Genomic DNA, 288,358 nt, shown 5'->3' with positions numbered 1-288,358 from the left:
CTATGAAAAGGTGTTTGGAACGGTTTTCAGATGAATCCATTATCATAAAAAATTAGAGGATTTTCTAAAAAGATTTGCCCTCGAATTTTTGGAAACATTTATGAGGCACATATATTTCAGAAGCTAGATTTTAAAAAAACTTCCAAAACCATCAAAAGACCGATTCATTCGTGACAAATTTGGAAAGTATATTAAATTTCCAATAAAATTCACTCCAGCAAACAATTAAAAACACAAAGTTTGAGTCAGGAAAGATACAAATATAGCGTGACGGGACAACATCGTACAATACGATCATTTTGATTTTATACACAAAAGTGAAGAACTCTGCTCTGTTATTGAGTTTCTGAAAAAACAAACCTTTTTCTACAGTTGCTTTGAAAATGAAAAACGAAGATTTTGCTTCGTCAAATTTTGTTGATTTGACAGGTACATCTTTTCGTGACGGGACAACACTCAATTGTGCAAAAGAGGGTTTTGCTCGCGTTGTCCCGTCACAAAATGAAGCAATCGTGAGAATCTCTACTGACTAGTCAACTTTAACTAATTTGGGGTCGCTGAGCTCGAATATGACCCCAAAAAAAACTCCAAAGTATTTAGGATATGTGCAATCCAAGATGGCGGCCAATATGGCGGTGCTAGATATGCTATGATCATTTTATACAGAAATGTAACCGGCTATGAACAGGTCAAATTCAACTCAGGGTTGCTGAATTCGAATATGAGCTCTACAATACTCCAAAATATTCAGGAATGTTCAATTCAAGATGGCGGCCAATATGGCAAAGCTAGAAAATTGGATTGTACTTTAGAGTATTCTAAGGGTTCCTGAACTCGTATATAAGCCATATACGAGTTCAGCAACCCTAAATTAATTAAATTTGACCTGTTGTCTGCATGTTACTTTTTTGTATAAAAATATCCAATATTCTAGCTTCGCCATCTTGAATTTCGAATTCCCTGAATTCTTTGAAGTATTCAAGAGATCGTATTCGAGTTCAGCTATCTCAAATTAGTTGAATTTGATGAATTGATAGAACATGAAAATCCTTTTATGTTGGTTTTCCATTCAGCCGCCATATTAGACGCCATCTTGAATATCTCGCTTCCCTTTGAGACTCAGGAAAATCAACAGGCAAATTTGGATTCAGGAGGGTCGATTTAGTCTAGATCGATCAAAAACTGGCTTGTTACACGATTTGCTTCTAGACCCGAGAAATGAGGACCTTTTTTGAATTCGTGCCTTGACCAAAAAATTGACGTGACTAGACAACGCAAACTTGCGTTAGTCGTAACTCTGGTTCCTCTTGACCAATTTTTGATTTCTATGAAGCATTTTAAAGGGTTTTAATTTTTCATGGCGGGACAACGCTTCCATATAACCACTTTTTAAATGTCCTGTATAAATTTATACCTACAGAATCTGCTTTTGTCAATAAGAGTAATTTTACTATATAATTCCGTTTAGAATTATTTAATATCTGAATTCCAGCCATTAATTTGAGCAACTAAGGGAACAGCATCTAATTCCAGCGTGCCTCTAATGTTGGCAGGTCAGAACTTTGACATTCAATTAAAGCTAATTAAAAGCGTTTTCAACTGAACTCGGGTGATAAATAGCTCAATAAGAAGTGAGCAAGCAAGTTTCTATCAAAAGTTTTGCAAAATTAGTTGTTTAATAGCGAAAATCAACAAATTGGATGGAGTTAGGAGCGAGTGCTTAACCTGCCAAACATACGAGAATTTCCCCTATTTGAAATAGTTGGCAAAATGAAAAATTTCCGCCATTCATACATTTTACAACTTCTGCTCACAGATATGTTTAGAATAGGAAATTTAATGTGAAAATATGTTTTTTTTTGTGTGGTTCAAATAGTTGGAAAACATGAAAAATTATCAGAACCATCAACTTGAAAAAATGACTGCTTGGTAAACAAGTGCAAAGAATCGGTCAAGAATATATTACAAGTTTTCATACGGCCTTTTCAAATGTTAAGCTAGATTTTTGGAACCCCTTACTATTTTTCCCAAATAGACAATCTAAAATTGGAATGGCATGGAGATATGATTTTTTGAAAAAAGTGGTTTTTGCGAAAAATGACGAAAATTGCCATTTTTCAGACCACCCTAACACGGCGTAGGTCACCCTAATGGCCAAACAAAAAAATATGTGTTTAATTATTTCGGCCAAGGAACCCCCAGAAAAATTTTGAGCCCGATCAGAGATTTTTTTTTCGAATCATGCTGTTTTTGTGGGGAATTGCTGTTTTAAGAACTTATGTTTGAAAGAATGCAAATATTCATTACATTATTGCAACCATCAAGAATAGTTTGTTTTTTTTAAACGAAAAAAAAAAACAATATTTTAAAAGCACGTTTTTTAAAACTGCTTATGTTTAAAAGAATGAAAAAACTCACCAATATTTTACATCAATCGAGAATCGGTTGTTTCATATAACAAAAAAAAGCTTGCTAAATATTTAAGGAGTTGGACTTTTTTTTGACAACTGCTCATTTATTAAAGAATGATAAAACTTACAATGATATTACAATTATCAAGAATATTTGGTGTTTAAGGAATGGAAAATCTTTCAACATATTTTTAGAAGTCAGTCTTTATCTTTTTTATTGAACCGCTCATGTTTGAAAGAATGGGATCATCACAATGTTATTACCGAAAATCATGATTCTAATGAATGGAAATATTGGAAAAAATAGTTTAGAAGTTATGGTATTTATTTAAAAATAAACTGATCATTATAAGAATAAAAAAAAAGTCTGACTAGTGCTGCACAGAATCTACCTACAAGTACATTTATTCCATGTTGAAGAATTCACAAATATATTAGAACATTTTGTTTAACCTTTTACACATTTTTTTTGTCTTTTCGACAATTTGACCATTCGAACTATTGTCTACTTTCGCACTTCGTCCACTTTCGATCTTTTGTCCATTTGACCAATTGATCGTTTGTTGTGACAGTAAGGGTAAGTCCCGTGTTAAAAGTGACAGTTCGTCACGTATTTGGAATGTATTGTTTGAATAAGTACTTCAATTTGTATTTACTTATTTCATTAAAATATAAATAAGGACAAAATATCTTATTATTGCGATTATTATAGTTAGAAAAGTATATTAGTATCAAAACTTAAAAAAAATCGAAGGGTTTTAAAAAATATTTAAAATCAATATTTTAGAAAGTAAGCAAGGTATTAACATTAAAAATAGTTAAAGTTTCCTAAAGTTAAATGGAATTTCTATGTACTCATACATACATATTTCTTACATTCTAGACTCGATTATCTAAAGTTCGGGTTTCCGTAGTTATGCATTTTGTTTTCTAATTAAAAAAAAAGGTTTACAAGTTATTTTTTCAATCACAAAAATCAAACATGAATAAAAAATTATTTAAATTTTCTATCATTTAATTTAGTGATAAATTGAAGAAAATCTAAATGATTTTTTTTATATCTTGCACAAATTTTTCACGATTTAAAGTATATTTTTCAATAAAAATTCTTTTTTCCACACCACGCCATCACACACTTCTCACCCACAAAGAAAAGTTAAAAAACGACGAACATAACAATAGATTTCAATGCGTGATTAGGCAGCGAAAACAGCTTTTTGGAAGGGTCTGTTTCTCGCTCATTAATTGCGCTGCGCCAAAAAACGGGACCATGATGCTGCAGCAGGCAGCCGAAATCGGTTCCAGCGAGCAGCGATGAGTTTACAGAATGCCTCTGCCTCTCTCGCACGTTGTGAAGGTGGGAAGAACACGTCCGAATTCTCACTCTCTCGTGCTTTTTTTACGAGGGTGTGTGTTTGTGTGCCGGAATAAATCTGTTTTGTTTCGTGGTCCCGACGATGACGACGTCGACGATGAGGAAGGTAATTCGGGGCTCGTATTATGAGCCTATCAAAACCGATAATTAATTGGATTTTATCGCGGATCACATCTCCGAGAAGGCAAGCGACGAGGCGAATCACTTCGGGAAGGTTGATTAAAAACGCTAAATTTGAGCCCATCGAGGTGGAACACAGTGATATTTGGTTAATTGTTCCAACGACGGGAGAAGGTCATTGTTATCCGAGCATTCGTTGGTGAAGGTTGTCTGAATCAACATGACTCGTCGCGTCCCGGCGCAAAACGCCGGCAATATTGCCCTACCTGCGGCTCAAGCAGGCAAAAAAGTGGGAATTTCCAAAAGGAAGGTTGAGGCCTCAACTGATGGCCAAAAACCGGGGATTTCCAAAAGGAAGGTGCTTTTGGAAGTGACATCGAACAGCAAAAAGACGAAAAAGAGCGACGGTACTGTACCGATGGATGAGGAGGAGGAGAACTCTTCGTCGCACGAGGAGCAGCTATTGAAGAACAACAAGTTTGCTGGACTGCCTGACGAGGACCAGGTAGCGGAAGCAAAGGAGAATGAAGTGAAACAGCGAAAGGAGAAACTGCCTCCTTTTTATGTGCGGCAATCAGCAGCAACGATCGACTTTCGAGCGGGGCTGGTTGAACTCATCAAGTCTGGGAAAGTCCTAGGCAACATTCGTCTGTGTCAGGACGGATTTAAGGTGCTGGTGCAATCCAGGCAGCACTATCAACTGGTCAAGGATTACTTGACCGAAAACGAGGCGGAGTACTTTACCCATGATGTCGCCATGGATAAGCCGTACAAAATCGTCGTCAGAGGTCTGTACGACATGCCAGTGGAGGAATTAGCTGCCGAGCTAAAAGTTTTGAAACTGGATGTGTTGGCCGTGCACAAAATGAGCCGACGCAACAAAGACATCAAGTACCGTGACCAGCTCTACCTGCTGCATTTGGCTAAGGGATCGACGACGCTTCCTGAGCTGAAGGCAATTCGAGCGGTTTTCAACATTATCGTGTCGTGGGAGCGATACCGACCAGTGCATCGTGACGTCACACAATGCTTCAACTGCCTGGGCTTCGGGCACGGAGGTAAGAACTGCCACCTGAAGCGTCGTTGCGCCAAATGTGGTACCGATGCGCACATCACATCCCAGTGCATCCAAGATTCGCTGGTGAAGTGCCTCAACTGCAACGGTGAGCACTCGTCAACCGACCGAAAGTGCCCCAAGAGAGCTGAGTTCGTGAAAATTCGGCAGCAAGCATCGACGAAGAATCAGCCTCAGCGTCGTAGAACTCCTCCAGCCCTGGTGGAGCAAAATTTTCCACCTCTTCAACCGCGACGCCAGGTCCCAAACTTGGCACCGTTGCCGTTGGATCCCAGGAAGAGAGCTGAGATGAATCATCCACGGCCGGGTTCCAGCCAGGAGCCGAGACCGCCACCACCGGGCTTCAGCCAGGAGCCAAGACCAACCCAAGAACCAGCAGTTGAGGAAAATGGTAATGATCTTTACACCTCAACCGAACTCCTCAATATTTTCAAACAGATGTCCGCTGCACTGCGTGGATGCAAAACCAAGACCCAGCAGATTGAAGTGCTGACCTCGTTCGTCATCCAGTATGGATCGTAGGTCCCTCAAGCTGCTGAATTGGAACGCTTGCTCCATTAGGAGGAAGAATTTAGAGCTGGTGGATTTTCTTCGCGAGAAGGAGATCGACGTAGCTGCCATCACGGAAACTCATCTGAAGCCCGGTGAAAAAGTTTATCTGCAAAACTACAAGATCGCGACGCAGCTCGATAGGACCACCTCTGGAGGAGGAGGTGTGCTTGTCGCTGTTCATCGTGATCTCAAGCCACGCCGGCTGCCACACTTTAAGCTGGACATCATCGAGGCCGTTGGAGTGGAAATTCCCACTTCGGTTGGCCCAGTACTCTTCATTGCTGCATACTGCCCACGTCAGGTGAATGCCAGAGATGGTTCAGCAGCAAAACTGAAGAGCGATATCCAGAAGCTGACACGGCGGAGCGCAAAGTACATCATCGCTGGTGACCTCAACGCGAAGCATGAAGTTTGGGGCAACAGCAGGAGGAATCGGAACGGAGTGATTCTGCACAACGATCTGCAAAACGGATACTACAACGTTGTGAGTCCGGATCGTCCAACGAGGGTGGCTCGGTCTGGGAATCACTCAATCATCGACTTCTTCATTACCAATATGGCTGAGAACGTGGCTCATCCTGAGGTGTTTGAAGAGTTGAGTTCTGATCACTATCCGGTGGTTGTGGAGGTTGGAGCTTCCGTTACTCCGCAGCGGCAACCAACCCGGAAAGATTACCACAACGTTGACTGGCAGCAGTTTCAGCAAGTGGTCGACAGCAACATCGACTATGATCAACACCCGGAAACTTCTGCCGATATTGATCGTTCGCTGGAGGTGATCCAGCAGGCTATCAACCAAGCAGAGGCTGCCAACGTTCGGGAGGTTCCTGTTAATTTTAAGGTAACTGATATTGACGTAGATACTAAACACTTGATTAGACTTAGGAATGTTTATAGGAGACAATATCAACGGACTGGGGACTATGACAAAAGATTTCAGTGAACAATTTGAACAAAATCATACAAGACCGACTTGACAATATCAGAAATCAAGAATTTTCAAAACATGTAAGCCAGCTTGGGAATTATTCAAAACCATTTTGGAAACTTTCAAAAGTTCTTAAAAACAAACCAAAGCCTATTCCTCCTCTTATTGTTGAGGATTCTCCTTTGATTACATCCGAGGAAAAGGCAAATGCACTTGGGCTTCATTTTGTTAGTTCACATAATCTTGGCGCTTCCATGACCAGCCGTAAAGAAACATCAGTTGCCAATAGTATTTCAACAATCAATGACTCTACCTTTGAATTTCCTGCAGATTCCCATGTTTCTGGTGAGGAAGTCAAAGTTGCAGTAAAACAAATGAAAAATATGAAAGCTCCTGGCTTTGATAACATTTTTAATCTGGTGTTGAAAAAACAGAGTGATCAGTTCTTTCAACATCTAGCCAATATTTTCAATAAATGTTTGCAACTTGGTTACTTTCCCACCAATTGGAAGCTGGGCAAAGTCATACCAATTTTGAAGCCTCAAAAAGATCCAACATCGCCAACAAGTTATCGTCCCATTAGTCTTTTGAGTAGTCTGTCCAAACTCTTTGAGAAGGTCATCTATTCAAGGCTTTTGGATTTTACCAACGATAATAATATAATTTTGAACGAGCAGTTTGGCTTCCGAAAGGGACATAATACTGCTCATCAGCTTACGAGAGTAACTAAAATCATCAAGCAGAACAAGCTTGAGTCTAAATCAACTGCTATGGCTTTGTTGGATGTTGAGAAGGCTTTTGACAATGTTTGGCATGATGGTTTGATACATAAACTGTATTTATACGGTTTTCCAATGTATCTTATCAAAATTATCCAGCACTATCTTTCGGAGAGATCGTTCAAGGTTTTTCTGAATGGGATTGCTTCTGGATTATTCAACATTGATGCTGGGGTTCCCCAAGGAAGTATTCTTGGCCCACTTCTGTACAATATTTTTACATCTGATTTGCCTACTCTTCCTGGTAATGGTGTGTTGTCACTTTTTGCTGATGACACTGCCGTTATTTATAAGGGTAAAATAACCAGATATTTAGTTGGCCGTCTTCAGAAGGGTCTTGACGTTCTTTCCGAATACTTTGGCGACTGGAAAATTCGCATAAATGCAGCCAAAACTCAAACCATCATTTTTCCACTTTCCAAATCGGCCAGATTTGTCCCAAAGGATGATGTTTTGATTAAAATGAATGATGTTTCGATACCCTGGTCAAAGGAAGTTGTCTATTTAGGTCTCATACTTGACTCGAAACTTTTGTTTCGGCAGCATGTAGATAAAATATTGAACAAGTGCAGCATTCTCATCAGGTGTTTGTATCCTTTAATTAACAGAAAATCAAAGCTATCTTTGAAAAATAAGTTAGCAGTTTACAAACAAATAATTTACCCCGTTATTGAGTATGCAGTACCTGTTTGGGAGTGTTGCGCTAGAACTCATAAATTGAAGCTCCAGCGTGTCCAAAACAAGGTACTCAAAATGGTTTTGAATGTTCCTGGCTGGACAAGATCAAGTGAGGTTCATGAATTAGCAGAAGTTAAAATGTTGGATCAGAAGATTCAAGAAAAATGTTTGAAATTCAGGGAAAAATGTGCTATATCTGAATACCCCTTGATTCAAGGATTGGTTTAGTTTATGGTAAGATTAAGTTAGTTTTAGGTTAGGTTATGTTTTCTTAACATTTTTTTTTCCTCATTGTACCTAGTGTTACAAAAATGATAAATCATATACTTTTAAAGTTATAAAAATGAACAGTGTTTAAATCACGAAAAGCAAACTAAAGCTGAAGAGCCACAGCTGACCACTTATTATGTAAACCAAATGTAATTATTATAAGAAAGATTCAATAAAGTATATTCAATTCAAAAAAAAAAAAAAAACGACGGGAGAAGGAGGACGGCACAAAAAAACACGAACCACGCACGAATGTCTGATGGTTTCTGCCGGGAATGCAAATTCACGAATAATGTTCGCCCCTTCGTTTTAATGGCATCTCATTCGCGACTCAATCGCGAATGGGCATTCGAAGAGGTTAAAAGATTTCGATTCCGATGTTGCCTCGGGGAGAGAGGAGCCTTTTTTTATTTTATTATGCGAGCTACCCAAATGGCAGCCAATAAGTCCGGGTGTGGAGACAAATGTTCTAAATTAGTCGGCTGCCTTCGTTTACCACTTAATTTGTTTTCGCTCAGGCAGTCGATAATGTGATACAAGGCGAATGGCATTGTGTCACGTTGGCACCTTTCAAGATGAGGTTGTTTTACGTGACTATATTTAGATTTTCAGATCGAACGATTTTAGAATAATTTCATCTCGTTCGAGAAAGAAAACAAAACCAGGGTTTTAGGCACATAATAATTGAAGTCAAATAACAAACATTTTTTCCACTAATCTAACTTGCAAACTCAAGCCAATCTGATGCACCCTGACCACAAAGGTACCTCCAAGCCCGGCCGCAAACATCGTAAAAATTATCGTTTGCAGCCAAAGGGTGTTAAATAATTTAACTAAGGCACCCAAAGATCATCTGATCTGGTTTCTCACCTCTCTCGGGTAGAGGAGACCTTGTAGTCGAAGGCCGGAGACCACATACACGGCCGTCGCCGGAGTCAACGAGCAGGAGATTGATTTCAGATCAGTCAGCTCGGAACGCCGGACGGCAGTCCCCTAAAGCGCGAGCACTGCTCAGCTTGCGCAGACTTCTGCCTCCGAAAGGGAGGAAAGATCCCCAAGGTTCATAGAGGGAGAAAAAAAGCTAAAATAAATTCCCCAGTGACGTTGATTTGGCTTCCTGGGTTTTTGCTCTGCTCACAGGTTGTGGTTTTGCCTGGAATCGAAAATTAGCTGCTCCGAAGCCGGGCAAAAGCCCTGCCCTGAACACCGAACAAAATCGATCGAGCTCGAAGCTCAACGACGGCAACGGTAACGAATAATTAATCACTGACTTTAGTGTTATGTCAAGTTTAATTACCTGGCTTAGTGCATGGATCATTGAGCCAGCTTCAAGGCCGATATTCGAAAGTTTTGATTTGATTTTTTGTCTCTCACAGTTCCTAAATTGTCGATAAGTGATGAAAAAAAAACTAGTAAAACCAATAAATGAAATGTAAAAATCACATTATTTCAATAAGTACCGTAAAACGGGGTGACTTTGATAGCCGGGGTGACTTTGATAGGTTTGTGATTTTTCCGCAAAATGAAGAGTACAGTTAAAATACGTACGGAATGGTTCAGAATCAAACTGACCGAAATAGAGAAGTATTCAAAGTACCTGAAGAAGAACTTTGCATAAAATTTTGAAATGTTTAAAATGTTAGTTAACTATAATTAAGAATATGTTGATGAAAGTCATTATTTAAAACTTCTCAAAGTGTCATGATTTTCTCAATGAACATGATTTTGAATCGGAAAACGGAATGCATTTTCGGGTTCTTTGGACAATTTTCCACTAGGAGAATGTTAAATAAGTTTGTAAATAATAATATTTATATGTCCTTGAAACACAATTAAAAAAAATCTCCAAATTTATAGGCAATTTCAGTAGAACAAATTTCATGTAAAATGGGTAAAATTGTGATTCATGCTTTGTATTCAGTTTAAAATGCAGGAATTTTGCCTGAAATTTGTTAAAACTAGTTTTGTTTGTAAAATTATCAATTTAAATTTTACAAACAAAACTAGTTTTAACAAATTTCAGGCAAAATTCCTACTTTTCAACAATTTTATGTAAAATTTATTAGTATTTTGATAAAAAGCTTATAAACTTAGTTGACTAAATATAAACATTGATTTTTTTTCTTCTTAAAAACTATATCAGCTACTTTAGTGATGGTACATTTAACGTACAAATAAAGTTTGAACACTTTTAATATGATTTTAACAAGAAAAACTATGACTATCAAAGTCACCCCGGAATTTAAACTAAGAATTTTTAACGTAACTATTTTTCTAAACACTATTGAAAAAACTTTTTTTTCCAAAATAGTGCATGGACTTTGTGTGGCCTACCCCAGTACATGTTTTAAAAATAATAATCTTGAGAAAAGCCTTACCTGTTGGCAAATATTTCAAAAACAAATTGAAATCCTATCAAAGTCACCCCGGTTTACGGTATTACAAAATTCTTTATAAATTGATACCTACAGTTTTGTTTTGCAAAAGTTTTGTTTTTTTTTAATTTAATGAATATTATCAGCACGGGTGATATTGGATCTATAGGTGAGATTGGGTCATGCAAATTTGTGTAAATTTAAATCTCAAATATTAGACCTGATATCCTGCTGACTGTATATTAACATATTCCCCCTCTCCCCCATTAAGTGTCACGTTTGTTCAGATCTTGGCTTCCAGAATTATTATTTTATTAAAAGTACCTTGAGTGTGGGTCGAAAACGATACACCTCTCGCAATTTCTGAATAACAAAAACAATTCAAATGATGGGTCATTCCTTCCCAAGTGACCACGCGTCCAACATCGACCTTCACCAATTCTGCTCATATTTGGCATGGGGGTTGTTTTTGCCCCAAAAACAAAGAATCCAAAGTTTGGTGACATTTGGTCCACCCCCGCGCCCATGGCACCCCTCTCTTTTTCTGAGATTTTTGAAAAACCTCATATTTAAAATGCATTTTGCTAAGAGAAAAGTTTACAAAACAGTGTGGCCAGATATGAAAATTTTGCGTTTTAAGTTTTAAAATGCTTTTTTAACCCTTTGGACGAGCACTTAGGGGAAAACTGACAATTGCATTCGATTGCTGAGAGTTTTTTACATTAAATTCAATCAAAACCTCAGGGTAAAATGAATATTTCTTGAGATATCACATTTTTAAGTTGGAAAGCTTCGATTCTACGTCAAAAAATCTTCAAATATGCATATCCAAAAGTTCACGTTTTGTAAACTTTTCTCTTAGCAAAATGCATTTTAAAAATGAGGTTTTTCAAAAATCTCAGAAAAAAGAGGGGGTGCCATGGGCGCGGGGTGGACCAAATGTAACCAAACTTTGGATTCTTTGTTTTTGGGGCAAAAACAACCCCCATGCCAAATATGAGCAGAATTGGTGAAGGTCGATGTTGGACGCGTGGTCACTTGTGAAGGAATGACCCTGATATCAAAAAGCTTTTGAAGTTTAATTTTTCATAAATAAGTTATCAACATTTTCTCAAAATAATGTGATTTTTTATGTAATCTACCTTAAATGCCAATGAAAATTGACCCAATCTCCAATGAAACCAAATGATGCTCAAATACTTAGATAGGGTCAAAACAAGTCATTCCTTCCGAAGTGTAGGAGTGTTTTGTAGACAGGGATGGAATAATTGCAAAAAAAAAAAAACAATTGCGCCATTGCCATTGGAATCAACGTCAAAAAATACTCAAATGCGCGGGGTGAAACAAATGTCAGAAAACTTTGGATTCTTTGTTTAAGGCAAAAACAACCCCCTTGCCAAATATGAGCAGATTTTGTGAAGGAATGACCTGTATTCTAAATAATTTAAAATAGATTTTCCAACCAAAATTTATTTGTTAAATTTATCTTTAGAATAAAATGGGTAACATGCACTTAAAAGATCCAAAAACATGGCAACTTTGATATTAGCAAAAAAGAAAAAAAAATGATATAGCATAACTTCAAACTGTATTATGAATAAATACCAAGGAATTTTTATAATAATTCATCTCCACGTCTTTCAAATGCTCTGAAATGAAAAAGTACTGTTTCGAAAAATGTGTAACTTAGGTGCAACACATAAATATGCTTTTTTTGGGAAATTTTGTGTTTTTTCCAATTTTGCAGGGTATTTTTGTAGAGTGTAAAAATGTTCTACAAAGTTGTAGAGCAGACAATTACATAGTTTTGATATCTACACATAAGGAGTTTGTTTGTAACAATCACGAGCTATCGCAATTTAACGAAAAAAAGAAAGTTCAAGTTCGTCTAACGATAACTAAAATCTATCGTTATCGTTATTTCGATAATTCGATAACGGACAATGACTCAATTTTAAAATCTTTCTTAAATCAAATAATTCAACCATATCCTGTTAAATTTTAAATGCTTTGTCTAAGAATATATTTTTTGAAAATGAAGTAAGTTTCAAGGAATAAATAGTCAAAAAATTAAAAAATATCGTATTTTTCGAAAGTACTCAAATTTACATAATTTTTAATATGGGTCTCAAATGAACTGAAATTTTGTATGCTTTTTCACTTTATTAGTTTTTTTTAAATACTAAATTTTTAAAAAATTCGAAATTTCGAAATATACAATATGGGTATGCAAAATTATACCTGTTCCATAAAAACATTAAATTTATGTATGTATATGAAATTTTATTTGCTTTTTAACTTCATTACAGATTTGTTTTTTAAAAAGTACTATTTTTTTCAAAAATATCGTTATTTTCGAAAGTACTTAAATTTTCATATTTGGCAATGTGGGTATCAAACGAAGCCAAATTGTCTATGTTTTTTCACCTTATTCGAAATTTTTTGAATATAATAAAATTTTCACAAAAAAAAGTTTTTTTAATACTAAAATTTTGGAAATATACAATATGGGTATGCATAATTATACCTGTTCCATAAAAACATTTAATTTATGTATGCTTCATATGAAATTTTGCTTCTTTTGATAATAAATCGTATTTTGGGACATTTTTTAAAAAGCAAACCAAAATTGTGTCGTACCCATAGTGCAAATTGTGAAAATTTCAGTACTTTTGAATAAACACGGTATTTTGTGAACAATGTTTATTTATACTTGAAAACTTACTACATTTTCAAAAAACATTTTTTTAGTGAAAGCATTGAAAACTATTTTTTAATCTGTCTGAAACTTTTTTGTTGCCTTCGGTATGCCCAAAAAAGCCACTTTGCATCATTAGTTTGTCCATATAATTTTCCATACAAATTTGGCAGCTGTCCATACAAAAATGATACATGAAAATTTGAAAATCCGTATCTTTTGACGAATTTTTTGATCGATTTGGTGTCTTCGGCAAAGTTGTAGGTATGGATATGAATTACACTTAAAATAAAATTATACACGTTAATAAAAAAGCAAAATATAGAGAATTTTTCAGCTTTTCGATGATATTTTTTTCAAAAGTGAGCAAACATGGGCACTTATTTTAAAAAATGAATAACTTTTCAAAAAAGTCACCTAAAAATGGCTATAGCTTAAAAGCGGAGTACTTTATTAAAATTTCACTAAAGTTCTTTTTGATTGCAATATCAATATTTTTTTAAATCAGTATTGATACAAAATTCATAACTCGATCAAAGATTTTTGCCCGCTCTGGATATTTCTGAAAAGTTAGCATTTGATGTCCTTTAAAACATATCAGAAAATAAAAAAATAAAATAGTGTCATTTTTTTCAGTGTAGTCCTTATCCATACCTACAACTTTGTCGAAGACACCAAATCGATCAAAAAAATGCATCAAAAGATACAGATTTTTGAATTTTCATACATCATTTTTGTATGGACAGCTGTCAATTTTATATGGAAAATTAAATGGACAAACTAATGATGTATAATGGCTTTTTTGGGCATACCGAAGGCACCAAAAAAGTTTTAGCCGGTTTAAAAAATACAAAAAAGTCGAATTGCCGAAACCTCAGAGAATTGCTCAGTTGTGATTTTGCTGGAAATGACGCGTTCCATTTTTTATATACGAAAGATAACGTAGATTTTAAAACAATTTTTATATTTTTTTCTATGCATAATTCTGGGTATTTAATGGCGTTCTACATAAAAATATGTTTAATTAAAAAGCTAAAAGTTCAACCCTTGGGTCGTTCTAGCACCTCAAATTAACACTCCACTTTCGGTGTGTCACCCTCTGATCCGTTACCGAACATCTCCCGATAAGTTTTGAACAACTTACTTTCGAAAAACAAACAACACTCATCTCTCGCCCCCGAAAGCAAGACCCCTGAATCGCCTCGAGGCGCACGATTTAAGATTATTAAACACTAATAGAATTTTTATTGGCTCATTAACGGTTTGGCCCTTGCTTGTTGGCTGGAAAATTCAACACCACGCCACTTTTTGGACCTCTGATGCTGAAGCAGCAGAGTGCATCGTTCAACGAGATGAAAATTTATACGCAAAGGGCGATTCTCTTCTGGGTCTCTCTCTCTCGCTCGGTTTTTAAGGTGATTTGGACTAAAACAGGGCTTTTACTGCAGGTTTCGAGAAGGTGTATTAAGTTTATTTCTTAATTTTTAATAGGTTGCTCGAGTTCACGTTGCTGGATGGAACGGGACGAAGAAGTTCGAGGTGTGGTGACCATGAAATACGACACATGTTTTAAAAAAACAAATAATTTTATTAAGTTTTGGGGAAAAATCACGTGTGGAAAACTGGGGGGATCAATTTTTTCTTGTTACATCATTTTTGGATGCACCCTTCAACTCCCGGTGTAAATCGTAAAAAGCCCATATTCATTTTCTCCCTCGCTCTATGGTTACATGCTACATGTTGAACAGCAATCGCTATCAGCATCTAAATAAATATAAAAACGCAAAAGCCCTGCCTCACTCGGGACCAACAACACATTTCAAGAGGGGGACCTGATTTCGATACGACTGCAGGCTGCTCTCCTTCCAACACCTTCTCCAGTTTCCAAGATCTTTGCCGTGCTGTTGTCTTTGGATGGTTGTTTGGTTTTTTATTCTGCTCATCTCGAACCCAAATGAGCTGAGCACATCAGCTTCTTCAGGGAACCTAATTTGAGCTGACCAACGAGTGGCTGCTGCTGCCGCGGCGAATGACTCACCTCTCACACAGAGTTCAGTCCTGGAGATATCTTGCTGGTGTCTCTCGTTCGGGTGTGTGATATTAGAGAGGTGTTGATATTTAACTTCTTAATTATTTATTTCAGATTTACAAGCGGGGATAAGGGTGAACTGGAATGGGGGGGAGAACTGGCGTGTGTGAGTTTGAGTCCCAGGAATGCCACATTAAAAAAGAGACCAACTAAATCAACAAATTAAGAAATAAAACAGCAATAATCAGCCTCTCCTCCCATTATGGATCCAGCTTACTGCCTCAGAGTTTTAGCCTGTGATGGAATTCTCGTGCCTGTATTTGAGCAAAAAGTACGCACAGTGTTGCAAACTGTTCAATTTTCAATTTTTGGATTTCGAAATAATGGGTTATCCTCAGCAAAAACAAAACTAAAAACTAAAAACTAAAAACTAAAAACTAAAAACTAAAAACTTAAAACTAAAAACTAAAAACTAAAAACTAAAAACTAAAAACTAAAAACTAAAAAATAAAAACTAATAACTAAAAACTAAAAACTAAAAACTAAAAACTAAAAACTAAAAACTAAAAACTAAAAACTAAAAACTAAAAACTAAAAACTAAAAACTAAAAACTAAAAACTAAAAACTAAAACTAAAAACTAAAAACTAAAAACTAAAAACTAAAAACTAAAAACTAAAAACTAAAAACTAAAAACTAAAAACTAAAAACTAAAAACTAAAAACTAAAAACTAAAAACTAAAAACTAAAAACTAAAAACTAAAAACTAAAAACTAAAAACTAAAAACTAAAACTAAAAACTAAAAACTAAAAACTAAAAACTAAAAACTAAAAACTAAAAACTAAAACTAAAAACTAAAAACTAAAAACTAAAAACTAAAACTAAAACTAAAAACTAAAAACTAAAAACTAAAAACTAAAAACTAAAAACTAAAAACTAAAAACTAAAAACTAAAAACTAAAAACTAAAAACTAAAAACTAAAAACTAAAAACTAAAAACTAAAAACTAAAAACTAAAAACTAAAAACTAAAAACTAAAAACTAAAAACTAAAAACTAAAAACTAAAAACTAAAAACTAAAAACTAAAAACTAAAAACTAAAACTAAAAACTAAAAACTAAAAACTAAAAACTAAAACTAAAAACTAAAAACTAAAAACTAAAAACTAAAAACTAAAACTAAAAACTAAAAACTAAAAACTAAAAACTAAAAACTAAAAACTAAAAACTAAAAACTAAAAACTAAAAACTAAAAACTAAAAACTAAAAACTAAAAACTAAAAACTAAAAACTAAAAACTAAAAACTAAAAACTAAAAACTAAAAACTAAAAACTAAAAACTAAAAACTAAAAACTAAAAACTAAAAACTAAAAACTAAAACTAAAAACTAAAAACTAAAAACTAAAAACTAAAAACTAAAAACTAAAAACTAAAAACTAAAAACTAAAAACTAAAAACTAAAAACTAAAAACTAAAAACTAAAAACTAAAAACTAAAAACTAAAACTAAAAACTAAAACTAAAAACTAAAAACTAAAAACTAAAAACTAAAAACTAAAAACTAAAAACTAAAAACTAAAAACTAAAAACTAAAAACTAAAAACTAAAAACTAAAAACTAAAAACTAAAAACTAAAAACTAAAAACTAAAAACTAAAAACTAAAAACTAAAAACTAAAAACTAAAAACTAAAAACTAAAAACTAAAAACTAAAAACTAAAAACTAAAAACTAAAAACTAAAAACTAAAAACTAAAAACTAAAAACTAAAAACTAAAAACTAAAAACTAAAAACTAAAAACTAAAAACTAAAAACTAATATTAAATTTAATGGTTTTTTAACTCATTTTATTCAATAAAATAAATTTAAATTACAAATTGGTTGATACAGTAATTGAAATATCTCAATAAAGTCTTCAAATATAGAATAAAGCATATAACTATGCCAAAATTCATATTTTTACATTTTATCAAAAAATGAGACGATCTTTAAACTGGTTCAAACTTGTGGATGACTGTATTTTAAATGAGCAGGAGAGATATTTTTTTAAAAGCTAATAAGTTTGTGCCAAAAAAAAACATTTCCTGGAGCTAGTGTTTTAGAAAATATATTTGAATCCTTTAGTTTTACGCTTCTTCAAACTTTTTGTTTTAATAAAATTATTTCGAACGCTGTTTTTGAGTAAACTAAGTATGAAATTATGAATTCAACATACCAGCAACTACTTTTTTCACTTTTCATCTAACTTTTTAATCAAAATTACTTTTATTTTGTCCTTGATGTTTTAAGCCGTTCCCAGTGTGCCTCACCGATCCGAATCTGTTTTAGGGCCTTCTGCTGACCACTGACTGACTTGGCCACGCAGGTTCCTCCCCGAGTCTGCAGTCCGCCAAAAAGGCAATAATTCACTGAAAACAAATAAATTTGCTCTCCACGGGCCAGGCATTCGTGCTCGTGAGCTTTGGCTTCCCAACATCATCATCTTCCCTCCCCACTTCCAGATTATCTAGGCCCCAACAAGGTCTCTCTGAAGTCTCTGGCGAGGTACCTTGCGCGCTGAAGGCTTCATTACATTTTTATGCTAATTTCTAGCTAAATCAATTAATTAATGCCCAGCGAGCTCGCGACCTGGCCCGTGGAGTGAGGGGGCCAAATCCGGCACCATTCTAATCAATTAAGGCCAATATTTCCGTTAATGGCATTTTCGGATCCCCCCGCCCGTTCAAAGGGAAGGGTGGTTGGGGGCGAGTGGAAAAGAAAATCCTGCCGATATTTATGGCGACTGCTGGATGCTGTTTTCCCTGCTGTTTCGCGCGCTTTTAAGCTTTCTCGCTGCTTGAAGAAACTGTCGTCATTTCGAATTGGAACCCGCGCGCAGCTTTTATGATGATTCTGTTTTCATAAATTTATGGGCGGAATAAAATTTTACGATTTAATTTATGGCCGCTGGCAGTGTTTAAACAAAATTAAACATTCTTCTCTTCGGTACGAAATGAGCTCTGCGTTCGATAACGCCAGCGAATGTCGCTCTCGAACGTCGGATGTTGAGATTTATAAACTTGTTGGAAGACGAAAAACGAATTGGATGGAGATGATTTGAGCACCGACAATTTGAGTGTGTTGTGTATTAGGTACGATATTACTTTGAAAATCAAGCATTTTTATCATTTAAATGATAATTCCTGTAAGTGCTTGATCTCATAGTTTAGTTTTTGAAGAAAATCAGTATGTTCAAATTTCGAATAGCAGTAAATAATTTCTCTGATGTACCCTCTAACTTTATTTGAATACACTGAAACCCCGCTGGTTTGACGGGGTCACTTGTTAGTTTGACACCCTCTTTACATGGAGTTCACACACACTATATAGTGTCTGATAGTGTCTGTGAGCACCGTGTAAAAAATACAGTTTGTCCCTTTGTCAAACCAACAGGGTACAAACTTAAAACTGTCAAACGAAAAAGTGATCAATCAGAAAGTAAAATGCATAAATTTAGAACATAAATAACAAAAAAAAACTTACTTAGCGTAAAGGCAAAGGATTTCATTTCCCCCGGTCCTGGTCTCCCGGCATCGCTGTCACAAGGCACCACCAGCTGCAACGAAATCTTGGCAGAATTCGACGTCTGATTGTTATTTTTAAACTTGGCTTGACTCCTGCAAACGCGCATCCTAGGATATTCGTAATCGATGAGCCCGCACTTTCGCAGCTTTTTGATTTGCTACTGGCCAATGTTATCAAAATCCACCGGTTCCAACTTCTCCTGCTCCAGAATCTTCTCCACTTCTTTCTTTTTTATCCACCGCGACCAAGAAAGTCTAGAACTCAGCGGTTTATCGAAATAATCGATAGTGAAAATTAACAAGTCCAATTTTTTTACAAGCGCGAAATCCTTTTGCGAAACCAAAACAAACTTGACAGCCGAGCGCGTGAAAGAGACACGAAGCAAACCAATGTTGTCAACGCAGGTGTGGCGCTGTCAAATCTCAAATGGCATGAGGAATTTGATTCCTTAATATATTAAATACCGAAAATTAATTTATTAAGGCCTTTGTCACGCCCCTCGGTACCAAACGTTTGTTTTGATAGTGTGCGTGAGCGCCGTGTAAAAAGTGACAGTTCGTCACTTTTTAGTTTGACTTTGACCAACCAACGGGGTACAAACTAGAAAAGTGTCAAACGAAAAAGTGACCAACCACCGCACAGTGGTCCGAAACCGAAATCTAGCGTGACAAAATTGATAGCGGCCACACGTTAAGATTTAAAGCTTTGGTGTCTTGGGGACAAATAATCAGGGTCAATAATGGCATCTTTTGGTATGGTGAACATTAGGGTGGTTTCAGTAACGACAGGTCGGAAAGTGTAGCCGGACCAGGGTTGCCAGGCGAATATCGTAAAGATCTGTCAAAATCTGGCAGACAATTTCAAAAATTTCAGCGGAGAGGGGAAGATTTGAATTTTTTAAAAGATTGCAGATTTCAGATGGTTTACTAGCTTTTTGGTCTCAAAAAGGTGAAATTTACTTTTTCAATAAAATAAATACTTACTAAATTTTGCGAGTGCATAATTGGCAAAGGGAGCGCGTGGCCGTTAAAAAAAATCGTTGCTCGGAAGGCTCGCCGACGGCTTTGTTATGAAAGTCCTCCCCATAGCATTGTAGCATCGGGAGGCATCGAAAAGCCAATACATTATCCTACTTGCAGTATTCATGGGTTGCAGGATTGAATGTGTAATAAATTATTAAATGAGTATTTATTATAAGATTGATATAATTCATAAATAAGAGCAACAAAAAGTGCGCACCTTCATGAATATTGCCTTGTTAGTAGACAGATTGCGGATAGAGTGCGAGAGCGCGCTAGCGAGCTGCGAGAGAGAACAACGAGCGAGAAAACAACGAGATGCGCGTGGCCGGCGAAAGAGAAAATGAAGATTGTCAAATCAGTTTTGTAGTTAATTTGTGTGGAATAAGACGTGTTGTTTGTTAATTGCAAAATATCGGTGTTTTTTTTATAAAAGAAAGTCCCCGATCACGACACTACTAACCCAAAAAAAAAATTATCACGTGATGCTTGAAGGAGATGTTGTGGATTCAACGGTCTCAAGCGGTATCAACAAGTATATAGCGAAAAACTAGGTGCTTGATGAGTCTTCAACTTCAACTATCGGACTAACATTCCTCCCTTTCGTTGAACTTGAAGCTTCTTGGGAGGGCGCCGGTATTGACTAATAAAGTAGGGATCTTCAGAGGTTTAACAGTGAACGGATGGTTGGCTCCCACCGATCATTTTTGATTCATAGTTTAACTTCAGCTGATCTGTCAATAACGGAGTAGCAGCTCATTGGCAGTCAACCATGCTCATGCGCATGCTCAAATACTTACTAAATTTTGCAATTTTCGATTGAAACCGTTCATTTTAATCAAAAAATTGTTTCAAATTGGCAGAAAATGAAAAATCTGGAAAAATCTGTTAAAATCTGGCACAGATAATGATTAATCTTTATTCCGGCTGACACTTGACAAATCTGGCATTCCCAGATTTATCTGGCAACCTGGCAAATCTGTCCCCAACTGCGTTACGTAATAAAAGAACTCTCCCATGGATTTATATTATTTCTAATCTAACCTAATCTAACCCTATCGCAGCCAGTCTTTCGAGGGCATCCTGGAAATGCCTTAGGTTGGTTAACGTCTAGCATCCTCTTGCCATTATTAACATTAGAAAAGACTTATATTATTTCAAAACGAAGTGGAAATCTTTTGTAGAATTGTCATCCGATTGATTTTTCAACTATCGAGAAAAAAATCAAATCTTGTCAAAAATGTGTTTATTTTACCGCTTTATTCCTACCCATGGAACGCATAAAACTCACAACTTTATTTCGCACCTCAAATTCGCCACGACCAATCTAGCAAATTAATTTCGATTAAATTTATAAATTGCACCGCAAAACGCATCCTCGTTTAGTGGCGCGGGTTCGCCGGGCCCATTTATTAATGACACAATATTTTTAGCTTAGCCGGTTCGCAGTTTTCAAAACACAAGTCCCGGCTGTGGTTCAGGCACTCGGGCAGCGAAGGTGTCATGAAAAATGAAGTTCGATTCATTATTGGGCGGTTTGTTTCTCATTTAGTGGTGTCGGAGCCAGAGGACAGCAAATTTGCACCCGTTTGTCATATCGGAGTGCCCGTTTTGGGATGTCGCTGCCTGTCTGCGGGTCCTTTATGCGGAACCGCTCGGAATTGCCTGCGCTCGGGCGCGAAATGGACGCTAATTGACGTGGACCGGGCAGCTGAGGAGATTGCTTTGGGAACCGTGATTGGGAGTTACTTGAAAAAGGTTAAAAGTTTTGTGGAACGTAGTGTCCTAAAAGATTTTTTTATTGCCAGAATCACATTCAAAGTTCCAGTTTCAAGCTAACTTCTTTCAACGGTCCAACTAATACGGCATTCAGTGAACGCACGGTCACATGCCCTGTGGCCACCGACTTCTACCGAATCGCATACCTGTGCCCATAAGTTAGGATTTTCGCCAGAGGTGTTGAAAATTAATAATTGAGGATTTCCATTTCTTCGATTGACCGCGGTTCCCCGACGGTCCCGGGGCTTTAGCAAAAGTGCACTTAAGCGAGCATTATTGTCGCACGAAATTATGTCCTGCCTCGGATGAAGTCGTCAGCACGGGCAGACCCCGGAACGACCCCTTGGAACGTGTTTTAAATTTAAATGGGTGCCATTTTTCACCCCTCTTATTGTGCCGCGTTGAGATTAGGCCGATTGAGATTTCGCTAAATTTACGACAGTTTTGCAAGCACTTTTCTTTCGTTTGGCCAAGGCTCTGAGTCCGGAACACCTCCGAAAAGCTTCAAAAGCCAATCCGTTACGCCCATTTTGGAATCGCGGCCAGCGGGCAGAACAAATTTCGGAGGGGAGCGCTTTTTTTTCTCACCAAATTCACCAGAATGGGCAGCAACAATTACCCCGGCTTGAACGCAGTGAGCGGACAGACCAAAATCAATTTGGTCAATTTCCGGCGGAACTAATTTTGAATGGTTGGGGCACAATCGAGCAGGAAAATGGCTGTGAAATGGCTCGTTCGAAGATGACAACGAGATTGATGGTTGGAAATTGATTTCTAGTGTAGCTTCCCTCACTGGGCTTTGAGCCTGTCAGTTTTACCAAGATTCTTTGGCAGTCAATGAATTTAGAATTGAAAGAGGTGTTACTAAACTAATCACTAGAAATGAAATGATAATCAATCCATTCCCATTTGTTTTAAACAAATTGCAATTTTCTTGTAAAGCCATAAAAATTAAAATGTATACTTAAATCTTGAAGATATTTTGCATCTTGCTAAAGGCTTGCAATTTATGATTTGAGAATTTTCTCAATTTACCCAAAAGTTCCACCTAACTCAAGCTTAATTGAGTCGTGCGTTGAACCTTATAAATCATCCCACACACCCGGGTGTGACGTGACCAACTTTCCCGGCTCGAAATGGACCTTTTGTACGAGCAAATGTAAAAACAAACTAGTTAAGTGAAAGACGATGAAGTTGCTACCAGCGAGCTTGAAAAAAAAAACCCACAATCGTCAACCCACTCAACGCGCACCGTTTTTGGAGCTGCTCGAAAAAGTTTTGCAGTCTCATAGAGTGGAGTGGAGCTGTAAAGTGCGCCAATCTCATCTGGCGTGCAGCCATGTCCATGGCCGAGCAAGGGAACTCGGGTGATCCGGAGAGGCAAGAGCGTCCGAAACATGTGTAATAAAAATCTGCTTTTCACCTGAACATTCACTATTAAAATCCATCACGAAATTTCAGTTCACAGTGGTGACACGGAAAAAGAATAGAACTTCTTTATATTTTTAGATTTAACGAAATCTTGAATGTTCAAAATGAGATGATAAGTCTTCGTTCTTATAGTATACAGACCATTTTTTTCAGTTAAAGGATTGTCACTGATAAAGACATTTTTGAAAAACATACCCACAAAAACAACAAACTTGTTCATTTTAAAGTCCTCATTTTTTCCAGTGTCCTACCTGAGCAATTCTCTACGAAATCGGTCTTTTTTTAGAATTTTAATTTTTGTATTTTTTAATCCGAATGATACTTTTTTGGTGCCTTCGGTATGCCCAAAGAAGCCATTTTGCATCATTGGTTTGTCCATATAATTTTCCATACAAATTTGGCAGCTGTCCAGTGTCCATACAAAAACGATGTATGAAAATTCAAAAATCTGTATCTTTTGAAGGAATTTTTTGATTGATTTGGTGTCTTCGGCAAAGTTGTAGGACTACACTGAATAAAAATGATACACGGTTAAACAAAATTTGTTGTTTTTCATTTAACCTTTTGTCACTAAAACTTGATTTGCAAAAAAAACACTATTTTTTTTATTTTTTGATATGTTTTAGAGGACATCAAATGCCAACTTTTCAGTAATTTCCAGGTTATGCAAAAAATCTTTGACCGAGCTATGAATTTTTTAATCAATACTGATTTTTTCAAAAAATCGAAAAATTGGTCGCAAAAATTTTTCAACTTTATTTTTAGATGTAAAAGTGCACCGATTTCAAGTTAAAGCCATTTTTATGTAACTTTTTTGAAAACTGTCGCAGTTTTTCATTATTTTAAATTAGTGCACATGTTTGCCCACTTTTGAAAAAAATATTTTTGAAAAGCTGAGAAAATTCTCTATATTTTGCAATTTTGAACTTTGTTGATACAGTCATCCCTCATATTCGGAACAGTTTACAGATCTGCCAATGTTCAACAAATCATAGAAAATCGACAATTGAACTTAATGATTTGCTTTTTTCTTCATGTGAATGCTTTTCTTGCGATCTTTCGATTGATGTATAGAATTGCTGTACATTTATACGTTTTATATTAAGTTTTTAAAGAAAAACATTGACCCTTGAATTCCACAAATTCGGATAACTTTTTTCTTACGATGTAAACAAACTTTTTTTTTCGCTTCAGGAGAACAGATTTTTACAAAAAAAATGACTACACACTCTGAAACCTATAAAACTCAAGCTGAAAATATCAATAAATTCTGGAGTTCCACAATTGTGGGAGGCACAATAACGTCGATATCTCAGCAGCTAATGGTCCGATTTACAATGTTAATGCATGAAAAATTCGTGAAATTTTCCGATCTTTTCGAAACAATATTTTTAATTTTTTTAAATCAAGACTAACATTTCAAAAGGGCTTAATATTAAATATTACGCCCTTTTAAAGTGTTAGTCTTGGTTTAAAAATGTTGAAATTATTTTTTTTCGAAATGATCGGAAAATTTTACGAATGTTTCATATTTTAACATTGTAAATCGGACCATTAGTTGCTGAGATATCGACATTACGTCGCCATCGTGCTAACTTGTCGTACGTGCATTTTGGGCCAAATTGAGTTAAGAACGCCATTTTGTGCAGCTCACAATGCCTCACCTTTTGACCTTCACAGATCCCCAAAATTCTATTTCAATCCTGAGATATTCAACAATAGCCGAAAAAACTCCGTGCATTTTTGTCACTTTACACATGAAAGTAGTTTCAATCTTGTCGTGCTATCTTGTCACTCCATGAAAATTGATGTAAGTGCGACAAAAGGCCAAAAGGATTTCAGACCAGAAAAGTCAGGATGCGTTTGTCGCACGTACAAGTTAGACTACCGTAAACATTTGTAATTATAACTCGGGACTCCAGCAACCAACTTCAACCAAACTTCGGGACAATGCACAGAATGGTCAGCCAAACAAAACGTGTTTGTTATTGTTTACATTGCGTGCTCTCGTTTTTGTATATTCAAGGTCAAACATTAAAACGCGTTTTTCTCGGAACGTCGAAATGGCGGGTGCGACAAGATAGCACGACGACGTCGAATTAGAAAACGGTGGGTTGTTTGGGTGAGATTTAGAAAACTTCAATTTTTATGTTTCATTTTCTTTAAGCCGCTGTATATCAGCAACCAGACATCCAATCTTCAATGTCTCTTAGACAATTTCATAAAAAAAATGTCTGAACTTTTCAAAAAAATATTTTTAGAAATGGTCACTCATGGGCACTATTTTTGAAAAACGAAAAACTGCAAATATTTCGCTAAAATCATACTTTCGGTGGCTATATCTTAAAAACAGAGCCCTTTATTACATTTAATAAAAACGTCAAATTTGTTTTTGCAAGAAATTTCGATTTTGACAAAGAACTTTGTCCTAAGGGCACTGTCTACGGGTGTCAATCCAAAATTTCGCGGAGCGAAAGTGTAACGATTTGTGTAATTGTTTGAACGCTTATATCTTCCACCCAATTCAAGCAATCAGCATGCTTTATCCACCAAACGAAAGGGAAGTCTTAAATTGCAAGTAGACTATCTCGCAAAGTTGATAAAACTTTGTTAAAGTATTCAAAAGTTAAGATGAAAATAAAAAATGAATGCAGGAAAAATCCCGGCTGCTGATTGGCTGAGAGCACTTCAAAAATTTTGCCTTGCCTCCTGCTTTCGTGGAACTGTCACGCGAGAATGTTGCACCACTGTTGCCACATTTCATGCTCACTATTTAAGCTAGCACTTAGCCTCAGAAAATTTCAGTGCCTTCCGTGGTTTCATCAAAGACGGATCCACGGTGGTAATTTTATTGCTCACACACACACACGCACACATTGAAAGACACAGTTTGTGCACTACATTGGGAGGAATTCTGTTCTAATGAAGATTGTTATGATGGTCACCGGACAACCAGAATGATTTGGGGCAATGGGGTTGGGACCAATCTGGTAGGATATTGGCCACACCCGGAGTGGCCAGTGCCTTCAGGAAGGTTCTACCGGGGGGACATTAATCGAACCATACGACTTGGGGCAATATGGGTATCAAAATTCATGGTTTTTGAAACTGGTAATGAAAATTTCCATTTTGACCGGATTTGCCACACCCGGAGTGGCCACACCCGGAGTGGCCAGTGCCCTCGGGAAGGTTCTACCGGGGGGACATTAATCGAACCATAAGACTTGGGGCAATATTGGTATCAAAATTCATGGTTTTTGAAACTGTTAATGAAAATGGCCATTTTAACCGGATTGACCACACCCGGAGTGGCCAGTGCCCTCGGGAAGGTTCTACGGGGGGGACGTTAATCGAACCATATGACTTGGGGCAATATGGGTATCAAAAATCATGGTTTTTGAAACTTGTAATGAAAATGACCATTTTGACTGGATTGGCCTCAACCGGAGTGGCCATTGCCTTGGAGGAAGGTCCTACCGGGGGGACATTTACCGAACTATATGACTAGGGGTAATATGGGTATGCTGATTGATACCCATATTGCCCCAAGTCGTATGGTTCGATTAATGTCCCCCCGGTAGAACCTTCCCGAGGGCACTGGCCACTCCGGATGTAGTCAATCCGGTTAAAATGGCCATTTTCATTAACAGTTTCAAAAACCATGAATTTTGATACCAATATTGCCCCAAGTCTTATGGTTCGATTAATGTCCCCCCGGTAGAACCTTCCCGAGGGCACTGGCCACTCCGGGTGTGGCCACTCCGGGTGTGGCAAATCCGGTCAAAATGGAAATTTTCCTCCCAAGTTGGTGCACAACCTGTGTCTATCAATGTGTGGATGTGTGTGTTTGAGCAATAAAATTACCACCGTCGATACGTCTTTGACGAAACCTCGTAAGGTACTGAAATTTTCTGAGGCTATCTGTTAGCTTAAATAGTTCGCATGAAATGTGGCAACCATGGTGCAACATTCTCACGTAAAAGTTCCACGACAGCAAGAGACAAGGCAAAATTTTCACCAGGTTGCCACATTTCATGCGAACTATTTAAGCTAGCACTTAGCCTCAGAAAATTTCAGTACATTACGAGGTTTCGTCAAAGACGTATCGACGGTGGTAATTTTATTGCTCAAACACACACATCCACACATTGATAGACACAGGTTGTGCACCAACTTGGGAGGAATTCTGTTCTTATAAAGATTGTTGGACGGTCACCCGAAAACCAGAATGATTTAGGGAAATGGGGTTGGGACCAATCTGGTAGGATTTTGGCCACACCCGGAGTGGCCAGTGCTCTGGGGAAGGTTCTACCGGGGGGACATTTATCGAACCATGCGACTTGGGGCAATGTCGTTTTTGAGACTGGACATGAAATTTGCCATTTCGATAGTGGTTGGAAGGTCCATGATTTCCGTATGCCGTTTTTTCTGGGGGGGGGGGATAGACATTTTCCGAACCATACTTGTTTTGGCAATAGTTTCGTTTTCTGGCAATTTATTTTCACAGAGATGATTGAAGACATTAAATTAGTATTAATTATTAAGGATTAAATAAATTGGCAAAGAATTAAAAAAATATAAATAACAATACACGGATAGAAATCCTGTCCGTGTGTTCAGAAACATTCGTCGATAAAATCGAAAACATTGAATGTTTTCGATTTTGAAAACAAAATTTCCAATTATGTCAACAATGTCGACGAAATCTGCTACTTTGTTGCCTACATCTCGGCGTCAGCCGTTTCGTGTGTTAGAAATATCGACCACAACGCTAAGCAGTGATGACGTTTCGGGACTTTGTTTTTTTTCAGCTAACAGATCACAACACACCTTTTGGCCACCAAATCGCGTCGCGCCGGTTTTCCGGGCCGTTTCCTGTTACCGTGACCAAGTCTTTCCGGTTTCGTGAACGTTTCCGGAGTTTTGATTTACGCGGCAGTTGCGATTGCGTTTTTTGACTGACAAATTCGGCAAACGGGGCCGGTTCCTCGTTCTTCTCGTTCCTCGTTTTCGGTTCCAGAAAAATTCCGATGCGGTGGCAGTTTTCGGCAAACGAAAATGAAAGTTTAGTGAAACATGAAGACTCGAAAAAACCTGGTTCCTGGTGTTATCAGTGACCTCGGTGAAGAATTGCTTTTGTCGAACCATGTTATTCTTTTGAACTCTGTTTTTAATGGCAAGTTACAGCCGGAACAACCCGGATCAGCCAAGTGAATATTAGAGAGTGGCCAGCACCAACAATTCCGACCTACGGGACAGCACTGTAACCGTTTCATCAAACTCCGCCCGTTCGAGAGGATGCATCAAGTGGAATAACCAGTTTGGACAAATGTGGAGTCATTTTGAAAAATTGAGGTAAATTATTTTTTTGCCTTGTTTGCTCTACCACCCAACCGAAACAGCCTCGAACCCCCAACACCTCAACACCTTCTTAACCCTCTAGTTCCCAATCTAGTTCAATCTAAATGACATTTCTATGGAACCATCCATAAACCACGTGGACACTTTTTGAGAAATTTAGTAAAAAAATAATAAATGCCAAAGATTTTAAGGTTTGAGTACTATTGTTAATTTGATTTGGTTAACCGCGATGGATTTTCTTGAAATAATTCGAACTGTCAAAAATCCACCAAAGCATCTACCACATTGATCGCAAAAAAAACTGTGGAAGAAAAAAATCCACCGGTAGATGCTTTGGAGAATTTTTAACAGTTCGAATTATTTCAAGAAAATCCACCGCGGTTAACCAAATCAAATTAACAATAGTACTCAAATCTTAAAATCTTTGGCATTTATTACTTTTACTAAACCAAATTAACATTAGTACTTTGAAGATTGCGATAATTTTGATATTTTAAAGTAATCTAAAAATCTAAAATCTAAAATCTTAAAATCTAAAAATCTAAAAATCTAAGAATCTAAAAATCTAAAAATCTAAAAATCTAAAATCTAAAAATCTAAAAATCTGAAAATTTAAAAATCTAAAAATCTAAAAATCTAAAAAATTAAAAATCTAAAAATCTGAAAATCTAAAAATCTAAAAATCTAAAAATCTAAAAATCTAAAAATCTAAAAATCTAAAAATCTAAAAATCTAAAAATCTAAAAATCTAAAAATCTAAAAATCTAAAAATCTAAAAATCTAAAAATCTAAAAATCTAAAAATCTAAAATTTAAAAATCTAAAATCTAAAAATCTAAAAATCTAAAAATCTAAAATCTAAAAATCTAAAATCTAAAAATCTAAAAATCTAAAAATCTAAAACTCTAAAATCTAAAAATCTAAAAATCTAAAACTCTAAAATCTAAAAATCTAAAATCTAAAATCTAAAAATCTAAAATCTAAAATCTAAAAATCTAAAATCTAAAATCTAAAATCTAAAAATCTAAAAATCTAAAATCTAAATCTAAAAATCTAAAATCTAAAATCTAAAATCTAAAAATCTAAAATCTAAAATCTAAAAATCTAAAATCTAAAAATCTAAAATCTAAATCTAAAAATCTAAAAATCTAAAAATCTAAAAATCTAAAATCTAAAAATCTAAATCTAAAAATCTAAAAATCTAAAAATCTAAAATCTAAAATCTAAAAATCTAAAAATCTAAAAATCTAAAAATCTAAATCTAAAATCTAAAATCTAAAAATCTAAAATCTAAAATCTAAAAATCTAAAATCTAAAAATCTAAAAATCTAAAAATCTAAAATCTAAAATCTAAAAATCTAAAAATCTAAAATCTAAAATCTAAAATCTAAATCTAAAATCTAAAAATCTAAATCTAAAATCTAAAAATCTAAAAATCTAAAATCTAAAATCTAAAAATCTAAAAATCTAAAATCTAAAATCTAAAAATCTAAAAATCTAAAAATCTAAAAATCTAAAAATCTAAAAGTCTAAAAATCTAAAAATCTAAAATCTAAAATCTAAATCTAAAAATCTAAAGTCTAAAAATCTAAAATCTAAAAATCTAAAATCTAAAATCTAAAAATCTAAAAATCTAAAATCTAAAAATCTAAAATCTAAAATCTAAAAATCTAAAATCTAAAATCTAAAATCTAAAATCTAAAAATCTAAAATCTAAAAATCTAAATCTAAAAATCTAAAAATCTAAAATCTAAAATCTAAAAATCTAAAAATCTAAAATCTAAAATTTTAAAATCTAAAAATCTAAGATTTAAAATCTAAAATCTAAGATTTAAAGATTTTTAGATTAGATTTAGATTTTAGATTTTTAGATTTTTAGATTTTAGATTTTTAGATTTTTAGATTTTTAGATTTTTAGATTTTTAGATTTTAGATTTTAGATTTTTTTTAGATTTTAGATTTTTAGATTTTAGATTTTAGATTTTTAGATTTTTAGATTTTAGATTTTAGATTTTTAGATTTTAGATTTTTAGATTTTAGATTTTAGATTTTTAGATTTTTAGATTTTTAGATTTTTAGATTTTTAGATTTTAGATTTTTAGATTTTAGATTTTAGATTTTTAGATTAGATTTTTAGATTTTAGATTTTAGATTTTTAGATTTTAGATTTTAGATTTTAGATTTTTAGATTTTAGATTTTTAGATTTTTAGATTTTTAGATTTTAGAGACAGATTTTAGATTTTTAGATTTTTAGATTTTTAGATTTTAGATTTTTAGATTTTTAGATTTTAGATTTTTAGATTTTAGATTTTTAGATTTTTAGATTTTTAGATTTTTAGATTTTAGATTTTAGATTTTTAGATTTTTAGATTTTTATTTTTAGATTTTAGATTTTAGATTTTAGATTTTTAGATTTTAGATTTTTAGATTTTTAGATTTTTAGATTTTAGATTTTTTTTAGATTTTTAGATTTTAGATTTTAGATTTTTAGATTTTTAGATTTTAGATTTTAGATTTTAGATTTTTAGATTTTAGATTTTTAGATTTTAGATTTTTAGATTTTTAGATTTTAGATTTTAGATTTTAGATTTTTAGATTTTTAGATTTTTAGATTTTTAGATTTTTAGATTTTTAGATTTTTAGATTTTTAGATTTTTAGATTTTTAGATTTTTAGATTTTTAGATTTTTAGATTTTTAGATTTTTAGATTTTTAGATTTTTAGATTTTTAGATTTTTTTAATTTTTAATCGGTAGATTTTATTTTTTTTTGGGTAGATTTGAAAATTATGGGATTTTTGCCTTCCTCACTGAGGTAAGGCTATAATCCTGCTCTGAAAATGAACTTTTGATTAAAAGCTCCTAGACCCACCTTCATGTACACATATCGACTCAGAATCGAAAACTGAACAAATGTCTGTGTGTGTGTATGTGTGTGTGTATGTGTGTGTATGTATGTATGTGACCAAAATTCTCACTGAGTTTTCTCAGCACTGGCTGAACTGATTTTGACCAAACCAGTTGCATTCGACTTGGTTTAGGGTCCCATACATCGCTATTGAATTGTTTGAAGTTTCGATAAGTAGTTCAAAAGTTATGTATAAAATGAGTTTTCATAAATATCCGGATCTCAATTATATGCATGTAAACGATGTCCGGATCCATCATCCGACCCATCGTTGGTTAGGCAATTGAAAGGCCTTTTCAATGAGTCCAAAACATTGCAGATCTGGCAACCCTGTCTCGAGTTATTACCACATAAGTGATATTTATGCACTTTTTTGAAGCCGGATCCCACTTAAATGTATGTTAACGATGTCCGGATCCATCATCCGACCCATCGTAGGTTAGGCAATTCAAAGGACTTTCCAATGAGTCCAAAACATTGAAGATCTGGCAACCCTGTCTCGAGTTATTACCACTTCAGTGAAATTTATGTACTTTTTTGAATCCGGATCTCACTTAAATGTATGTAAACTATGTCCGGATCCATCATCCGACCCATCGTTGGTTAGATAATTGAAAGGACTTTCCAATGAGTCCAAAACATTGAAGATCTGGCAACCCTGTCTCGAGTTATTACCACTTCAGTGAAATTTATGTACTTTTTTGAATCCGGATCTCACTTAAATGTATGTAAACTATGTCCGGATCCATCATCCGACCCATCGTTGGTTAGGCAATTGAAAGGGCTTTTCAAAGAGTCCAAAACATTGAAAATCTGGCAACCCTCTCTCGAGTTATTACCACATAAGTTATATGTGTGTTCTTTTTTTCTGGATCTAAAAAAATGCTGAAATGTGTGTCCAAACCACTCATATTACCCATTTTGGTAAAAAAGAGGAAGGCATCAACCACATAGGTGGATTAAGTTAGTTTTTCGTTACATTTTAGATTTTAAGATTTCTTTTTAAAATTTTTAGAGGATTTGAATTTCATAGTTTTTGATTTTGATGTTTAGATTTCTAAATTTGAGATTTTTATAGTATTAGATTTTTAGAATTTTTATCTCATGATTATTGAATTTCAAAATTTTATGGATTTAGATTTTCAGATATTATATAGTTTAACATTGTAATATTTTCGATTTTTATTGTTTTTTGTTGTTCATTGTTTATTATTGTTTATTTATTTTTACTGATTCCATTTCTAGGCATTTTTTGCCAGCAGTTCGTCACGGGTCCCCCACAGACCGTTATTATAAATAAAAAATTTCCACCCAAACCAATGATTGGACATGGTTTCTGGGACCATTCTGCACCTCTGGGCCGAGTTTCAAAATATTTGCCGGCAGAAATTTCGAATACGGTCAGTTTTAGTGTTTCGAGTAGAAATTAAGGGGAAATCACATGTAAAATGCGTCGGAAAAGATCAAAGTTTCAATGTTTTAATTCCAAAACATTACTGGTCATGGTTTTAAATTGTATTAACATGTAGCAGAATGATATAAAAACGATTTACAGCACTGACTTAGCCGGATTAAGCCGAAGTTAAGTGACTTAAGTATATTATTTACAAGTTTACACCTTAATATTAAAAAAACTCCTACATCAAGAAATTTAAAGGATAAGGATAACTAGATAGCACAAAAATAACTTAAAATGGGGTGACTTTGAGCCAAGGGTGACATTGTACCAATAAATGCATTAGGATTGCTTTGATAAGCTTGAATTTTTATGTTAATTTATTTATTTGTAGACGGATTAATTTGGGCTATTTATGTTCCCACAAAGCAATTTGATGATATTGCTACGCAAATCTGCTTATTCTGTTTGAATAAAGCCTGTTGATTTAAAATTTAATTAATTAAAATAAATTTAAAATCTCCTGGAATCCTCCAAATTTGAAAATTATGCTCACATTTTTCAGTTCTGAATCAATTTCTTCTGAAATCAAATAAAACAATCAAAATATTAGGAAACAAACTTTTGACGTGGCAAGCTTGTGACATAGCAATTAGAATAAACTTGTTCTTTTTGTTTTAAATCGTTTACAAATTTCAAACTTACGAATGAAATCCGGAGACAACTCCAGCTACCATTTAGCTCTTAGCAAAAGTTGAATGGCACAACTTCCCACAGGATTAATATTTCAAACCAACCAATTATTTTTCAACATTGCAGTTATCGTCATAAAATAAAAATAAATAAAATAAAATAACTTTTCGTAATTGGATAAAATAATGTTGATACACTCATAGTTAGGATTCAATAAAACATATTATTGATCATCAAGAACGTTCACTAATAATGTATTCATCAAAACATATCCCGCCCGGGTCCCGCCCGTGTGGATCAATCGGACCGCGCACTGGACTCACAATCCAGAGGTCGCCGGTTCGAATCCGCGGCGGGCGCTCTAAAATTCTTTGTGTAAATATGGGTATTCGGCGCCGTCGCTCCGTGCCATACTTTCATACACTTAGGAGCCCAGGGCGGCGAAGTCCTTGTAGATAAAAGGAAGACACTAGTGGTTGGTACTAGCAATGGTGGCCGACAGCTATAAAGTCAACTTCGTTTTTTCAAAACATATCCTACTTCTGGCCAATGTGAAACTAAAGCTTTATCTATTTTATCTATTTTTTAGTGTTTCGTACTTATTGAACTTTTTATGGCAGAGGACAACATAATCTAAGAACAAAATATTTGCAACGATTATACTTTGCAATTCAAGCTTATCGAGCTTGGTGTTAAGCTATCTGGCTATTATAAAATCGTATAATTTGGTACAATGTCACCCCTTGGCTCAAAGTCACCCCATTTTAAGTTATTTTGTGCTATCTAGTTATCCTTATCCTTTAAATTCCTTGATGTAGGAGTTTTTTTTAATATTAAGATGTAAACTTGTAAATAATATACTTAAGTCACTTAACTTCGGCTTAATCCGGCTAAGTCAGTGCTTTAAATCGTTTTTATATCATTCTGCTACATGTTAATGCAATTTAAAACCATGACCAGTAATGTTTTGGAATTAAAACATTGAAACTTTGATCTTTTCCGACGCATTTTACATGTGATTTCCCCTTAATTTCTACTCGAAACACTAAAACTGACCGTATTCGAAATTTCTGCCGGCAAATATTTTGAAACTCGGCCCAGAGGTGCAGAATGGTCCCAGGAACCATGTCCAGTCATTGGTTTGGGTGGAAATTTTTTATTTATAATAACGGTCTGTGGGGGACCCGTGGTTCGTGCCATTCGATGTGGTCAAATTCGATGACCAGGATCCGTTGCCGTTGTTTAGAACTGCTTCTTTGTTGTTGGCCGAACTCGAAGAAGAAAATTTAACTCAGGTGTGCAGCAGGGTGAGTTGATTTAAAGAATATTTAGATGAAATACAGCCTAATTGTTCTCTCGTTCAATTTTTGTACAAAACGCCGGAGGAAATCGCGGTTTGGCTGAATCGATAGCAACCTTAACCAAAGGCATAAAAGTACTCCTGCGTCATCCGGCCGAGGACGATCCTGACGCTCAAGAACTAAACGAACAAACGGAAACATTCATGACATAGATTCGAGCCAGCACGCTAACACCGGAAGCTGGTGAAATGTCAAATGATGAGGTTAGCTCGTTTGTGGTGCCGCGAACTTAACTCGTCATCTTGCCAGCTAGATCGAATATAACTGATCGAACTCTCATCTGGACCAGACCTGCTACAGGCTGTCGCTTTTGGAAATCACGTTCGACGATTTGAAAGAAGAAGCAATCCATGATCAACGTGCCGCTGGAAACTCTTGGTGGGAAGGAAAATCCACTAGGACCTTACATAAATGGACTTTTCATGCCCCGACGTGTGTCCCAATCTGGCCTTGTGAAATTGGTCTGATGGAAGTAAGTAGTCATCAGTTATATTCAAGTTTCACAAACTAATCACCTCTTTCAACAGGCCTATTCGGTGATGCCAAGAAGTAACTTCCCACCTGCCGGTTGTCAAGGCGCCCGCCTTTCGTTCAAGTCTGGCCGACCGTACTTCGTTGAGCTGATGCTGCGCACCGACGTAGCCAAACTGACCGCGCCTGATGAGACATCGCAATTGGCTACTGATACTGATCCAAACGAGCAGCGGGTAAGATCCTCAAGCTCAAACTCCTTTGCACAATCTCTAATCCCTCTTCCAATCAATTTAGCTCTGATGCCTGATGCACGTTCATCGTGACTACGAACCACCTGCTTATGTTGCGCGAATACATTAGGACTCAACTTCGTCGGTCTACCTCCGGCGCAGGAGGTCATAGCAACTCCAGCTTGATGCTATCCTCGACTAAGGAAACTGTCAACCCGAACACGCAGCGGTGCTGACAAACCACGTTCCGACATCAATTCGGATGGTAGGCCTTCCTTCTGGAGCAGTTCCGACATGGACCCAAAGCTGACGAAATTAATCAGTATATTGGACTAATCTCTTAGATTTTAATTCACATTATGCCTAAATATTTGTGTGCAAGTTAATTGCTCGTTTTAAAATGAAAATAAAGTAATTTTATGCAAATAAATTGTTTTTTAATAATATTTACTGTTCCGAAATTGTTTTGAACTATAACGGTCGATTTGAAAAGCAAAATATCGACGCTACATCGATACTTTGCAAATTGCATACATTTCGGCGCATTCAGACCGTGATATTTATGTTGACGAAATCAACAACATTTTTTATCGATTTCGTTGCAAATGTTACCGGACGACTGGTCGATAACATTCTGAAACGAATTTTAGAACGAATCGACAACAATGTTGTCGATTTCGCGGACAGGATTTCTATCCGTGTAGAATGATTTTTTTGAGTTTTGTACAAAGTTCTTTGTTTTATTGGTCATGTAGAACATAACCACCTGCACCTTTTTTTCAAAAAATCGCTATTTTTTCAAAAATTCATATCTCGGCGGCAAATTTCTCTATGGCTCCAAAGTTGCGGGTTGTTGTCCCCTAAAACATATCAAAAAATTTCGAAAATCAAAAAATATGTATTTTGGGAAAGTGAGTTTTTGGGGGAAAAAAAGTTGATAAAAAATTCGCAATTTTTTTTCCGTGTACTTATTTTTTTTTTCTCAGTAGTCCTCAACTATACCTACAACTTTGCCGAAGACACCAAATTAATCAGAAAATTCACTAAAAAGTTACAGCTGTTTGAATATTTACGTACCATTTTTGTATGGACAGCAGCCAAAATTTTATGGGTGAACCAATGACAAAAAATAGCTTATTTGGTCATAGGGAAGGTCCCCACAAAGTTTGATCCAAATAAAAAAATACAAAAAATTTAAATGATTAAAATCGGTCGATTTTGTAGAGAGTTGCTAATTTTAATGTTCTCAATTTTTCCAGTGTCCAACAAAAAAAAAACTGGCTCACTCGGCACCAAATTAAGACATCATCTCGATATGCACATGCCATCCAAATACAGCACCACTCATCTCATCTTGGTCGTCACCTCGTGCCCAGCCCCCTGAACCCGCTTATAAAAGAAGCTGCGCGATGATCATCGTGCGTCGTCCAGAGTGACCAGAGCTCGTGACGAGCAAAAACAAAAAAAAACGACACCTTAAAACTGTCCCCTCGAGCCTTGGCCAGACGACGACGGTGGACGGCGCTCAGTACGAGAGACAGTCCCCTCTTGATAGCCGAGGCAATAAAAGAACGGCCGATCTCTTCGCAGTTCGACGGTAGTGTTATAATGTGTCGTTAAGGACTTTGGAAGAAGAGGGCGAGAGGGGTCGGTTAGACTAATACGACACAATCACGGTCAGCTGGTGATGAGGGCTGTAAAAAGCGCTGGGCACCAGGTCTCTAGCTTGGGCTTAAAGTGGACAAAGTAAAACAAATTAATCCATTAGCAGAGGTTTTATTTTCGTCAAAACCGATTCCGTTTGGGTCTGAACTAGCCTTTGAACTGTTGTTGGTTTTATTTCGGGGGTTTCCATTTTATGGTACGGTTGTTCTAAGAAAATTACATGATTTTGGTGCCGTTGAGTAGAGTTTGTAGGTGTTTCAGATTTGTTCAGAGCTATGTTTTTTTAATATCTGTAATTTATGAAAAATACCAAACACACCCAACCATACCACTATTGGGGGTTGGGTTCTGAAGGGTTCAGTAAAATTGAGACAGTTCTACTTTAAACCACTCTTATCAGCAGTACATTCCAGCTTGCACTGATAAGCCAATAAGCATGCGAAAAGGAGTTTCCACTCTGCCTGAACGCACAACAACTTTATTAAATCATCACCGTGTCTTCCGTGGCTAATTTATGGACAACACCGTGCCAATTTGATATAATGGCTGACCTTCTGCTGGTCGCATCAGTTCACACCAAAACCGCTGCATTCACAATTTTTGTAGGGTAGGATGTTCAATTATTGACAAATTTGACTTTTTTTTACTTCAAGTAATATCCAATTTAATTAAGAAATATTTTGTATTTATTTTTTATGCCAAAACAGATTTTCAAATTTTTTTCTGAAAACTAACCATATTTGAGTAAATAAAGCGGATTATCATGTCGAGCGATCTGGAAGCGGCTCGTGGAAGGAACTCGTTTTGGAGAGCATCCAGCATCGCCGGCCAGGTTCCGAAAGCCCCGTAGAAGGTGGTGTAAACTCGTCGTGTAGTGCCATTATTTATCTAGATTTATGAGTGCGTTCGCACGCGGGTTGCCCAAAGTTGCCCAAAAAAAAAAGAGCACACAGAGTCCTTTCCCCAGCAGGGAGTGCAGCCTTTCGAGGCCAGATATAGTAGTTTGTGCATGTTATTGATTTATTAAATTCCAGAAGCTGTGTAGCGACGAAGGTTTTGAAACGCATGCAGTGCAATTTCCGAGAGCTTGTAATCATATTGGAAGATGATTTAGTGCGTGGTTTGGCATTAAGTCGCAACTGAGGCTTAACTTTTTTTTCTGTGGAGGTGAGTATTTTCGAAAACGATGCTCATCGGTGGTAAATGATGTGTTAATTTTGATCAAAAGGCTGCGAATTGCATAAATTTAGCGCAACCCCTGTTGTTTGGGGGAATCCGTTTTAAACACCAGGTTGGACGACCTCGTTGACAACCGTTAAGAACCGGAATCGGTTGTGGAGCTCGTTAACGGTAATGAGGGTTGATAAATTGAGTTGTGAAGGATTTGGTGGCGTTGGGTTTTTGTTAGTTATCAGTTACCGGTATCAAATCATAATTTATAAATGAAATAAAACGAAAGGGGTTACATAAAAATAGAAAATCTCAAAATTTCACATTTCAGAAAATTTATCCAATTTTGCAAAAGATGATTTACATCTCTCCTGAAAGCTTCATGAAGATATTTCATAATTAAAATGAGTAAGAGACAATATTAGCTCAAAATTTTGCCATGCGGATTGTCAAACTTTCTGCTTGTTTTTTCTCTAGACACCTAGTTGGTTTACGGAAGCCACGATATTTCGAGATGGGAAGAACCAAATTGGCTGAAATTTATAATTTATATTTAGCTTTTTTGTTAAATACAGAAATCAAAAACTGACGAATTTTCATACGAGAAACATAAACATATTTTTATCTCTTTGGAAAACATTTTCATAAATCGGCCTTCGTTGTGCATACGGGACCAACCAAAGGGTTGGGTCGAATCGATCAAAGCAGTGTTGAGATATCATGGCACCCGTATTTTAAATTATTAACTTCAAATAGCTCCATCAGCAAAGATTTACACGAACGAGACAAACTTTTTTCGATAGATCTCGCCGAGACATGAAAAAACGTCTTTTGGACCAACTCTCTGAATCCCGGGGTTCAAAAGTTTCAAACAAAAAATCGATTTTTTGCTTTTTCTTAAATCATATATTAAATCTCTATTTTATTGTGGATTTCAATTGGGTAATTCTCTACCAACTCACAAGAAATCGGGAAAAGTTGCCCCGACCCCTCTTCGATTTGCGTGAAACTTTGTCCTAAGGGATAACTTTTGTCCCTGATCACGAATCCGAGGTCCGTTTTTTGATATCTCGTGACGGAGGGGCGGTACGACCCCTTCCATTTTGGAACATGCGAAAAAAGAGGTGTTTTCAATAATTTGCAGCCTGAAACGGTGATGAGAAAGAAATTTGGTGTCAAATGAACTTTTATGTAAAATTAGACGCCCGATTTGATGACGTACTCAGAATTCCGAAAAAACGTATTTTTCATCGAAAAAAACACTAAAAAAGTTTTAAAAATTCTCCCATTTTCCGTTACTCGACTGTAAAAATTTTTGGAACATGTCATTTTATGGGAAATTTAATGTTCTTTTCGAATCTACACTGACCCAGAAGGGTCATTTTTTCATTTAGAACAGGCCTGCCCAACGTCCGGCCCGCGGGCCGGATCCGGCCCGTGAAGCCATTTCATCCGGCCCGCGACGGCTTTTCAAAAATGTTCTATGACCGGCCCTGTTCATGGACTGTTCATGAAATATTCAATAAATAAACTGAGTGTTCAAATTAAAAAAATAAGCTTGAGATTAAATATTCACGCAAGCAAAAATTTAACGAGAAAAATTTTGGTTTTTTATTTGTTTTGTTTTTTTGCTATAAAATGTTACTAATTCAACGTATTATTTGGATTTTGCCTTTGTATTTTTAAAGATTTTTGTTTCAAAATCTAACATTCTTCATGTTTGAATTTAATTCTTATCATTTCTATATTGATGACTTCAGAATTAATCAATTAACTGAAAAATGGCTTAAAAAAATAAAATTATCCATTTCGTGAGAATGTGAAATAAAACTGAAGTTTTTCTTTTTTTAGGAACTTGATTAAAATTGATTTTAAAATTCAAATATCGTTTTTCAGAACATCTTTTCAGTGATAAACTCGTGTTTGAAAAAAGCTTTTTAAAAGCAAATTATTAAGACCGAAGAAAAAATAGCTGCAAATATTTTTAAAATATTGAAATGTTAAAATGAGTCAATAAATCTGGGAGCATAAAATATATGACACGTTCTTCAGTATATTTTTCATATACTTCGATAGTTTAAAGTTGGTTTAAAGAAGTTCAATGAACTAAACATGAAAACTACTCAATATATATTTTCCTACACGTTTTAAAATTTGTCTGTTTAAAATCTTTAAAAATGTTTTATAAAATATATTTCAATAAAGGTGAACAACAACGCAAAAACTGTTTTTTTTTGTTTCATTACGCTTGGATCCAAATTATTTGGATCCAAATTTCGTTTAGATAGTTTTTGTCAAGCCTCATTGATTTCTTTTATACATGGTTGTGTTGGCAATCATGCTTTTAAAAAAAACTTGCAACGACCATTTAAATTTGAATGTTTTTGCCTTTTTTTACTAATTTTTAAATTAATTATATCAAGGTATTGAATAGCAATCTACAAAACCAATAACAATAAATGAAAAAAAAAACTAAATGAAAATAAAACAAATAAACACATTTTTCAATGTTTTGATTCTTATTTTCAACACTAGTTTATTCATTTGATTACATGAAAAGAACCTATAAGAATAATTTTATGAAAAAAATGTTTACTTTTTCAATTTTTTATCAAACATTGGTTCCGGCCCGTCACTGCTTCAGAAAAATTAGATCTGGCCCGCAGGGTCAAAAGGTTGGGCACCCCTGATTTAGAACAAAATTTTTCATTTTAAAATTTCGTGTTTTTTCTAACTTTGCAGGGTTATTTTTTAGAGTGTAACAATGTTCTACAAAGTTGTAGAGCAGACAACTACAAAAATTTTGATATATAAACATAAGGGGTTTGCTTATAAACATCACGAGTTATCGCGATTTTACGAAAAAAAGTTTTGAAAAAGTTACTTTTTGCGTTTCTCTTTGTTTCGTCGTCCGTGTTTGTCGCGGGTGACCATGAATGGCAATGATCGATGACGACCAACTTTTTCAAAACTTTTTTTCGTAAAATCGCGATAACTCGTGATGTTTACAAGCAAACCCCTTATGTCTATATATCAAAATTTTTGTAATTGTCTGCTCTACAACTTTGTAGTACATTGTTACACTCTAAAAAATAACCCTGCAAAGTTAGAAAAAAAACAAAATTTTAAAATGAAAAATTTTGTTTTAAATGAAAAAATGACCCCTCTGGGATAATGTCGATTCGAAAATGACATTAAATTTCCTATAAAATGACAAGTTCCAAAAATTTTTACAGTCGAGTAACGGAAAATGGGAGAATTTTTAAAACTTTTTTAGTGTTTTTTTCGATGAAAAATACGTTTATTCGGAATTCTGAGTACGCCGTCAAATCGGGCGTCTAATTTTACACAAAAGTCCCTTTGACACCAAATTTCTATCTCATCACCGTTTCAGGCTGCAAATTATTGAAAAACACCTCTTTTTTCACATGTTCAACAATGGAAGGGGTCGTACCGCCCCTCCGTCACGAGATATCAAAAAACGGACCTCGGATTCGTGATCAGGGACAAAAGTTACCCCTTAGGACAAAGTTTCACGCAAATCGAAGAGGGGTCGGGGCAACTGCTGTGTGAGTTGGCGGAGAATTACCCAATTATCTTGACTTCATTCGATGCGTATCAGCAAAAACTATGAGTTCTGATATGACTTAGCATGATTGAAACATGACTTCTCTTGTTTCTATCCGTTTGAACTGTTTGTTCAAGAGGCTTGCCAAACACAAGAATAAGTTGAATTTTGGAATGTTAATAACTTGGTTGGTTACCTCTTGTTTTTGAGTAATTTTACATAAAAAGTGTGTAAAAATGTGAACCTGATCAAAATTCTCCAGAAACTGATGAAAATTCATCAGTTCCTGGTGTAATATTACACATTTTTTGATACAAAATCTTACACCATTCCCTGATGAATAAACCCATTATTTTTTTTCTGTGTAGAAATAAGTCAAAACTTCAAGATTCTGAAAATGGATCCTGCGTAATTCGGTCTTTAAAAAAAAAGGTGAGTCGCCAGCACAAGCGAGAGGTCAGACAGAAACTTTTTTAAATATTTGTACCAGCCTTATAAAAAAATTAAAGTGAAAAAATATCAATAATTGATCACAAAATTTTCTAAATTTTTGGATGCATTGCAAAAATTATAATCTTCAAGTTGGAAAAATCCAGTTTATACAGAATAAAAAAAGATAGCAATGTTACATTTCGAAATAGTGACAGATTTTTTGTAAAAAAAAAAGGTGCAGGTGGTTATGTTCTACATGACCAATAAAACAAAGAACTTTGTACAAAACTCAAAAAAATCATTCTACACGGATAGAAATCCTGTCCGCGAAATCGACAACATTGTTGTCGATTCGTTCTAAAATTCGTTTCAGAATGTTATCGACCAGTCGTCCGGTAACATTTGCAACGAAATCGATAAAAAATGTTGTTGATTTCGTCAACATAAATATCACGGTCTGAATGCGCCGAAATGTATGCAATTTGCAAAGTATCGATGTAGCGTCGATATTTTGCTTTTCAAATCGACCGTTATAGTTCAAAACAATTTCGGAACAGTAAATATTATTAAAAAACAATTTATTTGCATAAAATTACTTTATTTTCATTTTAAAACGAGCAATTAACTTGCACACAAATATTTAGGCATAATGTGAATTAAAATCTAAGAGATTAGTCCAATATACTGATTAATTTCGTCAGCTTTGGGTCCATGTCGGAACTGCTCCAGAAGGAAGGCCTACCATCCGAATTGATGTCGGAACGTGGTTTGTCAGCACCGCTGCGTGTTCGGGTTGACAGTTTCCTTAGTCGAGGATAGCATCAAGCTGGAGTTGCTATGACCTCCTGCGCCGGAGGTAGACCGACGAAGTTGAGTCCTAATGTATTCGCGCAACATAAGCAGGTGGTTCGTAGTCACGATGAACGTGCATCAGGCATCAGAGCTAAATTGATTGGAAGAGGGATTAGAGATTGTGCAAAGGAGTTTGAGCTTGAGGATCTTACCCGCTGCTCGTTTGGATCAGTATCAGTAGCCAATTGCGATGTCTCATCAGGCGCGGTCAGTTTGGCTACGTCGGTGCGCAGCATCAGCTCAACGAAGTACGGTCGGCCAGACTTGAACGAAAGGCGGGCGCCTTGACAACCGGCAGGTGGGAAGTTACTTCTTGGCATCACCGAATAGGCCTGTTGAAAGAGGTGATTAGTTTGTGAAACTTGAATATAACTGATGACTACTTACTTCCATCAGACCAATTTCACAAGGCCAGATTGGGACACACGTCGGGGCATGAAAAGTCCATTTATGTAAGGTCCTAGTGGATTTTCCTTCCCACCAAGAGTTTCCAGCGGCACGTTGATCATGGATTGCTTCTTCTTTCAAATCGTCGAACGTGATTTCCAAAAGCGACAGCCTGTAGCAGGTCTGGTCCAGATGAGAGTTCGATCAGTTATATTCGATCTAGCTGGCAAGATGACGAGTTAAGTTCGCGGCACCACAAACGAGCTAACCTCATCATTTGACATTTCACCAGCTTCCGGTGTTAGCGTGCTGGCTCGAATCTATGTCATGAATGTTTCCGTTTGTTCGTTTAGTTCTTGAGCGTCAGGATCGTCCTCGGCCGGATGACGCAGGAGTACTTTTATGCCTTTGGTTAAGGTTGCTATCGATTCAGCCAAACCGCGATTTCCTCCGGCGTTTTGTACAAAAATTGAACGAGAGAACAATTAGGCTGTATTTCATCTAAATATTCTTTAAATCAACTCACCCTGCTGCACACCTGAGTTAAATTTTCTTCTTCGAGTTCGGCCAACAACAAAGAAGCAGTTCTAAACAACGGCAACGGATCCTGGTCATCGAATTTGACCACATCGAATGGCACGAACTGCTGGCAAAAAATGCCTAGAAATGGAATCAGTAAAAATAAATAAACAATAATAAACAATGAACAACAAAAAACAATAAAAATCGAAAATATTACAATGTTAAACTATATAATATCTGAAAATCTAAATCCATAAAATTTTGAAATTCAATAATCATGAGATAAAAATTCTAAAAATCTAATACTATAAAAATCTCAAATTTAGAAATCTAAACATCAAAATCAAAAACTATGAAATTCAAATCCTCTAAAAAATTTTAAAAAAGAAATCTTAAAATCTAAAATGTAACGAAAAAACTAACTTAATCCACCTATGTGGTTGATGCCTTCCTCTTTTTTTACCAAAAATGGGTAATATGAGTGGTTTGGACACACATTTCAGCATTTTTTTAGATCCAGAAAAAAAGAACACACATATAACTTATGTGGTAATAACTCGAGAGAGGGTTGCCAGATTTTCAATGTTTTGGACTCTTTGAAAAGCCCTTTCAATTGCCTAACCAACGATGGGTCGGATGATGGATCCGGACATAGTTTACATACATTTAAGTGAGATCCGGATTCAAAAAAGTACATAAATTTCACTGAAGTGGTAATAACTCGAGACAGGGTTGCCAGATCTTCAATGTTTTGGACTCATTGGAAAGTCCTTTCAATTATCTAACCAACGATGGGTCGGATGATGGATCCGGACATAGTTTACATACATTTAAGTGAGATCCGGATTCAAAAAAGTACATAAATTTCACTGAAGTGGTAATAACTCGAGACAGGGTTGCCAGATCTTCAATGTTTTGGACTCATTGGAAAGTCCTTTGAATTGCCTAACCTACGATGGGTCGGATGATGGATCCGGACATCGTTAACATACATTTAAGTGGGATCCGGCTTCAAAAAAGTGCATAAATATCACTTATGTGGTAATAACTCGAGACAGGGTTGCCAGATCTGCAATGTTTTGGACTCATTGAAAAGGCCTTTCAATTGCCTAACCAACGATGGGTCGGATGATGGATCCGGACATCGTTTACATGCATATAATTGAGATCCGGATATTTATGAAAACTCATTTTATACATAACTTTTGAACTACTTATCGAAACTTCAAACAATTCAATAGCGATGTATGGGACCCTAAACCAAGTCGAATGCAACTGGTTTGGTCAAAATCGGTTCAGCCAGTGCTGAGAAAACTCAGTGAGAATTTTGGTCACATACATACATACACACACATACACACACACAGACATTTGTTCAGTTTTCGATTCTGAGTCGATATGTGTACATGAAGGTGGGTCTAGGAGCTTTTAATCAAAAGTTCATTTTCAGAGCAGGATTATAGCCTTACCTCAGTGAGGAAGGCAAAAATCCCATAATTTTCAAATCTACCCAAAAAAAAATAAAATCTACCGATTAAAAATTAAAAAAATCTAAAAATCTAGAGATCTAAAAATCTAAAAATCTAAAAATCTAAAAATCTAAAAATCTAAAAATCTAAAAATCTAAAAATCTAAAAATCTAAAAATCTAAAAATCTAAAAATCTAAAAATCTAAAAATCTAAAAATCTAAAAATCTAAAATCTAAAAATCTAAAAATCTAAAAATCTAAAATCTAAAAATCTAAAAATCTAAAAATCTAAAATCTAAAAATCTAAAATCTAAAAATAAAAAATCTAAAAATCTAAAAATCTAAAAATCTAAAATCTAAAAATCTAAAAATCTAAATCTAAAATCTAAAAATCTAAAATCTAATCTAAAAATCTAAAAATCTAAAAATCTAAAATCTAAAATCTAAAAATCTAAAAATCTAAAAATCTAAAAATCTAAAATCTAAAAATCTAAAAATCTAAAATCTAAAATCTAAAAATCTAAAAATCTAAAAATCTAAAAATCTAAAATCTAAAAATCTAAAAATCTAAAATCTAAAAATCTAAAATCTAAAATCTAAAAATCTAAAATCTAAAAATCTAAAAATCTAAAAATCTAAAAATCTAAAAATCTAAAATCTAAAAATCTAAAAATCTAAAAATCTAAAAATCTAAAAATCTAAAAATCTAAAAATCTAAAAATCTAAAAATCTAAAAATCTAAAAATCTAAAAATCTAAAAATCTAAAAATCTAAAAATCTAAAAATCTAAAAATCTAAAAATCTAAAAATCTAAAAATCTAAAATCTAAAAATCTAAAAATCTAAAAATCTAAAAATCTAAAATCTAAAATCTAAAAATCTAAAATCTAAAAATTTTAAATCTAAAAATTTTAATTTTAGATTTTAGATTTTAGATTTTAGATTTTAGATTTTTAGATTTTAGATTTTTAGATTTTAGATTTAGATTTTAGATTTTAGATTTTAGATTTTAGATTTTTAGATTTTTAGATTTTTAGATTTTAGATTAGAGATTTTAGATTTTAGATTTTTAGATTTTTAGAGATTTTTAGATTTTAGATTTTTAGATTTTTAGATTTTTAGATTTTAGATTTTAGATTTTTATTTTTAGATTTTAGATTTTAGATTTAGATTTTAGATTTTAGATTTTTAGATTTTAGATTTAGATTTTTAGATTTTAGATTTTAGATTTTAGATTTTTAGATTTTTAGATTTTTAGATTTTAGATTTTTAGATTTAGAGATTTTTAGATTTTAGATTTTAGATTTTAGATTTTAGATTTTAGATTTTTAGATTTTTAGATTTTAGATTTTTAGATTTTAGATTTTAGATTTTTAGATTTTTAGATTTTAGAGATTTTGATTTTAGATTTTTAGATTTTTAGATTTTAGATTTTTAGATTTTAGATTTTAGATTTTAGATTTTAGATTTTTAGATTTTTAGATTTTAGATTTTAGATTTTAGATTTTAGATTTTAGATTTTAGATTTTTAGATTTTAGACACAGATTTTTAGATTTTTAGATTTTAGATTTTTAGATTTTTAGATTTTTAGATTTTAGATTTTTAGATTTTTAGATTTTTAGATTTTAGATTTTTAGATTTTTAGATTTTTAGATTTTTAGATTTTTAGATTTTTAGATTTTTAGATTTTTAGATTTTTAGATTTTTAGATTTTTAGATTTTTAGATTTTTAGATTTTTAGATTTTTAGATTTTTAGATTTTTAGATTTTTAGATTTTTAGATTTTTAGATTTTTAGATTTTTAGATTTTAGATTTTTTAGATTTTTAGATTTTTAGATTTTTAGATTTTTAGATTTTTAGATTTTTAGATTTTAGATTTTTAGATTTTTAGATTTTTAGATTTTTAGATTTTTAGATTTTTTTTTTTTTTTTAGATTTTTAGATTTTTAGATTTTTAGATTTTTAGATTTTTAGATTTTTAGATTTTTAGATTTTAGATTTTTAGATTTTTAGATTTTTAGATTCTTAGATTTTTAGATTTATAGATTTTAAGATTTTAGATTTTAGATTTTTAGATTACTTTAAAATATCAAAATTATCGCAATCTTCAAAGTACTAATGTTAATTTGGTTTAGTAAAAGTAATAAATGCCAAAGATTTTAAGATTTGAGTACTATTGTTAATTTGATTTGGTTAACCGCGGTGGATTTTCTTGAAATAATTCGAACTGTTAAAAATTCTCCAAAGCATCTACCGGTGGATTTTTTTCTTCCACAGTTTTTTTTGCGATCAATGTGGTAGATGCTTTGGTGGATTTTTGACAGTTCGAATTATTTCAAGAAAATCCATCGCGGTTAACCAAATCAAATTAACAATAGTACTCAAACCTTAAAATCTTTGGCATTTATTATTTTTACTAAATTTCTCAAAAAGTGTCCACGTGGTTTATGGATGGTTCCATAGAAATGTCATTTAGATTGAACTAGATTGGGAACTAGAGGGTTAAGAAGGTGTTGAGGTGTTGGGGTTCGAGGCTGTTTCGGTTGGGTGGTAGAGCAAACAAGGCAAAAAAATAATTTACCTCAATTTTTCAAAATGACTCCACATTTGTCCAAACTGGTTATTCCACTTGATGCATCCTCTCGAACGGGCGGAGTTTGATGAAACGGTTACAGTGCTGTCCCGTAGGTCGGAATTGTTGGTGCTGGCCACTCTCTAATATTCACTTGGCTGATCCGGGTTGTTCCGGCTGTAACTTGCCATTAAAAACAGAGTTCAAAAGAATAACATGGTTCGACAAAAGCAATTCTTCACCGAGGTCACTGATAACACCAGGAACCAGGTTTTTTCGAGTCTTCATGTTTCACTAAACTTTCATTTTCGTTTGCCGAAAACTGCCACCGCATCGGAATTTTTCTGGAACCGAAAACGAGGAACGAGAAGAACGAGGAACCGGCCCCGTTTGCCGAATTTGTCAGTCAAAAAACGCAATCGCAACTGCCGCGTAAATCAAAACTCCGGAAACGTTCACGAAACCGGAAAGACTTGGTCACGGTAACAGGAAACGGCCCGGAAAACCGGCGCGACGCGATTTGGTGGCCAAAAGGTGTGTTGTGATCTGTTAGCTGAAAAAAAACAAAGTCCCGAAACGTCATCACTGCTTAGCGTTGTGGTCGATATTTCTAACACACGAAACGGCTGACGCCGAGATGTAGGCAACAAAGTAGCAGATTTCGTCGACATTGTTGACATAATTGGAAATTTTGTTTTCAAAATCGAAAACATTCAATGTTTTCGATTTTATCGACGAATGTTTCTGAACACACGGACAGGATTTCTATCCGTGTATTGTTATTTATATTTTTTTAATTCTTTGCCAATTTATTTAATCCTTAATAATTAATACTAATTTAATGTCTTCAATCATCTCTGTGAAAATAAATTGCCAGAAAACGAAACTATTGCCAAAACAAGTATGGTTCGGAAAATGTCTATCCCCCCCCCCCAGAAAAAACGGCATACGGAAATCATGGACCTTCCAACCACTATCGAAATGGCAAATTTCATGTCCAGTCTCAAAAACGACATTGCCCCAAGTCGCATGGTTCGATAAATGTCCCCCCGGTAGAACCTTCCCCAGAGCACTGGCCACTCCGGGTGTGGCCAAAATCCTACCAGATTGGTCCCAACCCCATTTCCCTAAATCATTCTGGTTTTCGGGTGACCGTCCATCAATCTTTATAAGAACAGAATTCCTCCCAAGTTGGTGCACAACCTGTGTCTATCAATGTGTGGATGTGTGTGTTTGAGCAATAAAATTACCACCGTCGATACGTCTTTGACGAAACCTCGTAATGTACTGAAATTTTCTGAGGCTAAGTGCTAGCTTAAATAGTTCGCATGAAATGTGGCAACCTGGTGAAAATTTTGCCTTGTCTCTTGCTGTCGTGGAACTTTTACGTGAGAATGTTGCACCATGGTTGCCACATTTCATGCGAACTATTTAAGCTAACAGATAGCCTCAGAAAATTTCAGTACCTTACGAGGTTTCGTCAAAGACGTATCGACGGTGGTAATTTTATTGCTCAAACACATCCACACATTGATAGACACAGGTTGTGCACCAACTTGGAAAATTTCCATTTTGACCGGATTTGCCACACCGGAGTGGCCACACCGGAGTGACCAGTGCCCTCGGAAGGTTCTACCGGGGGACATTAATCGAACCATAAGACTTGGGCAATATTGGTATCAAAATTCATGGTTTTTGAAACTGTTAATGAAAATGGCCATTTTAACCGGATTGACTACATCCGGAGTGGCCAGTGCCCTCGGGAAGGTTCTACCGGGGGGACATTAATCGAACCATACGACTTGGGGCAATATGGGTATCAATCAGCATACCCATATTACCCCTAGTCATATAGTTCGGTAAATGTCCCCCCGGTAGGACCTTCCTCCAAGGCAATGGCCACTCCGGTTGAGGCCAATCCAGTCAAAATGGTCATTTTCATTACAAGTTTCAAAAACCATGATTTTTGATACCCATATTGCCCCAAGTCATATGGTTCGATTAACGTCCCCCCCGTAGAACCTTCCCGAGGGCACTGGCCACTCCGGGTGTGGTCAATCCGGTTAAAATGGCCATTTTCATTAACAGTTTCAAAAACCATGAATTTTGATACCAATATTGCCCCAAGTCTTATGGTTCGATTAATGTCCCCCCGGTAGAACCTTCCCGAGGGCACTGGCCACTCCGGGTGTGGCCACTCCGGGTGTGGCAAATCCGGTCAAAATGGAAATTTTCATTACCAGTTTCAAAAACCATGAATTTTGATACCCATATTGCCCCAAGTCGTATGGTTCGATTAATGTCCCCCCGGTAGAACCTTCCCGAAGGCACTGGCCACTCCGGGTGTGGCCAATATCCTACCAGATTGGTCCCAACCCCATTGCCCCAAATCATTCTGGTTGTCCGGTGACCATCATAACAATCTTCATTAGAACAGAATTCCTCCCAATGTAGTGCACAAACTGTGTCTTTCAATGTGTGCGTGTGTGTGTGTGAGCAATAAAATTACCACCGTGGATCCGTCTTTGATGAAACCACGGAAGGCACTGAAATTTTCTGAGGCTAAGTGCTAGCTTAAATAGTGAGCATGAAATGTGGCAACAGTGGTGCAACATTCTCGCGTGACAGTTCCACGAAAGCAGGAGGCAAGGCAAAATTTTTGAAGTGCTCTCAGCCAATCAGCAGCCGGGATTTTTCCTGCATTCATTTTTTATTTTCATCTTAACTTTTGAATACTTTAACAAAGTTTTATCAACTTTGCGAGATAGTCTACTTGCAATTTAAGACTTCCCCTTTCGTTTGGTGGATAAAGCATGCTGATTGCTTGAATTGGGTGGAAGATATAAGCGTTCAAACAATTACACAAATCGTTACACTTTCGCTCCGCGAAATTTTGGATTGACACCCGTAGACAGTGCCCTTAGGACAAAGTTCTTTGTCAAAAAAAAATATAATAAAAAAAATTTCATCAGTTTCCATTGAATTTCACATTTTTACACATTACTTTTGTTAAATTACTCAAAAAAGAGGTAACATTCAACCAACAAAATTTCCCACCTTCCAAAATTTATTTTATTTTACTTTGTATGTTTTCTGCCCACAACTCTGTTCCGAGAAAAAACGCATTTTAGTGTTCTCCGCCAAATCTTCGTCTAGGCAATTTCCCATAAAATGGAACATTAGCCGTTTGGTTTTTCACATTTGCAGACAAAACTATTTCAGTGAAATTTTAAGTTTCACTTTAAGCAAATATCTCGATTTTAACAAAAATTTATAACAGCCGTTTTTTCGTGGTAGGTAAATTCTGAAACTGCAAGCTTAAAAAAATGTTATCTCAAGTGATTTCAATTCGCCAAAAATCGAAAAATCGATTCGTCTGGGGAACACGATGGTAAAGTTTAATTTGAAATATAACCGCATGTATATTGTGAAATTTGCAAGTTTTGTTTTCTATAGAGCAAAATGCATCAACATTTGATTCCAATCGAAAATCTGATGACGCCATTTAATTCATTGTCCGATTTCCTTTAAAAATAAATGTCATGTTTTTCTCTGTCATTTTTTGTATTCGAGATATGGCCAAAAAACTTGGGGCGGTGCCATAAAACAAGGGTGGTTAAATTTGGTTTAAAACCGGGATTCTTACATGTTTTGATAGTATCAATAGCTCAACCAAATTTGAGCATGATCAGAACAAGTCGATTTCGAACTTGTACTTTTTTGTGTACAGTTGAGGTAAAATGCCCCGTAGTGGTCGTTAGATTGAGTGGCTTCAGCTTACACAGCAAATTTTGGATTGCCATTTCAGTAAAATAAATAACTGAATGCGATTCAGTAATCATCACTTTTGCTGAAATTCGGTAATGAACAAAATCATTGCTGAAAAATTAGTAACTGCGTATCTGTCTAACAGAAATGTCACTTCTGACTTATTGTTTGGATGCGGCCATGTAAAAAAAAATTCAAATTGTTGTTTTTTTTTAATTTTGTATTGTGATCTTTAGAAACAAAGGGAAGAAAAATGTTAATAACAAATGATGCTAACCTTCTGTTTTTTAGGTATGGACGATAGATTAAATAAATGTATTTATAATGACAAGCAAAATCAAATTTTGAAAACTGAATATCAGCAACGATTACTGAGTCTCCAGAAAATGATCTGTAAAAACTGTCACAAGAACATTACTTTATTTTCAGCATAATAATTCGACGTTTCTATTGCTGAAATTTCAGTTGTTTTGACAACAATTTATCTGAAATCGTCTGTCAAAGTGACAAATATCAGTTAACTGAGAATTCAGTAAAATATAAATTAATGAATCGTTTACTGAAATTTCAGTAGATGAAAATTCAGTAAAGATTTACTGAATTTCAGCGAAAAAAATGGTGTGAAGTAAACATTAGGCTTCTATATTCAGTGTTAAGTAATTCAACTGCCCCAATTTTTAAGTAAATTTTAGGCGAGATTCTAATAGGTACATATGAATACAAATTTACAGGAAACTGACAAAGAACCTCATGAAACAATATTTTTCAAAAATGGGATTGTTTCAAATGTCAAAAATATTTTCCCACTCTTTTTGCTCAAATACACTTAAGCTGATTTTTTGTTTCAAATATAAACACATCACATGGAATCAGAATAACCAAAATAGAATACTAATGGTAAGATCTCAAAATATAACAATGTGAACGAAACCCTGTCAAATATGAAACGAGTTCTAAAATTAAGTTAAATTAAAATAGAACAAAGGGAACTATTTTTCCGTAAATCTAACTGTCTAACGGGTTTCATAAAAGTAAATTCGTCAAGTTTCTAACTGTTGGCTTCAGTTCACACTAGAATGTTTTTTAGTCTGTTTACATGATATTGATGTACATCCGATCTTATCGTACTATTTTGGCACACCCTGCATTTGTGACAAATTTAACAACATTTCGGGATAATTCTAAACGTTCGGCCAAACAAAAAATTTTTTTTTCGAAAATTCAAACTCTAATCGTCACCTGCTTTGTATTCTAGCTCGGCCGCTAAATTGTCGATCTTCCGGTCTTCAGGAGCCACGCCAATGACGGTCATTAGACGGTTGATAGGCCGCTATCGATATTGATTTTTATATCCAACGGTACGGCCCCCTTACCTCCCCGCCCATCCGGAGTTTTCGAAAATGTTCGCCACATTATCTTATCTGGCCGTTTGCGATCTTCATCGCTGCCAACCGTCCAAACACAGGACACGACTTCTTGTCCGTCAAAGAGCCGCGCTGCTTAGATTGGCCGGCGGCGGGGGAACTCGCAGATCAGTGGCCTCGGTCCGTCGGAAATTACCGGGTATTATTTTATTTACGGCAGCTGCTTGTTTAGAAGAGAGATCGTCGTTGGTTTTTTGTTTAGTCTAATATGCGAACGCGTGCTTGTCCCCGAGCAGGTAGCGTCCATAAAAAGTGGTTTTTTATGGCCGCGGAAATTTTAGAGTTGTTCCAAATTTCATGGACCGCTGAAAAGTGTGGCAAAAAGCTCCACGTTTTAGGCACGAGTCGCGTCAACCGTCAATTTGAGGCGAAGCAAATGACGCACCGGGCGAAGACGGCGAAGAGGCACCCTAGTTTGTAAGGTGGATGCTTTAAGCTAATAAGCGATTAATGTTCCTTTTTTTGTTGATACCGCGCTTGGGCGAACCGTTTAAGCCATGCTTAGGATGAACGCACGAATTAGCATAAGTCCGGTAATGACTATGTGTGGTGCGTAGCCCATCAACCACACAGTTTTGCAAAGTCGACCAAATTGAGATTGATGATATCGCTGGGCGACTGTGTTTACAGAACATGTGTTTCAAGAGCAAAAAATGCCCAAAGGATATGCTTCTAGACCGGTGGTCTGGTTGAATTAGGCTTAGGTTTGAGCCTTTGAGCAGTAGATTTTGAAAATTATTTTCAACATCTGTAAAAATATCAATAAGACTTCTTAGTTTCCAGCTTAAGTTAACAGATCACTAAAATGACTCTATGGCCTTTACCAACTCGACTCCCAAAAAATCATTCCCCAATGAGATCCAATTCCTCGCCCCATATCACAGCTCAAATTAGTCAATCGGGGGAATTTTAAACACACTTTAATCGCTCGAACCATTTTCGTACCACACCGTCGTCGTGCACATTTCTCACCTCCTTCGGCGCTCGGCGGCTCGTCGAGTTCGTCGTTTGTTTGGCATTAAAATTTCCAACCCATTCCGCGCAATCCAATCCCAAAAGTGTTGGAGGTTCGAACGCCGTCACCATCGTTACGATCCTTAAGGAGCCAGCCAGAGAGAGAGATGTTTATCACGCACACCACCGCCGGAATTCCATCCCGTGTGGGGGACCTTAAGCGCAGAAAGGGTTGCCTTCGTGCCGCCTTAAGCGATCATTATTTGCTTAAGCAGACCCGTTGAAAACGGAGAACGGCTTCTACTCTAGAATTGGAGGTCTTTAATTTTAATTTATTTCGTTTTATTGCAGCGACGATATTTTCTCTCTACTTCTCACCGAGAGAGAAATACGTTACGAGGTTCGAAAGCTTTCAAAAGCATCATCGACGCGATCACCCCCACCCAAGTCAATGACGGTCATGACTTCAACGATGATGATGATGGGAGGGTTTTATTGGTTTTGTCGTGTTGGTTTAAGCGGCGACTCTTGGGGGCAGAAATACGACGGAACCCATCAAGAACATGCCGGTTGTGGCGATGTTTACGAGCAGTTTTATAACTTAATATTCTGGAAATTATGCACTGCCAATCGAGGGGCCGCAAACCATGCGAACCGGAGTTTAACTTGTGAATGGTTGTGTAGCTTCAAATAACGAATAAAAGCATTGCAAATTTAAAAATTAAAATATCGTTTTCGAACTTTTTTTTACTGAATGTCTTTCTATAAGACAAGCTGAATCTGAAAATTCAGGAAAAAATATTTCTTCAACAGATTTTCGGACTCCAAGAAGGTCGGTCTAATGTTTGAGAAAGTTATTTTCAAAAATTGAGTATTTGTGTCCAACTATTTAAACTTTCCCTCAACTAAAAATACAAAGTAATCTTTGCTCAAAGCATCTCATGCTTTCCGCAAACAGTTTGCGCCAATTAGGATTGTGTTTGCGTTTGTTATTGCCCCCTACTTAAAGTTGCAAAAACCAACTCACTTTATTGCACAAACCCCTTGCGTCAAGCCCGCCCAAACCCAGTAGTAGCAAAGTTATGGCCCCCCAATTCCCCGTCACGTGGGCACGGCTTAGTCCCAGTGGGATTAGCGGAAACGATTAACTTTGTGATCTTTCGTTGCACTTCACTGGGGTGGTGCAATTCCCATCAGTTGCAATCCAGATCTGCGAGCCAAAGCAAACAAATAAACACAAGAGTGGCCAGAGCTGCAGCGAGTCCTCGCGGGCGGTCAATAAAACGATTTCGTTCCGATTTTTACGATATAATCGTAAAACGGTACACCTCAATTGCGCACCTTGTTGAGTCTTTGAAGTTTTACAATGTTCCAGGGCTCGGCACTGCAGTCATTGGGTTTTAATTTGATTTTATGATTTGAGCAAATTAATAAAACATGCAAGTTGATGATCGCGGGATCGCTTACATTGTTGCTCACACACTGCAGAATAAAGTTTCTTTCTAAGATGAAATGCTGAGCAGTTCTCTAGGATTTCGGTCATTCGATTTTTTTTTTGTATTTTTTAATCCGACTGAAACTTTTTTGGTGCCTTCGGTATGCCCAAAGAAGCCATTTTGCATCAATAGTTTGTCCATATAATTTTCCATACAAATTTGGCAGCTGTCCATACAAAAATGATGTATGAAAATTCAAAAATCTGTATCTTTTGAAGGATTTTTTTGATCGATTTAGTGTCTTCGGCAAAGTTGTAGGTATGGATACGGACTACACTGAAAAAAAATGATACACAATAAAAAAAATGGTGATTTTTTATTTAACTTTTTATCACTAAAACTTGATTTGCAAAAAAACACTATTTTTAATTTTTTTTATTTTTTGATATGTTGTAGAGGACATAAAATGCCAACTTTTCAGAAATTTCCAGGTTATGCAAAAAATCATTGACCGAGTTATGAATTTTTTAATCAATATTGATTTTTTCAAAAAATCGAAATTTTGGTCGCAAAATTTTTCAACTTCATTTTTTGATGTAAAATCAAATTTGCAATCAATAAGTACTTCAGTGAAATTTTGATAAAGTGTACCGTTTTCAAGTTAAATCCATATTTAAATTACTTTTTTGAAAATAGTCGCACTTTTTCATTTTTTTTAAAATTGGTGCACATGTTTGCCCACTTTTGAAAAAATATTTTTGAAAAGCTGAGAAAATTCTCTTTATTTTGCTTCTTCGGACTTTGATGATACGATCTTTAGTTGCTGAGATATTGCAATGCAAAGGTTTAAAAACAGGAAAATTGATGTTTTCTAAGTCTCACACAAACAGCCCACCATTTTTCAATGTCGATATCTCAGCAACTAATGGTCCGATTTACAATGTTAAAATATGAATCATTTGTGAAATTTTCCGATTTTTTCTAAAACAATTATTTCAAAATTTTCAAATCAAGACTAACATTTCAAAAAGGCCAAACATTCAATATTACGCCCTTTTAAAATGTTAGTCTTGATTTGAAAATTTTGAAAATATTGTTTTCGAAATGATCGGAAAATTTTACAAATGTTTCATATTTTAACATTGTAAATCGGACCATTAGTTGCTGCGATATCGACATTGAAAAATGGTGGGCTGTTTGTGTGAGACTAAGAAAACATCAATTTTCCTGTTTTTAAACCTTTGCATTGCAATATCTCAGCAACTAAACGTCGTATCAACAAAGTCCGAAGAAGCAAAATATAGAGAATTTTCTCAGCTTTTCAAAAATATTTTTTTCAAAAGTGGGCAAACATGTGCACTAATTTAAAAAAAATGGGACACTGCGACTATTTTGAAAAAAGTTACATAAAAATGGCTTTAACTTGAAAACGGTGCACTTTATCAAAATTTCACTAAAGTACTCTTTGATTGCAATTTCGATTTTACATCGAAAAATGAAGTTGAAAAGTTTTTGCGATCAAAATTTCGATTTTTTTGAAAAAATCAGCATTGATTAAAAAATTCATAACTCGGTCAATGATTTTTTTGCATAACCTGCAAATTTCTGAAAAGTTGGCATTTTATGTCATCTAAATCATATCAAAAAATAAAAAAAAATTAAAATAGTATTTTTTTGCAAATCAAGTTTTAGTGATAAAAAGTTAAATAAAAAAATCACCTTTTTTTTACCGTGTATCATTTTTTTCCAGTGTAGTCCGTATCCATACCTACAACTTTGCCGAAGACACCAAATTGATCAAAAAATTCCTTTAAAAGATACAGATTTTTGAATTTTCATACATCATTTTTGTATGGCCAGCTGCCAAATTTGTATGGAAAATTATATGGACAAACTAATGATGCAAAAAGGCTTCTTTTGGCATACCGAAGGCACCAAAAAAGTTTCAGTCGGATAAAAAAATATAAAAATTAAAATTGAAGAAAAAAGATCGATTTCGTAGAGAATTGTTCATGCTTCAGTTTGAACAAATATTATTTAAAATGATAACCCGAGCAGACGGAAATAACTTGGAAAGGTCAGTTTTTTGATATTGTGAGAAGATCGAAATATGTTATTGGGATGATCGGAATAGGTGTTAAAATAACAACAATCAATAACAAAGATTTGTTCGAAGAATAACTAAAACTGTTATTATGTTGTTATTGCAATAACAAACCAATAACACAGAAGGAATCATGAAGGAATAAAAAGATTTGTTATTTTGTGCAGAGAGGTGGAGCAGCATAATAATAAAAAATGTTATTGAACTTGTATGTCTCCATAACAAAAAAAGTCATTGTTTTGGTTTATTTGCCATTTGCAAATAAACCTGCATTTGCCATCACTCCTCTGTACTAGTCAGGGCTGCATTGTCGGGTTCCTTCAAGCGACTTTGAATCCATACTTTGAAGACATTTCCGAATCTGGATGCAGGATATGACGTCAACGCCGACTTCAGCTCTCCAAAAATACCCGACTTCACAGATTCCGACTCCAAGTGAAAGTTGCTGAAAATTAGCGGAATCCGATGCCGTCTCCGAGGTCTCACTCCAGCTCGAACTTCAACGTCAGCTCCGACTTTCTCGCTCTGTGAAAATAATAACAGTTTTTGTTAATCACATTTCAAAAATTCTCAATAAATAAATCAATTCCCTTAGAGAATATAACAAACTAAAAAAACAACTTTCAAAAGGTAATTTTATCAGATTAATTTAAGCTTAAGGACCCCATTTAATGGCCAAAATAATGACCCCATCGAAAGTGGTCAAAATTATCCCAAAGATTTAAACATATTTAACAAAAGAAAAAATAATAACAGATTGTGTTATGGACAATTAGAAACTTTTCCATTTGTGCGATTTATGGTAATTTTATTTCTCAGTCCGTATACCGAACGAATAACAAATTTTGTTATTAGGAGAGTTTTTGAAATGTATAACATTTCCTCTTATTAGCGTGTTATTAAACATTTTCAGTATAATATCACTTCAATACCAAATCTTGTTATTTTATCAGAAACTGTTTTTATTTTTTCTTATTGAAGTTGAAGTTCAGGATAAAATAATAACACTTTTTGTTATTTTAACAGGATTTGTTATTGAAATATTATTAATTTTGTTATTACCGTCTGCCCGGGAACACCAATTTCACTACAACGCAGTTCCAATGGCATATTTGAAATCGAAAGTGAAAAATTCATCTGGCAAAACAAATATAAATACAATAATAAACATCTGCTTAAAAATCGTCCCAAGAAAACTGTATTTTCAGTCTCGCAATATTTAAGATAATTCACTCATCTCAAGATCCTCGATTTCCACCTCCTAATCTCTAATCGCTCGCTCGCACGCCACAAATTCCAAAATCATTTCCACTGTCAACGGCCTGTCCAAATCTACGCCTAGCCGTTACTCTCCCAAAATCGGTCACATTTCAGCCTAAGTTATGGGTCCTTCGGGGCCACTAAAGGTTGCCCAAGCCCGGAGCCGAAACATGTTTCTTCGCCTTGTTTCGGCATTTTATGGCCGAACATAAACAAAAGCTTAATCAAATCAACGCTCGCTCGCTCGATCGGTCCAAACTAGAGGCCGAACTAATGTCAATATATCACACCTTCTTGGAGAGGCCCAACAATTCCACTTGGAAACATGTCCACAAGGAGACAGACAACACAGGACCGAAACCTGTCCCGGCTGAATTTCTTCGCGGTCTCGCTCCAAATAATCCGTCCATTAGAGATCGGTTACGGTGATCACTTAATAGGAACCTGTAACTCACCTTCTTCTTCGTCCACCTTCTTCAGCGGGGTCGGTCGGTGCCGTTTGGACACTCTCTCTCTCTACCGAAGTAGGCTCCGGATCATTTATAACACCATTAAAAGGCACAGTTTTCAACCCGAAACAATTTAATTCAAAATTTATTAGTGAATTAGATGTTTTCGCTTCTCCAGGCTCCGTCGCAGCACCCCCATTTGGATTCCGCTGGGAATCTATACTCGAAGATGAGAGGACTGAATCATACCGTCCTTTGGCTGATGGTTCTCTAGAAAAACAGAAGTGCCTTTGTTTAAAAAAAAACATTTAAAAAACAAAAAAACATTTCTGAACAATTTTATTTATACTGAAAGCTGAAAATGTAAATGATCTCGAAAACAGCCAATTTCAGTTTAAACAAACCATGCTTACTATAATTATTTAAATAAACTTTGAGCAAAGAAGTTGAAGAAACGTGTTCAAAGCAACCATTCAAAATTTAAAAAGTAAAGTCTTTGAAACGTTCTATAAAATACTTGTAACTAAAGCCAATGCTAATTTTCCAGAGAAATTCCCAGCAGCATCCACCAACATCCCATATGGAAATCGAATCGGCTGTGACTGATCCGGAGAAGCTAAAACACAGTCACAGTGTGTGTGTGTATGTGTGTGTGTGCGTGCTCCACCAAGCATAAAGAAGACATTATTAAAAAATTTAAATAAATTAGAATAATCGACGAAGCAGCGATACCGAATTTGGGACGAGATTTTGGTGGTGCCGCAGCAATTATAGGCGTTTCTTCGGGGTGGAAAGGCAAGGATATGGTGGAAATTGAATTAATTTCTGATTTTATACCTCTTAATCTGCGGATCGAGACGGCCCGTTCGACACATATGGCACTCACATTTTGGACGTATGGAAATTGCTGCGGTGCAGAGCAAACTGTGAGACACATATCGGAGAGGTGGTGTGGACAATCGATGAATGCTGGAATTTAACCCTTTTGGCAAGAAATTCGGTGGATATGACAAAGCAACTTTTTGAACTGCATTATTTTAGCACTTTAAATGTACTATTAATTTTTTTTATTTTTGCTCCCTGTTTCTTCACATAAACCGAAAAAATTGACTTGTTCAAAAATTCAACCTGACAATCACTACGCTAATCATAATGTGCAATTCAAACTCAAAACAGGAATTTTTCATGTTCTTCAGGTACATTCCCAATTGCACTCAAGAATGACATTTGAGAAGGGTGTAATTTATTTAATTATTTATATACTTTCAAGCAGATTGACGTTAATAGGCTTTAATTTTTTTCAAATAGTATTTAACTTTTTTTTTAACATTTCCGTTTCCAATTCAATTGTGTGTTTTAAGTATAGTTTCGCTGGAAATTGTTATTTTAAAAACGGGCATGACTTTGTTGGTCATTGTGTTTCTTACAAATTTCAGCCTAAGGGTAAGTATATTAAATTATTGTTTCATTTAAAAAATACAATCAATTATTTGTTTTGCTAAGCTTATAACTTTAAAAAAAATATAAATGTAAAGATAAGAATTTTAAAAAAGATTCGTGTTTGATTAAAAAGCATCAGAAATGGTTTATTTTTTTCTAATTACATTAATTATTGCTGCCATAAAAAAATGTACCACGATTTACACATTTTCCTTTATTTAGAAAATTATTCTAAATTGTAATTTGTTGGTTTATTGAATACGACAACTAATCAGTTTACACTGTTAATCAGGACAAGGAAGTCACTTTAGGAAAATTATTTCACTGAAATTGACTATGAATTTGAAAATATTTTATATTTCTCTTTCAACAAAACTTGAAAACTGTAACGTAGAAACAAATTTTAGATGTTCTTAGTAGAAAATTGCCCAAAGAACCCGATAGTGTTGGATTTCTGATTCGTATTAATTTTCAATGAGAAAAAAATCATGATTTTGAGAGTCTTTGTGTAATCCTATTCATCATTTATTTTTTCATAATTTTAGTTGATTAACTTTTGAAAACATTCAAAATTGGTTGAAAACTACTTCCTGCGCTACTTTGAACACTTCTCTACCAAGTTCAGTATGATTCCATACAATGGAGCACTTCCATTCGAGCAATTTTTGCTTTTTTTCTACAATGTATTTCTTATGGAGCGAACTGTCAAAAACTGCTCGAATGCGGGTGCTCCATTGGTGTTTTTCAATTTGCAAAAAAAAAATCTTCAATGTAAATTTCACCCCAAACTACGGTCAGTCTATGACTTTTTTTTATTAGACGTCGTCTAAGATAATTAAAAAAATCTCCTATCTAACCTATCTTTTTTAGGAGCCGCTCATTTTCGTTCGCTAATTAAAAAGAGCCGCTCTTTTGAACGGCACTTTCGCTCTTTTTTTCAAAATTTTGAATAAAAGGTTATTTTTTAGAATTATATGGTTTAAAAAATTATTTCACATTGGACTGTTATAAATAATTTGATCTCTATGTCAAGATTTCTACTCGAACTAAAACGTTGAAATAAATGAATGGTATCCAAACTTAAATCTAGGATTTTGAAGAAATCGCTATCAATTTTAAATTGCGTTTTTGCCAAAATTGAACAAATGCATTTTATTTGGAGAAACTCTGTGAACTCTTTTCAAAAAATTTTGAAGTGGTGTTTAACAGTAATGATATTTTGGGATTTTTTTATAGGCAATTTTATTTCAATTTGAAATTGCATTTTCAACTACCAAAAATATTTTATGTGCTACAATTTGTTAGAAATTCAATAAAGTATATTTATAACAAGTTTAAAAATTATTCCATCCTCGAACGATTCTTTCAAAAGACCGATGTTAAAAAAACCGCGGTTTTTTGTGAGCCATGGTTCATTTGCTCTTTTCAGTGAACCGGCTCTTTAAGCGGCTCGCTATTTTTTTGCCCACCTCTAGTCTTGGCCAATTCGGCTCAAAGTTTTGGTGAAGACTTGTTAAACCGATTCCGTTAACATGGCAAAGCCCGATTTTCAAAAAAAAAAATATATATCAAATATCAAATATCAAAAAAAAAAAAATAAAATATTTATTAATAATATAAAGCAACTTTTTTACAAAATACAAAAATAATTTATTAAAACGATAATCATGAAAAGTGTTCCAAAGGTATTTTTTAAACAACTCCTGGAATAGATTCTTCAGAGAATTTTTACATTAAAGCTTCCAAGTTAAACATTTTCCTATTTTCTATCTTTTTTTTTGTTTCTGGCCTTTATGACTTTTAAAACGTGATTTCCCAGTCTCAAAAATAATTATATCGGAAAGTCCGCCTGATTTTTCATAAAAATGCCGTTAACCTAATTTTAATCGGTCGTATTGGTTTGTGGATATCAGCAAGTAAGGCCAATGCTAGTTTTATTACATGTTTTTGTTTTAGATTGTAAACTTTTTTGTATGCATTGCGAAGCGATAGTTTTTGTATTTTTATTAAACAAGTCACCGTAAAACTATAACAAAAATGAATTTTTGAACCACAGATTGAGAAAAGATGCGAGACTTTTGAAAAAAAAACCTTTCATAAATAAAATTAAATTTTGTTATATTTTTACAGTATCAGTAAAATAATTTTTGTATTAATATTTCTAAAGATTCGATTTTTTACATTTTTGTGCTGTAAAACATCCTTAAAATGGAAATAATTTTAAAATGCAATTTAACAATTCAACACAAGCTTAAAAATCTACATAGTAATAAACTATATCTCATACAATTCAAATAATGATTTCGAAGTGAAAAGAATGGTATTAACACAATTTATCGCTACTTATCAGTTGTTAAATCAAATGTCCTATCTTTGCGTTAAATATGCCAAATAAAATAAAAAAACACATTAAAAAATGCTTTGAGCATGCAACAAGCATTTCTAAACACTTATTAATAACAGATATAAAATAGTAGTTTGCAAAATTCAGTTCTTTCATCACAAGTGGTACATTTTTCTAATAAGGTTAACAAATTAGGTTAAATATTGTTTTAATGTACCTATTTGGTAAGGGGCCATCCATAAACCACCTAGATACTTAAATGAAAATTTCAGACCATCTTCCTTCCCCCTAGTGGACCTTCTTCTTCTTCCGTTCCCGTCCGGATCTGGTACAATATTTTAATCTCGAGATCAACGCCTCTCAACACCATAACGACCATAATATACTCGCCGATGTTGTCCTCCTGGCCGCGACCATTCCCTTAATGTCGCTCGTGCGGAATTCCTCCAATCAGCCCCAAATCACACCACAAAACCAATATGAAAATAAATCGGCAACGACTTAATTATGCAAATTTTTGGCAGTTTTCCCGCTCTTCACGCGGTTGCAGATCACACGGATTTTTGTTTTCCTTTTCAGTCGATGTTTTGGGGACATCTTCCCCTTGGCGGCGGGGATGCATATTATTCCCAAATTTATTCACCGAATTAGTGGACATTTGTTTGAACCCGACCCAGAAGAGAGCGTCGTCGTTCGTTATCTTGCCGCCACTCGGGGACGATGGGCAGAAGAAGATTTCCGATCCATTCACACTTAATATAATGAATATACCTGTTTTTTGTCGCGGCACTACCGGCTGATAGTCCCTTGGAGCAAAATTGTCGAAAAGTGGGGTAAAATGATTACAAATTGAAGTACTACGAATCGGAAACAAGTTTTTCAACAGGTCTAAATTGTTCTTATTAGGCCCAAAATACATCCAAAAACTGTTTTTTTTTTTAATTTTTTTTACCCCGATGACCCCATAGTAGACCGTCCGTCATGCCCCGGGGTACCTTCCGATTATCTTTCTCCCTGAACACCGCCGTCACAAGAGGCTGGTTTTCGGTCGAAACTTATGCAAATGACACGTGGTCTATGGGCCTGGTGTGGCGGGTGTGAGAAATTAAATTATCATCAAAGATTCAAACCGCGCGTGATCACGACTCGAAGAATTCGAAAAAAACACGCGGACGCAGATCTATAGCGAGAGCTAATATGTAGATTTGTTGGACACACTGTTGTTCGGACCCAATGGGGACAGAAATATTAACGCAGCAGATAAAAATCATATCGAAATTCCTTCTTCGGATGACACTTATTGAACGTTTTATGGTGATGGCTCTATTTCGGTTCGCCTCGGTTCGGCAGATAAGAGCAGGATTTTTCTTGAGTTTTGGAAGATTTGTTTTAAATAGAAATGTTCTCTTCGACAGCAAATTATTGGATGGGTTTGAAGCATTGAAAGATTACAGATTTTGGAGCAAATTTATGCAAAGCCCGAAAAATGTACAAAAACAAATGAACCATCAATCACTGGCGTCGCTCATAAACCGTCGAAAAATTTCGATCATCTCACTCTTGCCATAATTCCGGCGAGCTAATGAGTGACAATTTATGGCCTGGGCAGTCAAACAGTTCATTTATCCACCAAAGGTTGTAAACTGCATGTACAGTTAAACCTCGCATATGCACCTCATATGGGGGTTTCTTATGCGAAGCACGCATATGCGAGGTACAGGGCTTATGGGATTTTGGCTATATGGGAGACATGGGCTATATTTTTATAAAAAATCAACTAAACTATACAAATTTATACTGTTTTGGAATCGTTATGAAGTCAGCTATACAGTTACACCAAATTTACATGGTTTACGATGTTCTAGGTCATCCGAAACTTCGTCAAGTTAAGGCCTATGTGTTCAACGCCGTACAAGTATGAGGTAGGCGATTTGACTGTGGTTTTTGACCACAGATCATATCCGGATAGCCTCAGGGAGGTTCAGGGACTAGTCTACCGATATGTGGTGATGTTCTGGGTCTTCTGTAGAGTCCCGGGAGGTACGACCGATGGGTCTACCGCCGTAACACGGCAGAGGTCGGTGTTTTTTGACCTCAGATCATATCCAGATAGCCTCAGGGAGGTTCTGGGACTAGTCTACCGATATGTGGAAATGTTCTGGGTCTTCTGTGGAGTCCCAAGAGCTACGCCTGAAGGGTCTACCGCCGTAACAAGGCAGAGGTCGATGGTTTTTGGCCTTAGATTATATCCAGATAGGATTCAGGGAGGTTCAGGGATGTTCTGGGTCTTCTGTAGAGTCCCGGAGTACGTCCGATGGGACTACCGCCGTAACACGGCAGAGGTCGGTAGTTTTAGACCTCAGTTCATATCCGGATAGCCTCAGGGAGGTCAGGGACTAGTCTACCGGTATGTGGTCATGTTCTGGGTCTTCTGTAGAGTCCCGGGAGGTACGTCCGATGGGTCTACCGCCATAACACGGCAGAGGTCGGTAGTTTTAGACCTCAGATCATATCCGGATAGCCTCAGGGAGGTCAGGACTAGTCTACCGGTATGTGGTCATGTTCTGAGAGCCCGGGAGTTACGACCGACGGGTCTATCGCCGTAACAAAGCAGAGGTCGATGGTTTTGACCTTAGATCATTTCAGATAACCTCAGGGTGGTTCAGGGTCTAGTCTACCGACTTCTGGTAATGTGCTGGGTCTTCAAAGTCCCGGAGCTACGGTCAATGGGTCTACCGCCGTAACAAGGCAGAGGTCGGTGGATTTTGACCTCAGATCATATCCGTATAGCCTCAGGAAGGTTCAGGGACTAGTCTACCGATATGTAGTGATGTTCTGGGTATTCTGTAGAGTCCCGGAATTACGGTCAATGGGTCGACCGCCGTAGCATGGCAGGGGTCGGTGGATTTTGACCTAAGATCATATTCAGATAGCCTCAGGGAGATTAAGGGACTAGTCTACCGATGTGTGGTGATGTTCTGGGTCTTCTGTAGAGTTCCAGGAGTTACAGTCAATGGGTCTACCACCGAAATAAGGCAGGGGTCACTGGATTTTGATCTTAGATCATATCCGGATAGCCGGTTCAGGGACTAGTCTACCGATGTGTTATGATCTTTTGGGTCTTCTGTAGAGTCCCGGAAGTAACGGCCCTGAGGCTATTCGGATATGATCTGAGATCAAAAACCACAGACCTGTATCTTGTTACGGCGGTAGACCCATCGGCCGTAACTCCCGGGATCTTACAAAAGACCTATCACATGGGTAGACTAGCCCCAGAACCTCCCTGAGGCTATCCGGATATGATCTGAGGTCTAAAACTACCGACCTCTGCCGTGTTACGGCGGTAGACCCATCGGACGTACCTCCCGGGACTCTACAGAAGACCCAGAACATCACCACATACCGGTAGACTAGTCCCTGACCTCCCTGAGGCTATCCGGATATGATATGAGGTCTAAAACTACCGACCTCTGCCGTGTTACGGCGGTAGACCCATCGGACGTACCTCCCGGGACTCTACAGAAGACCCAGAACATCACCACATACCGGTAGACTAGTCCCTGAACCTCCCTGAGGCTATCTGGATATGATCTGAGGTCAAAAACTACCGACCTCTGCCGTGTTACGGCGGTAGACCCATCGGACGTACCTCCCGGGACTCTACAGAAGACCCAGAACATGACCACATACCGGTAGACTAGTCCCTGACCTTCCTGAGGCTATACGGATATGATCTGAGGTCAAAAAACACCGACCTCTGCCGTGTTACGGCGGTAGACCCATCGGTCGTACCTCCCGGGACTCTACAGAAGACCCAGAACATCACCACATACCGGTAGACTAGTCCCTGAACCTCCCTGAGGCTATCCGGATATGATCTGAGGTTTCAAACTACCGACCTCTGCCGTGTTACGGCGGTAGACCCATCGGTCGTACCTCCCGGGACTCTACAGAAGACCCAGAACATCACCACATACCGGTAGACTAGTCCCTGAACCTCCCTGAGGCTATCCGGATATGATCTGAGGTTTCAAACTACCGACCTCTGCCGTGTTACGGCGGTAGACCCATCGGACGTACCTCCCGGGACTCTACAGAAGACCCAGAACATCACCACATATCGGTAGACTAGTCCCTGAACCTCCCTGAGGCTATCCGGATATGATCTGTGGTCAAAACCACAGTCAAATCGCCTAACTCATACTTGTACGGCGTTGAACACATAGGCCTTAACTTGACGAAGTTTCGGATGACCTAGAACATCGTAAACCATGTAAATTTGGTGTAACTGTATAGCTGACTTCATAACGATTCCAAAACAGTATAAATTTGTATAGCTTAGTTGATTTTTTATAAAAATATAGCCCATGTCTCCCATATAGCCAAAATCCCATAAGCCCTGTACCTCGCTTATGCAACTCTTGCGACAAAACCGAATCAGGTGGAATGACTCGTATATGCAAAGTTGCATATGCGAGGCGCTCTTATACGAGGTTTAACTGTAGCAACAACATGCAAGCCGTCTTGCAAATGCAGTTTTTCGATGCCAAAGGTTTGGCCGGCGTGTTGTGTTTTATGTGGCACCTCCGTCTCCGTCCCAAATTACCATCACCATCAATCAATCTTTATGGCAACTTCCAAAAAGCGAACCCTTGCAGGACCCGGGTATGAGAAAATTTTAGCAAAAGCACATTATCAAATCCCAACTCGACAGTTTATCAACTAAGAACATCTCACAAATTTGCTGCAATTCACAGCCCCCAGAGTTCTCACAACATCACACAACACCTCAGAGAATCTCACAACCTTTGTCACAACCTCTCACAACATCCCAAAACGACCCTCAAACAACATGCAAAATCGTACAATACCTCACAACACCGTAAAACCACCTCCACAGCACCTCACAACATCTTGCAACACCACAAAAATCCTCTCACAACAACTCACAATTCCTAACAACATCTCACCACAACTCACAACATTCCGTAACGTCTCTCACAACACCTCACAAAAAAAAACTACTCACAGCGCCTTAAAACAATCCCACAACGTCTCTCACAACAACTCATCACATCTCCCATCAACTCACAATGCTTTAAAATACTCACAACGTCTCTCACAACAACTCACAACATCTCATTACACCCCACAACATCTCACAACGTTTTTCACAATATCTCAGCACATTTAAAAACAACTCACAACGCTTTTAAATAAATCCAAAGCTAACTATAACACCTCTCACAACAACTTACAATGCATCACAACATCCCACAACGGTTCTCACAACAACTCACAACTGTAGTAGGGTACATGGCCCTATTTTGGACCTACTATGCAAAGCGTCAACATATTTCACATAGTTCTCAGGAACGGTCTAACTAATTTGGCTCGTTTCAGGATTGTTTTGTGCCTTAATTTATGCTTAACAAAGTGTACTATTGAAAATTTAAAATAATTTTACCATTCCATTGTAATAAGCATTTCAAGTAAAACATTTTTTGGATGCTTTTTGGACTTATTGAATGTATTTTGGAGACATCGCTGAACCTATTTTGGACCCACACTCTGATTGGTTGAAATTTGGACAACTCGAATTGCGGCGTGCGGCGGCAACACGCACACTTACAAAAACTCGGTTTGATAAACCAAAGGGCCTATCCACAATTATAATTTGGAAAATATTTATTTCAGAAATTAAACAATTATGATGATACAAAGGATTTGAATTTGAAAACGTGTTTTAATCATATTGAATGGAAACTCACGCATCTCCAGCAGGTCTCTATCCTATTTACAATTTGCATATTCTTACGACCTAATTGTTCAAGCATTAGAACATAAAAGACAACCCGTTATAACTCGCAATAAAAACACCTTATCTTAAAATTAAACGAATGACACAGATACATAACAAGTTACAATGAAAAAAGGTTCTAAATTTTACGCAGAGCTTATGTTCAAATATTATTCAACAATCAAGAAATTTTAAAGGGAGATTATAGCTTGTAACTTGGTGTGAAACTTTCTCATCTGTCATGTTAAACTTTACAGTTGCTTGACAAAAAGTTTAACTACATGTTGCACTTTAAAAACAATGTAATATTTGAAAGCAATCTTTGTTTGAATCCCAGGGTGCCTTTGATAGTCATAGTTTGTCTTGTTAAAAGCAGATTTGAAGTTTTCAAACATTGTTTTTACTTCGAACTTACCATCACTTAGGTTGCTGATATAATTTTTAAGAAAATTATTTATGTCAATACTTAGTTAATTATGTTTATAAGCTTTTTAATACAATACATATAAATTTTAGGTAATATTGTTAAAAATTCAGAACTTTGCCTGAAATTCGTTGAAACTAGTTTTGTTTATTAAATTATGGATTTATATTACATGCATAACTGAATTTAAAGAATGAATCAAAAGTTTTCACATTTTATATGAAATTTGTTTTACTGGAAATGCCTTTAAATTATGAGATTTTTTAAAATTATGTTTCAAAAACAAATAATATTTAATAATATTTATATTACTTATTTTACCTTTTCCTAGTAGAAGATTGTCCGAAGAATCCGAAAATGCATTCCGTTTTACGATTCAAAATCATGTTCATTGAAAAAATCATGACACGTTGAGAAGATGAAAATAATGCTTTTTATCAACATTTTCTTAGTTATAGTTAACTAACTTTTTAAACTTTTCAAAATTACATGAAAAGTTTTTCATGAGGTACTTTGAGCACTTCTCTACCACGGTCAGTATGATTCCATACCATTCCGTACGTATTCAATTTTTACTCTTCATTTTGCGGAAAAATATCAAACCTATCAAAGTCACCCCGGCTATATATCTCAAATCATAAAATTCATAATGGTAACATCGCATTAACCTCTAATGCTTATTTTTTTCGAAGATTTTTATTTTTCTAGCTGGTTTAATTGTGTTTCTAACATGATTGACACGGTAAAATTTAAAAGTGTAATTCTGGAGTTTTTTTTGAAAAGGTCCAATAAACCAAATTTCCAGTTTTTGCTTTTTGGGTGTTTTTAGAACCGCCTTGAGTCAGGGGTATTAAAAAACACCCAAAAAGCAAAAATTGAAAATTTGGTTTATTGGTCCTTTTAAAAAAAAAACTCCAGAATTTATTTTAAACCAACGCTGCCAATTGTGAAAAAATCGTTATACATGTATTTAAAAAAATTATATATAGATAAATATGCAAAAATCAGATAAAACTTACAAAAATATATTTTCCATATGTATATTTCTCTGATTAGTTTGCAAAGTTTGCAAACCAAATTTTGCTTGTTTTCCAGTAAAGAGCATTTAAAAGACGTGCAGATCATAATTCAAAGCATTTTTTATTTATAATTCGTAAATTGATCGAGAACTTATCGAAAAATTGATTTTTTTACAACTAGCGCTTAGGATCTTTTTAAAACTAACTCAACATTTTTTTATTTTAATTCATACGACTTTTTCAAAAACCACAAAAACCACAATAAAGATGTTAATACAAAAATAAATCAACATCAGTTTAAATTTTGGGATACTTTGCAATCGGTTCCAACAATCATCTAAATCTCTAGCATCTATTTGCATTTTTATCGTTTAAAAAACATATTTTCATTGTTTCTGTTAATCATTTGCTTTTTAAAGCTTAGATTTCATTCAAATATTTAAAGTAAAGAAATTCAATTCAAAATATTACATTAAAAAATTTCAATCAATTTCAATGAAATATCGAAGTAAATTGATAAACAAAACTGGCAACACCTTGTTATTCATGTGTTGGTGATAGCCTTGAACCGACGGCAAAGTAGCTCCAAAAACTGATCCAACGCGGCTGATTTGAAAAAATATTTTGAAATGAGTTTTTTTCGATAATAGAATAGTTATTTCAATGGAAAACAAGAAAGAATTAATCAAACAACAGTTACATTGCTCGGAAACCGGACGAAATTGCTTGGTGTCAGTGCAAAACAGAAAAAATCATCAAGGTGTCGCGAGCCAAATCTGATAAGCAACGAGGCCGGAATTTTTGGACCTAATCGATGTGCTAGGAAAATCAAAGGAAGTTCGAATGGCGTTGGAAAAAGTGGCTGAAAAAGCGGAAATAATAAAAAATGTTAACATTTTTGGAAGATGTAAGATACAAAACGATCCTGCCTACACTTTCTGTTGGTTGGATTCAGTGAATTCGTACTTTAAAAGCCTGAACTACCTCGATTAATAAAAATAGGTCCAAAATAGGTACTAGGTCCAAAATAGGGTCATATACCCTATCTTCACCCCGGTCACACGTCCGCTCCATGCTGCAATCACAACTCAACTGCCATTTGACATTTTCCCTCTCACTTCGGTCCGTTCGTTCGTATGACAGATCTCTCCGCTTACACACTGAACTTGGTTGACTCATTTTATGTGTAGGTGCTACTCTTGGAATAACTCATAACTCTACAACCACATCTCACAACGCCTTATAAAAAATCCCATAACAAACAACAAAGCCTCTTACAACAACTCACAACGCCTCTCAACATCCCACAACGTCTCTAACAACATCTCACCACATCTCACAACAACTCACAAGGCTTTAAATATCCCACAACGTTTCTCACAGCAACTCACAACATCTCACAACACCACACCACATTCCACAGCATCTCACAATGTCTAAAAAATCCCACAACAACCCACAACGCCTCCTAACATCCCACAACAACTCGCAACACCACAATGTGCCTCTCAAAACAACTCACCATATTTACAACAACCCACAACAACTCACAACCAAGGAAAAGATGGAAAGAGAGGAATCACAAAGCCGTACAAATAATTTCAAGATTGTTCAGGTGTAAACCGAAAACGCGATCAAAAATTAAAGTGGAAGAATAAGGTTTTTAACTGCTTATTTAATTATCGGTGTACAGGACGCCGCACTGTTTAATCATTTTCTGGAGTACATTCATTTTTGCAGTCCAAAACCAGTCATTGAATTGGAAAAATAAAATTCTTTTTCAAATTTTATTTTTTTGATTTTATGCACCTATGTCGAAGACCAAGATTGTTTACTTTTTGCTTATTGGTCTGACAGTCTTGGTCTGACAGATTTGGTCTGACAGCTTTATCATGGATTTTGGTCTGGTAAAGGCGAGGGATAGGACACAGCACCTTCCTGCTCACAACGCCCACAACTCACAACAACTCACAACATCCCACAACGCCTTTCACAACAACTCACTGCATTCTACAGCTACTCACAACGCATTCAAAATTCCAAAAGAACCTACAACGTTTCTCACAACAAACTCGCAACATTCCACAACAATTCACAACCCCCCACAACACCTCACAACCACCCACAACGCTTCTCACAACAACTTACCACATCTCACAACAACTCATAAGGCTTAAACATTCCCTCATCGTCTCTGACAACATCTCACTAACTAGCTAACTAGATTCCTCAACAACTCACAGCGCATTGAAAATCCCACAAGAACTTACAACGCTTCTCACAATGCCTCACAACATCCCACAACGTCTCTCGCAATAACTCACTATATTCCACAAATACGTCTTACAAAATCGTTACAACGCTTCTCACAACATCCCACAACGCCTCAAACAACAACTCACAACATCTCACAACATTCCACAACAACTCACAACGCCTCACACCATCTCACAAAACCCCACAACATCGCACAACGACTCTCACAACGGTTCACAACATCCCACAACACCTCACATCATTCCACAACATCTCACAGTACCCCACAACAACTCAACAAATTCATTGCTGTTGTTTCGTTCCAATTTAAAACCAAAAGTCCTTCAAGGGGCTCCCAAAAACCCAGAGTCTCACCTCAAGAAGGTAACCAAACGCCACATCTCCTGCGTAAATCTTCACCCAACGATCTTCGGGGGTTGGACTAATTATCTCGTCGCTCTGTGAACACTAAAGTGACTACCTCCGGAATACTTCCAGGCCTCCCGACCGAAGGATCATCCCGAACATCATCATCTTCAGCGCTGACGGTGCTTCGCGCGGTCATTAAAGTAAAATTTAATACTTTATTTGCAATTTTTCATTTTGATTGATTTTAATGGGCAATCAGTTTATGCGCGAGCGCGCGTCCTCCCTGGGATTTCTGGAGTCCCCTCACAGGACCCGGAGTTATTGGTGGCAGTAAAGGTGCCAACTGGCCCTGCTGTGTCACTTGGAGAAAAGAGCGATGGAAATGCTTCGCTTTTAAATGGCGATTGATTGCGAATGATTGCTCGCAAGCTCGCACCAAAACGTGCGATTGATTTAGTTGTTAAAGCTGCACTTTTGCGGGTCTTGGCTCGTTGCAGTGGGTTTTTTACGACTCTGCAGAGTTGGAAGCTGGGATTGAACTCGTGCAGTGCGGTTGTGTTGAATTGCGAGGTCTTGGGAACGGTTGATGTTATGTTAAGTTGGATTTTTTCAGTTAATTTGAAATACGTTAGATTTGGAAGCAGAATATTCAAAGATATTCTGTTAAATTTCATGAAAAAAAATATGAGATTTGGTCGATGTATAGCAATTAAAGAATTAACCAATAAACAAATTCACAAAATTTACAGATTTGACAGCATTGACAGATTGACAGATTTGACAGATTTGACATATTTGACAGATTGACAGATTGACTAATCTGATAGACAGTTAACTAATACAACGTACTTACCTCTCCAAATCTCGCTCACACTTGCATTGCTGAGCTATAATCTGAAGTCTGTAATTGCAGCGATTTCGTCTCCCATACGCATTATTTAGACCTACCGGAATAACTGCGAATCATTGAGCTTTCCTCCTAGAGCAAAACTTTCCTCAAAAGAAGCTCAACGAGCTTTAGCTATTCAAAGCTTCAAGCTCCAAAGCTTCAAGCTACCAAACTTCCTCCACCGACCACCAGATGTCCCCACTTCCCAACAGCAAAACCAGAGGATCGTCACCCAACCAAGCCACACCCAACTCCTTCCACTCCCATGCGTCATCGCGCAAATTTTACCACAGGGCCAATGTTTTCGCTCCATCCCGCTCGCTCTCTCACTTTGTTTACGCACCCGTCCCGCTCTCGCCTTCTTCGTTTATACAAAAGTGCAACATGCACCCAGCATGTTTGCCTTTCGCATTACTCACCGCTCTCTCGCTGTATTGGTGCGATCGCTCTCGCTCTCCCGGCTATGAGTTCTTGCGCGCGTGCACTTTTTGCGGGCTTTCGCTGTATTGGTGGTCCCGCTCGCCTACTTGGCTCGGTTCAGACCTACGCGCGGCCGTCGCTCCAGACCAGTCTTGGTACAGAAACTCTCGAGAAACGAGTTCTCGCGGCCGGTCGGTTTTGAACTCGGTCTCCTTAGATTATCACCAGCGCGACGCGGGTTCTTTGTCGTAGTTGTCGTTTTGCGTCGTCGTCGTCTTTGCCGGGAGATTCTTTGCATGGGAGCTTGATTTTTTGAGGGTTTGAAACGCGGAGTTTGGTTGACCGGCTTGGGTGATTTGTCCACCAGGGGACGCCCGTGGCCAGTCGGTTCCGGCCCAGGTGCGGATCAACGGGGTGAATTCGTGCGTTGAAGGTGCAGTTGTTTGTGTTTTTTCCCGTGTGTGTACGAGGGGTATCCTGAAAGGCTACTTGGATGCGGTTCTTTGAGGGGTGTTTGAAGTGAAATGTTTTTAAATTGTGATTATAACATGTGAAGAAAGTTCGAGTTGGTTCAACTGGTCAACTGTGGAAAGTTTTGTGATCTCAAACGAGAAAAAAAGGTTATCAAGGAAGAAAAAGATTCAAAATTTGCACACTCTCGCTTTTCGCGCAAGGAGCGCTGCGTACGAGCGCGTGTGCCGCTGTGTGCGTACGTCTTGCGTACCGTCGTGGTGTGAGTGAGTGAGAATAAAAACAACCCGCGCTCTACAGCAGGGAGAAACGGAAGAATCGCGCGAGAGCCTGGTCTACCTGGCGGTGATGATGTCAAAGGCCCCCAGGATGCCCATGTGAGCGAATCGCTTGATGATTGATAGTAGGCGCTGATTTCGCAGATTAAGCGCGCAATTGGAGAAGATTAATCGCGTGGGGCACAATTTAAAAACGCGCGCGATACGAGGAAGAGCATCGATTTGTAAGCTGTCTATGTGTTAGTGTAGATTGTTATTTAATCGAGTGATAAGAGAGTCCTGAACCCGCTCACCTTCTGATAAGAGCGCGTGGGTGGTAATTTTCATCTGCATCACCTGGGGAAGCAAAAGAAAGTTCTGCAAGTTCACAATGTGCGACAACGGTTCCGTTGAGTGCGTGGCCAGTTCCGTGGGAGCCAACGGTACAGGGGCTAACAATACCGCCAACGGTCTCCTAGTGGAGGCCATCAATCCGGTGCTTCACATGGCTAGTTCGCTGTCGGCGCCCTCGATGCAGCTACAGGCGGTGCAGCAGCAGCAAGTTCAAGTGCAGCAGAACGAAATGGTATCAGCACATGACCTGGCCATGGAGAACCACTGGTTGAGGGAGAAGTTGAAGGAGATAACGGCGGACCGGGATCGGCTGCTGTGCGAGGTGGCCAATCTGCGGCTGGAGCTGGACATGGCGGAGCTGAAGCGACTGCCGGAAGACAGGTGGGTGACAGACATTTCTATTGTACCACTGTAGAACTGTACCACTGTTGAACTGTACCACTAAGCAACTGTACCACTGAACAAATGTACAACTGAACATCTGTAGAATTGAACAACTGCAGTACATGTACATGTGCAACCAAACAATTGTACCATGGACTGTACCATTGAAAACTGAACAACTGTACAGCTGAACAACTGAACAACTGTATAATTGAACAACTTTACCATTGACGAACTGTACCGCTGTAAAAGTGTTCAACTGTACCACCTTAAAACAACTCCTTTATCAATCAACCGAATAACTTTTCGTCTGAATAGTTCATTTACTGAACACTTTCAACTTTCGTCAATCCCATGTTTAATAGCCATCAAATACCTTTTCTAATCCCCCTCCACAAAAGCATTTTATAACCACCTTTTCACTGCAAATCTCCAACTTATGCATCGCTCGCAGCCCTCCACCGCATCGCTTACTTAATCTTCATGCAGTTAAAAAACGGAAAGCCTATCGATATCCACCCCATCGATATGTAATAAATTATCGCGCGCTAGCAACGCTTAATAGTAGTTTATGCAACAAGTTGCAAAAAGAGGATTTTTTCAACACGAGTCGTACATTTATCCAACGAGGTTCACCGAGTTGGATAAATACGAAGAGTGCTGAAAAAATCAAGTTTTGCAACGAGTTCCATACAACATTTTTGCAATTCCGAAAAACACCCATTGAGTGGGAATTTAAGTCAAATTTTCATGTCAATAAATTGTTTAAATCAAAAAATGTTGAAAAGTGTTTCTTTTGAAACAAGTGCTGAAAAGTTTAATTTTTCAGCACCCATTTCAGTGCTGAAAAGTAGAACTTTTCAGCATTTATTTTGAAATGTGTTGCTATTCGATTCTGTTATTTTTGGTACAGAAAGTAGGCTATTTCGTCATCCAAGAATGACAGGAAAAGTAAGTAGTTTCACGACGGAATTGCAAAAAAGCACTTTTCCAGGCCAAAGGAGTGCAATACAAGAGAAAAAAAAACGACGCAAAACTTTCCTCAAACAACAATCAGCAGCGAACGATCTCGAGGGCGCTTAAAGATCATATTTTCACTCCTTTTGGCAAGAGCCCTCCAAGCGGGCTGCTTATCGATAGCTCGGTTTGAGCCTCGAGATATCGATGGTATCGCGCGATCGACATCCCGCTAAGCGCGCGTGGACGCTAATTGATTGAGTTTCAATTTGTCGAGGGGTCTTCTTCAGGAAAGAAAGATACTTTTCTTCTTTAGCAGTTTCTTGTGATATTAATATTTGCTTTTGATGATATTGATATAGAAAATTTGATATTCAATATATTAAATATTAGGTTTTATTCTATTGTTCCAAAAACGTTTCACTTGAAACCTTTAGAAATATTTACATTTTTAATTAAGCAATCAAAAAGAAGCATCACCAGCGATGGAATGATGCTTATCAAATGAGTTTCAGTGTGCTCCACTTAGAAAACAAAACGAACTCTACTCTTTCTATCTTTTCTCTTGCTTAAAATATCGTTAAAATGAAAGCTCAAAAAATGTAAAAGAAGAATTTTCGGAAAAGATTTTATTTTACTACTACATTTGCACACCGTAAAAACTTGTGTAAATTTGAATGGTGTAATATTGAATATTACCTCTTTTATGGTGTAATTTTACTTCAATTTAGACAGAAAAAATAATATTACATTAGAAAAGTGGTAAAAGTACACATTATTAGAGCTTAAACTACACTTTTTTTTATTGTGCAGGTGAAACATATGGCGAGGGGGCTGATTTACATAAGGTTACGTCCTATTGAAAAAATATTACGGAATTAAGTGTCACTTTTAGCGGTCAACCAATGCAATGTTTGTAAACAATATTCTAGCAAAACAATGCAAAAAGGCCGTTGCGTGATTTTAAACAGAGAGGGTATCCCGTTCACGTTGAAGGGTGTTTACATCTGGCATGCAAGAGATACACTCTTCTGTTTACAAACCCACAACGTCCTTTTTACAAAATAATGATGGAAATAGGGGGTAGCGAGGAAGCCGCCATCTTGAAAGTTCAGATAACATGGATCACTGTTAGCTAAATTACTATGATAACACATATCCTGGTGGAACTCCAAAAGGAAATGGCAAAAAAAGTAAACAGAAAAATCCTTGGGAAACTGCATTTTTCGATAACAATTTTCAACCAATATTGGGATTAAATCTCCAATAATATGATATAAATTGATTCAGCAACACTAATCACGTAATTTTACCATGAATTTATCGTTTAAATTGCCAAAAACGCAAAAATTAAAAATCTTGATATTGATATGTTCTGAGCTACCATTTGAGAGCGAGAGCTTTTGTTGTGAACTCTCACCGTGCTAATTTCGACTGCTGTCAAGCAGGTATTAGACTATGACAAACAAACTCTCACTCTTTGTCAATTTGCCTGCATTTGAAAAGGCAACCTGTATACATTTTGCTTTGTTTGCGGGTTTGGTAAACTGTGAAACACGAAAAAGTGCAAGTTTGTCAAAGTCTAATACCTGCTTCAGTTTGCTTTAGTCGAAATAGGGTTGCCTTCCCCCCAGCCCGGGAGCATGTTGACAGCTCCCATACAAACTGAGCGTACCCCCGCAGTGGGCCTAAGATGGTGGCCTTCAATATTATCTAGCCAAACTTTTGAAAATGGCGATTAGCTTAAATAACCTTAGTTTTTGCCTTGTCCTAGTTTAAAACGACAAAATAAGTATTTTGGAATCATTTTCTTTCAAAACTTGTTTAGAGTTACGCCACGTTCAAATATTAGTCTAGCACAGTTGAAGTGAGCGTGCCGCAAAAGCCGTCACGAAAAAAAGTTTCCTATGCTAATTTTGAGTTTCGTATTTGATGGGCGGACTCCGACGAGACCCACTTGCCATCTGTCGGTGAATACGCGCAACTCACGAAAAGTGTCATCTTTGGGTCCGGTTGCTTCCCCCTGAGTTGAAATGGCAGAAATTTCATCATTTACGCATCGTCCTAATTTGAGAGTTCCAAAGATATTTTCGGCGGTGAAAAAAGTTTGCAAAAGAAAAAATAGGTTTTATCCTTAAAGTACGTCACGCTTAATCAGAAAAAAAATATCCAAAATATGAGGATTTAAAACATTCTTAACAATAAGAATATATAATAAGAATAATAAAATTGTTTTTGTGATTTGTTGTCACGGTTTTCAGCAAAAGGTAAATTTAAGAACTTCAAAAAAGTTTAGGCAAAATCCATTAAAAACAGTTTTTTGAAACTTGTGATATGGGTAATTCCATAAAATAACAAACATTGCAAAATGCCTAACAAATTTTCTCTCAACACGTACTGTATTAGCATCCAGCTTGAATAAAAAATCTTTTATATCCAACATATCAATATATTATTATTTTTTATCACATTTTACGCAATTAATACATCGTTACTTTAATGAATTTTACAGAGTTATAAAAAAAATAGCAAAAAATGCTATTTTACATTTTCACTAGAAATTCAGCCAAATCTAATTTTACGATTGGAAAAAATAGGGTGACATTTTGACGGTTTGATTCTTCAAGCAAAAACTAGTAACTGTGTAATTTTTGAGCCAAATCGGTTAAGGTTTAAAGGGCGCTATCGATCGTTGATGTTTGTATCGAGAATTTTGCAAAAAAAAAGTATTTGTTATTTTATTTGTTATTATCAATGTCAATGGTGAGATTCTTTTGTAATATTGTATGACAAACAACTTTGCCCAGGACCGCAAAGCGATCCGACTTAACGTGAAGATTTCCATCATTGCCAAGATTTTTCGTTCAAAGAAATAAATTTTGCGTCGCTATCAAAATTTTGACAAAATTCCTTCTACAAGTTGTTTAGAATACTGCCCTACACATAAATTTTGAAAGACAATTGATTTCGATCAAAAAACACTTCAATGGCTTCAAGAAGGCAACAACTGGCACATGCTGATTCATTTTGGTTCAGAAATTTGTTAAATTTAATGAGATACAGAGAAGAGTGATGATCAATTTTCTTCGAAAATGATCAACGGCTTTAGCTTTAAACTGTCCTTCAAAAAATGAGTTCTAAAATTGTAATTTAAAAATTTTGATAAGCGTTTAAACAAAAAAAATATGAAAACTGAGAAGAAATTTTTCAATAAATTGCTTTGAATTTTGTGGTGTTTCATTATATTTATAAGGGTATTTAGAAGATTTCTTGGAAAAAAAACCTACATTATTTTATCACTAAAATTTAAAAAAAAAAAACATGAAAGCGGTTCTGCGAATGCTGCGTATTCTCGTAAATTTTGGTGATAAGAAAATGTTTTTTTAAAGATTTAATTATCCCCTCAAAATTGTCCAAAAAAACTTAAAATGTTCATCAATGTAATCCACAAAACTTCAAGTCAAAAGATAATTCACAACACACATTGTACAACAAGGGCCAGCTCCGAGAGCAATTTACGTGCCTTCTTGTCGTCGCTGCAAGAATGCTGTGCTTGGGAAATTGCCCTCCGGAAAGAGTTACCATCCGGTTGTCCGGACTGGTCCCTGGTATGGTACAAAAAAGAAGGCAGAACGGAAAAGCTGGAATGCAACACAACAGCAACGGCAAAAGTTGGCAGGAAAAGCATTCCAGGCTCAGATGTCTTTTGGGGGCTCCCACCGGATGTCTTCTAACTTTGTTGAAATTGTTAATCAAAGTTTAGCGTTTGAAGAGTTGCTGATCTTACCAACACAATTTTCAAGGATCATCGGGGCGCCACACTGCCGGTCATACCCGCTACACCTCCTCAAGTGTGACATCAAAATGTGCCTGGTGCCTAATCGAATGTGACACTCCAGCCAGAAAAGGAGCCGTTGAAGTCTCTATCGTTGAAGGTGAGGTGTTCATCAACAGTAAGTTTACCCGGTGTGCTACCGTCATCTTCCAGTCAGCCAGCCGTACCGAGTGCCTCTCTTTGTCACCTAAAGTTAGTGGTGACGGTGACTATCGCCAAGGTCAGTAGAAAATTGCAAGGTTGGCGTTATTTTGTGTGAGGAATAATGTCTACCCGAGTGATAACATTGTTGATATGTGAAGGTGGATGCGTTTTTTTTTCTAATTTATTCAACCTTTTTCCAATGATCTTGGTCCTGATCCTATCGATCTATAAGGTAGGAGAAGACAAATCGAATAAAATCTCACATCAAGATAGGGTTTCAACAGTTGGGTCCAACACAACACCGCCTACCCGTGCAATAAAAATAGCACCAAACAGTCCTCTCTTGGTCGTCATCCGTCAGAGACTGGTGCTGGTGGGTAGCACCAGGTAGGTACCTGTCAAGTCTCTGCTCTGTGAGGCTGTGTGTGAAAGATGGCGTTGATTGGTACAGGCTGACATCAACAGGCTTAGCCTAGCTGGTTGTGGTCAGCTGGCGTCGTTGTCGTCTCCCTCGTACAGTGCACTATCGGAATTAAATTTTTAATAGCTTTAATGGATCTACTTGTTCGCACACCGTCAACGCGGATTAGTGCGTAGTGGCGTTGGCGACATGGCGACTTGGAGCCTTCAAGGATGCTTGGCTGTGAAGAGACAGAACTAGGGGTTTGACCGCAGATGTGCTGAGGATGTGGCGTGAAGGAGAGGAAATCTCTTGTGAGAGATTTCATTTCCATTACACAGGACTCCCTGCACGTACTGCTGCTTAGTATTCTAGGTAATTAGCACCATACCTGGGCGGTACTGGCCGGTCGGTGATCGTTAGTGTGACTCAATACATACACATGCAAGCAGTCGTATGGGGCAATTTACGACGGACAATAAATTTGTAATTTGCCTCAGGTATCGGAATAAATTGCGTGATGTAGTGATAAGAGGGATTTGCATGAAATGGAATAATGGTAATATTTAGAATGAGCTAATTTCAGACATTTTTCAAATTATCAATCTCCTGACAAGAACAGTGTTTGCTGTCCTAACTGTTTCTGGCCAACCATCTCATTCTTTTTCTATCAGAATCAGAGACGTCTGAGCAATTCCCTCCAAACCCACTTCCAACCTGTCCACAATACGTGCCACCAATATTGATGATCTGGGGCTAATCTATTGCCCATTTGTTCACAAATTAACCAATAAAGTCGAAAGGCGCCAACGATCAACCACGACGTTCTGGAAGTCCCCACTCAAAACATCCCTTTGTCCGCCTCCCCGTGGTCTCGATTCATATTTTAATCCGATGCTCATCACGTACCTTAAATTAGGAAAAAGCAGCAAAAAAGAAATATTAGTCCCACAAATAATCCGCACCTAGGAGAGACAAATATTCAAATTAAGCTGACAGAGGGCAGGTTGGCCAAGGCCGCCATTCGAAGTTACGTACGGGGTAGAAGAAGAAGTCACGCACGTCGCCGGACCGTTCCAAAAATGGACAATTTAATTATTCAAATTTCTGTAGAGAGAGCGCCACTGACTGCGGCTTTGATTCATTACTGGTCGTGGGCTTTTAAAGGGTCCTAATATGGGCGGGTTGAAGGTTGTGTTACAAGTGGAAGACCTCCAAAAGGATCGGGCAAACTAATGGTCCCGAACATTGCTTAAATTTGTTTTTTGAAATTGTGATTTTTGGCACGCAAATGACAAGATCAAACCGATAGTGATATACTCAAAGTCTCAGGATGACGCAACTGTTAACTTACATCGGCGCAGGTTGTTCACAAATGTCGCGTCTTCTGACGTTAGCATACGAGCAGCTAATGAACGCAATCAATCAACACGGGGCTCGGTTACCACCACCACCAGCAGCAGCAAACTTGACGATGTTTGCGTGTTGTTTACACTCAGTGTGGTGTGTCTTATTTATTACGCGTGACACGACTCACGATGCGGGGCCAAAGGTTGCATGTCAGCTGGTACTTCCAACTCATTATATAGGATCCACGCGGTGTGGCCTGTTCGTTACGCAGATCTTCTTGGAAATTGATCAAACTGTTGGTACCGAAGGATAATAGGTAGGGTTTTAGCTTGATTAAAGTTTTTTTTTTGGGTAATTTCCTCAATGTATAAAATATGCAAAATCTCGTAACCTTTTTAACAGTTTGTCAAGCTCATGATATCTTTTCGCACTTGCATTTTGGTCCAAATTGAGTCAAAAACGCCATTTTGTGCCACTTTTAATGACTCACCTCTTTCTTCACAGATCCCTAAAATTCGATATCAACCCTGAGATATTCAGAACTCGTAAAATTTGAAAAAAAAAAATCTGGTACACATTATTATTATTATTATTTTAAGTCATTATTTAAAGTTTTTGAAGGGACAAAAAAATTCAAAAGAAACAATGTTTTCAAAATCTGCAAAATGTCTAAAAGTTAATTAAATATAAAAAAAAGTTATACAATGTATTTTTAATAGTTTACAATCATTTGTACAAGTTTTTTCAATAAAAAAAAATCGGCAATAATTATTTATGTTGTCCTTTAATGTAATTTTTTTTTGAAAAAGGAACAACAAATTTGAATGAAATTTGCATTGGCCTTTACAAAATCAATCAATAAATCAAACAAAATTAGAATAGTATGCCATAAAATAAAAGGAATAAATTTTTAAGTAAATTTCTACAATTTAAGTCTGTTATTTTCTGCAGTATTTTCAACTGCTTCAATAGTATTGCTATTTGCCTCAATTTTGTACTAACTTGCAATAAAAAAAATCGATTTTATTTGACAAAGTTGTAATTTAAAAAACAAACTCTAAATATATTATCTTTGCAATAAAACAATTTAATCTTCCCATAAATTAGCTAGTAAATATTGATGATTGGATCAATATATCGGCAGCTGTGTGCTATATTGTGACATAGACCATTTTTGTCGAAAATGAGTTAATGATGACGTTTTACTATACATGACAAACACTACAAGATGCTTTAACCCGAATTTGGAAACTCGCTTCCGTTTCCCGGATATCGCAATACACACTTGTGACATAGACCAATTTATCATCAAAATGATTGTGCACACTTGTGACACGTCATACATGTTGTTGGAAAATGTGGAAAATTTTTCTTGTTTTTCACAAATTTATGTACACACATACTTTCTAAAGGCAATGCAACGTTTTGTATTATTTATATATATACTAATTAAGCCGATTAACCATTGATATGAGCTTATTTTAGTTTGTATGGGAATTCTGTGCACACTTGTGACACGTAGTACAATTTTACTTTCGAAACACACTTGTGACACGTGCTTTTCAGATTTTTGTTTACATTATTTACTGTATCTTTTAACTGGTGTAACCAAATTAGTTGAAACTTGGAGTGTTTGTAAAGCGATAGTATACGAACCGATTGCTTTAAAAAGTTTGGCTCTATCATTCATAGTTTTGAAATTATTTATCACTAAACTTAAAAAAATCGATTTTCTCGAAAAGTACTAAATGGTCGTTGTCACAAGATAGCACACATCTGACGATATGATGAGATACATTCTTTGAAAGAAAAATAAGCATGAAAATTTAGATTGTCTCAACAACGAAACATTTTGAATAGTGCGTCCATCCCGGGAATTCCCGGGTCAAAAATCCCGGGATTTTTCCTAAACCGGGAATTCCCGAATCCCGGGATTTTCTATAATTTGTCCCGGGAATTCCCGAAATTGAAAAAAAAATAATCATATTTTGGTCTGGAAATTCAGATTTGGTTGTGAAAATAGTAGAACAATAAAATGAATTAAATTGGCATTTAAGGAAAAAATATTATAATTTGAATTACCAGGTCCGCAAAATGCCTAGTGCTTTACATTTTTTTCTCTATTATTTTATTTTTTGAAAAACTGGATATATTTACGTATATTTTTGATTTTAAATTAAAAAAAAAAACAATCTCATATCAAATTATTTATAATCAAACACCGGCATCCAGGGCAAATACATACAAATGTAACGAATAAATACAGCTATTAAAGCAAAAAATATTTGCATGACGTTTTGGATTACTTCGGTTGAAACAGTAACAGAACAAAACAATTTGTACTTCCAAATGTTTTGCTCTAAAATCTCCTGTACCTATTTAGACTGTAGTTCTGATTTTCCCTCGGTTGGCGGTAGTAACTTGAAGATAATTTGTAAAATATGTTTTATATAAAACAATGAATTCAAAACTTATCTAAAATTTTACATTGACTGGTATCATTTTATTTATTGTCGTTGTTTGTTTTCTAGCTGTTTTAGTCATGTCATATAAAATATATATAAAAGAAAAAAAAATATGAAAGAAGAAAAGAAGTTTTTTTTGAATAGGTCCTATAAACATATGGAAAACAAAAGCTTATTGGACCTTTTAAAAAAAAAAGAATTATGTAATTTGATTCGCAAATAAAAAAATGATTAATCATACTGGAATTTAAAATAGTAGTTGATATAAAATCCTAAACACCACAAAGACAAAAAAAATCTTTTAGGCTATTTTAAAACTGTCGTCTTTGTTTAGATTGAAGTGAGGATTATAACCATTTGATATTATTAAGCTAATTCAATGATTTTAAGCTTGAAAACATAACAAATATAATGAAACATAGATTTTATTACTGATTCAAAAATTTCCCGGGATCCCGGGAATTCCCGGGATTCCAAAAATATTTTTCCCGTTTCCCGGGAAATTCAAAACCCGGGAAAATTGGACGCCCTAATTTTGAAGTACTTTTGTCTTAGAATTATTACATGGTGGCCACTCAATTCGGAAAATTGGGAAAGTCGGAAATTTGCGATTTTTAGTCAAAATGTCGGGAAAAGTCGAGAATCTCATGCATACTTATCTGAAAATCATTTTCTATCTCTTGAATGATAATTTTTTATGCCATTTTCAAATTAATTTAACTAAACTCAGTTTTTATCAACTTACTTTAAATTTAAGGTTCCTTTCACTTTTTTAACCTATTTAAGGCTATATAAGCATTAAATAAAAATGACAAACTAATAAATAAATTGGATGATTTAGATGGCAAGCATTTGGCACAGATTTTCTTTTTTTTATGAACCTTTATTTTCATTTAGTTTTTTGACTAAATTCATCATAAAAATCAAAATCGAACTTTAAACAACAACAAAGCTAATGCAAAATCAATATGAAAATAAAACTTAATATCAACGATTAAGGCCAGCGTTAAGTTATGGTTCTGTTTCATCTTGTTACATTTCTTGAAAATTTCAATTTCAATTCGGAGTTATTTTTTGAATAATCAAGATACAATAAGTTCTTTTGAGGTACATAACACCGTTTTGGAGTTCCTTACAGCTGTGTGTTACTTCATAAACCATGTTGGAACAGTTATTGCTTGTAAATAATAGTGTCACCAAGAGTAAGAAAAAAATAAATAAAAAAAAACTTACTGAAATTGTTCTTGAATATTTAGAAATAATTCCAATTTGAATTTTTCAATAGTATTTTTTGTGTTAAATATGTTTTAAATGTAAATGTTAAACTAAATTCATTAGTCAATTTTAAATGATTTTCCCATATGTTAAATTTTCTCAAACTTTTTCGTGAGTTTGGGTAAATAACTAATGGTTATTAACTATAGAAAAAACTTGTTTGGTATGGAAAGATCAAATAACGAATGAAATTCCTACATTTTTTGTTACATATAAAATAAAAAATATAAAAACATGTTGAAAATATGCAAAGAATTGAAAAATAATTAAATTGTTGACATGCTGATTTAATTTATTACAATTATTAATATATTATTAAAATTTAAGGATTTGTATTTTTATCATTTCGCATGAAATTATTGGTGAAAAATGGAGTCTTATTAGCCAGATTATTCATAGTAGAGAATTTAAAACATTTAAATGCTAACAACGTGATAATTCAACTTAGGGTAAAAATATATTAAAATTTACTAAATAAAAAGGGAACCTGGTTTTAAATTCTAAGAAATTTTTTAAATACTTTATAAGTATATTAACTGTAAAGTGCCCTCCGATAAAAAGTAAATAAATTATAAAACATTAAAAAATTAGTTATTTTAATATTAATGCCAGTCCCTTTTTCATTTTCAATAAAAACCAAACATCTTTATGTTTTGCAATTTTTAAAATAAAAGTTCAATTTATTGTTAAGCTTTCGATTATTTCCTGTAGACTGATTCCACCCTTTCCAAATCATTATTGGTTCCATTTTTAAAGAATTTTTAAGGAATTTATTTGATTTTTTTTGTTAATATTTTTCAATAATTTGTTCTAATTTATTTATTTTGAAATTTTGTTCGATGGTTGGATTGATTTCTTTTATAAAGAGTTCTAGTTTAAAATAAATACTTTCTATAAGAAATGCCTACTGTTTGAGGTTCTGGATTAGTCAGGAAAAAGTCGGGAATTTCAAAATGGGATTTGAGTGGTCACCCTGATTCAGATTTTTTTTTTAAATTAATAGTGAAATTTCATGATTTTAATCTTGAACCTTTTTCAGAAGACAGGTTGGATACAATTTCCAGAAATATTTCGCTGAAATCATTTTTTCATGGCTCAAAATCGGCAAATTGCCTTTCGATTGAAAATTCAATTTTATATTTACACTTATCCACCTAAAGATGGATGGTTCCATCCCTGCATTCATTCATCAAAATATTTGAGATCCAGCCTAATTTTTTTTTGTGTAAATAACACATAATTGTTTATAAATTTTGATATGTAGGTCAGATCCTCGATCTCTTGGAATTGTTGAAAAGATCTTTTGATTACACATCCAACGATGGGCTGCGTTATAGTTCCGGACATTACTAATATCAAAATATTTGTGATCCGGCCTCAAAAAATTGAATCAATAACTCTTGAGTGCTTATAACTTTTGGTAGGGTTGTCAGATCTTCAACCTTTTAGAAGCTTTTTATTACCTTTCTAACATGAAGGGTTTCGTTTAAAAAAAACTCCTTTTTAGAACCTTCCGGACTTAAGTTTTTTAGTTTTAGTTTTTTGCAAAACTTTTGAAGTACTTTACTAAATTTCATAATTTTCTATATCGACTCATGGGACCAAAAGACGAATCGAATGAGTCCAAAATGGACAAAATCGGTTCAGCCAGTTCCTAGATAATTGAGTGAGAATTTTTTGATCAACGTCCCACCACACATACAGACATTTGCTCAGAATTTGATTCTGAGTCGACGTGTATACGAGAAGGTGGGTCTACCCGCTATCACTATTAAAAATAAAATTATTGCCCAAAATTTGTGGGTTTTGTCTCCTAAAACAGATAAAAAATCTCGAAAATAAAATTTTTTCGAGAAATAGCGTTTTTCATTTTTTTCCGAGTACCTTTTTTTCTGGACAGTCCTTATCAATACCTACAACTTCGCCGTTGACACAAAATTGTTAAAAAAAATCCTTCAAAAGTTACAGATTTTCCAAAAATGTACGTACCATTTTTGTATGGACAGCTGCCAAAATTGTATGGAGACTTGTATGGGTGAACCAATGACACAAAATGGCTTTTTGGTCATAGGGAAGGCCCCCACAAAGTTTGTACCAAATAAAAAAAAAACAAAAAAATGTTTGAAATCGGCCGATGTAGAGAATTGCTCCTATAGTATTTTTTTTTTCACCCGAGAAAAACTTACTTTTTGGAGGACGGAGCTGCGTTAAAAATCTTTAAAACAAAATATTAAAATTACAATTTTTATTCGATTTCACACTTTCTAAAATTGGTTTTAAACCCTAAACACTGAATTTCATTTTGTTTTTATACAAGTTAATAGAATGCTTTAAATTAAACACATTGTTAAAGAAAACAAGTTTTCTGAACATGGTTCGTCATTTATAAAGTACAATTTTTAATACTTTTAAGAGTATGTTCAATTGAATAATTATGAGTTTTGACGTCCAAACATGTTCCAATGAAAACGACCAAACTTCCCGCTGACACAATTTCAAGGCATGACTAACGATACTAATATACCTCCGCCACCCATGGGGAACGATATTGCAAATTTTCAACAAAATTGCCTCAATAACATTCGCAAATCGATTCTCGGTGTTTTTAATAAACCTTGCCTTCTATCTCGCTCACTCTCTGGGAGCGGGAACACGGGAAGCATTCAGCAAAATTACGTTCTGCCAACCCAACTGGGTATAGCTGGAACCGCGCGCCCCTCCGTCATCCTGCCCCAGCATCGCTCGCTCGTCGTCATTACGTCGGCATGACTTGGTTTAATTGTTCTGCTTATTGACCTCGTTTCTCCCGGGGGGGAACCCGGCAACTATTGCCAAGTTAGTTGGCTGTCTTCATTTTCGCACAAACCATTATCGAAGTGCCGAGCCCTTTCCGCAGCTCCACTACTTCCTCTGGGTCAACCCTTTTCAATGGGTGCATCCGTCAACTCACTGCGACATCGGGTTCCAGAGTGGTCGGGGAGAGTGAACCCGCTAGGGAAGACAGTAGTGTTGCACTTCGTAAAAACTGGGTCAACACAATTCAACGGTTGGAAGATCAACCCTCTAATTTGGATCGCTGACTATTTTTAGACCCCCGTCGACGGATTTGGGTGACCTCCTCGAAGTTCTAGACGACGACGAGAACGAGAATTTGACGCCGCGATGCTGCTGGTTGGCGGTGTTAATTACGGGATCTTGAAGCGTGGTGTGCGTGGTTCATGGGAAAGACACATTGAAGAAAGAGAAGAACTCGACGAACAACCAGATAGAATGGAAATGTTTGAACGCGAAGTTTGTTGCAGTGTCAGCGTCGTGGTAGAACGGTGACGAAGCAGAAGCTAGAGACTAGCGATTTGGTTCGATCGGAGAATAAGCCGGCGATGTAGTTCTCTGCAAAAATGTTCTCTGATATAAAGCATGCAAATGGGAACAAATTGTTTCAGTTTGCTAATACAAATATTTAATATTTATTGCAAATTGGAAAGGGCAGTTTGGCTTGGGTAGATTTTGAAAAAAGAACTATGAACTTTATAGAGATATCAAACGACCAGGCTAGAAACTTGTCGAAAAAAGACCTCAACCAGCAACAAAGAAGCGAAGATTTTGGCACAAATTGAAGGTTGTCTTTTTTGTTTCTTTTTGTGGAAGGGGAGAAAAACTTGTCAACCAGATGGCCCTTGCTGGTCGTGCGAGAGGTCTTTCCTCTATCGTGTTCACTAGAGTTTACGCTTTCCTTGTATACATGCATAGGAAACATGAAACTATGCTGGTTGTGAAGTTCGATCACCCGATGTTTGGGGATCCGCTGCTCAAACGTTTAGAGTTTTAAATTTCGTCACTGTTTTTTTTCGTGGTTGGCGGTCGCTTTGTCTTTTTAAATGGGGGTTAAGCTACCAATTCCACAACTTTGCGTTTCAAAAGGTGCATACCACCCTTAATCGATACGTGGCTATTTCCCATGTAACTTGTTCCTCGAACCCCTCCTTAAAGAGTGCCGGCTCGGCACCGGAAGAAATCGCAAATAAGGCAAGGTGGTTGAAACTCCAGAACACACCAAGCGGAAGAAGTGTCTCGGTCCCCAGTAGCGTGAAGGCACCAGAAACCGGTCTATGAGCTATGTACGCGTACGTCGTTCAGCCGAGCAGCAATATCAGGCAATATCAGGAGAGCAACCAGAGCAGTGTGACATTAACGGTAAGAAGAAATGGCTCATGAAACCTCACACAGACATCTCTGGTACGAGAGCTAGGAAGAGCGAAATATTAACTCGTATTATCGCAGTTAATTTTTGTATCAAGCTGACGATGAGGAGGCTCCGGCATCAGCAACGGCAAGTCAAGGCTTCGCGTTTCGGGGTTATCGACTCGGAGGCTGGGGATGCAACGTCTGATAGCGGAGTAGGGGCCAAGAATACCAAAGTGACGGGATGATTTTATGGAAAGTGAGCGTCTTTCGCCTGTTTCAATATGAAGAAAGTAATGAGGATGGGATTATTTTATTTTTTTTTCATCGGGAGGGTAGTTCTACCACGTGGAAAAATTTAAGGGAAAATTAAAGTGAGAAAAGATTCCTATTTACACTGATATAGGGTGGCCACTAGAGTGCCCAGAATAAATGACCCTCTCTTTCACAAGCGGAAAACGATTTTATGAGTTATTTTAAGCATCTCGACGTCGTCGTGCTATCTTGCCGCACCCGCCATTTTGACGTTCCGAGAAAAACGCGTTTTAATGTTTGACCTTGAATATTCAAAAACGAGAGCACGCAATGTAAACAATAACAAACACGTTTTGTTTGGCTCACCATTCTGTGCATTGTCCCAAAGTTTGGTTGAAGTTGGTTGCTGGAGTCCCGAGTTATAATTACAAATGTTTACGGTAGTCTAGCTTGTACGTGCGACAAACGCATCCTGACTTTCCTGGCCTGAAATCCCTTTGGCTTTTTGTCGCATTTACATCAATTTTCATGGAGTGACAAGATAGCACGACAAGATTGAAACTACTTTCATATGTAAAGTGACAAAAATGCACGGAGTTTTTTTCGGTTTTTGTTGAATATCTCAGGATTGAAATCGAATTTTGGGGATCTGTGAAGGTCAAAAGGTGAAGCATTGTGAGCTGCACAAAATGGCGTTCTTAACTCAATTTGGCCCAACATGCACGTACGACAAGTTAGCACGATGGCGACGATCTGTACAAATTTTGAGCGTCATTGGTTGCGTTTAACCCATTGATACCCGAGCCTAAGGTTGGTGAAAAAATCGTTATCCATACAAAAAAATACCTTTTCTAATCGCTAGTAACTTTTCAGGAATGAGTTGTAAAATGGCTTTGGCATGGTCTACAAAGTTGTAGAGCATTAAATTTCCAATGAGATTCTTACTATTCAGAAAACTTCAGCATTCTGATAGATGCATCTAATAAAGATGTCTAATAAAGAAACCCATTTGTAATGCATTTTCTAGCGCTCCAAATCCTATTCAGCATGATTAAGCTCGTTTAAATTTAGTTCCGATGAAATTTTATCACATTTTTTTCCTTCGTCATAACTTAGATATTTTGAAAACTAATGATTGCAAAATGACTGGACTGGTGAAAAAATAATCTCTTTAAAAATATTTGTGTATGATAAAAAATAATGAACAAAATTATTCAACCCTTTCGGGCCTGATGGGTCATATATGACCCTAAAATCAAAATTTTCTAAGGTAGCCTATAATTTTTGAATGGTCCTCAGGATCATTTCTGGAGTTTTTTTTTTTCAAAAAAAGGTCCAATAAACCAAATTTCCATTTTTGCTTTTTTGGTGTTTTTGAAACCGCCTTGAGTCAGGGTTATTAAAAACACCCAGAAAGAAAAAAATGAAAATTTGTCTTAATGGTCCTTTAAAAAAAACTAACTTAATCCACCTATGTGGTTGGTGCCTTCCTCACTCTTTTCCAAAAATGGGTTTGGACACAAATTTCGTCTAGTTTCGTTAAGTTTCGGAATACAAAAAACACACATATTACTCAAGGGGTCATAAGTGGCATCTTAGGTGGTCATAGCTTGAGGCAGGGTTACCTGATCTTCAATATTTTAGACTCGTTGGTGAGGTCTTTCGATTACCTAACCAACGATGGGTCGGATGATGGATCCGGACATTGTTTACATACATTTAAGTGAGATCCGGTTACAAAAAAGTACATAAATATCACTAAAGTGGTCAGAACTCGAGACAGGGTTGCCAGATCTTCAATGTTTTAGACTCGTTGGAAAGGTCTTTCGATTACCTAATCAACGTTGGGTCGGATGATGGATCCGGACATTGTTTACATACATTTAAGTGAGATCCGGCTACAAAAAAGTACATAAATATCACTAAAGTGGTCAGAACTCGAGACAGGGTTGCCAGATCCTCAATGTTTTAGACTCGTTGGAAAGGTCTTTCGATTACCTAACCAACGCTGGGTCGGATGATGGATCCGGACATTGTTTACATACATTTAAGTGAGATCCGGCTACAAAAAAGTACATAAATATCACTAAAGTGGTCAGAACTCGAGACAGGGTTGCCAGATCTTCAATGTTTTAGACTCGTTGGAAAGGTCTTTCGAATACCTAACCAACGATGGGTTGGATGATGGATCCGGACATTGTTTACATACATTTAAGTGAGATCCGGCTACAAAAAAGTACATAAATATCACTAATGTGGTCAGAACTCGAGACAGGGTTGCCAGATCCTCAATGTTTTAGACTCGTTGGAAAGGTCTTTTGATTACCTAACCAACGCTGGGTCGGATGATGGATCCGGACATTGTTTACATACATTTAAGTGAGATCCGGCTACAAAAAAGTACATAAATATCACTAAAGTGGTCAGAACTCGAGACAGGGTTGCCAGATCCTCAATGTTTTAGACTCGTTGGAAAGGTCTTTCGATTACCTAACCAACGCTGGGTCGGATGATGGATCCGGACATTGTTTACATACATTTAAGTGAGATCCGGCTACAAAAAAGTACATAAATATCACTAATGTGGTCAGAACTCGAGACAGGGTTGCCAGATCTTCAATGTTTTGGACTCGTTGGAAAGGTCTTTCGATTACCTAACCAACGATGGGTTGGATGATGGATCCGGACATTGTTTACATACATTTAAGTGAGATCCGGCTACAAAAAAGTACATAAATATCACTAATGTGGTCAGAACTCGAGACAGGGTTGCCAGATCTTCAATGTTTTGGACTCGTTGGAAAGGTCTTTCGATTACCTAACCAACGCTGGGTCGGATGATGGATCCGGACATTGTTTACATACATTTAAGTGAGATCCGGCTACAAAAAAGTACATAAATATCACTAAAGTGGTCAGAACTCGAGACAGGGTTGCCAGATCCTCAATGTTTTAGACTCGTTGGAAAGGTCTTTCGATTACCTAACCAACGCTGGGTCGGATGATGGATTCGGACATTGTTTACATACATTTAAGTGAGATCCGGCTACAAAAAGTACATAAATATCACTAAAGTGGTCAGAACTCGAGACAGGGTTGCCAGATCTTCAATGTTTTAGACTCGTTGGAAAGGTCTTTCGATTACCTAACCAACGCTGGGTCGGATGATGGATCCGGACATTGTTTACATACATTTAAGTGAGATCCGGCTACAAAAAAGTACATAAATATCACTTAAGTGGTAAGAACTCGAGACAGGGTTGCCAGATCTTCAATGTTTTAGACTCATTGGAAAGGTCTTTCGATTACCTAACCAACGATGGGTCGGATGATAGATCCGGACATTGTTTACATATATTTAAGTGAGATCCGGCTACAAAAAAGGACATAAATATCACTTAAGTGGTCAGAACTCGAGACAGGGTTGCCAGATCTTCAATGTTTTGGACTCGTTGGAAAGGTCTTTCAATTATCTATTCAACGATGTATATAATGATGATGTTTGGTTCAGTTTACTGCCATTTATTCAACTTCCAAAAATATGCGAAAACACATTTTTATACATAACTTTTGAACTACTTATCGAAACTTCAAACAATTCAATAGCACCGTATGGGACCCTAAACCAAGTCGAATGCAACTGGTTTGGTCAAAATCGGTTCAGCCAGTGCTGAGAAAACTGCGTGACATTATTGGTCACATACACACACACATACACACACACATACACACAGACATTTGTTCAGTTTTCGATTCTGAGTCGATATGTATACATCATGGTGGGTTTTCGAGCTTTAAATAAAAAGTTCAATTTTAGAGCAGGATTATAGCCTTACCTCAGTGAGGAAGGCAAAATACACAAATGTCACTCAAGCGGTCATAACTTGAGACTGAGCGTTGTCAGATCTTTAATGGTTTTGGACTCATTAGAAAGGTCTTTTGATTACCTAACCAACGATCGGTCGGAAGAGGGATCCGGACATAGTTTACATACATTTAAGTGAGATCCGGCATCAAAAAAGTACATAAATATCACTTAAGTGGTAATAACTCGAGACAGGGTTGCCAGATCTTCAATGTATTGGACTCATTAGAAAGGTTTTTTGATTACCTATCCAAAGATGGGCTGGATGATGGATCCGGACACAGTTTACATACATTTAAGTGAGATCCGGCATCAAAAAAGTACATAAATATCACTTAAGTGGTAATAACTTGAGACAGGGCTGCCAGATCTTCAATGTTGTGGACTCATTGGAAAGGTCTTTTGATGACCTATCCAACGATGGGTTGGATAGTGGATCCGGACAAAGTTTACATACATTTAAGTGAGATCCGGCATCAAAAAGTACATAAATATCACTTAAGTGGTCATAACTTGAGACAGGGTTGCCAGATCTTCAATGTTTTTGACTCATTGGAAAGGTCTTTTGATTACCTATCCAACGATGGGTCGGATGATGGGTCTGGATGTAGTTTACATGCATTTATGTGAGATCCGGCTTCAAAAAAGTACATAAATACCACTTAAGTGGTCATAACTTGAGACAGGGTTGCCAGATACAAAATGCAGGGTAGAGCATCCCGATTGATCAAATCTAAAGGGAGTTATTGGCATTTTAGTGAAAAAATAGCATTATTTTCAAACTCAAATAAAAAAGTGTTCCATCCAGATATCAACTCGGTCCGACCTGCAGCTTGTAGGAGACATCTGGGACTACCATCTGAGACTGAGAACGCTTTGGGTAAGGCAGTTTAACATATTAAATAGACACTTTTACTTTTTGTGATTTTTTTGGTTGTAAATTTTTGCTCGGGAGACCCCTTAGATCCCATTTTCTGGTGATAATTGTATTATTTTCGTGTTCCTGAGACAATTTCACAATAGAAACATGCATAAAAATGTTTATTTTGATCCATTTTAACCCTTAAAAGTATTTACAGTATTTACAGTATTTAAAGTATTTAAAGTATTTAAAGTATTTAAAGTATTCAAAGTTTTAAAAGTATTCAAAGTTTGAAATGTATTTCGAGTATATCCAATATTTCAAGTATTTAAAGTATTTAAAGTATTCAAAGTATTCAAAGTATTTAAAGTATTTAAAGTATTTAAAGTTTTTAAAGTATTTAAAGTATTTAAAGTATTTAAAGTATTTAAAGTATTTCAAGTGTTTCAAGTAATTAAAGTGTTTAGAGTATTTAAAGTTTTTTAAGTATTTAAGGTTTTCGAAGTATTTCAAGTAATTAAAGTATTTAGATTATTTAGAGCATTTCAAGTATTGAAAGTATTGAAAGTATTAATAGTATTTATGATTGTTTAAGTATTTTAAGTATTTAAAGTATTTAAAGTGATTAACTTGTTAAATGACAAAAATCTCTATTTGCTCTCCATCTGCATTGACTATTTCTTATTTCTGATATTTTGTTCTTCTTTTGCTTTCTACCATCTGTCTCTTTTATGTCCTTGTGAAGGGATCATCGATCCATCCGCATTGACATACTATTTTTTTTTTCATTTTTCTTCTTATCTTTCTTTACATTTTTCATTGCTTTTTCACACTTACTACCAGTCTTTGTGAGGGGATACTGAGCTCGATTTGCTCTCCATCCGCATTGACCTTTTCTCATCTTTGATTTTCCTTATTATCAGTAGTTAGAATCAAAGCCGGGGATTGGGAGGGAGCATCAGGGCAGTGGACGGTATGCTGTAATGGCGGAGATTGGATGTAGATAGTGGAAGACCAGAACTACGTCACAAGGGGGAAATAGTTTATAAATTATACAATTCTGAAGGATTGTCTAATTTCTACATCTATTGACCTCTGTCAGTCTCCAGCTGTCTGCCGCGCCCTTTTAGGCCCCCAACAGGGTGCGAGCCCTGTTTTTCAGCTTTGTCAGACTTTTTTCGGAGTTATTGGAGGTTACTGTCGGAAGGAGATTCTCTTCCCCTGAGGACACCGTGAGTGATTTTGCTTGTTCGCGTCCAACCACCCCCTTTTGGCCCTTCATACGGCAGTAATTTGAAGATGCTCCCTTTAAGTCTGAGCCACTGTAATTCTAGGCAACCGCTACATAGGTCATCCTTGTGGCCCTGTTGGTTAACACATCAAATCAAATCAAATCATAACTTGAGACAGGGTTGCCAGATCTTCAATGTATTGGACTCATTAGAAAGGTTTTTTGATTACCTATCCAAAGATGGGCTGGATGATGGATCTGGACACAGTTTACATACATTTAAGTGAGATCCGGCATCAAAAAAGTACATAAATATCACTTAAGTGGTAATAACTTGAGACAGGGCTGCCAGATCTTCAATGTTGTGGACTCATTGGAAAGGTCTTTTGATGACCTATCCAACGATGGGTTGGATAGTGGATCCGGACAAAGTTTACATACATTTAAGTGAGATCCGGCATCAAAAAAGTACATAAATATCACTTAAGTGGTCATAACTTGAGACAGGGTTGCCAGATCTTCAATGTTTTTGACTCATTGGAAAGGTCTTTTGATTACCTATCCAACGATGGGTCGGATGATGGGTCTGGATGTAGTTTACATGCATTTATGTGAGATCCGGCTTCAAAAAAGTACATAAATACCACTTAAGTGGTCATAACTTGAGACAGGGTTGCCAGATCTTCAATGTATTGGACTCATTAGAAAGGTTTTTTGATTACCTATCCAAAGATGGGCTGGATGATGGATCCGGACACAGTTTACATACATTTAAGTGAGATCCGGCATCAAAAAAGTACATAAATATCACTTAAGTGGTAATAACTTGAGACAGGGCTGCCAGATCTTCAATGTTGTGGACTCATTGGAAAGGTCTTTTGATGACCTATCCAACGATGGGTTGGATAGTGGATCCGGACAAAGTTTACATACATTTAAGTGAGATCCGGCATCAAAAAAGTACATAAATATCACTTAAGTGGTCATAACTTGAGACAGGGTTGCCAGATCTTCAATGTTTTTGACTCATTGGAAAGGTCTTTTGATTACCTATCCAACGATGGGTCAGATGATGGGTCTGGATGTAGTTTACATGCATTTATGTGAGATCCGGCTTCAAAAAAGTACATAAATACCACTTAAGTGGTCATAACTTGAGACAGGGTTGCCAGATCTTCAATGTATTGGACTCATTAGAAAGGTTTTTTGATTACCTATCCAAAGATGGGCTGGATGATGGATCCGGACACAGTTTACATACATTTAAGTGAGATCCGGCATCAAAAAAGTACATAAATATCACTTAAGTGGTAATAACTTGAGACAGGGCTGCCAGATCTTCAATGTTGTGGACTCATTGGAAAGGTCTTTTGATGACCTATCCAACGATGGGTTGGATAGTGGATCCGGACAAAGTTTACATACATTTAAGTGAGATCCGGCATCAAAAAAGTACATAAATATCACTTAAGTGGTCATAACTCGAGACAGGGTTGCTAGATCTTCAATGTATTGGACTCATTGGAAAGGTTTTTTGATTACCTACCCAACGATGGGCTGGATGATGGATCCGGACATAGTTTACATACATTTAAGTGAGATCCGGCTTCAAAAAAGTACATAAATACCACTTAAGTGGTCATAACTTGAGACAGGGTTGCCAGATCTTCAATGTATTGGACTCATTAGAAAGGTTTTTTGATTACCTATCCAAAGATGGGCTGGATGATGGATCCGGACACAGTTTACATACATTTAAGTGAGATCCGGCATCAAAAAAGTACATAAATATCACTTAAGTGGTAATAACTTGAGACAGGGCTGCCAGATCTTCAATGTTGTGGACTCATTGGAAAGGTCTTTTGATGACCTATCCAACGATGGGTTGGATAGTGGATCCGGACAAAGTTTACATACATTTAAGTGAGATCCGGCATCAAAAAAGTACATAAATATCACTTAAGTGGTCATAACTTGAGACAGGGTTGCCAGATCTTCAATGTTTTTGACTCATTGGAAAGGTCTTTCGATTACCTATCCAACGATGGGTCGGATGATGGGTCTGGATGTAGTTTACATGCATTTATGTGAGATCCGATTCGCAACTCTGACACTTTTTTATACGTAACTTTTGAACTACTTATCGGATCTTCAAACAATTCAATAGTGCAGTATGGGGCACCAAACCGGATCGAATGCAACTTATTTGACTCAAATCGCATCAGCCAGTGCCGAGAAAACTTGGCAAGAATTTTGAGCACCAAGGGGAATACGCACACACATACACACACACACACAGACATTTGTTCAGTTTTCGATTCTGAGTCGATAGGTATACATGAATATAGGTCTATGAGCTGTTTTTCAAAAGTTCATTTTTCGAGCAGGATTATAGCCTTACCTCAGTGAGGAAGGCAAAAAACTCCAAATTTTCCCATCGTCAACTAAAATTTTTTTTTTTGAAAATTCAGGCTTGAAAGGGTTAAATTATTGCAAACTTTTACCAAAATCTTATTCCTTTCAACTTTTTATATGCAATGGTAAATCATGATGCCTTGAGAATGCATAATATACCCAAGTAACCTCAAGCACTAAATTGAAGTATTAATTCAGTACTAAATCAGCACTGGAATGTTTTGAAGTAGTAAATAAGCTTTGCGAATGCTTCAAATTACCAAAACTTTGCAGCATTACAACTGGCATTAAATCACCATTTACGACCTTGAAAATGTGCTTCAAAGCATTTGATGTTTATCAACAAAGTAACCCATCGATACGGGAAACATTTCAACCAGGCACGCTCTTATTGACTTTAATCCTTCTCCCGTCATACCGTTCTAGTAAGCGTGCGGGCTAAGGCGCAGTTCCCCCAGTGTGCTTCAGTTTCATTTTTTCGTGAACTGGGTTCAATTCTCGCTGATTGAAGTGTTTTTCTTTTTTGTACAAAACCGCAGCCTGTAATTAAGTTATTTTTTTCAAAATATATTCCCATAGCACAAAAGTCCTCTGGTAAATTGAATGACTTTTTTCACAAGCAAAAAGCTGCTTTTCGGAAGTCTGATACACTTTGTGAAATTTTGCCAGCCGTGAACCTAGCACTCCTCGGAAAAGCAGTTCCCGTTAGCCAGTGCGTTCCTTTTAACCCGTAATCAATTATACTGCACTTGACTGGCTGGCTGCAGTTTGCTGAGTGATAATCGATAATTTCCGTCCAACGAAATCACAACGGAAACTCGAAACAGCAGAAAGAAAGTCTAAATTAATGTTCGATGCATCAACCACATCGATTAAAACTTTCAAAACAAACACTCAATTCCGAATACATCAGTTGGCTGGTGCGCATCCTGGAGATCAACGAGAAAAGTGTAAGAATAACATCAAAGTGTCACACTCACACATGAAACGCAACAGTAGAAAAAAAAAACAAAGGAGGCCCACCACCAAGTGTTGTGAGTGGCGCAGCTGTTCTTTTTTCCCCCAGCCTTGACGTCGATAAAGCAGTTTGTTTTTGTTCGAGCTTTCGGCGAAGCATTAAATCGGCATCACTGTGCGCCACTTGAAATATTTCTCAAGGGAAAAGTGCTGATTAAATGTTTTGAAGCATTATTTGCTGGTATTAAATGCCAATATAATGCTGATTTAATGCTGCTATTAAGTGCTTCGCGGTTACTTGGGTATCACCCTATCACTCAACAAAATTCATTGATTATTGGGCCACATCATCATCCTCTATGATGAATCCTGGCCATTACCCTTTCCCACAAACAAAATCCCAAGTAGAAGTAGTTTTCCGGCACACGCGGGGTGTGGATATCGTATAGAACCCACCCTTGGTAGCAGCCTGTGCTAACTAACATTCCCGTCCCATCCCTTCGAGATCTACAAACTGACATGGCGGGCGCCATTGGTGGCCAACGACTGTTTCCTATTAGCAACGGCTCTAGTTTTGATGCTCGTGATGTTTTATCTTTTCAGCGCATTCATGCATGCTGTTGATAAGGGAAACATTTGATCGTTGAAGCGTATGACCGGTTGTGTTGATAGAATATTACGGTCCTGTTCAGCAACGGAGAAGGACAACCATGGGTGGTCTCTCATGCTCATGCTCATGCTCATGCAACGGTAAATCATGATGCTTTTGGAAAACATCTACTGAATACAGTAAACTTTATGTAATTTTTTTAATTCTAGCTCAAATCAGGATTTCTTTGGTACTTTTGTACCCGACCCTCTCCGATTTCGATGAAACTTTTTAGACATGTTATCCTAGGCCTATATAAGCCATTTTTGTGTATATGGAGCCAGTTGCACTCGAAAATGATATTTGAGATAGGCGTAAGGTATTTAAATATTTTTGTATTATGTAATTTAAAAATCACTGTAACTCAAGGCCGTTGCATCCTATCAAAAAATGGTCAAAGACAAAATTGTAGGAAAAATACACGTCATTTCTATGAGATTTTTCAATTTCAAAGTATTAAAAAAATTAAAGGTGATGTCACGATTTTTTTCGTTCAATATTTTTTAGTAAATAGCCTAAGATGTTACAAAAAACCTCACGAAAAATGCAGGATGGTATGGTATATCGTTGTGAAGATACAGCGGTTTTAAAATTAAAATGTTGTGAACATAGGTTTTTTGGTGGTTTTTGGCAATTTCTATATGGCAGACTTGATTTTTCTGTCTAGAAAATATTTTTACTGGAAAGCTCGTCCAATTTGCTATAAGTTTGATCATCTTAGACTATTTCCTAAAAAAATGTTGAACGAAAAAAAATCGTGACATCACCTTTAAAATTAGCTTTTATACTTTAAAATTGAAAAATCTCATAGAAACGGTGTGTATTTTTCTTTCAAAGTATTTTTTTCAGAAAGCCCGTCCCATTTCCTACAAGATTGTCTTTGACTACTTTTTGATACGATGCAACAAACTTGAGTTACAGTATTTTTTTTTTCATTGAAATCGGAGAGGGTCGAGTACAAATGTACTAGAAAAATTACTGATTTGAGAAATATTTTTGTTTTTAATTTTTTTAGACAGGTACCGTTAAAATTTATCTATTTTTGAAGATTTTATCAAAAAAAAAATTTTTTTTGGCAAATGTGTCACAAATTAAAAATTTTTAAATTCATTTTGAAAATATTTGGAAACAGTTAAAAGCGATTGAAATTATTGACCTGTTATCTGCAATTCTGCAGCTATCGGGAAAAGTCGGAATTTTGAAAATGGGTTCTCAATGGCCACCCTGTAAATTATAATTTAGTCCAGACTCGATTATCCGCAGTTTCGATTATCCGAAGTTCGATTTTCCGAAGATCCGAAAGAGAATTTTGAATTTTGAAAAAAAAATAATTTCGAAATGATCGGAAAATTTCACGAATGTTTCATATTTTAACATTGTAGATCGGACCATTAGTTGCTGAGATATCGACATTAGAAAATGGTGGGTTGTTTGGGTGAGACTTAGAAAACACCAATTTTCCTGTTTTTAAACACTTGCATGGCAATATCTCAGCAACTAAGGGTCGTATCAACAAAGTTCAAAAAAGCAAAATGAGCAACTCTCTACGAAATCGGCCGATTTTGACCATTTTTATTTTTTGTATTATTTGATTTGACTCAAACTTTGTGGGGGCCTTCCCTATGACCAAATATACTATTTTGTGTCATTGGTTCACCCATACAAGTCTCCATACAATTTTGGCAGCTGTCCATACAAAAATGGTATGTAAATATTCAAACAGCTGTAACTTTTGAGTGAATTTTCTGATCAATTTGGTCAAATTTGTTTTTGCATGAAACTTCGATTTTTTCCAAAAATCACTATTTTTTCAAAAATTCATAACTCGGCGGCAGATTTTTTGACCATGTTTCTCTATGGCTCAAAAGTTGCGGATTTTGTCCCCTAAAACATATCAAAAAATCTCGAAAATCAAAAAATACGTATTTTGGGAAATTGAGTTTTAGTGAAAAAAAAAGTTGATAAAAAAATCCTCAAATTTTTTTTCCGTGTACCTTTTTTTTCTCAAAAGTCCTCAACAATACCTACAACTTTGCCGAAGACACCAAATTGATCAGAAAATTCACTCAAAAGTTACAGCTGTTTGAATATTTACATACCATTTTTGTATGGACAGCTGCCAAAATTGTATGGAGACTTGTATGGGTGAACCAATGACACAAAATAGCATATTTGGGTATAGGGAAGGCCCCCACAAAGTTTGAGCCAAATCAAAAAATAAAAAAAAATCCATTTCCGGTTTTGGTAGAGAATTGCTCAAATATAGAGAATTTTCTCAGCTTTTTAAAAATATTTATTTCAAAAGTGGGCAAACATGTGTACTAATTTAAAAAAAATGAAAAACTGCGATTATTTTCAAAAAAGTTACCTAAAACTGGATTTAACTTGAAAACGGTGCTCTTTATCAAAATTTCACTAAAGTACTTTTTGATTGCAAATTTGCTTTTACATCAAAAAATGGAGTTGAAAATTTTTTGCGACCAAAATTTGGATTTTTTGAAAAAATCAGCTTTGATTCAAAAATATGTAATTCGTTCAATTTTTTTTTGCAAAACCAGGAAATTTCTGAAAAGTTGGCATTTTATGTCCTCTAAAACATATCAAAAAAAAAAAAATAAAAATGGTGTTTTTTTGCAAATCAAGTTTTAGTGATAAAAAGTTAAATAAAAAATCACCATTTTTTTTTACTGTGTATCATTTTTTTCCAGTGTAGTCCGTATCCATACCTACAACTTTGCCGAAGACACCAAATCGATCAAAAAATTCCTTCAAAAGATACAGATTTTTGAACTTTCATACATCATTTTAGTATGGTCAGCTACCAAATCTGTATGGAAAATTATATGGACAAACTAATGATGCAAAATGGCTTCTTTGGGCATACCGAAGGCACCAAACAAGTTTCAGTCGGATTAAAAAATACAAAAAATAATCGAATGACCGAAATCTGAGAGAACTGCTCATCAAAAGCAGACATATTATGAACAGTTTGTTGTTTTTTTTGTTTTTTTTTTTTTTCATCCACGCCGTTAATTTTTTTGCATGTTTTAAAGCTATGTTGTATGATAACGCTGAAAGAAAATTAATTACGGAAAAGCTCCCAGCTTATCTCTTGCAGGAGAGCACACATACACTACGCAGAATACATGTGACGAAACCATCGACGAAAGCACGACTGCGGAGAAGTACCAACCGCTTCAAAAGCTCTTTTATGCCACGACACGACCCCAACCAGAGGGGTGAGTGGGTGGGTGGGTGCTGTACGATTCATTAAAATTCAAAAGAGACTTGCAGCACGTTCCTCTCATCTCTACATTCTGGGAGGCGATGGGGAGCAGCACTTGACCAAAACTTTTCCAGCAAAACATGTGTCCTTTGGGAGTGCTTAATTGAATCAAATTGTATGACTTCTTTCGTGCATCATTACGCTTGAAAGTGGGTTAAGCTGATTTTCTTTTGGGTTAACTAATTATGTTCTCCGAAATTTATTTGAAATTATTGGTTGTTAGGTGTTAATTGATCTCGCTGCCAGTTAAAAAAGGTTTAAACTAATCCCAAAACTGCATCCAAACGCTGAATTTAGGTCAAATCTAAATCCCCTCCTCTCCTCTGACAACCAGAATTCCGGTTCAAAAAGGGGAGATCCCTCCCGACGATGAATAAACAACTAGTTTTTCGGCGGCGTGGGAGTACCCAAGCGTCGTCCGCCACACTTGGGAGCATGTTTTGGCCATAAATAGGGAGCCAAATTCCGGCTGTGGTTTCACCGCAGATTTGGTTGCTCGGGGTGTCGAAGAATGTTTAATTTTGAAAGGCATAAATTTCAATTTGGCACCGGATCTGAGGATGAGCGGATGATCGTTTTGGTGGGGTTGGAGTTGGGCACATTTGTGGCATTGGCAATGGAAGTGCCCTCCCGGGGATGATGTCCGAAAAGGGTACCGGAATTGACGGGTGATTGATGGATTTGGGAGAGAATAGAATTTGTTTGTTCTCTCGGTGGCAGATGACTTTTTGGCAATCAATTTGCTTGTCAATTTGATGACTTTATTTTAAGTTCAGATATAAAATTTAAGAATAAGATTTTTTAAACATTAAATTTTATGCAAATTCAGAAAGAATAATTTTTGTTCGTCCGCAAACTGCCCATCTCTAAATCAGATTAACATCAAATTTCCGTTTCAATCCGATATTTCATCATTATCGACTGGCTATTTCTGTCTCCCCAGTGTAACTCGAATCGATCCCCCAAATCCACCCACCCCCAAGCTTTACGTCATCGGTTTGAAATTGAATTTCTCCCCCGACCAAACAAGCCGACTAGCGGCAGCACCCGCAGCTGAAATGCGATCCTTTTACGCCCATTGCAAAGTCCAATAAAAAAAATCACGCATTTCACCGCCACCGCGTATCATCGTAGAGTCGTCGACATCGCGATGACTTGGACGACGATGACCGTTGAGAGTTTTCGCATGGTCACAATTCATCTCCGATTTCCGCCCACTTTTAGGCGCGCGACAATCACCCGTCCAACTGGAGAGAGAAAGAAACAGATTTGCAACAATTTCTGCCCACTTGCGAGATGAATTGTCGGGTTGACCCTGTGAATGCCAATTTTGATTTATAACTGGAAAATTTCTGAAAAAGTTTGTTTATAACCTAAAGCAACGGTTTAAACTTTAATACTGAAAAATGTTAAACTTAAAAAAAAAAAAAACAGTCTGATAAAAGCTTCCTTCAAGTGGTCACTTGATTACAACGCCTCGTGTAATCCAGCACTCTTCGTGTACTACGAATCGCGTACTTGTACTAATGGCCAACGGCTTACCAAACACGGACTTGCACTTCTCGGGTTACTCACCGCAAGGAGAAAACTGAGGAAGGCGTTGGCGAGCAACTTCTTTAATACAGTTTGCTCTCCTGCGAGGTTCGCATCTTGTAGCATATGGAAGGAAAGCTATGAATGAAGAGGTTATAGAGTTGGAAGGGGGAGGATAGATGTATGTTGTAATACGAGAAAGGTTTCGGTTGCTGCGGGGTTTAAAAGATGTAATAGGGAAGAAAACGGAGGACTTGGGAGAAAAAAGTTATGCCAATGCATGGATATCTCATCTTTTCCCTTTTTTATCGAGTCCGGATAAGACTAACCGTTGAACGATGTGAAATATTATAGAGATGCTCTATTAATGAAACTTGAAATAGAACTTTTTCTAGAGTTTTGTTTATAAGGAGCCATAAAAATTTAAAACCTGATTTTAAATTAAACGAAACATTGCTGTTATTTAAGACATTTCTCTGAGGTAAGCATTGATAAGATTCTCGCAAGTCTTGATTATTTTGTTTTTGTTTTACCATTGTAAGGAGGTTATAAACATTCATTCCTGCTTTTAAACCTTTGAATGGCATTACCGTAGCAAATAAAGGTCGTATTAACAAAGTTAAAAAAAGCAAAATATAGAGAATTTTCTCAGCTTTTCAAGTAAAAATTTCAAAGGTGGGCAAACATGTGCACTAATTTTAAAAAATGAAAAACTTCGACTATTTTCAAAAAAGTTACTTAAAAATGGCTAAAACTTGAAAACGATGCATTTTATCCAAATTTCATCAAAGTACTTTTTGATTTAAAATTTGATTTTACATCGAAAAATGATTTTTTTCGACCAATATTTCGATTTTTTGATAAAATCTGTATTGATTCAAAAATTCATAATTCGGTCAAAGATATTTTGAACAACCTGGAAATTTTTGAAAAGTAGGCATTTGATGTCCCCTAATTTTAAACGTTATCAAAAAATAAAAAAAATAGTGTCTTTTGCAATTCCGTCGTGAAACTACTTACTTTTCCTGTCATTCTTGAACGACGAAATAGCCTACTTTTCTGTACCAAAAATAACAGAATCGAATAGCAACACTTTTCAAAATAAATGCTGAAAAGTTCTACTTTTCAGCACTCAAATGGGTCACTCAAATGGCACTTTTCAACATTTTTTTGATTTAAACGATTTATTGACAAAATACATGAAAATTTGACATAAAATTTCACTCAGTGTGTGTTTTTTGGAATTGCAAAAAATGTTGTATGGAACTCGTTGCAAAACTTGATTTTTTCAGCACTCTTCGTATTTATCCAACTCGGTGAACCTCGTTGGATAAATGTACGACTCGTGCTGAAAAAATCCTCTTTTTGCATTTTGCGGCATAAACTACTATTTTGCAAATCAAGTTTTAGTGAGTTAAACTAAAAATAACAATTTTTTACTGTATATAATTTTTTCCAGTGTAGTCCTTATCCATACCTTACACATTGACGAAGACTCCAAATCGTTAAAAAAATCCGTTAAAAAAATATGTATCTTATTTTTGAATTTTCATACATCATTTTTGTATGGACAGCTGCCAAATTTGTATAGAAAATGATATGGACAAACTAATGATGTAAAATGGCTTCTTTGGGCAAACCAAAGGCACCAAAAAAGTTTCAGCCGGATTAAAAAATACAAAAAAATCGAATGACTGAAATCTGAGAAAATTGCTCTACAGAACTTGTTCGGTAACTGGGTTGTAGCACACTTAAAAAGTCGACAAACGTCAAAAACTAAAAACAAACCAAAATGGCCGAAGGGTCAACCAATTCAAATGTCAAGTCTAAATATTTTTAAAAGTTTTTTTTTGTGAAACGCAACACTTTTCTTTTCATATTTTATTAGGAAAATATAAAACATTGGTGGTCCCCTCGGCAATTTTTATTCAGCCCAGCTAGCAAGCAGCATTCCGTAACCAGGCCAGGTTCTCAGCCCAGTTACCGAACAAGTACTGTATTTCATGTAGCATTTTTTTGTTTTCTAATTAGACAAGTACAAATTATCATTTATGAAATTTTTATGAGTTGTCATCAGCTAAATTTACGATTCAACTTTTCAAAATCTTCTGAAATTTGAGACAGAATCAAAAATATCTTCAAAATGCAATCAAATCAGCAAAGTAAGTGAAACAAGTTAAACATAATGAAATTTGATGGTTTTCAACTAAAAAGAAAATTGAAGTAATTCAGTTTGGTATTCATTGGTTTCATTGGTATTGATAATTTAAAAAAAACATTAACAAATTCAACAAGTGTTCGATTGATAACCAAATTATGTGATTGTTTTTAATTAGTATCCACCTACTTTGCGTTCACTTTCTTTGTAGCTTGAATAACTTTATATATAATTATCTTATTGGAGTTTTTTGTGATAAGTAAAAACGTCCACGTGCTTCATGATGAAAGCTATTCATAAATATATTATTTCGGATTTGGCGGCATTTTATTGACCAGATTTTAACGGCCCAAAGATATTTTCACACATTACGCGGCATCACTAACCCCTGTTGTCTCAAAAATTGAAGTTTTTTTTAAACGAAACATTAATAGGCCGTTGCAAATATTTTTCAAAGTTTGAAAATCGGTTCGAAAAATCAGGGGGCAAAAATATTTTTTTTTTTTTTCAAAAAACTTCAAAATTTTCAAAGGAATAGAAGTCTAACCAACTGAAAATAATTAGAAATGTATTTTCCTGCGTTGAAAATCATATTTTGCATGTCTGGGATCGACCAAAAATATTTTTGTGGAATTCCAATGTTCATTACCGCAAAAACTTTTTTTTCGACCAAAAAAAATCTTTTCAATGTTTGGTTATTTTAAAAACTAATGATTGCTAAAAAACTGGGCAGGTGTAAAATGCACTTTAAAACACTGTTCATTAAAATGTTGTGACTATGGCTTGTTATTTCAATTTTTATATTTTTCTGATTTGTTTGCCCCACCCCTCCCCCAGGACCACGATCAGAGTCGAGGGACATAAACTTCAAAAAAAAAATTGAAACGGCCTTAGTTGTGGTCAAAGAGATTCAGAGATTTTTCGATTCAAACGAATAATTTGTATTTATTTTTTTAACTTCGTTCAGAAGCGTTGATTTAAAATATAAAAAAATGAATAAATGATTGATCGTATTTCATCAAATAGATTGAAATTAAAAGTAAAATTCGTTGCAGTTTTGATTGAATAAATTTTTATCAACACTAGTGAATTTTAAATGATAATACAAAAAACAATTGCAACAAAACCGGCTCCGTGGCTTAATGGTTGCTGCTTCTGCCTCGAAAGCAGAAGGTTCAGGGATCAAATCCCTTTGAACTTTGAATATGAACAAAAAACCTCTAAGAATCAGGTGGGATTCGAACTCACACCTTTGTATTGATGGTCTGGGACGCTAACCAGTCAGCCATCATGGAGTTAATGCTCTAGAACTGAATTGATCCGTAGTGGCGAAATAATGTCACAAGGTATAACATATCAGAACCATTATATAACTACTAACACCGTCTCAAATCAGCCCAGGGTCATCTCATATACTCATAACTGGACGAGGGAGTCGTGGATTGCCTGGCCCGAGTCATCTGCATTACCGATCTTTGTCCGTACAATTTCAGAAGAAATCGTAAGTCATAGAAAAGTATTTCGCTTCAAAGGTTCTTGAGATATACGGTGGTTACTAACCGAACCGTCTCAGTTTAAATATACTGTGGTCATGGCCAAGTCCTGCCAAGACGGGGGTTCAAATACATACATACATACACATACATACATAATACAAAAAACAATTGCAACAATTTAGCAATTTTCCACCAAAACCAGAAACAGATTTTATTCTTTTTTTTTATTTAGTTCACACCTTGTGGGGACTAAAGAAGACATTTTTCGTCATTGGATCACCCATATAAGACTCCATACAATTTTGGCAGCTGTCCATACATAAATGGTACGTTAATATTCAATAACCTGAAACTAGTGATGAAATTTTCTGATCGATTCGGTGTTTTCGGCAAAGTTGCAAAGTATTGATGAAAACTATTCAGAAAAAATAGGTTCACGGAAAAAATGCCGATTTTTAATTACCCTTTTTTCTCAAAAAAAAACGATTTCCCAAAATCCTTATTTTTTTTTATTTTTTGTTTTCACCGCAACTTTTAAGCCAAAAATTGTCAAGTATTAATTACTTTGGTATAAATTTATTTTAAACACTGACATTTTTAAAAGTAAAATATTTAAAATTATGCCCTTTCGAAATATTAAAGCTGATCCTAAAATTTTCAAAATAGTTTCTTCGAGAGATCAGAAATTTCACAAAAGTTTCATTTTTAAATATTGATAATAAGTCCATTAGTTTCTGAGTATTAAAAAACTCAAATTTTCTTGACCAATCTTCAATGTCTTCAAGGTCTCTTTGATGGAAATTTTTTCTGCTCTTTGAAAAAAAATATGAAGTCCATTTTTTTTCCAGAATCTCTATTTTTTCCAAAAAAAAAAAACACTTTTTTTTAAATCATAACTTAACGTTAAAATTGTTGTCCGTACTTCTCTATAGCTCAATAGTTGGGTTTTGTTGTCCCCTAAATCATATAAAAAAATCAAAGATTAAAAAGATACGGATATTGAGAAATTTACCATTTGTTTATGGACAGCTGACAACATTGTATGTAAACAAAAATAAAAAATGGTCGGTATCGGCCGATTTCGATGGGAATTGCCACAATTAAGAAATATTAGAAATATTTGTTTATTATTTTCACTGTGTGCTTCTCCGATCGTGAATGTTTGCAATTTTTTTTTTTTTTTTGCAGATCTTGGTTTTATTTGTCAGAAGTTGCTTAAAATTATTTTATAATTCACAATTTAAATTTTCAACGGTTACTTCTTCCTTGGGAGTTTTTATAATAAAGTGGAAATATTTTCCCACGAGAATTTTAATCCTAAGTGAATCATTCTGATCTAGTCCATAAAGTTCAGGAAACAAAAAGAAATTGTTAGGTTTTTGAAGCAAAATGGGGTTGACTATGCTCAGTTGCTGTTTTAAAAACAGCCACACTGGCCTAGACGTAGAACAAGCAAAGAATTTGTGTTCTATAGATTCAATTTCTCCAGGGCATTCGTCACACTCCGCGGAAATGCAACGATGTTGTCTGTAGAGTAACTCCTTATGTTGCACTTTTCCATGAATTATCCTGTACCAAGTTGCACGATGGTCGGATGGCAGCCTACGATCATTGACGTTCTCGAAGATTCGTCTCCACTGACGCGATGCACTGAGCAAATCTGGATCCGGTTCATCAGCTATCAGCTCCTGGTAGATTGTAGATGACGCGTGGTGCTCAAGTGTCCTTGCTGATAACGTTGCAATTTCAAGTGCAACAGCTTTCACCTGTGGGTATGCTGCAGGAATTTGCAGAACAGGTGTATCTAGCATTCCTCGTAAAAAGTGTAGTTCATCGATGTTGTCTAGGATCCTATTCGTCAACAATGCTATGGACTTGAAACCCGGAGAGTGTAGATTTTGTCCCCCACGGACCTTCGGAAGAAATAATGTTTCCAGTTTAATCGGCTGCCGGCATCGGATCCAAAGGAAGTGCCGAAGTTCTTTGAGAATTTCCCGTTCAAACTTTTTCGGTAGCGGCAAAGTTGATGCCACATACCAAAGTTTGGAAAGGACGAACGTGTTGATGTGGGTGATTTTCTGCAGTAGGTTTAATCCTCGTGACTTGCAATTCCAAAGGCGCCATTTTAGATTCCTCAAAATGTTTACCCAGGTGAGCTCCATCGTTTGCTTTACCGAATTGGCGAACGTTATCCCCAGAACTTTTACAGATTCCGAGACGTTTAGCCAGGGTAGAACTTCCGGGTTTCTCACGCGACCTACTTCTAGAGCAACTGTTTTTTGTCGATTGAGTCGAGCTCCAGAGAAGTCCTGAAATGCTTCAATGATCTCAACGACGGCTGTCGCCGCCTGCGTGTTCGGAACGAACAAACTGATATCGTCTGCGTAAATGTTGAGGGAATCCCCTCCATGTCCTAAAGCCTCTATTTTGTCTATTAACGGTTGAATAAAGATCACGAACAGCAGCATACTAAGGGGATCTCCTTGTCTCACCGATTTCCCTATTTGAAAAGATTGGGACAGTTTTCCATTCAGCAGAATCCTCGACGACGAGTTACCCATAGTTTTCCGAAGGAAATCTATGAGTCTCCTGTTGAAGTTCATGCGCTCCATGACCTCAAACAGAAACCGGCGGTCCACTCTGTCGAACGCATGGTCAAGATCAAAGGAAACCAGCAGCTTCGATTCTCGATTGTGTTTAGCAGCAGAGATTTTGTCCAAGATTTTTGACGTGGCTTGAAAAATATTCTGTTTTCCATTAGAACATTTCTGGTGGCTGGACAGGACCTTTTCCAGCAGTGGCGACATTCGCTGTTTCAAGATCCTCGAGACAATTTTGTAATCAACATTTAAAAGAGTTATTGGTCGATAGCTTTTGATGGTGTTTCCAGCGTCCTTTTTCTTCACCAATACGATGATTCCGTTCATCAGCTTCGGGTTGGCTTCAGGGTTTCGCATGATGTCATTCACAACGTATGTGAACTCTCTGCGAATGATGTTCCAAGTTTTAGCGTAGAATTCTCGTGGTAGCCCATCTTCGCCGGGTGATTTTCGTGGTGCGCTGCTTTTGATGCTCTGCCAGATTTCTTCTTCATCAGCTGGGTTCATCAGATCTTCGTTCCGGATGTCGTTCGCAGACAGAGTTTTTTGTGGCAAGAAGTTGTTGGGCCCTGCTCTCGTGTTTTCAGCAGCAAAGAGTTGTTCAAAATATGAGACAACGTGTTGTTCAATGCGGTCACCTTCAATCATCTCCCCTTGATCTTCCAGCTCCCGGATAACTGTTTTTGCCCTTTTGCTACATTTTTCTGAAACGTGGAATAGACTGGTGGGTTCTCCCTGGAGATAGGTTTCGTTCAATTGTCGTGCGTTGCTTGAGAAATCTCTCTGTTGTTTGAGCATCAGCGCCTTGATGCGATTTATTCTACAAAGCTGCGAGGAGTCGTTTAGATAGAGCCCATAAGCTCTAGTCAGTTCCCCATGCAGCAGCTCCAGGGAATCTCGATGATTTCGGAGTTGTTGAGAGGTATGCCAACGGAAGAAAGATGCCAGCTTCGGTTTCACGAAGTTGACCCACCATTGGAGCCACGAGGAGCAGTGTTGTTTCTGCCTTACAAGGTATCGCCACTTGTTCTGGAACTCTTCCATAGTTTCCTCATCGTCGAGCACGTGCACGTTTAGCCTCCAGAGTCCGTTTCCTTGGGCAGGTCCTAGTCGTGGCAGCATCAGACGAACGATCACTGCTTTATGATCGCTGAAACAGGTAGCAGAGTGTCGAATCGTCCTGAGGTTATCGCGCATCGATTTTGTTACGAGTACACGATCAATCCTCGATCCCGATCCTGCTCGAAGGAAGGTATAATCCGTAACATTACGATTGAAAACGCGCCAGACATCGATCAGATCCAGAGCAGCTGTGAGGCGTGAGATCATCTCGCTTCGCGGTGTTCCCCCTGTCGCATCACGATCATTCACAATTGAGTTAAAGTCTCCCCCGAAAATAATGGGACCAGCGCAGTTACGAAGGTAGTGTGCACAGGTCAGGTTAAAAAAGTCCTCTCGTTCGACCCGACTTTGCGAGCCGGTTGGTGCATAAATATTACATAGTGTTACTCCATTTTTGAGTTTGATAAGTAAAAGCCTAGCATCTAACGATCTTTCGACCGTACGGTACTCTATAAAGTTTTTCAATCCTATCGCAACCCCTCGACGACGCTCATTGATATTAAAAAATAGCTCAAATCCTGGTATTTCAAGCCTATCGTTTTCCACTTCTTGAATGAAGATTATATCAATCTCATTCAACCGTACGAAAGCTTTGAATGCATCAACTTTTGTCTGGTTAGAAATGTTGTTGATGTTCAGAGTTGCTAAATTGTAGCTTAAAAAATCCACTGCAAATTTGGGTGTATGACTCGCTCGCTGAACCTTTTGTTGAGTAGCAAATAATCAAAGTTGAGTTGAACTGAGTGTCTGTCGCAGTCTCCGTACTCCTCTCTCGGCGTCGCTCGTCGTGTCGATTTGTGTGTAAGCTGATACTGTTTGTCGCTCACCTGATTTGAAGTGTTATACTTCACATTCGGCGTGCGGTGGGATCCCAGATTTTGACGACTGATCGATCGATGAGCCATCAGCTCAAGGGAACTCGTGAGTTTCAACGTCGTGGGGATGACAGGATCGTCTGGAGGTGGCAATGACAGCTTGTTGTTGAGAGCAGTAAACCGTAATACTTCGGCAGGACATATACAGTGTATTATTATACACCTGCAGCTTACCTGTGAAAGGATCAGCTGCGCTTGGGATGTACATGTCCGAAGGAGGTGCCTTGCTGTTGAGGAGACGTATTTCTTCTTCGTGCTGTGCTGGTCGTCGAGGAGTAGGTTGCAGGTCGCCGAAGGAGTAGCATTGGAGTCAACGGGTTGCGATCTTGCTGTTGTGGAGATGTGTTTCTTCTTGGTGCAGTGCTGGTCGTCGAGGAGTAGGTTGCAGGTCGACAAAGAAGTAGCGTTGGAGTCAACGGGTTGCAATCTGTGTGCAGTAGGAATGACTTCTTGAGGGTGGCGGCAGTATCGAGGTGTGCTAGGGCTAGACATATACATCTGCTTCTGCAGCTTACCTGTGGAAGGATCAGCTGCGCTGGGGATGTACATGTCCGACGGGAGGTGCCTTGCTGTTGAGGAGATTTGTTTTTTTGTCGTGCTGTGCTGGTCGTCGAGGAGTAGGTTGCCGTTCGTCGAAGGAGTAGCGTTGGAGTCAACGGGTTGCGATCTGTGTGCAGTAGGAATGACTTCTTGAGGGTGGCGGCAGTATCGAGCTGTGCTAGGGCTAGACATATACATCTGCTTCTGCAGCTTACCTGAGGAAGGATCAGCTGCGCTGGAGATGTCCAGGTTCGTCGAGAGGTTTTTGACTGGTGTTTTCTTCTTGTTGTGTACTGATGCAGCATTATGGCGAGGCAGTATCGATCTGTTTGTAGTTTGAACGCTTTCTTAGGTGCGGCAGTATCGAGACGTGCTAAGGCTAGACATATACATCTGCAGCTTACCTGGGAAAAATAAATCCGTTCTGTGAACATCCAGGTGCCCCTGCAGGTGTATTGTCGTTGTTGGGCTGATTTAGTTGGAGATGTTTTCATGATGTGGTCAAGTAGCGGGGTGGTATTAATAAAGATGAATATTATGTTGAATCAGTCCTAGTGCGACGATGGTCGGCACTCTCCAGGTTGGGTGAACCTGGTCGCTTGTTGGTGGCGTCGCATTCTTGGGTTGATTTTGGTCCTCTTGGTGTTGTGTGGCCAGGGTATGCGCTGTACAAATCCATGTCCAGCCTCTCCGGGAGCGGTATTGTTGGTGCCGTGCTGGTTCCAGCTTGAGGAATGAGGTTGTTTTGGTGTTGTTGATCGGAGGGGTTTTCGGGAATTATGGGAATTTCAATTTGGTCATCTCGTACTGTTTCGTCTTCAACGACCTCCATTGATTCGGCTGTTTGTGGTTCGGCCGGAGACGGGTCGACGGGGGGGAGATTTGGTTCATCAATGGGTGGGGATGTCGATTGTACCACCTCGGCCAGCGTTAAACGTTTGTTCACACTCTCGCCGGATTCCTTACGAGCCTCGACGCACGATTTCCCAATATGCAGGGGGCGAACACAATGTTTACATGTCCTAATTTGACCTTTGTAGCTCACGTAGGAGGTTTCCCAGCAACCTCTACGTAGGACGGGATGTGTTTCCGTAGCTTCATCCGGAGAATACGGGTTCCAGTGAGGACTCCCGGGAAGTGCTCCTTCCAGGTCTCATCTTTGACTGAGGTTACTTGACCGTATGTAGAGAAGTGTGTAGCGATCATCTTGTTGGGCATCTGAGGCGGGAGGTCGTAAATCCTAACCTCTCTTGTGTCGTCGATACTCTGCACTGGGATGAGATATGACTTGTTGTCGATCGTGATTTTGTGTTTCAGGTGGTGTTCGGAGATGAGTTGTTCTGCTAGTTCTGCTGATTCGGTTTCGATGATTACTTGTCCATTGGTCATCTTGGTTTGGAGCGATTTGATTTTGGAGATATCTAAGCACATCTGCTGGAAGACAAAGTCTCTTACTTTGTCGATTTTTGGTCTGGTCGGAACGACTCCAAAGTCGATTACGACCGCGTTTTTCCGGTACCCGGACATCTTAAAGATTGCCGGATGAGCCGGAGGGCACTGGGTATTGAGGTCAGATAAGGTTTTTTTCTAAATTACACGAGCTTTTAACGAAATAATATTTCAGCTATGCGTACAAAACATCCGCTTTGTACAGAGTCTAGCTGTCAACTACAAATTACCTTATTCTATGTCTGCAGACACACGTCGGTACGTTTTTTCGCAAGACCGCTAAGCCAAGAATAAATGTGATATATTTTTTCTGATTTTGCCAACCATAAAATCAATTAATTTGAAATCCTTTTCGATTTTATGTTTCATCAATTTTTTATGTTTTGATAGCATTATTTTTTGCTCCCAAACTTCATGGTGCTATTTTAAATTTGTTTAATTTTTTTCATATGTAATGACTGCTACTCGCCACATTCCATTGAATCAATTGAAAATGACTTCTTCTCACGGTCCACAATTTTATGTCACCCGTGTTTTCTTCAGTCAACTCTCAATGAAAAAAAAAACTCCCGCCAGGAGAGGACACTTGAGAGCAAAGGATTTGTGTCAAGCAGCAGTAGTCGAAAAGGGTCGCAACGGCAGCCTGAACCGTCGTCGAAGTGGTCGCATAACCATCCGCCTGCAACTGAAGCTGGCTGGCTGGGGTTCAGTTCGTGGCATCGCATATCGTTCGCAGCTTCCAGCCTAAACCTTGAGAGGAGGTGGAGCTGGAGTTAAAGGGAGTATAGCTCGAAACGCCTACGCGGGATATGAGGCATAGAGTTGTGTTATAAGCCTCCAGTATGCGATGCATAGAGAAAATATTTGAGGAAGGAAGGAAGGAGTTGAGATAAAAACCAATATTTTACAGACTCTTTCAACGAAACGAGAAGCTTTTATCTGCGAGAGAACCGTTTTTTTTTTGGGTTGGATTCCCGGAATGAAAGCAAAAGTTTCAGGCTGGGTGGTTCTGCTGAAGTGTGTTGGGTGCTCGCTGTTGGACCATAACGGCTTTTTCACCTCGGTCCCCTGCAGACCCTTTCTACAGAGAGAGATAAGCTTGACGTGTGGTTTTTAAGCATGTACGATTTTTTAAAGGGATCACTGCGATACGTGGGTACCAAAGTAACGAATAGAGTTGGTTATTGACAGTAAAATTGTCTGTTTTGTTCGACGAGATCAAATAAGTTTTTTTTTTTTAATTTGATCTATTTTCGTTCAAAAGAAGAGCAAATCTACTGTTCATCACTCATAGCTACCCCGCAGCATCTCATCGACCTTCTCGACATTCTCCCACCAGTCGCTGCCGGCCTTGACCATCACACCATAAAAGAAAAACAAACTTCGACGAACCAATAACCGGAAATGTCTCATCCATTAGTTGTTCACACTTCACATTCCACGTGTATCACTCGGCGCAGTTCAAATTTGGTGAGATTTTTGGACCGGTCAAGGTTTCCGAACCCCACACAAGATCTATGTCTTCATCAGACTCTGGCCAGTCTGTGGTCAAGTAAATATTTAACTTATATCTGCACACGAAGTCTGCGGTTGGAAGCGTCAACAGATGGATTGCTCGCGCAAAAAGAGCAAAGATTGGATCATTTGTTTGATGTTTGGCTCAAATCGAAGTTCGAAAATAGCCGGCGGCAGGTCTTGGCGGTGATCTTCACACTTCCAAAGTATTCTCATTCTCGCGTGTGGTGGGCCCAGATGGATTGACTCCGGACTCTATTAATAGAGTCTGCTGGCAGCGGATCTTGGCTTTGTTGCGAGCGTTTTTGGCAACGACTTTGTATAATCTCGAAAACTCAAGATCTCAGCAGCATCTTCAAGCACGCTTCAAGAGCGCAACATCAACCATTAAAAAGTGCTATATGGAAGTGCGTTTATGCTTGAAAATCAGAGTGAAAATTTGTTTTGCACCAAATGCATCATGAGCAGCAGCTTCAACGAGGGGATTTTCAGAGGGTTGGGGGATGTCGAGGAAATTATTTCAAGAGGGAAACTCCTTGTCGGTATGCGCCGTCGATACAAGCTACCGCTCTTCAACTCAACGTTAAGACCAAAGACCGAGACTCTCTCGAAGGGAAAACAAACAACGCAGTGGGTGGAATGTTTATGAACTGCGAACTGCACTCGAGATGAAGTCCGGCTACGCGTTTAGTGCATCTTTTGCGCATGAATGGGTTTTAAACCACATCGACTTCTCTGCTGCATCAGCTACACCCCGATCGAGCAATGTTGGAAAATGCTGCGCCCAGATACGGCAAGTTGTTTCTACTCAAGTTTCACCGACAAGACTGTGTGTATAAAACGTACACGCTCTTTATTAGATTAAGGTGGCACGCAAATGGACCAAAAAAAGACTTGGACGGACTTGGTGCGAGCTGTTTGAAGCGCGACTTAGCCAGGCGTAACGAGCTAAACGTGCCGGCGTTGGGCTCTAAGTGGCGTGTAAAAATGGTCACCTCCAACGTGAGTCACGGGCTAACTGGACCGGTTAGTTCCGATTGGAGATGTGCTGACGCTACTGCTGGAATTATTTTGAAATCAGTCACCTGTTGGACTCGCGGGACGTGGAGCGTGACGGGGAACACGTATACAAACTTGTTTGCTAGTTCAGTTTTTGACCGATGGAGATCTAGTATTTTTGTATTTTGAATACACAAATACAAAAATACAAAAATACAAAAATACAAAAATACAAAAATACAAAAATACAAAAATACAAAAATACAAAAATACAAAAATACAAAAATACAAAAACACAAAAATACAAAAATACAAAAATACAAAAATACAAAAATACAAAAATACAAAAATACAAAAATACAAAAATTCAAAAATACAAAAATACAAAAATACAAAAATACAAAAATACAAAAATACAAAAATACAAAAATACAAAAATACAAAAATACAAAAATACAAAAATACAAAAATACAAAAATACAAAAATACAAAAATACAAAAATACAAAAATACAAAAATACAAAAACACAAAATACAAAAATACAAAAATACAAAAATACAAAATACAAAAATACAAAAATACAAAAATACAAAAATACAAAAATACAAAATACAAAAATACAAAAATACAAAATACAAAAATACAAAAATACAAAAATACAAAAATACAAAAATACAAAAATACAAAAATACAAAAATACAAAAATACAAAAATACAAAAATACAAAAATACAAAAATACAAAAATACAAAAATACAAAAATACAAAAATACAAAAATACAAAAATACAAAAATACAAAAATATAAAAATATAAAAATACAAAAATACAAAAATACAACAATACAAAAATACAAAAATACAAAAATACAAAAATACAAAAATACAAAAATACAAAAATACAAAAATACAAAAATACAAAAATACAAAAATACAAAAATACAATAATACAAAAATACAAAAATACAAAAATACAAAAATACAAAAATACAAAAATACAAAAATACAAAAATACAAAAATACAAAAATACAAAAATACAAAAATACAAAAATACAAAAATACAAAAATACAAAAATACAAAAATACAAAAATACAAAATACAAAATACAAAAATACAAAATACAAAAATACAAAATACAAAAATACAAAAATACAAAAATACAAAAATACAAAAATACAAAATACAAAATACAAAAATACAAAAATACAAAAATACAAAATACAAAAATACAAAAATACAAAAATACAAAAATACAAAAATACAAAAATACAAAAATACAAAATACAAAAATACAAAAATACAAAATACAAAAATACAAAAATACAAAAATACAAAAATACAAAAATACAAAAATACAAAATACAAAAATACAAAAATACAAAAATACAAAAATACAAAAATACAAAAATACAAAAATACAAAATACAAAAATACAAAAATACAAAAATACAAAATACAAAAATACAAAAATACAAAATACAAAATACAAAATACAAAAATACAAAATACAAAAATACAAAAATACAAAAATACAAAAATACAAAAATACAAAAATACAAAAATACAAAAATACAAAAATACAAAATACAAAAATACAAAAATACAAAAATACAAAAATACAAAAATACAAAAATACAAAAATACAAAAATACAAAAATACAAAAATACAAAAATACAAAAATACAAAAATACAAAAATACAAAAATACAAAAATACAAAAATACAAAAATACAAAAATACAAAAATACAAAAATACAAAAATACAAAAATACAAAAATACAAAAATACAAAAATACAAAAATACAAAAATACAAAAATACAAAAATACAAAAATACAAAAATACAAAAATACAAAAATACAAAAATACAAAAATACAAAATACAAAAATACAAAAATACAAAAATACAAAAATACAAAAATACAAAAATACAAAAATACAAAAATACAAAAATACAAAAATACAAAAATACAAAAATACAAAAATACAAAAATACAAAAATACAAAAATACAAAAATACAAAAATACAAAAATACAAAAATACAAAAATACAAAATACAAAAATACAAAAATACAAAAATACAAAATACAAAAATACAAAAATACAAAAATACAAAATACAAAAATACAAAAATACAAAATACAAAAATACAAAATACAAAATACAAAAATACAAAAATACAAAAATACAAAAATACAAAAATACAAAATACAAAAATACAAAAATACAAAAATACAAAAATACAAAAATACAAAAATACAAAAATACAAAAATACAAAAATACAAAAATACAAAAATACAAAAATACAAAAATACAAAAATACAAAAATACAAAATACAAAATACAAAAATACAAAATACAAAAATACAAAAATACAAAAATACAAAAATACAAAAATACAAAAATACAAAAATACAAAAATACAAAATACAAAAATACAAAAATACAAAATACAAAAATACAAAAATACAAAAATACAAAAATACAAAAATACAAAAATACAAAATACAAAAATACAAAAATACAAAATACAAAAATACAAAATACAAAAATACAAAAATACAAAAATACAAAAATACAAAAATACAAAAATACAAAAATACAAAAATACAAAAATACAAAATACAAAAATACAAAAATACAAAAATACAAAATACAAAAATACAAAAATACAAAAATACAAAATACAAAAATACAAAAATACAAAAATACAAAAATACAAAATACAAAAATACAAAAATACAAAAATACAAAAATACAAAAATACAAAAATACAAAAATACAAAAATACAAAATACAAAAATACAAAAATACAAAAATACAAAATACAAAAATACAAAATACAAAAATACAAAATACAAAAATACAAAAATACAAAAATACAAAAATACAAAATACAAAAATACAAAAATACAAAAATACAAAAATACAAAAATACAAAAATACAAAATACAAAAATACAAAAATACAAAAATACAAAAATACAAAAATACAAAAATACAAAAATACAAAAATACAAAATACAAAAATACAAAAATACAAAAATACAAAAATACAAAAATACAAAATACAAAAATACAAAATACAAAAATACAAAAATACAAAAATACAAAAATACAAAAATACAAAAATACAAAAATACAAAAATACAAAAATACAAAAATACAAAAATACAAAAATACAAAAATACAAAAATACAAAAATACAAAAATACAAAAATACAAAAATACAAAAATACAAAAATACAAAAATACAAAAATACAAAAATACAAAAATACAAAAATACAAAAATACAAAAATACAAAAATACAAAAATACAAAAATACAAAAATACAAAAATACAAAAATACAAAAATACAAAAATACAAAATACAAAAATACAAAAATACAAAAATACAAAAATACAAAAATACAAAAATACAAAAATACAAAAATACAAAAATACAAAAATACAAAAATACAAAAATACAAAAATACAAAAATACAAAATACAAAAATACAAAATACAAAAATACAAAAATACAAAAATACAAAAATACAAAAATACAAAAATACAAAAATACAAAAATACAAAAATACAAAAATACAAAATACAAAAATACAAAAATACAAAAATACAAAAATACAAAAATACAAAAATACAAATACAAAAATACAAAAATACAAAAATACAAAAATACAAAAATACAAAAATACAAAAATACAAAAATACAAAAATACAAAAATACAAAAATACAAAAATACAAAAATACAAAAATACAAAAATACAAAAATACAAAAATACAAAAATACAAAAATACAAAAATACAAAAATACAAAAATACAAAAATACAAAAATACAAAAATACAAAAATACAAAAATACAAAAATACAAAAATACAAAAATACAAAAATACAAAAATACAAAAATACAAAAATACAAAAATACAAAAATACAAAAATACAAAAATACAAAAATACAAAAATACAAAAATACAAAAATACAAAATACAAAATACAAAAATACAAAAATACAAAATACAAAAATACAAAAATACAAAAATACAAAAATACAAAAATACAAAAATACAAAAATACAAAATACAAAATACAAAAATACAAAAATACAAAAATACAAAAATACAAAAATACAAAAATACAAAAATACAAAAATACAAAAATACAAAAATACAAAAATACAAAAATACAAAAATACAAAAATACAAAAATACAAAATACAAAAATACAAAAATACAAAAATACAAAAATACAAAAATACAAAAATACAAAAATACAAAAATACAAAAATACAAAAATACAAAAATACAAAAATACAAAAATACAAAAATACAAAAATACAAAAATACAAAAATACAAAAATACAAAAATACAAAAATACAAAAATACAAAAATACAAAAATACAAAAATACAAAAATACAAAAATACAAAAATACAAAAATACAAAAATACAAAAATACAAAAATACAAAAATACAAAATACAAAAATACAAAAATACAAAAATACAAAAATACAAAAATACAAAAATACAAAAATACAAAATACAAAAATACAAAAATACAAAAATACAAAAATACAAAAATACAAAAATACAAAAATACAAAAATACAAAAATACAAAAATACAAAAATACAAAAATACAAAAATACAAAAATACAAAAATACAAAAATACAAAAATACAAAAATACAAAAATACAAAAATTTAAAAATACTAAAATACTAAAATACTAAAATACTAAAATACAAAAATACAAAAATACTAAAATACAAAAATACTAAAATACAAAAAAAAACTATTGACAGTCTATGCTCCATATAAAAGAGATTTACTTTGTATGGAAATTGTCCACAAGGAGGGGGGGCTGATATTTCAAAAAGTGTGTGTCCACGTGGTTTATGGATGGTCCCATTGCAGATCCTCAAGATTCAACGTCAGGTATTTTCAAATCACAAGTTCTCCCGATTAAGATAAATTTACACATCATCATACTAAGTGATGACTCCTCAACCGCTCCCCAAATCAATTTCAATCAATCCATCAAATCCCAACCTAACCCCTAATTTAACCCGTTAACCCTCGATTGTACAAAAAACCCGTCGAATTCCAAAAACAGACGAAAAGTCCCCATAATCGAAAGGGATTACGCAAGACCCTGAACCAGCATCAAGTTGCGTTTCATGGTTTGAGAAGTATTCGAGTGGCACACGCCACCCAAATCTGGTGGTGGGCACGATTTTGCGATTTGTGGACTCGATTGGGCAAATATTTGCATGCGCCAAACATTTGGCGTGACGAGGTTTTATTGCTTCATCGACAGCTGCTGCTGCTGCTAGTGATGGAACTGACGATGATGATGATGATTATGATTGCCTGAACAGCCATAATTCACGGCAACTAACTGAGAGAGAGCGAAAAAAGAAGTTGCGCAAAAAGATTGAATGGTGATGGGTTTTGAAAGGATAGTTATGATATGCCTAATTTGAGGGGATTATGAAGATTGGACGTTTTATATGGGTTCAAACGTGAGTTTAGGTCTTCGTTTGAAGGCTAGGTTGTCTGGTGCAAGATTGGTGACTGTTTAATTTAATCTGTTAAATAAATATTTAATTCTTATTTTTTCCTCTCTCTTCCAGGTAATGACATCAGTTTTAAATTCAAGTGCAGTTAAATAAGGTAAACGTTAAAAAGCTCTGTCCGCAATTCATCATTACTTCCTCTAAAATCTAACAATCAATGCTAAATCATGATTATGAAACAAAGTGTTCAAATCCCTCTCTTCTTGCCTGCTGATACCATCAAAAGAAGAAGTAAATCTCTAAACGCCATCGTTGTATCAAAATTTATTACCCTCGATCAGCGCCCATTTCACGGTGATTTGAATTGATAATTTAAAAACGAATTTATGAAGCTTTCGCTAGAACGCCCTGCGGTGAGAAACAAAAACCGGTGATTTTATTAGCTTCAATAAGTAGAAAAGAGAGAACCTGCGAGGCGATTTTATTTTGAGGAAGCACGTCAGAAATGAAAGTGTTGGAGTCGTAGAATTCCGAGCTTCTCCGAGTTATGAGCCCAAACGTGACTGGAATTCAATTTTGAAAATTTACAATTTGTCTTATTCTGATATTTGAGCCAAACCGCCTCCGCTCATATTTTTGATCGAAATGCCAACAAGCAGATGCTTTCCAAACGATGTGCTCATCGTCGAAAGGCCATCAAACAAAGCCCGCAGGGTTGTCTACCTTTTTTCCAGTACGCACTCCCACACTCTTTTCTTTTGGGTGGGGTGGAAAATTTTGCGTAGAATAAAATGTGTTTTGCGCGAAGCGCAAAGGTCAAACCACCTACACACCTCGATTGCGTAACAAATTCTACAAAGTTTGAAATCGTTGACATTTGCGAGTGGTTGTTTGCTTTTACCCCCGAGCGGCAAACAAAATTTGCAAACTCCAATAAAGTTCAGAATCAAAGTGAAACCCCCAGTTTCTCAGCGCAAGAAGGATATATTCTCGCCTCCCCATAACTATCCCATTCAATTCAATTTGCACGCCGTTCAGAACAATTTCGGCCCCGGCGTGAATTGTTTATTTATTCAGTCGCGTTCCGCTTCTTCTCTTATGCATCGCTAACGAACCGGGAACGGAGCAACTTGTGCTGTTGTTATTTTTGGTAGTTTTTGGACAAGTTTTTGGGAGCTGGTTCGGACGAATTGGTTTATTGTTTTACTTTACAGTTTATGGCAGGGTGATTTAAAGATTTTTTTTCTGGTTGGATGGCAACAATTCCGGACTGTAAAGTGGAGCTACCAAAAGAAGGGGGTACCAATAAAGCAAGGTCGTTTCTAGAGGAAGATTATGTTTAAGCAATAGAGCAATTCTCTACCAAAACCGGAAATGGATTTTTATTGAATTTTTTGATTTGGTTCAAACTTTGTGGGGGCCTACCCTATGACCAAAGAAGCCAGTTTGTGTCATTGGTTCGTAAATATTCGAAAATCTTTAACTTTTGAAGGAACATTCTGATCATTTTTTGTCTTCGGCAAAGTTAATAAAGACTGTTCAGAAAAAATAGGTACAAGGAACAATCAACAAACAAACATTCAATATTACGCCCTTTTGAAATGTTAATCTTGATCCAAAAAAAATAAAATATTGTTTTCGAAAAGATCGGAAAGTTCACGAATTTTGCATGTATTAACATTGAAAATCGGACCATTAGTTGCTGAGACATCGACATTAGAAAATGGAGGGTTGTTTGGGTGAGACTTAGAAATGCTATTTCTCGAAGACGAGGCACTTTATCAAAAATTTTGCTAAGTACATTTCGATTGCAAATTCAAAAATACATAACAAATAAGGTCTAAAAATTGACACAAAATGGCTTCTTTGGTAATAGTAAAAGATATAAAAAAAAATGATTTCATTAGATTTCATTAGATTTCATTAGATTTCATTAGATTTCATTAGATTTCATTAGATTTCATTAGATTTCATTAGATTTCATTAGATTTCATTAGATTTCATTAGATTTCATTAGATTTCATTAGATTTCATTAGATTTCATTAGATTTCATTGGATTTCATTAGATTTCATTAGATATCATTAGATTTTATTAGATTTCATTAGATTTCATTTGATTTCATTAGATTTCATTAGATTTCATTAGATTTCATTAGATTTCATTAGATTTCATTAGATTTCATTAGATTTCATTAAATTTAATTAGACTTCATTAGATCCGGGACCGTGGTGTAGGGGTAAGCGTGGTTGCCTCTCACCCAGTCGGCTTGGGTTCGATCCCAGAGAACGCCAAGGCAATGCTGTTAAGTGAATAATTAATATTATTATTATTATTATTTGATTTCATTAGATTTCATTAAATTGCAGTAGATTTCATTAGATTTCATTAGATTTCATTAGATTCTATTAGATTTCTTTAGATTTCATTAGATTTCATTAGATTTGATTAGAACTCATTAGGTTTCATTAGATTTCGTTAGATTTCATTAGATTTCATTAGATTTCATTAAATTTCATCACATTTCATTAAAATCTATTAAATTTCATTTAATTTCATTAAATTTCATTAAATTTCATTTAATTTCATTAAATTTCATTAAATTTCATTAAATTTCATTAAATTTCATTAAATTTCATTAAATTTCATTAAATTCCATTAAATTTCATTAAATTTCATTAAATTTCATTAAATTTCATTAAATTTCATTAAATTTCATTGAATTTCATTAAATTGCATTAAATTTCATTAAATTACAATAAATTTTATTTAATTTCATTAAATTTCATTAAATTTCAATAAATTTTATTTAATTTCATTAAATTTCATTAAATTTCATTAAATTTCATTAAATTTCATTAAATTTCATTAAATTTCATTAAATTTCATTAAATTTCATTAAATTTTATTAAATTTCATTAAATTTCATTGAATTTCATTAAATTTCATTAAATTTCATTAAATTTCATTAAATTTCATTAAATTTCATTAAATATCATTAAATTTCATTAAATTTCATTAAATTTTATTAAATTTCATTAAATTTCATTAAATTTCATTAAATTTTATTCAATTTTAATAAATTTCATTTAATTTCATTAGAGTTGATTAGATTTGATTAGATTTTGATTAAATTTTATTAGATTAGACCAGATTTCCTATTGGAATTTTTTAATGTTCAAAATTTAGTATCAAAATAATGATTTTATGATAAAATTGTTGAGTAATGAGTTACAGCCTCCAACGGAATATTTTTTAGTAGTTTGTTATGCATCATGTGTTATGATTTATTCCCGGCTTGGTTGAATTCAGCCGAGCAATTATTTTGAACTGGGCTAAATCAGGGATTTTGTCAAAATATTTGCTAAACGAAAAAAAAATTCTTTTTGACATTGAAAATCGGACTAATTGTTTTTATGATACCGTTAGTTAAAAAGTGGAAGCTTTATAACGAAATTATTTTTTTCAATTTAATGCTTTTAAGGGTGCACAGCAACGAAGGAAGTTGTTATCTTCTTATTCCAAAATTGTCAAACTTACGGACAAAATCCTGCAAAAACAGGATTGTAAAGTTAGTCAAACTTTGTTGTTTACTTATTGGACAGTACTTTAAGGAATGAATGAAAAAACATTCCGATATTACCCGTAGTTTTGAAGTTACTAAAATGTCTGTAACAAAAATCTGGGTGCGAAAGCTCTGGTTGATGTGCACCGTTAAATACGTATTTTTTCTCGAAACAATCAAATCGCCATGGGTTTCCCATATACAAAGGAACTTCTGAAAAAGTAAGCTAGAAATATCAGATTTCAGCAACTAGTTATTCAGTAAACACAAATTATAAATGAACACTGCTAAAAATCTAAGTTTTTGCAAAGTAGACAGAACAGCAACTCTATTACATGATTTTGCAACATAATGCACATAAATAGTAAAAAAAAAGTTATATTACATCAAGTAATGATGACAGATTTTGTGTCAAATACTTTTTAGCACTGTAATGGGTGCTGAAAAGTTGAACTTTTCATCACTAGTATCGAAAAGTTACATTTTTCAATATTTTCTGGTTTGAACGGTGAATTTAATAAATACATTAATGTTTGACCTAAAATTCCATTCTAGAAGCGTTTTTCGAAATGGCAAAAAATGTTGTAAGCAACTCGTTGCAAAACTTGATTTTTTCAGCACTCGTCGTATTTATCCAACTCGGTAAACCTCGTTGGATAAATGTACGACTCGTGCTGAAAAAATCTTCTTTTTGCAACTTGTTACTTAAACTACTATTTTGCAATACCGTCGTGAAACTATTTACTATTCCTGTCATTCTCGAACGACGAAACAGTCTACTGTTCTCTACCAACAATAACAAAATCAAATAGTAACCTTATTTGGAAAGTAATACTTTTCAACATTATTGAGATTTAAACAATTCATTAATTAAATGCATGAACATTTGACCTATAATTCTATTCAAATGGTGTTTTTCGGAATTCCAAAAAAAAAAATATATGGAACTCATTGCAAAACTTGATTTTTCCATCACTCGTTGTACCTCGGTAAACCTCGTTGGATAAATGTAAGACTCGTGCTGAAAAAAACCTCTTTTTGCAACTTGTTGCATAAAGTACTATTTTGCAATTCCATCGTAAAACTACTTACTTTTTCTGTCATTCTCGAACCAAGAAACAGCCTACTTTTCTCTATCAAGATCAACAGATCAACAAGATCAACAATCGAATGGAAACACTTTTAAAAACAAATGCTGAAAAGTCGTTCTTTTCAACACTTTTCAATAACTTTTCAGCACTTTTGACTTACAATTCCATTCAAAGGGTGTTTTTTCGGAGTTGCAAAAAATGTTGAATGGTTGAATGTATAACCCTTGAAGAAGACCACATAGCAACATCGAAACGTTTCCAAATCAAGTTGCTAATGAGTTCCCCAACAACAGCGACTTGCAAAACCAAACGCAATTTAGTCCGATTGTTTACACCGTGACTCTTGCCTTCCGGAGTCCTGCCCAACCCAAATATCTCGAGGAGGTCCACTTGACCACACCGTCTTCTCGTGTGACGACAAATTTCGCTCCTAACCTCAAACCATACACAACTGGCGGCAACAGGAGTTGCCTCGAATAAAGTGCACTTGATGGCGTGAAATTCAGCAGCAGCTGCTCGATTCCGGATTGGGGGGATGAAAATGTGCAACCGCAGCAACCGAAATGCGGAGCTCGGAACAGCTGCAAAAGTTTAATTTCGGTGATGAAGAAACGAACTGCAGAAAAAAAAGAGTGCAACACTACAGCGGAGTTATGCGGTGTGTCGTATACGTTGGCTTTTGCGGGGAGGTTCACTGTACACTGTGTTAAGGTTGATGTGGTCCAGGAGTCAAAGAGGACGATAAATTATGTACGAAAGGTAGAGATAAACAGCGTTTTGCCAATTGAATGCATATCAATTTCTGGGGAATGTCATGTAATACTTGGATGAAAATATTTCTTAACATGAACAGAACGTACAATTAATTTAAACTAAAATGCGTTTAACAGTACAATTCAAGTAAACCTTAAAGATGTTAAATGTTCATAAGAAATCCAAATCAACAAAATTTACTGCGTGTCTGCAAAAGTACTGTTATTAGTCAAAAGTGGCCACAGTTATGGGTAATAAAATTATTCAATCTAGATCGTCATTTGGACACATAAAAAAAACAAGCAACAACCATGAGTTGTTCATTTCTGGTGTTGCCCCATGCTGCCAGAGATAAACTATTTCGATTTGCTATTATTCTGCCCCTCGAAACACATCCAATCAAGCTCTGGAAACGGACAGTTTCGATTTTGAAAGCTCAGACACACGACCGCGACTCACAATAGCCAGTAATCAACGCTGCTGCGCCGTATGTTTCGATTACAGGTTCAACATGAGAGCATATCGTTCGCAGCGATATTTGGAAAAGGTCGGACCAAGAGCCGTGCTAGGGTTCGGCAGCGGATCGAATTTGTTTGGATTGATGTTCGAGCTTCTGAAACGGACAGGCGAAAAAAGCAAGCTACCACAAAAAGTATTTTCGAGAACAGAAGTGCTACTCTAGGTTCAGTATGAAACCGGTGAGGTGCCAACGAAGGGATGATCGATGGCGTGTGTCGCGAGTCGTCAGGTTGGAGTCGGAGGGAGTTCAAAACAGCCGCCAAAACCGGCTTACCGTGGAACATAACCTCAACAGATGTGTGTTGTAGAGTATGGGGTGAAGTGTTAATTGATTGAATCTTCATGTGCTTCAGAGCTAAAATTGAAACTGAAATTCTGAAATTGTGACTAAATCTGTGACTGAAACTTCTTCAACTTGAACGGAAGTGTCTTCTAAGCAGTCAAAACTCCCCGAAAGTGTTGCTCGCGAACTTGTTCCGAACAGTTCCGCGATGGACGCGCGCGCACCGCGAAGAAGCGTCAACAAGCGCGATGCCCGTAAAACCATAAAATTTATGAGCGTTTTATGAGTTTATATGTTCTGGTCCGAATGAATGTCGACTTTTATGGATTGCGGCGGCGCCTAAGAGACGGTGACAAAGGCCTCCAATTGCACCAGAAAACGTCGTTTTGGTGCATTTCTTAAAGATTCGAATTTGGTATCCAACATTTACTCTAAAATGACACGTCTGATTGATTTAGCAGCAGCTCGTTCGTAGAACTTCCTCACCCCCGTTGGACACACCATGCTGCATGCTAAGCAGCGATTTGCGTGTTCCTAATCGTTTGCATCGTCGGTGACACAAACCTGCACCCAGACAGAAGGGAGTCCACTCTTTTTCCCGTTGATTTGATTGCCAGACATGGGCCGGAGCATCTATGGTTGGGGGAAGGCCGATTTTCTAGACAGATTGCAGTATGCTGATGATGCTGACGATGCAGCTATTGGTCCCTCGAGAGGTTAAACCCGGGCGAGGCCGGTTGGATGCTGAGGACGCGATGCAAGATGGTAGATATGGTTGAGAAGGTACAGTGAGGTTGATACACAGAAAAAAATCAATTCTCGTAATCGTGAATTAAGTTCACGAGTGTGAGAACCACCATATATTCCTTCGTGGTTCTCGCATTCGTGATTCGATTCGATTTTGAGAATTGATTTTTTTTTTTTTGTGTGTGCGTTGAAATTTACGTGATGAAAGTTAGGTAAACTTAGGGGAGTGATTGAAAATTATAGTTTATTAAAAACAAAATGTTGAAATTTATAACGTGTACCATATTTATAATAATTTCTCTATTCTTGTTGTAAACATGTTCAGCGAAACAAGGCAAAACTGATTAAATCTAACAATAACTTTCAATTAAATGTTAAAATGACTAATGCAAATTTGTCTTATAGAAATTTGTCAACATGGAATTCTTAAATTTTAAATCTTATTTGTTTCAAGTTTCATGACTCTATACTCTGGAATTCAGTTTAGAATCTCGTTCTGGGATTTATTCGTAATGTCGGCATCATTGTCGGGGAAGAATTTGGTTGCATTAGGGAGAATGGGAAGGCTTGATCCCTAGCTTGCATCTCTTCAGCAGGTGGGTAAATGAACATGGACTGGCATAGCACTATGGGCCATCTCCATACAAACAGGCGGTCAAATTATTTTTTTTGCTTTTTAAATGTTTTTTTATACAAATTTGGGTAATTGTATGGTATTGAAATGATATACGTCGATTTTTATGACTTTTCGTGTTTTTCAATAGTGAATTGTTTATAATAAATAGTCTTTTCAAACATTTTCAAGTGCAAAAGAATTGCGTATATATTTTATTGCAAGTTTATATTATTAAATTATGGATAAGCTAATACATCCCCACTTTAAGGACACAACCCCTCCCTCCACTTTCCTTCACCCCCCTCCCCTCCTCCCATCCAACAAAATTTTGTTAAGCGTAATAAATCCATTTTAAGTCAAATATTAATTATTTACTGCTGTGTGTTTCTTTTTGTGAGACCATGCCATATAACTTGAGACCCCCACCCTTATGGGCATAAATTGCGAAAATTTTAATTGTTAAATCAAATAACAGAAAAATTAATTTCATTCAAAATATTAATTATGAATTAAAACGATAAAATACAAAACATATTCTTACTAATCCTAATGTTCTTGTTCATTAAAATTCATTTGATTATAGAGTTTCTGACGGCTGCATGATATGTTAAAGGTAGATTTATGATGTTTTGTACTAACCAACATAGAACTTAAATGTGGATAAGTTTCATGGATTGATCGCAGAAATTCATCATGCTAAGTCAATATTTTGCTGAATACTTTTTTCGGTATCAAACTGAGATTCTCCAGTTTCGCTTGAGAAACTTCGGTACGAATACCTTATTTTGACTAAGGTACTCAATTTTAAATGTAGGCAACAGAAAATTCCAATAAAGTCATTTCGAACTTCTTGAAACCACGTATTGATTTTGAAGCGACGATGCCCACGAAGTAGGTAGCAAAGCAAGTGAAATAAACGGGCGCATATGTAGATTTCAGCAAATTTTGATAAAACGTAAATGTTCAAAATGGCATATCTCCGAAAACGCAAAAAATCGCAGGCTGGAAATTTCAGCAATGTTAGATTATGATCCAATCTTTCAAGTGATCTTAGTTTCATGTTTAGCATCGGTTAGCAAAAAAAGTACTCGATTAACAAACACAAAAAAATATGATTTGTCAAAAAAATGCTCCAGTTATTCGATGAAAACTTCAGTTTTTGGTTTAGAAACTACATTTTATCTATTAATAGTTTCAAAGCTTATCTCATTACCTTTCCAACGATGTATAATTGTCCTAATAAAATATTTAAAATGGCGGAGCTATGTTAAAATTAAACAATCAGCCTTTTTTACGAAAAACGCTAGTTTTTTACTCCATTTTTTGACTTTCAGCATGCGTATCTCCGTAATGAACAAACTTAGAGCTTTGAAAATTTGGATTTTTCTTAGTTAGAATGTTTACTTTCGAGAAAAAAATACCCAAAAATATTTGGAGAAGGTCACTTTTTTTAAACTTGGCCACCCAATGTACCATAGTGCATAGTGAGTTTTGCAGAATTGACTAAAATATTAGAGATATAAAGAAAGCGTTCATGTCTCATTCGTCTCTTTACTAAATGAAATGTTGAGATAAGTTTATTTAAAGAATTTGTGTATTTTATGTTGTTGCTTTCGTTGCAATTTTTTCTATCATCCAGAAATGGGTACATCTTTTATGTCAGAAAAAATGTGTAATCTCAGTCTAAATTGAGATAAAATTGTATCATAAAAGAGGTGACATTCAACTTTCCAAATTTACACAATTTTTCACTGTGTACATAAAAATGTGAAAACAACATTCACAAAAATTTAAAATTCAAATCATATTTTAAGTTGGGTTACTTAAAAATTCATTTGAATTTTTGATTTTTGTGACATTCTAAAAATAATTCTAAACGCAGGAGAAGGCATTTTAAATTGATTTCAAGTGATTTCACTTAAATTTACTTTGATTTTTTTAAAGTTGTTTGAAAACATATTTTTTGCCCCCCTGTCTTTTTGGCCCGATTTTGAAGAGGGGGTGACTATAACTCAAATTTAAATTTGTACCAGCCTTATTCGTAAATTAAGCTCTACAAATTTGACATTTAAATTTATGGCAGTTGTCTAAATAAAAATTCAAAAAAGGGTTCAAAATATGAACCTTGCAAAGCTTTAAAACATTCATCAAACTTTTTTTATGGTAAAAATGTTATTAAACGTTTTTGTCCCTCAGCTCTGGTCAAGGTCGAGGAAGAGGGTGCAGAAAATCAAATTTCAATCAAATTAAAACAAATTAAGCTGAAACTATCACAAAATGCTTTATACATCATTGCAGTTATGCCTCTAGCATAAAAATTTGCAAAATATCATTGAATTTATGAAATTTTTCATGAAATGTATGTCCATATAATTTGCAAAAAAAAATCAAAAGTGTCTTGTGTGATTGAAAAAAAAAAAAAGTTATTTCAATATATTTTTAAACGTTTACAATAAATTGCACAAGTTTTTTTCTATGAAAATTTAAATATGAATCATAAAAACTTTGCAATAAAATTTACAACCACGTAAATAATTTTGAGAAAGTGTTCAAGAAATCACGAATTTCGATTCATGAATTCGTGAATAATTTGAATTATGATTTCGCGAAACATTTTTTGCCTTCCTCACTGAGGTAAGGCTATAATCCTGCTCTGAAAATGAACTTTTGAAAAACAGGTCAAAGACCTATATTCATGTGTATCTATCGACTCAGAATCGAAAACTGAACAAATGTCTGTGTGTGTGTGTGTGTATGTGTGTGCGTATTCCCCTTGGTACTCAAAATTCTTGCCAAGTTTTCTCGGCACTGGCTGATCCGATTTGAGTCAAACAAGTTGCATTCGATCCGGTTTGGTGCCCCATACTGCACTATTGAATTGTTTGAAAATCCGATAAGTAGTTCAAAAGTTACGTATAAAAAAGTGTCAGAGTTGCGAATCAGATCTCACTAAAATGCATGTAAACTATGTCCAGACCCATCACCCGACCCATCGTTGGTTAGATAATCGAAAGACCTTTCCAATGAGTCCAAAACATTGAAGATCTGGCAAACCTGTCTCGAGATATGACCACTTAAGTGATATTTATGTACATTTTTGAAGCCGGATCTCACTTAAATGTATGTAAACTATGTCCGAATCCATTATCCAACCCATCGTTGGTTACGTTATCAAAAGACCTTTCAAATGAACACAAAACATTGAAGATCTGGCAACCCTGTCTCATATAATGACCACTTAAGTGATATTTATGTACATTTTTGAAGCCGGATCTCACTAAAATGCATGTAAACTATGTCCAGACCCATTACCCGACCCATCGTTGGTTAGATAATCGAAAGACCTTTCCAATGAGTCCAAAACATTGAAGATCTGGCAAACCTGTCTCGAGATATGACCACTTAAGTGATATTTATGTACATTTTTGAAGCCGGATCTCACTTAAATGTATGTAAACTATGTCCGAATCCATTATCCAACCCATCGTTGGTTACGTTATCAAAAGACCTTTCAAATGAACACAAAACATTGAAGATCTGGCAACCCTGTCTCATATTATGACCACTTAAGTGATATTTATGTACATTTTTGAAGCCGGATCTCACTTAAATGTATGTAAACTATGTCCGAATCCATTATCCAACCCATCGTTGGTTAGATAATAGAAAGAAATTTCCAATGAGTTCAAAACATTGAAGATCTGGCAACCCTGTCTCGAGATATGACCACTTAAGTGATATTTATGTACATTTTTGAAGCCGGATCTCACTTAAATGTATGTAAACTATGTCCGAATCCATTATCCAACCCATCGTTGGTTACGTTATCAAAAGACCTTTCAAATGAACACAAAACATTGAAGATCTGGCAACCCTGTCTCATATTATGACCACTTAAGTGATATTTATGTACATTTTTGAAGCCGGATCTCACTTAAATGTATATAAACTATGTCCGAATCCATTATCCAACCCATCGTTGGTTAGATAATAGAAAGACCTTTCCAATGAGTTCAAAACATTGAAGATCTGGCAACCCTGTCTCGAGATATGACCACTTAAGTGATATTTATGTACATTTTTGAAGCCGGATCTAACTTAAATGTATGTAAACTATGTCCGAATCCATTATCCAACCCATCGTTGGTTACGTTATCAAAAGACCTTTCAAATGAACACAAAACATTGAAGATCTGGCAACCCTGTCTCATACTATGACCACTTAAGTGATATTTATGTACATTTTTGAAGCCGGATCTCACTTAAATGTATGTAAACTATGTCCGGATCCATCATCCGACCCATCATTGGTTAGATAATAGAAAGACCTTTCCAATGAGTTCAAAACATTGAAGATCTGACAACCCTGTCTCGAGATATGATCACTTAAGTGATATTTATGTACATTTTTGAAGCTGGATCTCACTTAAATGTATGTAAACTATGTCCGGATCCATCATCCGACCCATCATTGGTTAGATAATCGAAAGACCTTTCCAATGAGTACAAAACATTGAAGATCTGGCAACCCTGTCTTGAAATATGACCACTTAATTGATATTTATGTACTTTTTTAATGCCTATGCTATGTCCGGATCCATCATCCGACTCATCGTTGGTTATAACCTATGGATAATGAGTTTTTCCCATGAGTCCAAAACATTGAAGATCTGACAATGCTCAGTTTCAAGTTTTGACCGCTTAAGTGACATTTGTGTATTTTTTTTTATTGAGAAATAGATGGAATTTGTGTTCAAACCCATCATATCACCAAATGTTGATAAAAAGTGAGGAAGGCACCAACCAAATAGGTGGATTAAGTTAGTTTTTTTTTCATAATGCCGGCTACATAAAATCATTATTTTTATTAACGTTTACGGGTGTTATTGGTCAAGGCATGTAATTAATGTATATTCACAGACCGAGCCACGTAGCCCAATGGTAACGCTTCCGCCTCGTAAGCGGTAGATCGGGGTTCAAATCCCGGCTCGGACCAACACAACTGGTGATTTTTTCCCTTCTGGAATCGATTGCTTAGTAAAGGGAAGGTAGTGTATCGTCATAAACTGGACCTTATCACGACACCTTAGGAAGGCGACCTATGGAATGTTAACATTAACCTTAACATGTTAACATTAAGTTGAGAATGAAACTGCCACTGAATCCGCTTTGTAAATGTCGGTCCCGATACTCTTCAAGGGTGTTCCTCTCAGGAACTGGGTAAGATTTACTTTTTTTTTTACTAGATTATTCCTGCTCAAAGTTTATAGTTCAGAAATTCGTGCGATATTCACGTTTTTATGGAAAAAAAAATCACGAATTCCGGAATATTTTTATTCGCTTATAATATGTTTTTCATTGCTTACAAACTTCTACAGAAGCTAAACAAATCAATTCAATAGAACTATGTATTGTAAAGAAGGTTAATTTTAAATATGAACAAACAAGTTAGATATACCATTTATATTTCCAGCAGTAATTTGCTGAATCAATAAAGCATAGATAGCACAGCGAAGATTTTTCAAATTTCAAAAATAAAGTTTAAAATGGTTGTGCATGCTTCATTTCAACTAGCATGCATGAAACTAAAACCAAAAAGAGCAACTACAAATTCAAGCCCAATCTCTGACCCCAACATGCCACAAGGTTCGTGCCCTCGAATTTGTTTGCATTCCTAGGGCAATTGCTGCTTCGGCTGCTGCTGCTGCATCCCAATCACGGATGCGAATTTGGTTTTCAATTTAAAGTTTAATCAGTCGTTGCAAACCACGTACACATGCACGTACAAGTACTGCACTGCATTGCATTCCTGCCGGCAGGGGGGAGGCCCGTCGTGACATGTGTTCCAGGGGGTGAACACTGACACTGACATTGGCTGGGAGGTGGCGGAAGAATTCCGGACAGTTCTCTCCAAGCGTGACCACTTGGTGATGGCAAATCTGGGGATCTTTGTGAGGAAATAGTGGTTCTGTTGGGGGTTTGACACCCTGAAAAATGTCAAATACATTATGTTGTCTTCTTCAGGGTTGTTTAAAAATCAATTTGGATTAAGGTAGCTTTTTGAGTGTAGAATCATGATTTTTTGGACTGTGCCTAAACCACTGCTGATTGCCGAATCGGTGAGCCGTGTCAATCTGTCAGCAAAGTCACGCTGCCAAGTGCCATTTGCCCACAAGACTACAGTCGGCAGAGGGGAATCTTCTGGCAGCAAATCCTGGCCTGGCGTCTGGAACACGGCACACACAGATCATTAGAAGCGACAAGAAGTGATTCTGCAGCAGCTGTCTGCGGCGTACAAGGCCTTCTCTCTAATGTCTGTGTCGCTTTTCTACTTTTAAATCCGATCCGCCAATCCGCCAAAAGATGTCTGGCGCAGAGATAGCCAGTCTTGGTACTGTCAGCCCGACCTCTTACCTCAGCTGGAAAATCTGACGACTTTACCATTTGGCATTAGTGCAGGGTGGAAACTTGAGTAACAAAAATTCAGTTGTTAACTTTTCCAGAATGCCAAGATTAATTCCTAAGTCTCCACCCTGTCATCAGCAGCGCCAGCTAGTACAGTTCCATTCTACAAAACCGTCCAAAATAGCCCCAACAGACGTTGGCTTTTGGGTTGGTTGGTTGGTTTGGCACAGGAAAAGTTCTCCCCCGTGGAAATGGTAATGTAACGCGATGGGTTTGGAGTTGGAAACTGGCGCGCGTTATCGCCAGGTTTTCCGCTACATGAAGCAATTAAAATTAATTGAAAATTCAAATTATACATCACCAGCAGACACTGCTGTGCGGTGTAGAGTTGTGGACTATTGTACTGAACGCAATGAAGTGAATTAGATATTAGGATGTTAAAATTTGAACATCTTTCATAATATTTAAAACACGATTTTTTTAGAAGATCACCCTAACGAGACGAGGATGTGATCCAAATTATGCACATTCCATGAAAAACCCATAAATCCCCTCCCAAATCGCTCCCAAGAGAGTGAGTGTTGATATAATTGTTGCCACTTTAATATTTATAACGCACCTCTCTTGTACTGAACTTTCCCTAAAACAACTTTTCCGAAAAACTTTTTCCCCAACTCCAACATTCTTTTTACCAGGGCTGCGGAGTCGGAGTCGGAGTCGGAGCCGGAGTCGGTGGAGTCGGGTCTTTTTGGAGACCTGGAGTCGGAGTCGTCAAAACTCGAACAGCTGGAGTCGGAGTTGGAGCCGGAGTCGGCTAAATTTTATGAGCTGGAGTCGGAGTCGGAGTCGGAGCCGAAGATTTCTGATAACCCGGAGCCGGAGTTATCTTAAATTCAAGAAAAAATATGTTTTTTTTATTCTTCAGTATTTCCTATGTAACAGTTTAATTTACAAAACAACTTATATTTTTAATTGATTTATCAGATGCGATTATGTGTTTGAAGCTTTTTATTGTGATTGAAAAGCTCTAATTGGGTTATTACACTATAATCACTAAATAATTACCTCTTACCCAAGTATGTAGTATCATAATTCAAAAAATAATGAAAAAATATTGGTTATGTAGTCAGACTATATTTATGTGCCCTTTCAATTCAAATTTGACCAAATTTCATCCAGTTATTTCTGAAAAAAGTACACACAAAGTCATCTTTTACCCCGATAGCGAATGTCTTAGAGGTTTTAAGTTAAATCATTTTTTAGGAAAAAAATACGAGGTACATAAAAAGATTATAAATAGTAATCACTGTTTTTGCAGATCGAAAAAGAGTCACTGACAGTTTAACTTTTGTAACAAATAATCAACGATAATAACAATCTCTTACTTGAAACCCAACATGCGCATTTTGTTTATAACTGAGTACAAGAAAATCAAAGTGTTGCATTTAAAATAATTGAAACTAACAAAAAATGTCAAAAGAAGTTGAAATAAATTTGAAATAATCATTGATTGTTGATGTTGATGTTGATTTTAGGTAAACTATTTTGATATCGTTGCAAATTATCGTTGAACAATTCTCAAGAATTCAGTACAAAAATGAACTAATAAAAAAATGTAAAGAACAAAATATAGGATTTAAATTTATTTTTCAAATATTATAAATAAAAAAACAGAATCAAAATATTATCAACTGGTACGAATTTTCTCATACTGTATGTCTTACGCCAATATATGCAAATCAATGTACCTAAAAAAAGAAATATTTGTGACCTAGAAAATATTTTACTTGTGGATATTTGTTTTTTATTATATTTTAAGTTTTCTCATATATTTTGATGGAGGCGAAAGATCATCCATAAATCTTCGTTTTAGGTAAAGATTCACGAAGTATCGTGCACCTCCCTTTTAAAGTATATAAAATTTTAAAATGAAAATAAATTTAAAATTTCAAGGTTAAAATATTTTCTATGTCACAGATATTTGAAAAGGACATCTTAAGCGTCCTTACCACGAAGAAATTGTTTAGATACATTGATTTGCAATAATAATCTCCTTCAGCCATGGCGTGATGTCTATGTACGTCTTTAAAAAAAACAAAAAAAATGTTTCATTTAAAATTGTCATTTAAAAAACAAGGTGCCTGTCACTGTGCTTCTTACAAATGTCAGCCTGAAAGTGAGGAAATTGAATTTTAATGTTCAATAGATCATTAAGGCCAGGTTTCTTTTAGATATTCATTTAATAATAACAATTTAATATTTAAATTTATTAGCTTTGAAAAAAATATTTTCAAATTTGAGGTTATGCAAATAAATCCAAATTTACTTACAAAACTGTTCTTCTCAAAATGCCTCTTAAACTGAAGATATTTTTTGATTTTGTTAACTAACTTTTGAAACATTTAAAACATGTGGAGTCGGAGTCGGAGTCGGAGCCAACCATTTGTTGAAAGCTGGAGTCGGAGTCGGAGTCGGAGTCGGCTAGAGTTGGTAGGCCGGAGTCGGAGTCGGAGTCGGAGCCAACCATTTGTTCAAAGCCGGAGCCGGAGTCGGAGTCGGAGTCAGCTAATCTAAGAAAGCCGGAGTCGGAGTCGTTTGAAATATGACCCGACTCCGCAGCCCTGCTTTTTACAGACTCACACACGATTATGCTCACATCACTGCCAAAGTTAGAACAATTGTGAACAATTGTCGGAATTACCTCACTCTCACCCCCGAAATGCAAATGCAAATGAATTTATGCTCGCTTGTTTCGTTTTTGCCCAAAATTAAAATAAAAGAGAGAGCAAAAAACAAGGGAAAGAAGAAATAAAGCAATCATTTGCATCTCATCTTGGAGTAAAACTGAAAAAGAGAGAACGAACCTTGCATGCAAATACGAGGTCAAATTAGCATGTACGGTTCTAAGTTTGGCTGTGGCATTGACACTGGCAAAGAGTGTGGAGGATTAGTCTGTGAACATAACCTCAAAGCTTTGCGTTGTGCGGTGTTGGTGCGGTGTTTCTTTTGGAAACCAGCCGGGAAGTTTGGCGGAGGTGGTGATGGCGCCATACGTAAATGTATTAATTGCATAGTGGATCACTTAAATGTCTTAAAAGTTTCACTGTACTGTCTTCTTTAAATCATTTTAGCACTTTTATTTTAACTTATGGGCTTTCATCATGTTATTTTTTAGTTTTTTCATCTAATTTTTAGATCCAAATTTCAAGAGAAACATAATAATTGTTCTTTGAACGTGTTCTGCTGTAACAAAAGTGCACAGTAAAAAAATGAATTACGAAAAGTTGAAAATTTGGTTGAAACTGTTGTTTTTGTTTTAACCTTCTTGGTCATTCGCTGCCCTACCCTCTTGAGTATTTTTTCCTGAAATAGTATGTTAAAATTTAAAAAAATCACTGTTGGTAGTTACATTGAATATGAAATTAAAAAGAAATATTGTGAATTTTAGATAAATGCTCCGTTTTCGAGTTAAACCCAATTTTGGTCTGAAAATTTCTGAATAATTTTGTTTTTTTTTTGTTTTTTTTTTTTTTTGAAACAGTGTCTGTTCTTGTCCATCTTTAAATAAATATTCAAAAAGCTGAAAAAAATCTCTATATATTAAAATCGAATTATTTGAATCCTTTAAAAAGTGCATTGTAATTTAAACAATCCAATGGTTGAGAAATTTTGTTTTGTTGTGCATTTTAACATCAAAAATCGAACCAATAGTTCCAAAGATAACGCATTTTAAGTTGAGAGCCAAATGGGTAGCATTTATAAATATTAATTTGTCATTAGAGCAATTCCATGTCAAATAGGGAATCAGTTGTACCCGACCCTCTCCGATTTCAATGAAATTTTGTAGACATGTTATCCTAGGCATATATAAGCCATTTTTGTGTATATGGAGCCAGTAACACTCGATAATGACATTTTAGAAGGGCGTACGTGTTTTCAATATTTTTGTATTTCGTAATTTAAATATTGCTGTATCTCGAAGCCGTTGCATCGTATCAAAAAGTGGTCAAAGACTAACTTGTACACCCAAAGGAAAAATATATCTCAAAATCTGCACCATTGGATTTGCTGCAGAAAATGTCATATTTTATAACATTTTTTGCAGCAAGCCCGTAGATCATTTTTGCCCGCGTGTAAAAATTTCAGCGATCTGCAGTTCTCACCAACACATATAAAGCTGGCCCGTCCCCGAGCAACACTCCAAAGAGAAGCATATGTTGGTGCTCTTTCACTCACTTTTCATCAAGCGTCCATGGCGCGGTGGTAGCGTGTCGGATCAGTAACCAAGAAGTTGGTGGTTCAATCCTCGTTCTGCTAAGTGTTTTTTTTTGTGAAATACAACCAAAAAGCCGTAGGTAATGTCGATAATTGTCGGTAACGGGCAAAAATGTCATACTCCTATATCGCAAAAAATGCATGAGGACAGATTTCATAGGGACGTGGCGTTACATCGTGCTGCCACCTGGTTTTTTTAAGCGCAAGAGTGGAAAAGTGCTGAGTCATCGTCTAAAAATAGACGGCGTCCTATCTCGCCCAGCAAAATGAAGTCGATAAAGTAGTCGGTTTCGATGAGAAAAAGTGGAAAACGTGGTCTAAAAATAGCGACGCCATCCCCCTATGCAGATTCTGATATACTTTCATGCCGCCATGCATCACAATCATGCCACTGCCAGTTGGGTGTAGGAAATTTGACGGGCTTTCCGAAAAAATACACTGAAAGAAAAAAACACTCCACTTTTATGAGATTTTTTGATTTTAAAGTTTAAAAGTTAAATTTTAAGGTGAGCCCACGATTTTTTTTCGCTCAAGTTTTTTGTGAAAATAGCCTAAGATGTTACAAAAAGACTCACGAAAAATGCAGGATGGAGCAACGCACCTAAAAAAATACAAAAATCATTTACTGAAACTGTTTTTATTGAAAAGTGCTCTTAACTTCAAAATTTTCAAATACCGAACTCGAGAGTCGATTCTCCAGACAATTTTACATAAAAGTCTCCATATTGACCATTGTCCTAAGTCCAATCCTTGTGAAGTTACAGCGGTTTTAAAAATAAAAATGTTGAAAAAATAGGTTTTTTGATGGTTTTTGGCAATTTCTATGCGACAGACTTGATTTTTTCAGTCTCAAAAATATTTTTACCGGAACGCTCGTCCAATTTCCCATAAGTTTGTCTTTGACCACATTTCAATTGGATGCATGGGTTTACAGATATAAGCTAATTTACTATCTAGGTTTCTATACTACACTGAAAAAATATTATGTTTTCATTTATGAGCAATGTCAATAGCTTATACCTATAAGCCCATACATCCAATTGAAATGTGGTTAAAGACAAACTTATGGGAAATTGGACGAGCTTTTTGGTAAAAATATTTCAAAACTGAAAAATCAAGTCCGTCATATAGAAATTGTCAAAAACCATCAAAAAACCTATTTTTTCAACATTTTTATTTTTAAAACCGCTGTAACTTCACAAGGATTGGACTTAGGACAATGGTCAATATGGAGACTTTTATGTAAAATTGTCTGGAAAATCGATTCCCGTATTCGGCATTTGAAATTTTTTACGTTTAGAGCACTTTAAAAAAAACAATTTCAGTACACAGAAAAAAATCAATTCTCGAAACCGTGAAGTCAGTTCACGATTCTGAGAACCACGAAGGAATATATTCACGTTTATGGTGCAAATGCACCATACTCATGAATAAATTCCTTCGTGGATCTCACATTCGTGAACTTAATTCACGATTACGGGAATTGATTTTTTTCTGTGTAAATGATTTTTGTATTTTTTTAGGTGAGTTGCTCCATCCTGCATTTTTCGTGATTTTTTTTGTAACATCTTAGGCTATTTTCACAAAAATTTTGAACGAAAAAAAAACATGGGCTCACCTTGAAATTTAACTTTTAAACTTAAAAATCAAAAAATCTCATAAAAGTGGAGTGTTTTTTTCTTTCAGTGTATTTTTTTCGGAAAGCCCGTCAAATTTCCTGCAAGTTAGTCTTTGACCACTTTTTGATACGATGCAACGGCTTCGAGATACAGCAATATTTAAATTACGAAATACAAAAATATTGAATACACGTACGTCGTACGCCCTTCTAAAATGTCATTATCGAGTGTTACTGGCTCCATATACACAAAAATGGCTTATATATGCCTAGGATAACATGTCTACAAAGTTTCATTGAAATCGGAGAGGGTCGAGAGAAAAGTACCTAAAAAATTCCTGTTTTGGGCTGGAATTGCTCATTATTTAAAATCTTTGCAAGTTGCATCAACAATAAAAAAAAAACAAAAGTTATTTATTTATTTTTATGCCTAATTCTTGAGAACACCTTATCGCCAAAAAATTTTGTATTTAAATGATATTTTTTATAAATTTTGATTTCAGAATATTGATGAATTTTTCGCCCATGTTTTTTTTTCATTCTTCAAAAAGTTGTCAAAAATTAAAAAATGCTCATTTGTTACTCGAAGTGATGGGGATAAATCTTCCAATCAATGATATCTTATTTAAAATCTTAAAACGGTTATTTTATTTTTTTTAAAGGAAAATATGATGACCCAACACAAAACTAGTGTTACGTATTTGGTTTTATTAGTATTTCATCATTGATTGCATCAGTATGAAGTGTCAAATAATGACAATTTCTTCTTTCAAACATTGGTAGAAATTATCGGACAATATGAAAAGTTGTTTTTTGTTTAAGTGTTGAATATCTTAATACATAAATTTCAAGTTCTTATAAATTCTATTTTTAAGGATATAAGGATTTAAGAATGATGAAATAATTAATGAAATATCACTTTTTTGTTTAGAATCTGAAGCGAAAAAAGGGCAAATTTTATAAAAAAAAATCTTCATTAATATTAAAGAAAACCAAAAAAGAAACAAATCTCGAAACAACGAAACAAATGTGTCACTATTTTTAAGACTATAATTTTTAGTTAAGCATTTTTTTTGTTCCAAAATCTATTAAAAAGCTGCAAAAATCACATCACAAAACATAAATTTCATGCTATAATTTCTAAGCCAATTATCCCGAATAATATCAAAATAAAGTAGTTCTAGGCTTCTTTAGGTTTTTAGAATTTCGGGTTTTTTTGATCCGCCTTAAGTAAAGAGTATTTTAATCACCCGAAAAAAAAAGTTAAGCTCCTGAAATTAAAGTTTACCGAACTATTTACAGAACTTCAATCAATTCTGAAATAACTAATTTGGATTGTTGAGGGTTAATAAAAAATGAAGTTAATTTCAGGCTTGTTTGCTAAACCTATAAAATTTTAAGAAAGGCTTATCATTTGTTTAAGTTAGCTGAGTGAGACTTTTGGATTCAAACGTTGAAAAATCCAAGAAAAATCTATCCAGATCTAGTTCCAAAGTAGTCAGGCTGTTGCAAATAAGTTTTGAAGATTATACCTCTGGACTCTCACCGAAGTCTAGGGGAGGGAGGGCAAAAAACAACTTGGAAATTGAAACTACGAGTGTCAACATTGGAATTAAAAACTGTTTTAATATGCGTTTACACCAGTCCAGTTATTTTGCAATCATTTTTTTTTTTTTCAAATTATCTAAGTTTCGACGGTATTCTTTTATTTGTGAAATTGAAATTGTGACATAGAGCTGTACAGTCGAATATCACAAAAAATCATTTTTTTAGATGAGTCTTATCACGTTAAATACTATTATCAACGATTCAAAATTCACCTCAAATTGTTTTCAGTTGACAAGACTTTTATTTTGCGATTTTGTAGATTTTTTTGATAGTTGACCAAACACCTTTCTTAATTTCTTGAACATTTTGAATAAACCTTTTTTTCCGTCATATTCAGTTTTTTTATTTTATTTTATTCATATTTCTCGTCATATAATTAAACCATTTTGATCGGAAAATGTGGGTAAACCAAAGCCAAGTTTTTTTCCAATGTTTTATTGGTTTATAAATTAAAAAAAAATATTTTACTTATTTTCAAATTGATCATTCGTCTGCATGTCATACAAAATTTACTAAAGGTAATCTCAAATTGAACTAAAAAATTATAAAAATAGAATGTTAATGTTAGCCAAATGTCAATAATGTTTAAATTTCAATTTTTTTCTAGCATTTTCTTTAGGAAATTCTATTTCATCTTTTATTTCTGACTCTCTTTTATTTCTCTGATTTTTGAGGTTATGTTCGGTAGTTCTTTAACATTTTTCATTTTTCTCGACAATGCATTCATAAAAATGAAAGCTTAAACTTGCATTACTCTTCACCTGATCATCTCTGTTTCACTGAGCAATTCGTCAACCGGTCTCCGTGTTGGGACTCGCCAACAAAAACAACAAAAAAACACGATATGCAGCTTGACTTTTTGTTTATGACGGTCAGGTATTTTCCCTGCGCCCAGCATTGTGTCATCAGTCAACGCCGATGATACACCTTAACTCGACATCATCATCGCCGTCGTCCAATCTTTCACCTCACTAAGCTTTTGTGGTGCAGGTCTTTTTTTCGAGTTCTCTTCACTTGTGGCTGATTTGCAATTTTCAGCTTCATTTTTCATGGCTGCCTTTTAGTCGTCGTCCCTTTTTTCGTGGTTTTTTTTAGTGGATATGAAATTCCTGACCAAAGTAATAGTTTCGGACGATTTGCAGCTTCGCTGGACCGGCGAGGAATGCCTTTTTAATATGAAAAGAGGATATCTGGACAGTGTCCGTAGGGCATTTCGCTGGAAATGAGCAGCAACGGAGCATATTTCAAATGGTTTTATACCACAGTTTTGAGGGGAAGATAAGTGGATGTGGAAATTTTAATTTTAGTTCTTTCTCAATGTTATTTTTTAATCTTTTAAATAAATACTTGATGTTAATTGAATGAACTTGAATAGAAAAGTTTTGATTGTTTATTTAATAGTTGGGAATATAACCAAGTCCACCTGAACCAGAATCCCGCCAGAATTGTCTGCCGCTCCAACTGCTCAAGGAACAAAGAAAGGAACTTGGAAGAGGGGAAGTGTTGATGCTCCATTTTTTAAGCTTTTATTCTTGGATTACATAAAGTTTCTTGCTGATTTAAGAAAATATTTTTTTTTTGTTAAAATTACAAATTTTGAATTCCAAATTGCAATCTTTTTGTCTGTGACTTCATTTTCCCTGGCAAAATTATGATCCACGTTTTCGGCCAGAACCAGCCGAATCCCTTTTCGAAGGTTTTATGTTTTTGGCAAGGCACAGCCATCAGTGGCAGACCTTTTCCTCTCGCCTTCTCGCCCAGTCTGGAGAAGGATAATTTGGCAACTAATTTACTGGATACCGTGGGGGTTCAGAGGTTCCACCCAAAATTAAACACTGACCTTCGGTAGGCGCATTCCTCGAAGGTTGGCGAAGGTCGATTGTTGTTTGATTAAATCCGTTATCCGTACACAATTTGATCACCTGGTTAAGGCCACTTTTCGGTCGAGTTAGCTAACCGCAGCCTCCGATCCAGGTGTGCCTTCGGCAAAAGTTCATTACCTTTTTTCCACCCCGTCCTCAGCGTAACCTTTCACTAAAGAGAGCCCTCGAAGCCATTTAGCATAAAGCGATGGGTCGTCGTCGTAACAGAGTGGAATGCAATTTACATGTTTGCATAATTTTCTGCGCCAAAAATTGGCACTAAAAAAAAGCTTCCCCCTCAGAGTAGAGAGCAGAGGGAGTCACAACAGTTCACAGTTCGTAGTTCTGTTATCAGCCACTGTGATCTGGTATTAAGTGTGGGTATGGGGGTAAAAACCGAGCCACTAGTCAGACTGTTAAAACAGCATTATTTAAATGTCTCTATGAGTCAGTTTTTACCACTTTTGCGCTGGGATGGGTAGTTGTGTGCTTTTTTGTTATGAAAAAGGGAAATCAGGTGGAGAGCACGAATGAAAAGGGTTGCTTTTATGTAGTCATGTGTTAAGACGAAATAATTAAATGCACAACAGCGAGCGCACGAGCACCAACTAACCACTAGACTTATAACTGGACATTTAATTTGCATAACGATTTACTTCTGTGATCTTTTTTCAAACAATATTTAAAGCAAAACTTAAAAAAAATCAGATCAAAAAAAAGTCGTTGTCTCTAAATCCAATGTTCCGCAAAAACCTCAACGTAGAGATCACTACCAACAAGCCGTGCGTCAACACAGTCAGTCTACTGGCGATTTTTATTCGACCACCACCCAGGTCATGTCCGAGAAGAAGGAGGACGAGGTAACTTATTTCTTCGACAACTCCAAACAACCCCAAAAAATGGTGCGTCGAAGGTCGTTTTCTTCACCACGGGTTTCGGGGTAGTCTAGTGACCACCAGCTAGTAACGGACCTTGGCCAACCCCCACACCCGGCTAGGTTTGAGGGTACACTCTGTTGGTTTGAAAAGTTTCAGTTTTAGTGCGAGCTTAAAGCTAGATGTTCAGGACCTGGATAATTCGAAATGACCTTGGAATTTGGCCATAATTTCCCATAATTTCACTGCCGGTCAGTGATTTTATGACACTGAGTCTTCTGTCACACTAACTCAGTTGGCGCCACCTTGTGAGACCAGGACACCACATGACAGCTACAACCCCTGCGACACGAGTCTTCTTCAGTCGCGTGTGCGGAGGTGATTCTTCTACGAGCCGAGTCTGGTAGGTAGCAAATTAATTTAATGACCCGGCGAGCAACTTTCGATCTCGAAGGAAGCCCCACCTATAAAGGGGCAGACTTGGCCGGTCGTAAAACAGTGAAAAATTTGTATGATGATGCTTGCAAAATCAGCGAAGAAGAAAACAAGCTTCTTTTGGGGCTTGCGGCCGTGACTTTGAAGGGTGGTCGGTTGGATGGGTGGGGTTTCTTGAAGAAGCTCTCCGCTAAGCTCAGAAAATGGCAATTCGTTACGCCAAGTATAATCAAACGAGAGTGAAATCGGCCCTCTTTGGCGAAAACGATTCGGTTTACGGCTGAGCACGGGAACTAAGCGGATTTCTCAAGGTGGGTTATCGGAAAGATGTTTGTTTTGAGGGTTGTTTGGAGTTAGGATAGCCCTTGGGTTTTTTAAGACTTTTCGTTTGGCAATGTTTTGAAACTCAAACTTGTTTAAAAATGGTCGGATTAGTTGTTAAAATAACAAGCTAACTTTAACTAACTCTCGACAAATTATGAGTATTTGATACCAGGTGTTTTCTTAATTTTTAAATTTGTAAAATTTACTCAGTATATTTCGCTCATTTCTACGTATCGCCAAGAACAAGCTAACTTAAACCGCTTTAATTTCATTACGGATGTTACGTGACAAGCATCTAACGGCACCATGTAACATTCAGTAATAAAAAAGCACCCGTGAGACGAAATAGGGAGCAGAAATTCCACGTAGAGATTACATTACACGTGGTCTCTACCCACGATCCACCCAACCCAGTTGTTGATGTTGAGGTAAAAACAGCACGAAGAAAATGGAAAATACTTCGGATTGTTTGACGAAAAACTCTGCCTCTGAGCGAGATTTTCTCCTCGGGAAAACGGCCAAGCAAAATAAGTGTAAAAGAAAAACACAAGTAATCAGCATTGTGGCGTAGAAAAAACAAACGCCACACCGGGAAATTCTTAACGTTTTTTTTTTTTTGCTTAGAAGAAGACAAGGTAGAAAATCTTGGTTGGCTGAGTTTAAGAAGAAAAAAATGAAATCGTTAAAGCGTGCACTCTGCAATGCTGACATTTGAGATTTTTCTTTTGTTTTTGCTTTTTATTACATCAAGTTTTTGTCTTTTGATTCTTTCTTTTGTAATTATACAGTGCTTTTTATCTTCTTCCATAGGATTTTATCTTTCTTGTAAAAACTTTCCTTGCTAACTTTTTCATTTTTGCATTTTTCCTGTTTCAAGTCCGTCGTTCTCAAGGGCACTCATAATTAAACCAAACAAGAGCTTTTAACCTGCAGTGTACACCACTTCCGGTTATGACTTAAAAGGTCGAATAAAATTCCAACTGAGCAATTTCGTAACTAGAATCTGCCCCCTGGTGGCCACTTCCAGCTAAAATGACTAACAACGTAACTACAGCAAAAAAAAATGCTCACTTTAGTTCATCGACCTGGAAATTGAATCCTGTGTGTGCAATGTTCCTTCCAAGTAAGGTACGATGCTGGTCCGTACGAACCAAAATGACCGTAATTTTTCCGGAACAGTAACTTTTGATTTAGATTTAGGCGCGGTCCTGTCCGTTGTTTTAGGGGTCGTCATACAGGCAGCCGAAACGCCCCCTCACATGCAAAGAGAGCATTCATGGGGGTGAAACGCAAAAAAGCTGAAAGTTCAATTACAAACAGGATCATGAAACTACTGCAGGGGGGTGCACCGTAAAAAAATCGTATTTTTCTATTTGTTCATAATCAAATGTCAAATCAAGTTTACTTGATTTTTTGAAGTGCACCTTTCCTAATGGACGGTTGAAGGCATCTAAAATTTTAGGGAGCGTGCCACACACACAAAAAAAAGCCATAACGATGTTGAGCCATCAACGAAGGGGAAACGCGACGTTGTCCGGTTGCGTTTACGATGCAATTAGTTTTCATGTCCTGACGACGGTGCCAACATTGGGGAGGCAGACAGCATCAAAAAGCACCTGCCCTAGACGCTGGCTTTGTGACTGACGTGGATCAAAAATGAAACACGAAAAAAGGCAAAAATACAAAAATCAAAAATACAAAAAACAAAAATACAAAAAACAAAAATACAAAAAACAAAAATACAAAAATCAAAAATACAAAAATACAAAAATACAAAAATACAAAAATACAAAAATACAAAAATACAAAAATACAAAAATACAAAAATACAAAAATACAAAAATACAAAAATACAAAAATACAAAAATACAAAAATACAAAAATACAAAAATACAAAAATACAAAAATACAAAAATACAAAAATACAAAAACACAAAAATACAAAAATATAAAAATACAAAAATACAAAAATACAAAAATACAAAAATACAAAAATACAAAAATACAAAAATACAAAAATACAAAAATACAAAAATACAAAAATACAAAAATACAAAAATACAAAAATACAAAAATACAAAATACAAAAATACAAAAATACAAAAATACAAAAATACAAAAATACAAAAATACAAAAATACAAAAATACAAAAATACAAAAATACAAAAATACAAAAATACAAAAATACAAAAATACAAAAATACAAAATACAAAAATACAAAAATACAAAAATACAAAAATACAAAAATACAAAAATACAAAAATACAAAAATACAAAAATACAAAAATACAAAAATACAAAAATACAAAAATACAAAAATACAAAAATACAAAAATACAAAAATACAAAATACAAAAATACAAAAATACAAAAATACAAAATACAAAAATACAAAAATACAAAAATACAAAAATACAAAAATACAAAAATACAAAATACAAAAATACAAAAATACAAAAATACAAAAATACAAAAATACAAAAATACAAAAATACAAAATACAAAAATACAAAAATACAAAAATACAAAAATACAAAAATACAAAAATACAAAAATACAAAATACAAAAATACAAAATACAAAAATACAAAAATACAAAAATACAAAAATACAAAAATACAAAATACAAAAATACAAAAATACAAAAATACAAAAATACAAAAATACAAAAATACAAAAATACAAAAATACAAAAATACAAAATACAAAAATACAAAAATACAAAAATACAAAAATACAAAAATACAAAAATACAAAAATACAAAAATACAAAATACAAAAATACAAAAATACAAAAATACAAAATACAAAAATACAAAATACAAAAATACAAAATACAAAAATACAAAAATACAAAATACAAAAATACAAAAATACAAAAATACAAAATACAAAAATACAAAAATACAAAATACAAAAATACAAAATACAAAAATACAAAAATACAAAAATACAAAAATACAAAAATACAAAAATACAAAAATACAAAAATACAAAAATACAAAAATACAAAAATACAAAAATACAAAAATACAAAAATACAAAAATACAAAAATACAAAAATACAAAAATACAAAAATACAAAATACAAAAATACAAAAATACAAAAATACAAAAATACAAAAATACAAAAATACAAAAATACAAAAATACAAAAATACAAAAATACAAAATACAAAAATACAAAAATACAAAATACAAAAATACAAAAATACAAAAATACAAAAATACAAAAATACAAAATACAAAATACAAAAATACAAAAATACAAAATACAAAAATACAAAAATACAAAAATACAAAAATACAAAATACAAAAATACAAAAATACAAAAATACAAAATACAAAAATACAAAATACAAAAATACAAAAATACAAAATACAAAAATACAAAAATACAAAAATACAAAAATACAAAAATACAAAAATACAAAAATACAAAAATACAAAATACAAAAATACAAAAATACAAAAATACAAAAATACAAAAATACAAAATACAAAAATACAAAAATACAAAAATACAAAAATACAAAAATACAAAATACAAAAATACAAAAATACAAAAATACAAAATACAAAAATACAAAAATACAAAATACAAAAATACAAAAATACAAAAATACAAAAATACAAAAATACAAAATACAAAAATACAAAAATACAAAAATACAAAAATACAAAAATACAAAAATACAAAAATACAAAATACAAAAATACAAAAATACAAAAATACAAAAATACAAAAATACAAAAATACAAAATACAAAAATACAAAAATACAAAAATACAAAAATACAAAATACAAAAATACAAAAATACAAAATACAAAAATACAAAAATACAAAAATACAAAAATACAAAAATACAAAAATACAAAAATACAAAAATACAAAAATACAAAAATACAAAATACAAAAATACAAAAATACAAAAATACAAAAATACAAAAATACAAAAATACAAAAATACAAAAATACAAAAATACAAAATACAAAATACAAAAATACAAAAATACAAAAATACAAAAATACAAAAATACAAAAATACAAAAATACAAAAATACAAAATACAAAAATACAAAATACAAAAATACAAAATACAAAAATACAAAAATACAAAAATACAAAAATACAAAAATACAAAATACAAAAATACAAAAATACAAAATACAAAATACAAAATACAAAAATACAAAAATACAAAAATACAAAAATACAAAAATACAAAAATACAAAAATACAAAAATACAAAAATACAAAAATACAAAAACAAAAATACAAAAATACAAAATACAAAAATACAAAAATACAAAAATACAAAAATACAAAATACAAAAATACAAAAATACAAAAATACAAAAATACAAAATACAAAAATACAAAAATACAAAAATACAAAATACAAAAATACAAAAATACAAAAATACAAAAATACAAAAATACAAAAATACAAAAATACAAAAATACAAAAATACAAAAATACAAAAATACAAAAATACAAAAATACAAAAATACAAAAATACAAAAATACAAAAATACAAAAATAAAAAAATACAGCAAAAATAATGTAAAAAAAACAGCAAAAATACAGCAAAAATACAGCAAAAATACAGCAAAAATACAGCAAAAATACAGCAAAAATACAGCAAAAATACAGCAGAAGTACAGCAAAAAAAACATCAAAAATACAACAAAAATACAACAAATATACAGCAAAAATACAGCAAAATTACTACAAAAATTTGAACCATAATTTTTAGCTTCATTAAATGAATCTACTTAAAAATTCCCTCTCACTCACTTACCATCCCTGTCACCCTCAAAGTTGTTCCATTTCTATTGCCGACATCGCTTCACTATAAACTTGACACGAACGTCCAATTTCCCGAGTTGACAATATCCCGAGCAGGGGTAAATAACACGGGAATACCAAATTTTGGTATTACTTGGGCAAATAACAGCGACCAAAATGTGCCCTTGGTTGCCCAGTAATAGATGGTAAAATACCATGAAATCAAACCAATATCATGTATGTGTAAGGGCACAACAATACCAAACCATGTTATTCCAAGGGTAAAATAATACCTCAAAATAAAACCATTTTAATACCAAGTTGAGGTCTTCTGGATTTTTGAACATTGCTTGAATACCAAAACTTGGTATTGCCATGGTTTTATTTTTAGGTATTCCCGCGCCCTTGGAAAATCATATTTTGGTATTTCTGTGGTCTTTCACATACATGATTTTGGTATGATTTCATGGTATTTTACCATCTATTACTGGGCAACCAAGAGCACATTATGGTCGCTGGTATTTGAACAAGTAATACCAAAATTTGGTATTTTCATACCATTTTTAGTGCAGCAGTTGCAGTTAGTGAAAAACGGAAATTATTCATATGCAACAGCCAAATCTACTCACCTGATGATTCCATGTTGTTATTAGTGATATTCTTCACCACACCGAATGCATTTGTCATTGATGAACGGCCTGTGCTTGAAGTTCTTGAAGCTTCTGAAAAATAACAAGATTGAAAAATAAGTATTATTAAAATGAAACTGAATTGAAATTCACCAAAATTCATTATTCTGTCGATTGACTCGTTTTTCAAAGCATTTGGTTATCGACTTAGAGATATTTCAACGTTTTTGAAAAAAATAGTAGTGGGTATATCACACTAATTTTTAAAATCATCTTTAACATTTTTGGGTTTCAAGTCATTTTAGCGCAAAATTAATTAACTCGTAAAATTTTTTTAACAATTTTCCCATAGTTTCAGAGAAAATTGATGAAACCTTTCAATATTCAAATAATACCAAAATGTGCCATCCTGACTTTTCCACAATTTCAAGTCATTTCTGTAGGGGGTATATCAAAAATGTTTAAAATCAAGCTTGAAATTTCCGGTTTTGAATGAAACCATTCGCTTTGAGACATGATTTTAGCGCAAAATTAATTATTTTGTCAAAATTGGTCAAAATTTTCCCATAGTTTCAGAGGAATTTGATAAAACACTTAAATACCAAAATAATACCAAAATGTGCCATCCTGACTTGGAAAATTTTCCACAATTTCAAGTCATTTCTGTAGGGGGTATATCAAAAATGTTTAAAATCAAGTTTGAAATTTCCGGTTTTGAATGAAAGCATCCGCTTTGAGACATCATTATAGCGCAAAATTAATTATTTTGTCAAAATTGGTCAAAATTTTCCCATAGTTGCAGAGGAATTTGAAAAAATACTGTAATACCAAAATAATACCAAAATGTGGTATTCGATCATTGACAAATTCTGCAATTTTGCAATATCAAAACAATACCTTTAATTGGTATGATAGCACATTTTGCTCTTGCATAATCCTTAAGACAAATTTTAAAGGGTCCAGGAATACCAAAATTTTGTATTGATACCAGAGAAAGGTATTATTACGCATTTCCCTTGTTATTTACCCATGCTCGGGATAAAACGGCAAATCGTGCTCCAGCTTGGCGTCTGACACATTTTATTTCCACCCGCCGCCGTTTGATTTGATTACCATACCATAGCGATGGGATAGGAAATGAATTATAAAGTATCGTCGGCTCGAGTGACAACAATAAAATTGATTCCGTACTCACAAAAATGGGGGGACATCATCATTGTAACGCGATCTAGACGGGAAGGGCACTTGCTTGATTAACCCTCAAGTGCTTAATTTTAGTTTAAATTTTGGTTAGGTAACTTGAATTTAAAATTTCTCATTTGACAGTTTGCGCTAGTTTCTGCAATTTTAGTCCCGCTTAATCAGCTTATACAGTTCTTAAAGGTTAACCTGGTAAAGTTGTGACGACGGGTATCGAATTTGGACGACAGTTCGTGACTGATTCTATTTTGGACTCTTACTCAATAGCGCTACCGCTTTATGTGGACAAATATTGAAGTTTTGCTTTTTGAAGACTTTGACGGTGGGGTATTGTCTAGCTTCCTTCTGCGATGTTGATCTTCCTGTGATTGGAAAAGTTTTCAATCGATTTTTTGCGCTCTCTATTGATGAACTCGATTGGTTTGAGGAAGCGAAGGGGGTCCACATAAATATAATTTATAATTCTGTTTGAGATTCACCGACGATTCTAATGAAGTTTCCCTTTACTTCTCTTTACTTACAGGTACGTTCTGCGAAGAAACTTCAACAACAGGCATTGTCCACTCGCTCGGAAAAGGTCATCGACATGGCCTGGACATATTCCCGTCACGTATACCATGTCACCACGACCGAAAAGTCATGTTTCGGTGAGCTTTAAAAAAACAACAGCAAACCCCCCGCGGGAACTGCTTTAACTCTTTTTCAAAGTTGTGATTCACGATTCCGGTGGCATGTGAACGCACATAAATAATATCAACGCAGAAATGCATTGTGCAGTGCATGCATGCATGAACTCTGCGAGCCACCTACACAATTTGCAAAAAAAAGAGGAGGGGGGTTTTTCGAGTTGATGAGTTGAGACCCCACGGAGTTACCGCTCATGACTCGGGGAAAGGGGTGGTTGGGAGTTGTGCAAAACAAAAACAATGACAAATGGCATGAGAATTGCGAACGGTTTTTGCTGGAGCCATCAGCTGTAACAGGTACCAAGTACCAAGTACCACTTGAAGAGGCATAATTCTTTTCGGAATGTCAACTGTGTGCATTAACATTCTGAGAATGCTTTCTGGAAAGAATTTTGCAAAAGTATTTGAATGGAGGTAATCATTTTTGCTTGCCATTTTTTAATGCATGAGATTATATCAAGTAATTTGTAGGAATACATGTATCTCAACGTGAAGTGGATACCCAATTTCGTAGCATACCATAGTCGGTCTACAGAAGTAATATTTCCAAAATTGGATCTTCTCGAGGGATGTTCTGTATCTACACGAAGTAAGAATGAACAATGCAACTGTATAATTAATTAGTCAATGAGCTTTGGAATCAGATTATTTTTTTGGATTTTTTTTTATATAGATGAAACTTTCTGTTCCTTTTTCTATGACCAAAGAAGACATTTTGCATCATGAGTCTCCATACAATTTTGGCACCTATTCAAACAAAAAGGTAATTAAAATATTCAAAAATCTATACCATGAGAACGGATCTTCGATCGATTTGGTGTCTTGGATAAAATTGTAGGTGTTGCTAAGAAATTGCAAAATATATTGTTACACTCTGAAATAGAGTCGCCCATTCTTTTTCGACTTTTCACACCGAAAAAAAAAATTGCGCAAAATAACCATTTTAAAAAAATTATATTTTTCAATTGTTTAAGATGACAGAAAATAACATCTTTTAAGCCATGGCTCAACGCACTGACAATTTTGGCATGATCCTCTACTCGATTCAGGCTCGATATCGAGTCAGATCGACTCCGAGGCCAAAATTCTCAGTGTGAAGTTGGTCAAAATGCAAATGGCAGTGTTGCCATTTTTTTCGAAAAAGTTCATGGTTTTGGAAAATTGTTTAAAAAAGTGGACAACAATTTTTTAAACATTTTTGTTTATGGTGCACAGTTTTTGAAGTAAAAAGGGGCTAAAATTTTCCATGGTTTTGAATTTCTCGGGAAACGGTAAAAAATTTATTGGAATTCCCGGGTTCACAGGAAATTTTTGAAACAGTAATGAATTCTATGTTTTCATTATATTTGTTACGTTTTTCAAGCTAGAACTAGTTAGAATTAGTTAATTGGTGATTGGACAGCAGTTTTTTGATAGCTTTAAATACATTAAAAATTGATTTTTTGTTCTTTGTTGTGCTTTGAATTTTTAAATGAACCACAAATTTTAATCCAATGTGATTCAAATTAAATAAGTTTCCTATTAATAATTTTCTTTGATTTTTTATATGACATGACCACAAAAGCATTTAAAATTTCTTTATACTGTGTATAAAAAACAACAAACTAAGAAATATGATACCATCCAATGCAGGGTTGTTAAAATATCAAAATATTAGCTCTCAGAAACTACAATTATCCCGCATGAATATTCATGTCTCAAATATAACTGCTTTTCTCTCCCTATTGAAACTCTCAGTGCCGAACATAGCCGAACACGTTTTCGTGTTTACACACTCGCGATTGACATTTGCCTTTTCTCTCTCATTCCCGTTTGCACGATTATCCAACCCTCACAGCGTTTAACCATAAAAGCCGGCACAAAACCAATTTCTGCAAGCGCAGTTTTATGGGACGTCATGCGTGGTCGGCTTCTAATAGCCATCTCGCGTTCTTTCATTGCAGTTTTCGGAGAGATTGAGAAACTCAACGGTGAGAGCGCATAGTCGAGGAAAAGGGGAGGAGTGATAGAGAGAGAATGATATCGCTGGGAATTACGAGACACAAGAAGAGATCTCACAAGCTATAGTGACAGCCGCTATACTCTCGGATATTTTTGGTGCAGAGATAATCAATTGACAGCTTTTCTATCACTCATTTGCCACACTGATCCAATGTAATTTTTGATAAGTTTAGGATGTCATGTTTTACAAAAATAAAAAAAAATTTACAAATTATTCAAATTATCTCTAAGTCGCTACCGTCGCAGCCGGAACTACAGGCTGATTAGGTACAGGAGATTTTAGAGCAATAATTAGTTGAATAAATAATTTGTTTTGTTCCTGTTTTAACAGAAATCAATAAAAAAATCAAAACATTATGCAAAAATTTGGCTTAATCATCTGTTTTGATTCGTTAATTTTGTCCTGGTTCCAGATGCGAGTGCTTGGTAAAAAATACTTAAATATGACATTTTTCAAAGTTAAACATCCGAAATATAGTCTTTTAAAAAAATAAAATAAAATAGAAAATATTTAATGCGCTAGGCATTTTGCGAACCTGTAAACTACTTTTAAAAAAAATCACTGATAAGCTGAATTAATTCTGATATATGCCGAGTACAAATTTTTATGCTTCAAAATTCTCATCGATTACTAAGTATTCAATTGTTCATCTGTTTCCACAACCAATTCTGAATTTCCAGAACAAAATTTGACTATTCTTTTTCAATTTCGGGAATTTCCGGTAAAAAATATAAAAAATCCCGGGATTCGGAAATTCCCGATTTTGAAAAAATCCCGGAAATTTTGACCCGAGAATGCCCTGGATGGACGCACTATTCAAGTAGAAGCCACCTAAAATTGATTTTTGATGATAACGTGACGTTTACCTGTAGAAGTCACGACCAAGCTTGACCATCTCTGAAAATCATCGATAGTATCAGAAAATTTAATATAAATTTGCATCAAAACCATTGAAGATTGGTCCGATATTCTATTTCAAACATAAAGTTGCTGTGATTTTTTCTATTTTTAGAAAAAAACTAACTTAATCCACCTATGTGGTTAGAGCCTTCCTCACAACAATGGCTGTACACAAGTTTCATCTATTTTTTAGATCCGGCTTCCAAAAAGTACATCGATATCACTTAAGTGGCCATATCTCGATACAGGATTGCCAGATCTTCAATCTTTTGGACTCGTTGGAAAGGTCTTTTGATAACCTAACCAACAATAGGTCGGATGGTGGATCCGGACATAGTTTGCATACATTTAAGTGAGATCCGGCTTCAAAAAAGTACATCAATATCACTTAAGTGGCCATATCTCGAGACAGGGTTGCCAGATCTTCAATGTTTTGGACTCGTTGGAAAGGTCTTTTGATAACCTAACCAACAATAGGTCGGATGGTGGATCCGGACATAGTTTACATACATTTAAGTGAGATCCGGCTTCAAAAAAGTACATCAATATCACTTAAGTGGCCATATCTCGATACAGGGTTGCCAGATCTTCAATTGGAAGGTATTTTGATAAGTTAACCAACAATAGGTCGAAAGGTTGATCCGGACATAGTTTACATACATTTAAGTGAGATCCGGCTTCAAAAAAGTACATCAATATCACTTAAGTGGCCATATCTCGAGACAGGGTTGCCAGATCTTCAATGTTTTAGACTCGTTGGAAAGCTATTTTAATAACCTAACCAACGTTGAGTCGGATGGTGGATCCGGACATAGTTTACATACATTTAAGTGAGATCCGTCTTCAAAAAAGTACATCAATATCACTTAAGTGGCCATATCTCGATACAGGATTGCCAGATCTTCAATTGGAAGGTATTTTGATAAGTTAACCAACAATAGGTCGAAAGGTTGATCCGGACATAGTTTACATACATTTAAGTGAGATCCGGCTTCAAAAAAGTACATCAATATCACTTTAGTGGCCATATCTCGAGACAGGGTTGCCAGATCTTCAATGTTTTGCGCTCGTTGGAAAGGTCTTTTGATAACCTAACCAACGTTGGGTCGGATGGTGGATTCGTACATAGTTTACATACATTTAATTGAGATCCGGCTTCAAAAAAGTACATCAATATCATTTAAGAGGCCATATCTCGAGACAGGGTTGCCAGATCTTCAATGTTTTGGGCTCATTGGAAAGGTCTTTTGATCACCTAACCAACGATGGGTCGGATGGTGGATCCGGACATAGTTTACATACATTTAAGTGAGATCCGGCTTCAAAAAAGTACATCAATATCACTTAAGTGGCCATATCTCGAGACAGGGTTGCCAGATCTTCAATGTTTTAGACTCGTTGGAAAGGTCTTTTGATAACCTAACCAACGTTAGGTCGGATGATAGATCCGGACATAATTTACATACATTTAATTGAGATCCGGCTTCAAAAAAGTACATCAATATCACTTAAGTGGCCATATCTCGAGACAGGGTTGCCAGATCTTCAATGTTTTGGGCTCATTGGAAAGGTATTTTGATCACCTAACCAACGATGGGTCGGATGGTGGATCCGGACATAGTTTACATACATTTAAGTGAGATCCGGCTTCAGAAAAGTACATCAATATCACTTAAGTGGCCATATCTCGAGACAGGGTTGCCAGATCTTCAATGTTTTGCACTCGTTGGAAAGGTCTTTTGATAACCTAACCAACGTTAGGTCGGATGATGGATCCGGACATAATTTACATACATTTAATTGAGATCCGGCTTCAAAAAAGTACATCAATATCACTTAAGTGGCCATATCTCGAGACAGGGTTGCCAGATCTTCAATGTTTTAGACTCGTTGGAAAGGTCTTTTGATAACCTAACCAACGTTGGGTCGGATGATGGATCCGGACATAATTTACATACATTTAAGTGAGATCCGGCTTCAAAAAAGTACATCAATATCACTTAAGAGGCCATATCTCGAGACAGGGTTGCCAGATCTGCAATGTTTTAGACTCATTGGAAAGGTCTTTTGATAACCTAACCAACGATGGGTCGGATGATGGACCCAGACATAGTTTACATACAGTTAAGTGAGATCCAAATTTTTATGCATAACTTTTAACTTCTTATCAAAACTTCAATCTGTATAAAACTCGATCTATGGGACCCTAAACCAAGTCGAATGCAACAAGTTCGGGTCAAATCGGTTCAGCCAGTGCCTAGAAACATGAGCTAGTTTGTTGGTCACATACATACATACACACACACATACACACACACATACACACACACATACACACACACATACACACAGACATTTGTTCAGTTTTCGATTCTGAGTCGATATGTATACATGAACGTGGGTCTACGACGTTTTTATACGAAGTTCACTTTTAGAGCAGGATTATAGCCTTACCTCAGTGAGGAAGGCAAAAAGTCAAACATTCTCAAAACAACCCTAACATTTGATAAGGTCAAAAATAAGTGTTTTTAAGCAAAAAAATATTCGAAATTTATTGTAACCTATGTATGTTTTGACCTCAGACAAAGATTATTTGGTTTATATTTGATTGGACTTTAAATTTGTGACCACTCTTTCATAGAAAATGGAGCATTTGACAATAACATCTTCATACAATTTCACAATGTCCAAACAATTCAATTTTCATAAAATCATGGCCTATGGAAGATATCAAAAATATGATCAAAATAGTTGAAAATTGTCAATTTGATCGTGCTCATATGCCCAAAATTTAATTTTTCAAAAATAATAAATGCGTATTTTCTTTTTGCCTTCCTCACTGAGGTAAGGCTATAATCCTGCTCTAAAATTGAACTTTGTATAAAAACGTCGTAGACCCACCTTCATGTATACATATCGACTCAGAATCGAAAACTGAACAAATGTCTGTGTGTATGTGTGTGTGTATGTATGTATGTGACCAACAAACTAGCTCATGTTTCTCGGCACTGGCTGAACCGATTTGACCCGAACCTGTTGCATTCGACTAAGTTTAGGATCCCATAGATCGAGTTTTATACAGATTGAAGTTTCGATAAGTAGTTCAAAAGTTATGTATAAAAATGTGTTTTCACATATATCCGGATCTCACTTAAATGTATGTAAACTATGTCCGGGTCCACCATCCGACCCATCGTTGGTTAGGTTATCAAAAGACCTTTCCAACGAGTCCAAAACATTGAAGATCTGGCAACCCTGTCTCGAGTTATGACCACTTAAGTGATATTTATGTACTTTTTGGATGCCGGATCTCACTTAAATGTATGTAAACTATGTCCGGATCCATCATCCGACCCATCCTTGGTTAGGTTATCAAAAGACCTTTCCAACGAGTCCAAAACATTGAAGATCTGGCAACCCTGTCCCGAGATATGTCCACTTAAGTGATATTTATGTACTTTTTGGATGCCGGATCTCAATTAAATGTATGTAAACTATGTCCGGATCCACCATCCAACCCATCTTTGGTTAGGTTATCAAATGACCTTTCCAACGAGTTCAAAACATTGAAGATCTGGCAACCCTGTCTCGAGATATCCCGACTTAAGTAATATTGATGTACTTTTTGGAAGCCAGATCTCACTTAAATGTATGTAAACTATGTCCGGATCCACCATCCGACCCATCGTTGGTTAGGTTATCAAAAGACCTTTCCAACGAGTCCAAAACATTGATGATCTGGCAACCCTGTCTCGAGATATCCCGACTTAAGTGATATTGATGTACTTTTTGGAAGCCGGATCTCACTTAAATGTATGTAAACTATGTCCGGATCCACCATCCGACCCATCGTTGGTTAGGTTATCAAAAGACCTTTCCAACGAGTTCAAAACATTGAAGATCTGGCAACCCTGTCTCGAGATATCCCGACTTAAGTGATATTGATGTACTTTTTGGAAGCCGGATCTCACTTAAATGTATGTAAACTATGTCCGGATCCACCATCCGACCCATCGTTGGTTAGGTTATCAAAGGCCTTTCCAACGAATCCAAAACATTGAAGATCTGGCAACCCTGTCCCGAGATATGTCCACTTAAGTGATATTTATGTACTTTTTGGATGCCGGATCTCAATTAAATGTATGTAAACTGTGTCCGGATCCACCATCCAACCCATCCTTGGTTAGGTTATCAAATGACCTTTCCAACGAGTCCAAAACATTGAAGATCTGGCAACCCTGTCTCGAGTTATGACCACTTAAGTGATATTTATGTACTTTTTGGATGCCGGATCTCACTTAAATGTATGTAAACTATGTCCGGATCCATCATCCGACCCATCCTTGGTTAGGTTATCAAATGACCTTTCCAACGAATCCAAAACATTGAAGATCTGGCAACCCTGTCCCGAGATATGTCCACTTAAGTGATATTTATGTACTTTTTGGATGCCGGATCTCAATTAAATGTATGTAAACTATGTCCGGATCCACCATCCAACCCATCCTTGGTTAGGTTATCAAATGACCTTTCCAACGAGTTCAAAACATTGAAGATCTGGCAACCCTGTCTCGAGATATCCCGACTTAAGTAATATTGATGTACTTTTTGGAAGCCGGATCTCACTTAAATGTATGTAAACTATGTCCGGATCCACCATCCGACCCATCGTTGGTTAGGTTATCAAAAGACCTTTCCAACGAGTCCAAAACATTGATGATCTGGCAACCCTGTCTCGAGATATGCCCACTTAAGTGATATTGATGTACTTTTTGGAAGCCGGATCTCACTTAAATGTATGTAAACTATGTCCGAATTCACCATCCGACCCATCGTTGGTTAGGTTATCAAAGACCTTTCCAACGAATCCAAAACATTGAAGATCTGGCAACCCTGTCCCGAGATATGTCCACTTAAGTGATATTTATGTACTTTTTGGATGCCGGATCTCACTTAAATATATATAAACTATGTCCGGATCCACCATCCAACTCATCGTTGGTTAGGTTATCAAAGGCCTTTCCAACGAATCCAAAACATTGAAGATCTGGCAACCCTGTCCCGAGATATGTCCACTTAAGTGATATTTATGTACTTTTTGGATGCCGGATCTCAATTAAATGTATGTAAACTATGTCCGGATCCACCATCCAACCCATCCTTGGTTAGGTTATCAAATGACCTTTCCAACGAGTTCAAAACATTGAAGATCTGGCAACCCTGTCTCGAGATATCCCGACTTAAGTAATATTGATGTACTTTTTGGAAGCCGGATCTCACTTAAATGTATGTAAACTATGTCCGGATCCACCATCCGACCCATCGTTGGTTAGGTTATCAAAAGACCTTTCCAACGAGTCCAAAACATTGATGATCTGGCAACCCTGTCTCGAGATATGCCCACTTAAGTGATATTGATGTACTTTTTGGAAGCCGGATCTCACTTAAATGTATGTAAACTATGTCCGAATTCACCATCCGACCCATCGTTGGTTAGGTTATCAAAGACCTTTCCAACGAATCCAAAACATTGAAGATCTGGCAACCCTGTCTCGAGATATGTCCACTTAAGTGATATTTATGTACTTTTTGGATGCCGGATCTCACTTAAATATATGTAAACTATGTCCGGATCCACCATCCAACTCATCGTTGGTTAGGTTATCAAATGACCTTTCCAACGAGTCCAAAACATTGATGATCTGGCAATCCTGTCTCGAGGTATGGCCACTTAAGTGATATTTATGTTCTTTTTTATTCCGGATATTAAAAATAGATTAAATTTTTGTACAATTCCATCATTGTACCCATTGTAGCCATTGTTGGTAATAAGTGAGGAAGGCTCCAACCACATAGGTGGATTAAGTTAGTTTTTTGTGTAGAAAGTGAAATAAATAAAAGAATATAAAAATTTACTAAGACACAAAATCGATCAGAAAATCTGATCCGGAAGATACACATTTTTGAATATTGTGATAGAATTTTTGTATAGACTCACGGTGTGTTTGCTAGAACAAACTTAAGAAAAAAATCGGAAAGTCTGATATTTGGCACCATGAAAGAAGAGCTCTTTCTCGACATTTTGCAGAGTCCGGCGAAATATTTCGTCGGGGGTCTAGAGCAAAATTTTTTTGAAGATTTTTTTTCGATTTCATAGGATTTATCTCAGAAAAGTCGATGGAAATCGATGGGTTCATGTTCATATTCATCAAATTTGTTATGAATGTGCCTCAAGAGACTCTATATTACATATTTGACCTCAAATAAAAAGTTTCCAACCCAAATTTACCAGATTTCTAGCTTTCTATGAAATATCCCCAACATACAAGCTGGAAACCTCAAAATGATCAGATTCCAACAGTCCAAAAGGGGGTCCATAACAATAATAGTTTTTTTTTTTGACATTTATTGTAACTCCTTCTTTTCTCAACATTCTATTCGAAATAACTCCACGAGCATTCCAAATGTGTCATCGCCACCCATCAATGCCACTTTCAGCGTCAATTTATTATCACTTACATCACCGTACGTACATTCATCCAAAAATATATTCAAACGGAGAACAAAAACAACTTCAATTGACGCAAGTTCGTGTACCCCACCGGAGCAATTGTTCTCAACATTAATCGAGAGGAAACAATGTCTCCATTGTGGTTATTTCGGCACGATAATGACAACGACGTACACGATGATCGCAGTTTGGCGGTTGATTCAAAAGCTTGCAAAGGAAATACATTTATTTGGAGGATGATTTGCTCACCGGTTTGGCCGTGACAGAATTTTGTCAACTTTTTATTGCCTTTGATCGGAATCTTTAAAAAAAATCGTATCAATTTTGTGATTTTAATCAAATTATGTCAACTAAAAAGCAAACATGCTCTTCTTCCCTTAATCTCTGAGCAACACCTATTAAAACCTGCATCCCAACCACAACGACAGCAATTTCCAACTCTAATCAGCATAGAAATCGGTGTCTCCTTAATAAAATACAAGCCCCCCTTGAGATACCAGCGCAACCTCTATTAACCTAGATTCGGGTTGACAGTGGCGATGACGCTGCCGGTCTACCTACCTTCAAGATTTTACCGCCTTGTCACATTCGATCTTTATCGCCGCCGTTGTCGCGGTGCGGTTTCCTCTTTATCTCTTTCTTTCCTTTATTGTTTTGCCTCGGCGAGAGTTTATCCAAGCTTTATTGGTCGCAACAGGTGGCGCATCGTTCGCAACACCCACACAGACTGCTAAAACCTCAAACTGTCAAAATTAGGTCAAATTTAGGGTCAATGCAACCGAATTTCGACCCAACAATCAAAAATCAATTTAATGACAGAGAGATTTTTGAACTGAAACCTCAAATTTCTCTGTTACCAAAACAAAGAGAAAGCCGTCTTAAAATCGATGACAACGTCTTCAAATTGTCAACCATATACGTTAAGCTTGACAACCCCGTAAAAAGGGGGGTCATAAACAAAATCTGTTTGTTTTTCGGTGCGGTGAGATTTTCGCCGGGAAGTGCCAATTTGGAGCCACTCAACCGCCATCATCCGGTTCGTATCTTGGGTCTTGGGCGGCGGCTTTTTCGAGAATCTCCGCCAAGGAAGAGCAAACCCCCGTGAAACACCGGGCTGATGTTTGCCAATGTGACATAATGGTGTTTGCGCCGCGGTTTACTTTGCGAGCGTTAAAGGCCGGAACAGAGGGTAATTTGGCAATTGTTGGAGGAAGCTGAAAGGGGTTCGAGAATTGACAGGTTGATCTGACCATGACGGGAAGAAGCTTTGGAAACTAGCTGTATGGTGAGAACGTGAGGAATTGGGACTTAACTTAATTTAAGCGATTTGCGCCCGGAGCTTTAAGCGGATATCTGCTAGACGGTGGTAATGGATATAACACAAACAGCAAACTGAATAACTGAAGGAACTTTGCAGGTTTTTGAACCATCATGGTGACTCATTTCATGGGTTGTTGGGTTCAGGCAAACAAAGAATACAGTTATTGCTGGCGATTAGTTTGATGAAAGATGCCATGTTTTTGTTTGACAAAAGAAGATTATTGCACGCAAACTAAGCACAGCTGACTTTCAGTGGTAACCAAGTGTCATCCGGGGTCTTTATTTTCGTTTTGTTACCAATCCATCAAAGAAGTGTAACAATTATTGTTTGACCTTTTACCCGTTCAAAAACAGTCAAACTCCAAGCGAAACTTATTTGAGAATACCGTGGAGATTTTCCTTAATCCCCTTAAAAAAGTGGACCATCAACACTTCCCATCTTCCAAATCCTTTTTCTTGACATTGTGTTGAGGATCAGTTCAGGTGGAGTGAGAGAGAGCAACCTGTTCTTGAAAACCATCACATTACATGACGAAATCCAGACTGCAATCCAATGAACAATTATCACAAGAATCCTTCGATATTGTAGCTAACTAAAAAAAATGAAATCAATCTTTCTTCAACCCTTTCAACACCATTTCACACCTGATACCAACCTGCCGAAAAAGGTCGATTCGAGCGCCCACCTCCGTGGGAATCGAACCCGGCCTCGTTTCGCTTCAATTGCCGCGCCGCTGAGCCTAAACCCGTAACATTTCCCATAGCTATGCGGTCACTCATTGACGGACTGGTGATGTGAACCCACCACGACCAGGTTTCGATAGCCATGGCTAATGCAGCAAAACCGCAGAGCCTTAACCTCAAACCTTTCAACAACGTATGTCAACTAATCAGGTAGCGAATAAAAAATTTGGTCGATTTTTTTTTAGGTTAACCACAACTTTGGTTGATTGAGTCAACCATTCCGAGGGGTAATCTTATCCGCTTCTTTTCTTTGTGTGTATTTTGAAGTGTCAAATTGAAACCCTTTCTGTGACGCCTTGCATAATTGTCATAAAACCCAATCTGCACCCTCTAAAACAAGTTGCGCCTAATTTCAGCTTGGCGTGCACGTGATTACACGTGCAAAAAAGTGGGTGAAAGTCGGTCAAACTGCTTGCTACTTGCACGGGCAAATTGCATCGCGATCAAAGACAAGCTAAAGAAGGTGTGACGAGAAGCGGCACTTTCGCTCTTGTTTTTACCTCGCTAGTAGCTGGTACTACAGTGGCGCTTAATGGGCTGGGTAAATTATGTCAAGATTCGTGATGTGCTGCGCACCAGGTTGAGCTGTGTGTCACACACGCTGGAAACTGGTTTTCCAGATGTCTGAGCCACGCTTCTTGGGATAAGCTGGTTTTTGCTGCTACTCCGAATGAGATGTTTATGACAAGCGGTGTTGTACGTGCGCAAGAAGATGTTTGGGCCACTCAGGTTAGGGCAAATTGTGAAAAAGCTAGATTATGACAAATATTTTTTTTTGTCTGAATAGCAGGAAAAAAAGAATGCATCTATATAAGATAAAGGATGTTTTTCCTTATTCATTTGCTGGTTTTTGCGTACATTTTTATTAAAATTGCATGCTTACTTACCATATTGCTATTTATTCTTTACTCTAGATGAATTTGCATTTTCAGAAACCGTCATCGAATTTTGAAATCAACGTTGTTGAACGATTATGTTATTACCGATAAGGTTACTGTTTTCGTCGGAAGGATCACGATAGAAGTATTCGTTATCAAAAAAGGATAATTTTATATGCAATGACAATAATGAATCATTTAAATTATTTTTTTCAAATTAATTTATTGAAAACAACATAATTTGTATTGATTTCCTGCTTTACAGGTTTTCATGCGAACTATAGATTTTTCGCAAGTACCGTGTTTTATGAAATATAAAAAAAATCGCAGCTAACAGTATTTTAAGTCGAACGACGCAAAATTTAATAGAGATTTTCATTGCATTTTTTTGCCTAAAATACTAAAATTATAGCTTAAAACAATAATATTTACACTAAAAAATTGTAATACAGAGAAACTCTATTCAAATGTTGTTACGCTGGTTACGCTGTCCGCTTTGTAAGCGGATGATTCTGGGTTCGATTCCCATCTGCTCCAACCTTCCATCGGATGAGGAAGTAAAATGTCGGTCCCGGCCTTGGTTGTTAGGCCGTTAAGTCATTCCAGGTGTAGGAGTCGTCTCCATGCCATAAGTACAAACAACACACCAAACCAAGCCTACTCCGGTGGAATCGCTGGCGGCGGTTGGACTCGCAATCCAAAGGTCGTCAGTTCAAACACTGGGGTGGAAGGTTCCTTGGAGTAGAAAGAGGTTTGGGTGCTCTCCTCATTCAAGCCTTCGGACTCCTAGGTTCGAGCAGAAACTTGCAATAGAGACCACAAAAGACCCGGGGTTCGTCAATGTGGATGGTTTGATTTTTTTTTTATTTTTGTCTTTTAATACCTATGTTGAAATACATGCTGATATAAGAATTCTTTAAAAAGCCAAATTGTGAAAATTTTAGTATTAAGTATACAGCAATTCCATTTGAACAGAGCCTAAACAAAACAAAAAAGTTCTCCGATCGGGCTCAAAATTTTTCTGGAGGTTCTTTGGCTAAAATAATAAGATCCATATATATTTTTTTGCCATTTGGGTGACCTACATCGTGCCAGGGTGGTTAAAAAATGGCAATTTTCATCATTTTTCGCAAAAAATACTTTTTCAAAAAAAATGAACTACGCGTCGTTTCATCCGATTTTTGCTGTCTTAAACACAAAATAAAGGTGATTAGTTTGAAAATAGTAAGAAGTTTCAAAAATCTAGCATAACATTTGAAAAAGTTGTATGAAAACTTTAAATGGCGTTTTGACCGTGTCTGGACCAAAGAGCCAATGTCTGAAATATTTGTATCGGATTCCGCAGAAAATTTCACACATTTAAAAAAAAATTGGCGATTTTGAAACATACATTACCATTGCACTACGTGCAAAGACTGGAAAATGATGAATTTGGCAAAAAAACTACTTTTTTCATTACAAATATGTTGATACCCAAACATGTATCGGTCATCGCTGAAATTTTGAAATTATCGCAGTTTTAGTGAAAAAAGTTGTTTTTTTGCCGATTTCGTGATTTTCCTGTTTATGCACGTGGTGCATCGAAAAACTCATTTTTTTATTTTCAAAAAATCATATCTCGAAAACGTACTGTTCGACATCGCCAAAATATCGTGTTTTATGAAATAAAAAAAAATCCGCAGCTAACAGTACGTTACATCGAACGACGCAAAATTTAACAGAGATTTTCATTGCATATTTTTTTCCTAAATAGTCAAACTAATCACCTTTCTTTTGCGTCAAAGACAGCTAAAATCGGATGAAATGGCGCGGAGATATGATTTTTTGAAAAAAATGGTTCTTGCGAAAAATGACGAAAATTGTCATTTTTCGAACCAACCTAGCAGAGCAATTCTCTACCAAAACCGGAAATGGATTTTATTTGTATTTTTTGATTTGGCTCAAACTTTGTGGGGGCCTTCCCTATGACCAAATAAGCTATTTTGTGTCATTGGTTCACCCATACAAGTCTCCATACAATTTTGGCAGCTGTCCATACAAAAATGTTATGTAAATATTCAAACAGCTGTAACTTTTGAGTGAATTTTCTGATCAATTTGGTGTCTTGGGCAAAGTTGTAGGTATTGTTGAGGACTTTTGAGAAAAAAATAGGTACACGGAAAAAAAAATTGCAAATTTTTTAATCAACTTTTTTTTACTAAAACTCAATTTCCCAAAATATATATTTTTTGATTTTCGAGATTTTTTGATATGTTTTAGGGGACAAAAATCCGCAACTTTTGAGCTATAGAGAAACATGGTCAAAAAATCTGACGCCGAGTTATGATTTTTTGAAAAAATAGTGATTTTTGGAAAAAATCGTAGTTTCATGCAAAAACAAGTTTGACATTATTTTTTAACGCAAAATTGAATTTGCAATCGAAAAGTACTGTACAGATTTTTTGAAAAAAATCTCCGTTTTCAAGATATAGCCACCAAAAGTTTGATTTTAGCGAAATATTTGCAGTTTTTTGATTTTTAAAAATAGTTACCATGAGTGACCATTTCTAAAAATATTTTTTTAGAAAAGTTCAGAAAATTTGCTATAAAATTGTCTAAGAGACATTGAAGATTGGACCTCGGGTTGCTGAGATAGAGCCGCTTTAAGAAAAAGAAACACGAAAATTGAAATTTTCTAAATCTCACCAAAACAATCCACCATTTTCTAATGACGATATCTCAGCAACTAATGGTCTGATTTTCAATGTTAAAATGTGAAACATTCGTGAAATTTTCCGATCTTTTCGAAAAAAATGTTTTGAAAATTTTTAAATCAGGACTAACATTTTAAAAGGGCCAAACATTGAATATAACGCCCTTTTGAAATGTTAGTCTTGATTTAAAAATATTTTTTTCGAAAAGATCGGAAAATTTCACGAATGTTTCTTGCATTAACATTGAAAATCGGACCATTAGTTGCTGAGATATCGTCATTAGAAAATGGTTGGTTGTTTTGATGAGATTTAGAAAACTTCAATTTTCGTGTTTCTTTTTCTTAAAGCGGCTCTATCTCAGCAACCCGATGTCCAATCTTCAATGTCTCTTAGACAATTTTATAGCAAATTTTCTGAACTTTTCAAAAAAAATATTTTTAGAAATGGCCACTCATGGTCACTATTTTTAAAAATCGAAAAACTGCAAATATTTCGGTAAAATCAAACTTTCGGTGGCTATATCTTGAAAACTGAGCTTTTTATCAAAAAATCTGTACAGTACTTTTTTGATTGCATACACTCTCTTCTGGCAGCACTTGATGCTACGGCAGAAAAAAATGAGGCAGGCGTTGCGACACTCATGCAACCAAGCAAGCTGATAGTGCTGCCAGAAGAGAGTGAAGAAAAAGTTGATGTTTTCTCAGTGTCTTGCGAACCTTCGTGGTGAACGGACACTAGAGCTGCGGTATTTTTTACTACCTAAGCTCAGAGTTATTTCAAAACAAAATTCACAGTCTTTTTAAAGACTACCTGAGTTATTTTCCAAAATTCTAAACAGTCTTTTCAAGACTAACCCCGCCTGAAATTTTGTTGTATTTTACAAACGAAGCCATCTTTTTAAGAGAACTTTGCTTGCAAAATGCGTCAAAACAAAGGTAAACGCAAATCTTCTGAAGATTTGGTCGTTACGTCGGTGAAGCGTTTGAACGCTAAACCGGCTAACGGAAACAGAAAAAGAAAACAGCCTCTTCTGAGGTCTGATTCTGATTCTGAATGTGAGGTCAATCCTCCAATTCCATTGACAAACAGTTTCGGTGTTTTATCCGAAACTGATGACAAGGAACCTTCTCCTCGTACTGAGCCTTCTGCCGTCGAGAAACGAGTAAAGGCTCCGCCAATTGTTGTGACTTCCGTCTCCGATTTGGCCAGCTTTCGAACGCAACTGAAGAATTGCAAGGAAACTTGCAATTTGAAGGTTTCGTTCCAGCTTGGTCGAAGAGGAGAATGTCGCTTGTTGACGGAATCTTTACAAGATCACCAAACTTTTGTTGGTTATTTGAAAACCACAAACACAATTTCTACACGTATGAGACCAAGAATGCTCGGCCATTCAAGGCGGTCTTGAAAGGTCTCTCCAACGACTTGTCGGTGGATGAGATCAAAAACGAACTTAAGGTGTTGCTTGGCTTTGCCCCATCCCAAGTAATACCAATGAAGAAAAAATCAAACGGGAATATTTCTCGCTTTGGTTTGACTTCACAATTTTATCTGATTCATTTCAACAGAAATGAAATCAACAATTTGAAACTTTTGGACAAAGTTCAGTTTTTGTTCCATGTACGGGTAAAGTGGGAGCATTTTAAGAAACATGGCGGTAATGGCCAGAATCTGACCCAGTGCCGGCGTTGCCAGGCATTCGGTCACGGTACTGATCATTGCGCCATGGTTCCAAAATGCATGGTTTGCGGGGATTCTTCTCACGACAAGGACAATTGTCCCGTGAAAGAAGTCACCCAATTTAAATGTGCAAATTGTGGTGGAAATCACAAATCAAATTTCTGGGATTGCCCCATCAGAAAAAGGTTTTGGATTCTCGTGCTAAGCATCAGCCGAAATCCAAACCGAAATTTTCTCAAAGTCAGGTTGTACCTGCATCTTTAAATCAAACGTTCGTGCTGTCTCACTCGAACAATTCTAGAAATACCCCTACCGTGGAAAAGTTAGGTAACAACAATGGCATTTCTTATGCTAACGTCGTTTCGGGTTCATCCACGAATTTTAAATCCTCTACCAATCTTTCTGAAATTGGGCAGGTACCTCAAATCTCATTTGAAAATTTTTCTGCTGGCAACGCTTTGGGATCTTCTGATCTCGGCGATGTTACGTTTGAAAAATGACTTTTTGCAAAACTCACTGTTTGGTTTGATTCAAACAATGAGTAATGCTACATCCATGATGGAAGCAATCCAGATTGGATTAAAATTTGCGAATGATGTTGTTCTTACCCTGAAGTTTAATCATGGATCTAAGTAATTCCATCAATATTATGAATTTTAATGCTCGCTCTTTAAAAGCGAAAGAAAATGAATTTTTCAACTTTTACGAGTTCATAACGTGCATGTTGCTGTTATAACCGAAACATTTTTAAAAACTGGCACTTATTTGAAAAGTGATCCAGATTATAAAGTTATAACTAATAACCGAATGAATCGAAATGGCGGTGGAGTTGCAATAGTTATCCACCGTAGTATGACTTATAGCACGTTACGTGACTTTAAGTTAAAAGTTATTGAAAGTTTGGGCATTGAACTTGAAACTTCTTTTGGGAAAATTATGATTGCAGCTGCATATTTGCCATTCCAATGCACTGGGAAAATAAAAATTATTTCAAAGGGGATTTGAATAAACTTACTCGGCATAGATCTCGATTTTTGATCATCGGTGATTTTAATGCCAAACACCAATCTTGGAATAATTCAAAAGTAAATTCCAATGGTAAAATTCTGTTCAGAGATTGCACTTCTGGTCTTTATTCGGTTTTATACCCGAATGGGCCAACTTGCTTTTCTTCTGTTAGAAATCCATCAACAATTGATTTGGTGTTGACAAATCAAAGTCAGTATTGTGGTCCTTTAGTGACTCATGCTGATTTTGATTCTGATCATCTTCCAGTAACTTTTTCACTTTCTCATGAAGCAGTTACCAGACCCAATAGTTCTGTGTTTAATTACCACAAAGCTAATTGGGACAGGTATCAGCATCATATTGAGAATAATTTAAATCATGATTTTGTTTTAGAAACCAAAGCTGATATTGATTCAGCCTTGGAATCTTTAACTAATGCAATTTTGGATGCTAGGAATATTGCTATTCCTAAAGTCCAAGTCAAATTTGATTCTCCCATTATTGATGACGATCTTCAGCTTCTGATTCGTCTGAAAAATGTTCGCCGAAGACAGTATCAACGTTCTCGTGATCCTGCACTGAAGCGAATTCAAAAGATTTGCAAAAGGTTATTGACCACAGATTCACTCTCCTGCGAAATGAAAAGTTCGCAAGAGATGTCGAACAAATTAAACCTTATTCCAAACCTTTTGAAACTTTCAAAGGTTCTTAAGAAACCTCAAAACTCATCCCTTCTTTAAAAGATGGTGATAATATTCTATTAACTAATGGGGAAAAAGCTCAAAAACTTGCTCAGCAGTTTGAGAGTGCTCATAATTTCAACTTGAATGTTTTGAGTCCTATTGAAAATCAAATTTCAATAGAATTTCAGAATATTGTTGAACAAGAATTTTCATCAGATGAAGTTTTTAATACGGATCTGAATGAAATAAAATCTATTATCAAAAAATTTAAAAATATGAAAGCCCCTGGTGAGGATGGCATTTTTACATTTTAATTAAAAATTACCAGAAGCAACTTTAAGTTGCTTGGTCAAAATTTTCAACAAATGTTTTGATTTGGCATATTTTCCCAGTAGTTGGAAAAATGCCAAAGTAATTCCGATTTTGAAACCGGATAAAAATCCTGCTGAAGCCTCAAGCTATCGGCCCATTAGTTTGCTTTCATCTATTAGTAAATTATTCGAAAGAATAATTCTTAATAGAATGATGACGCACATTAATGAAAATTCAATTTTCGCTGATGAGCAGTTTGGATTTCGCCTTGGGCATTCAACTACTCATCAGTTGTTGAGAGTTTCAAATTTAATTCGAAGCAACAAATCTGAGGGCTATTCTACTGGCGCTGCTCTTCTAGACATAGAAAAAGCATTTGACAGTGTTTGGCATAAAGGTTTGATTGCGAAATTGAAAAGGTTTAATTTTCCGATTTATATCGTGAAAATTATTCAAAATTATTTGACGGATCGTACTCTGCAGGTATGTTATCAGAATAGCAAATCTGATCAACTACCTGTACGTGCTGGCGTCCCTCAAGGAAGCATTTTGGGTCCAATTTTATACAATATTTTTACTTCTGACTTGCCTGATTTGCCCCCAGGATGTCAGAAATCACTTTTTGCTGATGACACAAGCATCTCCGCCAAAGGCAGAAGCCTTCGTGTCATCACAAGAAGATTACAAAAAAGCTTGGATATTTTCAATTCTTATTTGAAAGAATGGAAAATTACTCCAAATGCTGCAAAACTCAACTTATTATTTTCCCTCACAAACCAAGGGCTGATTTTCTTAAACCAAAAAGTCATCACATTATAAAGATGAATGAGGTAAATTTAAAGTGGGAGGATCAAGTGAAATATCTTGGACTTGGTTTTGACAAAAACCTTACTTACAAGGATCACATTGAAAGTATCCAGGTTAAATGTAACAAATATATTAAATGTTTGTATCCACTTATAAACAGGAATTCTAGACTTTGTCTCAAGAATAAACTGTTAATTTATAAACAAATTTTCAGACCTGCCATGCTTTATGCTGTGCCGATCTGGACAAGCTGTTGCTTAACCAGGAAGAAAAACTTCAGAGGATTCAGAACAAAATTCTGAAAATGATTCTGAAACTTCCTCCCTGGTTCAGCACCAGTGAACTTCATCAATTAGCCGAAGTTGACACTTTGGATGTTATGTCCAATAAGATAATTGATGCATTTCGACAAAAATCATTGCAGTCTTCAGCTGCATTGATCCGCTCTTTATATAGTTTATAAGTTAGTTTTAAGGTATCCCTTTTCCCTTTTGTACATGTAGGACCTCCTACATTTGAAATCACTGAATAGCGAAAGCTACAATATTTCATGAATAAATGAAAGTTGCTAGTATTTAAAATTGAGGTGAAAAGTCATCGTTTGTGATTGGACACTCAATAATATTTTAACTGAATGAATGTACATGGAAAAGAAATTTGAATAAATATAAATTTAAAAAAAAAAAAAAAAAAAAAAAGTTGATGTTTTCAGCGGCGGTGTTATAAATTCTAAAACTTTTTTAAATAGTGGACGAATATTTTCAAACTCTACGGCAAAGTTGTTCCCTGGATCACAAACTATGAGCTCATTAACGGCCGGGTCCTGTCGCAACCAATCAAACTCATATTTGAGATTCGGGATCAGTACACCATCATGTCCTGAAATGCCCGCAAAATTGATCCGTTTTGTTACATCCCAATTCACATATTTATTTCGAAAACTTGTTCTGAAATGTTAATTTTTAAAGAAAGGAAAGATCCATAAAAAGCGATGACAGCTTTTACACCTCCATTAGCTGCCGCTAAATTGCACCCGCCACATCATCTCTTTCCTTCTTTACGTCACCCCCACTAAAGTGCACTAAAACTACAACCCCTTTTTCACGAAGCCTCTAACTAGCCGTTCTTATCCCGCTCGCTCGTATAAACTAAACGCCTTATTGCGGCCTCGTTGTGAGTGGGTGGGTGGCTCTCGAATGTGCAACACGTTTTCCACCCACGCCTGAGGGGTGTGGGTGTGGTGTGTTTGGCTCCCCGGTCATGTGAGTCACCCACACAACAACCAACACACACTCACACCGCGAAAGTCGGCATTTTCCTGCGCAGAATCTCTCTTTGGCACTAATACAGAGAGAAAATTAGTTATTCAATGTTCAAAGTGGTGGTAGTGACGCCCGGTAAAGGAGGTCATTATCGACGCCGGATATGCACCCCCGGATGAAAAACGGTTCCTTGTCCTCCTTAATGGGGAGGGGAGGTAAAAGGGCAGGAAAACAACAACCGGGGAAATGGGGGAAAACATTTGAAGTTCAACCTGCCAGCCACCCACCCACGCATCGACGTTTGGCGGTGCAAAAATCCGGTTGACCGGGCGGAGAAGACGGTTGCAGTTCTTGTTTTGCTTTTAGAGCTAGCACAAATAGAAAAGGGGGAGCTGTGCGTTGGGTTTTCCCCTCGAGGACAAGAAGGGAAAAACGTGATGACGATTATGCAATCCTGGCTGGGGTTTTTTTCTGGTTTTATTTTTCTTCTATTCCCGCTGGTGGGATTTGTATACGACGCAATGAGGGGGAGTCCTTTAGGAGGTGAGGAGTTGTAAATCTTTCAGCGCGTTGACCCTTGACTGGTCACGAGAGGGGTTTCAGGTTGAAAGTGATTCTACCTTCTTGAGATATAATTATTCTTGATTTTAGAGTAGAGCTTTTCTTAATTTCAATTTTAAACATGTTAATAATCCATGATTATTATGATAAATCAAAGAAATTTCATACTTTGAGCTTTCACACCTAAAACTGATTAAACTGAATTTAATTTTAATTTCAATCGCTAATTCATAGAAAATATAACAATAATTTTCATAGATTCAAAAGCAGGATACCAGATGCACAGATTTGTCTGTGTTTCACAGACATTTGAGCTTGTGCCTGAGATTTTTTGAGGTGCACAGACTTTTAAAAAACGTCATTAAATTAATATTTTGTAAAAATATCAACAGAAACTAATTTCTGATTCAGATGAATTTCCGTGACTGTAAATTGTTATATTTGAATTTAAAACAAATTCACAAACAAACAAAGACATTTTTAAAAACCATATGGCATCGCTGTTGAATAGCAATCCTATAAGAAAGAATTTTCTGACAAAACAAACCAGTTAAAAAGAAAAATGTCCAGAATTGTTATCTAGAACTTATAACCTCATAAACGTATTTTAGAAAGAAATTTTTTTGTGCAAATTTGTTCAAAATTATTTTACCATTCATAGTGAAAAATTTAAATTAGTCAACATTTTAAATTACACGGAGAAAAAAAGTTCCTTAAATCGTGAACAAGCGTTCTTGAAAATGAGAACCTCGAACAAAGTGTTCAAATCTCATGGTACGATTTTGAAAAACGTACCATGAAATTTGAACACTTTGTTCGTGGTTGCCATTTTCATGAACGCTTGTTCACGATTTTGGGAACCCTTTTTTCTTCGTGTAAATACACGTATAAAAATCCTGTAGGCAAATCCAGTAACTCTTAAGCCGCCATTAAACTACGACAAAAAAACAATCAAACTCACACTTTTTGACAGTTTGCCTGCTTTGTTTGTTTGCCGGATTTGTTTGTACAAACGTCAGCCTGCATACAAGATTGCGAGTTCGACAAACCGTCTGTGTAACGGCTCCTTAAGTTGTCAAATTTGAAAAGAGTGAAATGTTTCCAAAATCGTCAACATGTTTTTACGATGTTGAACAACAATTTCGTCAATTTTGAAAAAAAAAATACAACAAAATCGATAATAATGTTTTCGATTTTGGAAACATATCAATCTTTGCAAATTTTACAACAAAGAGCTACCAGCAGGGATGATATGATTTTTTTTAATTGTCTGTAAAAAAGTATGTGTATGTCTGTTCATTTGTCTAAAATTTAAATGTATCAGTTAACAGTCATGGAAATCCATCAACATATTTTTTTTAATTGAGTGTATTTTGATGAAGAAATTATTCCTTTCCAACGACTACTGTCAAGGTGGAAAGGAAGAAGAATTGTAAAATAATTTAATTTAAAATCATAAGATTTTGTAAGAAAAAATGGAAAAGTCTTCCAGAATAATTTGTTCATAATTTAAATTAAACCATTGTTATTGTTTCAAATCAATGATTTTCAGGCAAAGTTAAGAATCATACAAAAATTTACTATAACAATTTTTCCATGAAAAATTTACCAATGATTTTTGAATTTTCAAATAATTTTTTTTCAGCTTTTAAATTGTAAGACCCCAAAAGATTGAGATTTTTTTTCATTAATTAATTTATTTCGTTTGAATTTTGATAAAACCATATTTGTAATGATGTATATTCCTTTTGCCTAAAAATAGGAAAATCAGGCTTAAAAATAACATTTTTTTTCTTTTTTTGACCTTCCCTTGACTAGAACCGTGGGACTAGAACTTCAAATAATATTTTAACCTGCTAAAGATGACACTGAGGAAACCTCATATGCTAAACTTTTAAAAATGTTAAGGAGGTTTATCGAAAACCACATCAAATAAGAACATTTTGAGACTATTTGTTTATACTTTTCAGAAAAGCTTTTCCTTTATAAAAATATTGCATTGAGAAATATAGTTTTTCATTTCGGCTATATCTTCAATATCTGCTTTACATATGGGTCATTCCATCTGAAGCGGAACAGCATTTGAAAATTACCCTCTCCGATCCAGCTCAAATTTGGCAGAGCTGTTGATACTATCAAAACATGCAAGAATCCCGAATTTCATCCAAATCGGACCACCCCCTCCATTTTTGTACCTCCTCAAAAAATCGACTTTTTGGCGATTTTTGACCAAACCTTCAAGTTCCAAACGACGATAACTCAGGAACTACAAATCTTAGAGGGTCGGTCTTGGACTCAATTTTGAAGGAAATTGGACGTAGAATCCATTTCCGTGATCAAAATGTTGATTAATATATTTTGTCTACCTGTATTGCGCAATTGAAAACTTTAAACGGCCGTATCTCAAAACACCCCAACTTATATTTTTAATTTGACCTCACCATCGTGTTCCCCGGCCAATTTTACATAAGAATCACTTATCGACAAAAAGGAATATGTTTCGTTCCAGAGATATCGAATTTTAAAGTTTTGTGTTTTCGAGATTACCTACATCAGCTTCATTCGCCGCATCTGCTAGAAGCACACAGGCGGGCTGATCAATAACTGCTACCTGGTCATTTATTGAAATAATATTTCATCATAAATAATCTTTATCAAATTGGGCAAAAATTTACTGTATAACACTGTAGGAAACTGGAGTTGAATCACGAATGTTTATCTGCTCAAAAAAATGAATGAAGTGAATTTCTGTGCTAACCCACAGGACAGAGTAATAACGACACACAGTAAAGGGCAGAATTGGATTCCGACGGAGCGAGCAGGAAAATGCAATTAATCTTGTTAGTAACACTGAACAATAAGTACACAATACATTACTGAGTAAAAAATATGAACAAAAATTAATAAAATTTGTTGATACGTTGTACTCTAGTGAAGGACGATCACAAGGAGTAGGAAAAGGATTTCTGGAAAGTATAAAACTGAAAAATGTAAGAAAATCACAAAGTTTGATCTGCTGCAAAGCGGCTAATTCCCTAAATTTAGTTGCGATGATGTCGACACCGTCCGGACAACAGTATTTTTTTTCCTTACATCATTCTTGGATTCTTTTAATCAAATGGAGCTGGCTCACAATATTAAAATTGATTTAATATGATCAATCTTTTAAACCATAAATAGGATTTGCCAAATTATGGTAAAGTGTCAATAATGAACTATAATAATAATAATAATAAAGCAGGTTTTGGGGTTTTTGCTGAATGGCACTATTTTGCTACCGCTCATGATGAAGGCCCTAGTCATGGCCTCGGAGGTACTCTAAAAAGGTTAGCAACACGTAAAATAACCCAATAAATATTCCTTTCACAATAATAGATTCACCCAAAGTTAAACAACGAGGGGATAGTCCTCACGAAATGAAACGTGAGGAAAGTGCTATATTGCGGGAGTATAGTCCTCTCGCGTGTTCATTCGTTCATTGGAACAGTTCATCATTGAGTGGCTTATATGGACAAATGACCGCCACTTAATCACCGAACCATGGTAGCCCATACGGTAAAGGCACGGTTCAAAATGCCGAAGGTCTTGGGTTCGAGTCTCGGTACCGGTACTTTTTTTTATAGATGAACTTTTTTGTAAAATGAACCATGAGTAAAGTACTCTCGGTAGTTTCGGGATTTATCCTCTCCGTCCGCACACAGTACCATTTTACTACCGAATCGTGCTCTTTATCCTCTCGTATGCCGTTGCCCAGTTCTGGGTGTTGATCAAGGTAGGGGAACAGCATCTAATTCCAGCGTTCCTCTTATGTTGCCATATCAGCGCTTTGGCATTCAATTACAGCTGATTAAAAGCGTTTTCAACTGAAATCGAGTGATAAATAGCTCAATAAGAAGTGAACAAGCAAGTTTCTATCAAAAGTTTTGCAAAATTTGTTGTTTAAATAGTGAAAATGAGCAAATTGGACGAAACTAGGAGCGAGGACTTAACCTGCCAAACATACCAGAATTTCCCCTATTAGCCATTTGAATAAATATTTGCGTAAAATTATGAAAATATAAATAATTAATCATCTCCTAGAACACCAGGTAGCAGTTATTGATCAGCCCGCCTGTGTGCTTCTAGCAGATGCGGCGAATGAAGCTGATGTAGGTAATCTCGAAAACACAAAACTTTAAAATTCGATATCTCTGGAACGAAACATATTCCTTTTTGTCGATAAGTGATTCTTATGTAAAATTGGCCGGGGAACACGATGGTGAGGTCAAATTAAAAATATAAGTTGGGGTGTTTTGAGATACGGCCGTTTAAATTTTTCAATTGCGCAATACAGGTAGAAAAAATAAATTAATCAAAAATTTGACCACAGAAATGGATTCTACGTCCAATTTCCTTCAAAATTGAGTCCAAGACCGACCCTCTAAGATTTGTGGTTCCTGAGTTATCGTCGTTTGAAACTTGAAGGTTTGGTCAAAAATCGCCAAAAAGTCGATTTTTTGGGGAGGTACAAAAATTGAGGGGGTGGTCCGATTTTGATGAAATTCTGGATTCTTGCATGTTTTGATAGTATTAACAGCTCTGCCAAATTTGAGCAGGATCGGAGAGGGTAATTTTCAAATTTGCACTTTTTCGTGCACAGTTGAGATGGAATGACCCATATCTTATTTGTGGCTTGAAATATTAATTTTGATGTCAATTTTTTGTTAATGTGGCGTAATAATCACTTACACGTATAAAAAAAATGTTTTTTGCAAATTGGCCTTTGGGCGATGAAAAGTTCAATAAAAGCTAGTTATTATTTTGAAAGACACTATTTCCAAAAAAAATCCGGAGACACATAAGCATCCAGAAAAATCCTTCTCATACATTTTCAAAATTTACTGACCAATTGATCAGAAATGTATTTAAAAAAATTACAGTGACGCAAAATTACTGAAATTACAAATTACATCCAATCCAAAATTATTTAAAAAAAAAAAGTTAATTGATAATTTAAGCTAAAAAGTGGTGATATCAACATCTTGTAACTTGTAACCATATTTGAAATGGTCTTTCATAAACTTTTTGATAAATTCATGAAAATGATGTCCACAGGTTGTTCCTAAAGTTTAATATTTTGAAATACTTAAAAGTTCAGATTTTATCAAAAATAAATTTTATCAACTGGAAAATAAACTGAATGATTTTTTATAGTTAACAATTGATGGTTTATTTATTTTTCAAAATTGATATTTTTCTTCTCATTGTTCAACTTAAAATTTAATATAGGAAGAAAGGCGGATTCAACAAATTAGGCTGGTACAAATTTTATTTAAAATTTTTGCCTCACTTCCATTCGAGTGTTTTGCTTTTTTTACAATGTATTTTTATGGGAGAACGGTCATTTCTACTACTCGAATCTTGAAAAAATTGAAATATTGAAGGAAGAAAAACCTATTCAACCAGGAAAATTCAAGAAAGCTTTTTATTCGGATTGGATCCCAAAGGGACAAGATCCCGTGCGGGTAGGTAAATATTTAGGACACGTCTGCGGACTATTCTTGAGCGCAAAACCCTGAACAAGAAGCTCATCGTAAAAGAAAAAAAAAACATTCCCATCCCCGTAACTCCAGCCACTTCAGCCGGGGGAAATGTTTGTTGTTGTGTAATGTTGCACAACAGAGCGAGCAGCAGCAGAGAGCTTTTCTTTTAAAGGGAAAAAAGATGAAAGGCGAAAAAAAGAAAGAATCAGAAAGCTTGTGTCTTGTGTTCTACCGTAATCGGAAGCGATTTTTATCTTGCTGCTGAAAAGCATGGCGGAAGCAGCAAGCTAAACGCTGGGAAATGAGGAGCGGATTATTCGCAGTTTTGCCATCTTTTTTTTCTTGTGATGTCTTTCAACAAGAACCATCCCTTAAATTGCCTTGCGGGAAGGTTTAACATGGAATGAATACAAAATTACAGCGGCGCAAACCAGGTTGTGCGAGACTAATGAAAAAATATCCGGAAGGGTTTACTTGAAAATGAGGTTGCTCTTTGAACCAAGAAATTATTAATTTTGTGTTGGAAAACTATGGAAGGTCCTTTTGCACCAATAAAAATCACGAACTTCAACATAAAACGCTCATTTTAACAACTCACCACCCCCTCTAAATTAACCTTATTTTGTTATTCACTTGACTACTTTGCTCGTTCTCGAGCAGTTGACTTTTTAACGACAGTTTAATTCCCTCAAACGTCATCACCCTGTCGTCCGAAATTGTCGTCTCGCTTCGTCACCCAGCAATTAGAGAAATGTAAATGTAACTTGATGAAAGAATAAAACGCCGGGGAAACTTCCTTAATCCACTTTGGAAAGATTTCGGGGGTGGGAAGAGAAATGTACGCACGAAATTGTCCTCTTTTATTTTGAAGTCTTGGACAATTAATTGTAAATAAAACAATAGCCTTAAAAATCTTTAAAAATTTCACAATATTTTGTTTTGATCAAGATATCTCGTGAATTATTGTATCATTTTATAAAAATTTCGTTTTCTTTTTGATTAAATCAAGCTGAGCTATCATTTTTTTCAATATTCATAGGATATGGTTTAAATTGAGCCGTTTTTTTTCTCAAATGAAAACTTGATTTGGTATTTTTCTGCCCCATATTTTTTAGGAGATTGGAAAGAGTTGGGAAAACAATAACTTGAAATTAAATTTGACTTGTTTTGGGATATCCTTTTTCATGCCCAAGAATAAGATTTTATTTAATTACAATTTTTTGTTCGACCCGCTTTCCCAAACATTTTCCATAAAATTAAGTGCAAACAAATATTTGAAATGTTTGCAGCAAAAAAATGAAATATATTCTACAACCATTATTTGTGCATTTTGTGATAAGTTCTGCTCACAAATTTAATAAAATAGGCTTAAACATTATTTGGATTCAAACTCATCATTTATTCAAAAAGCTTTTGGAGAGGGGAGAGTTGTCTGAAGTAAAACCACGACTCTCACTGTTTAAACAAAAGTGAGTTTGTTTTTTTTTTTCAAATTTAGCTGAATAATTTATGATGGAAATTTTTAAAAAGGTGTAAATTGTTTATTTTTAGTTAGTTGCGTCAAACGTCATTTATTAAACCTAAACCAAAAAATAGAGTTTTTTTGAGAAATCTGAAATTTGTAAGAGAGTTGACTTTTTTATATTATCAATCATAGAAGTCCAATTGAATTTGAATGTTCCTGGAAAAGAGGAAACACAGAGATTTTAATTCCAAAATAAAAACAAAAAATATTATTGATGATTTTAATTAATGCATTTTTCAATCCGGTTGTAACTTTTTTGGTGCCTTTTTAAATTTTTAAGTCAAGACTAACCTTTCAAAAGGGCGTAATATTGAATTTTTGTCCCTTTTGAAGTGTAAGTCTTGATTTGAAAATGTTAAAAATATTGTTTTCGAAAAGATCGAAAAATTTCACAAATGTTTCATATTTTATTAATGAAAATCGGAACATTATTTGCAGAGATATCGATATTAGAAAATGGTGGGTTGTTTGGTTTGGGTGAGACTTAGAAAACATCGATTTTCCTGTTTTTAAACCTTTGCATGGCAATATCTCAGTAACTAAGGGTCGTATTAACAAAGTTCAAAAAAGAGAATTTTCTCAGCTTGTCAAAAATATTTTTGCAAAAATGCGCAAACATTGGCACTAATTTTAAAAAATGAATAACTGAGACTATTTAATAACACAGCTAAAAAAGTAGTAATCCAGCTGCGTGTAAAAGGCCTGGGTGTAAAATAAACATTGCATTATTTTATGAAATTCTGTGTAATATTACACCCTGAAATATGCAGCCCATCAGTATGGAAAACCTACTTGACCGAAATGTCAAGCTCATATATGCGTTCATCCTTACAGCTTTACATCGGTCTGATGGCCGAGTGGGCTAAGGCGCTAATCCTTACTGTTGGTGCTGGGTTTGAATCCCGTCGGTTGCAACTTTTTTTTGTGTTTTCAAAAATTGTACATGCAGTGTGTAATATTAAGTGTTTATTTTGACGAAGGTGATGTGCATGCTTTTGCATGCGATTTTACCATCGGATTTTTTGCTGTGAAATATATATATATATCTAAAAATGGCTATAACTTGAAAACAGCGCACTTTATTAAATTTTGACATCAGAAAATTATGTTGAAATTTTTGAAACCAATATTTCGATTGTTTTGAAAAATCAGTGTTGATTCAAAAATTCAAAACTCGGTAAATTTTTTTTTTTTTTTTGCACGATCTGGAAATTTCTGAAAAGTTGGCATTTGATCTCCCAAAAACAATAAAAATCGTTTTTTTTTTTTGCAAATCCAGTTTTGGTGACAAAAGGTTTAATAAAACATCATTATTTTTTTAACCGTGTATCATGTTTTTTGAGTGTAGTCCCAATCCATACCTAAAACTTTCCCAAAGACACCAAATCGATCAAAAAATTCCTTCAAATGATACTGATTTTTGAATTTTCATACATCATTTTTGTATGGACAGTCGCCAAATTTGTATGGAAAATTATATGGACAAACTAATGATGCAAATAGGCTTCTTTGGGCATACCAAAAGCACCAAAAAAGTAACAGTTGGATTAAAAAATACAAAAAAAATGAATGACCGAAATATCAGAGAATTGCTCTGATGCAAATCTAACTGAATTTATAAATACAAATGTCCACCATTACAAAAGGATAAGGCTCTTTACAGATTTATTCATACTCAATTATTCCCAAAAACTTTCTCAGAGAAATATTTTCCACTAGAGCTCACTCCAAAATAAATCTGCCGTCAACATCGAAACAACAAAAGCCAAATCCACAAAAAAGGACACCAACTCCCCAAAAACACATTTTCCTCCCACTCCCACTCCCGTTCAAACTTTCTTCGGAAAAACTTTGACGCGCGCGTCTCGCGTAAAACCCGACAAAAGTTTTCCCCTAATAAAATTACGCAAACATTATCCACCTTTTTATTTAAGCCAGAGCCCCCTCCTCTGGACGAAGAAGAAGACGACGACAAAAATCTAACAAACATAAAGAAAGCAAAGCTCACCCAACGGGCAACCAAAACAAGAAAAAGAACTTCCTTCCGGAACCCGGACTATGTTTGGGGCTGGAGGACCAAATTCTGGAATCCGGAATAAATCGTGTAGGGAGAATCTAATTTCCCCTAAACGAGGATTTTCCACGCCAGACTCGGCGTCTCGTCACTGCTGAATTTGCAAGATTTTGAGTGTGAAGCACGGAAAAAATTACATTGAAATTTCATCAAATTTTATGTTAAAACATTTTTCAGTGATTTCTTTAAAAAATGTTTTTTTGTTAATTTAAAAAAAAATGTTTTTTTCGATTGAATTTTTCTTGTTTATAAGAATAAGAATTAAATTCTTTCTTAAAAAAATATTTTGATTTTCCGTGTACTTAATTGTGACGTCATCACCCAATACACTCACCCACGATGACGTAAGACTATCCAATACTTTTACAACAACAACAAAAAAATCACAAATTTCATGCATTGCGTGGGTGCAGATCATACTATGTACAAGAAAGTGGAACTCCACCTCAATGGCGATTGCCCTGGCAACATACCACCCACCACAGAGGCCACGTGGGCAGATATGGGTGCGGCGGGGGCAACCGAACGGAACAAGGACTCGCCAGAACCGCCCTGGCGGCAACGACCGGCGTAGCCGGTGGAGTGTGTGATAATGACGTTAGTAAATTCAGATTTGGTTTTTTTTAACAAAATTTGAAAATTAGGGTTACCAGACAAATTTTTCAAAAAAAAAAATATTTTAGAAATTACAATTATTAAGCTACCCTAGTAACATTTTAGGTTTCAAGTAGGCCATAAAAGCTTATTTAGGCCGTATGAGGGTTTTCAGAACCATGATAAAACCTGTAAGTTTAAAAATGTTACTAGGGTATTTTAATTATGTTTTTCAAAATTTTTAGAAACAAGAACAAAAATTTGATGAAAATATACTTTAAATCATAACATTATTTTCCCTAAATAATTTAAATTATTTCTTTGAAATAAAAATTGAGCTTCGTGCACTCCGGACTGAAAAGCACTTTTCGCCAATTTCCACAATTTTTTTTTCTCATCCCTGTTGACTGTTCTCAATTTCTATGCTGACTGTGTGTTCAACTGACCCACTCTCCTTCTTGTTGGCCGGAAGTCTAAGAGGTACTGGGGCCAGGACGAACGAAAATTTTATTTGTCTCCGTCCGCACTCTGAACCTGCTGTGTGTCAGCAGTCAGTGGCCTGAAAGTAGCAAAAAAAAGTAGTCGCTCTCTTTTTTGATTATAGTACTACTACTACCACTCAGCGAATCGAAAGTTTTTGGGGCGTAATTGGGGTAAAATGAGCAGTAAAATTGATTTTTTATTGATTAATGTTCTTTTTTATCAATTTGATGTTTTGCTTCATTATTATTATTTGGATTATTTTATCATCTACTTCTGAACATTTTTAACACCTATCAACAAACCCACTTAACCCCAACATCCCCCACACACAAACCGTCTAGAAAGTCCTGAGTCCTGACACGGTGCCATTCCCCGCTATAGCGTGATTCTTCTATTGGTCCTGGTACGACCTAGTTGATCGCACACCAAAATAGTCGACTTGGCCGCCGTCGCGTTGGCAATGCTACTTGGTATAATGGGTTTGTTGTTGCTGGTGGTGGCGGTGTGGTGAATACCCACACAGTGACACACGCTCCCCCCAAAATAACCTCTCACCTCCCCCCCTTCGATGATTGTGATTTTGGATGATACCTCGGCAGCAAATGCCTGGCCCCGCGTCATTGGAACGGAAATGATACTTTAGGGTAGGTTTCGACTCGCTCACCAGTGAGGGATTCTCTGGAAAAAAATGTGCAGTTTTCCATGAGAATAATATCAAAACTTTAATTTTATGAAATTTCAAGAAACAAGGGATGAGATTTAATTATTCTTGAAAATCACAATTTTGTAGATAATTTCTTGTTTTGACGCTGATTATTTTTAACAATTTTGAAAGCGGTTCATTTCATAGGCATTTGTAAACTAAAATTTCCCTGGAATTGTTTGTAGGCAAATAAATTAATGTTATCAAAAAACTGTAAACTGGAGCGTTTGTTATGTCCACGCATCCTTCCTCCCTTGAGATTTTTGTGGAACGTGATCCATTCTCAGAATCCTGTCTGCGGTAATCATAATGCAGTAGGTCTGGCTGTTTTAATTTGTGTAATACATTTTACACAGAATCTTCTTTAACAAGGTAGATCCAAAAAAATGCGTCTACTATAAGTTTTAATAAAAAAGGCATTTTCAACTTTTTTCTAGAGGTTCAAAGAAACGGTGAAGTTGCATTTCCAACTTTTTTGACCCCATCGGGGCTACAGGTGTTAATATTAACAAGAAAAGTGCTCTTACCCTAAGTCCCTAAGGTACACAGAAAAAAATGATGGTATATTCATCAGGAAATGGTGACAGATCTTGTGATAAAAAATGTAATAATTCAGCAGGAATTGGTGAATTTTCATCAGTCTCTGATGAATTTGCATCAGGTTTTACACATTTTTTGAGTAATATTACTGTAAAAAGAGGTAATATTCAACCAACCAAATTTTCAACATTCCAAAATTTAACTTTTTTTTTGCTGTGTATCACAAAATGTGTTATAAATTATATCAGTTATGCTTCTGTCAAAAATTGCAAAATTATAATATTAATTTCTGAAGCAACTGGAAATAGACCTTGCTGAATGAAAATAAACTATTACAATTCAGGTAAACTTTTTAAAGAATAATTGGATAAAGATAGATAAATTTAAACCCGTTATCGCCAAAGGCCATGAGGCAAAACCATTAAAAATATTGAAATTTATTTGTACTGTTTGAGGCTGCCCAGAAAATGTAAACATATTCTAAGAACTCGTTCCAAATATTTGAAATGATTGAGTTGTTTGAAGTAAAACAAACACGAGATGTTAGATGTTGACTAAAAAGCTTAACCAATTTGTTCAAGAACTGTAACTAGTATCACTTGTTCTAGAAAATTTATTTGCCATGAAAAACTTAATTTCTGAATGATTTTTTTCATTTCAACTAAATTTGTCAATCCTCTCTCAAACTGGTCGAAATGGCAAGTTTTAAAGAAATTTTACTAATGTGGAGTATGAATCAATTTTACTTACTGTCCAAACAGTTTTATGAAAAAATACTTCTCATCAAGAAATACCAAATGTATTTTGATTTGTTGTACGATTTGAAATTTAAAAATGCACAGAAAAAAAAGTTGATTTTTGGAATGCTGAAAATTTGGTAGGTTATTCATCATTTTCTGATGTAAAATTAATCATTTTTCTCGACACAAAATCTGTCACCATTTCCTGATGAATATTACCATCATTTTTTTCTTTGTGGAATAGGTATACATTTTCTTGTAATTGTATTGATGTTGTTGTATAAGTTGATCTTGATTGATTTATTTTAACCATTAAATTCGTTGTCCTATACTATTTTGATGCAAAATATGAATCATAACCAAGATCAGAACAGTTTTCAATAAATTAAAAATTTTAGTGAAATGTTTTTTTTTTTTCGATCATAAACATCGACAATTTTCAAAAATTCTAAAGATTTTTAAATCAGCCCAGATATGCTAAAAATGATTTTAAACTCAGGAGAATGCACTTTAAATTGATTTCAGCTGATTGCACTTCAAATTCCATTGAAATTTAGAAGTTTTTTGAAAAAATATTTTTTTGCCCCCTAAATTTGCGGGCTCACATTGAAGGGGGGGGAGACAAAAACTTTAAATAAAATTTGTACCAAGCTAAGAAAAGTTAAAAAATAAACGTTGGACAATATCTAAAATTATAGTCTTTTTTTGAAGAAAGTTCAAATAAACAAGATTTTTTGAACTTTTAGGGTGTTTTGGAACACTCCTGACTCAAGGCGGTTTCAAATAAATTTAAATAGCAAAATAAAAAAAATAAAATCATAAATTTTACGTTTTCAAAAAAAATCTATTGAAATAGTTTACAGTCGATTGTACACTTTTTCCAATAGAAGTTGATTACTTACTTTTGGCCCTTGGGGTGAGGAAAACTGGAGATTTCAAACTTCTTTGAAAACATTTATTTTGCATTACAGTAAAAAGCAGATTGACACAATAAATACTTCTTGCTTAAAGTTTTGTTAATTTAGATATTTTTTGTTTAACTCTAAGCGCATCAACCTCAATCAGAGCCGAGCAACATAAACTTGCTGATTTAGTCGAAAATTTCGGAGCATATATTTAGAATCAAAATTTATCAACAATTATATTGTTACCAAAAATTTTAATATTTTGTTTTTCGTTCTGTTACCAACATTTCTCACTTTGAAAGATTGAATGGAATATGTTTTATGCAGCTTGTGTTTAATTAAATTTCTTTGCATTTTGAAAAAAAATTGCTTGTATTTCAAAGAAACATATATGAAATTTTGAATCGTTTTCAATTTAAAAATTGAATAATTCTGATTTTTCATTCAGAATCCAAACATTTTGGAAAATGTTCGAAAATTCATAATCAAAAGTTTTTTTTTTTTTTTGGGATTGCAATTAAAAGTTATTTCGACTCGTTTCAAATTCATTCAGTTTTTTTTGTTCATATCGTCAAATCAAATACTTTCAGCTTTGTTTTCCCTTCAATAGAAGAAATTGTCAACTTGAAAACAATCGATTTCCAATTTCCCAAAGAACAACCCCCCTAGTTGCCACATTGCAGGACTCGGTGGGGGTCAGCAGCTGTGGGTAGCAGGAAAAAACACCACCTCCTTCCCCCCAAAAATCATGGTCGGGGAGGGAAAATAGACGAAACTCGAAAAAACACTGAAACACTACGAAAAGAACTCAAAGTGCCGGGGAGTTGTGTGTGCTTTTCCGGCCGTGTGCCACAGTGCCATTTCGGGACTCGTCAGCTTTGCATTCCACGAGGAGCTGGCCGGTCGTCGTCGGTTTTCATCAAGTGTTGAGCGTGGACGTAGTTTCGATTACAGTTTTGAGGTTAAGTTTCGCGAATTGTGACCGGGCGCCACATCCGGTCAGCGGCGGTGGCCAAAAAGTGGTTAACATTGAGGACTTTAGCGCAACTCTTCACGAGGGGAGAGGGTCCTTCAATGTCATAGATCGAATTCCGAATTTGTTTCGTTGAATAACCGCGTCGTTGACGCGAGCTGCTGCAGCAGGTCGCTGAAGAAGTGGATTTGACCAAACGTGGAGTTCCGGAGGTCGCGCACGTGGTTTTTTTTTAAGTTCGCTGAAGTTTTGCACCAACTCCTCCGCGCGCGACGTTGCTTGCGAGACCCAGTTTTGTTTTTGTTCTTGCGAGGGGTGTTTATTTGGAGAGAGAGCTAGCTATCAGGCAAGGAAGACCGACTTGGCTGGTTCAGTCAGCAGTGGTTCGGCTGGAAGCAGGTCTGAGTTGTGTGGCGTAAAATCGATACTCTGTCGGTCGGTGTCTGCCGGGTTGCGTTCGTTCAGGCGCTGCTCAGGCTGGTTTGGTGGAATATAACTCTTCGTGAACCCCTCTGGGGTATTTTTAATGTTTTGGTGTTGTGTGTATTTTGTAAAAGATGGATAAAATATATGTTCTGGGAGCGAAGCGAGTGCGTGTGGGGAAAGTGTGTACAGAATAAGGAAGACAAGTGTTAAGGTGGGGGACGTTGCGGAAATTGCGGTGTTCTGGGGTGTTGGATAACAGTTGGAGTACCTGAGGGGTGGAAGAATCTATTTTTGAAAGTGAAAAGCCGCAGTTTAAAATAGCTGTAAATGTGAAAAGCAGCAGCAAACAGCTTCAAAAGTTTTGTGGAGAAAGCATTTATTGTAATAGCTAATTTAATCGATTTAAGAATTCAACAGATTTTTTCGTTAAATATTGTGCAAATAATATTTTTACTGTTTGTCCATTAAATGTGGTCGGGACAAAGACGGGCAAAATATTAAAACGATATTTTTTTATTTCAAGTCTAAATTTCAACATTTTTAAACAAACTGAAATGTAGTTTGATACCGGACATGAAATTTGACATTTTGGCAGTAGTGGCCACAATCCGAAGTGGCCGGAGGCCCCGGGGATGTTCCGATGAGTGGACATATGCCGGACCGTAAGAGTTGGGGCAATATGGGTATCAAACTTAATGATTTTTGATACTGGACATAAAAAGTTGCATTTGGCCATTATCTGAAATTAAGCAGTTAAAATATGCTAATGCTAATCTAATCTAATCTAATCTAATCTAACACAAACGCAGCCAGTCCGATGAAAGCATGCTGGAAAGTCTTGTGATTAGATTACGCCCCAAGCACTTTTCTTGTCATTATTAATAATTGTAGTACATCCGAGAACACCCGAAAATGTATTACAAAAATTAAAGCGGCCAGCCCTACTGCGTTGTGTTTACCGCAGAGAGGATTCTGAGAACGGATCACATTTCACAGAATCTACAGGGGAGGAAGGATGCGTGGACATACCGTACCAAACGCTCCGGTTTGTTATTGCGTTATTGTTGTGAAAGTTGTGTTTAGTGTAATAATATATAGTACAATGTAATATAATAAATGAATATAATCAATAACTTTGTTTTAGATATTAAATTACCTTTGTAACCAGCTGAAAAATAATAAATTATTAAAGGAAATGAGGCAAAGCGTACAGTACAGCGTAGAGGTTGAGATTGTAGACGTGAGAAAAATATTGAAATATTTGAGAAACAAATATTAGAAATTCTTTGCAAAGGATACAATCTGGAAGCACTGTAAGGCAAGGGCAATGACACGTCAGACAACGCTGAGCTACCTGAGCTCCTCCCTCGCACGACAAACAGTGCTAATCGTTGGTCTCCCGTTCCTCCCAGGTAGCACCTCCCTGCTTCAAGCTTCCTCTCAGCAGCAGGGTGAAGTTTGGTAGACTCCCCTCTCACATGTTTCCACCTTTCCACCCCACATCTTTCAACGAGCCGATCGCGTTCAAAGTTCTAGGCAGCTCACAACATACACCCTCGTGCTGGGGTACGGTGGAGAGGGGGAGTCATCGGCTGACCAACACCATCTTATTCCACCGTCGCTGTCACCGCGCAGTCACTCTTGCACCACACTTGCATGCAAGTTGAGCGCTTCGAAGTGTGTTTAGGTCAGGTCACACTATCGCCTGCAATTTTCTCTCTCACGACGGCGCTCGCAAAAAATAAACACAAAGGTGGCCAGAAACGTCACCACCGACCGAAAAATAATTCGTTCAAAACGCACAAATAATCAAAGAAAACGGGCAAACTCCACTATTTTCACGACTAACTTTTCGCGGCCGACCGAATGACACTAAATTAGTAGGTCCAATCTTAGAAATTCGCACTGAAATCGCGATTTAAATGAAGCTGCCTTACACACACGACATTTGTCCAATGCGCCCGTACGCTCTCCCCTGAAATTAAGCAGTTAAAATATGCTAATGCTAAGCAGTTAAAATATATTGCTTATTAGGCAGGAAGTAATAAATAGACTACTGCAATGCACATTTTTTTGTGCCACTTTGAAAATCTGTTTCTGGAAATTTAGAATAACTATCTCGTAATCATTAAGAGCCCTGTAAAGGGTAGTTTTAATGTCTGCTATTCAAATTTCCTTTACTGCCGCCGATTGCTTGCAACAGCCTTGCAAAAACATTCCCGCATCTTGGTAACTTTCGAGTGGTGAAGGAAAGTAAATTGATTTCACTTCGATTTCTATTTCAGCTCCACTTGCAATTTCCGTCCCCTTAGTTCGATAGGACGGTTATTATAAGGGGGGAATTTGGACCGGACATTCTAATCGAAAATTTCAACAATCATCTTGCAAAGTTCTTTGTCATACTGGTCATGTGTAACATAACCACCTGCACCTTTTTTGCCTTCCTCACTGAGGTAAGGCTATAATCCTGCTCTAAAAATGAACTTTCTATTAAAAGCTCCTAGACCCACCTTCATGTATACATATCTACTCAGAATCGAAAACTGAACAAATGTCTGTGTGTGTGTATGTGTGTGTGTATGTGTGTGTGTATGTGTGTGTGTATGTGTGTGTGTATGTGTGTGTGTATGTGTGTGTGTATGTGTGTGTGTATGTATGTATGTGACCAAAATTCTCACTGAGTTTTCTCAGCACTGGCTGAACCGATTTTGATCGAACCAGTTGCATTCGACTTGGTTTAGGGTCCCATACATCGCTATTGAATTGTTTGAAGTTTCGATAAGTAGTTCAAAAGTTATGCATAAAAATGTGTTTTCACAAATACCCGGATCTCAATTATATGCATGTAAACGATGTCCGGATCCATCATCCGACCCATCGTTGATTAGGTAATTGAAAGGCCTTTCCAATGAGTCCAAGACATCGAAGATCTGGCAACCCTGTCTCGAGTTATGACCACTTAAGTGATATTTATGTACTTTTTTGAAGCCGGATCTCACTTAAATGTATGTAAACTATGTCCGGATCCATCATCCGACCCATCGTTGGTAAGGTAATTGAAAGGCCTTTCCAATGAGTACAAAAGATTGAAGATCTGGCAATCCTGTCTCGAGTTATGACCACTTAAGTGATATTTATGTACTTTTTTGAAGCCGGATCTCACTTAAATGTATGTAAACTATGTCCGGATCCATCATCCGACCCATCGTTGGTTAGGTAATTGAAAGACCTTTCCAATGAGTCCAAAACATTGAAGATCTGGCAACCCTGTTTCGAGTTATGACCACTTAAGTGATATGTATATACATTTTTGAAGCCGGATCTCACTTAAATGTATGTAAACTATGTCCGGATCCATTATCCGACCTATCGTTGGTTAGGTAATTGAAAGGCCTTTCCAATGAGTCCAAAACATTGAAGATCTGGCAACCCTGTTTCGAGTTATGACCACTTAGGTGATATTTATGTACTTTTTTGAAGCCGGATCTCACTTAAATGTATGTAAACTATGTCCGGATCCATCATCCGACCCATCGTTGGTTAGGTAATTGAAAGGCCTTTCCAATTAGTCCAAAACATTGAAGATCTGGCAACCCTGTTTCGAGTTATGACCACTTAAGTGATATGTATATACATTTTTGAAGCCGGATCTCACTTAAATGTATGTAAACTATGTCCGAATCCATTATCCGACCTATCGTTGGTTAGGTAATTGAAAGGCCTTTCCAATGAGTCCAAAACATTGAAGATCTGGCAACCCTGTCTCGAGTTATGACCACTTAAGTGATATTCATGTACTTTTCTGAAGCTGGATCTCACTTAAATGTATGTAAACTATGTCCGGATCCATTATCCGACCCATCGTTGATTAGGTAATTGAAAGGCATTTCCAATGAGTCCAAAACAATGAAGATCTGGCAACCCTGTTTCGAGTTATGACCACTTAAGTGATATGTATATACATTTTTGAAGCCGGATCTCACTTAAATGTATGTAAACTATGTCCGGATCCCTTATCTGACCTATCGTTGGTTAGGTAATTGAAAGGCCTTTCCAATTAGTCCAAAACATTGAAGATCTGGCAACCCTGTTTCGAGTTATGACCACTTAAGTATATTTATGTACTTTTCTGAAGCTGAATCTCACTTAAATGTATGTAAACTATGTCCGGATCCATTATCCGACTCATCGTTGGTTAGGTAATTGAAAGGCCTTTCCAATGAGTCAAAAACATTGAAGATCTGGCAGCCCTGTCTCGAGTTATGTCCACTTAAGTGGTATTCATGTACATTTTTGAAGCCGGATCTCACTTAAATGTATGTAAACTATGACTGGATCCATCATCCGACCCATCGTTGGTTAGGTAATTGAAAGGCCTTTCCAAAGAGTCCAAAACATTGAAGATCTGGCAACCCTGTCTCGAGTTATGACCACATAAGTTATACATTGTGTTCTTTTTTTCTGGATCTAAAAAAATGATGAAACCACTCATATATCCATTTTTGGTAAAAAGTGAGGAAGGCATCAACCACTAGGGAGCGGCCGTGGCTGACTGGTTACGGTGTTCGCTTTGTAAGCGAATGGTCCTGGGTTCGATTCCAATCTGCTCCCAACGAGAAAGTAAAGGAAATATAAATCTTGAAACTCTGAACATGAACGAAAAATCAAAGTCGCTCGGAGTCGGGGTTCGATTCCCCGTCCTTTGGATTGGTAAGCAAAAATGCTAACCACTATGCCTTCGCGACTTAGTGAGCTATGACTGGAATTAGGAATACTGTTACTATCAACTATATACGCGCTGGGTCCTTGTCCATTTGACAAGGGTTCGGAAGTTCTAAATAACGTTTGAATCCGATTGGTGCAAACGTTCTTCAGGACGGGGCTTGTCGATAAAAGCTGAGGTACCTCACGCTCGGCTAGCCAGCGTAGAAATGGGTCACCGAAGCTCGGCAGAGCTAACACCTTCCAAATGCCTATGCGAGTTATTTGCAAGTATAGAATGTAGATCTTAAAAAAAAAATACATGGAAACAACTCAATTTGTAAGAAGCGACCGAGTGGTCCCGCTTGGTTGGTTGCACACACACACACAAAGTGAGGAAGGCATCAACCACATAGGTGGATTAAGTTAGTTTTTTCTTTGTTTTAGGAGGTTAGAAGTAGTCAAATTTTGCTCCAAATTTATAAACAATTGCTTTAAACAACATTTAAAATCAGTAAACACTTGTTAAGTTTTTTTCGGTCCCTTTTCCAAAATTAATCATTAGCAATAGAAACTTAAAACTTTCTTTTTTTATTCATTGAAAGCAGGGCAAATTTACATATTTTTTTAGACAATCATTTTAAACCAACATTAAATTTAAATAATGTTTTTCAATGTCATGAAATATGAAATATTATTAATAGAATTCACACAATAAAAAAAAACAAAATACACATTCTAACTTCAGATTGAATTAGAGAAAAGGTTTATAAAATACCCAAAAATATTACAAACTGGTTTCACTTTTATTCAACATCATTGTCTACAAATAAAGTACACAAATAACCTTAAAAATAAGATAAGAAACGCAACCAATAACTTTCAAAAAGTGTTTCAGGTCAATAAGGTTATTAAGACTATTGCATGAAAAATAGGTACACGGGAACAAAAATTTGACAATTTTCAAATTAACTTATTTTAACAAAAACTAAATTTTCCATATTTTATATATATTTTCTTTTGAAATTATAATTTGAAATTGATATTTTTGAGGGGACATAAACACGTAAAAAAAGTACTTTGAAGAAAATGCAGTTTTTGGCAAAACTAGAAATAATACACAAAAACATTTTTAGAGTTTTTTGTTAAAAAAGGTCCTATAAGCTATTGTGTTTCATATGTCATATATGTGACCTGAAAATTTAAAAAATCTTTAAATTTATTAACTATAGTTTATCATGTAAAATCAAATTTGCCTAAAGAGTAAAGTACTCTTTAGACAATTCAGACAAAAAATGGTACACGGAAAAAATACCGATTTTTAGTTAACTGTTTTTCCGCAAAAAAAAACAATTTCCCTGAATACATATTTTTAAATTTTTGATTTTTTTAATATGTTTCAGGAGAAAAACCCGCAACTTTTGAGCCATAGAGAAACATGGGCAAAAATTTTGCCTTCAAGTTATAATTTTAAGAAAAACATTTTTCATGCTTGAAAAAAAAATAAAATCGAATTTGCAATCGAAAAGTGCTTACAGAAATTTTGCTAAAGTGCACAATTTTCGAAAAGTTTGATTAACTAAAAATGTGCAACTTTTCGAAAAAATATTTTCGGAGCGCCCACTCATGGACACTATTTTGAAAAATCTAAAACTGAAAAAAATAAGTTGGAATTAAACTTTTTGTGGCCATATCCCAAAACCGGTAACTTTACTTAAAATTTCTGTAAATTAATTTTCAATTGCAAATTCAATTTAACTTTATTTTACAAAAAAAAAACATATCTTTTCTGAATTTCAAAACTCAGATGCAAAACTTTTACTCGTAATTCTGTATGGCCCAAAAATTGCAAGATTTGGCCCCCAAAAACATATTTGAAAAAAATCTTAAGTTTTGAAATATTCATTAGGGGAGTTGATTTTTGAGGGAAACTGTTAATTTAAAAAAAACAGGTTTTTTCCGTGTACTAATTTTTGTCTGAAAAATCCTCATCAATACAAGTTTGTTGAAGACACCAAACCGATCAGAAAAAATGCTTCATTGGGTAAGAATCCTTAAGTTTGAGCCAGTTAAAAAATATTACTAAGATCCATTTTCGTTGTGCCCCCCCCCCACAATTGCTCAATGATTATAATAATTGTAAAAAAATATAAATGCGGTTTTTATTTATTAATAAAAAGGAGTTATAAAATCCTTAAAATACAATTTTGATTTTTGTAGAGCTTTTTTTTTCGTTGCTTAATAAAAAATCAAGCGTCCAAATGTTATTTCTAGAAGATTGCAAGAAGGAAAAGAAGAAGTTAAAAGAAGACAAGATTAAGTCAAATTCAATAGCCAGCACATAGGACATTACTCTGGGAAAAAGGTTTTTAAAGTTTGTCATAAATAAAGCCATACCTAAGGCTACCAACTGTACGGATTTTTTCCTTACCATACGGATTTTCGAACCTCTTCGTGGATTTTTAACAGGTCGGAATTTTTGTAGGGAATTTCACGCATAATACGGATTTGTACGGAATTTTAACAATTTTTTATCATTGAATTGCTTTTGGATTTGGTCGTAGCTTTTGTTAACTAGAAATTTTTATTTTTCTGTGAGTTTGATTTAAAAAGGAAGAGTTTTCCGGGGTTTCCTCAATGGAGCACCCGCAGTCGAGCAGTTTTTGACAGTTCGCTCCATAAGAAATACATTGCAGAAAAAAGCAAAAACTGCTCGGATGGAAGTGCTCCATTCAAACTTGATTATCAATAATTCTAGAGTTTTTTAACTATAGTCTTTCATATGTTGATAGGACCTTTTAAAAAAAACTCTAGAATTGTTCTTTTAGAAATTCCTTACTAAATACAGTTATCAATTTCCAAAGGCTTTCTAAGACTTGCGAAAACATTTGAAAATTTGAATTAACAAATCTAGAGTTTTTTTTAAAGGTCCTATTAACTGTTGTGATTCACATGTTATAGGACCTTTTCAATAATTTTTTTTTTTGGAAAAGTGTTCGTGAAAACACTAAGAACGATATTATTCGTAAAAACAAACTTGACATATCGTAACCTTTTAAACGTTCAACAAAAAAAAATGAAGAACATAATGATTTGATTCAAATCACGGTTTATTTTTGGAATACTTTTAAACGTGCAAATCATAAGCACTCTGATAGTATTTTGTGAAATTTGTTTGCTGTAAAAACGACACAGTTTTATATTTTTAATTCTCAAATATATTAAATTTAATTTATCTAAATAGTTCATTGACAGTTTTTGTTACACCATGGTGTCATATCGGCAAAGTGTACGGATTTTTGCTCAGCAAGAGTTGGTAGCCTTAGCCATACCCGAATTACTTTTGGACACGAAATGAATAGATCGGACAACAGAGCCCAATTCTAAAATCGATAGTAAACCTTTTATCTTTATTTTTGGACACTTAGATCGTTTATTTAAATTAAATTGCGGTGCATTGAGATTTTTCAAAAAATAAATTAAAATAATTCTTAAACAATAACTTCAGTTTTTAGAATTGTTTGGAAATAAAATGCTATTGTACAATTATTTGATGATGGATTGAAATCAGTAATGATCAGTGATTCTATTCGTAAAAAAATATGAGCATTAAAAAAACGAAAAATTTCTTTCAAATAGCAAAAAAGTGTCAAATTTCAAGTGTATCTCGCAAGGAAAACGAGCGCAGTTTGAAAAACGTGCTGAAAATGAGCAACCACATGGCACCCCACGTGTCGCAAGAAATGTGCGTCCCCCAAGTCGGAAGTGTTTAGTGTGCGAGTCTCGTCTGCGACGAAAAAGGCTTCACCACCATCAATTCAAGAGGTGGATTAGTCCTGCATAACCCCCCCATCCCCCATCGTGACCCAACGATGCGTCACTGCTTCGACACGGAGTCCATCATCCGGCGTCAGGCGGCCAACGGTGGCGATGTGGACGAGCGGAACCGACGTCACTACCACCAACAGCAGCAACACCACCCACGAGTGTGGCACCATCACACCCGTCAGCAGTCCCAATCGCCACCACCGGGCACTCTTGGCGGGTCGGCGAATCGACGAACCGATGACGGGCGGCGGGGTCAGAGGGAGGACGGTGGTGACAGGAGGAACTATTACCAGACTCTGGTGGTGGACGGGGGGACGCGGTGGAGACAGCACCACGACCTACCCGTCGAAGTCATCCGGATGACGGTGATGCGGCAGTGGAGGTAAGGGCCATGGGAAGGGTGTGAGGGTGGGTTAAGAGAAAACCGCACTTTAGGGATTAGAAAGTGCGACAGTGTGGGAATTGAGGCGAGTCCTCGTTGTTGAAGTCGTTGAGGGAGAACTTGAGGCAATTTGTAGTCTCACTCTCTCTTACTTTGTTCTGGGATAGGGTGTCGTTGGAAGTCGTTTGAAAAGTTTTCATGAGTTTTCAGGGTATTGGATTACAGCTTTGAGAAAAAGGATTTCGTTAACTGTTTTAATGAGTAGGTGTGGTGGAAAGTTACATGATTTTTGGTTGAGCTTGATTGTTTTAGATTGATCACTGATAACATTTTGGTGTCCAAAAAATAAAAAATAAGAGCAAAACTAACATATTTTCGCTACAGCTAAGATTTATTGATCGCTAGCACCTTTCTTGATCTCATCCCTGCTGACAATAAAAGACAAATCCAAATTTTACAAAAATACTTCTCGCTATTCATAAGAAAAAATATGTAAATATTTTCAAAGCTGTTTCTTGGGAAGACATTTTCTGATCGATTTGATGTCTTTGGCAAAATTGTGGGTATTGATTTGGACTATGCAGAAAAAAATAGTTACACTCTTAAAAAACTATCCATAATCAAAAGTAATTTTTTTAATCGGTTTCAGGAAACCAAAAAGGCATCTTTTGAGCCACAAGAAATGTAAAAAATGCCACCGACTTATGATTCTTTGAAGAAATTTTGTTTTTTTTTTTTATACAGGGGCCAAATATTCATAATAATAATAACAGTCATCATTTTAGAATTTTCAAGAATGTATGACAAAAGTCTAAATACAAAGATCGAATGGACAAACGTCGAAAGGTCAAAAGTCAACACTTTTTCTTTTTTTAAAAATAAATTCTTAATTTCCGGGCTGACGGTAATAACAATATTCATGCCAATAACAAATACTGTTGAAATAACAGAAAGTGTTATGGAATCTTCTTGAAAAATCAATTTTGGCATAAGAGTTTAATAACAGTTTATGTTATCATAACAAAATTTGTTATTGGTCTGATATTGGTGGAAAGCCAAAACAATTTTGCGATAACATTTTTTGTTATGGAAGGATACTTTCAACTGTTATTGGGATGATCGGATTAGTTGTTAAATAACACAAAATAATAACAAAGATTTGTTCGAAGAATACGTAGAAGTGTTATTAGTTTGTTATTACAATAACAATCTAACAACAAAAAAAATCAAAACGACGATTAACAAATCTTGTTATAAATAACATAACATGTTATTGACCTAGTATTTTCAAGTATTAAAAAATGTTATTCCCAAGTTATTTCCGCCTGCTCGGGAAATGAATATTTCATTGCATAAATATTGAAAAACAGCTATGTTATTTTGAACGGTTGTTACTTCTTTTTTTCACATATGTTTTGCTTCGAATTCAGAGGTTTTTTGATAATAAAATCACCCCTGCTTATACACTCAAACCCCGATGGTTTGACACCAACTGTTAGTTTGACACCCCTTTAACAAAGAGTTCACGCACACTACCACCAAACGTTTGTTTTGATGGTGTGCGTAAGCGCCGTGTAAAAAGTAACAGTTCAAAATGTTACAGCAAGCAAGAATATCTTTTTGATCCAATCTAATCTAATCTAATCTAATCTAATCTAATCTAATCTAATCTAATCTAATCTAATCTAATCTAATTTAATCTAATCGAACACAAGCAAAACCATTCCGAAGAAAGCATCCTGGAAGAACTTGTTGTTAGATTTCGCCCAAGTTCTTTTCTCAAGCAAAAATATCTTTTTTAAAGATTGAAAAACTTCCCATTTTTTTAGAATGGAAAAACTAACAAAAAAATTAAACTAGCATGAATGGTAAAACTCTAAAATGTTTTACGAGGTACGACTTTTTCATTAAAAAACTGCTAATGAAGGGAAAAAAGTTCATTTTTATAGGATGGAAAATTTTAAAGATATTTTAGACGTTACAAAAATATTCCAACCATCCAAATAGTTTGTTTTTAAAGAATAAAAAATCTTTCAAAATACTTTTATAAGTCAGGGTTTTTCATTTGTTACGAGCTATTCATGTTTGAATGAATCGGACAACTCATGACATTTTTACGAAAAACGTATTTTTTGAGGAATTAAAATAACTCATAAAAATGAAGGTTATGCTTGAAAAAAACTGCCCATAATTGAAAAAATTGAAAAACATAAGGTATGTTTTCTATGTTGAAAAGTTCATAACAATGCTACAGAATCTTGTATCACTTTTTTTAAAATTGACCTTTTGTCCTTTCGACGTTGTGTCCTTTCGACCTTTTGTCCACTTTCAACCTTTTTTTCATTCGACCTTTTGTCGCAAATCCATTTTTTATGAAATTAGAAAAATGTAACGATCTATATATTTTTTTAAATCGGACCATTATTTTTTATCCAAAATTAAAAGGGGTGAATAATCCTGTAAATTTTGGATATATCGGTGTGGTCTATGAGAGCTTCAAGTGTAAACTTGTATTTTCCAATTGCTGATGCCCAATGTCATGTTTTAATTTGAATGTTTTTTTTCTAAGTCTAACCCCAGTGCATCAGTGAAATCGAGAATGTTTGCAATCCACTAAGAAAAAATGCAAAAACAAACAAGACCATCATCACTCCCCATCCAACCGCCCACACACGCGCTCTCAACTTTGTTTTTCCTGGAAAGGAGCAGCAGGCACGACATATTTGCTCGACATAAACTCGAGCAAACCTGCGCGACAGGACAATTTATATCGCTCGCTACAGCGGAGCGGACCCAAATTCGATCATTTTGCGGTGTAGTGTGGTTCGGCGTGTCCCCGGTTTTTTGGGGCGAATTATTTCCGTAAAGGCGAAAGACGGCAAAGTCGAATATTTATGGAATTGCCCATAATTTATCGGCTGCAGTCATGTGAGGTGGCTCGTAGGATATTGGGCGACCCAAAATCGGTCAACCCGAACCCGGCACACCCACGCAAACACTTCCCAGGGCTGCAGTTTTGTACCAGTTTAAGCTGGATTCTCCTTTGGGGAGGTGAGGGGAAGAACAAGGATGGTGTTTATCGAAGGATTTTCAGGCTTGTTTGCCTTTCGTTGGACAATTTTTGGGTCATTGGCAGGCTGGTGCCTTGCAGATTGTGAAATATGCACCGATTGAAGATTTATGTAACAAAAGAAAAATATAAATTATAAATACAAGAAGAACCTTAAAGAATGTTCCTCCATTGTAGATGCTATCTATCAAAACCTTTTGATAGAGTTATTCGTTGTACAACTATAGTACTAGTACAGCAAACCTGTTCCCGGCACTGCCTTCACCCAGAACTATGCAAACGATAACATTCCCAACGGCTCCATTCACCAACTGTTGTACCGTACTCCGTTGTTCGGAATTCCTGTCCCGACGACATCGACCAGGGTTAGTGTCCTGAAACAATTGGCCACCGACGAGGTTGTCGTGCTCGGCGCTGTATGTGAGTATATCTTGTCACATGGTCCCGCACGGAACTTGCCTCCGGGAGACACAGCTCCACTCAGGAACCGTTCAACATCTATGGAGTGTGGACTAGACTGGTTCGACACAATTTTGGTATCGATTGGAGTCATTTAAACCGCACGCTCTGAACACTAACGTTGTTGAAGATTGCAAATCGATTTGACTTCGTTCAACAAAGATATTTTTAAAAATTAAGATTTTCAAGCAAGATTTTTAAAATAAGTCATAAGTAACGCCACCTAGTGATTAAATCCAGAATAATTTGAACCAGTCTAGTGTTCAAAACCATCAAGTTTCGTTCCAAAGACGGTGAAAAAACAGGAAGAGTTGCGAGAAAACAAAAGAACGCCATATCCTGTTCGGCGCTCAGTTTAGATAGCTGTTAGCTAGTTAGTCAGACAAGGATGTGGAACAGTTACAGATGTTCAGCTCGATGTCCTGTAGCGGATAGCGTTCAAGTGGATGTTGGTAAATCTTTAAACAAGTCTCTCTCCCTCTCGCTGGGTGACAATTTGCTTCAAATTGCCCTAGGGATGTGCCATTTTCAATTTGAAATATTTTTCGAAAATTGCCACCCCCCTCAAATTGGCAATTTAAGCACTCAAAAGTGGCCACTCTTCTCCAGCGATAATCGCGCTTCACGTTGGTCTTGTCATGTCGGTGCGAAATCCCATTTCAGCCATAAACCACTTCAGCCATGTGAGTTGGTAAAGCTGGTGGGTGTGTTGTGGTGGTGGCACAGCACTAGCAGTACCAACTCTAGTCGCGTTCCATTCAAGCGCGGTATTGACACACCTGCAATGAAATAAAAACTTCTGCCCAGACAAAGCGCGCGCGCGTTCAATTCAGATAAACTGGTACACAGTAAAACAGGTGTAATTTTGTTTCAATTTATGTGGAAAAAGGAGAATTACACATGAGAATATGTAAATTTACACATTTTTTTAGGTAATTTTACACGTCATTTCTGTCTTTAAATCTGTCCAAATTTTGAGATGTGTGAGTGTGAAATCATTTTATATTTCTTACTGTGCAATAAAAAGGCTGCCGGCAAATTTTTGCGCGATTCTACTTCCTACAACTCAGTCGAAGCTTTTTATTCGCTCACAATCCGAATTCACTCAGGTGGGCTTATTTACTTTATTTTTATCATTCGGTTGCACACAAAAAAGGGTCTCCAGCCCGAAATCGGTACTGCACTACACTCCACTAGTTCGGTGCACGGTGATGTGCATTTTTTTTTAGTGCAATTGGAATGCATCGTGGCTTTATTGATCGTTTGGGCATGAATTTATTGCCCCCTCCCTCGTCAAAATGTGATTTGCCTATGCAAACAAGGTGCCGGATTCGGGCTGGATATGGGGCATCCTTGACCCAATTTGCTCGAGCTGGATTTTTTGTTTGCTTTTAAGGCTGTAGCTGGATTTAGCTGGTTATGTAAGATTTTGCCATCAGATTAAAAACGATTTCAGCGCCCTGGAATTAAAGTTTTAGTATACTGGCAGCTGTCCATTGCAATGAAAATATCATGCTAAAACTTTTCACAAATTTAAGTATTTAGGATAGACTATTTAATGTTTTAACTATTTTAACTATTTTATGTTTTTGTAATGTGGATACCAAATGGTCTAAAATTTCTCATAAAATATTTAAATTGAAATTACAAGCCATGGTATTAACATTTGAATGAAAAAAGAGTTTTAAAATGCATTTTACATATCTTTTAAATATCTAAGTATTAACGATTTTTTTCGCCGTTAAAAATACTAATAAGTACTGTACAACGAAATTTTACAAAAAAACCTAAATATTTTTGTATCGATTCCAAACCTTCTAAAAATGAATTTAAACGCAGGAAAATTCATTTAAAATTATTTCCAGTTGATAAGACTTCTAGTTACATTAAAATAAAAAGTTATGCGGAAATATATAGTTTTTGGCCCCTAATTTATGGGGCCCCGATTTGGAAGGAAGTGGGGAGGGGGTTGACTACACATTGGAAAAAAAATAATGGCAATGGGCTTATCAATTTTTGCACAAAACTACGTGTTTTCAGAAAAATTTTCATAGGTTTTTCAAACCTGAATATTGACTAGGGGGGGGGGGGGACATTTCGAGAAAAATAACCCATTAATTAAAAAAAAAAGCTAAACATTTTGACAATTTTTGGCTGCTGCAAATATTTTTTGAAATTTATGTCCCTCGACTGTGGCCTGCCCAGTTGTTATGCAGTCATTAGTTTTGAAAATATCCAAGCATTAAAGAGATTTTTTTTCGCCGAAAAATAAAGTTTTTGCGGGGCTGTACCTTGGAACACCACAAAAATTGAAAATATTTTTAATCAATCCCAGACAGGCTAAATATGATTTTAAACGCAGGAAAATGCATTTCAAATTGTTTTCAGTTGGTTAGACTTCTATTGCCTTTAACATTTTGAAGGTTTTAACGAAAAAAAATTTTTGCCCCCCTTATTTTTTGGGCCGATTTTAAAGGGGGGGGGGGCGACACAGCTTTGAAATTTTTTTTGCAACGGCCTTAACAGATTTGAAAAAACTCAGATCTGCAGGTTTTGCAACATGAATGGAAATTCCACATTCATTTCAATTCTCAGGTTCTCAGGTTCTGTAGGAATCATCTCAAGAAAAAAAAAATCAGATTTTAAGCCAAACTTTCATTATTTTGAACCTAACAGTATCTCAAAAAGCTTTTCGCATAATTACAGTTAAAATACTTCCGAAAATTTTGCAAAACACAAAAATTGCTTCCGAAAAAGTTTTTTGAAAATAGTTTAATCGATAAAAGAATAAAATTTTGAACTAAAAAGTATTTAATATGTCTTCAACAAATTTAATCCTTTTATAAAATTGAATTATGTTTAAAATAATGATACATTCAACAATGAATTGAACAAGCTTAGTATTTTTTTCTTTAAATAATGTAACGGTTTATTTTTTAATCATCAGATGAATGGGATAGTTTTTATGGGGGTCACCTTATTAACATCATCAATGTATCCGAAAGAGAAATAGAAAATAAGTTTGTTACTCTCTTTTGCATACCTTTTGTCATTCGAGCAATTCTAGCCCAAAACAGGATTTTTTTCTGTGGTCAAAAAAAATGTTACAAAAAGACTCACCAAAAATGCAAGATGGAGCAACTCACCTAAAAAATACAAAAATTATTTACTGAAATTGTTTTTTTGAAAAGTGCTCTAAACGTCAAAATTTTCTAAAATCGAATATGAGAATCGATTCTCCAGACAATGTTACATAATAGTCTCCATATTGACCACTGTCCTAAGTCTAATCCTTGTGAAGTTACAGCTCTTTTAAAAATAAAAATGTTGAAAAAAATGTTTTTTGATGGTTTTTGCCAATTTCTATACGAAAGACTTGATTTTTCAGTCTCATAAATATTTTCACCGAAAAGCTCGTCCAATGTCCCATAAGATTGTCTTTGACCACATTTCAATAGGAAGTATGGGCTCACAGATACAAGCTAATTGCATTGCTCATAACTGGAAACTGAATATTTTTTTTCAGTGTGGTTCAGTGGATGGTAGGCGTCATCCATAAAGTATGTCACGCTAAAATCGGCCAAAATAGAAAAATAAAAAAGTTTAAAAACGAGCCATGGTTTCAACATTTGAATGAAAAACTATTTCAAAATGCATTATACACCCGTTCACTTGTTTTGCAATCATTAGTTAGCAAAATATCTAAGTATTGACGAAAATTTTATTTTTCGCAAAATAAAAGTTTTTGCGGTGTTGTGCATTGGAATTTCATTAAAAAAAAAAAAAAACAAAATATTTTTAATTCAGCCCAAACATACTAAATATTATTATCAATGGAGAAAAATGCATTTTAGATTGTTTTAAGTTAATTTAATTTCTATTTCCGTTGAAATTTTCAAATTTTTTGAAAAAATATTTTTTTGACCCTTGATTTTTCCGACACATTTTAAAGGGAGGGGGCGACATAAACTTTGAAAAATATTTGCAATGGCCTTATTAAAACATTGTTTTTTAAAGCCTTGTATCGTGTTTAATTTAAGAGTAAAGTTTATCAAACTTTTTTTAAATAATTTTAAGACTGAATTTTCAGTATTCATCAAATAGTCTAGCGTGACGTCACACTCTCACGGACCCCCCTCTCCTCCTTGTCACACTTTGTCACGCTTGAGTTATTTTGAAAAGTGGCCGAAGGAAATCTTATAGGAAATAAGACGAGCTTTTGCCAAAAACCATCAAAAACCAATTTTTTCAACATTTTTATTTTTTAAACTGCTTCACAAGGATTAGCCTTAGGACAGTGGTCAATATGGAGACTTTTATGTAAAATTGTCTGGAGAATCGATTCTCATATTCGGGTTTTAAAAATTTTGACGTTTAAAGCAATTTGAAAAAAAAAACAGTTTCAGTAAATGATTTTTGATTTTTTTTAGGTGAGTTGCTCCATCCTGCATTTTTGATGAGTCTTTTTGAAGCATTTTAAGGTATTTTCACAAAATTTTGAACGAAAAAAAATTAGGGGTCACCTTCAAATTTGACTTTTAAACATTAAAATTAAATTATCTCATTAAAGTGGCGTGTTTTTCCATCAGTGTATTTTTTTTTTCTCGGAAATTACGTCAAATTTCCTAAAAGTTTGTCTTTCACGCCCTTCTCAAATGTCATTATCGAGTGAAACTGGCTCCATATTAGGGTGGGTACGGATTTTAAAAAGTTCTCAGATCAAGTTCTGGTGTGGCTCCCCTTGTAGGGCATACCCAAAGGGACTCTCACACCAAATTTCAGCTCATTTGGTTGAAAACTGGCTTGTCTCAAGTGGGTTCAATTTTACATGGAAATTACTATGGGAAATTTTGAATTTTCGTTCATTCGCTCCTACAGGCCTGGGGAAAACATGTAGAAACTTCTAGGATGGCCAGAAATGAGCGGAATCGTCTGGAGAACAACTTTTCCTAAGAGACCAGGTCGATTCGTTCAACCCCCATCGAGCTCAACGGCAATACATCCGGGGTTTTCGGAACCAACGGTTTTCCCCAGAAAAGCAACAAATTTTCCTTAGAATGCTATAAATGCTTGATGAAAACCGCGACGCCACATGTCAAACAGCTACCAACCAAATGAGCTGAAATTTGGTGTGAGAGTCCCTTTGGGTATGCCCTACAAGGGGAACCACACCAGAACTTGATCTGAGAACTTTTTAAAATCCGTACCCACCCTACTCCATATACACAAAAATGGCTTACCTAAACGTAGGATAACATGTCTACAAAGTTTCATTGAAATCGGAGAGGGTCCGGTACAACCGATTCCCTATTTGACATAGAATTGCTCATTCCTTAATGTATTGTTGTTTGGACCGTAATTTTTTTTTTTTTTTGAAAAGCGCCAAAATGTTCCCCTATTGTTTTAAGAATTTTTTTTAATGCTTTAGTATGATGTCGGTAGTATTTCGTGACTATTTGTATGAAGAAATAAATTTAAAATTTGATTTGCATTTGAAAAAATTATGATTCATGATTTTTAAGGTTTTAGTCTTTCCATCATCGAACATGTTTGTTTTTTCTCAAACTATGATAAATCATGGCTGAAAAAAAACTATTATTTTTGATTTTTACGATTCGCTTTCTACATACCCTCCATTGAACTATGTTACGTCCCGAAAAAATCCCAAGAAATCCCACTCGTATTACGCAGCATCGCCTGCATTCTTCCCATGCCCCCACATTAATCTCACGCACATGTGAACAAGAGACATTGTTGTAGAACTGCTTCTACTCAAAGTGTGTAAAAAGGCAAAGCAATCAGTTCCCGTTTCGTTCCTCTTCACTTGTCATGACAAGAAAAAAAACACAAAAATCAACCGACTCCCACGAGATCGAATTCTGAGTTCGGACAATTGGTTTTTGTTTTTATGGCCTCCGAGCCGTTTTTACTGCAAATCATGTGATTTAATGTGGGACTCCCGAAAGTATGCAATCATATGAGGTTTGGTCTTCCCCCCTTGAAAACACTTTTCAGCTACTGGGTGTCCACAAGTAATTAGTGGGAGAGGCTGTTAAACGAATAATAATCAGTCTAATGAGATGTGATGGTGTGTCCACGGTGGACGAACAAGGCAGAATTGGAGAACGGGCGCGCGCGTGGGCGTTCAGACAACTCTTCGCGGGAAAAAAAGACTCAACAGTAAACAAGTAAAGAGGGAGAAGACGAGTCAAATGAAATTAACATATTCCGCTCCATGTGCTCTGACGATGACGGGTTCGTTTGTTTGTGTTCCCCATTTGCTTGATGTTGAGTTTAATATGGTGTAATGGCTTGTGGTCAGCTGCAGCAGAGTCCAATATCCCAAGAGTTACGAGCGCTTACTAGAGAGAGATGTACTAGCAGCAGCTACGCGGTCAGCCACAAAGAATCTCGAATGATACAACAAACTATGTAACCACACAATGGGAATGTTGGTCTCGGAGAGCAAATCGGTTACAATCGTGAAGAATTTAATGTCTTATTTTATTCGAGGAACTCGAAACGGAGTAGGAAGCCGCAGTTTCAACGGCGGTGGAGAGAAGCGCGATTAATGGTTATGAAAATGGCCCCTTGTTGTTGGGGGAAGACGTCGGCGGTGGCAAATGTTGCAGGCTGGGAGCATTGAAACTTTCAATTACAAATTTTATGGCCGTTGGAGTGATTTACACTAATCAGTAGGAAATTAATAGGAATTTTGAGTACGCGAGAGCAGGGTGGTCGTAAACTTGTGACGATATCGAGCATACATTTAGTTTTGTTAGAGTTAAGGAGGGGAATTTCACAGTTCACCATTCAAGCCTTCGAACTCCTAGATTTCGAGCAGAAACTTGCAATAGAGACCACAAAAGACCCGGGAGTCGTTAAAGTGGATGGTTTGATTGATGTTGTTTATGCAAAATAACCTAATCAACTAGTCAGAAATTCTGAGAACTGGCCCAAGGACAATTTAACTTTCAACTGATTTTTCTTTAACAATTCTCAATCTGTTCATTGCAAATCACTTCAATTAACGCGGCTTTTATTGGTCATCACCGCCGCCAATCAAACAACCAAGAAACTTTTTCCAATCCCATTCCCAACAAATCCAATTAATTCGTCCCAGCGCGCCCAGTCCAGAACTCAACGCCCATTACATCGGGTCCGGTTTAATGCCTCCTTCAATTCCATAATTTTCCTCCCAGCTTTTACTACCAAGTGGCCGTTTTCCATAATAAGTACCGAAAGAGATGAGGGGGTGGAAAATCGCCCTGAATGAGAGAAGGCAATATTCCGCGTGCAATTTATCGAAAATCGATGACCGATGACTCATAGAAGCTGCCCGAAGGGAGGATGGCAAAATTTAATCAGATTTTTTGCGAACAATTCTGATGGCCATCGATAGAGCTATAAATATTTCGGGAAAGTGATATCGACCTCCAGCAAACACTCAGATAGCAAGATCCTTTACTTTCACCCAAAAATAAATTCGTTATCTTTCTCCTTTGAAGACAACTTTTTCTTTCGCGAAAGACGAGGGTAACCTTGAATATTGAGTTTCGATCCCCTTTCACAAAAAATCTGCTCTGAATCACTCAACTCTGCAAGGGGAAGGGTCACGGCCAAAAGCGAACGACGCTCCATGCACCTCATGAATAATGCGCGGAAGTTTTCCCGTTCTGTTCCTTGATATTAAATATCATGTAGAAAATTCAGCTCCCGATCAGCGCAATCGGAAGCAGAAAGGCGGGGGCGACCCAGGATCTGGCGGTGCATTAAAACGGTTTTTGCCGACTCGAACCTTCTTGACTTTTTGGGCAAGGAGTTCTCCCCTTTTATGGGGCGCTTTATTCATCCTTTCACTCTGGAAGAGGGTTTGGTTTAACCCTCTACTGCTCATCTTTTTTTCTTGAGTCAAGTTTGAAGTTTTATGCAATTTTGGTATTAATTTTGGCGAAATTTCCCAAATTCTTAGTTTTTCACTAAATTAAAAAAAATCAGTTAAGAGTTAAAGTGTATGGATTAAAGCGGGTAGACGCTGGTGTCAAAGACTGTCCGCAGGGACTCGAACACGTGACTGGGAAATCTTTCTGCTGCTTGTCCACCTACTTCCAGCTGCCGACCGGCCAGCCAGCGACCGATTGTGGGGAGAGACCATTACTCCTAATTAGGTACAATACAGGACCCGGGGCATGTTTTGGCCAGACAAACATGGGGCTAACGGTTATGGAAGGGATTTGGGAGCATAAATTAAGGGAAAGTAATAAGCAGGGTTGTTAAAATATCAAAATATCAGCTCTCAGCAACTACAATTATCTCGCCTGAATATTCATGCCTCAAATACAACTGCTCTTCTCTCTTCATTGAAACTCTCAGCGCCGAACATAGCCGAACACGTTTTCGTGTTTACCCACTCGCGATTGACATTTTCCTTTTCTCTCTCATTCTCGCTTCCACGAACATCCTACCGCAACAGCGTTTAACCACAAAAGCCGCCACAAAACCAATTTTGCCAACGCAGTTTGAAGGGGCGTCATGCGTGGTCGGCTCCTAATTGCCCTCTCGCGTTCTCTCATTGCAGTTTTCGGAGAGATTGAGAGACTCAGCGGTGAAAGCGCATAGTCGAGGAAAAGGGAAGGAGTGATAGAGAGAGAATGGCATCGCTGGGAATCACGAGACATAAGAAGAGATCTCACAAGCTATAGTGACGGCCGCTATACTCTCGGATATTTTTGGTGCAGAGATAATCTATTGATAGCTTTTCTATCACTCTTTTGCAACACTGGTAATAAGGAAGTCTGGAACATTTGTCCGATGAAGTTTATATATTAACAAGCTTAAGTAAAATTCTTTAAAATAATATGCTTACATTTGATCAATTTCATTCAAGTTCACACCTCAACTATCAAGGTCTAACAGACGCTCAAAAACAGATTAATCTCTTCTGGCCGTCTCGTGGCCCCAGGCCATGACCGTGTACGGCAGTTGCTGGCCAGCCAACCACAAAAAAGGTCGTGTGGGGGTGGCGTGTCTGTGTGGCGTCAAGGTGAATTAAATGCAGTTTGCCGGCGACCACGAGACTTTGTTTTTGGCAGCGTGCCAAATGGGCCACACACAGATTTCACACATGCCGGCCGAGGTCGAATTTGAGCTGATTCTTGGGAAGCTGAGAAAATTTCGGACGATTCCTACAAAGTATAATACAAAAATACAAAAATACAAAAATACAAAAATACAAAAATACAAAAATACAAAAATACCAAAATACAAAAATACAAAAATACAAAAATACAAAATACAAAAATACAAAAATACAAAAATACAAAAATACAAAAAAAAATACAAAAATGCAAAAATACAAAAATACAAAAATACAAAAATACAAAAATACAAAAATACAAAAATACAAAAATACAAAAATACAAAAATACAAAAATACAAAAATACAAAAATACAAAAAAAATACAAAAATACAAAAATACAAAATACAAAAATACAAAAATACAAAAATACAAAAATACAAAAATACAAAATACAAAAATACAAAAATACAAAAATACAAAAATACAAAAATACAAAAATACAAAAATACAAAAATACAAAATACAAAAATACAAAAATACAAAAATACAAAATACAAAAATACAAAATACAAAAATACAAAAATACAAAATACAAAAATACAAAAATACAAAATACAAAAATACAAAAATACAAAATACAAAAAAAATACAAAATACAAAATACAAAAATACAAAAATACAAAAATACAAAAATACAAAAATACAAAAATACAAAAATACAAAAATACAAAAATACAAAAATACAAAAATACAAAAATACAAAAATACAAAAATACAAAAATAAAAATACAAAAATACAAAAATACAAAAATACAAAAATACAAAAATACAAAAATACAAAAATACAAAAATACAAAATACAAAAATACAAAAATACAAAAATACAAAAATACAAAAATACAAAATACAAAAATACAAAAATACAAAAATACAAAAATACAAAAATACAAAAATACAAAAATACAAAATACAAAAATACAAAAATACAAAAATACAAAAATACAAAAATACAAAAATACAAAAATACAAAAATACAAAAATACAAAAATACAAAAATACAAAAATACAAAAATACAAAAATACAAAAATACAAAAATACAAAAATACAAAAATACAAAAATACAAAAATACAAAAATACAAAAATACAAAATACAAAATACAAAAATACAAAAATACAAAATACAAAAATACAAAAATACAAAAATACAAAAATACAAAAATACAAAAATACAAAAATACAAAAATACAAAAATACAAAAATACAAAAATACAAAAATATAAAAATACAAAAAAACAAAAAAACAAAAACAGCAGAAACACAGCAAAAATACAGCAAAAATACAGCAAAAAAAAAGCAAAAATACAGCAAAAAAACAGCAAAAAATACAGCAATAATACAGCAATAATATAGCAAAATTACAGCAAAAATACAGCAAAAAAACTAACCTAATCCACCTATGTGGTTGATGCCTTCCTCACTTTTTACCAAAAATGGGTGGTTTGGACAAACATTTCAGCTTTTTTTAGATCCAGAAAAAAAACACAGTTATAACTTATGTGGTAATAACTCGATACAGGGTTGTCAGTTCTTCAGTGTTTTGGACTCATTGGAAAGGCCTTTCAATTGTCTAACCAACGATGGGTCGGATGATGGATCCGGACATAGTTTACATACATTTAGGTAAGATCCGGTTTAAAAAAAGTACATAAATATCACTTAAGTGGTCATAACTCGAGACAGGGTTGCCAGATCTTCAATGTTTTGGACTCATTGGAAAAGCTTTTTAATTACCTAATCAACCATAGATTTGACGATGGATCCGGACATAGATTACATACATTTAAGTGAGATCCGGCTTCAAAAAAGTACATAAATATCTCTTAAGTGGTCATAACTCAAGACAGGGTTGCCAGATCTTCAATGTTGTGGACTCGTTGGAAAGGTCTTTCAATTACCTAACCAACGATGGATCGGATGATGGATCCGGACATCGTTTACATGCATATAATTGAGATCCGGGTGTGAAAACACATTTTTATATATAACTTTTGAACTACTTATCGAAACTTCAAACAAATCAATAGCGATGTATGGGACCCTAAACCAAGTCGAATGCAACTGGTTCGATCAAAATCGGTTCTGCCAGTGCTGAGAAAACTCAGTGAGAATTTTGGTCACATACATACATAACACACACACATACACACACACAGACATTTGTTCAGTTTTCGATTCTAAGTCGATATGTATACAGTCATGCCTCGGTTTTGCACGCCTCGGTTTTGCACTGCCCCGGTTTTGCACCGTTCAGCTGCCTCGGTTAAGCACGGCCCAGTGCTTAACTGAAGCACAGAGCTTATGGGATTTTGGCTATATGGGAGACATTGGCTATAATTCTATGAATAATCATGCAAACATCAAAAAATTATAGTGTTTTGGAATCGGGATGATGTCAGCTATCCATTAAAATTATTATTTCATGAAAATTTTCACAAAACTTCGTATTTTTCCTGTATTTTGAAAATGCATTTTTTTCTCTAAAGTATCCAAAATATATTGTTATTGGAATATGGGTATCAAATGATCAGTTTTGCCTTCCTCACTGAGGTAAGGCTATAATCCTGCTCTAAAAATGAACTTTTTATTAAAAGCTCAAAGACCCACCTTCATGTATACATATCGACTCAGAATCGAAAACTAAACAAATGTCTGTGTGTGTGTATGTGTGTGTGTATGTGTGTGTGTATGTGTGTGTGTGTATGTGTGTGTATGTATGTATGTGACTAAAATTCTCACTGAGTTTTCTCAGCACTGGCTGAACCGATTTTGATCAAACCAGTTGCAATCGACTTGGTTTAGGGTCCCATACATCGCTATTGAATTGTTTGAAGTTTCGATAACTAGTTCAAAAGTTATGTATAAAAATGTGTTTTCACATATATCCGGATCTCATTTTAATGCATGTAAACGATGTCCGGATCCATCATCCGACCCATCGTTGGTTAGGTAATTGAAAGACCTATCCAACGAGTCCACAACATTGAAGATCTGGCAACCCTGTCTCGAGTTATGACCACTTAAGTGATATTTATGTACTTTTTTGAAGCCGGATCTCACTTAAATGTATGTAAACGATGTCCGGATCCATCATCCAACCCATCGTTGGTTAGGTAATTGAAAGACCTTTCCAACGAGTCCACAACATTGAAGATCTGGCAACCCTGTCTCGAGTTATGACCACTTAAGTGATATTTATGTACTTTTTTGAAGCCGGATCTCACTTAAATGTATGTAAACGATGTCCGGATCCATCTTCCAACCCATCGTTGGTTAGTTAATTGAAAGACCTTTCCAACGAGTCCACAACATTGAAGATCTGGCAACCCTGTCTTGAGTTATGACCACTTAAGAGATATTTATGTACTTTTTTGAAGCCGGATCTCACTTAAATGTATGTAAACGATGTTCGGATCCATCGTCTGACCCATCGTTGATTAGGTTATTAGAAGACCTTTCCAACGAGCCCAGTATTTTTCTAGATCTAAAAAAATAGTTGAAATATTTTTCCAAACCACGCATATTACCCATTGTTGGTAAAAAGTGAGGAAGGCATCAACCACATAGGTGGATTAAGTTAGTTTTTTCATACATTTTGGATAGAACAATAACATTTTTAGAAAATACTCAAAATTTTCACAAAACTACGTATTTTTGAAAAAAATGCTCAAAATTTCAATTTTTACAATATGGGTATCAAACGATCGGGATTTTTTCATACATTTCAAATTTTTAGAAAATACTCAAAATTTTCACAAATCTACGTATTTTCGAAAAAAAATATTCAAAATTTCCGTTTTTACAATGTGGGTATCAAACGATCAGGATTTTTTCATACATTTCGAATTTAATAACAACATTTTTAGAAAATACTCAAAATTTTCATAAAACTACGTATTTTCGAAAAAAAAATACTCAAAATTTCAATTTGCACAATATGGGAGTTAAACGATCGGGATTTTTTCATACATTTCGAATGTAATAACAATATTTTTTGAAAATACTCATAATTATCACAAAACTACGAATTTTCAAAAAAAAATACTAAAAATTTCCGTTTTTACAATGTGGGTATCAAACGATCGGGATTTTTTCATACATTTCGAATATAAGAACAATATTTTTTGAAAATACTCCAAATTTTCACAAAACTACGTAATTTCGAAAAAAAATACTTACAATTTCAATTTTTAAAATATGGGTATCAAACGATCGGGATTTTTTTATACATTTCGAATGCAATAACAATATTTTTATAAAATACTCAAAATTTTTTCAAAATTACGCATTTTCGAAAAAAATACTCAAAATTTCTGTTCTTACAATATTACCTTTTAATTTAAATTGAAGCATAGTCTCAATCTTCCTGCTCAGCGGATTTCGCCAGAATGCAACGACGATGATCACGATACCAAATGAACACAAAGCGATTTAAATGTACTGTTTTCAGGCTGGAATAGATACCAAACTGTCACACGTAGCACTACGGTGGTTTGAGATATCTAGAATCTCAAGGGCCTCAGTGGTACAATTGGCTGTGCGTCTCAGTACTAATGAGGTGGTTGCGGGTTCAAGTCCCGTCGTCCCTTAGAAAAATCGGACACATGACGATACAAAGATACTCATATTGTAAAAAACTGAAATTTGGGGAATTTTTTTTCGAAAAAAACGCAGTTTTGTGAAAATTTGGATATTTCCACAAATTTTTGTTATAACTTTCGAAATGTATAAAAAAAATCCCGAACATTTGATAACTCTTGTGAAAAACAGAAATTTTGAGTATTTTTTTTCAAAAATACGTAGTTTTGTGAAAACTTTGAGTATTTTCACTTTTATTAAACTGTTATTAAAACTTTCGAAATGTATGAAAAATCCCGATCGTTTATTACCCACATTGTAAAAACGGAAATTTTGAGTACCTTTTTTCAAAAATTCGTAGTTTTGTGAAAATTTTGAGTATTTTCTAAAAATGTTGTTATTAAATTTGAAATGTATGAAAAAATCGCGATCGTTTGAAACCCATATTGTAAAAATTGAAATTATGAGTTTTATTTTTTCGAAAATACGTAGTTTTGTGAAAATTTGGAGTATTTTCAAAAAATATTGTTTTTACATTCGAAATGTATCAAAAAATCCCGATCGTTTGATACCCATATAGTGAAAATTGAAATTTTGAGTATTTTTTTTCGAAAATACGTAGTTTTGTGAAAATTTTGAGTATTTTCTAAAAATGTTGTTATTAAATTCGAAATGTATGAAAAAATCCCGATCGTTTGATACCCACATTGTGAAAACGAAAATTTTGAGTATTTTTTCGAAAATACGTAGTTTTATGAAAATTTTGTGTATTTTCTAAAAATGTTGTTATCATATTCGAAATGTATGAAAAAATCCCGATCGTTTGATGCCCTCATTGTAAAAGCGGAAATTTTGAGTACTTTTTTTTCGAAAATTCGTAGTTTTGTGAAAATTTTTGAGTATTTTCTAAAAATGTTGTTTTTACATTCGAAATGTATGAAAAAATCCCGATCGTTTGATACCTATATTGTAAAAATAGAAAATTTGAGTATTTTTTCGAAAATACGTAGTTTTGTGAAAATTTTGAGTATTTTCTAAAAATGTTATCATTACATCCAAAATGTATGACAAAAACCTGATCATTTGATACCCATATTGCAATAACAATATATTTTTGGTTTCTTTAGAGAAAAAATATGCATTTTCGAAATACAGGAAAAATACGAATTTTTGTAAAAACTTTCATGAAATAATAATTTTAATGGATAGCTGACATCATCCCGATTCCAAAACACTATAATTTTTTGATGTTTGCATGATTTTTCGTACGATTAAAGCCAATGTCTCCCATATAGCCAAAATCCCATAAGCTCTGTGCCTCGGTTATGCACGCCTCGGTTTTGCATCCCCCATATGCGGTGCTAAACCGAGGCACGTCTGTACATGAAGGTGGGTCTAGGAGCTTTTTAAAAAAGTTCATTTTCAGAGCAAGATTATAGCCTTACCTCAGTGAGGAAGGCAATACAGCAAAAATACAGCAAAAATATAAAAATACAAAAATACAAATTACTAAAATACAAAAAAAAATCTCTTCTTGATGAGCTCATATCAATAAATTTCATTTTTTTTGGAAAACAACCCAGGTGACATGTAACTAACCAATTTTTTTCTCTCTTTCTTCTACAGGTATGCGTCAAACTACATTCAAATCAGAGAAGTATCATCAGCTAGTTGAAATCATTGTAATATCACAGTAGCTAATTTCCAAAGGCAGTTCCTGTTCACACTTGATCTGCAAATCACTGATCTCGATCCCCGCCCTGTAAACACTTTAATCAAATCGATTAGTCGTGATTGCTTCTGCCTCCCTTACAAGGGAGAAACCACACGTTCCAGATTGATAGCCACCGCTGGCACTGCTGAAACGCACTAAATTAATTCATAATGCCCCATCATTCCGGTTTTCACCTTGACGCATGCTCCACCGTGAAATGGCTTTGCTTAAGACGATGCAGCGCGTGGGCCTTTGTCTCTAATTAGCACGTGATACTAAAAGCCGCAGCCCGTCGTCGTGCAGACGCAGATTTCTCCTCTAGATGGTTAGATAAGGCGTTGTGGTGCAATTTCACCGCAAATTAATCACTAATTGGTACTAATCGAACGCGGGGCGGGATTTTGAACAACAAGGAGTGCTCGCAGCTGATTTGACTTGGGCCAGCAGCGATGTCGAAAGTGGTCGACGATATGTAATGAGCTGAGGGCAGCACCCTATTAGTTGACGGCTGCGGCTGGAATGTTAACAAGTTCTCACTCTCGTTGATAGAGAGTGAAAGTGGTAAAATTTAGATTCATGCCACCAATTGAGACAGCAGTTTCATTATTTTACTGTAGATTTTAATAAATTAACGATCCAAAAATTTGCAGTTCAAAATTTAAACTTATTGTTATATTTAATATGGAAATCTTTTGTTTTGGCTGATTTACTCAGAATAACTGCTTTGCATCAAATATTGTGTTATTTTGATTCGCTTACTTTGATTCAATAAAGCAGGTGCCACAAGCTCACTCAAGCCAAGTCACCTGTCGAACCAATCAGCGGGTCACCGCTGCGAAATGCATCGCGCAATCAGAGTCGCAATCTCGACAGCGAATATCGACCTGGCTTTTAAGTCGTGGCAGTCCCCATCGACCTGCAACTGGGCCACCTTTATCAAGATTTACGCGAACGGCGGCGGCAACCGCGGCAATTATCGTTATCTAAGAGGTAACTTGGACTCAGCCAGGGCAGGGATTTGCGATCAACCTGCTGGTCTAGTCTACGTCGTGTAAACTACACGATTTGTCATTTGCATAAAACATATCCACTTCAAACGGTCCGACCCGGGTTCGACCGTAATCTCGAAGAAATCTTGAAGAAAGCCGCCGTTTGATGACTACCCCTTCTCACAGGTTCTCCTTTCAAAACCCAGAAATGAGAGCTGTCACAACACTCCGAGGGTGATGGTAATCGGTTTATACGGTGTGATAAATTTGCATATTTTTTGCATCACTTGATAGACCAAGTCTTGCCGTGTAGCTAAATGGGTTCATTTGTTCAACACCAAGTGCCCTGTCATGGCAAGTGTTGGGCCTGTTTGATGACTCAAAATGATTGTCACATGTTTCTGGACCTATCTCTGGTGTGTATTTGCCGGCACTTTGAAACGGTTGGATAGAGACAAGGTTACATTTGTGAGGTTGATACCATCTCTAAGAAGATCACCTTAATTCTGAAACCATAAATAATCTTCAAGAAAGATAAACATTTTTTTTATTTTGAGATTCTTGAAAAGGTCCCAACCTATCGTTCACGATCTTGGCATGGATAGACGACATGACTAATGACTCACGCTCAAGTTGCGTTATCTTGTTCAAACAGTGTGAACTTGGAAGTCTTATCTGAACTAGAGTATTATCTTGCTTAGAGCAGCTTTTTTCGATTAAAAAAACCTTTCCTTAAGGGTGTGGCTTCTTCGTTATCGCTAACATCGCGTGTTGTAGTAGTAGACCTCTTCTAAGCACAGTGTTTAAGGTATCATATCACGAACGAGGACTGGATGCTGTCAACAGATCTAGCCAGGTTTGGAGAAGAACACGAACTGCGAATTAATCAGCCGTTGTCGCCTTACGAAAATAACGTGTCATAATTGGCACCGGATGGCGCACCCTGGGCAATTTTGGTCACGAATCGGTGATTAATTACGGTCGAAAAATTGATGTATTAAGAGGTTGAGATGAGCCAAATTGTTTCCCACGTTGTGTCTCTTGTGTACTAAATTTTCAAGTTCAAGGACGCTGAAAGAATGATAAATTAGGTTAAACGCAAGTGCCAATTCGACGCTGTCGTGCTATCATGTCGCACCCGCCTTTTCGACGTTCCGAGAAAAACGCGGTTTTATGTTTGACCTTGAATAAACAAAAATGAGAGCACGCAATGTAAACAATAAAAAACACGTTTTGTTTGGTTGACCATTCTGTGCATTGCCCCGAAGTTTGGTTGCCGGAGTCCCGAGTTATAATTATAATTCAACAAAAAATTCAACAAAAAATCAAATGTTTCTTGTCTCTGAGATGAGTATATGTGTTCCTAGTAGAATTTTGCCCACTGAATCCGAATCCGGGTCCAGAATTGCTCCAAATGGTCCCAATTTTGAGATACACCCGTTTGAAATGTTAGTTTAGGCCAAATTTAGCTACTTTGTCGACTATTTTACAAAAGAACTGTTGAATAAACAACTAAACCAATACAGTTATCTTAAAGTTCACGTTTTCCCCTTTCTGAAACACCCCTGGTTTTTAAAATTTGATTGTTTCTACGCATATTTATAGCCATTTTAAAATTATATTTTCAGTTGGTTCTCATTCAAGTTTTTCCAACTTGCATGCAAGTGCAATTATGCTGGGATATGAATAATAAAAATCAAAAATGCTTTGCAGAACGTTAAATAAGTTTGTCTCGGCAATCTTATTGATCATTATTAATGTAATTTTGTCTGCTGAATCCATTCCCATCATTCGATTTTTTCGAAAAGGTCAGGTTTTTGAGTAAAAATAGAATATTCGATGATTTTTTTAAAATAAAATCAATTTTATGTTAAAATATGACTCAAATATGGCTAAAGGTCGATGTCTCGTCAGTCAAATTGATCATTTTTAATGTAATTTTGTCTGCTGAATCCATTCCCATCATTAGATTTTTTCGAAAAGGTCAGGTTTTTGAGTAAAAATAGAATTTTCAATGATTTTTTCAAAATAAAATCGATTTTATGTTAAAATATGACTCAAATATGGCTAAAGGTCGATGTCTCGTCAGTCAAATTGATCATTTTTAATGTAATTTTGTCTGCTGAATCCATTCCCATCATTAGATTTTTTCGAAAAGGTCAGGTTTTTGAGTAAAAATAGAATTTTCAATGATTTTTTCAAAATAAAATCGATTTTATGTTAAAATATGACTCAAATATGGCTAAAGGTCGATGTCTCGTCAGTCAAATTGATCATTTTTAATGTAATTTTGTCTGCTGAATCCATTCCCATCATTAGATTTTTTCGAAAAGGTCAGGTTTTTGAGTAAAAATAGAATTTTCAATGATTTTTTCAAAATAAAATCGATTGTATGTTAAAATATGACTCAAATATGGCTAAAGGTCGATGTCTCGTCAGTCAAATTGATCATGTTTAATGTAATTTTGTCTGTTGAATCCATTTCCATCATTAGATTTTTTCGAAAAGGTTGGGTTTTTGAGTAAAAATAGAATTTTCGATGATTTTTTCAAAATAAAATCGATTTTATGTTAAAATATGACTCAAATATGGCTAAAGGTCGATGTCTCGTCAGTCAAATTGATCATTTTTAATGTAATTTTGTCTGTTGAATCCATTCCCATCATTAGATTTTTTCGAAAAGGTCAGGGTATAATGGGGAGGGGGGGGGATCGGTTTTAATCATTTCATTATTTGATTCAAACAAACGCTCATATGTGCCACCACCAGTTTATTGTATGCAACTTACACTAAAACGACTTGCGATCTGATTGTCTGCTGTAAACTGTCTCCTTATCCTCACGCAGCAAGGTCCAGCAGTAGTCAGCTAACATGTTCGCTTCCTTTCCCTTATATCTACTTTCCATCGCAGCCAACTCTTGGTGGAACCTTTCGCCGTGTTCGTCGCTTACAGCACCCAAATTTTCCGGAAAAAAATCAAGATGGGAATCAAGATAGTGGATCTTGAGGGACATGTTGACGCCCAGCTCCTTGTAAGAAGTGAGCAGTTTTTTCACCAACTCAGCATAGTTGTTTGCTTTATGGTTCCCTAAAAAGTTTTCGCAGACCTGCTTGAAGCAGTTCCACGCCTTCAGCTCCTTGGTGTTCAGCTGGCTCGGAAACGTCTCGTCCTTCATCAGCAGTTTAATTTGCGGCCCGATGAAAACTCCTTCCTTTATCTTCGCCTCAGAAAGCTTTGGGAACTTCTCCTTCAAATACGCAAATCCCGGTCCAGTTCGATCCAGAGCTTTAACCCAATTTTTCATCAATCCAAGTTTAATGTGCAGGGGTGGAAGCAACACCCTGATCGGATCAACAAGAGGAGTTTGGATCACGTTTTTGTGTCCAGGAATCAAACCTTTTCTCCGTGGCCAGATCTTCTTTTTGTAGTGTTTAGCTCGATCGCGACTGTCCCACTCGCAAATGAAACAACCATGTTTCGTGAACCCCGTCTGCATACCCAGTAGCAGGCAAATCGCTTTAAGATCTCCGCAAATGTCCCACATGTGCTGGTTGTACTTAATGGCTTGAAGTAAAACATCAAAACAAGCATAAGACTCTTTCAAAGAGGACGACCACGCTACCGGTACGGACGGAAGTTTATTGCCCTTATGCAGCAGAGCTGCTTTTAGGCTTGACTTGGATCCGTCGATGAACAGACGCCATTGATCAGCTTCGTGAGAATGGCCAAGTTTCTCCATCAGTCCAGCTACGTCAACACAATACATGAAACCTTCGCTCCTTGTAAAAAATGGTGTAAACTCCTCATGGCGGTTCCGGAAGTAACAAATTCTTGCATCACGCTGTAGTACATCGTAGTCCTTGAGCCGACTCGCCAGAAATTCAGCCTTAGATTTGGATAGCCCCACATCTCGTACCAGATCATTCAATTGTGACTGATTTAGCTTTCCAGATGGTTCACTAGGAGGAATGAAATCGGATTGAGATTGCGAAGCAACCAGTTCGTCTTCGTCGACTTCCATCCTCTCCTCTTCAGCGACATACACTGGCAGCAGGTTTCCGGTGCTGTGGACAGCTGGTTTCACTACTGAGGTAACGTTCGGATATATTAACTTGTTTTTCGTCTTCGCCGTTATTCCTATAAAATATGAATACATTTTTTGCTCTTGTTTTTTTCTATTTAAGGCCTATGAAAAAATAATTTCATATAAAAAATAAACCTCTACATATTTGCTTACCTGCAACATTAACCAAGCAAAAATAACAATCTGTAGCATGATTTGTTTGCTCCATCCAAATCATAGGGGTAGCAAATGGGAGTTGTCGCTTTTGTCTACCCCACGCGTAAAGAAGACTTGTACATGAAGAACAGCAAATTCCGGGCGCCCATGGTTTCCCCAATTGAACTACTCGGCCGAAGTACGCCTCGTACAACTCTATAACGCGCGGTGTAAGTTTACGTTGTTGGGCAGTAAAAGTTAGTTCTCCGCAGATGTAACAAAATTTATCCGGAATATTAATGCACACTCGTGGCATTGTTGAAACTTAAACGAATCGCAGAGGTGCTCCTTTCGGCAGTTGATGCGCAAGCGTTTAGTTAAGAACAATAGATCATTTTGACGTTTCGCGCAGACGCACACCAGCGCACCATTAGGTTTTGGTGGCTTTTACCTATACAACTTTACTTTGTGTTCGTGCACGTTCATGCAATAAAAATTTGTGTAGATATGTCTTTCAAAATCATAGTCCTTAAGGATAAGTTTGATGATGGGAATGGGAATTAAATTTAAACCCAATAATCAGATTGGCGAACATAAACAATGCATAAAAACCTGACCTTTTCGAAAAAATCTAATGATGGGAATGGATTCAACAGACAAAATTACATTAAAAATGATCAATTTGACTGACGAGACATCGACCTTTAGCCATATTTGAGTCATATTTTAACATAAAATCGATTTTATTTTGAAAAAATCATAGAAAATTCTATTTTTACTCAAAAACCCAACCTTTTCGAAAAAATCTAATGATGGAAATGGATTCAACAGACAAAATTACATTAAACATGATCAATTTGACTGACGAGACATCGACCTTTAGCCATATTTGAGTCATATTTTAACATAAAATCGATTTTATTTTGAAAAATCATCGAAAATTCTATTTTTACTCAAAAACCTGACCTTTTCGAAAAAATCTAATGATGGAAATGGATTCAGCAGACAAAATTACATTAAAAATGATCAATTTGACTGACGAGACATCGACCATTAGCCATCTCAGAGTCATACTTTAACATAAAATTGATTTTATGTTAAAAAAATCATCGAAAATTCTATTTTTACTCAAAAACCTGACCTTTTCGAAAAAATCTAATGATGGGAATGGATTCAGCAGACAAAATTACATTAATAATGATCAATAAGATTGCCGAGACAAACTTATTTAACGTTCTGCAAAGCATTTTTGATTTTTATTATTGATATCCCAGCATAATTGCACTTGCATGCAAGTTGGAAAAACTTGAATGAGAACCAACTGAAAATATAATTTTAAAATGGCTGTAAATATGCGTAGAAACAATCAAATTTTAAAAACCAGGGGTGTTTCAGAAAGGGGAAAACGTGAACTTTAAGATAACTGTATTGGTTTAGTTGTTTATTCAACAGTTCTTTTGTAAAATAGTCGACAAAGTAGCTAAATTTGGCCTAAACTAACATTTCAAACGGGTGTATCTCAAAATTGGGACCATTTGGAGCAATTCTGGACCCAGATTCGGATTCAGCAGGCAAAATTCTACTAGGAACACATATACTCATCTCAGAGACAAAATCTTGTTGGACTGTGTTACAAATGTTTACGGTAGTCTAACTTGTACGTGCGTCAAACGCGTTCTGACCTGGAATTCCTTTGGCCAGTTGTCGCACTTACATCAATTTTCAGGGAGTGACAAGATAGCACGACAAGATGGAAACTTCTTTCATATGTAAAGTGACAAAAATGCATGGAGTTTTTTCGGTTTTTGTTGAATATCTCAGAATTGAAATCGAATTTTGAGGATCTGTGAAGGTCAAAAGGTGAGGCATTGTGAGATGCACAAAATGGCGTTCTTAACTCAATTCAGCCCAAAATGCACGTACGACAAGTTAGCACGACGGCGACGAATTAATGTTTTTCATTATAAACACTGAACCACATATATTCATAAAACGAAACAATTACATTCCAGTATAGATTTGCACACAATTTATTGTATGATTTGACATAACACCACTTACTTAAATTTCCAAAATCTTTTTTAAAAAAAATTTAAATTTGGCTTTTTTACAATTCGGATCAAACTATTTTTTTCCAATAAAACAAACAAAGAATTCTGCCCGACTTCCAGAAATTGATTTTATTTGTATTTCCTGGTTTGGTTCAAACATTGTGGGTGTCTTTCCTATGACCAAAGAAGCCATTTTGTGTCATTGATTCACCCATACAAGTCTCCATACAATTTTGGCAGCTGCCCACACAAAAATGGTGTCGAAAGTTAGTATAGGACTTCTGATAATCGAATCACAAACAAAAAAAATGTTTTTATATTATTTCATTTTCTTGTTTTCAGACATAAAATTTGAGTTCTACGACCCCATTTTAGTCAAATTTGAGTTGATGACTGCCTGTTAAAAAATAAAATGCATTTTTTTCAATATCGCTTCACCGCCGTTTTGGCCGCCATCTTGAATTTAAAATTCTAAATCATTTTAGCGTAGGTTAGGGGTCAAACCTAAGCTCGACAATAAAAAATTAGTCAACGAAAAAAAAAATAGTTTTCCTGATTCGATTATCCGAAGTAAAATTTGTCTGAGGCCTTCGGATAATCGAGTCTGGACTGTACTATTCTAAGGACTGTTCAGGCACACAAGAAAAAAACTTTTTGTAGATTTTGAAATTAACTTTTTTTTGCATAAATCTTGCATAATGTTCCCATAAATCCGTTTTTTATACTTGATTTTTTTTAATAAGTTTTAGGGAACAAAAACCCGCGATTTTTAAGCCATGAAGGTGAACGGCCAACAACTATGCCGTGAAGTTATGATTTTTTTAAACCGGGTTATTAAAAAAAACATCAGAATCAAAAATATTTCTTCGACCAAATTTTACAAAATTTTCAAATGTTTTTTTTTTGGATGATCACTCATTAGCTCTATTTTTTGAATCGAAAAACTGCAAGTTAAAATCAAACTTTAAGTGGCCATGTCTCGTAAACAATGCACTTTAAAATTTTACATTTTTTCTGTGGCTCAAAAGATGTCGATTTTTGTCCCCTAAAACATATAAAATTTTTTCCAAATTTCAAAAATACGCATTGTGGTAAACAGTTTTTTTGTGACTAAGATGTTTTAATTTGTGTAATGTCAGAAAACTACCCAAAATACGGCTGAAAATTAAAAATTTTTTGAGGTGCTATTGCGTTTGTAAGTAACAAGCACATTTGTTAAATTTCAGCAATTTTTGAATAAAAAAAATCAAACTAAAAGATTATTTGAACATAATGTGAGTGTTTAAGGCCGGGACCGTGGTGTAGGAGTAAGCGTGGTTGCCTCTCACCCAGTCGGCGTGGGTTTGATCCCAGAAGGTCCCGGTGGCAAATTTTGACATGAGATTTGTCTGATCACGCCTTCCGTCGGACGGGAAGTAAATGTTGGCCCCGGACCAGGGATGGAATAATTGCGAAAAAATCAATTTCGCTTGAGCATTTTTTTCACCCGCGAAAGAGAGAGGAGGCAAATCACACAAAAAAAAATCGCTCCCGAAATTCTCCCAGAAAATCAATCTGCTGATGATTTTTTGTGAATTTCCTTGTCAGCACCACTCAAAATTATTTTTTATACTTTGTTTTCACACATTGCCCATCTACAAAATGTTACAGGCCAATTTCCGACGTGTAACGTTACACTTGCAAGTGTAGTAGTGAAAGAGATGTTCCGCCGAATAATCAAGATAATGATTTTTTTAGATACTTTTTACCGATCTTTCGTGCGCGAGAGAGAAGAGCATGCTTGGATTTTTTCTCTTGATGAACATCCAATGATTTTCTTTTGATGGTGATTATTCCATCGCTGCCCCGGACTAACCTAAAGGGTTAGGTAGATAGCTCAATCCAGGTGAAGGAGTCGTCTCCCTGGGCCCTGCCTCGGTGGAGTCGCTGGTAGGCAGTTGGACTAACAATCCAAAGGTCGTCAGTTCGAATCCCGGGGTGGTTGGAAACTTAGGTGTAAAAAGAAGTTTGCAATTGCCTCAACAATCAAGCCTTCGGACACCTAGTTTCGAGTAGGAATCTCGCAATCGAGAACACCAAAGCAATGCTGTAGAGCGGATAATTTGATTTTGATTTGATTTGTGAGTGTTTTAATATTTTCTTTAACGATTTTTTTTAAATCATACTCGACCAATAAAAACGTCTACACGAAGCGAAGATCTGCTTTAAATGTTGGGTTCCTGATGAATAATTATTTAATTATTTTTCTCCTGATAATCATTTACAGTCTTATTTTATATTTGCAAAGCAAACAGTTTTTATTGAAAGAAACAATTCTATCACTTGATTTTAAAATTACTGTTTGTGAAGATACATAAAGTTAAGAGTAATGGGATTAGTTAAAATTAATCATTTTATTGAACCCAAAACTATAGAATGAACATTTTTAAATTAGTTTCGATTTGTAGAATTTAAAATTCCAGAAATTTTGTATTCGTAAAGTGAACATTACTGATTCATTCCAAAAATAAACAGACTTCCCTTAGATTGCACTCTCCGTAGAATCAATCCCGAGTCAAGTTTTGTTTGCCTTTTATTAGGACTCGGACCGTTGCACTACTGCTGCAACGCTTGCAGTGCACTAAAGAGGCAAATAAATCAGTAGAGTAAATACAACTAATCTCACCGCCATCTTTGGTTAAGATGCACTCCAAGAAATTAGTTCAATTGCAAGAAATTATTTTTAAAACGGCAGCTTCTTACATTTTTTCTCAGTGCATCAAATACTCCCAGTCAGGTGGACTGTCGAGAAGGATGCACTGTAGGAAAAAAAAACCTCTTTTTATGCAATATTTGCCGCAGTCGGCAATCGGCTAGGCAAACAAAGAGCGCATTCTGCGCAAGTGTGTATGCCTGTCTGTATGATTATTGGATATTTTATAAACTCAAGGAAGAAAGCACGAGCCGCTCGTTTTTCATCATCTCCTAACAAGCCTATGGTGGTTAGCAGTGAGAAAGGGTAAGGCGCGTGAAAGATTAAATTATATTTCATTACATGCCGACTTGGTGCGAGACTAGTCTGTGCAATCACACAAACCCCACACACATGGAAGAAACAAGCTGGATTTATAAGTTTCAATTACTTAATAGAGAGCTAACTCTTACGAAGTTTTGCCTGTTGGCCAAATCGACGCGCCCAGAAGTTGTTTAGCAATTTTGGAATTGTATATTGTGTGAGAAAATTGATATGCACTGTGAAAAATTTAACCTTTCATTCCATCACACGACTTACATGAATTTTACAGAAAAATTTCTTTCCGTGTCTTCAATCCTCTCAATATAAGCAAAACGCACGCGGATTATGTTGCCTGGACGCACTTACATAAATTTTGGTTTGAAGTGCGATATGCAAATCGGATTATGCTCTTCGCCGCCACAACAACCCATTGCTTTTCCTCTCTTCTTGTGATGTCTGGCAAGACTCTGTCTTGATTGAGTGCCCCGGAGTCTGTAAACAGTAGTCGGACTCAAAATTGAGACTAACGACTGTTTGTGGACGCAAATCAGCGAAAAGTGGAATAAATTGGATACAGTTTAACTTGGTTAACCCGCTAAAGGAGTGAAACTTGGAGGAGGGGAGTGTGGGAGTGATGAAATCGAGATGGTGAGGTGATAAAACTGGATGTATTTATGGTATATGAAATCACATTTGGTTAGAAGGTTTTAAGGTTTAAGAGCACAAATTGAAGTCAGTCACAGACACAGTTCGTTACTTTCCCATAATTTCGTTGCCAGCCAGAAGGTTTTCGGTTGGAAGCACACGTATACACATTATTTCTTTAAACGATTTTTAAAGAGGTGATATGAGGAATTGAAAAATATTTGCAACGGCCTAATAGGGCTAAATAAAAATATGTTTATTCAATTTAATTTGAACAGCTGGAAAAATCCAAAAATTAAAATTATTATTATTATTATTATTATACTTCATGTTAAGTAAACACATGCTCACATATTGAAGTAACTATTCTCACTGCCTCGTGGCACCTGTCCGTGACTCCTACACAAATATCCATTCGTGCTGGAGGTAACAGTAATCGCTCCAATTAACTATCCAACAACTTGAAACGTGAAGAAGCGTTCTATTTCTGAACACATTTGTCAAGCGAAAGAGCAGCACTTCATTTATGGAAGATAAATGAGGCTTCATTTTTTGTCCTCTTCAAAAGCCAGAGAAGCTTTTCATGATGCACTGAAAAAAAAATCCTCAAATGTTTTTGTCAATTTCATAAAATTCCACCGCCCTTGAGTGCAACCCATAAATAAACAGCACCAAAAAGTTAAACCCAATTCCCGGTACCATTCATCTCCAGTCAAAACCAGCCAAATTCTTCACCCTCTCTATAACTGACTGAGGAGAATCAACGGCACAGACTATCCAAGTCAGTGGAACACAAAAAAATACTCCCCATTTAAACGTAATTTAGCTCACCGTAGTCTGGCCTTAAACGAGCGAGAGATAGAGATGACTTTGAGGAAGTTGGCGAGGAAACCGCACCTTGTTAACAGAACACCGCTGCTACTCCGGTGAAGAAAGAAGTTACTACTAATTATGTTGCTATTAGGTGATTTAAAAGACTTCTTCGCCGCAACCACAAAAGGAAAAAATTGCAGTAAAGTTGAGCGGTTAGTTCTCTCACTGGTGAGTGATAATTTATTACGCAAATTAACATTCTGAAAAGTGCAACGACTTCAGATTTGAATGCAATTTTCACTGCGCGTAGGTGGAAAATTCCGACACATAATGATGCACTTCATGTAACAAAAAGCAAACCTGGAGGGAAAAATTACAGTAAAATTAATCAAAATTCTTTCCCGGTGAGTTTTATTGACCATAAATCTCCACTTTTCGCACCATCGATCGTTCTAATCCAGGTTCAGGCCTCCATTTTCCCGGACGATGAGGTCTGCTTCGAGAAATCACAAAGCCAAAGGTCTTCTTCCTTCTGGGTATGTGTGAAGAGGTCGTAAATCATAGCCCCAGCAGTGTGGTACGAAGCGCCGAGAGAAGGTTAAGTGGGGCTGACTTGGGACGACGACGAAAAGGTCAATTTAATCCATTAAAGGTTCAGGCTTTCTTGGGCTAACTGGAGATTTTTATCACATTTGATCTAGAATTATAGTTTGAAGACAGCATTTTAATTTTTGTTTTTTATTTTCTTTACAGGTAATTGCAGATAAATTGTTGGTGCTGAAACTCAAATAACTAAATCAAGTAAGAAAGTTCTATTAAATCGCATTCCCATATCACGTCAAATATCTAACTCTGAATGGCGCCAAAACCTGTTGCCTTTTAAATCTCCACTTTTTTCCACCCTCCTCTTGAAATAACTTTTCCTTTCAAACACTCTTGAAGAGAGTGGCAGAGCTTGAGATACGCACCAGAAGCGCATCTCTCAATGCCATAAAAGAAGAGGCTTCCCCGCGTTCGATCTTGATGCGACTGAATAATCTCGGCTCAATGGGAACAACAACAAGAAAAAAAACACACACACAAAATGCAGGAACTTGAGAGAATGAAAAATAAGTATCATCATCGACATTGACCGGCCGGCGAAATCTCCATGACTGGTGGAAAAAAAAGAACTCCTCTTTCTTTGGAATGCATTTGTTTGGGGTTTTGTTACTTTTTTGTTAGAGTTATTTAAATGAGAATCCTTCTTCTTCTTCTTCGCCACATATTTAGCATAAATTCAGGAAAATCATAACTTGCGGAAACGTTTTCATGCTATCTTGTCGTACGTCGCTTTTTGACGTTCCGAGAAAAATGCGTTTTGACAATGAATAAACCAAAAATAGAGCACGCAACGTAAACAATAACAAACACGTTTTGTTTGGTTGACCATTCTGTGCATTGTCCCGAAGTTTGGTTGAAGTTGGTTGCTGGAGTCCCGAGTTAAATCATTGAACATGTTTACGGTAGTCGGGTAGGTACGTGTGTCAAACGCGTTCTGATTGGAAATCCCTTTGGCCATTTGTCGCACTTCAGCAATGTTCAGGGTGTGTCCTGATAGCACGACAAGATTTAAACTTCTTTCATTTGAAGAGTGATAAAAAGGCATGGGATTTTTTTCGGTTTCCTTTGAATATCTCAGGATTGAACTCGAATTTTAGGAACTTTTGTATGGAAATTCCCCTTTTTTTAATATTTTTTGAACATCAAAATATCGTTCATCAGTTCCCTGTAACATATCTCAAGAATAAATCCTATTTATTTTCTTTCCTTCCGAGCTAGAAAGACTATCTTCTCCTACTTGTTGATTCTAGTCCAGCACTTTCTCGCTCTAGAGCCAAACTCACTCTTATCAGTGTGTGATTATAGTGCCATCAGGTTAACGAACTACAAATCTACCCACACCGGGTCCAAGTCCTCCTCAGAGTGGCTCTTCTTACTTGCGGGAGGAAGGAAATTAATATTTACCCAATTCGTGTTTACTTTTTCCCATTTCCTCCACACGTCCTCGAACTATCTTTTTCTCGATCATAACAGCACGACTCACACATGGTTAAGGGTGGATGAGGAGACATTTGAACTAGTTTAAGATAAATGTGTTAAAATTGTATTGACGAAAATTACTTTTTCTATTTAAGCTTTTGAATTTGATTTTAATTATTTCTAATTTAAAGAAGTTTCAAACAAGTTTTGACAGGAAGCCTACCATTGGTCACTCAACCCTAACTCGGACCATCTCACTCGGCTGGAGGTCCTTTCTCTTCTCGCACCGAACTAAATCATCTCACCATGAGCAACAGACTCACACTCTTGGGGGAGGTGTCGTCGTGAAGTGACCTTGTGGTACAGTTTAGCAATCATCACAATGAAAAAATTTACAACAACAAACATTAATTCACACAAAAAAGCAAGAAATTTAAAATAAAAATTGAAATTGAATTGAAATTTAACAAATACATTGAGGAAAATTTAACAATTTTCAAAACTTTTTCTCACAGTGCACTTAACACAAACAGTGCTGCGAGTGTTTTATGCTCTGTACACACCGTGAAAAAGAAGAATTGGTGCGGTATGTTTGCCATTGCCGAGCATAATAAACGACCGTCATAATGTGTGGAGAGTAGCAGAGCTCAATAAATCGATTGGTTCCCACAATTTCCCATAACCTCACCATTCATGGGTAGCAGAAATTTATTCATGCGGTATTAGCGTGTCCCAAAAAAACACGAAGTCGAGGAATTCAATGTGCTCAGTTCTCAAATGATAGAAAATCATGTTAGAAACAACTCTCTCATACATGAAAACTTTCGGAAAAATCGTTTACCACGTTCCCTGGGCATTTTTTTGAAAAAAGTCAGTTTTTTCGACAATTTCACAAAATCTGCTCAGAAAAAATGGAAAATTTTAAAATTTCAAATAGCCTATACCATTAAATGATGGTCTGTGGTCCAATGAACAAGTTAATGTATCGATTTGGCCTTTTAAAACCTTGTTTTTACTTTCCCGGTAGCTTTTATGTCGAAAAATACGAGTTTTTGCTTTACTTTTTTTCAATCTTTTCCCTCGGTATTGAACACAAAAATTTCCTCATATGTGAGAATACATGCATCTTGTAGGAAATTTTCCGCTGAAGATTTTCGTCTAAGCAACTTTGAAGTTTCATTAACTCTGAGCTGAGATATTCCAGTTTTTCCTCGATTCTAGACTACTTGAAGCTTCAAAAATCATGGTTATCATTAATTGATCATTTGAATATCATTTTGTACAAGTTGGTTAGGTTATGCATCAATTCGTGATAAAATCATCGTTTTAAAACATTTTTCTAAAAACTCCTGGTATTCAGCGAAATAAAATCCAAAAAATATTCTTTCGATTACATTTTGTAGGTTTTTAGTTAATACAAGAATATTTGAAAATGTTGATATTAATCATCATTGGCATACACAGTAAAAAATAATGTAAATTTGGAAGCTGTAATTTTGGAAGGATGAATATTATCTCTTTTATGATGTAATTTTACCTCAATTTAGACTGAAAAATTGACATTACACCATAAAAGTGGTAAAATTACACAATTCCAGAAGTAAAATTGCACCTTTTTTCTGACATAAAAGATGTACCCCTTCCCAGATGTAATATTCTCATGATTTTTTTTTTCTGTGTACAATATTAAGGATAATTTAAGCCTAATTTGAAGTGCGGCTGTATCGCATCTGGTTTAAACATGATTGGTTAATCCTTCAATACTAAGGGCCACCTGGTGTTGTTTTCTCATGGCACACTACGTGCTAAATCAATGAATTACTTTTAGCAAATAACTCATATTTAGAGCATTTTGCATTTAAACCAATCGATGCACGTTTGCTGTGTTTCCATGGATACAAATAAACAAATAACAAATATAAGGTTCAATTGTACGCATTTCCGTGATCTGAACCACAACGTAACGTTTACACTCCCTTCTTATAACTCCTGTCGATAAATCCGATGTTCAGGTCAATTAAAAATATCACTAATATTTGGAATTTATTCTATAGGGATCCATCCATTAATCACGTAGACATTTTTTTTAAATCTCAGCTCCCTCCCCTTCTCATGGTCAATTGTCCATAAAAAAAACTTTTTTGGATGGAGCGTGGACAATTGCCAACCCCGTACAATCGAACCATATATTTCGATGCCTCTGTGCTCTTGTACTAAGCTTACTGGTTTTCCTATCTAGATAGCATAAGAGAGCACAGATGCATCGATTTGTTATTTGTTTATTTGTATCCATGGAAACACAGCAAACGTGCATCGATTGGTTTAAATGCAAAATGCTCTAAATATGAGTTATTTGCTAAAAGTAATTCATTGATTTAGCACGTAGTGTGCCATGAGAAAACAACACCAGGTGGCCCTTAGTATTGAAGGATTAACCAATCATGTTTAAAAACAGATGCGATACAGCCGCACTTCAAATTAGGCTTAAATTATTCTTAATATTGTATGCCAATGATGATTAATATCAACATTTTCAAATATTCAATATTCTTTCTTCACAAAAACTGGAATATCTCAGCTCAGAGTTAATGAAACTTCAAAGTTGCTTAGACGAAAATCTTTGGCGGAAAATTTCCTACAAGATGCATGTATTCTCACATATGAGGAAATTTTTGTGTTCAATACCGAGGGAAAAGATTGAATAAAAGTAAAGCAAAAACTCGTATTTTTCGACATAAAAGCTACCGGGAAAGTGAAAACAAGGTTTTAAAAGGCCAGATCGATACATTAACTTGTTTATTGGACCACAGACCATCATTTAATGGCATAGGCTATTTGAAATTTTAAAATTTTCCATTTTTTCTAAGCAGATTTTGTGAAATTGTCGAAAAAACTGACTTTTTTCAAAAAAATGCCCAGGGAACGTGGTAAACAATTTTTCCGAAAGTTTTTATGTATGAGAGAGTTGTTTCTAACATGATTTTCTATCATTTGAGAACTGAGCACATTGAATTCCTCGACTTCATGTTTTTTTGGGACACGCTAATGCGGTATCGATTTTATTGAGCCATTAATGAGCGGTCATTTGTAATCAGTGCTTTTGAATGAGCAAAAAAATCGTTTGAATAATTCAGAACATTGCGTCCAATTAACGTTACAAAAATGCACAATTTTATCAGCGACTCAATTTTGTTGCTATTTTTTTTTTTTTTCATTTATTCGAATTATAAAAAAGAAAAAACGATACACCAAATTTGTTCTGCCATTGAGCCACAAACGGTTGATATCAATATGTTGGGCGAACTCGTTAAATAAACTTTGCCGCGATATTGAATGGTTTGGGCGGGCCCGCGATCGAACTGGTCAATGCCAAACAGGGAGAGGTGGGGCATATGCAACGAACAAGGGGCCACAATCAGACAGTTAACGAAATGATTTGTTTTGGGATTCACAGATAAGTGAATCTATAATTGATTAAATTTAAAAAAAAAATTGCTCAAGTAATTGAATCATCACCGAAAATAACAGTGATGAAAGCTCAACATTTCAGCACATGTTCCGAAAAGTAAAGTTTTTCGACACTGTTTTGGTTTTGAGTAGTATTGTGTGTAATTCATTAAAAAAACTACAAAAATACAAAAATACAAAAATACAAAAATACAAAAATACAAAAATACAAAAATACAAAAATACAAAAATACAAAAATACAAAAATACAAAAATACAAAAATACAAAAATACAAAAATACAAAAATACAAAATACAAAAATACAAAAATACAAAAATACAAAAATACAAAATACAAAAATACAAAAAATACAAATACAAAATACAAAATACAAAAATACAAATACAAAAATACAAAAATACAAAATACAAAATACAAAAATACAAAATACAAAAATACAAAAATACAAAAATACAAAAATACAAAAATACAAAAATACAAAAATACAAAAATACAAAAATACAAAAATACAAAAATACAAAAATACAAAAATACAAAAATACAAAAATACAAAAATACAAAAATACAAAAATACAAAAATACAAAATACAAAAATACAAAATACAAAATACAAAATACAAAAATACAAAATACAAAATACAAAAATACAAAAATACAAAAATACAAAATACAAAAATACAAAAATACAAAAATACAAAAATACAAAATACAAAATACAAAATACAAAAATACAAAATACAAAATACAAAAATACAAAAATACAAAAATACAAAAATACAAAATACAAAATACAAAATACAAAATACAAAAATACAAAAATACAAAAATACAAAATACAAAATACAAAAATACAAAAATACAAAAATACAAAAATACAAAATACAAAAATACAAAATACAAAAATACAAAATACAAAATACAAAAATACAAAATACAAAATACAAAATACAAAAATACAAAATACAAAAATACAAAATACAAAATACAAAAATACAAAATACAAAAATACAAAATACAAAATACAAAATACAAAAATACAAAATACAAAAATACAAAATACAAAGTACAAAAATACAAAAATACAAAATACAAAATACAAAAATACAAAAATACAAAATACAAAAATACAAAATACAAAAATACAAAATACAAAATACAAAAATACAAAAATACAAAATACAAAAATACAAAAATACAAAAATACAAAATACAAAAATACAAAAATACAAAATACAAAATACAAAATACAAAAATACAAAAATACAAAAATACAAAATACAAAAATACAAAAATACAAAATACAAAAATACAAAAATACAAAATACAAAATACAAAAATACAAAATACAAAAATACAAAAATACAAAATACAAAATACAAAAATAAAAATACAAAATACAAAATACAAAATACAAAATACAAAAATACAAAAATACAAATACAAAAATACAAAAATACAAAATACAAAAATACAAAATACAAAATACAAAAATACAAAATACAAAATACAAAAATACAAAAATACAAAATACAAAATACAAAATACAAAATACAAAAATACAAAATACAAAAATACAAAAATACAAAATACAAAAATACAAAATACAAATACAAAAATACAAAAATACAAAATACAAAAATACAAAATACAAAATACAAAAACAAAAATACAAAATACAAAATACAAAAACAAAAAAATAATAAAAATACAAAAATACAAAATACAAAATACAAAAATACAAAATACAAAATACAAAAATACAAAATACAAAATACAAAATACAAAAATACAAAATACAAAAATACAAAAATACAAAAATAAAATACAAAAATAAAATACAAAAATACAAAATACAAAATACAAAATACAAAATACAAAAATACAAAAATACAAAATACAAAAATACAAAATACAAAAATACAAAAATACAAAATACAAAATACAAAATACAAAAATACAAAAATACAAAATACAAAATACAAAATACAAAATACAAAATACAAAAATACAAAAATACAAAATACAAAAATACAAAATACAAAAATACAAAATACAAAAATACAAAATACAAAATACAAAAATATAAAATACAAAAATACAAAATACAAAATACAAAATACAAAAATACAAAAATACAAAATACAAAAATACAAAAATACAAAATACAAAATACAAAATACAAAAATACAAAAATACAAAATACAAAAATACAAAATACAAAAATACAAAAATACAAAAATACAAAATACAAAAATACAAAAATACAAAAATACAAAAATACAAAAATACAAAAATACAAAATACAAAAATACAAAATACAAAATACAAAATACAAAATACAAAATACAAAATACAAAAATACAAAATACAAAAATACAAAATACAAAATACAAAAATACAAAATACAAAAATACAAAATACAAAATACAAAAATACAAAAATACAAAATACAAAAATACAAAAATACAAAATACAAAATACAAAATACAAAAATACAAAAATACAAAATACAAAATACAAAATACAAAAATACAAAATACAAAAATACAAAATACAAAATACAAAAATACAAAACAAAAATACAAAATACAAAAATACAAAAATACAAGTACAAAAATACAAAATACAAAAATAAAAATACAAAATACAAAAATACAAAAATACAAAATACAAAAATACAAAAATACAAATACAAAATACAAAATACAAAATACAAAAATACAAAATACAAAAATACAAAATACAAAATACAAAAATACAAAATACAAAAATATACAAAAATACAAAAATACAAAATACAAAAATACAAAATACAAAATACAAAAATACAAAAATACAAAAATACAAAAATACAAAAATACAAAATACAAAATACAAAAATACAAAAATACAAAATACAAAAATACAAAAATACAAAAATACAAAATACAAAATACAAAATACAAAAATACAAAAATACAAAAATACAAAATACAAAATACAAAATACAAAAATACAAAAATACAAAAATACAAAATACAAAAATACAAAATAAAATACAAAATACAAAATACAAAAATACAAAATACAAAATACAAAATACAAAAATACAAAATACAAAAATACAAAATACAAAAATACAAAATACAAAAATACAAAAATACAAAATACAAAAATACAAAATACAAAATACAAAATACAAAAATACAAAATAAAATACAAAATACAAAAATACAAAAATACAAAATACAAAAATACAAAAATACAAAAATACAAATACAAAAATACAAAAATACAAAAATACAAAATACAAAAATACAAAATACAAAAATACAAAATACAAAATATAAAATAAAAAATACAAAAATAAAAATACAAAATACAAAAATACAAAATACAAAATACAAAATATAAAAATACAAAAATACAAAATACAAAATACAAATACAAAAATAAAAATACAAAATACAAAATACAAAATACAAAAATACAAAATACAAAATACAAAAATACAAAATACAAAAATACAAAATACAAAAATACAAAATACAAAATACAAAATACAAAAATACAAAATACAAAAATACAAAATACAAAAATACAAAATACAAAATACAAAAATACAAAATACAAAATACAAAAATACAAAATACAAAATACAAAAATACAAAAATACAAAAATACAAAATACAAAAATACAAAAATACAAAAATACAAAAATACAAAAATACAAAATACAAAAATACAAAAATACAAAATACAAAACATGAAAATACAAAAATACAAAAATACAAAAATACAAAAATACAAAATACAAAAATACAAAATACAAAAATACAAAATACAAAAATACAAAAATACAAAATACAAAAATACAAAATACAAAATACAAAAATACAAAATACAAAAATACAAAAATACAAAAATACAAAAATACAAAAATACAAAATACAAAAATACAAAAATACAAAAACAAAAATACAAAAATACAAAATACAAAAATACAAAATACAAAAATACAAAAATACAAAATACAAAATACAAAAATACAAAAATACAAAAATACAAATACAAAAATACAAAATGCAAAAATACAAAATACAAAATACAAAATACAAAAATAAAAATACAAAAATACAAAAATACAAAATACAAAAATACAAAATACAAAAATACAAAAATACAAAAATACAAAATACAAATACAAAAAACAAAAATACAAAAATACAAAAATACAAAATACAAAATACAAAAATACAAAATACAAAAATACAAAATACAAAATACAAAATACAAAATACAAAATACAAAAATACAAAAATACAAAAATACAAAAATACAAAATACAAAAATACAAAACAAAAATACAAAAATACAAAATACAAAAATACAAAAATACAAAATACAAAAATACAAAATACAAAAATACAAAAATACAAAATACAAAATACAAAAATACAAAAATAAAATACAAAATAAAAAGTACAAAAATAAAATACAAAACAAATAATAAAATACAAAATAAAATACAAAAATACAAAATACAAAAATACAAAATACAAAAATACAAAAATACAAAATACAAAAATACAAAAATACAAAATACAAAAATACAAAATACAAAATACAAAATACAAAATACAAAATACAAAAATACAAAAATACAAAATACAAAAAAAATACAAAATACAAAAATACAAAATACAAAATAAAAAATACAAAATACAAAATACAAAAATACAAAATACAAAAACAAAAATACAAAATACACAAAATACAAAATACAAAAATACAAAAATACAAAATACAAAAATACAAAATACAAAATACAAAAATACAAAAATACAAAAATACAAAAATACAAAAATACAAAATACAAAAATACAAAATACAAAAATACAAAAATACAAAATACAAAAATACAAAAATACAAAAATACAAAAATACAAAATACAAAAATACAAAATACAAAATACAAAAATACAAAATACAAAAATACAAAAATACAAAATACAAAATACAAAATACAAAAATAAAAATACAAAAATACAAAATAAAAACAAAATAAAAATACAAAAATACAAAAATACAAAAATACAAAAATACAAAAATACAAAAATACAAAAATACAAAAATACAAAAATACAAAAATACAAAAATACAAAAATACAAAAATACAAAAATACAAAAGTACAAAAATACAAAAATACAAAAATACAAAAATACAAAAATACTAAAATACTAAAATACTAAAATACTAAAATACTAAAATACAAACTCCAAAAACTCTTCTTGTTATCTCTGAAACCCGTCAACCACCCGCCAGACATGTGTTCTGATTGGATAGTGTATTCTGCTGTTGTTTACTCCGCGGTTTCGTCTAGCTTCGCCACGCGTATCATGTTAATTTGATCAACAAACGACGCCACACCACCAAACTATCATCCACATGTTCGACGCCACTCCACCCAAACTCTTCCTCGCGCGACATTCAAGTGTGATTAATCAATCATTTTGGCCACTGTCACATTCGAGCCCGTGGCAGTTGGTTGGTGTTTGGTGGGAAGAAATAATTAATTTAAGAACCGGTGCAATCGATAAATTTTGGGTGGCTGTCCAATTATGCGCTGATGATGTTTATTAAATTAGTAAAATTTAAATAAATTTGCGGGAAAGGTGAAAACAAGAAAATTGAATAATATAAAAAACGAAACAATTCCAATCCCACGAGATTAAACAAAGCAAAAAGAGAGAGAGAGAGAGAAATAAAAATCAAACAAGGTTTCAGAAAACATGCAAATCGTTTTACCCCCGTTTTCGTGCAGGGTAATTTTCAAATCAAGTTCGCCAAACATGGTGCAGGCGACATGGGCCTTACACCAGACAAGTTGTAACTTCACTTTGACACCAACTTTTGCTTTGCCATGTGCGCGATGCATTAAGGGTAGAGGGATCAATGTTGTGACAAATATTTAAATAATTCTTAATATAAGCACCAAAATTGGAGTCTCATCTCCAACGCATGGTCTCCACATTGAAGAACGCAGCAAAGTGGGCTATAAAAATAATTTATAACAGCAAAAAACCCTGCAACATTGTTGCACTTGGATCAACACGCCGGCTTGAACTAGAGAATGACATTTTTCAACGATTCCATCAGGCGGCTATTTATGGATTTTGCTCGAATTTAAACTTTTAAATTTCGAGTAGTTTTAAAGATGCCCGCAGAACTGGCATCACTGCAAGGTTGTTCTCATCTGTTTATCCAAGACACATATTGGCACGAAAAGTTTGAAATCCTAATTTTTTTTCAAAAATCTGAATTTTAAATATTTTTAGTTACATAAAAAATGTATGATAACATGATAACCCAAACTTGTTGAATCGATCAATTAAATGATTTTATTGAAACTGCTCGATTAAAAAAATTGAACCAGAAATATTTCTCTACCAAAAAAGCTTTTGCTCGCGTGTTCACTTTGTTCCCACTTTAAGCAAAGACACACTGCTCGAATAAAAGCTCTCTTATAGCTGTTGTGAAACGATTCAGCACAATGAGAACTCGGCAGTGAAAAGTTTCACTGCTTAGATTTTAATTTTGTTAGAATTTAATATTTTTTAAGGTTTCCATGAAAAAGTCTTCATAATATTTTTGAAATTTTTCAGAATATTTTATCCGCATTCGCTGATTAGTCGATCACAAGTTTCATTTAAAATTTAAGTCCCTCGACTCTAGGTTGAAGTCCTCCTTCCATGACTGAGGAATTTGAGGAATAAAATGTCAATTTAATATCGACTATCGAAATTTTTGCAGTTTTCAAAATCTTTCAAAATATCAATGAACTTATGAAAATATTTTTTTCTTCTACTTTTACGTTTTCTACCGAAGTTAAGTTCCAAAATTCAATATTTGCAAAAAGGATTGAAAGTCTTTATATAATTTGAAATGCATAACTAAGCATTTCACAGCGCACTGTGAATAATTAATAATTGATTTCACAAGTTTGTTTTTATCAAAAGTCATTTAATTCGGCTTTTTTGTCCCTCATTTTTGTGAAAATTTTGAAGAGGGAGACAAAAACTTGAAACAAAGATAGCAATTTCCTAAACATATCAAATATTTGGACTTGTTTACGTAATATTGAAAACAAAAATGTATACCTAAAAGTAGCTATAACTTGAAAACGGTACATTTTGTCAAAAAATGTAGACTACATAGTTTTCGATTTTAATTACGAATCGAGAAAATTGAAGTTGCAATCATTTCTGGAGTTTTTTTTAAGGTTCAATAAACCAAATTTCCACTTTTAGCTTTTTGGGTGTTTTTGAAACCGCCTTGAGTTAGAGGTATCAAAAAACACCCAAAAAGTAAAAACTTAAAATTTGGTTTATTGGACCTTTAAAAAAACTCCAAATTTATTTATCTCAATCAGCAAGAATAAATATACCAATGAAACTGCAGATCTTTCAGTACGTCATAATTCTTGTTCCGCCAGGTAAACAGTCGGTCCGAGTAGAAAGGACTCGCCGCGTACAGGTACTCCTGCAGGTGTTTGCTCCGGATGAGAACCTTCTCGTCGTCAATGGGAAGGATTTCCCAAGGGGCCTCCGCAATACGGTTTCCTTGCGTCCACACGAACGCGTACCGGCGCGATGAATCGTAGGTGTAAACTCCCGCGTACAGTTGACCTACTGTTTGCTGGCTCCAAATCAAGTAGTGATCGTCTTCTTTTTCGATGAACCACAAGTGCTCGACGAAGCCTGTTTTGACGTATTGACGGTAGGTGCTATGTTTTGAGGAGCTCAACGCCATGAACATAACGTTTTTTGCGTTTCTGAACTTGACACAACCCGTTGGTACGTCGAACGCTGCGGCCAAGGTTGAAATTATGATTACGGCAAAGATTGTCGCTATCATTTTAGGATGTTCCATCTTGCGCAGCTTTTGGTAGAACAGTAATTTTGAGCTCTGCACTACTTCTCATTTATAGTAAGATTTTCGTTCAGATCGTGAGCAAATTTCTTGAGGAATCACCTCTTTATTACACTTTTCTCACGTTTCTATTGTATACTGAATTTGAGTTACTGAAAAGAGCTTTTGTTTTTCTAAAATCGTGCACCTAAAAATTCTTCTGATTTTATTGATTTCGATAAAAAATATGTTGATTGATCAAAGGATTTAATTTAAGACAACCAGGTCACATGCAAATTGGCAAAGGTCAACGAAATGCCGCTCTCTCAAAAGCTTTCGGCCGGCAGGTCCTAGAAACCCACAAACCAAAGAAACAAATGCGTTCAAATGATATCACCGTTAAGCCATAACGCCGCCTTCGTCGTCGTCGTCGTACCCAAGAGACCTACCAAAGTGACTACCCCAACATCGGCAATGCACACTCTTCAGCGCGCCGTGGATGACCCACAAAACGATGCCATCCGAAAGCCATTATCACTCAAAACACTCGGAGCATCTTAACTTTGCTGGCGGTGAAGTGTGGGGGTGTAATAGGGTGGTCCATGAGAAATAAATTTTGGCTAAAGATGTTTCAAATCCTAAAACTTTGGATGATTTTGTTACTGATGCTAGATCAGAGAAATCTACAATTTTCAAAATTATTTTCCAGTAGTATGTTTTCCTGAAATAAGGTAAAATTAAGTAAACCACCCTAACCGCTAAACATGAATGAGTAGCAATTATGCAACTACGGCGCGCCGGCCACATCCATTTAAAATGAGCCGAACCGCGGTTCAACCCCTCAGCCAGCATGCCCAAACTCCCTTATGCGGTGGTGATCGTGCGCAGCGCATAAAAATTAATTTTACGACCACACACATACCGCTAACAGCTGCCTGCACAGGGAAATTTGCTTCATACAAAACACTCATTTGAATTGTTTGAGGCAGTACTGTGAAATTTTCATTAAATTCACGATATTTGGAACAATACGAGAGAAATAGCCTAAAGTTAGGCAATTTTACCAAATGTGCACTTATGCATCGCTAACAAAACAAGTAAACTCTAACACATTTAAAGTTTTTAATTTTCAACCAAATTTTCCCAACACCGCTAAAAAGTGCTGACTCGGTCATCACCGGTATCACCCCGAGGCAGTTCTGCGGTCACCGCGGCCATAGGGAACCCCAGGGCCCCCATGCTGACCGCGACGACAGCACACACACACACACACAAACAATTGCAAAATTGTCGCCATTTAGAGAAATAGTCTGTCGGCGGCGGCTGGTGTTTGTGTTTGCATAACCATGCCGACGACGGCGCGTTTAAAGCAGTTAAGGTGTTTAGCGATCCAACTGATCTTGGAGGAATTAGCTGGGCTCGTGGAACCAGCTTGGGTTCATTACCAACCGCGGTGTAGTTGTGTGCGAGCAAACAAATTAGAAACACCTTAAGTTTCATTGAGAAGCAACACAGATTCTGTGGCACTTTTTCATTGACGTTTTTCTATTTAAATTAGTTATTCTTTTAGTTGAAACTTTGCACTTCTAATATAAATTATGTATTTCAAGGACAGTCAAACAGAAGTAAAATCTCTTTTAAAAAAATACACCAAATAAGACTGTAACGATCAATTCTTACTGACCGAATGTCACCATAGCAATTTTAATTCTGAGACTACGAATAATTATTATATTTTTTTATTTGCAATTTTTATTTGGCTCAAAATTTGTAGAACTTTCTCTGTGATCAACTATTATTTCGTTCATAAAAAAATCTTCTTTAAATTTAGGCAAGAAAAATTCTAACAAAATATTTAAAACCCTGTCAGAACGATTGTTCTGATTCATTTGATGTCTTCGGAAAAGTTGTAATAACAGCTGAAATAGTGAGGAGAATTCAGGAAAAAATTTCACTTTAAAAAAAAAACATTTTTTCTATTTTAATTTTTACAAAGCAAATATCCTCTTGATTTTAAATACAAACAATTTCTTTTTGATCGTTTTAATATCAAATATTCAAGACAATTAAACAGTCAGAAATAATTTTGAACTCCTGAAAATATTTTTTTTTGCAATTCTGTCGTGAAACTACTTACTTTTCCTGTCGTTCTTAAACGATGAAAAAGCCTACTTTGCTGTACCACAAATAACAAAATCGAATACAGTCGACTCTCTGGCTGTCGATCTTTTCGATGTCAATAATGCTCCATGTACCGATGAATTCTTCAGTCCCTTCAATCTGCATACTTCGATTGTCTTTATTCCTCGTTATTTTCTCTTGCTTGAAAAATCTCTTCTTCGAAGGTCCCTTGGATTCTATTTGCTTTAAATATCTATTCCGGTTGTCAATAATTTTACTTCCTCATGGCTTGCATAGACATTTTTCTTTGAGAAACGAAGCTTTGAAGGGTGTTTGACATTTATTTTTAGCTGGTCAGCAAGAAAAAATAAATTTCAATCGAGTCTTCATTTTGCATCGTTCTGTAAACTGATGCTTCTCTACCTCGACGGTCCCTTGGATATTGACAACCAGAGAGTCGACTGTAGTAACACTTTTCAAAATATATGCTGAAAACTTCTACTTTTCAGCACTGAAAAGTTAAACTTTTCAGCACTTGTTTCAAAAAAATAATACTTTTCAACATTTTTTTTTTATTCAAATGTTTAATTGAAAAAATACATGAACATTTGACTTATAATTCCACTCAAAGGGTGTTTTTCGAAATTGCAAAAAATGATGTACGGAACTCGTTGCAAAACTTGATTTTTTCAACACTCGTCGTATTTATGTACGAATCGTGCTGAAAAAATTTTCTTTTTGCAACTTGTTGCATAAACTACTATTTTGCAATTCCGTCGTAAAACTGCTTATTTTTTATGTCATTCTTGAACGACAAAACTACTTTCCGATACAAGGGCCAAAAATTTAACTTTTTCAGCACTGAAATGGATGATCTTCACCGATTTGGAATAAACTTGGAGGGAACCTTTATCTATCGATAGTTAACAGAAAACCCATGTTTGGTCCTGATTGGACCTTCCCTCTATTTTTGGCACCGCCTTCTTTTTGATGATTTTCCAGAAAAACTTTTTTTTCTTTTAATCATAACTGTACAACTATTTGAGAGAAAGATTTTCTAAACGTTGCATTATGTAGAAAATTGTCCTGAAATTTGATAAAAATAAAATTTTAACCCATAATATTATATTTTAACGTTTCAAGTATTAAAAAACAGTATTGACCAATTTCTTATATTTTTATTTTTTTTATTTTATCACCATCGTGTTCCCCAGACAATTTTACTTAATAATCAATGTAAACCTCAAACTAAAATGAACTATTGGCGAGATACAGCGATTTTATTGAAAAAAAATTTCGCAGCATTCGGAAGTTCTACAAAAAGGGATGAATCCCGCATAGTTTGGTTTTTATATGTGAGAAACTTATGTCGGATATGAATTTATAGGACAGAGACAGAGATATTCAGTTGGCCTTGAACTTTTTAATATTGAATTGATATAACAAGTGGACTAATAATCCTGTTTTATTAATTGCAAAAAAAAAGTAGACACTTTTAGTTTTTACCTTTCAACGGTTTTTGTTTTTTTTTTTTTTCATCAACATGTTTCAATGAGATTTTTGTTGCATTTTCTTAGTTTTAATGTGCTCTAACAATTTTCAAACTATGAGATCGATCTGACGTCTACAGCCAGAGTTATTCAACTGTCTCATTGTAGACGCTCTTGGCAGAAACAACCTCTCACATTTATGTAAAATGATAAAAATCGATGAAGGTAAAAAACCACGCTCCATACCAAAAAGTTGAAATTTTTTATGGAGAAAAAGCGCGGGGGGGGGGAGGATTGAATATTTAAAATTTGAAGGCCACGTGGTTTATGCACGACCCCTGAAGGCTTCATCCACAAATGACGTAGCATTTTATGGAGTATGGGGAGGGGTCAAAAATAAAACGTAATTTTAGAATGGCATCAAATTTTCATTTCTTTTTTTGCGGAAAAATAAATTTATTTTAAAAAATGATTAAAATTTTTACACAGTTTTTTGTAATGGTAAAACAATAAGAAGAAAAAAAACATACAAAAAAACAGTGTATAAGTTATTGTAAAATGTACCACATGTTGTACCACCTACAAATCTTACGCCTACCAAATTAACACAATTTTTAACTATGAGCAACTCTTTACGAAATCGGCCGATTTCGACCATTTTTATTTTTTGTATTTTTTTATTTGACTAAAACTTTGTGGGGGCCTTCCCTATGACCAAATCGTCGCCATCGTGCTAACTTGTCGTATGTGCATTTTGGGCCAAATTGAGTTAAGAACGCCATTTTGTGCAGCTCACAATGCCTCACCTTTTGACCTTCACAGATCCCCAAAATTCGATTTCAATCCTGAGATATTCAACAAAAACCAAAAAACTCCGTGCATTTTTGTCACTTTACATATGAAAGTAGTTTCAATCTTGTCGTGCTATCTTGTCACTCCATGAAAATTGATGTAAGTGCGACCAAAGGCCAAAGAGCTTCAGGCCAGGAAAGTCAGGATGCGTTTGTCGCACGTACAAGCTAGACTACCGTAAACATTTGTAATTATAACTCGGGACTCCAGCAACCAACTTCAACCAAACTTTGGGACAATGCACAGCATGGTGAGCCAAACAAAACGTGTTTGTTATTGTTTACATTGCGTGCTCTCTTTTTTGAATATTCAAGGTCAAACATTAAAACGCGTTTTTCTCGTAACGTCAAAATGGCGGGTGCGACAAGAAAGCACGATGACGTCGAAATAAGCTATTTTGCGTCATTGGTTCACCCATACAAGTCTCCATACAATTTTGGCTGCTGTCCATACAAAAATGGTTTGTAAATATTTGGTGTCTTCAGCAAAGTTGTAGGTATTGTTGAGAAATTTTGAGAAAAAAATAGGTACCCGGAAAAAAATTTGCAGATTTTTTAATCAACTTTATTTTCACTGAAGCTCAATTTCCCAAAATACGTATTTTTTTATTTTCGAGATTTTTGATATGTTTAATGGGACAAAAATCCGCAACTTTTGAGCCATAGAGAAACTTGGTCAAAAAATCTGCCGCCGATTTATGAATTTTTGAAAAAAAATTTGATTTTTGGAAAAAAATTAAGTTTTATGCAAAAACAAGTTTGACATTATTTTTTAATGCAAAATTGAATTTGCAATCGAAAAGTACTTTACAGATTTTTTGATAAAGGGCTCCGTTTTCAAGATATTGCCACCAAAAGTTTGATTTTAGCGAAATATTTGCAGTTTTTCAATTTTTAAAAATAGTGACCATGCGTGACCATCTCTAAAAAGTTCAGAAAATTTGCTATAAAATTGTCTAAGAGACATTGAAGATTGGACCTCGGGTTGCTGAGATAGAGCCGCTTTAACAAAAAGAAACACGAAAATTTAAGTTTTCTTAATCTCACCAAAACAACCCATCATTTTCTTATGACAATATCTCAGCAACTAATGGTCCGATTTTCAATTTTAATACATGAAAAATTCGTGAAATTTTCCGATCTTTTCGAAAAAAATATTTTTTAAATCAAGACTAGCATTTTAAAAGGGCCAAACATTGAATATTACGCCCATTTAAAATGCTAGTCTTGATTTAAAAAATTTCAAAATATTTTTTTCGAAGAGATCGGAAAATTTCACGAATGGATTCCTGGCGTTTTCAAGAGATTTTGCGCAAAGAAAAATATTTTTTTATTTACAGCAATTTTTGAATTTTTTAATTTCTTTTTACAATAAATTTCAGTTCTAAAACCTCAACAAAGTGTCTGAAAATGCTCAAAATTCACTCTCGTTGCATGATTCAAAACGATCCCCAACACCCGCGGAGATCTTTTAAAGTGATCTACTTGCCGAAGAGTTGAGGTGGGGGAGGGAGGAGAATAATTTACACTATTAAGCTGGACCCAAATGGAGAGTCGCATTTTGATTGATGTCAATTTGTGTGCACCGCGTACTCACTCACTTCCATTTCGACGACTGAGTGGATCGCGCCGAGGGGTCCAACGATGCTTGGCATATTGTTCAGTAAGGTGGCACTCAGCATGGAATGAGGGGAAGACCAACTACAATTTTCCACTTTCATTCATTCATGATTCGCTGTTTCTCGCTTTTTTTGAATGATGGTTGTTTTGGTTATTTGAAGCTACTGGAGTGGACATTGTGCGGCTCAAAAGTAGTGCCCTACTGTGTTATGCTGCTACTGCTGCTGCTGGACTGAATGGTACTATTAAGTGTCATTCAAGCGTATAACTTCACGACTGAGTGAGAACGAGCTTCGTGATGGGTCATTATCAGTGAGATTTTGGTGACTATTTTGAAATAATTTGAACCTAAAATATCACAAAAAATCTTATTTCGTCTTCACATTATTGAATTTTTATGAAAATTAAAAATAAAACCTATGCACGACTTTTAAAAACAATAGCACTTCCAAATATCTAGGAAAACAGTTTAGTGAAAAATCGTGAAACAAAATGCGATAAATTTCAAATAACTCTAGAAATATGATCACGAACTGTCATTTTCAGATAATATTCGTTCATTACTGCACTATAAATAAAGAGCAACAAAGAACTTAAGTCATAGTTCTGCCAGAGCTCTCAAATTAAAACAACCCAAAAATGCTACCAACAATCGTTCTAGTAACCCTACTGTCTATCGTGGCCGCAGCATCCAACGCTGCCGTACCGACGGGTTGCGTCGAGATCAAAAGTAACCACAACAACCAGTTCTTGGCCGTGGGCAGCAAACAGCACAGCAAGTATCGTCAGTACACCGTGACAAGCCACCACCCGCATCTGTGGACCATCGAAAAGGAGGGCGACCACTATCTGATCTGGGACCGCAGGAAGCCCCACGAACTGTACGCAGGAACCTACACCTACGACCGGGATCGACGGTTCGTGTTCATCTGGACCGAAGGGACTGCCGTCCAGGAAGCCCCGTGGGACATTGAGCGGCTCGCGAACGGGAAGTTTCTCATCCGGAGCAACCACCTGCAGGAGTATCTGTACGCGGCAGATTATCCGAACAAGGGTCTGGTGTTTACCTGGCGGGTCAAGGATCATAAAGTGCGGGGAGATGAGCAGTTCCACTGGTACATTAATCCTTGTTGAGTGAATTACATGATCTTTTAACGAAAGTTCTTCAAGTTTCAATGTGATCATAACCACTTCAACCCAACGCAATGTCCATCATCATATCACTTTTCCACCACAAAACTCACTCCAAAAACTCAGGTCGCGACCGGTTCGCCCTCGCCCAAGCCTGAACCAAGAAACCTCAACTTTACCAATTCTCGGCCTCAACTCCCAAAGAGAGGTTGCTGGTGTCAAAAGGCCGCCCCGCGTATTTCGCACCCACTAAGAGTTATGGTCTAGATTTTCAATTGTTTGTAATTTCGTTAGAGATGCTACGCCGATGCTAATGCCCCTCAACCTCTGCTTCGACACTCGAAACCAAAACAAAAACACCCGCAGCGAATTTCTCAACCACCCTTTAGAGACGGACAGCCAACGCCAACAAATCTTTGGAGGTCGGAAAATTGAAAGTCAGCGCAAAAAAAAAAGCAAAAGTGAAAATTAATAGCACTCTTTTTTGGTTTTCGACCGCTATCGCTTTCGTTGCGAGCTATGCAAACTCTGCTAAACAATGCTTATTTTGTTCGACAAAGGCTAAGCTTGGATTAAGAGGTCGATTATCTTTGTGCGATAAGTGATTTTAATATGTAACTTGACGCGCTATTGTGATCATATAAAAAAAACTCGAGCCTGTTGATGCGGTAAATTGAATTTTACTCGGAAAATTAGTTTTGGGACTTTCATGTTGCATACACCGACCAAAAGTAGTCGCGGTTTAAGTCAGCTGAACACAGTAGTAAAGGTTCAACGCCAAATCACCCAAATCAAATCGTTGAAAAAGGAGTTTCATTTTGCTTCAGTGTACCGCGCACGACACTGAGTAAGTGTATCGAATAAGGAGGTCTCGTAAGAAAATTAATCTGCCACTTTCGAAAACAACAGAAGGGGTTTTGGTGGCCACCCAAGACTAAAACTAATGTGTAGCACATTAGTTTGCGCCATCCGCTATTTATGACCAAGTGTATGTTTTATTAAATTTGCGCACAATGATGTTTGGCACCTTCATTATTTGAACTTTTGCTAGAGCTGAAATTAGAAGACTAAAATTGCGTTCGGGATGATTTGTGGGTAATTAACCCTTGATTCTCAATAATCCTTAAAAGTACAGAGTTTCGACTTAGCTTTTAAAAATGCAAAAAAAATACACGCCTCAAAAAAACACAAAAATCAGTCCAAAACGATTAGAAATTTATTCAATAAGTAGCTTAAACATTGCCTGTTCTGCATGAATTTGCTATTAAACTCCACGCGAAACTTGCTTGAGACCGTACCCTCAAATATTTGGAATAAAACGAGTCTAAAATGGACAAAATACACTTTGTTAAAATATAGCATCCACAATTATCATTAAATAATTTTGCAGTAAATTGTTTTTTTTAAGTTTATAAAAAAATGTTTTTTCCATCTGATTTTTCAGACCAGTTTTTAACGATGAAAAATATTTGCAACAATATTAATCAATGAATTCATAAAAATAATCATTCTTTAGTTTTTCACTTTTTCCAATCTGTAGTCCCGAAATTCAAAAATTGAAAAAGTTTAGGGTTGCATTCTTTTTGTCAAGTTTTCAAAAAAGCATAATTTTTATTTTTATCATTTTTTAACGACGAATCTTCAATAAGAGAGGGAACAAAAACCTCAAATAAAATTTAATAGATTAGAAAAATGTAAACCATAAAACCAATTTCAAACTTTAAAAATTTAACCAACTCCATGCATTGATATAAAGATCTTTTCAAATGCTCGACTTTACTTTAGAATATTTGTATGGATTAAATTTTGAAAATTTTACAAAGGATTAACATTGAAAATTTAAATTATGGTTTCAAAAATATCATCAATTTCATCTAATCTGTTAAAATTGGATTGATCCTGTTTAACTTTTGAAGCTTTCACAAAAATATTTTTTATATAGTAGTTAGTTTCAAAGTAAAAGTACTTTAAAAATTTTTTTTAATGATTTGCAACATGGGAGTTAGAAGGTTCAAAATTTGGTGTGCTTTTTCACTTTATTGAAAGTGTTTTGCCTTCCTCACTGAGGTAAGGCTATAATCCTGCTCTAAAAATGAACTTCGTATAAAAACGTCGTAGACCCACCTTCATGTATACATATCGACTCAGAATCGAAAACTGAACAAATGTCTGTGTGTATGTGTGTGTGTATGTGTGTGTGTATGTGTGTGTGTATGTGTGTGTGTATGTATGTATGTGACCAACAAACTAGCTCATGTTTCTCGGCACTGGCTGAACCGATTTGACCCGAACTTGTTGCATTCGTCTTGGTTTAGGGTCCCATAGATCGAGTTTTATACAGATTGAAGTTTCGATAAGTAGTTCAAAAGTTATGTATAAAAATGTGTTTTCACATATATTTGGATCTCACTTAACTGTATGTAAACTATGTCCGGGTCCATCATCCGACCCATCGTTGGTTAGGTTATCAAAAAACCTTTCCAACGAGTCCAAAACATTGAAGATCTGGCAACCCTGTCTCGAGATATGGCCACTTAAGTGATATTGATGTACTTTTTTGAAGCCGGATCTCACTTAAATATATGTAAACTATGTCCGGGTCCATCATCCAACCCAACGTTGGTTAGGTTATCAAAAGACCTTTCCAACGAATCCAAAACATTGAAGATCTGGCAACCCTGTCTCGAGATATGGCCACTTAAGTGATATTGATGTACTTTTTTGAAGCCGGATATCACTTAAATGTATGTGTACTATGTCCGGATCCATCATACGACCCATTGTTGGTTAGGTTATCAAAAGACCTTTCCAACGAGTGCAAAACATTGAAGATCTGGCAACCCTGTCTCGAGATATGGCCACTTAAGTGATATTGATGTACTTTTTTGAAGCCGGATCTCACTTAAATGTATGTAAAATATGTCCGGATCCATCATCCGACCCATCGTTGATTAGGTTATCAAAAGACCTTTCTAACGAGTTCAAAACATTGAAGATCTGGCAACCCTGTCTCGAGATATGGCCACTTAAGTGATATTGATGTACTTTTTTGAAGCCGGATCTCACTTAAATGTATGTGTACTATGTCCGGATCCACCATCCGACCCATTGTTGGTTAGGTTATCAAAAGACCTTTCTAACGAGTGCAAAACATTGAAGATCTGGCAACCCTGTCTCGAGATATGGCCACTTAAGTGATATTGATGTACTTTTTTGAAGCCGGATCTCACTTAAATGTATGTAAACTATGTCCGGATCCATCATCTGACCCATCGTTGGTTAGGTTATCAAAAGACCTTTCCAATGAGTCCAAAACATTGAAGATCTGGCAACCCTGTCTCGAGATATGGCCACATAAGTGATATTGATGTACTTTTTTGAAGCCGGATCTCACTTAAATGTATGTAAACTATGTCCGGATCCACCATCCGACCCATTGTTGGTTAGGTTATCAAAAGACCTTTCCAACGAGTCTAAAACATTGAAGATCTGGCAACCCTGTCTCGAGATATGGTCCCTTAAGTGATATGATGTACTTTTTTGAAGCCGGATCTCACTTAAATGTATGTAAACTATGTCCAGATCCACCATCCGACCCATTGTTGGTTAGGTTATCAAAAGACCTTTCTAACGAGTCTAAAACATTGAAGATCTGGCAACCCTGTCTCGAGATATGATCCCTTAAGTGATATGATGTACTTTTTTGAAGCCGGATCTCACTTAGATGTATGTAAACTATGTCCGGCTCCACTATCCGACCCGACGTTGGTTAGGTTATCAAAATACCTTTCCAATGAGTCTAAAACATTGAAAATCTGGCAACCCTGTCTCGAGATATGGCCACTTAAGTGATATTGATGTACTTTTTTGAAGCCGGATCTCACTTAAATGTATGTGTACTATGTCCGGATCCACCATCCGACCCATTGTTGGTTAGGTTATCAAAAGACCTTTCTAACGAGTGCAAAACATTGAAGATCTGGCAACCCTGTCTCGAGATATGGTCCCTTAAGTGATATGATGTACTTTTTTGAAGCCGGATCTCACTTAAATGTATGTAAACTATGTCCGGATCCACCATCTGACCCATTGTTGGTTAGGTTATCAAAAGACCTTTCCAACGAGTGCAAAACATTGAAGATCTGGCAACCCTGTCTCGAGATATGGCCACTTAAGTGATATCGATGTACTTTTTGGAAGCCGGATCTAAAAAATAGATGAAACTTGTGTACAGCCATTGTTGTGAGGAAGGCTCCAACCACATAGGTGGATTAAGTTAGTTTTTTATTATTAATAAAGTTTTCACAAAATAACGTTTTTTTTATGAAAAAATAATGCAATTTTTATAACGTATCAAACGATGCGAAATATTGAATTCATTTTCACTTTATTATAGTTTTTGTTTTATTGTTTTTTTTGTGTTACGTTACAAAATACCGCATTTTATGAAAAAACTTAAATTTATATTTACACATTATAAGAATTTATTTTGTAAAATGCTAAAATTTTCAACAAATTCTGTACTTCATGAAAATACTAAATTTTCAAAATTTGAATTATGAGTATCTAACGATCTAATACCCATATTTACAATTTATTAAAATTTTAATATTTTCAAAAAATATGGCTTTTGTGAAAACTTTTGTATTTTAAAACAGAAAACTGTAATGTAGTGTTAATCCATGAGTTTTTTTCAACTCAAATTTTCACAATATACCGTAAGACATGAAAATACTCAAATTTTCACCTACTCATAATAAAAATTATGAAAATGTGAATATTTTCATAAAATACGGAATTTGGTAAAAAAATATTATTTTACAAAAACAACTATTTTTTATCGTTTTTTACCCATTTTGAGAAATATGAAAATATTTTCATGAAATACGAATTAATAAAAATCTGTATTTAACAAAAAAAATCCAACAAATAAAAAAAGCATACCAAATTACGATTCCCAACTGAAAATTATAAAAAAAATGAGTATTTTCAAAAACATCTTTTCTTTTTGTTAAATTGTTATACTTCGAAACTTACTACATATAAAAAATGCATCGTAGTGAAAGCTTTAAATTTTAAAGGAATTTAGTTTCAATAAGTAAATTTTAAGTAAGATATTTGAAATAAGTTATCGTCGATTTGATTCTACAACTTTTCGTTTGGTAAACACAAATGTTCTACTTTTTACTTGTGTTAACGGCAACGAAACAAAATATGATAGTATTTCAGAAGCGGGGCATTAGTTCCATACATTTAAGGTCAAAAGAAAAAAGCTCAAAAGTGGCTTAAAGATGCATTTTTATAATACTTTGTTGGTGATTCATAATTTCGAATATGAGCTGTACAAAGTTTTCTGAAGAATAGTCAGATTTTATTTGCAGGGATTTTTTTTCTAATATTTTTGTAAGTTTTTCAGGTTTTTTTTCGAACATAAGCAATTCCTTTAATAGTTTTTTGAGAAAAAGTCTGACTTCAAACTTTTATTTGTGAATTTGAAATCCTAAAAAACAATTTCTTAAAATTTTCTATTTTGTTTTGTATATTTTTGTAGCTAATTTTCTATGCATTATTTGATCATTAAAAATAATAAGATTTTCTGACCGGCTGGCTTCGAATCAAAATTGATTCAGTTGTTGTTTCCATTTAACACATATGTTCAATGAAAAAACACATTTTAGTCTTTTAACCGTTTTCAACCTTTTGTATTTTGAACTTATTTTTCGTTTTTTGGTCGGTCATACATTTGTATTCTCTATGAATGAATAAAAAACATTTTTTTTTCTTTTTCAAAAACTAAGTTTTTTCAAACGAAGAACTTAAAAAAATCAGTTTAATTAAATAAACTCAAACCAAAAAAAAAAAATCAATCTGGTAAAATTGTTAACATTTCATCAATATCCCGTAAGCCAAGGGTTACCAGCTCATTTTGGCCACCACAAACCTTCCCAGGTAGATCACCAAAACCGAACCCTCACTTGTCCCAGGGCAAGTGAAAGATGCCTCTCTCATCTCCGCACATCGATGAAATAACTCATCCTGGCCCAAATGATGATTGTCGGCTCATTTGGACCAATTTTGGTTTGCCTTTTCGCAACTTTAAACGCGTCGGCGAGCCATGATTACAACTGGGGCCGGAGATTAACTGACACTATTTTCGGCGCGGGCTTGATGAGTCGTTAGGGATCTCGCGCACGTGCGTAAACCGAATTGAGTTGAAGATTAAATTGAAGGTTGTGAAACCTCTTGGTGATTCAACCTTCTGTTATAAGATCATCGATTTTGTCCGATATTGATTGCATTCGATTGGCCAACAACTATGACAGTTTGTCACCGATTCAGCTAATGCTGCGGGGGAGTGACCAATCAATTTTGACGACCTTGCATTACAAATATGGACGCTCGCAGCTCGGAACGACTAACGACTTCTTCCTCCGCACTCGGAGACCACATTTTTCACGGCCTCTAACAATTCTCGACTGGCGGCCAGATTGGCAGGGGTTAGTGGTAACGGAACGGATCCACTTAACCTACGCCGATGATTAGCTCCGTTGTTGTGGAACACTTTTTTTGCCCGCCACAAAAGACTCGTGACTTGCTGGAGACCTGCTGGAGCCCCGTAATTAAGCCTGTTGACCCACACACTCACGGCGCGAGTTCAAGCTGGTTAACTCCTGCTGTATCACTCTGAGCCATCTTGGTACACCTGAACCATCAAAGATCACACGTGCAGGCGTCCGATTGTCCGACATTAGTTGGCCAAGGTTGACCCGAATCTAGCACCTGATTGTGCGCGCGTTGAGAAGAATGCTGAACCGTTCAAAAGTCTATGATTAAGGTAGACGTCGTCGTGACAGAAGGCAGAAGGTCGCATCACCCGGTTGAAGATGCTGCAAAGATGCCGATCTTGTGCCGATCTTCAGATGATGAGGTAGAGGTTTTGGCATTTCTTACTCAGGAACAACATGAAGTTTGTTTCAAGTGTGACGAATTAAAATTTTAACTTTATCTTTCGACTTCAACTAACTGTGTAATAGTTACATTAGAGAGTCATTAAATGGACACAAGTCAAAAACCCACTGGAACTTTACATTCCCACGTACGTTAGCGTCCTTGATTCGCCACGTGAAAACTTTGTCACTCGAAGGATAATCCGCGGCGTACATGTGTTCCTGCAGGTGTTTGCTCCGAATGAGGAACGCTCCGTTCTCCAGTCGCTCGATCTCCCACAGGGCCTCCACGATACGATTACCTTGCGTCCATACCAACACGTGGCGTCGATCCGCGTCGTAAGTGTAAGTCCCGGCGTACAGTTCGTTGGGGGTTTTGTGCTCCCGGATCAGATAGTGGTCACCCTCCAATTCGATAAACCACAGGGTGGGATTCGAGTGTGTCCTGGTATTTCGTCGATTTGTGCTGTGTTTGCCGGCCATGGCCAGGTATTTGTTGTTGTAATTACTTCTGATCATGACGCAACCCGTGGGAACGCGTGCTTCGCAAAGTGCGAGCAGTAAGGATGTTAGTGTTATCATTACGAATGGGTGAACCATTTTGAAATGTTGTACCAAGTGTTGTTTCGAACTTATGGAACTTTTTTGTTAGGGATCGTATTTATACTAAAAAACACGATGTTCATACAACTTTTTTGATGAAAAATCAAATCGTTACTCACGAGGCATGATATTTTATTACAAACTGATACTCAGTATTGAAATTAAAACTAAATCGTGCCTGGGCAAAACTCACTAAACTCAACTCGGGAATTGAGCTAAGTAGAACTTGGCGTCCCGCCCGTGTGGATCAATCGCACTGGACTCACAATCCAGAAGTTGCTGGTTTGAATCCCACGGCGGGCGCTCTAAAATTCTTTGTGTAAATATGGGTATCCGGTGCCGTCGCTCCATGCCGTACTCAAACACTTAGAAGCCCAGAGCGGTGAAGTCCTTGTAGATAAAAAGGAAGACACTAGTGGTTGGTACTAGCAATGGTGGCCGATAGCTATAAAGTCAACTTCGTTTTTAGAACTCAATTACAACAACCCAGGACGAAAATTCGATCCGATTCGTTTTGGGGTCTCATGATTCTCTGTTGAAAATTGAAAATTTTAAGCTTTAAGCGTTTTTTTACTTATTTTCGATGGATTGTGAAAAGTTTAGTCTTTGAAAGGAATCACTATCCATTATTTTTGGAAAGTTATAATAATCAACTGAACCAAAATTTGATATTTCGATATCTAGTTCAATCCTTAGGGAACTCCAATGCTCTTAACATTAATTCAAACTTAATTTTTGAATGATAAGTTTTAAATGATGCTATAAGGAGCGGCCGTGGCTGACTGGTTACGGTGTTCGCTTTCTAAGCGAATGGTCCTGGGTTCGATTCCCATCTGCTCCCAACGAGAAAGTATAGGAAATATTAATCTTGAAACTCTGAACATGAACGAAAAATCAAAGTCGCCCGAGTCGGGGTTCGATCCCCCGTCCTTCGGATTGGTAAGCAAAAATGCTAACCACTAGGCCATCACGGCTTGGTGAGCGACGTCTGGAATTAGGAATACTGTTACTATCCAACTATATACGCGCTGGGTCCTTGTCCATTTGACAAGGGTTCGGAAGTTCTAAATAACGTTTGAACCCGATTGGTGCAAACGTTCTTCAGGGCGGGGCTTGTCGATAAAAGCTGAGGGACCTCGCGCTCGGCTAGCCAGCGTAGAAATGGGTCACCGAAGCTCGGCAGAGCTAACACCTTCCAAATGCCTATGCGAGTTATTTGCATGTATAGAATGTAGATCTAAAAAATACATGGAAACAACTCAATTTGTAAGAAGCGACCGCGTGGTCCCGTTTGGTTGGTTGCACACACTGCACACACACATAAGTTTTAAATGATGCTATAAATAAATAAATAAAATAAATAAATAAATTGTAAAAGGCATAGAACTTTGTAGAAAAGTTAAAATATCCAAAAACATTGATCACTATTTTATAGATAAAATAAACCTGCGAGCATTTTCAAAATCAATTTTATGGGTAGAGCAGCTGCTCTTAAGTTTTCCAAAAAGTTTTAAGATTGATAAGTTAACAATATTTCAAAAACAATTTCTAAAAAAAAGTGTTTACAGCTACCTAGCTGAAAAATTCAATACAATTTTAATTTTTAACCTTTGAAAATTCCAAAGAATGAAAACAAATAACATGGATTTCATTTTTTTAAATTAAGTGTTGTGTGGCAGTGCGTGGCCGAATGGTTACGCTGTCCGCTTTGTAAGCGGATGATTCTGGGTTCGATTCCCATCTGCTGCAACCTTCCATCGGATGAGTAAGTAAAATGTCGGTCCCGGCCTTGGTTGTTAGGCCGTTAAGTCATTCCAGGTGTAGGAGTTGTCTCCATGCCATAAGTACAAACAGCACACCAAACCAAGCCTACTCCGGTGGAATCGCTGGCGGCGGTTGGACTCTCAATCCAAAGGTCGTCAGTTCAAACACTGGAGTGGAAGGTTCCTTGGAGTAAAAAGAGGTTTGGGTGTTCTCCCCATTCAAGCCTTCGGACTCCTAGGTTCGAGCAGAAACTTGCAATAGAGACCACAAAAGACCCGGGGGTCGTTAATGTGGATGGTTTGATTTGATTTTTTTTTGAAATTAAGTGTTGGGCTAAAATTACTTAAATCCGCAATGAACTCAGAATAAATAATAATTTCTAAGTGTTTTCGAATTTGCCTGATTATTATTATGTTGAAAATTGAAATCCATGTGATTTTTTCTAAATCTTTCGAATGGAGATATTTTCAAAATTTTAAAATTATTATTTCAAAAGGGCTAAGTAAAATATGTAATGTTAGCCCAGATTTTGATAATTGAGAGAGAATTTTCTCAGCCATTTAAAAAAATAAGATTTTCATAAGCTGACATGCATCGACAATATTTTAACAAAAAACTATTTTCAACCTGACATTAACCTTCAAGTGGCTGTAACTTGAAAAACATTTTTTTTTTCAAAAAAAGTGCTATGTACCCTCCGATTACAAAAAAATATTTTCCTTTTAAAAATGATTTCAAAGTTTTTAAGAGTACTTTTTCAATATTATTGAACATGAATTATCAGTACTAACCAGTCGAAAAAATATTACAAAACTTTTCTGTCGATCAAAAGTTGCATTTTTAAGCCGGTTGTGGGAAATTCACATTAAATATGAATGTGTTTATGAAAAATAATAAAAAATAAGTTTTTTGAGGTTTCAATTATGTTTAATATCGTTCTCGTTGACGATGTTACTTGTGACAATGTGGCGTAATATTTGACCTTTTCAAAATGTTAGTCTTTATTCCAAAATTCGAAAATATTTTTTTTTCGAAAGGATCAGAAATTTTTTAAATAATAATAATATAACCATTAGTTTCTAAGATGAGATTTAAAAAAACACTAATTTTCTTGTTTCTTTTTATTTTATTCGCCGTATTTGAGCAACCAATCTTCAACGTCTCTTAGACAATTTTATAGGAAATTTTCTTAATTTTTGAAAAAAAATATTTGTTCTAGATTGCACAACTATGGACATAACATTAAAAAAAACTGGAATTTTTCAGTTGATTCCATAAATACTTTACGATTGCAAATTTTGTTTTACATTATATAGTGAAGAAAACAAATTGGGTGAAATTTGTATTTTTCTCGGCGGGAATTTTTTTCCATTTGGCTATGACTTAAAAGTTGCGGTTTTGTGTTCCCTTAAACATATAAAAAAAATCAAAAATAAAAAAATATGGATTTTGTGAAATTGATTTTTTGGTGAAAAAAACTAAGGCCCTTGCAAATATTTTTCAAAGACGGCCTAAATAATCGGGGGGCACATTTTTTTTCGAAGAACTTTTAAATTTCAATGAAAATTAAAGTTTAATCAACCAGTTCAAATGCATCCTGCGTTTAGAGTCATATTTAGCAAGTTTGAACTCCTTTGAAAACAAATTGTCATGAAATACCAATGTACAGTCCCACGAAAAGTTTTTTTTTCGCGAAAAAAGATTTCCATGGGTACCTCGATATTTTAAAAACTAATTGTTGAAAAGCAACTGGACGCGTGTACAATCACATTTTTTCCGCCGAGGGAGCCAACGGACATAAACTTCAAAAAATATTTGCAACGTCCTGATTAACACTCAAACGCTCGGGTAGTTATTTGACCCCTATTTTTTTTCTTAGAAATCCCATAACTTTTGATAGAATTGACCAATTTGGATGCTTTCGGTTGCAAAAGATCCAGATTTGTCTATATTTTGAACTGCCAGATGGGGGACAAATGTGGTCCATTTTTACCGGAGATATTCCGGATTCTGTTGGGGTACCTCGGCCCTCCTATATGGGTATTTGGCCAATATAATAAAAACTTTTCAACAGAAAAATTTCAGAAATGATGCAAAACTACAAGGCATCATCCTAATACATCATCCTGCAAAAATAATTGACATGGTTAAGTCCTACGGGGCAGCGGAGCCGGTTCCAGTTGGGCAACAATTGACATCAGCTCAGTGAACCGTTTCCAGATAGAACCTGTTCCGGTGCCCGAAGGTCTTCAGCATGTCATGTATCTATGCAGGATGATGTTTTAGGATGATTCCTTGAAGTTTTGCATCATTTCCGATTTTATTCTGTTGAAAAGTTTTTATTATATTGGCCAAATACCCATATAGGAGGGCCGAGGTACCCCAACAGAATCCGGAATATCTCCGGTAAAAATGGACCACATTTGTCCTCCGTCTGACAGTTGAAAATATAGACAAATCTGGATCTTTTGCACCCGGAAGCATCCAAATTGGTCAATTCTATCAAAAGTTATGAGATTTTTAAGAAAAAAAATAGGGGTCAAATGACTACCCGAGCGTTTGAGTGTTAAAAAATCGCCAAAAATATTTTATTCGCTTGCCTGTTTTTTTCTGAATAGTCCTCATCAATACTGAAAACTGAAAACGCACCAAATCGATCAGGAAATCCGTTCTCTAGAAACAGTTTTTTTTTTCTAAATATTTTAATAGTTTTTTGTGTAGACGAATCTATCATTGCCAAATGCCATCTTTGGTCATAGAGAAGCCCTCCAAAAATTTTCATTCAAATCAATGAATACAAATAAAAACCGTGCCGAGTTTCCTTTGAATTTCATTTATGCGGTTACGATCTTCAAGAGGTCAACCAAGGGTCAATTAGATTTTGGAATAGTTCAAATCTAAAAAAAAATACGAATTCACAATGCTGTATTTCCAGTTCAATCAACACGCAGTAATGTACCACTGAAACTGTTCATCCTCTCGTGCGTTGTGACCCTTAACGCGCCAAGTAAAAACGTGCCCCTTGGAAGGATAATCCGCCGGGTACAGGTACTCCTGCAGGTGCTTGCTCCGGATGAGGTACTTTCCATACGCGATTGGGATAATCTCCCACGGTGCCTCCGCGATGGAATTTCCCTGTGTCCACGTGAACACGTACCGGCGATCCCGGTCGTAGGTGTAGATTCCCGCGTACAGCTCGTTCGGGGTTTTGCGATCCCGGATCAGATAGTGGTCACCCTCCTTCTGGATGGTCCACAAGTGCGGGTACGAAGTGGTCTTGGTGTGCCGACGGTGGGTAGTGTGTTCATCGTCGCTCACAGCCAAGTACTGGTTGTTGTGGTTACTGCGGATCTCGACGCAACCCGTTGGGACGGCTGCTTCGCAAAATGCGAGCAGGACGGATATTGTAACGAATGACTTCAACATTTTGAGATGCTTCAAGAACCGTTCGAAACTGTATTTATACTAGACAAAGTCGTAGTGCCATACAATTATTGTGTGAAAAAAGATTTCGTTTCTCACGAAGCCACTTTGAACAACCGCTTTTACTACAAAATCGTGACTGGAAACTCTTCAAACATTTTCAAAGAATTTGCTCTTATTAAGGTCAACATAAGCTTAAAAAGCTTATCCGAAGTCCCTGAAAGTGGTAATAAGTAAGTCATAAGCTCTTGCGTGCTTCATTATTAGCGTGAGCGTTAGCGGTAGCGTAAGCGTTAGCATTTGTGTTAGTGTTAGTGTTAGTGTTAGTTTTAGCGTTAGCATTAGCATTAGCATAAGCATTAGCGTTAGTGATCTAAAAATCATGGAAGCGTAATAAACAAATGTTGAGACCAATTGTTTCTGTAAACAATAACTAGCTTAACTTTATTGCGTGAGTTCAAAATAAATATTTGTATGAGCTTAGTCCTAGTCCTAGTGATAGTGCTTGACGGTGGTGTGGCTGCGCCAGATGTACTTCTCCAGCCAGCGGATCCTACTCACTATCCGACCGAGCCTGCGCGCGTGCTTCGCCCATGGACCCCTGCGCCGCGATAAGTGCAGAAAGTTGAGCGGCCATCCGGTGAGCAGCTTCCGCGCTCGCAGCACCCTGCGCCATTTGGCCGGAATATGATAGTGGACCTCCGCGAGCGCCGGCGTAGAACTGCTCGGCAGGATGGCGGCCGCCGGCACCGGGTCCCATACCTCCGGCGGCGTCCAGGGCTTGGAGGTAAGTAGCGGCAGCGGATGGACTACCGGGATGGTGCTGGAAGGCGCCAGCGGCTGCGGCGTATGCAGCAAGGGGGTGGCCACCGGCTGCGGATGATAGAAATGATGGTGCTCCACCGGGTGCGGCGACGACGGCTGATGGATGATGGGGGTGACCGGTGGCGGCGCTAGTGTATCCTCCCAGGACGGATGGTGGAAGTGGGGCGGCGTGCTGTACAGGAGTGGCTGCGTACGAAGCGTATTGGGGAGTGTGGTGAATTGCGGACCCGGCCTGATGGTAGGAACTGGCGGTAGCATACGGCGGAGGGTACTCCACGGCGGCGTGGTGGTGGTGGGGCAGGGACGGGTAAGCGGGAACGCCTCCAGCACCACCTCCACCGTACGCTTGGGGACCAGCGGCGTAGCTTACCGGATAGGACTGGCCCGAGTAGTGCAGCGGAGCGGACTCGAAGGTTCGCGTCCTATGGAACGGGTCCTGATTCAACAGTTGGGCTGCGTACGCAACGGGCAAGCTGGATGCGTACTGAAGAGGTGACAGTGACCTCGCCACGCCGTACAAGTCTGGACTGTAAGCTCCTCCCAAGAGGTGATGATGAGCTCCAGCAGCGTACGCCAGGGCCGGGTGCTCCAGCTGAGGCTCTGCCGTGGCACTACTAATTGCCAGGCAAGCCAAAACAATCTGAAAGTGAACCATCAAAGGGCTTGAACTACTCCACAAAAGCAAGAATACTCACCACTTTAGACAACATAATCGGGCTGTTCTACAAAACAATGTTCCAAGTTGAGCCAGCTAATGACAACTGATAACTTATCGACCTCGAACAGTACAATATATATTAAACGCCCCCGCCTCAACGCAAAACACTGCCAAGTAATTGATCCAAATCAATTACCCCAAAAACAAAAAACCAAAAGTTCCTCCTTCCACCCAAAACAAAAGGCGTCAATTTGACGCCAAGTGCAACCCCCAAAATAAAACGCATGTGCAAATCTCTTAGATCACCGCGCCCCACAAAGTCTCATACATTATTCAGGGGCGCTTCCTCCCAAATCGCGACACTCTGCGCAAATGAGGTGACCAAATTGCGGCCAAACGGTGCGCGCGTGCCTCCGCCGAGACTTCGGACGGAACGGAAGTGGCGCAACGACTTGTCTACGACTGCGTGACGCAAGAGCCATGCAAGAACCAGATCTTGGAGGGCGCCTAGAGCGGGGTGGCGACTACCTCAGAAGCTGGTTCGGTGGTGCATGGCTAAACGATCTTTGCACAAGTGACCTCAGAAGTCGTTTAGATAGTCTGGACGTGACGCAAAAAGGGGCCTAGAGGCGCGTTTGAGATTGTTGCTTGACGAGGCGTTTCTTGAGCGAGAATGGACACAAACTTCTTGCTGTAACCAGCCAAGTTGCGCTGAGGTCGTTGACACCGATAAAAATATTGGTGTTTGAAAATGTAAGGTTATAAATCGATCAAACCTGGGGCACAACGATAAGACCAGCCAAGTCACTGTAGCAAAGGTGAAAAAATATAAAGCTATAATAAATAACTGCAAAATTTAAATTTTCAAAAAAAAAAGTAAAAAAATGACAAAAATTACAAAAATTACAAAAATTACAAAAATTACAAAAAATTACAAAAATTACAAAAATTACAAAAAATTACAAAAATGACAAAATGACAAAATGACCAAAATGACCAAAATGACCAAAGTGACCAAAATGACCAAAATGACCAAAATGACCAAAATGACCAAAATGACCAAAATGACCAAAATGACCAAAATGACCAAAATGACCAAAATGACCAAAATGACCAAAATGACCAAAATGACCAAAATGACCAAAATGACCAAAATGACCAAAATGACCAAAATGACCAAAATGACCAAAATTACCAAAATTACCAAAATGACCAAAATTACCAAAATGACCAAAATGACCGAAATGGCCAAAATTACCAAAATGACCAAAATTATAAAAATTACAAAAATTACAAAAATTACAAAAATTACAAAAATTACAAAAATTACAAAAATTACAAAAATTACAAAAATTACAAGAATTACAAAAATTACAAAAATTACAAAAATTACAAAAATTACAAAAATTACAAAAATTACAAAAATTACAAAAATTACAAAAATTACAAAAATTACAAAAATTACAAAAATTACAAAAATTACAAAAATTACAAAATTACAAAATTACAAAAATTACAAAAATTACAAAATTACAAAATTACAAAATTACAAAATTACAAAATTACAAAAATACAAAAATACAAAAATTACAAAAATTACAAAAATTACAAAAATTACAAAAATTACAAAAATTACAAAAATTACAAAAATTACAAAAATTACAAAAAATACAAAAATTACAAAAATTATAAAAATTACAAAAATTAAAAAAAATACAAAAGTTACAAAAATTACAAAAATTACAAAAAAAAACAAATACACTCTGATTTGGTACATTTTACAAAAAATGTTACAAAAGAAATAAATATTTCAGCTTTTGCTTTTTGCATTTATTTGGCAACATCCAACTTTGTAACCATTACTTTTGCTTCCTGCAATCTCAACATCAAAAGAAACCTTCTCTACATCTAGATGCAATGCCCTTTGACCACAGTTTATTTCCCTCCTTTCTTGAAGGCTCAGCCCATTAAAACCTCCACCTACCAGTGGCCCCAAAAAGGTCAACCATATAAATTAAGGGGCACGTTTTTTCGCTCAACTGCCCACTAAATCTTTGACGGTGCACTTTTCCGGACCCCCCTCCACGACCACCCCGCTCAGAAATCGTCACGCTCAGTTTGATTTTGTATCACACAGTCCGATTTTATTACAGTTTTTTTCCTACTTAGCCTTTTGTTTTCGTTATTTATGACGTTTTCCAATCCTCGTAAATCTCAATTTTCGGGCTCCAAAGTTCCCATCGACCCGTCCAAGACCAATGCGAATTAATCTTCCTTAGTGAGGTTAGATAATATGTCACCGCCGCATATCTTCTTAAACAAGATTAGGTCGCGGCAGTCTATTAGCGAAACCATATTTCGAGGCCACGATTAAATAATAGTTCGCGCCATAATTTATGCATCAGCATAAGGCCCCCGAAAAAAAAACACAGTGCCTTAAAATATTCATCGCACGACCGACGTAAGCCCCGACAGCGTCGGGCAAAACAGTAGAGCACACAGATCGCATTGCATAAAACGTCAGAGAGCGGACTTAAGCCGGGCTTATCACCACACGTTGACATTTCTGCGAGCTTCCGATGGCAACCGACTTAACGTGACTGGTTTTGCAGGCAGGTCTGTGCGTGACCTAGTCTGCGTGAGGATTTAATTACTTGTCAATTGATGCCGGTGGTGAATGTGTTGCAACTTTGGACCGAAAGATGTCGCTTTGCAGTGTTTTGTGGGAATGGTCTTTCAAGTACGGACGTAGAACTTGAAGATCCTCTTTGGATCATTTGATGTATTTGAGGTGAAAAGTGTTAGTGAATTAGTGAAAAGTGTAGTGTGCAAGTGCTGTTCTGTCAACATCGTCTGTCATTTGTCAACTGTCAACTGTCAAAATAGTTTGCTCTGATCCATTGAGCTTCATCTCAATCGGACAGGACAATCTGTCCCATCAATCATTCCCACAAATCCGCCACGTCGTTTATCGGTCATTCACCATCATAACTTCTGTTTGATTTTATTTTTGCGATGCATTCAACCGAATAAACGCGGCAAAAATTGTGACAAATGAAATTGCTGTTGTTGTTGTCGGGGGGGACTGCTTGACGCAAAAGTGAAAGTAGATTACAGGGCAAACCAGAAACGGTTCGATTGACAGCCCAGGCACCGCACTCATGTACAATAATAATAAAGAAAGCAACGAAATCGAATTGCAACGGATCAGCTGCTGCTGCATCGAACTCGATGCAATCGGGCAACTTTCCATGCTGCTCCGACAAGGGGTTAATTCCATGTTGCACTCTACCATGCCAGACCACAGAGATTGAAGGCATTTTGCAACTATTTACAACCTCCAACTAGGTTGGTGATGGCTTAATGCTGGTGCACCGGATTCTTCCTGGACAAACCCGGTGATCAGCTACCTGACAATAAAACTTACAACTTCCAACGCTTCAATTAGTCATTCTGGGTTCGAATCATTTGATGAAGCCGTAAAAACCGCGAAATATGACACGGATTATTACCCAGTCTCTGGTCGCAATTACCTGGCTCTGAACGTAAATTACGTAACACCATATTCGCAGTTGTTGGACGTTTCCTTGAGCAGACTCTCTCTACTCTGGAGAAGGTCTGATGGATGGCCAACAAAAATGACACTTTTGGAGGCTACGCTTTATTAGCGCACTCAAACGATAAGCACGTATTTTGCGCAAGACCGCGAAATTGCAAATTAGATGCTGGCCTGGTTGGCTGTGTACGCTTGAAGTTGTCGTCAGGCATTTTTGGATTGATATTAGAGGCTTTTTTTATTTTGAGGAAAAAATATTAGCAATCCATTCAAATTCGGAAACGTAAAAATATGTTTCTGGCCGCCAAAAGCATCAAATTCACATTATTTTGATTTCTCATTGCCTTGAAATTTGAATCCTTGCTGAAAATTCAAATTTTCAAACTTGTTGAATTGATTGTAATAATGTACAAAGCATTTTGTCATAACTTTTGCTTAAAAATTGTTTTTCTCTGAACACCGAGTTGATTTACGGGTGCCACGATATCTCGACATGGGATAGACAAAATTGGCTGAAATTTTGGGTGAAGACTCGCAAGACATATCCCGTGTGCATGACGAAGTGCGATTTTGAAATTTTGCATTTTTTTAAAATACAAAAATCAAAAACTTGCGATTTTTTATATGAAAAACTAACTTAATCCACCTATGTGGTTGGAGCCTTCCTCACTTATTACCAACAATGGCTTATATGATGGAATTGTACAAAAATTTCAACTATTTTTAAGATCCGGAATAAAAAGTACATTAATATCACTTAAGTGGGCATATCTCGAGACAGGGTTGCCAGATCTTCAATGTTTCAGGCTCTTTGGAAAGATCTTCTGATAACTTAACCAACGATGGGTTGGATGGTGGATCCGGACATAGTTTACATACATTTAAGTGTGATCCGGCATCCAAAAAGTTCATAAATATCACTTAAGTCGGGATATCTCGAGACAGGGTTGCCAGATCTTCAATGTTTTGGACTCGTTGGAAAGGTCTTTTGATAATCTAACCAACGATGGGTCGGATGATGGACCTGGACATAGTTTACATACATTTAAGTAAGATCCGGCTTTCAAAAAGTACATCAATATCACTTAAGTGGACATATCTCGAGACAGGGTTGCCAGATCTTCAATGTTTTATGCTCGTTGGAAAGATCTTCTGATAACCTAATCAACGATGGGTTGGATGGTGGATCCGGACGTAGTTTACATACATTTAAAAGAGATCCGGCATCCAAAAAGTTCATAAATATCACTTAAGTCGGGATATCTCGAGACAGGGTTGCCAGATCTTCAATGTTTTGGACTCGTTGGAAAGGTCTTTTGATAACCTAACCAACGATGGGTCGGATAATGGATCCGGACATAGTTTACATACATTTAAGTGAAATCCGGCTTCCAAAAAGTACATCAATATCACTTAAGTCGGGATATCTCGAGACAGGGTTGCCAGATCTTCAATGTTTTGGATTCGTTGGAAAGGTCTTTTGATTATCTAACCAACGATGAGTCGGATGATGGACATAGACATAGTGTACATACATTTAAGTGAGATCCGGCTTCCAAAAAGTACATCAATATCACTTAAGTAGGCATATCTCGAGACAGGGTTGCCAGATCTTCAATGTTTTATGCTCGTTGGAAAGGTCTTCTGATAACCTAATCAACGATGGGTCGGATGATGGACCCGGACATAGTTTACATACATTTAAGTGAGATCCGGATATATGTGAAAACACATTTTTATACATAACTTTTGAACTACTTATCGAAACTTCAATCTGTATAAAACTCGATCTATGGGACCCTAAACCAAGTCGAATGCAACAGGTTCGGGTCAAATCGGTTCAGCCAGTGCCGAGAAACATGAGCTACTTTGTTGGTCACATACATACATACACACACACATACACACAAACATACACACACACATACACACAGACATTTGTTCAGTTTTCGATTCTGAGTCGATATGTATACATGAAGGTGGGTCTACGACGTTTTTATGCAAAGTTCATTTTTAGAGCAGGATTATAGCCTTACCTCAGTGAGGAAGGCAAAACATAAAAATATTTTTATCTTTTTTAAAAATAAACTTTTTGAAAATCGGCCTTCGTCATGCACACGAGACTTGTTTAACGAGTCTTCTCCAAAATTTTGAGCCGATTTGGTCAATGCATTGTTGAGATATCGTGGCACCCGTTTTTTGAAACTGCTTACTTCAAATACCTATATCTCGGCCATGATACAACCAAATGTCCTCAAATTTGTTTTATTAACAGATGAAAATATACATTTTAATGCCCTGAAAACAGATTTCAAAAAAGTTTATGTTTGTGCTCAAACCAACCTCTGACATTTATGCCGATTTACATGTATGTAACCCCTTAACGTGAAGACTTCCATCATTGTCATGATTTTTCGTTCAAAGATATAAATTTTGCGTCGCTTTCAATATTTTGGCAAAATTCCTTCTACAAGTTGTTTAGAATAGTGCTCTACACATGCTGATTCCTTTTGGTAATGATTATCCCACTCCTTGTAAAGTTATGGAAATCGTCATTAATCAATGATTGCCAACTAGGACGTCAATGTCTGTGCCCAAAAATTATGTAAATTTTGAAGCACAATTGATTTAGATCAAAAATTCCTTCAGTGGCTTCTAGAAGGCAACAACCGGCACATGCTGATTCCTTTTGGTGCTGAAATTCGTTGAATTTTATTTAATACAGAATATTTTATAGTGATGATTAATTTTCTTTGAAAATGATCAACGGCTTCACCTTAAACAAAGAGAAAAAAAAACTAGGAAGATGGTTTAATAAATTAAATGTACTAATTGATTATTTTGTTAATTATATTGAAAAAAATATTATTTTATTGTAAGTGCCATTTCTGAGATAAAATAAATTTTGTTTTAGATTTGAGATGTTCATGAATATTTAACGACAATTTTTTAACGGAAAACAATTTAATTTTATTTTTTAATGAACTTTTGGTTTACGAAGGAATCACTCGAAAAATTAACTTCTTAAATATTTCTTCTAGACTGAAACAAATTCTGAGTAAAATCAAAAAAAAAAAATATTTTCTCAGCTTTGGCTGACCAAAATCTGTCCTGATTTGTTCCATTCGGTCCAGTTTTGGGTCCCAAAGCTATTTATTGAAAATTGAAAAGATTAATTAAGTTGTTCAAAACATGTTCAAACAAAAAAATCGTAAATTTGAAAATGAGATAATTTTCAGATAATCTCAACAGTTCAATAACTAAGGCTGTTAGAGAAAGGGTTTATATGGAGATTGTTGAAATCATGTATTTTTTGTTGTAGATATATGTTTTGCAGAAATTGTCAAATACACGGTTGTATTATTTTCGCATCTTAAAAAAATATATTTTAAGATGGAACAGTTTTTTATATATTTGTAAAATTAAATGATTTTTTTATTATTTTAAATAAAGCAGTAATAAGTTATAGGCTTGTTATTAATTGTCTCAGTCAAAACCAGTCAACCCGTTTGATCTTTGTTATTTCTCTAAAAAAAGACACAAACAAATCACATTTAAAAAAAAAAAAACAAAAACAGAGTCTGGAAAAAAAATTCAAATTTCACGACTTGGCTTACAAAGGAAAAAGAAAAATCATACATTTGTTTCAAACGAATCCAGTTGCAAATAAATCATTATTTATTTTAAAAAACTAGTTTCAGCTAGCATAACATTTTTCAGATATTTTATTAATTTTAAAATGGGTCCAAATGAACCTCAACATGTTTAATAACTTCATTTCATAACTACAAGGTCTACAAGTAGATAATTTCTCTTATATAATGCTTCAAACCATACATCAACATTTTGAAATTATTTTAGTTAGTTGAATAGACCAGAAAATTTAACAAAATTTTCATTTTTAACATAAAAAATCGAACAAATAGTTTTTGAATTATTAGTCGCAGAGGGAAAATTATAAGAAATTTAGTATTTTCCAACAAACGAAAAATTGTATGATTTCCGAAAATTATAACTTTAAAGTGACTTTAACTCAAAATCGATAATTTTTTTTCAAAAAAAATAATGTACTTTTCGATTGCAAATTAAAATAAGCTTTTGATAATATTTTAAAGAAATATTTTGACCACATTTTTGATATATTCAAAAATTACACTTCAAAAAAATATGTATTTTGAGAAAACAACTTTTAATAAAGATTGTCAATGATTTACGTCTGTTTGTTGGCTTATAAAGTGAGTAGTTGATTAACCACACGAAAAACGCTTTTGTTTACAAGAAAAAAAATAACTTATTCAGTCAAAAATTTATCAGAAAAGATTACGATGAAAATTTCAAAAATATTTACAGCGCCATATAAAACAAAAAAAGAACTGGTTTGAAGATTTCATTGTCAGCATACTGTTACTAAATTCATGTATCAAAAATTGGTTCATACTTTTTATTAGAACTATATTTCAAGCATTTTTCACATTGTCAAAATGCGTCTTGAATGTCGAAAATAAATAAATCGAGAAACAAAAACGATCACCATATTTATAATTTATAGCGGAAATATGAATGCAATCCACAGTATTGTTTCGTAAGTGCTTTCCATAAACAGGGAAATATAGAGCATTTTCTTAGTTTTTTCAAAAAATGAGCACTAATTTAAAAAAAAAAATAGTTGCGACTATTTTCAAAAAAAAAATTCGTCATAATAGCTATAACATGATAACAATACCTTTATATCAAAATTTCACTAAAGTACTTTTTGATTGCAAATTCGATTTTAAATCGAAAGTACTTTTTGATTGCAAATTCAATTTTAAATCGAAAAATGAAGTTGAAAATTTTTTGCGACCGATATTTAGATTTTTTGAAATATTGATTTTTTGAAGTATTGATTCAAAAATTTATAACTCGGTCACAGATTTTTTGCCCGTTCTGGAAATTTCTGAAAAGTTGGCATTTAATGTCTCCTAAAACATACCAGAAAAAAATAAAAATAGTGACAAAAAGAAAGTGAAATTAAAAATCACCAAAATTTGTTTTAAAGTTCAAATTTCTTGAGTTCTCCCCTCCCCTTTTAAATTGAATTTCAAATAAATTCATAGTTTTTATCGTGTTTTTTGTCATTGATGAAATCACTTATGAACAAACTTTGAATTTGTACTCCATTTCAATAGCATTAAATGTTATGTAATCAGGTTCCAAACATTTGATTTTTAATTGTATTCACCATCACTAATCACAAATAATTTTCTTTTTCATTCCCTTCAGGTAAGCACAACACCCTTTCACCACATCCTTGGCACTTTTTGAAGGGTTCCCGCAATTCAGAAGGTAAGTTCTCACCAACCGAGTACCACCAACATTATCTTCGCAGCATCCGTCACCAATGCCGTCCACTTTTCAACCATCTGGTGAGTATCAACTTCGTGACTCATCCACCAACCCTTTCGGCATCAGTACCCCCTGAATGCTGGTCATTGTGTCACTAAGAGGAGGTACCACAATAAATTGATTACCATCACAATCACACACACGTCATTGAGGATTCCTATATTATCGTGCGGACCTTCACCAACAATCCCCGGGTCTGACGTCTGCGGAGGTCACTCGCAACAACAACAACAATAAAAAAAATACACTTCCCGATATGGTAATCGCTGCATCTGATGCCGCCTCGAAACCACGCAAACCACCTTAAAACGTGAACCTTTGCGCCAGCTATTGAATAACCCCCTGCGACGTTGACTAGTCCACCACCTTCCTTTTGGCTGGGTAATCAATTATACCGGCACGACGAAGGTTCGATCCAGACCCGCCAAGTTATAAAACTTGTCGCAGCGACGCCGCCGCCGCCGCCATGTTGTGACGTAATTTGCCGCCGCCACTACAACAAACTTGTACTCAAGTGTGTGCGTGTTCGATTATTTTTCGATTCTTTCTGTGATTTGCGCGCTCAGTACCTACAAAGAGTTTGAGCCGCGCACGATTTGCGAATTACCAGAGTCAATACTCCTCTCAACGCACACACAGCAGAGGAGTGGTGTGTACGAGATCAAGATCGTCAAGATCTCGAAACGTTTTGGACGTAGCCACTCAAATTGGATAATCACGAAATCGGCGGGTTCGTCACTTGTTGTTGTCTGTCCAAAAGGCAGAAGTCTCTCTTCGGAAGAAGCGGCGCGCAAATCGGACGGTTAGCGCTGATTGGGAAATAATTGACGGCTTCCAGGCTGACAAGTGGGTATTTGAATGTTTTTTTTTTTGGGGTTCTAAGTTCCTGGAAGTAGTAATTTTCGAGGTTAACTATAACCGGAAGTGCCGAAAATTTGAAATAATTTTATTCGATTCTTCCAGGAATTCCTGCAAATATTAACCGCTTTTTATAGAACAACAACAATAAACTTCACGACAAGTGGAATAATGAAAGAGAGTGCAATTACCTCACGTGCTCCGGTGGTCTGTTTATGGTTTTCTGGCCTAGCGGCGCCGTAGTCTGCGCGGGGTTTGTGTATGAAAAGAGTTTGTGTGTGTGTGTGGTTTGTGCATTGAAGCTCCGTCTTCATTTCCGGCTTCCGCCATATTTGCACGCGGCGGTGGTTGTGGGGTGACTATTGTTTGAAGGGTTCTTCTTCGTTTTTCCCGGTTATTATCATCGTCACCAACCATTGCTGTATTTTTCAATTAAAAGGAAAAAGATCACAACTTGCAGTTTTTTTAAAGGTTGAATAAATTACGTGAGAAAGGTTTTAGTTTTTTTTTAATTTTAAAATTTTATAAATGTTAATAACTTATAAACACTTTTGTAACATACAGTTGTTTCAATCTCAATTTGGTGTCAAAGGGACTTTTATATAAAATTGGACGCTCGGACGAACTCGAAATTTTAAAATGAAACATTTTGTTCTAAATGAAAATATGACCCTTCTGGGTTATTGCAGATTTGAAAAGTACATTAAATTTCCCCTAAAATAAGATGATAATAAGATTAGATCAGTCGAGTAACGAAAAATTGCTATTTTTAAGACTTTTATTATATTTTTTATAAAGAATACGTTTTTTTCTGAATTCTGAGTGGGGTCTGCGTTACTTTTTCCGATTTCGTATGAGTTGGCGAAGAATTACTTAACTGTTAAATTTCAGCTTTATAAAAGTGTTCATCTATAGAGCAGTTCTCTACGGAATCGGTCTTTTTTCTTTAATTTTAATTTTTGTATTTTTTAATCCGGCTGAAACTTTTGTGGTGCCTTCGGTTTGCCCAATAAAGCCATTTTGCATCATTAGTTTGTCCATATAATTTTCCATACAAATTTGGCAGCTGTCCATACAAAAATGATATGTGAAAATTCAAAAATCTGTATCTTTTGAAGGAATTTTTTGATCGATTTGGTGTCTTCGGCAAAGTTGTAGGTATGGATATGGACTACACTGAAAAAAAAATGCTACACGGTAAAAAAAAATTGGTGATTTTTTATTTAACTTTTAGTCACTAAAACTTGATTTGCAAAAAAACACTATTTTTATTTTTTTTTTATTTTTTGATATGTTTTAAAGGACATAAAAGGCCAACTTTTCAGAAATTTCCAGAATGGGCCAAAAATCTTTGACCGAGTTATGATTTTTTGAATCAATACAGATTTTTTCAAAAAATCGAAATAATAGTCGCAAAATATTTTCAACTTCATTTTTCGATGTAAAATCAAATTTGCAATCAAAAAGTACTTCAGTGAATTTTTGATAAAGTGCACCGTTTTCAAGTTATAACCATTTTTGGGTAAATTTTTGGAAATAGTCACAGTTTTTTATTTTTTAAAAATAGTGCCCATTTTTGCCCACTTTTGGAAAAAATATTTTTGAAAAGCTGAGAAAATTCTCTATATTTTGCTTTTTCAGACTTTGTTGATACGACCCTTAGTTGCTGAGATATTGCCATGCAAAGGTTAAAAAACATGAAAATTGATGTTTTCTAAGTCTCACCCGAACAACCCACCATTTTCTAATGTCGATATCTCAGCAACTATAAGTCCGATTTACAATGGGGTAATTCTCTACCAACTCACACGAAATCGGGAAAAGTTGCCCCGACCCCTCTTCGATTTGCGTGAAACTTTGCCTTAAGGTGTAACTTTTGTCCCTGATCACGAAACCGAGGTCCGTTTTTTGATATCTCGTGACGGAGGGGCGGTACGACCCCTTCCATTTTTGAACATGCGAAAAAAGAGGTGTTTTTCAATAATTTGCAGCCTGAAACGGTGATGAGATAGAAATTTGGTGTCAAAGGGACTTTTATGTAAAATTAGATGCCCGATTTGATGGCGTACTCAGAATTCCGAATAAACGTATTTTTCATCGAAAAAAACACTAAAAAAGTTTTAAAAATTCTCCCATTTTCCGTTACTCGACTGTAAAATTTTTTGGAACATGTCATTTTATGGGAAATTTAATGTACTTTTCGAATCTACATTGTCCCAGAAGGGTCATTTTTTCATTTAGAACAAAATTTTTCATTTTAAAATTTCGTATTTTTTCTAACTTTGCAGGGTTATTTTTTAGAGTGTAACAATGTTCTACAAAGTTGTAGAGCAGACAATAACAAAAATTTTGATATGTAGACATGAGGGGTTTGCTTATAAACATCACGAGTTATCGCGATTTTACGAAAAAAAGTTTTGAAAAAGTTACTTTTTGCGTTTCTCTTTGTTTCGTCGTCCGTGTCTGTCGCGGGTGACCATGAATGGCCATGATCGATGACGACCAACTTTTTCAAAACTTTTTTTCGTAAAATCGCGATAACTCGTGATGTTTATAAGCAAACCCCTCATGTCTACATATCAAAATTTTTGTTATTGTCTGCTCTACAACTTTGTAGAACATTGTTACACTCTAAAAAATAACCCTGCAAAGTTAGAAAAAATACGAAATTTTAAAATGAAAAATTTTGTTCTAAATGAAAAAATGACCCTTCTGGGACAATGTAGATTCGAAAAGTACATTAAATTTTCCTTAAAATGACATGTTTCAAAATTTTTTACAGTCGAGTAACGGAAAATGGGAGAATTTTTAAAACTTTAATAGTGTTTTTTTCGATGAAAAATACGTTCATTCGGAATTCTGAGTACGCCATCAAATCGGGCGTCTAATTTTACACAAAAGTCCCTTTGACACCAAATTTCTATCTCATCACCGTTTCAGGCTGCAAATTGTTGAAAAACACCTCTTTTTTCACATGTTCAAAAATGGAAGGGGTCGTACCGCCCCTCCGTCACGAGATATCAAAAAACGGACCTCGGATTCGTGATCAGGGACAAAAGTTACCCCTTAGGACAAAATTTCACGCAAATCGAAGAGGGGTCGGGGCAACTGCTGTGTGAGTTGGCGGAGAATTACCCAATGTTAAAACATGAAACATTTGTGAAATTTTCCGATCTTTTCGAAAAAAATATCATCAAAAATTTTAAATCAAGACTAACATTTCAAATGGTCGTAATATTGAATGTTTGGTCCGTTTGAAATGTTAGTCTTGATTTTAAATTTTTGATGATATTGTTTTCGAAAAGATCGGAAAATTTCACAAATGTTTCATGCTTTAACATTGTAAATCGGACCTATAGTTGCTGAGATATCGACATTTGAAAATGGTGGGTTGTTTGGGTGAGACTTAGAAAACATCAATTTTCCTGTTTTTTAACCTTTGCATGGCAATATCTCAGCAACTAAGGGTCGTATCAACAATGTCCGAAAAAGCAAAATATAGAGAATTTTCTCAGCTTTTCAAAAATATTTTTTTAAATAGTGGGCAAACATGGGCACTATTTTAAAAAAAATGAAAAACTGTGACTGTTTCCAAAAATGTTACCCAAAAATTGTTATAACTTGAAAACGGTGCACTTTATCAAAAATTCACTAAGTACTTTTTGATTGCAAATTCGATTTTTCATCAAAAAATGAAGTTGAAAATTTTTTGCGACCAATATTTCGATTTTTTTTTAAAATCAGTATTGATTCCAAAAATCATAACTCGGTCAAAGATTTTTTGCCCATTCTGGAAATTTCTGAAAAGTTGGCCTTTTATGTCCTTTAAAACATATCAAAAAATAAAAAAAAATAAAAATAGTGTTTTTTTGCAAATCAAGTTTTAGTGACTAAAAGTTAAATAAAAAATCACCAAATTTTTTTTACCGTGTATCATTTTTTTTCAGTGTAGTTCATATCCATACCTACAACTTTGCCGAAGACACCAAATCGATCAAAAAATTCCTTCAAAAGATACAGATTTTTGAATGTTCACATATCATTTTTGTATGGACAGCTGCCAAATTTGTATGGAAAATTATATGGACAAACTAATGATGCAAAATGGCTTCTTTGGGCATACCGAAGGCACCACAAAAGTTTCAGCCGGATTAAAAAATACAAAAAAAATCGAATGACCGAAATCTCAGAGAATTGCTCTATAATAAAGAAATACAAATCTGGAGTTTTTTTTTTTGAAAAGGTCCTATAAACCAAATTTTCATTTTTTGCTTTTTGGGTGTTTTGAATGCCCCTGACTCAAGGCGTTTCTAAAAACACCCAAAAAGCAAAAAAATAATATTTGGTTTATAGGTCCTTTAAAAAAAAACTCCAGAAAGCATTGTTTGAAGTAAGGAAGGGATTTAATAAAAAAAATGCATACCAAATTTAAAAGGTAAACAAAAGTATATTTTAGTTTTTTAACAATACTGGAAAAATAATATCTTATTTCAAATTTGGGCATCGTAATATTTCATAATCTCTAAAATTATTTTTGTTTTTTTTTTATATCTGAAAAAATGCTTAAGGATGCATTGAGCAATAGTAAAGTTTATGAATTTCTTTAGAGAAATGTTTTCAGCAATGATTCATTCAAATATTTTTCATTCTCTTTTGTTGGATTTTTTGGATGTCAGTTTTCAATACAAACATATGTTTATGGCATGTATTTCTCGATTTCATTAGTTTTATTCTCATCATTAAATATAATAGGACAAGCATTGTACCTATGTAAGGTTGAAGAAAACTACAAAATTAATCAAAAAATAATTGTCATTGAAAAAATCAATTCCATCTCTTAATATAATTTAAAGAACTGTTCATGTTTTAAAGAATGCAAAAACTGATAGAAATTTTGTTTTGTAAAGCCTGTTTGTTTGTAACTAGGCCTTGTTTGAAAGAATGTAAAAACAAATAGCATTTTTTCGAAAGATCAACTCATTTTCGATGAATCCGTCATATTGCATTGAATGCAAATACCCATAATTTATTTGTTGCTAAAATATGTTTGCAAATTACTGTACGTATATTATTTTGTAAAATGGTTTATGCTTGATACAATTCAAAACTCACAGAAATTATTTTTTTGAAATCCAAGGTATTTCCAAAGAACTGGTCTCGTTAAAAAAGCATAAGCAACCATTTTTTCGAAAGATCAACATTCACAGTTTTGAAAAAAAAATCAATCACAAATTTCTGCTTATGTTCATCAAAATGAAAAAAAAAACATTATTTTTTTATCTAACCTCAAAAACTGCCATTGAAATATTTAAAAAAATACATTTTTTTTTCAAAACTGCTCAAGTTTGAAAAAAATAAACCTCCAAAGATTTTTTTCAATCCAATTTATTTTCAAATAACTGGTCTTGTTGAAAATAATGAAACAAAACTCAAAGAAATTATTAAAAATAATTTAAAAAAAACCGCAAAACCGCTTACGTTTGAAAAGACTTAAACTCACGAAATAATCGAACTTTTTTAAAATGTTCAACTTTCCATTTGCTGGAATGTTCTGGCGATGATTTTTTTTCGCCAAAACTATTTTCGACTTTATGCGAAATTTCCTAAACCCATTTGATACATAATTTCATGTGCTGTGGGCATAAAATCATGAATATCATTTCCACGTTCAAGAACAGTCATATAAATTCTTGTGGAGTTCATGAATTTTATGCACGAGTTGTGAATAAATTTTCACGATTTCATAAGCTTGCTTCATGAAGTCATGAGCCAATCAGGCTGGATACTTGTTTTATCTTATTCATGAGTTGTTATTCATGAAATCATGAACTTTATTCACGACCAAATGAACACATGGTCAATTTATTCACGTTTTCGGACATGCCAAGTAATGCATTTACTTCACGGCTCTGGCTAATTTATGCCAACAATTCATATTTGCATTTTCATGACACGAAATGAATATAATTTTTTGAGTAGCTTTTTGTTATTTTTTCCTGAAGGTCTCTTGACGTTAATGAATGGAATGTTAAATAAAAAAGTTCATCATTGAAAGTACAAATAATGATTTTTTTTTTTTTGACAAATTACTAAATCTTGGTTGAAAATAATATGACAACATGAATCATGCAATATATTATGAAAGTTGCAGAGTAGGTTTTAAACAATATAAAGTTTCAAAAGTTTTTGGCGTGCCGATCAAATTCTTATTATTTATTTCAAGATTTAGTTTTCGAGCGTTGCTACATGTTGGGGAACGTTATTTTATATCTAAAATTATTGTTATTATTTTTATTGTTTAAATGTAGGTAAAATTGGTCAAACAGCTTTTTTCATTGAGTTTGCCTAAATATTTTAATTGAATTAATTTCTTAGTCAAGTAAATATTGAAATTCTTGAGTGAGATATAGAATACACTTCTTACTATATTTCATGGACTAAATAGAATTAATCTCAAATTAATGTCTTGATTTGATAGCAAACAAATGTTTCGTGATTTATTATGCATCCGCCCTTTATGAAGAAGACATTCATACCATCATAGCATTTTTGAACCTGCCACATTGAGATGTTAATACTTTAGATGCGCCCCATTATCTCCGGGGTCCACACAGCACACTATCTGCCAACTTTCCCCAATTGTTCTCTCCATAAGCTCATTCTTCCCAGCATCAAATTGCTTATGATGCCTTCCGTTGAATAATTTATTTCCAAGTGAACTCAGAAAATTTCATATTCCACCACTGAAGCCACCAGCCTCTATTTACCATCATTTTAGTCAAGCATAGGGAAAGGCTACACAATTTAATTTCCCCTCCGGCAGGGCAGATCAAATCTGGTTCATCACTTTTCATCACTTGACTTGCCTCCACTGAAACTACTCCAATGTTCTGCGGGGGCCTCAAATCGGTCCAGACGTGGTAAGCATGTGACACTTCATCTCTATCTCGGCTGTCGTCGTCGTCGTCGTGGGACGTGACAATGTGGTAAATTTGACAGCTCTGATAAGGCCCCACCGAACCGCGAACTTAAACGTAAAAAATGGCCGATAGTCACGTTCTAGGTTCGTTTGAAGACAAGGTAGTACGGAGCACAAAAATAGTATATCCAACAATGAAGACAACAAGGTGACACTTGTGACAAAAGACAAAGAGAACCACCTGAGTGGTGGTCGTGACGGCTCAATTTGTGACGAAGACTGGAAAATTCTGCAAAAGTGCGAAAATTTAGAAACAAAGACCGCGATTTAAGTATCCAGCAATTCCGCAATTATCTAGACAATTTTTCTGTTCTTGTACGACAAACATCACTCACAAGTAAGCTATTAGCTCACGTGGCGTTACGTAATGTGGTCATTATTTCTTCCTCACTTCCCTTATTCCCTCGACGGCGAGACGTCTTCTTGACGCTTTACAGCTGTGGAAAAATATTAATTTAATTTATATTCCAGCGAAGTTAGTCATGGCTTCGTAGGTTCGCGTTCTAGCGCCACATGGCTGGTGGATTCCGGGTCAACGAAATCTAAATTACATTCTAACTAGCAGCCTTGAAAACCCTTACTATCAAACGTTGTAAATCATGTAAGAACTATCAGCGAAGATAACCTTATCAAAATTCAACCAAAAAAAACCTGACAACTATCTCTCTCAAGGAAAATCTCCGAAAAGACACCAAAACAACCAAAATGACAAGCCTCATATTAGTACAACACTCAAGCTCTAAGCTGCTGTTGAGAGGTAGGAGGCAAATCTACACAAAAATAGACATCTCATCCACCATGAAGTGTGGCAGTGTGTGAGCGTGTACGGCGAAAACCGTTTCCATAAATATAATAAATTAAATAAAGAAAATAAAGCAATAAACGCAAACCCCCAGACCTAAAGTGTGATGCACCCAGAATAGAGCTCTTGCTTTGGGTGATGATCACGAGTTGCAACTGTTCGGAGTGTGAGAAAAAAAAGAGAATGAGAAAAGTTGGCGTAAAAAAGAGCGAGAGAAATAAACTAAATTGCTCTCCATTTAAATTGGGAGTTTTCCATCAAAACATGCCGCTTTTCGATCAAAACAAAACAGCAAAAGAGTTACAAGAGAGTTGAGTGAGAGGAGAGAATGGCTCCCAGTGGGATTAAAATTTATGTTTTCTCTCAGCTGATCTACAAATGAATAAATTAGAAAAAAATGTTCTGTTTAGAAATATTGTTTTGAAAGTCTTTCTTTAACATTTGCTTTATTGATATTTGGATTTTGAAACTGAAAATTTTACTATTAGGAATCAACAATTATGAAATACTTAAAATTCGACTTGATTTGTGTTCAAATTAAAGATCTCAAGTTTACATATTTTTTATTTGTTTTATTTTTCTTTTTCTTGCTTGAAACATCAAATCCGAGTCCTGCGACCCAATTTTAGTCAAATTTGAATTTTTGAATGCCTGTTAAATAATAAAATGCATTTTTCCAATATTTTGTCACCGACATATTGGCCGCCATCTTGGATTCAATAATTTTAAATCACTTTAGCGTATTTCAGGGGTCATACATAAGCGTGACAATCAAAAATTAGACAACTTAAAAAAATCGTGATTCGATGATCCGAAACTCCCCATTCGATTGCATTTATTTTTGGATTTTTTTTTATAGACCAAAAATGCATTTTCTTACATGAAGTGTACGGATTGGTTTTAACCTTATTCTAGTTTTTTCAAAATTATCGCCAGTTAATATAGTTGTTTGATTTAAAATGGAATTTGCAATCCAAGTTTAACTTGGTGAGTTTTTTGATAAAGTATCGATTTCTTTTTCCATTAAAGCAAACGAATATTTTCTAGTATCTGAGATATGAGAAATTTTAAGGTAATTTGTTTAAAATTTTGATTATTTTTTGCACAATTTGATGTTACAACAAAAATATTTCCTAAATTTTGCGAAAATGTTAGAATTTGTTGTTCAAGCCAAATAATTCTATAATGATAATAAATATTTATAAGCTCCTCAATTATTTTTTCAAATAGATGAACTAATTTTTTTTTGTATTAACACGAATTAGAACAACATTTTCTGAAGATGGTTTCTGGATTTTTTTTTAAAGGTCCAATAAACAAAATTATCATAATTGGGTTTTCATTTGTTTTCGAATACTTACTTAAAACAATTCCAAAAACATAAAATAAAAATTTGTTTATTGGATCTTTGAAAAAAAAACTTCTGATTTGCAAAACGTAAACAAAAGTAATTTTCTTTACCTCAAAACGATGTTATGAAATTTCCTCAACCTTAAAAGAAAAAACTAACTTAATCCACCTATGTGGTTGGAGCCTTCCTCACAACAATGGCTGTACACAAGTTTCATCTATTTTTTAGATCCGGCTTCAAAAAAGTATATCAATATCACTTAAGTGACCATATCTCGAGACAGGGTTGCCAGATCTTCAATGTTTTGGACTCATTGGAAAAGTCTTTTGATAACCTAACCAACGATGGGTCGGATGATGGATCCGGACATAGTTTACATACATTTAAGTGAGATCCGGCTTCAAAAAAGTACATCAATATCACTTAAGTGGCCATATCTCGAGACAGGGTTGCCAGATCTTCAATGTTTTGCACTCGTTGGAAAGGTCTTTTGATAACCTAACCAACAATGGGTCGGATGGTGGATCCGGACATAGTACACATACATTTAAGTGAGATCCGGCTTCAAAAAAGTACATCAATATCACTTAAGTGGCCATATCTCGAGACAGGGTTGCCAGATCTTCAATGTTTTGCACTCGTTGGAAAGGTCTTTTGATAACCTAACCAACAATGGGTCGGATGGTGGATCCGGACATAGTACACATACATTTAAGTGAGATCCGGCTTCAAAAAAGTACATCAATATCACTTAAGTGACCATATCTCGAGACAGGGTTGCCAGATCTTCAATGTTTTGGACTCATTGGAAAAGTCTTTTGATAACCTAACCAACGATGGGTCGGATGATGGATCCGGACATAGTTTACATACATTTAAGTGAGATCCGGCTTCAAAAAAGTACATCAATATCACTTAAGTGGCCATATCTCGAGACAGGGTTGCCAGATCTTGAATGTTTTGCACTCGTTGGAAAGGTCTTTTGATAACCTAACCAACAATGGGTCGGATGGTGGATCCGGACATAGTACACATACATTTAAGTGAGATCCGGCTTCAAAAAAGTACATCAATATCACTTAAGTGGCCATATCTCGAGACAGGGTTGCCAGATCTTCAATGTTTTGCACTCGTTGGAAAGGTCTTTTGATAACCTAACCAACAATGGGTCGGATGGTGGATCCGGACATAGTACACATACATTTAAGTGAGATCCGGCTTCAAAAAAGTACATCAATATCACTTAAGTGGCCATATCTCGAGACAGGGTTGCCAGATCTTCAATGTTTTGGACTCGTTGGAAAGGTCTTTTGATAACCTAACCAACGTTGGGTCGGATGATGGACCCGGACATAGTTTACATACATTTAAGTGAGATCCGGCTTCAAAAAAGTACATCAATATCACTTAAGTGGCCATATCTCGAGACAGGGTTGCCAGATCTTCAATGTTTTGCACTCGTTGGAAAGGTCTTTTGATAACCTAACCAACAATGGGTCGGATGGTGGATCCGGACATAGTTTACATACATTTAAGTGAGATCCGGCTTCAAAAAAGTACATCAATATCACTTAAGTGGCCATATCTCGAGACAGGGTTGCCAGATCTTCAATGTTTTGCACTCGTTGGAAAGGTCTTTTGATAACCTAACCAACAATGGGTCGGATGGTGGATCCGGACATAGTACACATACATTTAAGTGAGATCCGGCTTCAAAAAAGTACATCAATATCACTTAAGTGGCCATATCTCGAGACAGGGTTGCCAGATCTTCAATGTTTTGGGCTCGTTGGAAAGGTCTTTTGATAACCTAACCAACGATGGGTCGGATGATGGACCCGGACATAGTTTACATACAGTTAAGTGAGATCCAAATATATGTGAAAACACATTTTTATACATAACTTTTGAACTACTTATCGAAACTTCAATCTGTATAAAACTCGATCTATGGGACCCTAAACCAAGTCGAATGCAACAAGTTCGGGTCAAATCGGTTCAGCCAGTGCCGAGAAACATGAGCTAGTTTGTTGGTCACATACATACATACACACACACATACACACAGACATTTGTTCAGTTTTCGATTCTGAGTCGATATGTATACATGAAGGTGGGTCTACGACGTTTTTATACGAAGTTCATTTTTAGAGCAGGATTATAGCCTTACCTCAGTGAGGAAGGCAAAAAGGTGCTGTGGTAATGCTAGGCATAACCATAATGACAAAGAACTTCGGACACAAAAGAAAATGGAAAATTTATAATTATTATTTTCATTCTTTCTAATTAAGTCTCTTAGGTAACTTTATGAAATTTAGAAAGTTTGATTTATTGCTGGGTTTTATTTATTTATAAACAAATATTTGTTCACGAATGTCTCCTTCGTGATGTATTTGTATTTTTTCAGCAATAACAGAAAAGACCAGATGTTAAAAAAAATCACGTTTTTTATATGAATTGTTATTTATTTTAATGTTGTATTTTTTAAAAGTTAAGTGCACTATTAAATTACGCTCAATTACTGCTTTGTAAATTTCTTAAAGTAGCAACTCAAATATTTTCGAAGATTTACTCTCAAATATTTATTTCAAAAAAAAACATGAAAGTTGATTAAGACAATGAATTGTAATATAAACTATAAATTATGAATTTAGGTAGTTTATTTGTGGCCTAAATTGATATCGTTTTAAATGTTTATATGACTCAAACTTTAAGTGAAATTTTTCATGTTAAAAAATGAGAATGTCAATCATTGCAAACTAGTTTTAAAAAATCAAAGGATTTTGATAAAGAGGCCTCTATTCCAAATTTTACATTTTTTAGTTGTGAACTTGTTTGCCCTGAGCACAAATAATTTTAATTGGGAATTAACGCAAAAAAGAGTCTTTACACATAAATGTGTGCTATTCCTTTAGGCATGCAAATGTATAACCAAATTCGCTGAAATTTAAGCTAGAACCCCTTTTAAACTTTCAGTTTTCAAGTGAAAAAAATTACAGGAAA

The 288,358-nt window shown here is 35.1% G+C and overlaps 1 protein-coding gene across 1 annotated transcript; it reads left to right on the top strand.

Moving 5' to 3' along the window:
• Positions 1-74,658: 74,658 nt before the first annotated feature.
• LOC6034682 lies at positions 74,659-233,036 on the top strand. Its single transcript, XM_038253514.1, has 2 exons — positions 74,659-75,959; positions 232,363-233,036. The coding sequence occupies exons 1-2, from the start codon at positions 75,616-75,618 to the stop codon at positions 232,364-232,366; spliced, it is 348 nt and encodes a 115-aa protein (XP_038109442.1). The 5' UTR covers positions 74,659-75,615; the 3' UTR covers positions 232,367-233,036.
• Positions 233,037-288,358: the final 55,322 nt, after the last annotated feature.

This window comes from Culex quinquefasciatus, chromosome 2 (genome assembly GCF_015732765.1).
Source record: "Culex quinquefasciatus strain JHB chromosome 2, VPISU_Cqui_1.0_pri_paternal, whole genome shotgun sequence".
NCBI classification, from domain to species: domain Eukaryota; kingdom Metazoa; phylum Arthropoda; class Insecta; order Diptera; family Culicidae; genus Culex; species Culex quinquefasciatus.
The sequence above is the reverse complement of the archived record's forward strand: the minus strand, read 5'-3'. Positions and strand labels throughout refer to the sequence as shown.

Bases quoted from the DNA above. Each gene is read 5' to 3' on its own strand.
- LOC6034682 (XM_038253514.1), top strand. From the start codon at position 75,616: ATGTGCGACAACGGTTCCGTTGAGTGCGTGGCCAGTTCCGTGGGAGCC.